This window comes from Megascapheus bottae, chromosome 8 (assembly GCF_031878675.1).
Source record: "Megascapheus bottae isolate mThoBot1 chromosome 8, mThoBot2.hap1, whole genome shotgun sequence".
Classification (NCBI taxonomy): Eukaryota; Metazoa; Chordata; class Mammalia; order Rodentia; family Geomyidae; genus Megascapheus; species Megascapheus bottae.
In genome coordinates, this window is record NC_143516.1 from 54,438,458 (window position 1) to 54,726,815 (window position 288,358).

A 288,358-nucleotide genomic window follows, 5' to 3' on the forward strand; every position below is an offset into this window, starting at 1 on the left:
TCAAGGTTCAAAACCAGCCTGGGTACAAAAGAACCTGAGACTCATCTCCAATTAATCTCTAGAAAAGTGTGGTTTGGCTCAAGAGTAGGGTGGTAGTCTTGAGCTGAAGAGCTCAGTAATAGTGCCCAGGCTAAGTTCAAGCCCCATGACCCACAAAACAAACAAACAAACAAACAAAGATCATAAGACACTGGTGTTTTGATTTGACACCATCAAAATTTCAAACCAGTCAGTCACTGGTGCTTATGCGTAGTAATCGAAACTACTTAGAAGGCTGAGATCTGAGAAATACGGTGAAAGGTGTAGAGCCTCTCCAGTGAAATGAACTCATTGAACTTTTGAGGTTTCTGGCTCTTTATCCACATAGCTTCTCAAATCTATGGCTACAGGTTAAGAATCTCTGCTATAGGGAACAGCAAGTCATTGAAGGGATCTAACAAACCAGAGTAACTGTAGGAGGTGGATGGATTTGGGAGGAGATGGAGGCAAAAGGCAGGAAAATCCCCTCTGAAGCCACAGAAAAAGTCTACAGGCTAAACTGATAAAAGCTGAACTGAAGCAATGTCGTTTAAGGTGGAAAAAAAGGAGAGGAAGCGGGGCCCAAGGGCTCACATCTGTAATTCTAGCTACTCTGGAGCCTGAGTTAGTTTCAAGGCCAGCCTCAGGAGGAAAGTCCAAGATACTCTTATTTCCAATTAATCACAAAAAACCTGGAAGTGGTGCTGTGACTCAAATTGTAGAGGTCTAGCCTTGAGCAATAAGCTAAGGACAACACTCAGGTCCTGAATTCAAGTCCACGTACTGGCACAGAAAAGGAAGGAAGGAGGAAAGGAGGGAGGGAAGGAAGGAAGGAACAAAGGAAGGAGGGAGGGAGAGAGGGAGGGAAGAGAGGAAGAATGAATGAGAGAGTGGGAGAAGAGAACAGAAAAAGGAAGGGAGAGCAGGGGAGGGGAGAGGAAGGTTTGACAGCTATAGGAGAGGAAGATGTGGTGTGTGGCTCAAGTGGTAGAGTACTTGCTTGGAGGAAAAGAAGCTCAGGGACAGTGCCCAATCCCTGAGTTAAAAAAAAAATCCCAGACTCTAATAGAAATGAAAGCACAACCTATTAGAATTATTGAGATATAGGAATGGCAATGCTAGGTGGAAAGTTTATAGCTAAGTGTGCTTACATTAAAAAAATAGCATTAGATGCCAGCTGTAAGACATCGGATCTTAGAGATCTAGAATATTGAGCTTTAAGCATCATATTTTTTATATGTATTTTTATTAAAGAATTTATTAACATTGATTTTTACATCATATTTCAAATGATGGGTTTAATAAACAAGCATCATAATTTTTTAAATGGAGACTAAAAAATCTATACAAAAAATCAGTGGAACAAAATCTGATTCTCTGAAAAATAACATTGACAAACCCCTACACAATCTGCCAAGAGGAGAGGAAGCACACCGATTTATAAGATCAAAGGTAAAAAGGGATATCACAACATAATATCCTGAGAGTCATGAAGGATTAAAAAAACTTGTGAATAAATAAATGAACAGAAAATTTAGGGCTAGGAGTTTGGCCTAGTGGTAGAGTGCTTTCCTAGCATGCATGAAGACCCGGGTTCAATTCCTCAGTACCACATACATGGAAAAAAGCTGGAAGTGGTGCCGTGGCTCAAGTGGTAGAGCTCTAGCCTTGACAAAGCCCCAAGGACAGTGCTCAGGCCCTGAGCTCAAGCCCAGGACTGGCAAAAAAGGAAAGAAAATTTAGAAAAAAAGGATACATTTCTAGAAGCATTTGATCTACCCAAACTGAACCCATTTAAACAATGAGGCTGTTGCAGTCAGAAATGGAGTCTCCCAGTGAAGGGAGCCCAGAACTTGATGGATTCACAGCCAACTTGTCCCAGATATTTAAAGAACATCCATACTTTTCAGATGTTTTCATGAGATAGAAAGGGAAGGAATGATATCAAATGCATCCTATGGTATCAGCATTGTACTCTTCTAATGGACAAAGAAGAGTGTCTATCCGTGGAAAGCATGATTCTGTTTCAAGATTGCTGTTTTTGTACAACATGCTTTGAATGTTCAAAGGAAGAAAAAATAAACAAAGGAGGATAATTTTGAATTTTGCCTTCCTTGCATCCTTTGATTATAGAACCTATGTCACTGGATGCAAGCCATTGGGTTTTGGGACCAGGTAGTTCTTGGTTTAATCAGAAGAAGATTTGTAGGGCATGCATGGAGGGGAGAGTTAAGTAGGAGGAGGTCTGTTAATGTGAAACAAAGCAAAAGAAAAGCAAAAGTGCACCCTTTAGATGGACAGGTAGGCAGGACAGGCAGCCACCCCCTTCTGCCCCAATGCCTCTGCCCTTCCACCTCGTGTGTCAACAAGAGTGCAAATGTGAGTGTATCAACTGGAACTATCTCTGTGGCTTTTGCCAACATCATCTCCTGCCTGGTACCCTCAAATACCTTTATTGATCTCAAGAGAAAGTGCTCTGCAGATCCCAGGAACTCAAGCTCTCACTGGAGTCTGTGGACCCAGGAGGGGTCAGTCTGAAATAGTGGATTAATGTGTCATTAGCTTCCACAGACCATTCATCAAATGCTCACCCAGGGAAGGAATGAAGTTCATGGCCTCGAATGATCAGACCAAGGTTGCCATTTTCTATTGTGGGAGACTATAAGGTCCTGCTATATGTCACTAACCATTCTATTAACATTAGCAGTCCAGTATGTGATTTCTTCTTATCATCCAAGCCATTATCCTCAGCCATTTAAGTGTCTTAACTCCCTGTCTAATTCCTATATCAAGATGTAACTCCAGTTTCTCCTGTACTTCCAAACTTGGCCCAATTGGAGGGTCTCAGAACTATTCTCATCTTCTGAAGCTGGAGCAGTCCAGGCAGGAGGTACAGGAGGTAGCTTACCAGTGTGGAAAGAGAATAGATGATACCAGCAAAAGTCCCTGAGGATTCAATGATAAAGCTAATGTGCCTCTGTGACACTTGTGAAGTGCAGGAGAGTGAGCTCCACAGCAAGCTTTAGGATAGCACTGCTGAGTTTGAGAGGCACATTCCTGCAAAAGCTTTTAATAGCTCAATGAGGTGCAAATATCCACTGGGGGAAAAATTGAGAATAAGATGTGTCAACCTGGAAAAATTTTCTCCAGGAAGATAAAAAGGGAAGCAAAGAGTTTTTTTTTTTTAACTCAGCCTGGGTGCTGTCCCTGAGTTCTTTAGCTCAAGGGAAACACCCTACCCTTGAGCCAAACCCCACTTCTCCGTTTTCTAGAGGTTAATTGGAGATATGAGTCTCAGGTCCTTTAGTTCCCTGGGCTGGCTTTGAACCTTGATCCTCAGATTTCAGTGTCCTGAGTAGCTAGGATTACAGGAGTGAGCCACTGTGCCCAGATTTTTTAAAATTTTTTTATTTAAAGAATTTATTAACATATTTCCCATCCCTGTTCCTTTTTCTTCTATTTCATTTTAACCTGAGGGATTCCTTCTGAAATTTTCTAAGAGCTAAGTCCACATTTGAAGAGCTTTCTTTTCTTAGATTCCTTTTTTAATTAAAGAATTTATTAACATTGATTTTTACATCCTATTTCAAATGACGTGTTTAATAAACAAGTATTCAAGAAGGGAATCTCTATATACAATCACTGGCACTTAGATTTTAGAACATAATTGAAATTAGCTGAAGGTTTGTATGCCATAGATACATATTAATCTGTGTCATAAAACATTATGTCTATAGAGTCATAAATTTTTATGTCTATGTAGTTGTGTTTATATTTCCAATACCGTGTCCATAGCATTGGGTATGCAAATATTGAGTCACTGCTCTTGTACTGTTTGGATCTAATAGCTACATATTGAGGATACCATGTGCCTTTTATTCCTTTGGTCTTGACTTATCTCACTCTACATGATTCTCTCCAGATTCATCCAAAAATGGCGAATGCCATTATTTTATTTGTTAGTTGTGGGGCTTGAATTCAGGGCCTAGGCACTGTCCCTGAGCGCTTTTGCTCAAGGAGAGTGCTCTAACTTTCAGCCACAATTCTATTTTTGATTTTTCAGTGGTTAATTGGAGATAAGAGTTTCACCAGGACTTTTCTGCCCAGGTTGGCTTCAAACAGCAATCCTCAGATCTCAGCCTCCTGAGTAGCTAGGATTACAGGTGTGAGCTGCAGCACCACTTCTTGCTTTTTCTGTTTATGTAGTACTGAGGATGGAACCCAGGGCTTCATGCATGCTAGGCAAGGACTCTACCATTGAGTCAGTTCACCAGCTCTGTTTGTTTTAATTATTATAAAGGTGATGTACAGAGGGGTTACAGTTACTGAAGTCAGGTAAAGAGCACATTTCTTTTTGGAAACAAGGTTTCTTTTTATGTTTTTTGTTTTTCTTTTGCCAGCTCTGGTGCTTCAATGCAGGGTCTGGGCACTATTCCTGTGCTTCTTTTGCTCAAGTTGTTAATTGGAGATAAGAGTTTCATAGGGACTTTTCTGCCCTGGCTGGCTTCAAACTTCGATCCTCAGATCTCAGCCTCCTGAGTAGCTAGGATTGTAGGTTTGAGTTACTGGTGCCTGGCAGGAAGTTTTTTTCTTTGTTGCTGGTGTGTTACAGCTCGATTCTTGAATAAACATTAAGTCAGCTTATGATGTGCCTCACAAGTAATCTGCCAATGAGAATTACAGAAATTGCAAAATCTTACTCCTCTTTAGCCAAGCACGTATGATCCATTGTGTATGTGTTCTCAAGATAAAACTTGCTACCTTGGCAGTAGGTTAACATTGTTCAACTTGATTAACATTCTTTCAGAGTTTGTAGGGTCTTGGCAATTGGAGTAGCCACTTGTTTTACTTAATTGCCATTATCTGAAGGAAAACAAGCTTGAAAATAAACTTTTCCTATCTTAAAACCAGAAGTTACAGTCTGAAGCAAAGCCTCTGTGGGTTTGCTCAAGGACAACTAGGTGACAAGAGTTGGGGGCACTATCTTCTTTGATTACATTTCAGAAGATGGTTTTGTAGACTAGTAAGAGGCTCACTTGGCTCTGTGTGTGTGTGTGTGTGTGTGTGTGTGTGTGTGTGTGTGTACATGCACACTGCTACTGGGGCTTGAACTCAGGGTCATGTGCTGACCCTTAGCTTTTTTATGCAGGCTGGTGCTATGCACATATCTACTCTGGCTTAGGGGGATTTAATTGGAGATAATAATCTCTTAGACTTTCCCACCTAAACTGACTTTGAACTGTGATATTCAGATCTCAGCCTCCTGATTGGCTAACATTACAGGTGTAAGCTACCAACACTGTCTCACTTGGCTTTTAAAAGATTTATATGATCGTCAAAGTTAGGAGAAAGGATTTATTTGTTTTCTCAAGTAAAATGCTTTAAGGAAAGGAAGGTGGTAAGGAACTCTCCTTTTTGTCAGCGGTCATGTTTAGTCTTTCTGCCATCCATTTCTCTTGTTAAGATAGATGTTAGATGGAAGAATTTACAAAGGAAGAGAAGAAACAGTCAATAAAGGAGATGGTATCATATTAGAGAGAGTAAGTTGGAGGTTTCAGGAAGCCAGAGTGGAGGGAGCTATATTGGTAGCTATTTAACATTTTTTTCTTTAAACCAGACAGCAAAAACCTAGAATCAGGAGCCATGTAGGCAGAAATACTTACTAGGCAAGGGATTCCTGGAAGGGAGAGAAGCTTCCCACTCACTTACATGGCATTATCCTATTTTATCTTCTGCTGTGGGAAAATGTGTGCCATGTGTCCTTTCTGTGTATAGCTCTCAGGATGGATAAGATGCAACCTGGTAGTGGAATAAAATAACACACACACACACACACACACACACACACACACACACACACGACCTTAGAGTCAACAGCAACTGCTTACTAGTGGCATGAAGCTCTCCTTGTGCTAGGGCTAAGATTCTTGGGTTGTACCTTTTTTTTTTTTTTTGTAGGTCATGAGTCTTGAACTCTGGGCCTGGGCGTTGTCCCTGAGCTCTTCAGTTCAAGGCTATTGTCCTACCCCTAGAGCCACAGCTCCACTTTCCCTTTTTTTCAGTGATTAAGTGGAGATCAGAGTCTCAGGTTCTTTAGTGCCCAGGCTGACTTTGAACTGAGATCCTCAGATCTCAGCCTCCTGAGTAGCTAGGGTTAGAGGCATGAGCCACCACTCCTGGCTGGGTTGTATCAATTTTTACAGGATAGTTTCCAAGGGTTTTCTTATAAGAGGAGGGTGAGTTATCCTTCCACTATACAAGGCTCATCTTTTCCATCCTTGGATGAAGAACGAAGGTGAAACATTTGACCACTTTGGACATGGCACACACTCCACCCTGCCAGAGGGAAGGGAGCTAGTTGGGTATCATTTGGGTAGATTGCTAGTCTCTAAGGAGACTGGGGTCTTGTGCTGTAGGGAAGAATGACAATTCCACTAAAAGATGTGAATAGTTGTAATTGTGGCTTAGGTTGCCTCAAAGAAATAGCCAATGAGCTTTCTTTGTTTTATTTATTTTGATTAAAAAATTGTTTTAGCCAGTCCTGGGGTTTGAACTCAGGGCCTAGGCACTGTTCCTGAGCTCCTTTTGCTCAAGGCTAGCACTCTACCACTTAAGCCATAGTGCTTCTGGCTTTTTCTGTGGAATCAAAACCAGGGCTTCATACATGTTAGGCAAACACTCTACCACAAAGCTACAGTCCCAGACTATCTTATTTATTTATTTAAAATTTTTGTCGTACTGATGTTTGAACTCGGATAAACTGGTGCTCTTTTGCTACGGTTATCTTTCTTATAGTCTTATGATTTTATATAGGGCTGGCTTCAGTCAGTGGCCCTTCTGTTGTTATTACTATAGGTATGAACCATTGTGCCAGCTTGTTCTGAGATAGTCTCAACACAATTAAAAAATTACTTTATCCGAGGGGCTTGGTGGCTCACACCTGTAATCCTATCTACTCAGGAGGCTGAGATCTGAGGATCAAGGTTCAAAGCCAGCTGGAGCACAAAAGGACCTGAGACTCTTATCTCCAACTAACTTCTAGAAAATCGGAAATGAGGCTTGGCTCAAGGGTAGGATGGTAACATTGAGCTGAAGAGCTCTGGGACAACACCCAGGCCCAGGGGTAGGGTGGTAACCGTAAGCTGAAGAGCTCAGAGACGGTGCCCAGGCCTAGTTCAAGCCTCAGGACCCACACAAAAAAATTACTTTATTGTTAATATAGATGTGATATACAAAGGGGTTGTGTTTACATGAGTCAGATAATAAGTATATTTCTTTTTTCTTTTTTGTCGGTCATGGGGCTTGAACTCTGGGCCTGGGCACTGTCCCTGAGCTCTTCAGCTCTAGGCTAGGCCTCTGTCACTTGAGCCACAGCTCCACTTCTAGTTTCCTAGTGTTAATTGGAGATGAGAGTCTCATATACTTTCCTGCCTCTGCTGGCTTTGGACTGTGATCCTCAGATCTCAGCCCTCTGAGTAGCTAGGATTAATAGGAGTGAGCCACCGGCCCACGCAAGTATATTTCTTTTCATACAGTGTCATCTATTCCACATTTTCTCCTGTTCTATCGCTCCCATCTCCACCCTTGAGCTGAATAGTTCACTTTCATCAATGTCTAGTGTGTTCCACTGCTGCACTTCGTAATCCTTTCTCCTCCAGTTCTGTGCGTCTCCCTACCCTCTTGCAGATACATAGTTGTCAACTCACTATTGGGATTAAAAAAAACGTTCCCTGTATCCTTATATTCTTGCAGTTTATGTAGCATTGGTGCTTAAAGTCAAACTGTTACAGTATAATTACCACCATCTAGTTTTATATCTAATAATTTAATGATTTAGGCTGATAACTAGCCTTGTTATGGCGTTTATAAAATGCTTCCAAACACCTCTGCTTTGCTTGGAGGGCAAATAAAAAGGGCTATTTATTTGGTAGGCTGAGAACACCGCCAGAAATTTCCCACTGGACAAATCCCGCTCTGTAATTTGCACATATAGATATCATTATGACACAGGCCTTTCAAGACTTCAAAATATGCTTTGAGGGTCGGGAGTTTGGCCTAGTGGTAGAGTGCTTGCCTAGCGTACATGAAGACCCGGGGTTAAGTCCTCGGTACCACATACATAGAAAAAAATGCCAGAAGTGGTGCTGTGGCGCCAGCCTTGAGAAAACCCAAGGATAAAGCTCTGGCCCCAAGCCCCATCCCAGGATTGGAAAAAAAAATGCTTTGGAACTTTGCTCCATAAATGGCAGACAAAACTCCAGCACTATTTGAAATCATTTCCCATGCTACACCGATCCTCTCCAATGTTTTTTTATCAACAGCCTTTCATCGTTAGGACCTCTCTGATCCACCTTAGGGAGAATTTCCTCAAATACTAATAGAAGCCGGATAAGGCCAGGATAGCAGATTTGAGCTACGATTAACTATGGTTTTCATCCGTCACCTATGCCTTTATGAAAGCGGCAGGGTAGTACGCGGTAGAAAATTCCCGGGTTCCTCTATATTTTGGTGTTTCTCTCCCTGGTGTACTTGGAAGACATAAAGATCTAGTCTCCCGCCTGAGCCATCGCGCACGCGCAAAGGCAGACTAGGCGCGCTCTAGTCTTTTGTGCCCGTCCGGGCTGGGCGGGGCGGGGAGGGACGAGGCGTGACGGGGCGTGGTTTGGAAAGACCTGCTCCGCCCACTTGAGGTTCCTATTCTTCCCCTCTGACCTCGGAAATAAGGGGGCGGACCTTCAGGGGCGGAAGTCGCGGTGCATTGTGGGCTCGCCTCGAGCTTTAGAGTTGAGCCTGAATGAAAGTGGCGCGGCGTCTCTGACGTTAGTCCAGATAGGAGCCGGAGGCGTCTGGGTCTCGGCTAGGGTTCGCGGACTTCGATCTTCGGTGGTCGGCGGGCCGAGGCCTCGAGTTGGGGGCAGCCTACGAAGGAGGGCGGCTCTGGGCGGTCCGGAGCCATGGCTCACAACAAGATCCCGCCGCGGTGGCTGAACTGTCCGCGGCGCGGGCAGCCGGTGGCAGGTAACCGGGAAGGGACCGCCTGCGCCCGGCCGGCCGGCTCACTTCCCGGGGCGGCTGCCGGGGCCGCGCTGGGCTCGGCGGAGGGCGTCGGGGGTCGGGGCTGGAGCCGCGGCTGGGGGCGGGTCAGCCGCCTGGCGTCCCCGCCCGGGGAAGGCTGAGGGTGCGAAGGTAAACGAGGGGCGTGGGACCGGAGCCGAGCCCCCGGGAGCTCCGCGGCGAGCACCGGGAAGCCTGTCAGGGTTCCCCCGGCCCCTCCGAAGGAGGGGAGCTGGGAGGAGAGGGGCTGTTCCCGGGCAGCCGAGTGTGTTGACGTTGAGCCGGGGAATAGGGAGGATTTTTGTTTCTGCTTTTAAAATGACTTTTGCGGATTCGACACGTTTTTCTTTTTAAACACACGGTCAACTTTTACTGAAGTTGGGGAACATTCCTGAAACCATCCTACTTGTTAAGCCAAAACTCTCCAGGATTATCTGAAATAAAGTTTTTTACTTATTTGTTTGTTTGTTTATTTAAAAGACAGGATCCCACAGTATAACCCTGGTTGTCATCAAACTGTGTAGCTTAGGCTGGCCTGTAATTCAGATGCTCCTATCCCAGCCTCCGCAGTTTGGGCTGGACTTAGGAACTCAAAGCATTTTTTTTTGCCAGTCCTTGGGCTTGAGCACTGTCCTTCTTGGGCTTTCTCAAGGCTAGAGATGTACCACTAGAGTCACATCACCACTTCTAGATTTTTCTATATATGTGATACCGAGAAATTGAACCCAGGTCTTTGAGCATGCTAGGGAAGCAAACTCCGGGCCCGCATTGTTTTTTAATAATAAAATTTGCAGAGGAATACATGAGTTTATTTTGGCCATAGGCAAGCAGTGTTGATTAATACAAATTTTAAGTTGGGAGGATAGTATATAAGAAAAGTATTGGTTGCTTCTGGATTGATTGAAGTTGATCTGGAAAGTTATTTTATAAACCAACAATTTAGGATGGAGGAAGCTTTCGACATACATTTGGAAACTTGGCATATTTATTTTTTGTTCCAATTACTACATTGTTTAACTTACTTCCCCTAACTCTTTCTACATATTGCCCTAGGACAGTATGTAGGACATCTCAGAATTTTTCTCTTTACCATCCCTTCCAAGTTTTCTGTGTCTTTTGGTAATTGTTTTCTAAGGTAATTATTTTCTGTTATTTCAGTCACTATTACATTGCATTTTCTAGAATTTTTCTAATAAATGGAAACATTATACACTCGTTTTGGTTTGGCTTTGCTCTGCATTATTTTTGAGACTCAGACTTTTGAATGTATTAGAAGGTCATTGCTTTTTATTCACTGTTTTGAACACACCATATTCTGTTTATTCAATTATTCAATTACTGGGCTGTTGCCATTTTTTTTTTTTTGGTGCCTGTCCTGGGGCTTGAACTCAGGGCATGGGCACTATCCTTGGCCTTTGTCAAAGCTAGTGCTCTACCACTTGAGCCACAGCACTTCTGGCCTTTTCTGTGTATGTGGTACTGCGGAATCAAACCGGGGTCTTGGTGCATGCTAGGCAAGCACTCTACCAGTAGGCCACACTCCTGGTCCTAACTTTTGGCTTTTTAAGTAATTTATTGGAGATAAGAATCTCAGATTTATTTTCCTGCCCAGGCCGGCTTTGAACTGTGATCCTTAGATCTCAGCCTCCTGAGAGGCTGGGATTACAGGCATGAGCCACTGTTGCTTGAATTGATTTTTTTTTTAATTAGTTTTGGGATATTTGAGACCACAGAAACTAGCTTCTAAATTATTGTGATTAAGTCACTGAATTTTTTTTTTTTTGTAATGCTACTGAGGCTTGAGTTCTTCCTGGAACTGCTAGTCAGAGCTGCTTGACATTCTACTGTTTGAGGCATGAGCTATGCCTCCAGCCTATCACTAAACTTATGGGTGTGATTAGTTATAGAACCTCAAGCTTCCTGACAACCAACTGGATCTCTGCTAGTATTCAATACTGCTTTTTATTTGTGATGCTTATTGGAGGTGAAGTTAAATGTAATTGAATTCTTTTTTTTTTTTTTTGTCAGTCCTGGAGCTTGAGCTCAGGGCTTGAGCACTGTCCTTGGGCTTTCCTCAAGAAAGAGCTCTACTACTTAAGCCACAGCACCACTTCTGGCTTTTTTCTGTGTATGTGGTACCTAGGAATCAAACCCAGGTCTTTGCACATGATAGGCAAGCACTCTACCACTAGGCCAAAGTCCGGATTTTGTTTGTTTGTTTTTTTTAAAGGTATAGGATGGTATGGGATTTGAGAATTTTTTGCTTGGTCTGTCCTCCAACCATGATCCTCTTGATCTCTATTTCTCAAATAATTAGGATTATAGGTGGGAGCCACCATACCTGCTCCACCTGGCCTTTTTTTTTTTTTTTTGCCAATTCTGGGACACTGGTCCTGGGGCTTGAACTCAGGGCCTGGAGCTAGCTTTGAACCACGATCCTCAGATCTCAGCCTCCTGAGTAGCTAGGATTACAGACGAGTAGCTAGGATTACAGGCCACCACACCAGGCTTTCTTTCCTCCTTTTAAGCTAATTATAACAGAAATGCAAAACTAACACATTATTTAAACTAAATGACATTTCAAACACAGTAAAACTAATGGAATGCTACCTAAAAGAATATCTAAGATTGAGCCGGCATGTAATCCTAGCTGAGTAGGAGGCTGAAATCTGAGGATCACAGTACAGTTCAAAGCGAGCCCCAACACTAAAAAATGTGCGGCTCTCATCTCCAATTAATCACCAGAAAAGGGGAAGTGGGGCTGTGGCTCAAGGGTAGGGCGGTAGCCTTGAGCTGAAGAGCTCAGGGACAATGCTTAGGCCCAGAGTTCAGGCCCCACAACTGACAAAATTTTTAAAAAAGGAAAGAGTTTTTTTCCTATGGTCTACTGTGTTTGACCCCATTGCTTTGGGCCTATGATGTGTCAGAACAGGGATCACATGATGCAGCAAAGCTGATGCTTTCATAGTGGCCAGGAACAAGAGAGACAGAAAAAGGGGTTAGGGACAAAGGGTACATACATTGTGACCTACTTCTCCAACAAGGCTTATAGAATTTCTCTTACCTCGCAATAGCCCATTAAGTTGTGAATCCATAAGTGTATTAATCCATGAGAGCCCTCATGATCCACACACCTTCTAAAGGACCCTGTTTGCATCAATGCTACATCTGCAGTAAGCCTTCAACACAGTACCCTAGTGGGGGGGAGGGGCTTATCAAATAGATATCTAGACAAATTGACTACATGGTGATATCCTTTATCCTTGTTCTGTGATTCAGAAAAAAGGTAAAAAAAAAAATCAATCTTTCTTACAGAAATAATCACTGGGATTATATTCTGATAGTTTTTCAGAGAGTGCCTTTAGTTTTCATCCTATCAATATTGTTGAATATCCTAGCATGCCTTAATCCTGAGATGTAGTTAGGTCCATTAGATGGAGAAATTTCCAGCTTCGTTTAACGAAGAAAAAAGAAAAAAGTCCTGTAATTAGAAATTTTAAATAACTAGCTGGGCCGGGTAGTGTGTTCTTGTAACCACAGCACGTGGCAGTCAGTCTAGAGGACCTGAGGTCCAAGACAGCCTTGGCTACATTTCAGGACCCTGTTTATTCCTTTTTCTTTTTAGTTTCACCTTATTCATTTTGGGTCATGGGGCTTGAACTTGGCTTGGGTGCTGTCCCTGAGCTCTTCAGTTCAAGGCTACCGCCCTACCTTTGAGCCAAGTCCCCCTTCCTGTTTTCTAGAGGTTAATTGGAGATAAGAGTTTCAGGTCCTGGGCTGGCTTTAAACCATGATCCTCAGGTCTCAGCCTCCTGAGACCATATTAAACATAACTGTCTGGGACAAGGACTCTGAAATCCCTTTGCTTTATATTACTTTTTCATTTATGTATTCGTTCATTTCCTCAGGGCTTTTTTTATTTTTTTATTCTAGGCTTGAATTCAGGGCCTGAGCACTGTCCTTGTTTTTTTTTTTCCTCAAGGCTAGAACCCTACCACTTGAGCTACAGCACTACTTTAGGCTTTTTCTATGCATGTGGTGTAAACTTGCAGTGTAATCTGAGCTGACCTCAAACTCCTGATCTTCCCCTTTCAGCCTTCTGAGTATAGGGAATACAGAAATTAATTTCATTGACTTCAACAGTTTTTCTTTTTTGATAATACTGGGATTTGAATTCAGGATTGTTCACTTGTTTACTCTGTTGCTTGAGACATGATTCTAGCCGATATTTGCTCTCTTAATGCTAGAGAAAGCCCATGTGGGCTTGTCTGCCTGTTGTAGCTGGGAGCTGGGATGATGGTATGTGCCCCTATACCCAGATTTTTCTGTTGAGATGAAGTCTTCATGAACTTTTTGCTGAGGCTGACCTGGAACATGTGCCTTCCAATCAGCCTCCCATGTAGCTGAGATAACAGCCATGTGCTACTGTACCCAACTATTGGTTGAAGGGGAGTGTCCCCTCTTAAACATTTTGCCCATGCTGGCCTCAAACTTCAGTCTTCCAGGTCTGTTTCCCAAGAAGCAAGGATTATAGGTATGAGCCACTAGCAATTACCAAGCCAGTATCCTTCTTTTTTTTTTTTTTTTGGCCAGTCCTAGGCTTAAGCTCAGGGCCTGAGCACTGTCCTTGGACTTTCTCAAGGCTAGCACTCTACCACTTGAGCCTCAGCACCATTTTTGGCTGTTTTCTATGTATGTGGTACCGAGGAATTGAACTCAGGTCTTCGTGCATGCTAGGCAAGCACTCTACCACTAGGCCAAACTCCGGGCCCTGCCAGTATCCTTTTAATGCAGGGTTCCATTCAGTCGTAGTTTTCTGCTATATTGTCAGTTTCTACAATTTACTTTGTTCCTAAACATTTCAAGGCAGTATATTTTAAATAATTGTTTAGATGGAGAGTACTTTATGAACAGTTGCTCTTATAGAATATTTTCACCTTTAAGATGTTTTCAGAAGGTGGTTCTGACATAGTTATAGGATTTTAACCTGAAACCATTTCTTTATATAGTGAAAATTGTTACTCATCTCAATTTTGTTTAGGAAGATTCTTGCCTCTGAAGACAATGCTGGGACCAAGATATGATAGTCAGGTTGCTGAGGAGAATCGCTTCCATCCCAGTATGCTCTCAAACTATCTGAAGAGTCTAAAGGTAAGAAGTACTGATTGCTACTGATTTGTGCTCTACTGCTGGATATGACTCCGCACTCCCTAGACAGGGCTGTGGTTTGAACCCAGGATTTTATATATGCTAAGTGTTCTACCACTGAGCTAAAACCTTAGTCCTTGCCAGTCCTTGGGCCAGTTGTGAGGCTTTATTTAGGGTCTGGGATCTGTTACGGAGCATTTTGACCCACAACTTCACTTCTGGTTTTCTGGTGGTTAAGTGGAGATAAAAATCTTTTATGGGGCAGGGAGTTTAACCTAGTGGTAGAGTACAAGGACCTGGGTTCGATTCCTCAGTACCACATACATAGAAAAGTTGGAAATAGTGTTGTGGCTCAAATGGTAGAGCTCTAGCCTTGAGGAAAGCCCAAGGACAGTGCTCAGGCCCTGAGCTCAAGCCCAGGACTGGCCAAAAAAAAAACAAAACAAAAAAACTTTTATGGATTTTCTTGTGTGGACTGGCTTTGAAGTGTAATACTTAGATCTCAGCCTCTTGAGTAGCTAGGATTATAGGCATGAACCACTGGTGCCCAGCTCTAGTTCTGTTCTGTTCTTTTCTGCCAGTCCTAGGGCTTGAACTTAGGGCCTGGGCACTGTGTAGACAACCTTTTTGCTTAAGGCTAGCACTTTGCCACTTGAGCCACAGTGCCACTTCTGGCCTTTTCTGTGTATGTGGTACTGAGGAATCAAACCCAGGGTTTTGGGCATGCTAGGTAAGCATTGTACCACTAGGCCACACTCCTGGCCCTAGTCCTTGCTTTTTTGAGGTGTGTTTTGCTATGTAGCCCAAATTAGCCTTGAAGTCATGATCTTTTCTGTCTCTTTTCTTATGAATACTATGACTAAGAGGCATGTACCTTACCTGACTTAGTTAAAGGTTTTTATGTGAGCATAGTGTTTCTTCTTTTGGGATAAATGGTCACAGGCATGATTGCTAGGTCATACAGAAAAGAAAGGTGTAGGTTTATACAACTACTAAACTGGGCTGGCTCAGTGATATTGTGCTTGCCTAGCATGCATGAAGCCCTGGGTTTGATTCCTCAGGACCCTATACACAGAAAAAGCTGGAAGTAGCTTTGTTGCTCAAGTGATAGAGTGCTAACCTTGAGCAAAAGAAGCTCAGGGACAGTGTCCAGACCCCGAGTTCAAGACTCATGAAGCAGAAATAAAGAAGCAGAAACCTCTACCACACTGTTCTTCAGAGTTGCTGTACCATTTTGCATGTCTATTAGGTAGTTTGTGTGTTGGCCTCCCAACTTCCTTGCCATAGCTTTTGAGTACTGAGATTATAGTTATATGTCACCACTCCTGGCCATTGGGTAGCTTTGTAAGAGTCAATGAACCTTTGTATATTTTTACATTATTCTGTCAGAAATGTCATTTTTATTACAGCCTATGGCTACTTTGACAAATTATACACACTAAATGTCTTGAAGCAGTAGATGTGTGCTTCTCACAATTCTTAAATTGAAAATCAAAATTTTCTTTCTTCTGGAGGCTTGGAGGACGAAGTTTTCAAGGCCCTCTCCTAGCTTATAATAGTTACCTGTAGTCTTTGATGATCCTTAGATCACAGTGCCATTATTCAAGTCAAGTATTCTCTTACTGAGCTATATCTCTAGGCCTTAAAGCTCCATCATTCTAGGCATTGCCTCCATAGTCATAAGATATTTTTCCTGCATGTTTCTGTGTTAAAATTTCTGTGTGTGCCTGGGCGTGTGCACAGGCCCATGAATTACTTATTTTTGGACATTTTGGGGATTTTTGAGACCTCAGTTCCTTGAGTTTGTCAGGCAGGCATTCTTCTACTTGAGCCATATCCTTATCCTTTCAGTTTCCTTCTTATAAAGATACTGTAAAGATACTAGCCTCATTTGGCGGGTGCGGTGGCTCATGCCTATAATCCTACCTTCTCAGGAGGCTTAGATCTGAGGATCAGGGTTCAAAGCCAGCCCAGCACAAAAGGACTTTTGAAAATAGGGAAGTGGGGCTTGGCTCAAGGATAGGGCGGTCATTTGATTAGAATCCATCCTAACCTAGCATACCTCATCTAAACTTGCTCATATCTATAAAGAGCCTTTATTCTATTTCCAAATAAGTTCACAGTTATAGGTACTTGGAGTTAGGACTTGAATATGTTTTGTTTTGAGACAGCATTTGCTGTGTAACCCAGGTTCCATTGGAACTCCTGATCTTCTTGCCTTAGTCTCCCAGGTACTGGAATTACAGGGGTATGCCATCATGCCAACCAGACACATCTTTTAATTGTTGGTTGTTGGGCTTGACCTCAGGGACTGGGTCCTGTCCCTGAGCTTTTGTGCTCAAGGCTAGGGTTCACCACTTTGAGCCACAGCTCCACTTCTCATTTTCTGGTAATTGATTGGAGATAAGAATCTTACAGACTTTTCTGCCCAGGTTGGCTTTGAACCATGATCCACAGATCTAAGCTTCCTGAATAGCTAGGATTATAGGCATGAATCACCAGTGCCCAGCCAAGCACATCTTTTTACAGTAAGGACACAGTTAACGCATAACACCAATCTTTATGGCGTTTTATTTTATGCAGTTGGTAGCCTTACAGTTGTATATTATATTAACACAATAAATGATTTTTTTTTTTTTTTTTTTTTTACCAGTCCTGGGGCCTGAGGACTATTCTTGGGCTATTCTCAAGGCTAGGGCTCTGCTACTTGAGCCACAGCAGCACTTTGGGCTTTTTCTGTGTATGTGATACTGAGGAATTGAACTGGGTCCTCATGCGGGCTAGGCCACATTCATGCATGCTAGGCTCTACCACTAGGCCACACTCCTGGCCACATTCTGTGAATCTTATAGCTTACTATGTGCGTCATTCCTATGGGTAAATAAAGAGTCACTTAGATTTTTTAAAAAAACACTTACTTTCATTGAGGGAGCTTTGCTATATTTATATTTTTTATTTGTAGCTAATTTATGAAGTTATCTATAATTACATTGAAAAATCACAACTAACATCTGTAGAGTGATATTTCCTAGGAAATGTGTAGAAGTTTGGACTTAGAAGATAGGTATTTGGTTTGCAGGATTAATGCTACATGTAAAGTATATAGAACAGTTACTGTCGCAGAGTAAGGGCTTTAATAAATGGTAGTTTTTACTATGTGCAGAAGATAGTTATTTTCCTTATGCATGAGTTGGGATTATCTTATGAAAAATACTTTCATGTAACATGTGGATGCATATGTGTGTACAGATTCACATTCACATAAATATATTATCTATACAAATTTACCACATGCACATTTATACATGCAACTATATGGGGCATGTGGAAGCTAAGTTACAGTAGTTTTTTTTTTTTTTTTTTGTGGGTTATGGGGCTTGAAGTGGGCCTGGGTGCTGTCTCTGAGCTCTTCAGCTCAAGGCTATCGCCTCACCCTGGAGCCCAGCCCCACTTTCGTTTTCTAGAGGTTAATTGGAGATAAGAGTCTCAGGTCCTTTTGTGCCTGGGCTGGCTTTGAACCTGTCCTCAGATCTCATCCTCCTCAGATCTCATCCTCTGGAGTAGCTAGGATTATAGGGTGAGCCACATCCCCGGATCTCATGATGTTTTTTCTTCCTGAGCTGGCCTTGATCTATGCATAATCCTTCTGTTCTTAGCCTCAGCTGTGAGCCAATTGCTTGGCTGGATTTTTGTTGCATGTGAAATTTAAATGTTTTTGCCATTTCCTCCTTGTAACAATGGAGTTTATTCATTGTGTAGTTTAGTCTTCTTTAGACAAGTCCATGGTAAGTATTCTATCCAAAGCAACAACAAAAACTAATGATTTGATTTAAGCACTATAGGTTAATCCTTTTGTCTTCTTTCCAGACAGTATGTGTCTGAGAATGTGGTGGGAAGTATGTGAATTATCTGTTTATTATTTGGACTTAGTTCAACTGTTCTTTTTTTTTTTTTTTTTTTTTTTTTGGCCAGTTCTGGTCTTGAGCTTGGGGACTGAGCACTGTCCTTGGACTTTCTTAAGGCTAGAGCTCTACCACTTGAGTCTCAGTACCACTTCCAGCTTTTTTCTATGTATGTGGTACTGAGGACTTGAACCCCGGTCTTCGTGCATGCTACGCAAGCACTCTACTACTAGGCCACATTCCCGGACCAGGATGAATTCTTAAAAAATTTATTTTTCTTTTCCATGTGTTTTCTCTCACTTCTTTTTGGCAGAATTTAGACTTTTAAAATGATTGGATATTCTCTATGCTTCCTATTTTCACTAAAAATGAAGTATTACATTTTTTTTTCAGGGCTAGGAACATGGCCTAGTAGTAGAGTGCTTGTATTGCATGCATGAAGCCCTGGGTTTAATTCCTTAGTACCACATACACAGAAAAAGCCAGAAGTGGCACCATGTCTCAAGTAGTAGAGTGCTAGCCTTGAGCAAAAAGAATCTCAGAAACAGTGCCCAGACCTTGAGGTCCCAGGACTGTCCAAAAAAAATTAAAAAAAAAATTTTTTTTCAAACCATTACTTTGTTTTATATATCCAGGAAGAAAAGAGAAAAATTACCTTAGGAATCATTTTTAACCTTGCTTCAGTGTACTTTTAGAAAATAGGAAGGTTATGAATCAGACAGAGAAAGGATTACACACATATGTTTGTGGCCTAAATGGCTTATGTTGTCTTCTAAGGGTGTGCTACAGTGTTAGTAAACATGAGCAACTAATGCAGGTGGTGGTGTGCAATGCTGAGGAGATGTGTGGCCAAAGATAGAGCTGTGGTCTGTTTCACATGGATGCCACCCTTGCTCCAGGCTCCTGTCTTATACAGCATGGCTGTAGAGACAGATGTGCACCAAAGTATGCCAGTGTTGTTTTCTTTTTTTGAGTTGACTTTTGTGCTGTTGAGAGTGAAGTCTCTTTTGCTTACCTTTCTGTTTCTTCATTATCATATATGTTGTTTTTATTGAGTGTCTTAAGTAAAAATTGGGTGAGTAGAGGTTCACTGAAGTTGGTTGGTGGCAGGGTACACATAAACTCTCTCTTAGTGTAGATGGGTGATTATGGTATTGCCATTTTTAGTCAGCTTGATTTGGAACAAATTCAGTTACTAGTAAATCTGCCCTTTTTTTTAAGGTTAAAATGAGCTTGTTGGTGGATCTGACAAATACTTCAAGGTTCTATGACAGAAATGACATAGAAAAAGAAGGTATCAAATATATCAAACTTCAGTGTAAAGGGTAAGTTATGAATTAAGAATTCTTAAATGAAAACCTTTCACTGAAATTTATATTCTCTTCTTTAAAATTTTCTTTTCCATGTTGTTAGACATGGGGAATGTCCTACAACTGAGAATACCGACACATTCATTCGTCTTTGTGAACGGTTTAATGACAGAAACCCACCTGAACTTATTGGTATGTTTGACTTTACTATTGTTAACAATTTTGTTTCACATTTGGGCTTCTGGTCTCCTTTTGCTAGTGAGCTTATAGGGAAATTATATTTTTATTTTTGTCTCAATCCGTTGCCCATGCTGTCCTACTGTCTCATCTTCTAAGTACTGGGATTCTAGACATGTATCATTGTGCTTGGTATTTATTAAAGGAAGAGACTTTTGTGTGTAGCTTGTTAAGTCCTCTTATTACTTCTCTCTACGTATGCTATCTAGCAAAACTCTTAAACACTACATTTTTTTATTAAAGAATTTCTTAACTGATTTTTACATCATATTTCAAATGACATGTTTAACGAGCAAGTATTCAAGAAGGGAATCCATATACAATCACTGGCACTTAGTTTTTTTTTTGTTAAAGAATTTATTAACATTGATTTTTACATCATATTTCAAATGACATGTTTATGGCACTTAGTTTTTAGAACATAATCAAAATTAGGCTAAGGGTTTGTATCATAGATACATATTAATCTTTGTAATAAAACATTATGTCTGTGGAGTCATAATTAAACACTACATTTTAAAGTAATTTTGCGTGTTTTTCTTGGTGTAATTGTTTTCTTTGGAGAGCCAAGAGAGAAAAACTGATTGTTTTATATGTTATTAAGTTATAGAACCCATTATATAGTAGATCGAAGTAGAAACATTTGCTTTGACTTGTTAAGTTTTGGACCACAGATGTTGGCAGTTGTTTATTGTAACTAATAATCTGAAGCTGCTAACAGAAATTGGCTTTAGAACCTATTGATAAAATATTCTTATTTTAAATTTATTATTTTGTTTATTTATTGGCAGTTCTGGGGCTTGAACTCAGTGTCTGGTCACTGTCACTGAGCTTTTTCACTCAAGGCTAGTCCTCTACCACTTTGAGCCACAGCACCACTTCTGTTTTTTTGGTAGTTAATTGGAGATAAGTCTCTCACGGACTTTCATACCAGGGCTGGCTTTGAACCTTGATCCTCATATCTCACCTTCCTAAGTAGCTAGGATTACAAGCATGAACCATTGATGCCTTTTAAGCAAAAGGCACTGGTGAATCATGTTTAAGAACTTTAAGGTCTTATAAATATTGGTCAGCTTTTGTATTTTATATTTTTAATTTCAGAAAAGAGTTTTCATCAGCTTTGCATACTTTCTTGTAGAAGCAAACTTGTTGACCAGCAATAGATATTTCTGATTTATTTTAAAAAATGTCTTGGGTTTATAAAAATAATTAAGAAAGGGGCTGGGAGTTGGGCCTAGTAGTAGAGTGCTTGCCTAGCATGCACAAAGACTGGGGTTCGATTCCCCGGTACCACATACGTAGAAAAAAACCAGAAGTGGTGCTGTGGCTCAAGTGGTAGAGCTCTAGTCTTGAGAAAACCCAAGGACAGTGCTTAGGCCCTGAGCTCAAGCCCAGGACTGGCCCCCCCCAAAAAAAAAAAATTAAGAAATAGGGGCCAGGAGCATGTGCTTGCCTAGCATGAAGAGAGCCCTGGGTTCGATTCCTGGGTATCGCATACACAAAAGAAAGCTGGAAGTGGTGCTGTGTCTCAAATGGAAGAGCGATAGCATTGAGAAAGCCCAAGGACAGTGACCAGGCCCTGAGTTCAAGTTCCAGGACTGGCAAAAAAATTCCTGATCTAATTGCTAATTCATAAATGCCTGTTGACTGTTCAATTATCAGTTGATAATTGATGGTTGGTATGAGTGTGGGCAAATTCTGTAGGCTTAATGGAAATTTAAAGTTCTTGAAACATAGATACTTAAAACTTTCTCTAAGGAAGTAAGCACTTTAAATTCACATTCTCTTTACTTAATTCTTGGTGTCAGATGTTTGTTATTACCATATATTAGCTGCCCTAGGGAAGTACCCCTTAATTTTTTTTAAGTTATGGAGATACACAAAACATATCAATTGCGGGCTGGGAGTTTGGCCTAGTGGTAGAGTGCTTGCCTAGCATGCATGAAGACCCGGGTTCAATTCCTTGGTACCACATATGTAGAAAAAAGCCGGAAGTGGTGTTGAGGCTCAAGTGGTAGAGCTCTAGCCTTGAGAAAGTCCAAGGACAGGGCTCATGCCCTGAGCTCAAGCCCAGGACTGCCCCCCCCCCAAAAAAAAAACCCCAAAACAACATATCAGTTAACTGAGAAAAGTAAAATGAAATCCTACATACTTATTATTCAGATTTAGTAATAAATGTTTTGCTTCTTTTCATCTTCTCATAACTTTCTGAGTACTATTATTTTTGTGTGTGTGTGTGTGTGTGTGTGTGTGTGTGTGTGTGTGTGTGTGTGTGTGCGCGCGCGCGCGCGCGCGCGCTGCTCTTAGGACCTTGGTGCTGTCCTTGAGCTTTTTGCTCAAGGCTAGCACACACTATCACTCCAGCCACAGCTGCCCTTCTGGCTTTTTGGTGATTAATTGGAGGATAAGAGTCACAGACATTTCTGCTCAGTCCAGATTTGAACAGTGATTCTCCTCAGATCTCAGCCGCCTGAATAGTTAGGATTACAGGTATCAGCTACCAATGCCCAGCTGGTTTTGAGTATTTTAAAGGAAACTATATAAGCTATATAAATGCCTCTGTAACCCTTCTATATGTTACCCTGACAGTAAAATACAATTTTAAAAAATAAATGCCTCTGTATTCATTGTTAATTGATAAGGACTTTTAGTTTTTATAATCAGTATGTTGCTTGATTTTAAATCAAACAGAATAGTTTATGAACTTTTTACTATCCTTAAATCTAGTTTGTTTTTAGATTTTTCTCAGTTATCTAGGCTTTGGCACTGACCTTGAATTACTTTTTTTTTTAAACGCAACATCCAAACTTTATTTAACAAAAATAACATGTAAAGACAAACAGGCACTTATATTAAGAGAGAAATTTTAAGCACCTTACAATAACCTACGTGCAGTTGGATTTAACTGAGCTCTGTTGCCATGAAGAATATAGTTCATGCATAGGTATTGATGAACTGTGCATTCTTTTTTCAAGTATTCACTGAAAACTACTACCCTTATGCACACATATCCATTTGAACATATATCCATTTGAACAAGACTTTGTTTTTGTTGCTCTTTTGGATGAGGTTGTCTAAAGAGAAGAATATGGGGTTCTGGTTCATGAAGCATGTAATAAACCCAGCCAAGACTCTGTTGGCCACCAAGTCTCCTCCAGTCCTTTTGAGACATCAGATGAGTTTTGGGAACTTGATTAGAAAGTTCTCTGGGTAAACATAGTGCTTGGCAAAGTACTTATGAGTAGTAGATGTGCTTGTGGGCCATCTTTCTGGCATGCAAAGGTGGAAAACGAAGTTTGCCCGGGGAAAAATGGGCATTGCACGGACACATGTGCGCTGTCTGCTGGGGAAAAGACTCAACTCACTGAACACTTTTTTCATTTCAAATGTCATGTTTAACAAACAAGTGTTCAAGAAGGGAATCTCAATATACAATCACTAGCACATAAATTTTAGAACATAATTCAAATTAAGCTGAGGGTTTATATGTAATAGATATGTACTAATCTATATAAAAAACATGTCTATAGAGTATATGTCCCATCATAGATTTTTATGTCTATGTATTTATGTTTGTATCTCTAAGGCCATGTCCATAACCTTGGGTACCCAAATATTGAGTCATTGCTCTTGTACTGTTTGGATTTAATATCCACATATTAAGGATACCATGTACCTTTTGTTCCTTTGATCTTGACTTACCTCACTCTACATGATTCACTCTAGTTTCATCCACTTCCCAGAGAATGCCATTATTTTTTATTTTCTTTTTCCATATATTTTTTATTATAATTAATAGAAGGGTTACATTATATTCACCATATAGAAGGTGCATTACTTCTCAAACATTGATACCCTTTCTCATGTCATGGTCCCCATGTCCCTCCCCCCGCCCCACTCATCTTGATTTCCACCCTTCCTTATCCAATTTCAAATAACCAATTAAGCATATAGAAAATATATCAGATAACGAGGTGAAATATTGTAACAATATGAGATAACCAAGGGAAGGTAAAAGAGATGAGAGATAACATAGTACTTTAAGGACAACAATCACTCCTTATATGGCTTTTGTTTCTATATCCTGGAGGTCCTTACATTTAGCGTCATACTATTTGGCCTTATGTATCTAGATTAAGGTTTCTACTGATTATGACAAATGAGGGAAACCACTGAGCCTATGTTCCTTTGAGTCTGGCTTACTTCACTTTATATGATTTTTTTTCCTTTATTAATGTTGATTTTTACATCATATTTTAAATGACAGGTTTAACAAACGAGTGTTCAAGAAGGGAATCTCTATTTACAATCACTGGGACTTAGTATTCAGAACTTAATCAAAATTAGGCTAAGGGTTTATATGTCATAGAAACATTAATTTTAGAAAATAAAGCATTATGTCTATAGAGTCATAGGTTTTTATATCTATATAGTTATGTTTATATTTCCATTACCATGTCCACAGCATTGGGTATGCAGATATTGAGTCTTCGCTCTTCTACTCTTTGGATTTAATAGCCACATATTAAGGATACCATGCGCCTTTTGTTCCTTAGGTCTTGACTTGTCTCACTTAACATGATTCACTCTAGATTCATCCACTTCCCTGTGAATGCCATTATTTTATCTTGTCTGTTGGCTATGTAGAATTCCATTGTGTATATATACCACATTTTCTGTATCCATTCATCTGCAGTAGGGCATCTGGATTGTTTCCATCGCCTGGCTATTATGAATAGCAGAGAGATGAACATAGCTGAGCAGGTGTCCTTATCATATCTTGGGTTAGGATGTTCAGGGTAGATGCCCAGAAAAGGTATGGCGGGATCGTAGGGAAGGTCTATTTTCAGTTCTTCTTTTTGACCAGTACTGGGCTTGGGCTCAGTGCTTGAGCACTGTCCCTGGGTTTTTTCTCAAGGCTAGAGCTCTACCACTTGAGCCACAGCACCACTTCTGGCTTTTTGCTACATATGTGGTACCAAGGAATTGAACCTGGGTCTTCGTGCATGCTAGGCAAGCACTCTACTACTAGGCCAAACTCCCGGCCCTATTTTCAGTTCTTTAAGAAACCTCCACAACTGCTTTCCAGAGTGGCTGAACTAGTTTACATTCCCACCAACAGTGTAGTAGGGTTCCTTTTTCTCTACAACCCCGCCAGCAACTAACTGTCATTGTCTGAGTTCAAAATCTTGGCCATTCTTGTTGGGGTAAGGTGGTATCTTAGGGTTGTTTTTATTTGCATTTCCTTTATGACCATAGATGATGAACATTTTCTCATATGCTTTTCTGCCGTTTTAATCTCTTCTTCTGATAAGTTTCTCTTTAGTTCCCTTGCCCATTTAGTGAATGGTTTATTGGGTTTGGGGGGGATTAATTTCTTGAGTTCCCTGTAGATACTGGATATTAAGCATTTGTCAGATGTATTATTGATGAATATCTTTTTCCAGTTGGTTGGCTGTCTCTCTACTTTTGCGACTATGTTTTTATCTGTGCAGAAACTTTTTATTTTTAGGTAGTCCCATTTATTGAGTCTCTCTCCTATCTGTTGTGACCCTGCGATTCTGTCAGGAATCATTTGCCTGTGCCTATGAGTTCCATTGTCTCTACTACTTTATCATGTAGCAGTTTCACGGTTTCCGGTCTGACGCTGAGGTCTTTGATCCACTTTGAGTTAATGCTTGTGCATGGCGAAAGGCTAGGGTCAATTTTTAGTTTTCTGCCTGTGGCTGCCCAGTTTTGCCAGCACCAATAATTGAATAGATTGTGTTTGTTCCACTGTATATCTTTGGCTCCTTGTCAAATACAAGTTGCCTATAGGTATGTGGTTCTATTTCTGGGTCTTCTATTCTGTTCCACTGATCTTCTGGTCTGTTTTTGTGCCAATACCAAGCAGTTTTTATTATTATGGCTCTATAGTAGAGTTTGAGGTCTGATATTGTAATACCTCCAGCATTGCTCTTTTTGCCTAGAATTGTTTTGGCTATTCTAGGTCTTTTCTTGTTCCATATGAATCTTTGAATTATATCTTCTATTTCAGTAAAGAATGTCTTTGGGATTTTGATGGGGATTGCATTGAATTTGTAGATCAATTTTGTAGTATAGCCATTTTCACTATGTTGGTTCTCCCTAGCCATAAGCATGGGATGTCTTTCCATTTCCTAGTGTCCTCTTTAATTTCTTTCGTTAAGCTTTTGTAGTTTTCATTGAAAAATTCCTTTACATCTTTGGTTAAGTATATTCCTAAGTATTTTATTCTTTTGGGGGCTATTGCAAATAGGATCATTTTCTTGATTTGGCCTTCTGTTTGTGTATTGTTGGTGTACAAGAAGGCTGCTGACTTCTGAAGGTTAATTTTGTATCCTGCCACTTTGCTAAAGTAGTTTATTACCATAGAAGTTTGGGAGTGGAGTTTGTTGGGTCACTCAAGTAGAGGATCATGTCATCTGCGAATAGGGGTAGTTTAATTTCTTCTTTCCCTATGTGGATCCCTTTGATGTCCTTTTTTTGCCTTATTGCTCTGGCTAAGGGTTCCAGCACTATATTGAAGAGAAGTGGAGAGAGTGGGCATCCCTGTCTAGTTCCTGATTTTAAGGTGAATGGTTCCAGTCTTTCACCATTTAGTATAATACTGGCTGTAGGTTTTTCATATATGGCTTTCACTATTTTGAGGAATGTACCTCTTATTCCTATTTTTTCTAGTGCTTTCAACATGAATGGATGTTGTATTTTGTCAAATGCCTTCTCCGCATCCAGAGAAATTATCATATGATTCTTATCCTTAGCTCTATTGATGTGATGCTTTACACGGATTGATTTGCGAATGTTAAATCAGCCTTGCATCTGTGGGATGAAGCCTACTTGATCATAGTGTGTGATTTTTAAAATTTGTTTCTGGATTCTGTTGGCTAATATTTTATTGAGGAGTTTTGCGTCTGTGTTCATTAGAGAAATAGGTCTGTAGTTTTCTTTTTTTGTTGGGTCTTTCCCTGGTTTGGGGATGAGAGTAATATTAGCTTCATAAAATGAGTTTGGTATTACTCCTTCTGTTTCTATTTCTTGGAAGAGTTTCAAGAGTATAGGTGTTATTTCATCTTTAAACGTCTTGTAGAATTCCGCAGTGAAACCATCTGGACCTGGGCTCTTTTTGGTTGGCATTTCCCTGATTGCTTCCGCAATTTCATTGTAAGAGATTGGTTCGTTCAATTTGTTTACCTCATCATTGTTCAGTATGGGTAGCCTGTATTTATTTAAGAAATCTACTAGATTTTCTTATTTCTTTGAATATAGGCCCTGGTAGTACTTATTCATTATGGACTGAATTTCTTGGAAATCAGTTGTGATTGTTCCTGTGGGGTCTCTAATCTTGTTTATTTGAGTCTCCCCTTTCCTTTTTTTGATTAATCTTGCCAGGGGTCTGTTTATTTTGTTGACTCTCTCAAAGAACCAACTTTTTGATTTATCTATTTTGTGTATAGTAGATCTTATTTCAATCTCTACTTCTGATTTTATTTTTGTTATTTCTGTCCTTCTAGTTGTTTTCGAATTAACTTTTTCTTCTCTAGGTGTTTCAGTTTTTTTTTTAAGGTTGTTTACATGCTCTTCTTCTGTCTTTTTAATATGCGCTGGTAGTGTGATAAATTTGCCTCTGAGAACTGCCTTTGCTGTGTCCCATAAGTTCCTTTGTGATGTTTCTTGATTGTCATTACATTCAAGGAAGTTTTTAATTTCATTTCTGATCTGATCTGTTACCCAGGAGTTATTCAGAAGTGTGTTGTTCAGTTTCCAAGTGATTGAATGTTTTTTGACTTTGACTGCATTGTTCAGAATTAGTCTGACTCCACTGTGGTCCGATAGAATGCATGGGATTATATCAGTCCTCTTGTATCTGCTTCGGTTTTCTGTATGAACTATTATGTGATCAATTTTGGAGTGTGTTCCATGTGCTCCTGGGAAAAATGTAAAAAATTTCGCCATTGGGTGGAAGATTCTGTGTATATCTGTTAAGCCCAGCTGGGCTGTGGTGTCGTTTAAGTCGATGGTGTCTTTGCTTAACTTTTGTTGAGTTGACCTGTCGTTTGTTGAGAGTGGTGTATTGAGGTCTCCCACTATGATTGTGTTTGAGTCTATCTTGTTCTGTAATTCTAAGAGAGTTTGTCTGACGGATTTGGGTGCTCCTGTGTTGGGGGAGTAAATGTTTATAACTGTAATAGTATGGGTATGGATTGTTCCCTTTATTAATATGTAATGGCTGTCTCTATCTTTATGTACTGATTTTACTGAGAAGTTAATTTTGTCAGAGATTAAGATTGCTACTCCTGCTTTTTTGCATGGTGTATTGGAGTGGAAAATTCATTTCCATCCTTTCACTTGGAATTTGTTTCTGTCTTTGGTGGTTGAGGTGAGTCTCTTGGAGACAACATATGGATGGGTGGTGTTTCTTAATCTAGTCTGCTGATCTGTGTCTTTTGAATGGATTGTTCAGCCCGTTCACATTTAGGGAAATTATGGAGAAGTGGTCAGTGTCCATTGTCATTATTTATTTTTACTTCTAAGTTTCTTTCTTTTTTTCCCCCTTTTGTGGTTAGTGAATTATAGATATTTGCTTCTTTATGGGGGTTCTTAATGTTCTACAATTTGTTCTCGATTAATTAATATTTTTTGTAATGCTGATTTAGTGTGCACGTATTCATAAAGCTTCTCTTTGGAGTGAAATATTCTTGTTTCTCCCTCAAATGTGAATGCTAGTTTTGCTGGCTATGTCATTCTGGGTTGGCAGTTATTGGTGTTCAGGACATCAATGATATTTTTCCAAGATTTTCTTGCATTTAGGGTTTACATGGAGAGATCTGCTGTAATTCGATTTTTTTTTCCCATTGTAGTATAGCTCTTTCTTTGTTTTTGCAGCATTTAAGATCAGTTCTTTGGTATTCAGGTCTAGTGTCTTTACTATGATATGTCTAGATGAGTTCCTTCTAGGATCTTGCCTGTTTGGAGTCCTGAAACCTTCAACAATGTATTTTCCCTTTTGAGGTTGAGGAAGTTCTCTGCTATGATTTTGGTGAATAAGGGTTGCATTCCTTTGTCTTGAAATTTGGCCCCTCATCAATCCCTATTATACGAAGGTTAGACTTCTTTGCTGCATCTGCCAGGTCTTGGATTTCTCTCTGGTGGATTCTGACTAATCTTTCCAAGGTGGTGATTCTCTGTTCCAGCTCTTGTGTTTTATCTTCTGTTCCTGATGTTCTATTCTCCATCTCCGTCAATCTGCTGCTTAATGCCTCCATTTTTGCTTGAAGTGTGGACACTGAGCTGATCAAGTCTGCTGATAGGGTATTGAACGTTTCTTCCACTTCTCTTTTGAATTCGAAGAGTTCCTTGGAAATTTCTTGCTTTTGTTTTTGGAATTCAGCCTTCATTTCCAAAATTATCTCCCTGATTTGAGTCATATTTCATGTCTCTTCAGGTGTCCTTTCTTGGGATGGTGACATCTCTCTGGTCCTTTCGCTCTTGTTTCCTTTTGGGCTTTGTGTGGGACTTTATTTATGTATGTCGTAATTTGTCTGCGCTCTCCTAGGTATGGAGAACTGTTTTTGTAATTCGCTCTGTGGTCAGTAGGTGGCAGTCTTTACTTGGATTGGGACCGGTGGTTCTGGGAATCTGTGAATACCTGTGGTTCTCAGCCAAATTGATTCCTCTGCTGACTAGGTCAGAGTTTGCAGTTTTTGCAGGTGTTCGGCCTGTTCCCAGAGGCTGTGTGCTGCTGCACAACTAGCTCTCAGCCCAGCCAGTGGCCTCACAGTGGGCTGTGGGATGGGTCTGCGCGCTTCAGTCTCAGCCTGCTGGGCAGATGGTTGGTTTTCCTGCGCTGTTTCCAGGGGCGGGCTCCTGGCCAAGGGTCTGGAGTTTGGGGGTTTCCAGGCGCTCTCAGCTGGATTAGCTGGTTTCTGCTCTGTTCCCAGGGGCGGGGCCCAGCCGAGGACGTGGGCTCCAAGGGCGGAGCCGCGCCTTTCTGATTCTCAGAAGGTGAGCTTGGGTACTGGTCTGCCCTTCAGTTCCCTGCTGTGTTTCCTCTGCTTTGGCCAGAGTCTGTGACTGTGGGGGGCCGCTTGGTGCTGTCTTGCTGGGGATTCCCAGCTGGAGGGTGTCCAGCTCAAGATTTGAGGGGGACAGATGGTGGCTCCTAGACTCCCGCACACCCCACCCGCTTTTGGAAGGCAGGGTCTCAGCGCCCCCCACTGTCCAGATCCAGTGGCCTGGGACAGGAACCTATTGGGTGGGTGGTAGCCGGGACACCTCCACCCCTTTTGGTGGGGTGCTGGGTCTTAGCGCCCGTCCGCCTGTCAGTCTCCAGGCCTGCCTGTCAGTCTCCAGTCTGAGGCCTGGGGGAGGAGGCTGTTGGGAGAGTGGGGGCTGGGATAGCTCCGCTTCCCTTGGTGGGGTGCTGGGTCTTAGCTCCCGCCCGCCTGTCAGTCTCCAGTCAATGGCCTGGGGGAGGGGCCTGTTGAGGGAAGGGACAGGATTCTAAATTCCTTGCTCCCCTGCACTTGCCAGTCTTTCTCGGGCGGGGTAGAGGGGTCTGAGTTAAGTTCTATAGCTCGCCACCAGCTCTGCTTTCCCGATGGATTTGGAGACCCGCTGGGCTACTCACTTCTCTGCCTTTGGCTGTGGACTGCTCCACGGTGTTGGAGAATCGGTCACTCCCCTCGGATCTCCACTGCTGTGGTCCGCGTCTGGGTTCCACTGCTTGCTGTTCTGGTCTGCACTGGTTCCTGTGTCTGGCTTCTGCCGCTTGCTGGCCTGGTCCTGTGTTTGTTTCTGCAGTGGTCAGGGCTGCCCGGCCCAGTGCCCTCCGCTGCGGCTTTTCTCGGCTTGGAGCCCTCGGTGAAGGGTGGGGGAGGGGTCCTCGCATTTGGAATTCTTTGAGAAAGTTGGATGTAAGCTTTATCTGGATTTATTTTCTGGTTTGAATCCTTCTCTGTTGCTTCTTGAGTTTGTTGTTGTGGATTTCTTAAGGTAGTTGGCTTGTGGGATTCCCTGGTTCTCTCTTTTTGTGGGAGAGAGCTAGGCAGCGTCCCTGTTGTCTCGGTGCCATCTTCCTCTTGTTCTGAATGCCATTATTTTATCTTGTCTGTTGGCTATGTATAATTCCTTTGTGTGTATATACATACATACATACCTACCTACATACATACATCACATCTTTCAATAAAAATGTTAGAGAATTGAAAATGAATCATTTAACCAGACAGAAATTTTGTCATGTTAGTAATATTCACAAAATTATTAATTTTATTTTCAAAGTACTTAAAATAATTCTGAATAGGTCCTGGAAGAGAATTTAGGAAAAGTAAAATTTCTATTCTGAACAAATTTCTTTAGGAAAGTTTATTTTGAGAGGTTTTTAGCTAATACAAAGGTGATTCCTAGAGACTTGACAACAAATTAGTATTTCTGTGCTATATAATATTGCCTCTAGTCAGTTGTTTGCTAATTACCTTCAACTAACATTCAATACCTAGATGAATTTGCATCGCCATTAGTTGATTAAGTTTTGCTCTAGTTTTCAGTTTTTTTTCACTATCTTTTAAATGTATATATACCATTGATCTCGCTCTTTTTTTCTTTTTTTGTTGATCGTGGGGCTTGACCTCTGGGTCTGGGCACTCTTCCTGAGCTCTTTAGCTCAAGGCTACCACCCTACCCCTTGGCCTGGGCATTGTCCCTGAGCTCTTCAGCTCAAGGCTACTGCTCTACCCCTGGAGCCACAGCCCCACATCTGGTTTTCTGGTGATTAATTGCAGATAAAAGTTTCAGACTTTTTAGTGCCCAGGCTGGCTTTGAACCATGATCCTCAGATCTCAGCCTCCTGAGTAACTATGAATACAGGCATGAGCCACCTGGCCTGATTGCCATTGATCTTTTATCCAGTATGACATTGAATAAATTGGAAACTTCAGTTTGTAGATTAAAGATAATATGTGCTTGTGTCATTTGCAGTGTTTGATGAAAGTGCCTCCTTATTTAAATTTTTTGGAGGTCTTTAATGAAGAATCTTTTTTCTAATGCTCTATAACACATTCTATGTAACTTAAATAGACCAATTATTAACTTACAAGCTTTTTAGTTATGCAAACATAGAATATAATTAAAAACTGAATCATTTTAATGACAGGTTGGAACTGCAAGAGAAAAATTGTCCTGTGCGGTAACATACTACATTTAATCAAATGCTTTATTTTTTAGGTGTTCATTGTACCCATGGTTTTAATCGCACTGGTTTTCTCATATGTGCCTTTTTGGTGGAGAAAATGGATTGGAGGTATTTATATCTTATGTTGGAAGAAAATGTAATAATTTATAAAATATTGTATTGATGTTTTAGTTGTAGCACTTTATATTGTCACGTGTTTTCAATTCATGATTAGGATAATGTAAAATGAATTCCATTTTTGATATATTAATCTTTTAGAATTTTGTTCATTGTTTTGTGCTGAACAGCACTGTAATTGAGGGCTTGTAAATGTTTTTAAAATTTTATTACTATTTTATTTTTTTGTGGGTTATGGGACTTGAACTCTCTGTCTGGACATTGTCCCTGAGCTCTTCAGCTCAAGACTACTGCCCTATCTCTGGAACCACTGCCCCGCTTCCTGTTTTCTAGTGATTAATTGGAGATAAGAGTCTCACTTTCTTTAATGCCTGGGCTGGCTTTGAACGGTGATCCTTAGATCTCAGCCTCCTGAGCAGTTAGGAGTACAGACATGTGCCTGAATATTTTTTAAAATATAATTTTATTGTTATACTGTGTGTACAGAGGGGTTACTATTTCTTCTTCTTTTTTTTGGGTGGGGGGGCCTGTCCTGGGACTTGAACTCAGGGTCTGAGTGCTGTCCTTGGGCTTTCTCAAGGCTAGAAGTCTACCACTTGAGCCACAGCACTACTTCCAGCATTTTTCTATGTATGTGATACTAAGGAATGGAACCCAGGGCTTCAGGCATGCTAGGCAAACACTCTACCACTAGGGCAAACTCCCTGGCTTGGAGTTACTATTTCAAAAGTGAGGTAATGAAGCCATTTTTTTTTTGTTGTTGTTGTTGTTGTTGCTCTTTGGGCTTGAACTCTGGTCCTGGGTGCTATCTCTTAGCATAAAGAGGCTCTCTGCTCAGAGAGCCTAGGTTTAGCATAAAATCTAGTGCTCCACCAGTTGAGACACAGCTCCATTTCTGGTTTTTGAATGGTAATTAGAGCTAAGAATCTCATGGGGATTTTTCTACCCTGGCTGGGTTCAAACCCTGATCTCAGATCTCAGCTTCCTGAGTTGCTAGAATTTCAGATGTAAGCCACGGGCACCTGGCATAAGCTCATTTCTTTTTGGACAATGGTACCATTTCCTTTACTTTCCCTTAGTTTTCCATTCCTGTCCCTGAACTATTTATGAATTTTTCCCTATACTTTTTTCTCATTTCGTAGAATGATGAGAGGCAGATTCTTTTGACATTCTGTTTGTATTCTGTTCTTTTTCCTTTAGATAGTGTCTTCCATACCCGTTAAGTGTTAGGAAAAGCCCAGAATGTTATGTTATGGAAATATGTTGGCCATACCTGTTAAGTAATAGGAAAAGCTTACAATGTTCTGTGACAGAAATATGTTGGGACAGGGTATAGGTTAAGCTAATCAACATATCTTTATGGACATAATGTTATTTGTGAAACATATTTTTAGATTTCGAGAGATTAGAATCTTCATGAAATTCCTAAGAGAATGGGATATTACTAATAGAATTTTTTCATTGACTGATCACAGGTCATTATTTATGCTTATGAAGCTTCTTACACCATCCATGCTTTTCTGAATATAAGCTGTCAGAAGTACATATCAGACTGTACATTTTCCTTTTACCCATTCCCAGTAGTTCTCTGCTACATGGACTTCCCAGCTCTGGCCATTCAGATGCTGTACAGAGTAACCCTTGATTCCTGTGTTGCACTCCGCAATGCTTACTTCTTTCTCTTATAACTTGTACTCTTAGGGCCTGGATCTTTTGGAAGTTTCTGAAAAAATTTATTTTTGTTTATATTTAGTACTCACACTATTCGCTGCTGTTTTAAAGACTCAGGCTTTAACCTTATATGCTTTACTTAAATTCTTCTTCAGCAGTCCTACCCGCAAGTCTATGACAAACTTGTAAAAATGTAGTTTTAGGGGTTGGGAGTGTGGCCTAGCAGTAGAGTGCTTGCCTAGCATGCACGAAGCCCTGGGTTTGATTCCTCACATACACAGAAAAAATGGAATTGGTGCTATGCCTCAAAGGGTAGAGTATTGGCCTCGAGAAAGCTTAAGGACAGTGCTCAGGCCTTGAGTTCAAGGGCCTAGGACTGGCAAAAAAAAAAAAAAAGTTTTAGAGGAATTTTCAGTATCGCTCATATCGAAACCATCTCCAACTCAATTTGTCTCTTATTTGCATGCCTTGAAATTGAAAACTGGTTTTTCCATTTTATATACCTGTTTTATTTTATATAGTATCCTGAATATTAATGTTTGATAGGTTTGCATAAATGGAGAAAATGAGAATTTGCATGGTGTTTATTTCTTATAGTATTGAAGCAGCAGTTGCTACTTTTGCCCAAGCCAGACCACCAGGAATCTATAAGGGTGATTATTTAAAGGAACTTTTTCGCCGCTATGGTGATATAGAGGAAGCACCACCACCACCTCTATTGCCAGATTGGTGTTTTGAAGATGATGATGAAGAAGATGAGGATGAAGATGGAAAAAAAGAATCAGAACCTGGGTCAAGTGCTTCCTTTGGCAAAAGGAGAAAAGAAAGGTTAAAACTGGTAATGTTAAAAAATAATACAGTACTCGTTACCTTCTTAATCTTTGTAAACTTATTGGGGTTTGGGAGAGTGGGATGGGATGTTGGCTATGTTCTTTTACCTAGGTTTGTAAAGCTGTTTCATTTTAGCTATTTCTTTTCCTCTCCCTTCTTAATCACCTAGACAAGTTTTATTTTATTTTATTTTTCTGGCAAATATTTCTGTTTTATTTATTTATTTAGCCAGTCCTGGGGCCTAAACACTGTCCTTGGGCCTTTTCCTCAAGGCTAGCACTCTGCTACTTGAGCCACAGCGTCATTTCTGGCTTTTTATATGTATGTGGTACCAAGGAATCGAACCTATTTGAGCCACAGCATCATTTCTGGCTTTTTCTATGTATGTGGTACCGAGGAATCGAACCCAGGTCTTCATGCATGCTAAGGCAAGCACTCTACCACTAGGCCAAACTCCTGGCCCCTCTGTTTTATTTTTTAGACAAGTTTTATTTATTTATTTATTTTTAATTGAGCTCAGGCTGATCTAGAACTTGAACTTCTTCTGCCTCAGCCTCTTAAGTGCTGATATTACGGGTATTTGCCATCTACCTGCTCATTGTGGCTATTTTTAAAAGTCTTCTATAAGACCCTCCCCATCACCCCATAAGGTCTGTATGTTTGTTGACCTAGAATGCTTCAATCTTATGAGTGCTGAGAATAAACTACCATGTCTAGCTATTTCTCTTTTTCCTTCCTTCCTTCCTTCCTTCCTTCCTTCCTTCCTTCCTTCCTTCCTTCCTTCCTTCCTTCCTCACTCACTTCCTTCCTCCCTCCCTTCCTCCCTCCCTCCCTCCCTTCTTCTCTCTCTTCCCTCCCTCCTTCCCCCTCCCTCCCTCCCTCCCTCCCTCTTTCCCTCCTTCTCTCTCCCTTTCCCTCCCTTTCCCTCCCTCCCCCACCCCTCCTTCCCTGTCTTTCTGTCTCTGTCTCTTTCTCTCCTCCTCTCTCCCCCTCTGTGTGTGTGTGTGTGTGTCTGTCTGTCTGTCTTGTCTGTCTTCAGTCCTGGTTGGAGCACTGTCTTTTGCTCAAGGCTATCCAACTTTGAGCCACATCTCTGCTTCTGGGTTTCTGGTGGTTCATTGGAGATAAGAGTATTGTGGACTGGGGCTGGGGCTGGGGCCAGGGCCGGGAGTTTGACTTAGTGGTAGAGTGCTTGCCTAGTATGCATGAAGACCTGGGTTCAATTCCTAGGTACCACATACATAGAAAAAGCCAGAAATGGTGCTGTGGCTCAAGTAACAGAGTGCTAGCCTTGAGGAAAGCCCAAGCACAGTGCTTAGTCCCTGAGTTCAAGCCCCAGGACTGGGGGAGGGGGTGGGGGAAGAGTCTCATGGACTTTCCTGCCTGGGCTGACTTCAAACCACAGTCCTCAGATCTCAGCGTCGAGAGTAGTCAGGATTATAGGCATGAGTCACCATTGCCTTGCAGAAAATATCTTATTGAAAGAAAGAAGAATTAACCCAACGGATATTGGAGAGTGGAATAGGGAAAGTAAAAAATAAAACCAAAAAAACCTTTTGCAGATAGTTTTGGTAAAAGTATTATGGCAAAGGGACAGAGCAGAGAGAAAATGAGTTGCAGCATTGGATAAAATGCTGAGCAACTGGTTATTTGTATAAACTTATTAAATCTTTTTGTGGTAATGTTGAGAAAGCATTTGGTTTAGTGTCGATAATATTGTCTACACATGATACCTGTCTACAAGTGTAGGTAACATGTTAATGTTTTTAAGACTTGATACTTTTGCCTTTGCTTTTTGTTTTGCTGATTTCAGAAATCAACACTTCTTAAATTTTCTTAGAAAATATTTTTTTTAAATGAAACTGGCTGTCTTCATGTAAAATTAAAAAGAAAGCTGCTTTTTCAGAATAAATGCTGAATATTGAACTTGATGAATGTTCTCTGTAATTAGAATCTGTATGCTAATTTATGAGGATATTGATGCCATCTAAGTTTTATTTATTTATTTTTTTCTTTTTGCCAGTCCTGGGGCTTAAACTCAGAACTCAGGGCCTGGGCACTGTCCCTAAACTTCTTTTGCCCAAGACTAGCATTCTGCCACTTGGGCCACAGTACCACATGTAACTTTTTCTGTGTGGTGTTGAGGAATTGAACCCAAAGCTTCATGCGTGTCAAGCAAGCACTCTACCACGAGGTCACATTCCTGGCCCCTGAGTATTCTGCAAGCACTCTATCACTAGGCCAAACTCCCATCCTGAGTATTCTTAATAACTAAATATGTTACGAATTTTATTTCCCCAGTTGAGGTTTATATTTTTAAAACTCTTTTTCTTTCATTTACTATAGTTAATGGTAGAAATGGATTTAAGGTTTTTTTTTTTCTATGCACTCAGATTGGTATAAAACTGTGTAAATCAGGCTGTCCTTGAATTTGTACTTGGTACCCAGAATGCTAGGATTACAAGTCTTTGCCATCATTCCTGGCATTAGAAATTTCATTGACTGGTCAATAGAGGTGATGCTCTAATAAGAAAGGTACTGTACTACTGATTCTTTGGCTCATAAAACATCATCATCATGGTTATTTAAGGCATGTAGCACAGAATAGAGATTCTATAACTATATGAATTGAGTTAGAGGCAGAAGCTAAAGCTGCAGTTTACAGGAAAGAATTAGGACTCTTCTTACTTGTTGGAGAGGATACATGTATACTGAATATTAAATGCTTTTTCCCATCTAATTGTTGTGAGTGGCTTCAGTTGCAAAGTCTTAGCCTGAAGGTTGATTTTTTAATTTATAAACCTTATCTTTTATTCCATAATTATATTAACAGAATTGTTTTGTATTGATATTAGCTTTTTTTTTTTTTTTTGTCTTTTGTGGTACTTGAACTCTGGGCCTGGGTGCTGTCCCTGAGCTCTTCAGCTCAAGGCTAGCACTCTCTTACTTGAGCCACAGTGCCACTTCCGGTTTTCTGGTAGTTAATTAGAGATAAGAGTCTCATGAACTTTCGTGCGTGAACTGTGATCCTCAGATGTCAGCCTCCTGAGTAGGTAGGATTACAGATGTGAGCCACCAGTTCCTGGCTGATGTCAGCATTCTCATGGGCTGGAAAGTAATTTTGCATATATCTAGATTAGATTTTTTTATTCTTTAAAATGTTCAGTAGTGTTTTTATTACTATTTAAGTAGTTGTACCAAGAGGTTTCAAATACACAAGGTAGACTATGAGTATAATATCTTGGGTAGTGTTACTTTTTCATCATTTCCCTATCTCATTGTAATCTCAAGTAGTTCAGGTTTTGTACATTGTACATTGAGTATAATGACTGTATCTGCTTACCCTTCCTGCATTCATGTACCTCCTTTTGTCTTATTTCCTTGCCCTTGCCCCCAATCAAACCTGTTTTAGTTTGATGGTTTTTGTTTTATTAAACAGTTCATTAGTTTTTCAGAGGAGCTGCACTATTGGATTCCTCCTTAAGTATATCATCCTTTAGTCAATGTGTTCGTGTGTGTGTGTGTGTGTGTGTGTGTGTGTGTGTGTATATGTGTATGTGTATGCATATGCATATACATGTAAGCCTGTATATGCTTCCATGTATGTTTGTATTTAAATATAACTTTTATGTATGAGAGAAGACATGTGCCATTTGTCTGACACTGACTTATTTCACTTAATATAATTGTTTCTGTGTCTATCCATTTCCCTGCAAGTGACGTATTGTCTATGGTGCAGCAATGAACATACCATCTATAGTATAGTAGTGATCATGATTCTGTAAGTGTCTTTACCATGTCCTGACTTACCATGTTCTTAGTAAATGAGTAGATGCTCAAAAATGGTATCCATGGATGATAGGGTAGTTCTGTGTTCTGTATTTTGAGGAATTTCCAAACTACTTTCCAAAGTAGTTACATTAGCTTACATTCCCACCAGCATTAGTTATTGTTTATATCCTTGATGAAGGCCAATCTTTTTTTTTTTTTTTTGGGCGGGTCGGTCATGAGGCTTGAACTCAGGGCCCAGGTGCTGTCCCTGAACTCTTTTTGCCAAGGCTAACATTGTACTTCTTTTAGCCACAGCTCTACTTCTCATTTTTGAGTGGCTAATTGGAGATTAGAGTCTTATGGGGACTTTTCTGCCTGGGCTGTCTTTGAACTGCAATCTTTAGATCTCAGCCTTCTAGGATTATAGATATAAGCCATCAGTGCCTGACTAGAGGCCAATCTTACTGTAGTGAGATGGAATCTCTGTGTTGTCTTGATTTGTATTTCCTTTATAACAAGAGATGCAGAGAATTTCTTCATGTGTTTATTGGTCATTTTTGCTGCTGCTTCTAAGAAGTCTGTATTTAGCTCCTTTGCCCATTTATTAATTGGGTTATTGATTTTTGGGGGGATCAGTTTCTTGAGTTCTTTATGATTTCTGGGTATTAACTCTTGTTGGATGTACAGCTGGTAAAGATCTCCTATTCTGAGGCTGTCCTTTGCTGTGATGAAGTATTTTAGCTTGATGTAATCCAATAGGATTCTATTCTTTGTGCCCCTCCCTCTCTTCTTCCCTCCCTCCTCCCTCCACCCCCCTTCTCTCTCTCTGCCAGTCCTGGGCCTTGAACTTGGGGCCTGAGCACTGTCCTTGGGTTTTCTGAAGGCTAGAGCTCTACTATTTGAGCCATAGCACCACTTCTGGCTTTTTCTATGTATATGAGGTACCGAGGAATTGAACCAGGGTCTTTGTGCATGCTAGGCAAGCACTCTACCACTAGGTCAAACTCCTGTCCCCAGGATTCTATTCTCTAATTTGCTGAGCCCCTGGAACTCAGAAATGTCCTGCCTATGTCAGCATTCTTTGTTTAATACATAAATATTAGTTATACTTCATTCCTGTAAATATTTCAAAAATAGCATTGCTATGAAATAAGATGCCTCATAATTCTGAATAAAAATGTTTAGATTAAAAAGTTATTGGAGCCGGGGCTGTGGCTCACCCCTGTAATCCTAGCTACTCAGGAGGCTGAAATCTGAGGAATGCGGTTCAAAGCAAGCCCAGGCAATAAAGAAAATGAGACTCTTATCTCCAATTAATCACTAGAAAACAGCAAGTGGGGCTGAGGCTCCAGGGTAGGGCAGTAGCCTTGAGCTGAAGAGCTCAGGGACAGTGCCCAGGCCCAGAGTTCAAGTCCCATGACTGACAAAAGAAAAAGTTACTGGAAGTAATAATTTCATGTTGATATATCCACTGATATGTCTTATCCACTTTTTTCTGTTGTTATTCTAGTTTCAAAAGGTACAGATTTTGGGTATTTATCCTCTTGAAATCCATACCTCACTAAAGACACTCCCATTCTCCAACTATTGAGGCCTGGATTTAAATTTTGTCCTTTATCACTTGAGTAAATAAATATTTATGTCTTATTTATCTATGAAGTAAATATAACACAATATATTTTACATTGTTGTAAGGGTTAGAGAAAATATAAAATGCCAGATTCTGTGGTAGTCTTAGTGACAGTATGACAGTAGTAGGTAAGTTACTGTTACTGTTATGGTTAGTGAGAATTGTCTGGGGAGTGCTTTGACAACATTATGGAAACACCAAGATATTTATGCACACTGAAAAGTCATATTCTGATTATGGAAAACTAGTGTACAAGCCCAGAAGAGTTTGTTTCTGTTTTTTTTTTTTTTTTTGGTCAGTCCCAGAGCTTGAACTCAGGGCCTGAGCACTGTTCTTGGGCTTTCCTCAAGGCTAGTGCTCTACCATTGAGCCACAGCACCATTTCTGGCACTGAGGATTCTAACCCATTCTACCACTAGGCCATGTTGTCAACATGGAGTATCTCCACCCTCACCTTTTGTCTGTCTCCTCCACTTCTGTCTTGCTGTTTCTCTTACCTCTTCTCTCTCCCTCCCCTCCCCCTTTGCTTTTCCATTACCCCCCTTTACTCCCTCTCTTCTCTCTTTCCTTTTCTACCCTCTTCCCCCCTTAAGTAGCCAGGAAGGCCTTGCATTTTCCATCCTTTTAAGTTCTGGGTATACAGCTGTGTGCCACCATGTTTATGGAGGAAACCATTTTCGTTGTTCTGACTTAATCAGATTTGTGAAAATAACTGATTTTTTTTGTAAATGAATTGGCCTTTATTAAAACCTTTTTTCTTTCTTTTTAAAGGGTGCTATTTTCCTAGAAGGTATAACTGTTAAAGGTGTAACTCAAGTAACAACTCAACCTAAGTTAGGAGAGGTACAGCAGAAATGTCATCAGTTCTGCAGCTGGGAAGGGTAAGAAATACATGTTTTAGGATTTAAATAAAAGCCTGCTACAATTAAATTAATATTGACAATGGCATACCTTCTTTGTATTTAAAGTTGCTATGTTTACCTACAGTGCTTAAAAAATGTATTCTTTTTAAAGATAATCAGTAATAACCAGATTATTTATATATCTTCCTAAAGCCGTAATAGAAAACTGCTTTTGTAGCCATGTAATGTTTGTTTAAATCTTTGAGTATATTGCTGCTAATTAGTGTTTCAGTTGATCTAATCAGTTTATTTAAGGAGAAGAAATACAACTTGAATATGCCTCATGTGTCTATAATCAGATGTGTGGGAAACACAACTTTGAGTATGTTCTGCTCCCTAGCATGCTTTGGAAAAAGGAGAGAGTCATTGCTTTTATCAGTTACTTTTTATTCTTGGGCTATAGAAGAAAATTGTAATGTAGCTTGAATGTGAGAAACAAGGTTATTATTTGTTAAAATTTTAATGCGAATTCCCAACAAAAACTTTTATTATTGGTGCATATCTGATAAATGAGCTAGAAAAAATTTAAAAGATGAAAATAACAAAAATAACATAAAATAAGAAAAGCCAATAAAATAATACTGGTCTTGATGTTGTGTGAAACCTTTGCCAGTATACCTTATTATCACCCTATATTTTTCTTATTTTATATTTCTAGGTATTTTTTGGAGCAGAATTTTATCAACTCTTGCTGCAGAGTTATGTTGCATGTTATGATGGAAAAATAATGAGTTCAAGATTGTATCATGTTTTTTTTTTTAATTTTTAAATAAAAAAATTTTTTTTCCCCAGTTATGGGGCTTGAACTCAGGGCCTGCACACTATCCTTGGGCTTTCTCAAGGCTAGTACGTTACCACTTGAGCCACAACACCATTTCTGGCTTTTTATGTGATATGGAGGAATTGAACCCAAGGCTTTGTGTATGCTAGGCAAGCACTCTACTACTAGGCCATGTTCCTGGCCCATGCCTCATGTATTTAAGCTAAAATTTAAACTTTTTCCTATGGTAAATGACTTGTATATGTTCTTGCCACATACTATTTAGATCATACATACTAATATTTTAGAATTTGTTTAGTAATTTAATATTGCAGTGGTAATTTCTAACTATGTAAAATTGGATTATAAAATGTTCAGACAATGATAATCTTTCATTAGCATTTTTTTTTTTTTTGTGAAAGGTAATAGTACTCCAGTTGCAATAAATCTCACGATGGGCAGAATATGTGATAAATGTGAGCCTCATTTTAGATTGGTTTACAGCATGTATTGCTTTGTATGGATTCTAGCCATAATGGTAACATTATGTTTTAAGGTCTGGATTCCCTGGAGCACAGCCTGTTTCCATGGACAAGCAAAATATTAAACTTTTAGAGCAGAAGCCCTATAAAGTGAGCTGGAAAGCAGATGGTACTCGGTAAGTTAAATTTATAAAATAATTATACAGATACTCCTAATGCTTAAAGAACATTGCTTTGTTGTTAGTGCAAGTTTATTCTTGGGAGTGTGAATTTCTGACATGAACAGTAAAATAAATGTGTTTAAAAATGTTGCATAGCTTTTACGAGGCTGGGACAAGAGAGCAGATTAGAACTATATGCCATTTTCACTCTGTGGATGGAAAGAATCCAGTGACACAAAGACCAGGTTCAACGAAGAGAAAGAGTGGTAAAAAGAAAATAGAAAGTACAAAGGAGATGACAGGGAGATAGAAAATTATAGAAAAGCAACTGTAAGAGACTAAAAGTGGCAAGGAGTTTGGAGCTAGTTCCTGGCACTCCCTTCTGTGAGTGTGATAGATAGCTCTGTATCCATCTTGAGAAATTTCTCTGTGAATCTAGGGACAAGAAGCAGTAATAACTGATTAATAAGCACAGATTCTCAGTGAAATCTTTGCAAACCGAATTCGGCAGCTCATCAAAAACAACATTCATCATGATCGAGTTGTTTTAATCCCAGACATGCAACATACATCTATCAATGAATATAGTGCATCACATAAATAGCGCCAAGAGCAAAAAAATCACATAACTATCACTATTAAAGCAGAAATGGCAACCCTTTATGATAAAAGTTCTAAAGAAGCTAGGAATAGAAGGAACATTCATAAACTTATAAGCTTTATATAACAAACCTATAGCCAGTATCATGTTAAACAGGACAAAACTGAAATCATTTTCCCAAAGTCTGGAACAAGGCGTGAATGTCTATTCTCCCTGCTTTTATGTAGTATACTACAGTTCATAGCCAGAGAGTTAAGACAGGAGAAGAAAATAAAAGGAATTCAAATAGGGAAGAAAGAAGTAAAAATTATCCTTATTGTAGATGATAAGCTCCTATTCTTAACAGAACCTGCAGACTCTACAACAAGTTCATAGCAGAATAAAAAATCTTGCTCAGTACTCTTTCTGTATACCAATAGTGAATAGGCTGAGAAAGAAATCAGGAAGATAATTCCATTCGTAATAGCCTCCCCAAACAGTAAAGTACCTTAATATTAATCTAAAAGTAAATGACTTCTCCAGTGAAAACTGTAAGATCTTAAAGAAACTAACACATCAAAAGATGGAAAGACCTTTCATGCTGATGTACTGGCAGAATTAATACCGTAAAAATGATGATTCTTCATAAGGAAACTACAGAGGGGAGGGATGACATTGTCTCAAAAGAAATATATTTATTATGTGACTTATGTAACTGTAACCCCTCTGAATAATACATTTATAATAATAAAAAAGGAAAATACAGATTCAATGTAGTACCCATTAATATCACATCATTCCTCAGAGAATTAGAAATACTAGTTCAAAAATTTATATGGAGGCACAAAAGACTTTAAAGTAGCAAAATCAATTTTAAATAAAAAGAAATACATACTGCTAGAGGAGCACAATACCAAACATTAAATTATGCTATACTATAGAGACAAAAATGGCTTGGTGCTTGCACAAAATATACCTGAAGACCAATGAAACAGTATAGAATGCTGAGGAATAAATTACCCAACTACAGAAACTTACTATTTGATAAAAACCAAAAATACACGGTACAGAAAAAGCCTATTTAACAAGTGGCAATGGGAGAATGGGGTATCCACTTGAAGGAAACTGAAACACGAATGTTAGTTTTATATATATATATATATATATATCAACTCCAAATGGATCAAAGAGCTCAAATTAACACTTAGACCTTTAAATCTATTACAGGGAAATGTTTTCTGAATAGGACTGCAGATGCCTAGAGGATGGGAAAAAGAATTGACAAATGGGATGACATTATATCAAAGAGCCAAGAGACAAATTTTTAACAGATTAAGAATTAGTATAGAGGGTTGGGAGTGTGATCTAGTGGGAGAATGCTTGCCCAGCAGGAAGCCCTGGGTTCAATTCCTTGGTACCGCATACACAGAAAAAGACAGAAATGGTGCTGTGGCTCAAGTGGTAGAGCATTAGTCTTGAGCAAGAGACTCTCAGGGACAGTGTCCAGACCCTGAGTTCAAGCCCAGGACTTCTTTCTTGAAAATAATTTTATAGTTTTATTTGACACTGGCTGATTAGTTCTCATCCATATTGACTATCAATTTTTGAATGTGGTAACAGGGACATAGGTTACCAGAGTGTAAAGCTTGTTTGGTGAATCTTTATCTTCGTTGTGCTTTCTGGGTAACAGCATGCGGATCGGATAGGGACATTCCTTATTCCTTTGGCCCAGACAGCTTTGTTGAGCCTGATGTGGATGTGCACATTGAGAGTCTCCGTCACTGTCATGGTAAACTTCCGAATTTCTTTGAGCTCATGTGGGGCACGCTTCTTAAAGCCCACTCCATGAATGAGCTTGTGAATGTAGATGGTGTATTCTCTGCTATCTTGTATGGCAAAATGGCCCTTCTTCTTCTCATCACCCTCCTTTGCAGGAGCCATGAAAAACTAAAAAAATTAAACACCATGAGAACACATACTTCAGTTAACAAATGTGCAAGCAAGCAAAATAGACAGTCCTCAAAATAAGAAATACAAATGGCCAGTAGATAGAATGAAGAAATGTTTGCCCTTCAAGGAATTGCAAGTCAAAACTATATTAAACCTATAATCCTGGTACTCAGGAGACTGAGATCTAAGGATCAAGGTTCAAAGCACCTGACACTTATCTACAATTAACCTCTAGAAAATGGGAAGTGGGGCCTGGCTTTAGGGTAGGACAATAGCTTTGAGCTGAAGAGCTCAGGGACAGCAGCCCAGGCCCAGGGGTAGGGTGGTAGCCTTGAGCTGAAGAGCTCAGAGACAGTGCTGAGGCAGAGTGACTAAACAGTTCATGTGTAACTAGAGTATATGTGGAAGTTACTGGTGCTTGAATTCAGCAAACTATTGTGATGGGTCTGATGGTATATATTTTAGGCTTTGTAGGTCACATGGTAATTTTTCATAAGTACTCAAAAACTCATAATAAGCACAAAGTAGCTATATCCTACTACATTTACACAAACAAATGTGTTCCAGCAAAACTTTATTTTACAAAGCAAAAGCCTGTATTGGCCTTTAGGCCATGGTTTGCTAATCCATAATTGAATATATTCTTTTTGAAAGATAATCTTCAGGTCTCAAATGTTCTTTATAAGATAGTGTAAGAAATGAGCTTAAAAAAAGAATATAAATTTGATATATCCTTTTTTGAGAAAATGCCTCAGTACATTTTAAGTGTTGAAATAAGTTTTTCTTCCTATTGTGTTTCATCTCCAAGTCTATTTCCTTTTGGGTGCCAAGTTGATGAGCTACCATGTGAAGCCATGCCTTCCAGATCCAACTTTTTGCTAGTTATCTGGAGTAAGTCTCATTGATTTGTCTGATAGTTCTGGCTTTAAGCAGAGATCCTCAGATGTCAGCCTCTTGAGTAGCTAGAATTATAGGTATGAGCAATTGGTGCCTAGTTTGACAAGATTCTTTAAAAAATTTATATTATTTTTTATTAAAGAATTTATTAATGACAAGATTTTTAATGTAACTGATTTATTAATTGTATGCATTTGAGAAGCATAATATATATATTTTTTTCTCATAATATATATATTTTGCCAGTCCTGGGGCTTGACAGTGGTCAGCACTTTCCTTGGGCTTTCTCAAGGCTGGAACTCTACCACTTGAGCCATAGCACTAATTCTGGCTTTTTCTGTGTATGTGGTGATGAGGAATCAAATCCAGAGCTTTGTCCACGTTAGGTGCACACTCTATCCCTAGGCCAAACTCCCGGTCCCATAAGAATAATTTTTTGATGCATTAGTTTTAACACTGTACTTAATTTATGATTCCTTCTATATGTGCTGACATAAGTACTTAGTAGCCTGTGAGTAGCATGCTGTAGAAATAGCTGTTAATTGAGTAGAATAATTATAACATCTTCAGGAAGTTTCTGTTTTTGCTTTTGTAATAGTTTTTACAGAATAGTGTAATTATCTCAGTTACTTAATAGCTTGCTTGGATCCTTTGATATGTTTGTAGCTTATGTTAGTTTTAGTAACTACAGTTAATGTTCAGATAGGAGTAGAGTAGATAAGGTAATAAATGCTAGACTAGCAAGATTAGTAAAGAGTCTGAGTTGATTTTCAGTGAACTACAAAATAATGATATTTGGGAACAAAATGAGTATATTAAATTAGGAGCAAGTAGATGTTATATATAGTACTTCTTTTTGTAGGGGTGGGGGTGGGTCTGTCATGGGGCTTGGACTAGGCTACTGCCCTAACCACAGCATCACTTCCTGTTTTCTGGTGGTTAATTGGAGATAAGAATCTCACAGACTTTAGTGCCCAGGCTGGCTTTGACCCATGATCCTTAAATCTCTGCTTCTTGAGTATCTAAGAATACAGGCATGAGCCACTGAGCCGGGCTTGTATATAGTACTTCTATTTAGGTTTGCTCACTTAACTTTTACATTTCACTTTCATCAAACAAAATATAGATTTTTGCTCAGTTTCCTTTTGGCAGTAAAAGCAAATAATTCCTTATCATATATAAAAACTCTTAATAAATCATTTTTTTCTTCTTTTTTTTTGTTGTTCCTGGGACATGAACTCTGGGAGTAGGTGCTGTCCCTGAACTTTTCAGCCCAAAGCTACCGCCCTACCCCTTGAGCCACAGTGCCAGTTTTGGTTTTCTGGTAGTTAAATAGGGGTAAGAGTCTCACCGACTTTAATACCTGGCCTGGCTTTGAGCCAGGGTCCTGAGATCTCAGCCTCCAGAGTAGCTAAGCTTACAGGTGTGAGCCACTTTCCTGGCTAATCTTGATTTTAAATAAGAACTTACCTACTCTTATTTACTAACAAATATTTTATAGCTATAACATAGTATGTAAAAAATGTTTTTTGTAGTTTTTATTTGTACTTAGGATCTCATGCATGCTAGGCAAGCACTCTAACCCACAAAGTTGTATCACTAGCCTTTGGAAGGACTTATGAGCTAGTAATGGGGGGCTTAAATTCAGGGTCAGGGAGCTCTTCCCTTTTTTTTTTTTTTTTTTTGTTGGTAGTGGTCCTGAAATTTGAATTCAGGGCATAGTTGCTATCTCTGAGCTTTTTTGCTCAAGGCTTGCTCTACCACTTTGAGCCATAGTTCTACTTCTGGCTTTTTGATAGCTAATGGGTAATAAGAGTCTTACAGACTTTGAAGCCAGAGCTGGTTTCAAACCACCATCCTCAGATCTGAGCTTCTACAGTATCCAGGATTACAGGTTAAGAGCCACCAGCATCCCCACCACCTCCCCCTTTTTTTTAACCAGTCCTGGGCCTTGAAACAACTCAGGGCCTGGGCACTATCCTTGGGTTTTCTCAGGCCTAGAGCTCTACCACTTGAGTCACAAGACCATTTCTGGCTTTTTTTCTATGTATGTGGTACTGAGGAAACAATCCAAGCTACGCAAGCACTCTACCCCTGGGCTAAACTCCTGACCCATCTTCCTTTTAAAAAAAAATGTTAATTATTTATTTATTTTTGTCAGTCCTGGGGTTTGAACTCAAGGCCTGAGCACTATCCTTGAACTTTCTCAAGGCTAGAGCTGTACCACTTGAGCCACAGTACCACTTCCGCCCTTTTCTATATATGTGGTAATGAGGAATGGAACCTGGGTCTTTGTGCATGCTAGGCAAGCACTCTACCACTAGGCCAACCTTCCAGCACCTATTTTTAAAAATTATTTATTTATTGTATGTATTGTATGTATTGTATGTATGTATGTATGTATGTATGTATGTATTTATTTATTTATTTATCTTTTGCCAGTCCTGTGCTTGAGCTCAGGGCCTGAGCACTGTTCTTGGGATTTCTCAAGGCTAGAGCTCTACCACTTGAATCTCAGCACCACTTCTGGCCTTTTTCTGTGTATATGGTTGAACCCGGTCCTTTGTGCATGCTAGGCAAGCACTCTACCCCTAGGCCAAACTCCTGGCCCCTAATTTTTTAATTTTTATGATATGTTTCATAAGAATTACTCTTAGGGGCCAGGAGTTTGGCCTAGGGGTAGAGTGCTTGCCTAGCATGCACGAAGACCCGGGTTCGATTCCTCGGTACCCCACATACATAGCAAAAAGCCGGAAGTGGTGCTGAGGCTCAAGTGGTAGACTGCTAGCCTTGAGAAAGTCCAAGGATAGTGCTCAAGCCCTGAGCTCAAGCCCAGGACTGGCCAATAAATAAATAAATAAAAGAATTACTCTTAGGTATTCAGGCTAGTTTTCTTACAACTGGGAAGGACATGATAAAGCTATGGCCTCTCTCCCTCCTTCCCTCCTTCCCTTTCTCTTCCTCCCCTTCCCCCCCCCCCTCCGTCTCCACCATTATGGGAAGAGACTAATTCAGAGATTTAAATTTACTAGGCATAGTTGGCTCTGAAAATACAGGTTATTTCAATTTTCAGCCACATTTGGAGGCTGTTCACTTTAATGCTCTGTATAATTATATAATTTAAAACAGTAATCCAGTGTGACATTTAGCCATTAAGGATATACCTGACGATTTATCCACTAAACAGCGAAAACAGGTCCACATAAAATGCTGGTGCTTAATATTGCTTATTGTTATAGCAGACAATGCCTTTGAAAAGCTTTAGTACGTGGTAAACTGTGTTCATTTTCCTCAGAGTCCATTTTGAATGTAGCTGTTGTTTTAGTTATTTTATAAGGTAAAATAGGCAAAAGCAAAAAATCCAGTATTTTATTTTTTGTTTATTTTTTATCACTGATCTTAATTTCTTTATTAATATACATATAATTGTGACATTACTCTGCATGTATATAATGTATTCATCAGTCCCTTCCCACAATCCTAAGACAATTTTAACAGGTTTCATTGTTCTACTTTCATAGATAACAGTATTCTTTCAGTTATATATACCCTATTTCATCCTCATTACTTATACTCCCCTTCCAGAAATTGCTTCTCCCTTATCCTCAATTGTGCCAGGGATGGAACTCAAGGCCTTGAGTTCTCCCCTGGATTTTTCATCATACCTGTCACTCACCTACTTAAAACCACCCACTTACATTCAATATTTTGCCAGTAAATTGGAGAGGGTCTTAGATTTTTTTTTTTTTTCTAGGCAGGCTTCAAACTGAGAGTGCAGATCCCAGCATTTTTTTCCTGTCACTTTTAGTTTGGTTTTCATCTTTTGTTCTTCACTAGATGGCAGCAGAGGACCGGCTTTAATTTGTGCTTCAAATTCTAATGCTATCCATTGCATTGTATATCTAACGTTACCTCAAAATACTAGTTTGGGATTATTAACAATTTAGTAAGGATTAGTGGAATCATGTGTAAAAAATTACTGGAAGCATATCCCATTTGACAATGTTGACATGTTCTTTTGTGCACTGTATTTGAATTATGTTTGTAGATGATTATGCAAAGTCATTTTGGAATTATTCTTGTAAAGTAATAATTTAGTTATATTTAAGTCCTTGAAGTGTTTTTCCAGTTTCAAGAAACTGAGATGTTCTCATGTGGAAATCTCAGAGGGAAAATAATAATATAAAAATTCTTTGTTTGTTGCATGTTCTTTCCTTCCTCTTAATTGTGTTGGAAGTATGAAGGAGTTTAATAGAAAACCTTGATATTGGAATGTAATAGCATTTTTAGATGCTGATATTTATGTTCATAAGATGGAAGAGTTATTTTACCTGCAGATGGATGTGCAGAACAGTGATTGTGATTATGAGAATGTACTATAAATGTATATTTTGAGAAAGTTCAGTATCTGTATTTCTAATACATAGTATATTTTTTCAAGTAACTAAATAGATCTATCTATATATGTATGTATGTATGTATGTATGTATGTATGTATGTATGTATGTATCTATCTATCTATCTATCTATCTATCTATCGTGTGTGTGTGTGTGTGTGTGTGTGTGTGTGTGTGTGTGTGTTTGTGTTGCCAGTCCTGGGGCTTATACTCAGGCCTGGGTACTGTCCCTGAGCTTTTTTTTGTTCATAGTGTTCTACTACTTGAGCTACAAGTCCACTTAGGGCCTTTTGGTGCTTAATTGGAGTTAAGAATCTCATGGCTGGTGCCCTGGTGGCTCACGCCTTAATCCTAACTACTCAGAAGGTTGAGATCTGAGGATTGTGAGTCAAAGCCAGCCAGGGCAGAAAAGTTTATGAGATTCTTATCTACAATCAACTATTCTGAAAAAGTTGCAAGTTGTGCTGTGACTCAAGTAGTAGAGTATTAGCCTCAAAGAGGCTAAGGGGCAGAGCCCAGGACCAGCAGAAAAAAAATAAAAAAAAGATCTCATGAACTTTTTGTGCTAGCTTTGAATTGTGAATCTCAGATATCAGCTTTCTGAATATCTAGGATTATAGGCATGAACCAGTGGAGCCTAGCAATTTTTGCAGTTTTTTTGATGATAATTAGTTTCTCAAAAGTATGAACAAGGTGAAGATTAGAAGATAAGTAATTTAACTCTGATAGGTTTGTTTGTTTATTTATTTATTTTTGGTTGTGGGGCTGGCTTGAACGCTGGGCCTTGGTGCTGTCCAGCTCAAGGCTAGTGCTCTACCACTTGAGCCACAGCACCAGTTTTGGTTTTCTGGTGGTTAATTGGAGAGATGAGTCTAATGGATTTTTGTGCCTGGGCTGGCTTTGAACTGTGATCCTCAGATCTTAGTCTCCTGAGTAGCTACGTTTACAGGTGTGAGCCACTGGTACCGCTTGATAGGTCTCTATAAAATGGTGAAAGCTGACCTGAAGATTTTATAAGCAGCTCATCTTAGTACAGGATGTCCCTGCCTCTCTGTCCAACTTTGGTATTACTGTTGCTGATACTTTTGCTGTTGGGTAAATTTTCTTGGACTATTTCATTTCAGTAATGTTTTGCAATTTGGGGTGCTAATTTTCAAAATTCTTTCATGTGGACAGACACTATAATTTTGTCTGTTCATGAGTTATTTAGGAATACTGTTTAACCCTAGTTAATGTCATTTTGATGTTTTCAACAAGGTTGTATCTACAATCTTTTATTGCCTCTTTTAGACAGAAAACAAGCTTTTAGTTTTTGTCAGCTGTGAAATCAGTGAGCTTAAATAGTTATACTAGCCTTGAAAAATAATGTTTATGTCTAACAGCCTGCCTTAAGAAGATGTCAGAGTACTGACTCTTTCACCCTTTATATAATTCTATAACTGTTGTAAAGCAAATTTTTCAGTTTTTTGAGATAAAGTTTCAGAATAGTTCAGGCTGGCTTTGAATTCTCCCGTTTTAGCCTTATTTTGTGCTAGGATCATAAGTATGTGCAGTTACAGCTAGGTCATTCATTCATTCATTCATTCATTCTTTCATTCATTTATTGTCAGGATCTAGCAGTGTAACCCAGTCTGTCTTTGAACTGATGTTCTTCCTGTGTCCTATCATCCTGAGTGCTGCCATTATGAATGTGTAACACCATGCTCAGGCATGCAAACTTCCCTTTGGTGTGAACTGCTCTAAATCTTCACATGTAATTTTTATATTACAATAAACTTAAATTTCTCCTTGATAGGATTTTGTTTTTGGTACTAGTAAATGGAAGATGAACTTATTTAAAACATATTGAGGAAGGTAGATGTAATTTTATTTATTTAACATTTCCCCATGTGCCTGAAATAAAACCAGTCATCATTTGTACATTTTCACATGTATTTTTTGTTCCTCTTAGAAATACCCTTAAAAATACTGACTTCTGGGGCTGGGAGTTTGGCCTAGTGGTAGAGTGCTTGCCTAGCATACACGAAGACCCGGGTTCGATTCCTCGGTAACACATACATAGAAAAGCTGAAAGTGGTGCTGAGGCTCAAGTGGTAGAGCCCTAGCATTGAGAAAGTCCAAGGACAGTGCTCAGGCCCTGAGCTCCAGTCCAGGACTGGCAAAAAAAAAAAAAAAAATTACTGACTTCTGTAATCCTATATACTCAGGAGGTTGAGACATAGAGGGTTGTTTGAAACCCGTTGGGACAGAAAAGTCTGTGAGACTCCATGTCCAGTTAGTCTGGAAAAAGCCAGCAGAGCTTAAAGTCATGTTCAACTGTTAGAGTGTTGGCCGTGGACAAGCATGCAGAATGAGCTAGAGGCTTCCAACTACCATGGCTTCATAGTACTAAAGACAAAAACATCTTAGTTGTGCTGTTAGTTCATTTCTAAATTTAAAACAAATAATGCAAGATCTTTTGGTGCAAAGTTTATGGTAAAGCATGCCTGTGTTAAAAATATTGTGTCTAGTGTCTGTTAGATTGCATCTTTTTTCTTTCAGTAAAATAATTTTTTGAAAAAAGTCATTGTGTGAGTGGAAATTATATAAGAATACAAAAGCATGTTACTTGTTTTTAAGAAATTTCTGATTGCTGATAAATTTTACATGGCTACTGGTTTACTTCCTACTTAGAGCCACTGGATAAAATATTTTGATGTATGCAGTTATTTTGGTTTGCGGAAATAAAAATTAGGGAGGAAAATGAGTTTGGGCATAGTTAAGAAAATGAAAAATGAAAATGTCCTTAAATGGGTCAAGGTAGGCTACCGCCCTACGCTTGAGCCAAGCCCCACTACCTATTTTCTATTACTTAATTGGAGATAAGAATCTCAGGTCCTTTTGTGCCCTGGCTTGGCTTTTAACCTTGATCCTTAGATCTCAGCCTCCTGAGTAGCTAGGATTACAGGTGTGAATCACCATACTTGGCTGTCCTTGGACTTTCTTAAGGCTAGCACTCTACCACTTGAGCCACCACACCACTTCTGGCTTTTTCTATGTATGTAGTAGGGAGGAATCAAATCCATGTCTTTGTGCATGCTAAGAAGCACTCTGTCAGTATGCCCAACTCCCAGCCCGGGAATCTTATGAGTTCTGGTCTTTGGACCTTTGGATGCTTAGGCTAATAGAAGAAAATAGTTATAGTAGTAGCTTCTTAAACTCTTCATTAATATTTAAACCTGTTAGTATTAGCAGTTGCTGAGGCATGAATCTTAGTTAAGTTTTGATTGCCATATCAATTCCCATTTCTTAAGTTGTTTTCAGAATATTGTGAGGGGTCTTTTTTTTTTAACAGATAAATTTGTTTTTAATAAAGGAGTTAATTTTCTTTCAATCCTATATAAAACAATAGCAATTAAAAACTTCATTTTTGAAAGTAAAATATTTACATATGAACAAGTAACTGTGCAAAATGTACATGAAAAAATGGAAAGACAGGGATTTTCCTAAAAGATAAAATAAAAGTGTAACAGTTCTCAGGTATGGATAAAAAATACTGATCAGCGTTCAGTTCACACGCAAGAATTCATGTTTAACGCGAGAATTCACACAGAGAAAGCCAAAATATTTACAATCATAAAAGTACTATCAATAGACAATTTAATACAATAACCTCTGAAACTATAAAGAACCAATTAGTATATTTGTAATAAAAAAATAGGTACAAAGAAGGGACTTTGCTCTGGACGTCTGTAAAGTCTGCCCACAGCTTGCATACAGTCTCTTAGCAAAATAATTATAGTTTACATAGCCATTTTATGTTATGTGCCAAAAATTATGCACAATTACTGACAAAATACACCAACCATTTTTCAACACTTGATTCACACTGAGAAACAGTCTTTTGATGATTCTTCTCAACTCTGATTTTATTTAATCTAAGTTTTTACTTTTAGCTAAAAAACACAGTGCAAGTAAAATATATTTATGCTGAAAAAGTTTTCATTTCCTTTAACTTTACAGCTTCACAAACTGCAGCAAATAAACTTCATTTGTACAGATGCTCAACACATTCAGGGAGGGGCCCGTGCTGATCCTAAGCAGAAGTGAGGGGTCTTTTATCTTCCTAGCTTGGACCACCTTATTTGCTGTCAATTGGCTAGACCTGGGATGTTTGCCATCTTAGAAATGTTGTGGGAACAGTATAGAGAATGGTAACAGCTTTTTTTTTTTTTTTTTTTTGGTTGGTCATGGGGGTTGAACTCGGCCTGGGCACTGTCCTTGAGCTCCTCAGCTCAAGGCTACCACCCTACCCTTGAGCCAAGCCCCACTTCCCGTTTTCTAGAGGTTAATTGTACATAAAAGTCTCAGGTGATTTTGTGCCGAGGCTAGCTTTGTACCTTGATCCTCAGATTTCAGCCTCCTGAGTAGCTAGGATTACAGGTGTGAGCCACCTCACCTGGCTGATAACATTTTCTGTAGAGATACATGTACATTGAGGCTTTGTCATTGTGGCAGTAGAAAGGAGAGTGCTTTACCTATTTCTCGATTAAGGAAAGAAAAAAAATGGTGATTCCAGAAAATTAAGCCATCTTAGGAGACTCAACTAGCTGGAGGCACAAAGGAAGTCTCCCATTATACTTGCAACACTTCATTTCCCATTTTCAAGGAGTATTAGGTAAACTTTCATTGGAACATAGTGAGAGCTTTGACTGAAAGTAGATTCATTAGCAGATATTCAATTAGTCTACTCAATTGTGAATTTCAAAAATTGTATAAGATATGAAAATTAGATTGATTGAAATTAATTTAAAAATTTAATTTAATTAATTTTTTAAACTTTTTATTTTATTTTATTTATTTATTTATTTATTTTTATTTTTTTGCCAGTCCTGGGCTTGGGCTCAGGGCCTGAGCACTGTCCTTGGACTTTCTCAAGGCTAGTACTCTTCGTGGATGCTAGGCAAACACTTTAACCACTAGGTCAAACTCCCGGCCTAATTTTTTAAACTTATCTGTACTTTTTATCTTGATTTGGGATCAAAACAAAATTTTTGGGCCGAGAGTTTGGCCTCGTGATAGAGTGCATGCATGAAGCCTTAGGTTCAATTCCTTGGTACTACATACATAGAAAAAGCCCGAAGTGGTGTGATGGCTCAAGTGGTAGAGTGCTAGCCTAGAGAAAGCGCAAGGACAGTGCTCAGGCCCTGAGCAAGCCCCAGAACTGGCCAAAAAAAAGAAAAAGAAAAATTCTGTAGTTAAGAGAGGAAAAATCTGTTATGTATAAACTTGGACAGATATTTGGGTGAAAGCATTTTCTTTTTTCATGTTTTAATTTCTTTTGTTTATTTTTACATCTGTTATCTGTCTTTTCTGTTTTTCTTTGCAATGTGAATGTTGAGGGTGGCTAGAGGTTGTCTAATCTAACTGGGTTTCTTGTTAAAATGCAACTTCTCATTCAGTAATCTGGGCTGCAGCCCAGGAGTCTGTATTTTTTTAAAATTTTTTTTAGGTACGTTCCCGGGTGATGCCAAATATTGCTGATCCTGGGGCCCAAGAAGCTCCTTAACTTTTCTCAAGTTATAAAATGATGATAACAAAGCTGAGGAGAGCCAGTGGTTTGTTGAGATCTTCTACCTAATCAGTAATAGCAGACCTTTAATTCTTAATTTGACAAAAGTCATTTCCCAGGATTAGAAATAAAACGGAAAAAAATCATCTTCTGATTAAATGCTAGTCCAACTTTATTAAGATTGAAGCATTAAGATGTGTCTTTAAGAGATAAGAATGTGGCTTAGTGGTAGAGCTTGAAGCCCTGGGTTCAGTTCCGCAGTACCACATAAACAGAAAAGGCTGTAAGTGGCTCTGGCTCAAGTGGTAGAGCACTAGCCTTGAGCAAAAGTTCAGGGATAGTGCCCAGGCCCCAGGACTGGCAATAAATAAATAAATTGTGTCCTTTAAATTTTTTCTTTTCTGTTATTGCTTTGAGGAATTAAAAACAAACAAACAAATAGATATATTCCCGTACATGCAGTGGTTTTAGGTGACTACATTTATTTAGTAAACTCAGTAGATGGAATTTAGTGCTTTCTTTCTCTCTGAGACAGAGTTTCACTCTGTAGCCCAGGCTGGCCTTAAACTGCAGGTCATACTGCTTCAGCCTTTCAAGTGTTAGAATGTAGATAGATGTGTGCTACCACACTGGCTTAAAAATCTAGTTCCTTTTCCTCTTTCTCCTCCCTAGTTGAAGGTGGGACAAGGAGGCTGAAGGTGGGAATTTTCTCTGAAAGCGGAAAGTACTGTGTGGCTGGTCAAACCTGGGCAGACAGCATTTTGCTGTCTAGCTGGAAGCTAGAAATATGTGTAGTTTGGGGGACTGGGGTGGGGACTAACAATTGTGGCTAGGCTTGGACATCTGATTTCAGGGAAAGGCAGGGGACCTAAGATAGAGGCACCTAGCTGAGAGAGGACCCTTAACATTGAGATTATTGATTGGACTACCATGTGTACTTTTCTCTGTGCGTAGAAATTTTTACACACTAGACAAGGTAATAGAACTAGAGAGTTATTGTATTTTTGATAGTGTCTGTGTGAATACCTTTGCTCTTACTTGCTTTTAATCTGCCATTTGCATGCATGTACCTTTGTGTTTGGGGGGGCATACTTTTAGTGCTGTCATTGTTGCAAGGTTAGAGATGCCGCACGCATGTACATGCGTGCGTGTGTGTGTGTGTGTGTGTGTGTGTGTGCATTCTACTTGGGTGAAGTGGGATTGACTGCATGTGAACCCTTCTAGCCTGTGAAGGTTGCATAATTCTCTAATTCTTTGTAGATTGGTGGAAAGGAGGAGGGAGCATAGCTGTAGCCCACAGAAGTGGCAGTTAGCAAGATGCATGTTGCTGGTAGCAAATAGATTCAGTCCTGATATTCCAGTTTTTTTCAATAACTAAAGGTATGCTTTGAAATTGTACTTTTACTTCTCCAGATTCTATGGTTTACTTTATGAACTTAAAGATAGGAGGGAGTTCTTCCTTTATGGTAATTATGTATTTGGGAGGCTGATAAAGGAAATATGAACGCATGCAGAATTATACCATTGCTATTTTTATTTTAATGAGAGGTGTGGTGCAAGAACATGGTATTTTCCATTGTGTATAATAGCTTTTGGTTTTACTGTGTGTATATACCATTATTCTTGTTTGCCAGTACTGGGGCTTGAACTCAGGGCCTGGGCACTGTCATTGGGCTTTCTCAAGGCTAGCACTCTACTACTTGAGCCACAGTACCACTTCCAGCGCCACTCCCCATGTGTGTGTGTGTGTGTGTATGTGTGTGTATGTGTGTGTGTGTGTGTGTGTGTGTGTGTGTGTGTGTGTGTTACTGAGGAATGGAACCCTACCCACTCTACCACTAGGCTACACTCCTGGCCCCCATAATTCTTTTTTTTGTTTTGTTTTGTTTTTAATTTGATTTTTTATTTTTTTGTCAGTCCTGGGCTTGAGCTCAGGGCCTGAGCGCTGTCCTTGAACTTTCTCAAGGCTAGAGCTCTACCACTTGAGCCTCAGCACCACTTCCGGCATTTTTGTATGTATGTGGTACCAAGGAATCGAACCCTGGTCTTCGTGCATGCTAGGCAAGCACTTTAACCACTAGGCCCTGGCCCCCATAATTCTTACTAAATGTTAAACTATTGTAGGTTCTGGGTGTTTTTATTTTGTTATTTGTTTGTTTTAAAAAAAATCATTCCACTGTTTACAAAACAGGTTCTTAGATCCAGCGATCCACTTGATTAAAGTTTTGATTGAGTTTTTTGTTTTGAACTGTAGTGGTGCATTAATGCAGTTCCTGATTTTATGTAATTTATTTTGGTTATTCTTACACAGAAAAGTAGGCACTGATGGCTTGTAAGTAATCCTAGCTATTCAGGAGGCTGTGATCTGAGCATGAGGATCATGGTTTGAAGCTAGCCTGAGCCCACGAGACTTTTATCTCCAGTTAACTACCATAAAGCCAGAAGGTACAGTTAGCCATGAGCAAGGAAGTTCAGGGAGAGCACTCAGGCCCTGAGTTCAAGCTTAGTGACATACAAAAACTAACTAAATAAAACAACAAAGAAAACAATTAAAAAGTGAGTTAAGCAAATACACTGTACTGTAGTTGCGGTCTGTCTTTGACTATATATTTATGTTTGGGTTTGTGGCTTTGGGACTTAAGATTTTTTTTCCTCTACATTTTATAATTCCTGTGTTAATTCATGTTCCTCTGATTCTTTTTAGAACGCATTTCCTCTGTAAAATAAATCCTTTCTATTTTAGCTGAGTTTTAGTTCATCAATAACTAAAAAATTCTTTGAGTTGGGGAATGTAAAATTAGTACTAATAGCAATGATATTTTTCCTTTTTTCATCTCCATTGACCTACTACAATAAAATGCCTGAGAGCGGAAAGAGGCTTTTTATTTAGCTTACAGTTTTGGATATCCAGCGTCCAAGGTAGTAGGTTCATTGCTTTGGCCTGATGAGGGTGATGCCAAAGCAAGTGGTATCATGAGCTAGGAATCAGAGAAAGTTACCTAGAGATTAGAGCCCAGTTTCTTTTGGGGACATAACCCCCCCAGTAAACTAACGGTTTCCTACTCCTACACTGGGAGTCGGCTTTTTTTTTTTAATCTTTGGGAGACACTAATCCAATCTATACCTAGGTGGCAGCTTGTGTGTGTGTGTGTGTTTGTTTGTTTGTGTGTTTGTACTAGTGTTGGGACCCGAACTCAGGGCCTGGATGTTGTCCCTGACCTTTTTTGCTGACGGCTAGCATTCTACCATTTGATCCACAGTTCTACTTCTGGCATTTTTTTGGGTGATTAATTGGAGTCTCACGGACTTTTCTGCCTGGGCTGGCTTTGAATTTTGATCCTCAATGATCAGCTTCCTGAGTATTTAGAATTTCCTAGTTTTTAGTATGCAACCTCTGGTGCCTGGTTTGTAGATTTTATGTATTAACTTATTCAAGTCTTTTTTTTAACTGTTAAAATTATGACAAAATAAATAAACATAATGTATAATTTATAATTTTAGCACTTTTGTTCCTTGTTTTTGTTTTTTTTTTTTCAAAGACAGGGGTATAGCCCAGCTTAATCTGGAACTATGTAGCGCAGACTCCACTTTCACTTGCTGAGATTCCCCTATACCATTACACTTAGCTTATTTAACCCTATTTATTATTATTTTTTTTTGCTACTCCTGGTGCTTGAACTCAGCCTGCTTGCTGTCCCTGAACTTTAAGTTAAGGCTAGTAGCATTATCACTTGAGCCATAGCTTTACTTCTGTTTTTTGCCGATTAGAGATATAAGTCTCAGGGACTTAACCTGCATGATCTGGGTTTGAACTGTGATCCTCAGATCTCAGCCTCCTAAGCATCTAGGATTACAGGTATGTGTCACTAGTGCCTGATATAGTCAGCCATTTTTGGAATGTGTTATTAAATCTATTCATATGGTTGTACATACAGCATGTCATCATCCATCTTCAAAGCTCTTACATGTAACAACACTGAAACTATCCATTAAACAGTACTTGCCACTCCTTTCTTTAACATTTTTTTGACAGTCCTGGGACCTGGGCACTGACCTTGGGCTTTCTCAAGGGTAATGCTCTACCACTTGAGCCATAGCAACACTTCTGGCTTTTTCTGTGTATGTGGTACCAAGGAATTGAACCTAAGGCTTCATGCTTGCTAGGCAGGCACTCTACCACTAGGCCACAGTCCCAGCCCTCATTCAAGTACCTTTAACACTAATGCTGGTGAATAAACATATAAAACATTACTAGTGCGCATTGCATTTCTGCTAAAACTTGGTTTAATTGCCAAGTAAAGATGAAATTCTGTAAACTAGATTTTAAGGTTCTTACTTGATCTTTCTATATGCTTTTTCACCACGAAGTGATTCTTTGTCATACGTAATGTGTTATTTGAGAAAACTTAAACAATGATGGAGCAATTTGAAAAGGACCTGTTCTGTGGATGTCATGAAGACGAGTTATTTGTTTTTATCATCTTTAAGTAGTTGTGCATAGTGGTTGCCATTTAACAAAACAGATTATGAATATAGTTCATCTTGATCAGTGTCACTCCTTCCTATCAACCTATTCCTTCCCTGAAAGTGAGTTTTAAGTAGAAATTTGAAGGTTTGTATTTGAGGTTTAGGAGCAGGCATATATAATTTTTGAACAAGGGGCAGTAGAATAAAATGTTGCAATTTTAAAATTAAAAGATAAAGTTATGAGTCTGACACCAATAAGCATGTCATTAGATTTGAGGAGGGTTTGTATTTTTTTGTTTTATTCCAATTGGTTTTCCTGTTTTTTTTTGGGGGGGGAGAGGGTTCTATATAGCAAATATTATTAAGTCTGGAATTACAGGTTCTGAAACTGGGAATTTTTCCCCTAAATGCTTGTAACTACTACCCTTTTATTATTGGTAGTTAATGTAAATTAATAACTAAATTAAATAATGACTTTACTTTTTGCCTTACTATACACTTGATTATTTGAATTGCATGTTATTAATTTTGTGGAATAGGATAAGTCCAGAAACATAGTAGGACCATTGCTGAATCTGCACAAGGCTCAGTTTTATTGGCTGAATCTGTAAATTTGAAAATGATTACAAATAAATACATATGGCAGTTTGACAAGGCTAGAGATACTTGTAGGTTTTCAAGGTATATCTGTAGATCAGTAAAAATTGAACTAGAAGTTACGTTTTGTATGATGCCTTTTCTATGGACAGAATTTATGAAATACTGTTTATTAAGTTTTGATGAACAGAGCACAGTAGAAAGTTTGTAGTACAAACAATATACAAAATAAAGATAGCACATGTATGCAATCCTAGTTCTTTGAGCTTAAAACAAGGGAATAATGAATTCAAGGCAAGTCTGGTTCTATATCAAAAACCAAAAATATTCAAAATCAGCCAAATGAAAGATGACTGTGCTTACCAAGAAGATATTTAAATTAGTTAAATTTGTAAATCTTCATTGATTTGCCACCTGGCCTGCTATTAAATGTACAGTTTTCTTTTTAAGACAAAAGATTGGTTAGGCAGATTTGACAAATTGTTAGGGAAGTGAATGAGCTTTGCAGTTTAACATTAAATAATATGTAGTTTGTGTAATTACTGTGCGAATTTAAGTGATTAAATAACAGAATGGAGTTATTGCTTGAAATGAATTTAAGACCATAAAGCCTTAAAGTAAATTTAAGACTATAAAGCCTTATCACATCTGTTTTATGACTTTAAATTGATGTGATATGAAGATGACAGGAGAGTTGATCTTTTTGAAGAGCTGGCTGTGCTTATCCAATCTATAATCAAAATTAAAATGCTGGTAGGATTGAGATCTTACAATACCAAGTAATATTTTGATTTTTTTGAGAAATAGAATATGTTGGAAATATGTCTTCATCACATACATGTCAGTTCCTTATGATTTGTTAATGTGGAAATAAAGACCTTAATATTGATTTTGTTTTGGAATTTTTAAAAGTTTAAAATAAAGCTGTACTCCAAATATTTATTTCTTTTGAGGAATTGAAGTGTTATGTGTTGGATGAACAGATAATAGCCATTAGTTTGAAGTTAAGGTTCACATATAGGATTATATTGTTTTATGATCAGTTCTTTTTCCTTTTTAAAGAAATGTCGCAAATGATGTTTTAATTTATCAGATGTCCATGGAATTTCTTTAAACTATATCTTATAGAATTGCAGTATAAAAGGTATTTTTACATTGTATATAAATCTTATGTTAATTCCTAGCATAATTACTGTGTATATGTTTAGCAAAATGTACTATTGTAAAAAGCTTATACAAATGATACAATAGTGATGTAAGCAATTAATGAGAACTAATTTGAATACTTGGTATATTTGACAAGAATGTTTTTTTTGCCATTTCTGTGGCTTGAACTCAGGGCACTGTTGTTGGACACTTTTTTTTGCTTAAGACTAGCGCTCTGCCACTTGAGCCACTGCACCACTTGTGGCCTTTTCTGTGTATATGGTACTGAGTTGAACCCAGGACTTCATGCATGCTAGGCAAGCACTCTGCCACTAGGCCATGTTCCCAGCCCCAACCAAGAATTGATTTTTTTTTTTTTGTGGGTCATGGGACTTGAACTCAGCCTGGGCGGGCGCAGTCCCTGAGCTCTTCAGCTGAAGGCTACCGCCCTACCCCTGGGCCTGTGCATTGTCCCTGAGTTCTTCAGGCTACCACCCTACCCTTGAGCCACACAGCCCCACTTCCTGTTTTCTAGAGGTTAATTGGCGATAAGAGTCTCAGGTCCTTTTGTGCCCAGGCTGGCTTTGAACTTTGATCTTCAGATCTCAGCCTTCTGTGTAGCTAGGATTACAGGCGTGAGCCGCTGTGGCCAGCAAGAATTGATTTTTTTAAAAATTGTTTTTTGTAAAGGAGACTTCTTGGAGAGATTGTGAAGGGGATTATTATTTCTATTTTTCTGTCTACAGAAATTAAACATTACTTGTAATGTTTGAGATGTGTTGTTAGCTTTGAGGCTTGTGGGTGGGACTAAGAGCTGAGTGATGGTACCTTCCACCTTTAATCCTAGCTACTTAGGAGGTCTGTGGATTTTGATTCAAAACCAGCTCTGGTAGAAAAGTCCTTGATACTTATCTCCAAGTAAACATCAAAAAGCAGAAAGTGGAGCCTGGCTTAAGTGGTGGAGCACTAACTTTAAAAGCTCAAGGGTAGTGCAAGGCCCTGAATTGAAGCTTCAGGATTGGCACCAAATAAATAAATAAATAAATAACATAATAAGATATACTTAAAATTTCGTTTAAGAGTTGAAAATGTCAGGAAGAAAATGGGTTAAAGTGGACATTTGTATACATTGCAAAAATAGAATTTACTGAGCATTGAGCTAGTGAGAGAGATGGATGGGCCAGGTGTGCAGAAGTTCCATGGGGAGGTATAAGAAAGCTAGAGTTTGGCAAGTCAGCTTTTATTTTTTTTATTTTTTCTTTTTTTTTTTGGTGGCTCATGGAGCTTGCACTCTAGGTGTTGTTCCTGAGCTCTTCAGTTCAAGGCTGTGGCCTCTTATCCCTACCTCTTGAGCAATAGCCCACTTCCTGTTTTCTAGTGATTAATTAGAGATTAGAATCTCATGTTCTTTAGTCTCAGGCTGGCTTTGAACCGTGATCCTCAGATCTCAGCCTCCTGAGTAGTTAGAATTACAGGCGTGAGCCACTGTGCCAGCAAGTCAGTTCTTCAACGGGGGTTGTTGAGTAGGTAGCAGGATCTAACCATCTGTTCTTAGGACAGGCAGCTTTAAAACTTAAGTTTTGGAAATTGACTTTGAACTGAATTTTCGGTATGAGAAATTCTATTATACCTAAGTTGAGTTCTATGTTCCTCTGCAAACTTGAGATTAGATTTTATGAACTGTGTGCCAGGTTTTTTTTTTTTTTCTTTTTCTTTTTTTATTGGTCCTGGGGCTTGAACTTAGGCTCTGTCCCCAAGCCTCTCTGTGCTCAAGGCTTGTACTCAACCAATTGAGCAGCACCACTTCTGGCCTTTTCTGTTTATGTGGTACTGAGGAATTGAACCCAGAGCTCCATGCATGTTAGGCAAGCACTTTTACACCAAGCCAAATTCCTAGCCCTGTGTGTCAGTTTTAATTGGGAGCAGAAATGAGAAAAAATGTAGCAGAGGTTTGGTAGTTGATTCCTGTGAAAAAGATGTGCAGAACAAAAATTAACTTTGGCTTTCGAATTGTACATTTGTCTCCTCTGAAGAATGAAAATAGATGTCATTCTTTTTTGGGGGGGGGCAGTCATGGGGCTTGAACTCAGGGCCTGAGCACTGTCCTTGGACTTTTCTCAAGGCTAGAGCTCTACCACTTGAGCTTCCAGCTTTTTTCTATGTATATGGCACCAAGGAAATCTTTGTGCATGCTAGGCAAGCACTTTACCACTAGGCCGAACTCCTGGCTCCTAGATGTCATTCTTTTGGCATGAAGTTATTGTATAAATAACTAGTATTGTGTAACCTTTGATATTGATAATAGTGAGATCATATCATAGGTACATTTACCTTACTTGCACTTAGCTGTGTAGAGTGGGTCAAGTGGGAAAAGTGGGAGTGGCGGAATGTAAGCGTAATTGTGAGCAGTAAAAATCAACTTTGGCTAATTGATGTTAAAGAATGTCTTGGGGGGCCAGGAGTTTGGCCTAGTGGTAGAGTGCTTGCCTAGCATGCAAGAAGACCCTGGTTTGATTCCTCAGTACCACATGCATAGAAAAAAGCTGGAAGTGGTACTGAGGCTGAAGTGGTATAGCTCTAGCTTTAAGAAAGTCCAAGGACAGTGCTCAGGCCCTGGGCTCAAGTCCAGGCTTGCCCCCCCCCCCCCAAAAAAAATAAGAATGTCTTGGAAAAGTCTCTAGAGGCATGCTTAGGAATCAAGGGTAACGAGCATCAAGGACCAGAGCCAAAGTGAAGGTATAGGAACACTTGAGTGGGAAGCCATCACTGGTACTTGTTCACCATGTCTCCGTTGTTACCATGAATAATTTTTCAACCATTCTTGTTCCTGTCACTCAAGTTAAAAGGCTTAGTAAAAAGAGCCTGTTTTCAACCTGTTAGGGGACCAGGAGTAGAGAAAATCTGGTATTTGGTTTCTATTGTGAAAACAAAATTATCCATATCCAAATGAACTCAGTCGGTGTCTGATTTCTCCTATGGAAAACAGAACACTTCTTCCTTACTGCTTCACAACTCAGTAAGTAAATGTCACAAGTTTAAAATCATCCTTAAAATTTCCTCTTTTCTTAGCTCCACTTCTAGCAAATAGTATATGGTCCTATCAGTCTATTCCTTAAATTTATCCAACTAAGTTATCATTATCATTTTAATCTCAGTCCTCTGATTTTTTTCATTCCATTTATTACAGAGATTCTTGTTCACATAGGTTTAAACTTTAACAAAAACAAATTAGGGGCTGGGAGTATAGCCTAGTGGTAGAGTGCTTGCCTAGCATGCATGAAGTCCTGGGTTTGGTTCTTTGGTACCACTTACACAGGTGGAAGTGGTGCTGTGTCCCAAGTGCTAGCCTTGAGAAAGTTCAAGGACTGTGTACAGGCCCTGAGTTCAAGCCCCCAGGACTGGCAGAAGAAAGAAAGAAAGAAAAAGAAACAAATTAGCTTAAGTCAGTTTGTTTAAAACCACCCGGTGAGTTGCAGTTACTTTCCTACTGCTTTTTAGTTCTAGTCCGCTCTTTTTCTGCTGGGTTTCCTAAAGCCACATTTTCCTGCTCGATTGCCATTCCTCTTCTAGTGGGATTTATCATTTTGGAGCACTGGCAGACATTTACAAGTGGAGAGTGGCAACTTCTCACTTTTCAGTTTGTAAGGAAACCCCAAACAGCACAGGACAGTTATTATTCTGTTTTCAATTTTTAGCAACCTCAGCAACAGCTTGACTCTCACTCTTGGAGGTATGGAGGTACGGTGTCTGGGTGGAATCCTAGGTAGATGGAGTGTCATTGTATCATGTCCCCCACTCACCACTTGGTCTGAGTTTCTCTCGTGGTTTGAGCATTCTCCACTTAGTGCCTGTTTCGCAGAGACTCAGAGTTGAGCCATAGGTTCCTCTCTGTACCAGCCATATGGTGCCTCTGCCTTAGAGATTTGCATATCTAACAGCGATGGACTGCCCCTTTCTTGGCATACTTTTTCAGTGCCCTTTCAGGTAAGTTCCTAGCTCTGGTCCTCCTGCATATTGGTCCTTTTACTGTGTAGTAGGTACTTACTTTCTGTACTGCTTAGTTTGTAGTTCACTTCAGCCTTCTGATTTTACCTTTTCAGCGTCTGTGTTACCCATCTCCTGTATTAAACCACCAATTTCAGTTACCATTATGGCCTCTCTTTGCCGCATTTTTTATTTTCTAGGATAAAGGAAAAAGAAAATCCTTAATGATTGTGTCTTCACTTCTCTGGTCTCAAATCATGGCATTTTCCTGTTCTCTCTATGCTTCAGTATTCTGAACCATTTACATTGCCCCCACTAGTGTTATACAGTGGCCTCTTCCGTGATGCAGGTCAGAAATAGTATACCATAGAAGTTGTAGAGAAACTGTTACCTAGGGTTTGATATCAGTTTTGTGATTTCCCTGGCTTTATACCTTATTTAATTTAACCTCGATTTCCTCATCTGGAAATAGGGATAGTAGTTGTACCTCTCTGGTAGGATTATTGTAAGGATTAGAGCCAGGCGTGGTAGTGTGGTACTTGTAATTCCAGCACTTTGGAGGCTGATGTAAGGGGGACCAAAAATACACACACAAAGATTGTTCTAAGAATTAAATGAATGATAAAATGTGAAGTGCTTTGAACACTGCTTAGCACACAGTGATTCTTCCATAGATTTTATTCCTCTGATGCCTTCCCTGAACTCCTCAGTCTGACATAGCATGCTTTGTGTATACCTCTTATTCTTCACCTTTTCTTCCTATTCTTGAGATTATTTTTTACTTAATGGTATAATTTATATGAAGTTGCAAAAAGAGTCTGGCTCCTGGTTAGTCCTTACCTACTGGGGCTTGAGTTCATGTCCTGGGCACTGTCCTTGGACTTTCTCAAGACTAGTACTCTACCACTTGAGCCACAGTACCACTTCTGGCTTTTTCTGTGTATGTGGTACTGAGGAATTGAACCTAGGGCTTTGTGCATGCTAGGCAAGTACTTTACCACTAGGCCACGCTCTCTTACTATCTTACAAGGAAAACTCTAATGTGTTTGATAGGGGCTGGCAAAAGGTATAGAGATGGTACTGAAATTAATTAGTTTTGTGATCTACCAAGGTGCTTTTTTATGTGGGGCTCTCTGACAGGAGTGGTGGTAAACTTGCTGTAGTATGAAGAATATGTATCTTATTATTTTTTATCTTTCTCAGTCACTGAGATCACAGATATAAAATCAAACCTCTAGTATATTTGTGTGTGTGTGTATATATATATATATATATATATATATATATATATATATACACATACAACTTTGGAAATACATTAAAGAGAAAGAAAATTGATAGGCAGTATTAGTTCAACTGCTAATTTACATGCCTTCAAATAATCTAAAAGAAAAGTGTCTTATTATTTTCTTTTCCAAAGGGAAACCATTTCTCAGGGTCTAATTTGATTGTATGTTTGTTGTTGTTGCTGTTAGTTAGCTTTGATCTCTTCCTCTCCCCTCATTATATAAATACTTCTTTCTTTTTAAATTTGAATTTGCATTTTATTGTAAAGGTGATATAAAAGTAGAAATAACTGATGATGCACAGAAATGATAACATTTTCAGATAGGCATTCTTCTATATCTGCTGTGTATGTACAGTTTTATTGTCCACGCAAATTTGGATTAAATGAATTTTTTTAGTGGGTGAGGGAAAGGGGTATTGATGTTCAAGAAGTAGGGCTGGGAGTTTAGCCTAGTGGTAGAGTGCTTGCACGATTCTTCAGTACCACATATATAGGAAAAAAGCCGGAAGTGGTGCCTGAGGCTCAAGTGGTAGAGCCATAGCTTTGAGAAAGTCCAAGGACAGTGCTTAGGCCCTGAGCTCAAGCCCAGGACTGGCAAAAAAAGAAGTAATGTACCCACTATCTGATGAATGTCTATATATCACCCTGACAATAAAATACAATTAATTTTTTTTTTTGGCCAACCCTACAGCTTGAACTCAGGGCCTGGGCTCTGTTCTTGGGCTAGTGCTCTACCACTTGAACCACACCGTCACTTCCAGCCTTTTCTGTGTATGTGGTACCAAGGAATTGAACCTAGGGCTTTGTATATGCTAGTTAAGCACTCTACCACTAGGCCACACTCCCAGCCTTGCCATTGTTTTAGAAATGTTTGAATGGTATACTATCATGTTGCCATGCACATGAATATGCAGCATTTTTTTTAGTCTATCTGCCCAATAATTGGAGTTGTTTTCACTTTTTTCATTGTTATACAATAATGTGAACCTCCATATACATAAAGCTTAGTTGAACAAGTATTTGTTGGGTGCCTTTGTGTGTTTAAATAACTATAAAACTCACTTGATTTGTGGGAAAGAACAAAATAGTTATGATGTCTGCATTTGGAGTATGAGATAAAAGCTTTGTATAATTGGTGCTTAGAGTTGAGTAAGCATTGATAATTTAAGTTGTAAGGTGTTCGGAAATACTTTTTTATTTGAAGGCATGTGAATTAGCAGTTGAACTAATACTGCCTATTAGTTTTCCTTCTCTTTAATGTATTTCCTAAGTTGTATGTATGTATGTATGTACTATGGGTTTGATTTTATATCTGTGCTCTCAGTGACTGAGAATGATCGAAAGAGCCTACTTTACTTGGAAAAGTAGTTTATAAATTTTGTTTTTCTTTAGTTAGTCAGTATAGATTTGGCCATGTACACTTTTTTTTTTTGGTTGGTTGGGCTTGAATTTGGGGTCTGGGCACTGTCCCTAAGCTCTTTTTAGGATAGTGCTCTACCATTTTGAGCTACAGTTCCACTTCTGGTTTTCTTATAGTTAATTGGAGATAACAGTTTCACTGACTTTCCTGCCTAGGCTCTCTTTGAACCATGATACTCAGATCTCAGCTTCCTTGGTGTAAGGTCTGCCCAAAGGAAACTCCCCGCAGTTCAGGAGAAGAGGATTTATTGCATGAGGAAAGAGCAGACTCCTGCTATCCAAGATGAGCTGGGTGAACAAGAGAGCTTATGGTGGGAAGTGAGAGATTATATAGGGGGAGGGATATAGACACAGCGGATCTCAGAGGATAGGGAAATACCTCAGTGGAGACCTCCCACTGCCCCCAGGCATGCCAGTTGCCAGGGTTATAGGTGCTGGGCTGGGATTTCCAGGGTGCAGGGAGAGAGAGCAAAGGGAAGAAGTCATTTCTTCCAGTCAGACCTAACACTTGGTAGCTAGGATTACAAATATGAGCCTCCAGCACCCTCTGGGTGCACACACTTTATTTTATTTTATTTTATTTTATTTTATTTTATTTTTTTTGGCCCCCTTCTCTTTCTGGCCCCCCACGCTCCGGCCCTGCTCGCTCTGGCCCCGCTTGCTCCGGCCACCACTCGGTTGGGCTCCGCTTGCTTGCTTTCGCTCTCTGTCTCTTGTTGCAGTCTCGTCTCTGCCACTTCCGGCTTGGTTGTGTATGTGGGATACCGAGGAATCGAACCCGGGTCTTTGTGCATGCTAGGCAAGCACTTTAACCGCTAGGCCAAACTCCCGGGCCCAAGTGCACACACTTTAATATAAAATTATTCAAAGCCGAAGTGGCTGCAACTCTTGAGTCACACCTCCAGCCCAGTTGGTTGTTTTAGAGGCAGAGTCTTGCAGACTTTGCTGTCTAGGCTGGCTCTTCTGAATCTCAGCCTCCTGAATAGGTTGGATTACAGGCATGAGACACCTTCCTTACAGTGTTTTCTAATTTCTGAGCCTAGATTAACTTCTACATTAATTAAATTCTGTCTTTGGTTAAGAATGGATATAATATAAACACCTGTAGATAATTATGGATATTAAATTTGCAATTGAGATAATTTCCTAATTAATAAGAAATTATATTACAATAGTGAATCATATTCACTTGAAAGTGGAACCATAATCATATATGTCAGTACTTGGCAGTATGCAAGATTGTTGCGCTTCTCTTTCTCTCTCTTGATAGAAAATAAAATTTCTGGTCAGGCACTGTAATATCTGTAATCTTAGCTACTCAGATGGCTGAAATCTGAGGATAATCCATGAGACTCCAACTAATCTCCAATTAAATCTCTAATTGACAAATAAAAGCCAGAAGTAGAAGTGTGGCTCAGGTGGTAGAGTGCCATCTTTGTTAGTTTTTTTCAAAGTGAAAAGAATAACATATCTAGGTTTTTAATGTAAACTGCAACCCTCTCTATGACTATATGTTTGTTCATTATGAAAAACTTCGATGTAAAATCTTAGAAAATTAGAAAAATATTCCTATGTGCTGTAAGTTTGCTTCTGGCCATCACCTTGTCTCCAATTAAAAAAAACAAACAAACTTAAATTTCTTAGATTTCCTTACATTTTGGCAATGAAAAATATCCAAACTTCATTTATGGTGTTTTAATTTGCATGATGTAGTGCCTAGTGAATATTACTCTACAAAGATGTTGTAAATCTAGGAAAACCTTTTTTTTATGACCCTGTTCTTGATATGCTGTTAATATTACCCTTTTAATTCCATTTACAGTTACATGATGTTGATTGATGGCACAAATGAAGTTTTTATGATTGATAGAGACAATTCAGTGTTTCATGTTTCAAATTTGGAATTCCCATTTCGTAAAGATCTCCGAATGCATTTATCAAATACTCTTTTGGATGGGGTAAGTAATTTATTTTGTATGTATGCATTTACAAGTCAAACACTGCCATTTTTTTAAGTGTGTGAAGAAATTAGAATTGAGTTTTTATCGACTTGTTAAAGTTCATATGCATTTTCATTTTACAAGATCAATTTTTTTTCTTTCTTTTTGGGTTGGTCATGGGACCTGAACTTAGGGCCTGAGTACTGTTCCTGAATCTGTGTGTGTGTGTGTGTGTGTGTGTGTGTGTGTGTGTGTGTGTGTGTGTGAGTGTGTGTGTGTTTATTCATATATTTTATTCTGCCTTTCCATATGTATTTGTTAATACCTTCAATGTACATATAGTAAGCTAGTTTATAGGTTCCTCAAAGAGAACCAGATATTTCCTGATGTTTGTAACTCTACTTCTGGCAAAGTGCCTGGCAAATCATAAGAATGCCATAAATACCTTTTACACAGACAAGTCACTTTTCTCAACTTCTTAAAAAAAATTTTTTTTTTATTGCAATGTATAGAGGGATTATAGTTACATTTGCCAGATAGTAGGTGCATTACTTCTCATTCATTGATACCCCTTCTCAGGCCTTTTCCCCATTTTCCTTCCTCAACTCCCTCCCAATCATCTTGTTTTCCCCCTTCCCTTTCCTATTTCAAATAATCAAATGTATATGTCCCGGAATCTTTTTGCTCAAGGTAAAAAGATTTTGAGCCACAACTCACTTCCAGTTTTGGGGTGGTTAATTGGAGATAAAAATCTCATGAGCTGATTTTTTTCTGCCTGGGCTGATTTCCAATGTCTATCCTCAAAATTTAATGGCTCCTGAATAGCTAGTCTTACAGATGTGAGCTACCAGCACCTGGCCAGATCCTTGTTTTTTTGTTTGTTGTTGTTTTTGTTTTTTAATTGCTATTATAAAGGTGATGTAAAGAATTAGATCCTTTTAATAAAGGATCTCTAAGCTTGATATTTGAGACTAAATGGGATTTTTGAGACGTAGTCTTTACTGGAGAAAATAGTTAAGGAAAATGAGTTTAATTCTATCTTGGTAATTTTCAGTCTTTATTAGAGTAAGGGAAATTAAATCATAGCTTTTTGTTATGGAAAACACTTTTCTTGAAAAAGACAATTTTTATTGTATTATTGTCAATTGAATTTTAGTTATGTAATATTCCCTAATCACACATTCCCAGAGCCCTTTAGTTTTAAGGACTGCAAAGCTTATGGAGATTCCTTATCTAAATTCCTTGTGTGGTTGTTAGGGTTGTATTGGAAAGATTATAAGTGGTGATAATATTGTCTGGCACATAGCAGAGTAAATATTTTTCTCATATACATTTACATACATGAATTGTTAATAAGACTTAGCTTTTTTTATTTTGCCAGTCCTGGGATTGGGCTCAGGGCCTGAGCACTGTCCTTTGGCTTTCTCAAGGCTAGCCCTCTACCACTTGAGCACAGCATCACTTCTGGCCTTTTTCTATGTATGTGGGAGCACTCTACTACTAGGCCAAACTGCCAGCCCTTCCCCTCCCCGCCTTTTTTTTTTTTTTTTTTTTTTTTAATGATTGTTCGTGGGGCTTAAACTCTGGGCCCCGTGCTGTCCCTGAGCTTTTCAGCGCAAGGCTACCACATTACCTCTTGAACCATAGTGCCACTTCCGGTTTTCTAGTGGTTAATTGAGGTAAGAGTCTCAAGGACTTTCCTGCCTGGGCTGTCTTTGAACTGGGACCCTCAGATTTTAGCTTCCTGACTAGACAGGATTATAGGTGTGAACCACTGGCACCGGCCTATCTTTTCCTTCCCCCTTTCCTCCCTCCTTCCCTCCCTCCCTCCCTCCCTCCCACCCTCCCACCTTCCTACCTTCCTTCTTTCCTTCCTTCCTTCCTTCTTCCTTCCTTCCTTCCTTCCTTCCTTCCTTCCTTCCTTCCTTCCTTCCTTCCTTCCTTCCTTCCTTCCTTCTTGCTTTCCTCCTCCTCCTCTCCCCCTCCCCCTCCTCCCCTCTTCTCCCTCCCTCTCTCTCTCCCTCTTTCTCTCCCTTTCTCTCTCTCTTTCTTTTTGCCATTCCTGGGGCTTTTATCAGGGCCTGAGCACTGTCTTTGGTCTTTTCCCTCAAGGGTAGCACTCTTCCACTTGAGCCACAGCACCACTTTGGACTTTTTTATGTATGTGGTACTGAGGAATCAAACCCGGGTCTTCATGCATGCTTGGCAAACACGCTAGCACTGGGCCGAACTCCTGGCCTTACTGTATTTTATTTGTGAGTTCCCTTTTCAGATCCTTCCCAATTTTCTGTTGGGTGTTTATCTTTTTCTTTTTTCCTCCCCCCCCCCCCCAGTCCTGGGATTTGAACTCAGGGCCTGAGCATTTGGACTTTCTCAAGGCTAGAGCTCTACCACTTGAGCCACAGGGCCACTTGCAGTTTTTTCTGTTTATGTGATGCTAAGGAAAAGAACCTGGGGTCTTTGTGCATGCTAGGCAAGCACTCTACCACTAGGCCAAACTCTAGGCCTGTATTTTCAATTTTTATGAGATTTTTTTTTGTCTCATTGGGGTACTGTCACACATTTACTTTTTTAGCATTTTTTTCTGGTACACAGATATTCAAATACATTTTAGTTTTCAGTACCCTCATTTTATTGTATTTATTATAGTTGTTGGTTTTTTTTTTGTTTTTTTGTTTTTTTGGTCAGGGCCTGGGTGCTGTCCAGCTCTTTTCTTTTCTTTTCTTTTCTTTTTTTTTGCCAGTCCTGGGCTTGAGCTCAGGGCCTGAGCACTGTCCTTGGACTTTCTCAAGGCTAGAGCTCTACCACTTGAGCCACAACACTATTTCCAGCTTTTCTATGTATGTGGTACCGAGGAATCGAACCCGGGTCTTTGTGCATGCTAGGCAAGCACTCAACCACTAGGCCAAACTCCCGGCCCTTGTCCAGCTCTTTTTGCTCAGGCCTAATGCTTTACCATTTAAGCCACAGTGCCACTTCTGGTTTTCTGGTGGTTAATTGGAGATGAGTCTCACAGTTTTTCCTGCCAGGTCTGGCTTTGAACCACAGTTCTTAGATCTGAGCCTCCTGATTAGCTTGGATTGCAGGTATGAACCCTTAATGACTGGCTCATTATGGGTTTTTTTTTTTTTTTGGCAATATAAATAATAAAATAAGGGAGAAAAGGCTCTGAATAGCATTTTCAGATGTTTACTGTAGTTTATGACTGAACTAATGTTTGTTAAGCGCTTGTCAGCTTCTAGGTGATATGTGCAGAGTGTCAGCATTGCTTAGATTATGGAGAAAATCTGATCTCCTATACTGGTGGGGATTTATTGGAAAATGTAAGAGACCTTTAAGTAAAAACAACTCTAAAAGGGAGACATTTAAGTAAGACAAGTCCTATGGCTCTAAAAGAGAAGTAAGTTACTGCTAATTAAACAAGTGGGCGAGATTTTTTTTTTTGTTTGTTTTGCTAGTCCTAGGGCCTGAACTCAGGGCTTGGGCCATGTCCTTGAATTTTTTTCTCTCAAGGCCAACATCTACCACTTGAGCCATAGCACCACTTCTGCCTTTTTCTGTGTATGTGGTACTGGGGAATTGAACACAGGGCTTTGTGCATGCTAGGTGAGCACTCTACCCCAAGGCCACACTGCTAGCCTCAAGAGATGTTTTGTATAGGAGCTTGCATTAGAAATGGTTTGTTGTAGAAAAAGATTTTTAATGGACATGATCTTTAGGGCATTACAGGCAGGAAATATTGATAAAAAATTAGATAAGTAACTGCGTATAGATTTAGCTTGGTAACCCTATTTTCAACCCAGATTTGGATGGCTGAGCGCATCATAATACTTGTGAGGTTTTAAAATAGCAATATGATTCATGATGTCAATTTACTTTGGGCCAGAATTATAGTTACCATATCTGTTTTTCCAGTTAGTTAATTAAAATAGTCCTCTGGCTCGAGTTTCCTATTTTGTTTTTTTTACCCTACATTTTCATTTGCAAATTGTTTTTGTAAAATTCCAAATCTAAGAATAACTCAAATCACTTAATTGTCTGCCTGTTGGATATGAGCACTGAAGTTTTATTTGCTAAATTATGTTCCTTGACCCACAAAATGTAGAAAATAGGAATGTAGTAAGATGGCAATAATTCACCTGAAACAAATAAAATTTAATCAATTTAATATTGAGACTGAGGGGAAGATATAGTAATTAATCATTAAAAGTACTAGCAAGACTTATAGAACTGTATGCCTATTAACTATTAATTTTTTTTTTTTTTGTTGGGGCATGGATCTTGAAGTCCGCCTGGGCATTTGTCTCTGAGCTCTTCAGCTCAAGACTACCACTTTACCCCTGGGCCTGGGTATTGTCTCTGAGCTCTTCAGCTCCAGGCTACCGCCCTACCCTTGAGCCAAGCCCCACTTCCATTTTCTGGAGGCTAATTGGAGATAAGAGTCTCACGTGCTTTTGTGTCTGGGTTGTCTTTGAACCTTGATCCTCAGATATCAGCCTCCTGAGTAGCTAGGATTATAGGCGTGAGCCACCACACCAACTTTTTTATTTTGAAAACTTTTCAGGCCTTTTTTATTTTACAAGTAGGCCCTCTAGGGGAATAGGGGTTTTATAGCTAAACTCATACCTCTTTTAGCTTTTCCAGAATTTTGGTGTTTTCTTGGTTATCTTATAAATTAAAAAAATATTTTATTGCAAATAATCTATTTGGACCTATGGTTTATTCTTAGTATTGTTATTGTTATTATTTGGTTAGCTGTGGGGCTTGAACCTAGGCCTGGGCACTGTCTCTAAGCTTTTTTGCTCAAGGCTGTCTTATCAGTTTAAGCAACAGTACCATTTCTGATTTATTTTCTAGTGGTTAATTCTAGGTAAGACTCTTATGGATTTTGTTTTTGCCTGGCTTGGCTTTAAACTGCAATCCTCAAATTTCAGGATTATAGGCATGAGCCACTGGCACCATGGTTTGGTTATTTGTTTTTAAAGCTTACTTGATTAGTTATTCTTTTTTGCACTTGTTTTGTTACCTGATAATGTATTTCGTTTTGGCATTTAAAAACAATTTGTAGGGCCGGAGTTGGCCTAATGATAGATTGCTTGCCTAGCATGCATGAAGAAGCAGGTTCTATTCCTTGGTACTACATACATAGAAAAATCTACAAGTGGTGCAGTGGCTCAAGTGGTAGAATGCTAGCTTGAGAAAGCCCAAGGACAATGCTTAAGCCCTGAGTTCAAGGCCCAGGACTGGCCCCCCTCACAAAAAAAGACTAATTTTTAAAGGAAAACATTGTTGCTCATTTATCAGGTAATTTAGGAAATTCTGTAATGTTTGCCATTTAAAACTTAAAAGTTCACTTAACTGAAGAGAACAATTGGAATCTATTATTGCTAAAATTTTTATTTAGTGTGTGTGTGTGTGTGTGTGTGTGTGTGTGTGTGTGTGTGTTTAATTGGAGATAAGATTCTCACAAATTTTCCTGAGGATCTATGACCCTCAGATCTCAGCCTCCTGAGCAGCTAGGATTCCAGGTGTTTGCACCATTGGCATCTGCCTTCATTTTTTAAATTTTGTACTTACCTGTTGGCATTTCTGGATTATTCTCCAGTATGCAGCTCTGATATCTATGACAATATATGATATATAAAAAGGAATCCCAGGGAACTTAGCACTATATCATTTTGATGTATCCCTGAGTCTCTTTCTAGTCTGCCAGCCACCTGTTTTGCTAGCACTTTCTTATTACACAAAATGCTTAGACAAAAATATTTAAGTGAAAGTATTTCTGCAAAAAGTTGTTGGCAAATGTGACTTAATTTATATCAAGTGTTTGGCTTAAGTAAAATGTTTATAGCTTGACATTCAGGAAAAGAACTGCTAATGACTTCTTAAAATAACAAAAATATTTTTTTCAATTATTGTGTAATAAAAATTAATTTTAGATGACTCTATAGATTTTCTGTCCTGCAGTTACAGGGGGAAACCTGCATACTTTCTTAGGAAGAATATAAGGAAAAACAATTTCAATCCAAAAACATACTAAGAGTTAAAAATTTTACAAAGTCCTGCATTTTATACCTTTAATATTTTAGGCTCCTGTTTCTAACAGCGAAGAATTTCTTTAGACTTTTTTAAACCAGTGTTGGAGTTTGAACTCAGGAACTAGGCATTGGCCTTGGACTTTCTCAGGGCTAGCACAAGCACTCTACCACTTGAGCTACAGAACCACTTTGGTCTTTTCTGTGTATGTAGTACCAAGGAATGGAATCTGGGGCTTTGTGCATTCTAGGCAAATACTCTACCACTAGGCCATGTTCCCAGGCCCTCTTTGGAATTTTTAATGACTTTGGTGATCTTATGGAGTGACTATATAGGAACTAAAATTAAAATAAGATTGTCATTTGTAGTTACATGATTAAGGTAGTGGGCCTAGCACAACAATTAAAAGTAATAGAGAGGGCCGGGAGTTTGGCCTAGTGGTTAAAGTGCTTGCCTAGCATGCACGAAGACCCGGATTCGATTCCTTGGTACCACATACATAGAAAAAAGCTGGAAGTGGTGCTGAGGCTCAGGTGGTAGAGCTCTAGCCTTGAGAAAGTCCAAGGACAGTGCTCCAGTGCTCAGGCCCTGAGCTCAAGCCCAGGACTGGCAAAAAAAAAAAAAAGTAATAGAGAAGCCTGGCCTACTGGCTCACACCTATAATCCTAGCTATTCAGGAGGCTGAGATCTGAGGATCAAGGCACCAAAGGACCTGAGACTCTTATCTCTAGTTAACCTCTAGAAAAGGGGAAGTGGGGCTTGGTCCAGGGGTAGGGTGGTAGCCTGGAGCTGAAGAGCTCAGGGACAGTGCCCAGGCTCAGGGCTAGGGTGGTAGCCTTGAGCTGAAGAGCTCAGGGACAGCACCCTGGCTGAGTTCAAGCCCCATGACCCACCCAAAAAACAAAACAAAACAAAACGATAGTGACTAAACAAGCCCCTGTTTTGTTTAATGATCTTCAATTACAGAATTTAAAAATTTGTTTTCTTTAGCCTTAAATAATGTCTTAAATGTCAAACATAAAATACAATTTAGTTAATTCAAATAAAAAACAATGAGAATACCCTATCTTAAATTTTATGTTAATATACTAAATATATATAATGAATTCTTAAAGTGTTGATGAGTGCCTTGATGTTGGCGTCCTTCTAGGATGTCCACCTGGTGGGTAAGATGGCGACAGAGCCCAGAGTAATACAGACCCCAGAGATCAGACTCTCAGTGCAAATCTAAATTTATTCCACGTGCTCACTAAATACAAATCGAGCGGTCGCAGCCATGTCATCAATTAGGGATGATCTTCAGCCAGTGGTGTCCTGAGACACACCCCACTTGTTCCAGGTGGGTGGGGCCAGGCGCCCTCTGGCTCCTGACTGCTTGCTTCACTCAGTGTGTAGTGATTAAGGGCATATAGCAAGCAGCAGGGTTCCCCCACAACTTGATATGGATATAAGTATTTTTTGAAAAATTATCAAGCTGTATACTTGTGATTGATGGCTTTCTATATGTATGTTATGCTGTAAACAAATGGAAAACATTGCTATTAATGTTCAAATTTTTTTTTCCTGCTTTAGGAAATGATAATTGACAGAGTAAATGGACAGACTGTTCCTAGATATTTGATATATGACATAATTAAATTCAATGTAAGTACCTTTTGTAATTTATAAAGTGTATATTTTGTAAAAGTTGTCATTGAAACAATAGTTCACATGGTATGGCTAGTAGCTACACTGGAAAATAATCAGGTGTTTTCTTTTTTTTCTTTCTTTTTCTTTTTCTTTTTTTTTTTTTGTGTGTACTGGTACTGGGACCACAAGGTCACTTGGCTTTTTCATTTGTGACTGATACTCTACCACTTAAACCATTCCTCTAGTTCTGGCTTTTTGCCTATTATTTGGAGAGAAGAGTCTCAGATCTCAATCTCAGATCTCAAGGATTACAGATGTGAGGCACTGATGCCTGGCCATATCAGACATTTAAAAAGTGGTTTTTTTTTTTTTTACTTTTGAGTAGTTATATAAAGGAGTTGCCATTCAACAAAGCAGTTTATGAATATAGTATGTCACCCCTTCTAACATTTTCATCTGAAGCTCTCAACCCATTCCTTCCCTCGTTTTCCTTAAATTTTAGGCTTGGAAAACATTATGTTAAGTGAAGTAAGCCAGACCCAGAGAAATACAGGTTATTGGTTTCCCTCATTTGTGGTAGCTGGAATGTGCCTATGAATTTATAAGTAAACACACTGGATAGTATGCAAGTGGTTACAAATGAATTAACTGAAGGATAATAGACTCTTAAGAGAGCTCAAATAGTATAATTCTTTAGAAAGACTGAGTCAAAGCCCAACAAAATAAGTACTGGAAATGAGTACTTGCAAGGAAGTGGAATTGGGGCCAAGGGGAGAAAGGTAGACCAGTGAAGGGGGAAAATAGTCAAGAATTCATTATATGTAACACAAAATTGAGAAAAATGAGGGTAGGGGAGGAGAGTAGAATGAGTGTGAAAAGGTGACAGATCAAGATGTATCGTACAAATATCAGACATTGTTAGGAAATAAGTATTAGGAGACTGAGTGTAAACTGATTGTAGGGTTTTGTTTTGTTTGTTTGGTGGTACTAGAATTTGAACTCTAGTGCCTTGTACTTTTGCTAGGCAGGCTTTCTACTACCTGAGCCCTACCATAGCCTGATAATGATATATTGAATGTTCAACATGGAAACACCTTCATGTCACATAAATGCAAACAGAAAACTTCAGTAAAATAAAATACCTGAAAATAAAATGTAACCTTGATATAGAAAATTGAAATTTTGTTTTCTACCTATTACCCACAGTTCTAGACTAGCTAAAAATCTGTTTCCTTGTTCACCTTCAGTTACAATGTGAATCTCTAAATTATGTAATTCCTGTAAATGTAAGAAACTCAGTAGTGCAGTAGTGTACATTTGTGAAAAGATGTAATCATTCTTCTAGATGTATAGTATTCAAATTATATAAGCATTAAACTAGACTGGAAATGTTGAGAGATTTTAGAATTAAATGTTATTTTAAGCTTGATAAGAATATTTTTTTCTTTTCTGTTTCCCTCCCTTCCTCCTTCCCTCTCGCCCTTTCGCCCTCTCTTTCCTTTTTTTTTTTTTTTTTTTTAAACCAGTCCTGGGCCTTGAACTCAGGGCCCGGGCACTGTCCTTGGGCTTTCTCAAGGCTAGGGCTCTACCACTTGAGCCACAGCACCATTTCTGGCTTTTTCCTTTGTCTGTGGTACGGAGGAATTGAGCTTGGGTCTTCATGCATGCTAGGCAAGCACTCTACCATTAGGCCAAACTCCTGGCCCTTCCTTTCTTCCTTTTTAAAGAATATATATGAAGGCCTCATAAGCTAGAACTTGGATCTTTTTGTCGAGGCTGAGTTCAAGCCCATAACCCACAAAAAAAGAAAAATAAAGATTAGACTATTCTGAAAAGGATTAATTTTGAAAATATAGTAAAACTAGAAGATAATGAAGTTTCTTAACTTGTACCTTCTTAAAGTTGAATTGTCCTTGAAATACAGAAGTTCAACACCCCCAAAATGAAGATAGGTACATTGAAAATTAAAAAGAAAAAGATGCTTTTAGTTGAAGACATGGCTCAACAGGAAGAGCACCTGCTAGCAAGCAGAAGTTCTAAAAGAATGCCGTTATGTAACTGAGATAAATGTAATCCTGAGTTTCACAGTTTTAACATATATATATATATGTATATATATATGTATAATATTAGCATGGAACTAGCTAGTCTTTTACTGGTATCCTTTCTTGGCTTATTAACTTGCCAGCCTTTTCCTTGTTACCATGTACTTAGGTTTTCATTCTTGGTGATGATGATGTAGCTTTTATAGAGTAGTTCACACATGGACTGTGTGTGTGTGTGTGTGCATTCCCTAGCATTTTCTCAATAAATAGACAACTATATACCTTTCACTAAAGAGAGAATGTTGAACATCTCTTAAATAATTTCTCTAGAATTTGGTCGAATAATTATTCCTTTGAATTAATCTAAATTGGCAAGTGGAAAAATAAAGAAGTGATGAGAGAATTATATAGAGAAGTCATTTTCTTCTTAGGCCGGGAGTTTGGTCTAGTGGCAGAGTGCTTGCCTACCATGCACAAAGACCTGGATTTGATTACTTGGTACTGCATACATAGTAAAAAGTCGGAAGTGGTGCTGAGGCTTGAGTGGTAGAGCTCTAGCCTTGAGAAAGTCCAAGGACAGTGCTCAGGCCCTAAGCTCAAATCCAGGACCGGCAGGAAGGAAAAAAAAAGTCATTTTCTTGATTTTTTTTGGCCAGTTCTAGGGCTTGAACTCAGGGCCCCCGGACACTTTTTTTTTTTTTTTTTTTTTTGTCAGTCCTGGGCTTAAGCTCAGGGCCAGAGAACTGTCCTTGGATTTTTCTCAAGGCTAGAACTCTATCACTTGAGCCTCAGCACCACTTCTGGCTTTTTCTAAGAATGTGGTACCAAGGAATCGAACCTGGGTCTTTGTGCATGCTAGGCAAGCACTCTACCACTAGGCCAAACTCCAGGCCCCTTGGACACTTTTTACTTTAGGCTAGTGCTCTACCATTTGAGCCACAGCGCCACTTTAGGCTTTTTCTGTGTATGTGGTGCTGAGGAATTAAACCCTGGGCTTTGTACATGGTAGGCAAGCACTTCTTCCGCTAGGCCATACTCCTAACCCCAAAAAGTAATTGTCAAGTAAAGTTTACATATTACTCGAGTGATACTTTCTAGATTAATGTAGTATGCTTTATAGCTATGGCGATCATATGTGATATGTATCTATATGTATATATGTGTGGGTTCGATTCCTCAGTACCACATACATAGGAAAAAGCTGGAAGTGGTGCTGAGGCTCAAGTGGTAGAGCTCTAGGCTTGAGAAAGTCCAAGGACAGTGTTCAGCCCCTGAGTTCAAGTGCAGGACTGGCAGAAAAAAAAAAAAAGCACTCTATCATTGTTATTAAGGGTTGCACAGGGATTATGGACTACTATATTTAGTATGACAGTCTTTATATTTGTGCTGATAAAATAGTAGTTAGTATTGAAATCTTAAAAGTTGTCTCTTTAATTCAGGCCCAGCCAGTTGGAGATTGTGATTTTAATGTTCGCCTACAGTGTATAGAACGAGAAATTATAAATCCTCGACATGAAAAAATGAAGACTGGGCTCATTGATAAAACACAGGAACCATTTAGTGTGAGAAATAAGCCATTTTTTGACATCTGTACTTCAAGAAAGGTAACATTTATTTTTTGTTTTCTACTTCATGTATTATAATTCAGTTTGTTAGAAGAATATAAATGGCATTTGGCTCCTCACTTATCTTGACCTTTCCAGAAATGACTGGAATTGGATGTATCACTATTTTTACCAAACAGGTATGACTCCTAGTCTTGTCCTATTTAGTAGTGTTTTTAGTGTGGATACATAAACTAGGTTGCTTCTTTTTTTGATTCATAGTCATTGGTTTTTATTCTGTTTTTAAGAAGACTATATACCCTATAAATACATTCACAATGAAATAGTTTTTTTAGACCTGGTTGGTCCTGCTTTTTCCTGAAAGCAAACAGTACTTGTTTTATATTCTTATATTTCTGTGATACATTGGTATATACACACAGTAAAGGTTTTCTTTCTTTTTGGCTGATCCTAGAGCTTGAACTTTGGGCCTGGGTGCTGTTCCTCAGTTTCTTTTGTTCAAAGCGAGTGCTCTATCACTTTGAGCCACAGCACTACTTCTAGCTTTTTCTGAGTGGTTAATTGGAGATAAGTTTCTCATGGACTTTCCTCTCTGGGGCTGGCTTTGCACAGCGATTCTCAGATTCTAGCCACCAGCACCCAGAAAGGTTTTTTTTTTTTATTAACAATTTATTAACATTGATTTTTATATCATATTTTAAATGATGTATTTAACAAACAAGTATTCAAGAAGGGAATCTCTATATATAATCATTGGCACTTAGATTTAGAACATAATTAAAAATAGGCTGAGGGTTTGTAAGTCATATATACATATTAATCTGTATAATAAAATATTATGTCTATAGAGCTATAAATTTTTATGTCTATATTAGTGTTTCTATTTCCAGTACCATGTCCATAGCATTGGGTACACAAATATTGAGTCCTTGCTCTTGTACTGTTTAGATCTAATAGCCACATATTAAGGATACCATGCACCTTTTATTCCTTTGTTCTTGACTTGTCTCACTCAACATGATTCGCTCTAGGTTCATCCACTTCCCTGCAAATGCCATTACTTTATCTTGTCTGTTGGCTATGTAGAATTCCATTGTATATACCACGTTTTCTGTATCCATTCATCTGCAGTAGGGCATCTGGATTGTTTCCATCACCTGGCTATTGTGAATAGTGCAGAGATGAACATAGCTGAGCAGGTGTCCTTAACATATCTTGGGTTATGATGTTCAGGATAGATGCCCAGGAGTGGTATGGCAGGATTGTAGGGAAGGTCAATTTTCAGTTCTTTAAGAAACCTCCACACTGCTTTCCAGAGTGGCTGAACTAGATTACATCCCACCAGCGGTGCAGTAGGGTTCCTTTTTCTCCACAACTCTGCCAGCATCTGTCATTGTCTGAGTTCAAAATCTTGGCCATTCTTGTTGGGGTAAGGTGGTATCTTAGGGTTGTTTTTATTTGCATTTCCTTTATGACCATGGATGATGAGCATTTTCTCATATGCTTTTCTGCCATTTTAACCTGTCCTTTTGATAAGTCTCTCTTTAGTTCCCTTGCCCATTTAATGAATGGTTTGTTGGATTTGGTGGGGGGATTAGTTTCTTGAGTTCCCTGTAGATACTGGATATTAAGCATTTTTCAGATGTATTATTGGTAAATATCTTTTCCCAGTTGGTTGGCTGATGCTCTACTTTTGTGGCTATGCTTTTATCTGTGCAGAAACTTTTTATTTTTAGGTAGTCCCATTTATCGAGTCTCTCTCCAATCTGTTGTGACCCTGGGATTCTGTTCAGGAAGTTTTTGCCTGTGCCTATGAGTTCCAGTGTCTCTCCTACTCTATCATGTAGCAGTTTCAAGGTTTCTGGTCTGACATTGAGGTCTTTGATCCATTTTGAGGTAATGCTTGTGCATGGCAAAAGGCTAGAGTCAATTTTTAGTTTTCTGCATGTGGCTGCCCAGTTTTGCCAACACCAATAATTGAATAGGCTGTGTTTATTCCACTGTATATCTTTGGCTCCTTTGTCAAATACAAGTTGACTATACTTATGTGGTTTTATTTCTGGATCTTCTATTCTGTTCCATTGATCTTCTGGTCTATTTATGTGGCCAAAAGGTTTTCTTATTTTTGTTGCTTTACCACTTTTAAATGAATCATACCAAGTATTCTAGGATTGATTTTTTTTTACATGAAAATAAAACTTGGATATATTTCTGTGTGCACATAGAGATTTGCCACCTTTATTATTATTATTATTATTATTATTATTATTATTATTATTATATATATTTTGGTGGGTAATGTGGTTTGAACTTGGGGCCTGGGTACTGTCCCTGAGCTCCTCAGCTCAAGGCTACCTCACTACCCCGAGCCAAGCCCCACTTCCTGTTTTCTAGAGGTTAATTGGAGATAAGAGTCTCAGGTCCCTTTGTGCCCTGATTCTCTTTGAATCTTGATTCTCAGATCTCAGCTTTCCGAGTAGCTAGGGTTATGAACACGAGCCACTGTGCCCGGCTGCCACATTATTTTTTAATTGTTCAATGATGTTGACAGTAAAGATGTGCCATATGTTATCACTTCTGAGATTTTAGGTTGCTTCTAGTATTAATTATTACTGATGCTTTTCCAGGGAGCATCTTTGCTTATATGGTGGGTATTTCTTCATGGTAAGTTAGAACTTTTGGTGTAAGGACTTTTGAATAGTTCTAGTAACAACTACGAAGTCACCTTCTACATTAAGCCCTTCTATCTCCAGTGGACAAGAGAGTTTCGTTCCTCAGACCATTCTCTGCTTTCTTTTCCTTCCTGGTCTCTGCAGACAACGTAGGGTACCCTACTGTGGACATGAGCAAGCTCCTAAAACAGTGACTATGTTATCCCTCCCCCCTCCCCCCCCCCCCCGTGTCCCCTCCCTTCTTCTCCTTCCCTGCCTTGCTTCTTAACTGGCTTTGAGATCTTTTTAAGGCACTTGAAACTTTTTCTGACAAAGTTTATTCATGTATAGTGTGGAGTTATAAATCTAGGCTTGCTCTGTGAACTTACTGTAATATTGCATCAAATCAAGCGGCTGAGCTCTTGAGGATAGTGGTTTGAAGAAAGCCTAGGCTTTCTCCGACTTCACTTAACTCTCCGAAAAGGCAGACTGGAAGTAAGTGTGATTTTAGTGGTAGAGTACTAGCTGAGCAAACTAGCCAAGCAAGCTTGAAGCCCTGCTTCAAATTCCAGTACCACCTATGTAAAAATAAAAGTATCTAGACATACCTAAATAAACAAAAATCAAACAACAAGAAAACAAGACCAGAATAACATTACATATTAGGAAATGCTACAAAATATTGGAAATAAAGGGCTTTTTAAGCAAGACAGAAAACTCAGAAAATAGGAAAAGTATATTTCTAAATTTGACTTCATAAAAATTGAACTTTTTATTGTGGAAAATACTACTTAAAATAATTGTACAGCAATAGATACAAACTTATAAAGTAGCAATAATTACTAGAGGCAGGCCAACATAATTACTTTTTATCAGTTGTTATATTCTGAACATTTTCTAGAAGTGACTGCCTTTTGTTCATGAAACTAGCCTTGTGCTTTCAATTTCAAGCTATAACATGCTGTCCATGTAATGGCATGTATCAATACTTCCTTATGGCTGAATAATGCTTCATTATGTAGTTCTACAACATTTTGTTTTTCCATTTGCTTGATGGAAATTTGAGTTATCTCCATTTGCCAGCGATTATGGATAATGCTTTTATAAACATTTGTGTGCAAATTACTGTGTGAACATCTGTGCAACTTTTCTTTTTTGAAATGATGATTTAATTATGTTTATATTCATAAAATGGATATGTTGACAGTCATTGCTGTCATTATCTTATGGTTTCTGGTAAAAGTGTGTTGGTGCATGTGTTTGTAGTGTTTTTTTCAAAAGTATTTGTAATCACTTACATGTTTGTTCTTGTGGCTCATTTTCTACCTATATCTTTATATATCATTAGATTTGTAATGTTACCTAATGATTTTTCTCAAGAATACTTCCTGATAGCAGTAGTTTCTAATGTCTTGTGTATTTGAAAATGTTTGCCTTTTTTTTTCCATATAAAAAGGTGAATTTATTGGGGAAGTAGATGGTGAACTGACTGGCCAGGGGAAATTGATGGTGAACTGACTGGCCAGGGACACAGTGCAGACTCGGGAGCTGACGCTGTGACCCCGAGCAGCGCTCACGCTGGGTTTTTAAGGCAAAACCCATGCGGTCGAACCTGGCCACACAGGTGGCCAGTGGGATAGTTACATACACAGAGGGACCATTGCCAGCTCCAGCCACACGCAGGTAGCCAATAGGGTTAGAGCCCAGTGTTTGAATTTACCTGTCACCTTAGTTGGAGTTGGCGGGCTAAGGTGAAGCAGGCCCACCCCCACCCAAGCGGATATCCCTCCTCATGGGGGGTGGGGAGAAGGTCAAGATTGCCCCTCCCTCGAAGGGCAAAGGTGACTGGGCTGTACCAGATATCCATCTTCATGGGGGGTGTGGGGAGGTCAAGGTGGCTGGACTGGACCATTGTCGACCTTCCACAATGGGGCGGGGGAACTCTTAGGCATTCTGGAAGGCGCCAGTCCCTGCTCCCCTTAACACTCCCCGCTTTTCTTTTAGCCTAGTCAAATCCTTGACTAGTTTACCTTAGTACAAACGGGGTTATACCGGGTGTGAAGGATCATCAGTTTTATAACTCTGATCCTTTTTTTACTGAAGACATCATTTCAATAATTACACATGGGCCAATCAACAGGAACATTCTCCTCCCAGGGCGACACTCAAACCTCTAGGAACAATATGTCTAGTCCTCTTCTGTTCTGGAGGACAACTTCAGTTAGGGACCTCAGTGAGTTCTCTGGGAGTCTGAAAGTCCAGGATCCTCACATGCTGTCTTCACCTAGGAGTGATGAACCCAGTAGCTCGTTCCTGCTACTTTCACAGTGGTTGGAGTGCTGGGAATCACAGCATAGGTTCACTTGAGTGCCAGGGTACTGGAAATCAGACAGTGAACATGTCCTCAAATCAACTTGTAAGGCCTGTAAGGAGTGGATTGAATCATGGTTAACAATGCCAGCTGAGATAACACATGACGTGGAGGGCCAACAATTGTTATCAGACTCAGGCAGACAGCATTCTTTGGTTTGGAGGGGCATATAGCGTGCCCTCCCATTTCTGCACCCAAGAAAAAGCTCTCACAACTAGGAAGCATGCTTAACAATCCCTCAGGTGGGCACAAAGAATAGTTCCACATTAGTGTACCAATCCTGACCCAGCTTACATCATGGCTAACTCAATTATATACCTACCAATTCTACTTGTAATCTCCATTCTTAAGATAATGCTCATACCATCTACTACATACAGGAACTCTCCAGGATTTGTCTTTTTCCCTTATCCATAAACTATTCTTTTGTTTACTCAATTCCTTTCCAAAGGTTTTCTTTACTAAACTTTTTCTCTCTTGTTTACCTGACTATAGCCCTCATTCACATTTAGCACCTCTCACGTCTAGGCTGTTCAGCACTGGATGGAAAATTCCCTTCACCCATCCAGAGTCACCATAATGGCTGCAAAAATCTAGGGGACTTTAAACTTAGCACAGATAGAATATCCCATGACCAAGGGGTTCCAGTCCTCTAAGGATGCAGCTGCGGGGTGGTGGTGGAATCAGGCAGGACAGCAGCTCCAATGGAATGTCACACCTCCTGCTGGGTCACCTGCAAATTCAACCTAAGGCGATTTTTCCCAATGCTTTCCTGGTTGCTTTACCTGAGCACACTCAGGTTTTTTTCAGGTTTTTTCCAAAGGAATACCAGGGTGACAACTTTTAGTAACTAGATTTCCTTTAAATGAGGCTAGGATTTTCTAGGCAGGCATAGAAGACTTGAACCTGTAGCCATTCCCCACAAGTTCAGTCTCCACTCTTGCACATCTGTCACTACTCTTTCCCATGTCTTTAATTTTATCCTGTCTCACTTTCCAAAAATGACTCTGGTTCCTTCATCTAAAGGGGACTGATGGGCGGAGATTCAGCTTCTGTAACTTCTTCAAGCTGACTCAGGGGCCAAACTGGAGAACATATAAAACATTTAACAACTGCACAAACCTTCTTTAGCTACAATAGTGTAGCTTACTTAGCACCCATTTGCAAAGGCATTTTCTTGATTGTCTGGGGAAGTTAATCCCTGCGACCCCAACAATGCCTCAGTTACCTATGTAGGCCTATATACAGATCAATGGGGACACAAGCCTCAGATCCACAAACTTTCCTGATTTTGTGGTTGGTGTCAAATCAAACTTTGCTCAGTTAGGACTTTAAAATACCCACTATTACAGATGATTAACAAGTTCCTGCCCAGTTACGAAAGGCACGAGCATGAGTAAGGCATGCTTATAAACTACTCTGACCTCCCAGCTCTGATTAATTTTAAATGGCCAAGCACAAGTGACTCTAGGATCTGACACCATCTCTGCCAACCAAGCAGTGGCTTACTGCATCTGGATGCTTCATTGTTTTCATCCCAGTAGTGTCTCTCCATACAGGGATAAACATCCCATTGGCATTTCACTTTGTTGGTTGCTGGACTTGAACTCAGGGTCTGGGCGCTGTCTCTCAGCTCTCCAGCTCAAGGCTAGCACTCTGCCACTTCAAGCTCTAAAGCATCTCTGCCCCAGCATTCTGCTGGCAGATTAGACACCACAGTCGCACAGGGACTTTGCTTTGCCCGGGCTGGCTCAAAACCGCGGCTTTCAGATCAATGAGTCCTCTGGAGGCCTTTATTTTTCACCAGGGCGATTTCCCCCAGAAAGATGGTTAAGAATTCCTGGAGGATAATTGGAGACTCTCTTGGGTCTGACGCCATCGATGGGATTCCACATCCACCAGTGAGACTCGAACCCACACGTCACCCTGTGGTTAAGGACTCTTCCCGGCCCATGCACCAAAAATGTAATGGGGTCAAGAGGAGGGGATCCCACATCCCTCCAGGTGGGGATTCCACGTCCCACCAGAGTCCACCACACAGAGACAGTCTCATATAAAAAAGTGAATTTATTAGGGAAGTAGATGGTGAACTGACTGGCCAGGAACACGATGCAGACTTGGGAGCTGACACTGGGATGTGTATTTACTTACTTACTTACTTGTGGGTCATGGGTCTTGAACTCTGGGCCTGCATGCTGTCCCTGAGCTCTTCAGCTCAAGGGTACCCTCACAGTCACACTTCCTGTTTTTTAATGATCAATTGGAAATAAGAGTCTCACACTGTTCAGTGCCCGGGCTGGCTTTGAACTATGATCCTCAGTTCTCATCCTCCTGAGTAGCTAGGATTATAGACTTGAGCCACACAGTGCCAGGCAGTTAGCTTTATTTTATTTTATTTTGTTTTTGTTGCCAGTTCTAGGGCTTGAACTCGGGGCCTGAGCACTGTCCTTGGGCTTTTTCCTCAAAGCTAGCACTCTGTCACTTGAGCCACAACACCACTTCTGGCTTTTTCTATGAATGTGGTACCAAGGAATCGAACCTGGGTCTTTGTGCATGCTAGCCAAGCACTCTACCATTAGGCCAAACTCCCAGCTGGTTAGTTTTATTTTTGAAAGGTCATTTGGATGGTTTTTAAATTATTGCTTCACACTTAACCTTTAAGTATTAGTAAATTTTTAGTGTTTATGCTGCTCTGAAACAATAAAATTCCATCTAACCTTGTTTTTCCTTCCATTTTAGATAGAAGCCTTCCTTTTGCCTCTTTGCTCCGAAGTTTTTTATTTCTTCATCTTTGAGTTCAGCAAAGTATTACTGTCTTGGGATTGACTGTCTCAGATCAGCGGGGGGGTGTGTGTGTGTGTGTGTGTGTGTGTGTGTGTGTGTGTGTGTGTGTGTGTGATGGGACTTGAACTCTGGGCCTGGGCGTTGTCTCTGAGCTCTTCAGCTCAAGGCTACCGCCCTACCCTTGAGCCCCAGCCCTTGAGCCCCAGCCCCACTTGCTATTTCTATTTCTAGTGATTAATTGGAGATCTGAGTCTCATGTTCTCTGGAGCCTGAGCTGGCTTTAAACCAGTGATCCTCAGATCTCACCTTCCTGAGTAGCTAGGATTACAGGTGTGAGCCACCGTCCTTGGCTTCAGATCAGTTTTTTCTACACTTTCATTTCTTATTTTCTTCTTTTGTCAGTACTGAGATTTGAACTCAGAAAGTTTGCCAGTAAGGCCATCTATTACTTGAGTAACGTGGTCAGCCTTAGAGTTTTCATTTAAATAACAGTGATGTTCTATTTTATCCTCTTTACACATTTTCACTATTTCTGACTTCAGTAAGTTTTGGTGGATTGGGTACTAGTGTATGGACCCTATTTTATGAAGCAGTGCTCTAAATTTAATATTGGTTTTTCTCATACTACAAAACTGTTTCATAGTTACATTTCATTTTGTGAGTTGTTTTTTTTTGTCGGTTATGGGGCTTGAACTCTGGAACTAGACACTGTTCCTGAACTCTTCGGCTCAAGGCTTCTGCTCTAACCCTTGAGCCACAGCCCCACTTCTTGTTTTCTGGTTAATTGGAGATAAGAGTCTCCTGGACTGGAAAAAAAAAATATCCTTTTTATGATGTAATGTATGCCGCATTCTTGATAGGAATCTTAGGTCTTGTTTTTATATGGCTTTGAGCTATTTCTGTCCTAGCTTACAGTTGATACAAAGCATAAAATAAGGAAATGTTACTTGCATTTCATATTTTGGGAAGTGAAGTTTATTTCTTAAAGCCTCACTTTTATTTTCCTTGTACTTTATTAGATTACAGAACATGTTTAGAGTTAAATGCCATTTGGTTATCCCTGTGTGGGTTGTCCTCATCAGGAGATACTCAGTATCTGTTAAAACTAAGATAAAGGTCTCAACTGTGGTGGCTAAGTACGCCACTTTATGCATTAACTGAGAGGGTAGCTGTGACATCATTCTGCAGTTTGCTACTTTTATTTTTTCTCTGAAAGTCCCAGGGCTTGAACTCAGGGCTTGAGCACTGTCCTTGGGCTTTCTCAAGGCTAGAGCTCTACCATTTGAGCCACAGCACCACTTCCAGGTTTTTCTATGTATATGGTACTGAGGAACTGAACCCAGGTCTTCGTGAATGCTAGGCAAGCTCTCTATAGGCCAAACTCCCAGCCCTCTCATAAGCCTTTCTACTGATGGGAAGACAACCTACATTTTATTAGGAAATTTTGGGCTAAATGTCTTTATGTCAGACAGCTCCTTCAAGTTTGGGGATATACAGGGCCACCTTAGCCTTGCTGGCTATATATTATAGATCTCTTATTGACTGTTCCCTGGTTCAGGATTTCATTTGAATAATTCTCAGAACTTGAGAAGCACCACACTTGGGATTGTAATTCATTGAATAAGAATGGAAATTAAACCCGTCAAGTGATATATGGCATAAAATTTGTGAGAGTTCTAGTACAAAGCTTCTTGCTATCTTTTCGCTGTGGGTCATCAACAGTGCTACCTGTTCCAGGCTATGGTAAATATCAGTATTCAAGTGTGATAATAGTTAAAGAGGACTGTCAGTCACAGAAATTAGTAGAGCTTCTGTGTTCAGAGTTTGTGTGGGTGTTTCATCATACTGCTGGTGTGTTTCAGTTTCAGGTTTAGAACATTAGGCTAATGCATTTTTAGTGTCAACTTCCCTGTCAGTCTGACCTGTAATGGCCTGTTCTAATTGTGCTGTTCAACTTCCTAGACTCACCAGGCAAACAGAGATACTCCTTTCAAGTAGGGCCATCTTCTAATAATTGAGGGCAAAAGCCAGACCATACACATCTGTTTAAACATAGGATGGATGTGTTTTAATTATCTGTTTAATTTATTTCTGTAGATAAATTCTGGCTATATATCCTAAATTGGCCTGAAACTCTCAATCTTCCTGTTTCAGACTCCTCAATTTGAGATTATGGGTGCCTGCTATGTGTTTGGATGGAATTTTAAGTAGTTTCTTCAGACTTTTTTTTTCCCCGTGGTGACCTTCAGACTACTTAGTTATGTAGTTTAGTTTGGTTTTTACTGCCTTACATGTATATAGGTAAATATCCAGTGTATTTTCTGTTTATTTCAAAAGAGCTTAATATTCTTCTTAACCAGTAGGCAATACTTTTATTCTCAAAACAAATATTTTCTCACGTTTCTTACCAGCTGCAATCTGGATACATATTGTAGATGAAAAAGGCTTACTAGTATTAAAGTATGTGAGTTGCTTTGGAAAGGGAAGTGTGTTTTTTTTTTTTTTTTTTTTTTTGCCAATCTGTACTTGAGCTCAGGGCCTGAGCACTGTCCTTGGATTTTCTTAAGGCTAGAGCTCTACTACTTGAACCTCAGCACCACTTCTGGCTTTTTTTCTATGTATGTGGTACCGAGGAATCTAATCTGGGTCTTCGTGCATGCGAGGCAAGCACTCTATCACTAGGCCAAACTCCCAGTCCCAAGGGAAGTGTTTTATTGTGTTTAGATTAGAAATGCATTTAGGAGAGGTTCTTTAGAAGAAGGAAAAAAGAACTCTCAGAACTATGTAAAAGTAACATTCAGAAAGTTTTAGAAATAACCAACTGTTCTAGGAATTCTTTCTAGAACCAGAGAGGAAGGGTTTGTAGAAAATAGAGTAATTTAAATTTGCTGTTGCCCCAGTGGAGATGAGTCAGTAAGATAATGAAAGTAAGTAATAAGAGCTGGCTTGTGAGAAAAAGTTGCTAACTAGAGGGAAGGTATTACCGTTTTTCAAAATCTCAGCCTCTCAAGTCTGTACTAAGTGCATGAAATCAGCACTTCTTAAATGTCTTTCATATTTTTTTATATTTTCATTCTATACAAGTTAAATGCCTTTTTATGTTTTAATTTCTATTGGTATAAAACGTTATAAATATAGGTCATACAGGTCAATTCTATAACTAGAAGTCTTTAAATATCTATTCGAATTACTTTTAAATGACTATATGTATTGAGGTCCTCATTAATTTGGAGTACCAAAAGTTTTCAGTTCATGCTTAAAAAATGCTGAATTTGACTGCTTAAGAGGAAGTCCTCTCCCGCCCCCCCCCAGCCCCCCCCCCACACTTTTCTTTTGGTCTGTCATGGGGCTTGAACCCTGGGCCTGGGCTCTGTCCCTGGGCTCTTCAGCTGAAGGCCACTACCCTTTGAGCCATAGCGGTTTTCTAGTGGTTAATTAGAGGTAAGAGTCTCACGTGTTGGCCAGGGGCAATGGCTCAAGCTTGTAATCCTAAAGACTCAGGAGGCTGAGATCTGAGGATCAAGGTTCAAAGCCAGCCTGGCACAAAAGGATCTGAGACTCTTATCTCCAATTAACCTCTAGAAAATTGGGTCTTGGCTCAAAGGTAGGGCGGTAGCTTTGAGCTGAAGAGCTCAGGGACAGCACCCAGGCCCAAGGTAGGGTGGTAGACTTGAGCCAAAGAGCGAGCTCAGGGGCAGCTTTCAGGCCGAGAAAACACACACACACACACACACACACCAGACACACACACACACACACACACACACACACACACCAGACATACACACACACACATCATACACCACACACCACACACCACACCCAGGCCCAGGGTAGGGTGGTAGACTTGAGCCAAAGAGCGAGCTCAGGGACAGCTTTCAGGCCGAGAAAACACACACACACACACACACACACACACACACACACACACACACACACACACACACACACACACACACACACCAGACATACACACACACACATCATACACCACACGAGAAAACACACACACACACACCAGACATACACACATCACACACCACACACCACACACCAAACCAGACCTCAAAGTAGCTAGGGTTACAGATGTGAGACATGGCGCCTGGCGAGGATGTCCTTTTTAGTTGATAATAGGTTTCACTAGTTCCTGTAATTTAGTCTAGGTAATGTTTGTAGACTGACACCAGTTGGCATCTGGCATTTGAGTTTCATGCAAAGACCTACCATTAATTCCTCCAAGGTAGAGGCTGGCTAATCTCTTTTTAGTTTCAATTAGTAGAATTGTTGGTACTAGTTGATACCAAATAAATGTTCATTAAATGAGTAAATGATATCTAGATTTTGAAATTCAAAAGAAAAATTGGAAAATTGGATAAAGAGAACTTGTTTCATTAGAGTGAAATTATGAGGGAATTTAATGACAGTTGTTTATATATCTTTGATAAGTAGTAGTAATCAAATCTATTAAAAATAGCAGATAGAGGAACTGATTGATCTTGAGTTGCTTAGATTTTGGGAAGGAAAAACATAAGATTAAGTACTTAGGTGAACTCAAGTTTTCAGTTTTTGGGGGTGGCTTAAACAAAAATTTGGATTTTAGAGAAGTAGTGAGAGCATAAAAGAAGTCAACAGGTGTAATTACTATGTTGACTTTTCTTAGGCAATCACTAGATGTTATAAACTACTTGCTCAGAATGTAAGAAATGCAAACTCAGACTTGAAAGGTGGAAACAATTTATTTGTTCCTTGTTTAAATATTTTTTTGATATATTTTTGTGAATTTTAATAAATTGATATGTATTTTAAATACCATCAAAGCGTTTCTCATTCAGTATTGTCTTAAGGTATCATTCTTTCTTTCTCTCTCTCTCTCTCTCTCTCTTTTTTTTTTTTTTTGGTTGATCATGGAGCTTGAACTCTGGGCCTGAGTACTGTCCTGAACTCAAGGCTACTGCCCTACCACTTGAGCCACAGCTGCCACTTCCACTTTCCTGGTGGTTATTTGGAGATAAGAGTCTCATGGACTTTAGTGCCTAGGAGCTGGCTTTGAACCTAGATCCTCAAATCTCAGCCTTTTGAGTAGTTAGGATTACAGGCGTGAGCCACCAGCATTTAGTGATAAGCTATCATTCTTAAAAATAAATAAATAAGAAATAAAATTCCAAGAGACCATGTTTTTTAACCTCACTCTCTATTTTGTTTCTCATGTTTTGAATTAAGCCCTTCTGCATTATGTTTTTTGTGCCTTTACATTTATAATGATTTGGTTTCCAGTTCATGATTTAGAGACATATAAAGTATCAGTTCAGATTTAGTCATCTGGTATAACCTTGATTAGTTTTCTCTATCTTTGGTCTATGGAAAGTTGCTCATGTCTATATGATGTTTCATATGGTATACACATGTTATGGTTGTGTTTGTAACTAAGCAAATTTAAATTCTGTAGCAGCTTAGGAAACATTACTATGCTTTATTAAAAACCATTTGTGTCTAGTCTTTTGCCCTTCATCGAAATATCTTCTAATTTTATTTATAGGGAAAGTAATCATAGATTATAATTATGAAGGGAAATATGCCCCAGTTTAGGATAGCTCACTGTCTTAAGTCTTCTCTAGGGTTTTGCAATTAAATATTTCAAATTAAGATTCTTTTGTTAGAAGTGTTCTGAAAACATTTTGGGCAATTTAAGTAGAACTATGCTTTGGAGAGAGATTGATGGGGTAAATGACTAATTAAATGATTGTTTAAATATTTATATTGTGAAATTTAAATTAAGATTGTATTGAGGCATATTGGTCTAGGCTTATATTATCATAGAGTCCCCAGTATCTTTTACGTGGTTCTAATACTGCCAAGTAATCAGGAAACACCTATAAAAGTACTGCATGGAATCTTGCCATTTATTGAGTTTATTGATCATCCAGTTAATTCTCCAAGAAATGCTTAGTTTAATGCTTATGACATTATGTTAAAGTATAACTAAAAAATAAGTTTTACTTCAAATACAGAAAAGGAGAAAACGATTAGGTGAAACATACAAGACATTTTATTTTAGAATATATTATTAGAGACAGTACTAAAGTAAGTTTTAAATTATGCCTGACATTTAAATTAGCAGGTGAAACTGACCTTTTAAGCCATACTAGTTTTAAGGGCATTAAAGGTTTCTGGCCTTACCTCTTTTATGAGGGCTGCATGATTTGAACTCTTCTTTCAGAGACTGCCCAACATCCTTGTTGAATACACCTCTCTCATATTTTGTTTGACCTATTTCTCCATTTCTTTGGAATTTTCATCTTGTGACCTTTTGCTTTAATCAGAGGTCACTTTCTTTCTGGACTCTTTATTCCCACCTTGGAGTTTAAAATCACACATACTGCTTTATGAGTACAACTTCCATTTTGAAAATTGGTGGGACTTGTCATCGAGTAATTTCATCATTTCACCCCTCAATGGGAACTGGGTCAGTCTCAGAGAGAACGTTCATCTTTGGTAAATAAATAGCCCATCCCAATGACTATTATGCTATAGAGTTCTGGCACCTGTGGGTATATGGTTCCAAGGAGACTGACATTGAGGGAAAAGAGAATGCTTTTGATGCATAGAGCTAAATGCCATACTGCTGTAGCTTGACTAATTGTTTTCCATGCCACCAAGTTTCTGCTAAAAATACTGCCTTTCAACAAATTTAAAAATTTCATTTTATCATATCATAAATTAACTTTATGATGTGATCACTGTATCCTGTTAATTTTTACCTTGCTTTTTAGGTAGCAAGACATTTACATAAAATTAAGAACAGGAAAACACTGAGTAGATCACATACTTTAAATACAACTGATGATAATACAGACCTGGCTGAGAGTTTCTCAGTGTTAATCTGAGCTCTCCTCCCCCCACCCCCCCAGTCCTGGGCCTTGAACTCAGGCTTGGATACTGTCTTTGAGCTCTTGGGCTTTGTCAAGGCTAGAGCTCTACCACTTGAGCCACAGCACCATTTCTGGCTTTTTTCTGTGTACGTGGTATGGAGCAATCCAACCCACTTCTTTGTCCATGCTAGGCAAAGCACTCAACCACTAGGCTAAACTCCCAGTCCCTAATCTGAGCTTTATAATTACACTAATCAATTTGTTTGCTTATTTATTTTACTCATTCAAAACTGCCTATAATAAATCCAGGCATAACAAACCTGTGAATAAAGTGGGTTTGACTAAATCTACAATATAAAAATTCATTGAGTTCTTTCTTCTTCTTTTCTTCTTTCTTCTTCGTACTGGAATTTGAACTTAGGTCCTCAGGCATGCCAGTCAAGTCTTCTGCTAGTTGAGCCACCTCACCTTTAGGATTAGAGATTAATTTAGCAAGGTTTTTTTTTTTTTTGTGTGTGTGTGTGTGTGCCGTTCCTGGCTTAAACTCTGGGCCTGAGCAAGGCTAGAGCTCTACCATTTGAGCCACAGCACTACTCCTGGCCTTTTTTCTATGTGTGTTGTACTGAGGAATTGAACTTAGATGCATACTAGCCCAAATTCCCAGCCTTCAAGTTGTTTTTAAAACATAATGTGGTGCAGTAAGTATCAAGGTTGCATATTTTAATTTTAGTCTTGATTGAATCTTTATCATTACTTTTTAAATTATTATTATTATTATTAGCCAGTCCAAGGCGTGAACTCAGGGCCTTGACACTTTCTCTGAGTTTATTTTGCTCAAGGCCAGTACTCTTACCTCTTGAACCATAGCAACACTTCTGACTTTTTCTCTTTATGCGATACTGAGAAATCGAATGCGAAGCTAAGCATGCTAAGTGAGCACTCTACCACTAAGGCACATTCCCAGCCCCTGTCATTGCTTTTTGATAGGTGAAAAAGCCCAAGCCAGTCTTTTACCTCATCTCATCTATTTTTCTTTAACTTCCAATATGAGTTCAGAATTTTTCTGTAGCATAAGTATACATCACATAAATGCATTAATATTTTAGTTTAACATTGTTTTTCACATTTTTAGAAAGAATGAGTAATTTTATGACACTACAATGCTCAAAGTTTATTTAGTTTGTGCTTATAAGGAATCAGTGCTTTTAATCTATATTGATGTTTACTCTCAAGTACCTAGGTTATTTAAATCTGTAAGTGAACTGAAGACAAAGTATGAGTTTTTGAAGTGTTTTGAAATTTCTGGTTGTTTGGTTATGTCTTATATAATATGGCCCCCGAGAACCCCAAATTGCAAGCTCGCTTTTTTAACTGCAGTAATAAAAGAAAAAACGAACATCAAGAACATAACCTAGATGTACATGCATGCGTGTATATATCATGAAGTTTTGCTATTTTTATCTTTTTTCTGTTTGTGGCTTTCTTGGAGTTTGAAACTCAGGGCCTTACACTCACTTAGGCAAGCCCTCTTGCCACTTGAGTTATATTTCCGGTCCCATTTTACCTGTCTTGAAGTTTGTACCTCTGTGGCATGAAATATATTTATATTGTTATACAGTTGTCCATCCATCACCAGAAAATTTTCAACTTTTGTTACTGAAGCTTGTTAAACACTTAACTTCAAATCTCTGCTTCCCCCATTTTCTTTCAGTCATTGGTTTAAAGCCACTGCAGTTTAAAGGACATGTAGATATTCAAACTCCCCACCCCCCTTCCCCTCACTTCTCCTCTTTGAAAAAAAGTATAAAAACAAGAAAGAAAAACTTAGGAAATTACCTGAGAGTTTTATGTAAGCATAATTAATGTGTTTTGGGCTGTAATCCCCATTTTACAAAGTCTTGTCCCCAAGCAAGTTTCTTTGCTCTCTCCTTTTGTGTGGTGTATGTGCATTCTCATTTTTTATTCCAGTAATTGCTTTTTGTTTATTTTTGCTCTTCTTTCCTTGTGTTCAGGTCTAGCAATATATTTAAAAACTGCTTTCAGTACTTCTTTTTTTTGTTTTTATTTAAAAACTGTGCTTTCAGTACTTCTTTTTTTTTGTTTTTTGGATTGTCATCTAATATTGTTACATACTTATGAAACATAGTATGGCCTTTGATTCATGTGTGCATCAAACAGTGTGCAACTGAAGGTTTTAGTTGTTTACCACCTTAAACTTTTATCATTTTTTATGGTGAATGCATTAAAAATCTACTTCATATATTAACTAACTATATACTGTATTACAACTAATTATTTCTACCTTTATTGTTTTGGTTATGATGAGGGCTACTCAGAATAGTTCTTCTACCTTATAATGTCAGTATTCATGGAATATATTTTTAAATATTCCAGTATATCAATTTAGATCTCCTTGGTCCACCTCTCCCCTCTTTTTCCACACACATATATACAGATATTTACAATTTATGTATTAAAATTATTTGAAGCTTGTTAAGAAATTTTAAACAAGGTTTAAGTGATTATTATATTTCTAAAGAACACATCTATTTGTTTTGTAGCTACTGGAAGGAAGTTTTGCCAAAGAAGTCAGTCATGAAATGGATGGACTTATTTTTCAGCCTACTGGAGTAAGTTCATTTATCCTTGTGTGTGTGTGTGTGTGTATACATGTGTACATGTGTTTATGTTTGTATCTGTTTGTACTGTGTTCATATATTTAGAAAGTACCTTTTCCTCAAACTTATTTATTGCTGTGGTACTCCTTCGCCTTAAAATTGTTCAGTCTTGGACGATTTCATTTATACCTAAATATATAATACTAAACATTTGTTTTATTTTTACTTAATGAAAGAGGTAGACATTTTTTAGTATTACTTTTCAAGAGATTCTTTTTTTTTTTTTTGCCAGTCCTAGGGCTTGAATTCAGGGCCCCTGAGCATTGTCCTTAGGCTTTCCTCAAGATTAGGATTCTACCACTTGAGCCACAGCACCACTTTAGGCTTTTCTATGTATGCGGTACTGAGGAATCAAACCCAGGTCCTCATGCATGCTAGGCAAGCATTCTACCACTAGGCCAAACTCTAGGCTGAATTCAGTTGTTTAAAATGATTAATTTTGTTATAAATTCTTTCAAAGTTAGTGTCACTTTATATTTACTACAAAACTATCAGTAACATTAAATGAATTACTTCCTTTTGTTGATTGATATACTTTTAAGTATTAATGTACCTAAAACTTCATTTTGCTGTATTGTTGGTAAAATTCAAGGATTTGTCAACTGCTTGAAAGCAAAATTTTTCTACTGATTTGTCATTATTACCATTATTATAATTTATTGTTGGTACTGGGGTTTAAACCCAGGGCCTCATGTCTGCTTTACTTGCTTGTTTAGCTTGTACTCTACTGTTTGATTCACATTTCCCGCCCTGCTTTTTTGCTTATTACTTTGGAAATACAATCTAGTGGACTTTTCACTGCTTGGATTGGCTTTGTATTAAGATCCTCTAGATCTTCTGAGTACCTGGGATACAAGCATGAGCCTTGGGCATTCAGCAGAATTTAAAAACATTCTGTGTTGAATTTCTGAGATGCCCTGAAGAACTCATCAATTTATTGGTCGTCATATATTTGGGGTAAACTTTATTTTACCATATAGGCCTGAACAGTCTTTCTTCTGGGAACTGGCTTACACATGTGTTTAATAGCATCTTTGGTCTCTACTTACTAAATACCAGGAAATACCCCTCTTTGTTCCCACTTAATAAACACCAGTGCTCTGTAGGGCAGTGTTTTTCAAAGTGTAGCACATAGAGGAGAATTATTACTATCGAGGAAATTGTTAGAAATATAACTCATTCCATATGTACTGATTAGAAATTCTGGGGATAGTATCTAGCAATTTGTGCTTTAACAAGTTCTGTAAGAAATTCTGATGAATGCTGAAGATGAGATTCATGTACCCTGTAGGAAAGAGTATGTCACATGGTACTATATTTCATCATTTCTTACCTTTTCCTTTTACTTATGTCCTTAGAGATACAGTCTGAACTAGTTGAGAAGTAATATATAGAGTTACTTAAGTTTAATATACAGAAGTTGTATAGACAGCAAGTAAATGAAGGAAAGAAATCTGATATTCTGAGAGTGTTTAAACCCTGGATTTTGTCTGTTTGAATATAGGGTAAAACTTTTTTTTTTGGCCAGTTGTGGGGCTTGAACTCAAGTTCTGATCACTGTTCTTGGACTTTTCTCAAGGCTAGAGTTCTACCCTTGAGCCACAGCATTACTTTCAGTTTGTTTGTTTGTTTTTTTTCTATGTATGTGGTGCCAAGGAATCGAACCTAGGTCTTTGTGCATGCTAGGCAAGCACTCTTACCACTAGGCCAAACGCCTGGCCCATGGGGTAAAACTTTTAACACAAATTTTGACACAGTGTTATGTGATTGACTTGTTTTCTTCCCAGGCTCCATAGCAAAATAGAAAGGGGGAAGATCTTACCTTCTGTGCTTCATATAGCAGGTGGAAGAGACCTAGAAGCTGAGGGACAGAAGTAAATTTGATAGAAAATCCCATTTTAGGAAGGTGGAAAATGGATTTTGATGTTCCCATATTTTCTAGGCTCACTCTTCCTAGAATTACAGAAGTAAAATCTAAATATAATAGAAACAACAGAACATGTATGAAACTTATAGTTTGGACATGTATCTATATAAGATTTGTTCTGTGTAAGAGAAATGCCCTGACAAATAAAGGAGTTTCTGTCAGAAATGCTGCATAATATCAGTTGATTGATTAATCTGTATTCTAGCATTCATTTTATTTATTTATTTACTTCTTTATTTATGTATTTATTGCTTACTTGTTTGCCTTGCCAGTCTTAAGGCTTGAAATCAGGGACTGGGCACTGTCCTTAAGCTTTCTGAAAGCTAGCACTCTACCACTTGAGACACAGCACCGATTCTGGCTTTTTCTATGTATGGGGTGCTTAGGAATCGAACTCAGGGCTTCATGCCTTCTAGGCAAGCACTTTACTGCTAGGCCACACTCCTGGCCCCTCATACTTTTTATTACAGTGATTTCGTAACTGACATCTGATAAGGCTGTAAACAAGGTAGTTTCTTGCCTTTTTTTTTTTTTTTTTTTTTTGCCAGTCTTGAGCTTAAGCTCAGGGCCTGAGCACTGTCCTTGGATTTTTCTCAAGGCTAGAACTCTACCACTTGAGCCTCAGCACCACTTCTGGCTTTTTCTAAGTATGTGGTACCAAAGAATCGAACCCGGGTCTTCGTGCATGCTAGGCAAGTACTCTACCACTAGGCCAAACTCCCAGCCCATCTTGCCATTTCTTTCTTTCTTTTTTTTTAATCTTGTGTATTTATTTATTTATTTATTTATTTTTTATTGTAATTAATAAAAGGGTTACATGATATTTGCCAGATAGAAGGTGCATTAATTCACATATATTTATACCCTTTCACATGTCTTGATCCCCATTACCCTCCCCTCCACCCTCCCACCCCGTCTTGGTTCCCCCCCCTTCCCTATCCAATTTCAAATAACCAAATACAAATACATGCAATATATCAGATAACAAAGTGAGATACTGTAACAATCAGATAACCAAGGGATAGCAAAAGAGATGAGAGATAACATAGTACATTAAGGACAACAATCATTCATTATATGGCTTTTGTTTCTATATCCTGGAGTTATTTTCAGTTAGCTTCATACTATCATCCTGCCATTTCTTATAAGCAGTGTACGACTTATGGGTTCAGTAATTTTTGAAGGAATTTGCTTCCAAATTTATGCTATTCTTTTCTACATGACCTATTTTTTTTTCAGTACTAAAGAAGGATAGGATGGATCCCTTTAATTCCTTCAACACTTTTCACTCCTTTTCTCCTTTGGTGTCCACCCACTAATTGCCAGGAAATACTCTTCTTTGTCCCCAACTTGATCACCATCAGTGTTCTGTATTCAGTATTTGTTTTTATGATGATAAAAATATTGTTTCTAACCCAGTCAGTTATTCTGTTACATTTTCTTTCCTAAAGAACCTTTTCACCCATAGTCTAACATTGGTTTCTTTTTATGTTATGATAATATTTTTTATTCAGACTTTTCAGAAGAACTGTTAATTTTTTTTTCAAAATAGTTAATCTCCTTTCCCATACCTGTTCCTTTTTCTTTTATTTCATTTTAACCTGAGGGATTCCTTCTGAAATTTTCTAAGAGCTAAGTCCACATTTGGAGAGCTTTCTTTTCTTAGATTCCTTTTTTTTATTAAAGAATTTATTAACATTGATTTTTACATCATATTTCAAATAACAAGGTTAACAAAGTTCAAGAAGGGAATCTCTATATACAATCACTGGCACTTAGTTTTAGAACTTAATCAAAATTTGGCTAAGGGTTTGTATGTCATAGATACATATTAATTTATGAAATAAAACATTATGTCTATAGAGTCATAGGTTTTTATGTCTATATAGTTATGTTTATATTTCCATTACCATGTCCATAGCATTGGGTATGCAAATATTGAGTCCTTGCTCTTGTACTCTTTGGGTTTCTTAGATTCCTTTTTATTGTCTCATCCTAGAAATCTCATACCCTTGTTTGCTGCTTTCCTGATTTAAGTGATTTTGAAAACCTGATTCTCATGTATGACTTCTGTTTTAGCTGTAAATTGAGATTGAGTGCTGTTCTCACCAGTCTTAGACCTGTTCACTATGTTCTATAACTATGATTCTGACCCTTTGTATATGTCTTGAAACATTAACAGAAAGTCATAGTAAACATTATAGCTCATGAATCATGGTCTAATTGTCAGAAGTTTATAGCAGTCTTAGATTTACATGTTTAACATTTTTGTTTTTCTTCAAAGATACTGCTATCTACTTTTCCTTTTCTTTAGAGATCCACTTATTTTTATTGCTGTACCTATATAGATTCCCAAATGAAGCTTTTATTCCAAGTTCCTTCACTATCATTTGCACTAGAGATGTCAGGTGTGTGTGTGTGTGTGTGTGTGTGTGTGTGTGTGTGTGTGTGTGTACACGCACCGGGGACTGACTCAAGGCTAGCACTATATCATGTGAGCCACATTGGGCTTTTTGTTGGATTATTAGATAAGAGTCCCATGGATTTTCTGCCCAGATCTGGCTTCAAACCAATATCCTGAGATCTCAACCTTCAGAATAGTTAAGATTACAGGCATGAGCTTCCTATGCCTGGCAAGAGAAATCATGTTTTTAAATGGTCACTAAATTCTTTTAGGTAGCTGTGTACTTTTTTATTTATTATTTTTTATTATTGAGATAATGTATAGAGGGGTTACAGTTACATTTGCCAGATAGTGAGTACATTACTTTTCACACATTGATGCCCCTTCTTATGTTTTTGTCCTCATTTCCCTCCCCCGACCCCCTCCTAATCATCTTGTTTCCCCCTCTTCCCTTTCCTATTTCAAATAAACAAATAAATGTATATACAATATAGCAGGTAACAACATCAGATACAGTAACAATATGAAATTAACCAAGGGGCGACAAAGGAGAAGAGAAATAACATAGTACATTAAGAACAACAATCGCTCAAGATAAACTTCTTGTTTCCATGTCCTAGTGACCCTTTCATTTAGTCTCATCCTATATGACCTTAGGTATCTAGGTTTTGTGCTATTGTAATGTTGTGCCCAACATTCACAGTCCTCCTAAAAGACCTCCAGAGACCACGACCAGTGCAAGCAACAAAGAGCCATTTATGCGCAAACTTGAGCCTGGTCCTCCGCGCCTTAGAAACCAGTGACGCTTGGAGGCCCTGAGTACAGAATTAGCACAGCTTTTATGGTACAGAATAATCAAGTTTTAGTTTTCATTCTCACAGCCTCATGTTGTAGTTAACTTTTACATAGAGACATTCCTCAGTTTCTTATCAGTTCTGATGTTATGGTTTCCCACAGAAATTTTAGTTTTAGGTGTCCTTGCTAGCTGTGGAACACAGCTGCTGTCCTAGAGATGACCTTTGAATGTCCTTGCGAGCTCTCTGAGTAAACATCTGATGGAGCATCTTGCAGATCTCCTGAGAAGAGGCAGTTAGGGGATTTCTCAGAACTTAACTCTTACAGAATGGAGGCTGCTTTAACAAGATGGATTCAGTCTAGCTATATTCAGTTTAGCTACCACCCTTCAGTAATCCTCGGCTAGGGGTGTCCTACATGTGTACTAATTATGCCAAATGAGGGAAACCATTGAGCCTACGTTCCTTTGGGTCTGGCTTACTTCACTTAATATGATTTTTTCCAAATCTTTCCATTTCCTTACAAATAGGGCGATATTATTCTTTCTGATGGCAGCATAGAATTCCATTGTATATAAGTTCAACATTTTCTTGATCCAGTCATCTACTGAGGGGCATCTGGGTTGGTTCCATATCTTTGCTATGGTGAATAGTGCTGCAATGAACATCATTGTGCTAGTGGATTTAGTATGTCCTTGTTTCTGGATGATTGGGTAAATGTCAAGGAGTGGAATTGCTGGGTCATAGGGGAGCTCTATGTAGTCTATTGCTTTCCATAGTGGTTGAGCTAGTTTAAACTTCCACCAGCAGTGTTGTAGCAATCCCTCCTGGCCAGCTGTGTACTTTTTGTTTTATGTTCCTCTTCCCCCCTCCCTCCCCTCCCTATTCCCCCTTCTCCCACTTCCCCCTTCCCTTCCCCTCTTCCTTCTCCTCTCTCCCTTCTGCCTTACAGGTGTGAATCACCATGCCCAGCTTGTTTTTCATTTTTTAATTGTTATTATAAAGCTAATATATAGGGGGTTACAGTTAGGTAATTCAGGAAACAAGCACATTTCTTTGTGGACAATGTCACCTCTTCTCCCATTTTTTCCCTTCCATTTCCCACCCACTAGTTGTATAGTTCATTTCCAACATGCAGTGTCTAATGAGTAACCTTGCTGCACTTGTTTACCCTTTGTCCGCTTCTGTGCCTCCCCGTACACCCCAAAGACGCACAAATGAACAAACAGAACAACAACAAAAGAAAAATAGCAAAAAAGAAAAACATGTTTGGTTTTTATTTTCAGGTGTTCTATTTGGTGAATGATTTTGATCAGATGCACATAGGCATCATGCCTTTCTGTTCCTCTTCTAAGAATATTCTCCTTTGGAAGATATGATGTGTGGATGCCTAGAGATCTGTGTAATTTATTATATTTTACAACTACCTTTCATCTGCATATGAAAAACACACCATTTGTCATTCCAAGCTTGGATCACCTTACTTGATGTGATTTATTCTAGGTCCATCAATTTCCCTGAAAATAAATAATACTATTCTTTCTAATGACTGTGTAAATTTCATTGTGTAGAGGTATCTCAGTTTTTTGGATTCACTCTATTGTAGAATAAGTGGGCTGTTTCTACAGCTTGGCTATTGTGAATAATGAAGCCATGAACATAGGTGTGCAAATGTCTTTATGGTTATCCTTGTTCGTGATTTTTCTGGGTGGATGTCTAGGAGTGGTATGCCTTGTGTTCGAATATCTATTTTTGGTTTTCTGAGTATACAACCAGAGTGATCATACTAGTTTACTACATTTCTACCAGCAGCGCAGTGGGTTTTTTTTTCCTCCATATCCCACCAGCATTTGTTATTGTTTGAATTCACAATGTTGGCTATTCTAAGTGGGGTGAGAGAGAATCTCAGAGTTGTTTTGATAAGCATTTTGTTTATAGCCAAGGATGTTGAACATTTCCTCATGTTTTACTTTGCCATTTTTTTTTTTTAATGGTCATGGGGCTTGAACTCTGGGCCTGAGCACTGTCCTTAAGTTCTTCAGCTCAAGGCTACCACCCTACCCCTTGAGCCATTGTGCCAGTTCTGTTTTCTTGTGGTTAATCAGAGATAAGAGTCTAATGGTCTTTAGTGCCCAGGCTGGCTTTGAACTGAGATCTGAGGATCTCAGCCTCCTGAGTAGCTAGGATTACAGGCATGAGTCCACACCCGGCCCCTCTTTTCTTGTCAAAGTCATAATATATAGCCACAAACTTAACTGTGTAACCTGAACTGACCTTAGGACTCATGACTGCTTTGTAGCTAGGATTACAAGTGTGAGCCACCTTGCCCTCCCTGTACTTTTCTATTCTTATCTGTTCTTCTGAGAAGTCTTTCCTTAACTCTCTTGCTTATTTAGTGATTGGTTTATTAGCTTTAGAAAGGGTTCATGTTTCATGAGCTCCTTGTATATTTTGGATATCAGGCGTTAATCTGATGTATTGCTGGTAAAGATCTTTTTTCAGTCTGTTGTCTACCTTTCTACTTTAGTAACTTTGTCCTTTGTTGTGTAGAAACTTTTTAGTTTGATGTAATTTGCCAAGTATTGCACCTATTTGCTGTGTCCCTGTTCAAAAACTTTCTTCCTGTGCCTGTGAGTTTCAGTGTTTCTCCTACTCCCTCTTGTAATTTCAGAATTTCAGATTTGATGTTGAAGTCTTTGGTCCACTTTAAATTTGTATTTGTACATAGTGACAAATACATGCTTTCTGCTTATGGATGTCCCGTTTTCCCAACACCGGTTATTGAAAAAGGCCCCTCTTCTCCCTAGTGTATATCTTTGACTTCCATATCAAATATCTGATGACTGTAAGCATATGATTTTATTTCTGGGTCTTCTTTTAATTTGGGGGTCTGTTTTTATTCCAATACCAAGTTGTTTTTGTTATTATAGCTTTGTAGTAGAGCTTGAGGTCTAGGATTGTTACCACCAGCATTACTTTTTTGCCCAGAATTGCTTTGGCTGTTCTAGGTCTGTTTTGGATTTCTTTCTCTACTTGGTAAAGAATTTCATTGGGATTTTCATGTGGATTGCGTTAACTAAATTTGTATATTGTTTTTGGCAGCATAGACATTTTTTTTTTCTTTGCCAGTTGTGGGGCTTGAATTCAGGGCCTGAGCACTGGCGTTGGGCTTTTCTCAAAGCTAGAGCTCTATCATTTAAGCTACAGCACCACTTTCAGCTTTTTCTGTGTATTTGGAACCAAGGAATCAAGCCTGGGCCTTCATGCATGCTAGGCAAGCACTCTACCATTAGGCCAAACTCCTAGCCCATCATAGGCATTTTTACAAAATTCATTCTGTCTATCCATGAACATGAACAATCTTTCCATTTCCTTATGTCATCTTTGATTTCTTTCTTCAAAGTTTTATAGTTTTTTGCTATAAAAAGGTCTTTTACTTATTTAATTAGTTATATATATATGTATTTGTATCTATTAGCCATTTGTATTTCTTGTGAGAACTGTGTGTTCATTTCTATTTCCTATTTGTTGATAAGGATTACTTGTTCTTTTGTTCATTTTTTTTTTGAGTTGTCTGTGTATCACTCCTTTATCTGTTGAATAGAGCTGAAATTTTTTCCCATTCTGTGGAGTTTCCCTTGATTTTGGTGGTTGTACTCTTTAATTTGATATAGTCTCATTTGTCAATTTTTATCCCATCTTCTGGGCATTTGGAATCCTACTTTAGGAAAACTTTGCTTATCCCTACATTTTTCATAGGAGAGTAGAGCTCACTATTATTTTTACTACTTAAAATTACTTTTATAGTAATCTTGCTTATGAAATTATATGATTTTCTGCTAAAGAGAGGAGAGTTTAAGACACTTTGTTAATAAATCTGGGATGTCATGATTTTTCTTTTTTTCTTTTTTAAACTTTTTATTGTCAGGGTAATGTATAGAAGGGGTAAAGTTACATTCGTCAGGTAGTAGGGGTATTACTTCTCACAGCTTGATACCCCTTCTCATGTTTTTGTCTCTAAGATTTTTCTTTATAGCTTTAAAAGAGAGAATAAAGGTGTTCTTATCAATTCTCTGAGATTGAGATCATTGTATTTACACATTGTCATCAAATTCCTTTTCTTTACCCAATGAACTGGTCTCTTTTTGATGTTGCATGTTCAAAAGAAAAAAAAGCAAAATTTTCAAAAGATTTTTCAGCTGTTCTAAGTCTTCAGTATAAGTAGGCAAGAAAAGAGTTGATTACACACAGGTGTAGCTTCCAGTGTGGCGAGAGTAGATGTGATTTCTAGATGGTCTAGGGATAAGGAATTAAATAAATTGTCTCCTGTTGGTGAGCAACCTAGTCTTATTGTAGTTTTCATTAACTCTTTTACAACTGAAACTATATTGAAGTCTTACTAATCTTTCTCTTTATAGCCAATGAATGTGGGCCTATTTTAAGATTTCAAAATAGGGGCATATTTACTATAATTAGTATCATGAATTAATTTCTGTGATACCTCATTTTAGGACTACTTTTTTGGGTAATAATTTTGTTTATGGTATAAGTGCCATGTGCCATTTAGTTTAAATTTTCCATGTAATTTTTTTGGTAAATTTAGAATGAATCAATGTCAGTAATAATATTGGTGGCATATGAAATGGCAAAAATCCTCCTCCTCCTCTTCCATCTTTTCCTTCTCTTCCTCCTCTCCCCCCTCCTCCTCCTCTTTTTTGCCATTCCTGGCTTGAACTCAGGGCCTGAGCACTGTCCTTGGGCTTTCTCAAGGCTAGAGCTTTACCACCTGAGCCACAGCACCATTTCCAGCTTTTTTCTATATATGTGGTACCGAGGAATTGAACCTGGGTCTTTGTGCATGCTAGGCAAGCACTCTTACCACTAGGCCAAAGTCCTGGCCCTTCTTTTTTTTCTTTTCTTTTTCCTTTTTCTTTTTTCATACCAAGATTGGACATGTTTATCAGGAAATGTTATGTAAGGAACTCAGTCTAGAGCCAGTCCAGACAGACAAATTCAAAAGAATCTTATCTTTATCCAGCAAAAATCCGGAACTGGAGGTATGGTTCGAATGGTAGAGTACCTGCCATGAGTGAAAAAATGAAGTGGAAGCAGGAGGACCTGATTTCAAGCCACAGTACTTGAAAAATATTTTTAAAATGGAAGAATTGCATGCACATGTCTAGAAAAAAGAAGCACCAAGACCCTCCAGGAACCTTGGTATTAGGACTATTTACCACCTCAAGGTGCATTTTCTCTGGATACCTTGCATGTGTACTGGCTGGGCTCTGATCGCTTTTCCTGCCCACATCTGCTGTCCCAGGAGGCAGAGGACAAGAGGCTGGGAGCCACTGCTCAGTCACTCATGTCTGATCAAATTCTGGATACAACTCTTTGGTGGTGACATCTGGGATCATGGCCAGCATGCCCAGTAGCATCTGCCCTACATCCTTGTTGTCATTATATTCATGGAGCAGGGAGATGTGGTCATCCAGTTCATTCACACTGTAGCCTTCAGATATTAGTTGATAGATCTCCTTGTCCAGCATGTCCTTCTTATCCTTCACTTTGTGAAGATCAATGTTCAGAAATTCCTCTCTGGTCCCATCGGCCTGGCCAGATTTGGGAGACTGCTGCCAGGAGCGGAAGGGCCCTCAGGAACTTTGGTTCAGCTTTGGAGTCCTGGGGTCAGGGGAGTCTGCAGCCAGGGGCATCCAGGGCAGCAGCACAAGTGTGGCTTCTCTGGTTTGCCAGGTCTCCTCTGACTGGCCTCAAACAAGATTCTCCAGAACTCAGCCTCCTGAATAGTTAGAGTTACAGGTGTGATCTGGTTGTACCTGGCAGGATATCTCTTTTCTTGCAACTCCTTTGGGACTGTATTGCTGATCAGCTAACATTAAAGAGTATGTCTGTATAAAGTGGAGAGATTGTAGCCAGTGTCAGGCAGAGTTTGATTTTAACCTGTAACCCATCTGTTGATGCTGCAAAGAATATTTCTCCAAAGGAGAAGTGGAGAAAAAATGAAGAGGTCTCATGGTGCATCTACTTGTAAAGAAGCTTCTTGGTCAGAATGTTTTCAGTAATCCCTATACTTCATAAGAAAATGATTCTGCTCTTTTACGTTAATAACTATCAGTCATGTAAAAGATAGAAAGATATTAGTATTGCTAAAAAGAAGAAAATGTTTTCATTATTGAAGATGTTGATAAAGATGATACATTAAAGGGATAATTCTCTTCAGGTCAAATCCCTGCCCATCCCCCCACAAATAAACTTAGAAGTACCGTTTTACTTTTGGTTAAATATTCTATTTCAAGAAACATAACCATGTACCAGAATGGCACATACTTACTTTAAGAAAAAAAAGGAAAAAAATTAATCGTTTTTTCATCTTTTTTGCTCTTTATTATTAATAATTTTTTTTGAATTTAGTTTTATTGTCTGGGTGATGTACAGAGGAGTTATAGTTACATATGTAAGGTGGTGAGTACATTTCTTTTCAAACATTGTTACTTCCTCCTACGTTTTTCCCTCCCCTCAATCTCCACTCCCCCAAGTTCATTTCCAACATATTGTCAATTCATTTTTCTTTAAAATTAAAAAAAATTATTGTAAAGGTGATGCATAGAGGAGTTACATAAGTCAGATCATGAGTACTTTTCCTTTTGAACTCACCCTCTCCCTCATTCTCTCCCCATTTTTCCCCTCCTGGCTTTCTTCTCCCCCAAGTTTTATAGTTTATTTCTAGCACGGTGTCTAGTGACTGTCACTGCTGAATTGCTTCACCATTTGTCCCACCATTTCTGTGCTTCCCCTCCCGCTTTCCAAAACAATACAAAGGGTACAGAAATCAGAAACAGCCACAAAAGGGAAGACACCAAAGGAAAAAAAAAGACCACACACAATTCAATTAAAAATAAAACAAAAAAAACCCCTCATGTTTCCATTTCTTGGCTTTCATTTTGATAAGCATCATTTTATTTTTAATCAATGATTGAAGCAAGAAAATAAAGCATACTGTATTAGTAACTAATCGGACTAAAAGATGAAAACCCTAGTTCAATCAAAGTAGATTTTACTTTTATTTACAGAAGTTATATGGAAAATCAGAGCTGATTCCAGTAAGCTAAGCTTATTCTAGCATTGATTTCATGAGGTTTTGACTGAACATAGTCAAACCGAGTCTTCAGGAAAATTAAAAAAATTAGAAATCATACATGCATTATTACATAACAGTTGATTCAGCTAATCTCCATTTCTACTGGTTTGTTTACTGTGTGATTTGCTTGCTGTCTGTTTATTTGTCCTTAACTTTGTAAAACTATGCAAAGTAAATGATGCCTAAAAATTTATGGCAAACCTCCAAGACTGAAAAGGGCCATAATGTATTTAAGTAGTGAAGTAAAAATTTTAGATTGTTGAATGGTGACATTCTTATGGTAAAAATAAATCAAGCATCAACAATATTTGAGATAAAGAACATAAAATAAGTTTTGGTGGATAGTATTATGTGTAGAACAGTAACTTTGTGACAGTAAAACGATTTTAAGTTACAGGTGCTCAGATCTACTATAGATAGCTGTGAGTAAAATAGCATATATATCTCAGGTGTATAAGAGGTCAATGCTTTGATGGTAGTAGACCCATGGTTTTTTTTTTTTTTTTTTTTTTTTGGCCAGTTCCAGGCTTGAACTCAGTGCCTGAGCACTGACCTAGGGATTTCTCAAGGCTAGAGCTCTACCACTTGAATCACAGCACCACTTCTGGCTTTTTTCTACATATGTGGTACTGAGGAATCAAACCTGGGTCTTTGTGCATGCTAGGCAAGCACTCTACCACTAGGCCAGACTCACAGCTGACCCCTGTCTTTTTTAAGCCTTAATATCTTAATAAGGGCTCTACCCTTATTAATTATCTGAGGCCCCATCTTTTAATACCATCATTTTGAGGTTAACATTTTACTATATGAATTTCAGAGGGGCATAGACATTTAATATACAGCATGGTGTTTTACATAATTTGAAATGTTAGCTTTAATTGAAGAAATATTTATACTTATTTTGAGATTTTTTCTTTGTATTTAATATCTTCTTTGTATTTAATATCTTCTTTGTATTTAATTTCTTTCTAAGGCTTAAGATTCAAGCCTTTACCCAAAAAATTATTTTCAAATTAAATTTTTTTTTTTTAAAGCCAGTCCTGGGTCTTGACCTCAAGGTCAGGGCACTGTTCCTGAGCTTTTTTTTTTTTTTTTTTTCCGTCAGTCCTAGGCTTGGGCTCAGGGCCTGAGCACTCTCCCTGGATTTTCTCAAGGCTAGAGCTCTACCCCTTGAGCCACAGCACCACTTCTAGCTTTTTGCTACGTATGTGGTACCGAGGAATTGAACCTGGGTCTTCGTGCATGCTAGGGAAGCACTCTACCACTAGGCCAAACTCCCGGCCCCCTGAGCTTTTTTTTGCTCAAGGCTAGCACTCTACCTCTTGAGCCACAGTGCTACTTCTGGCCTTTTCTGTTTAATGTGGTACTGAGAATCAAACTCAGGGCTTTATGCATTCTAGGCAAGCACTCTACCACTCAGCCACATTCCCAGCCCCAAATTAAATTTTTTATTTCATTAACCATTTATATTAAAACCAAGTAGGTTTTATTAGATTCTCCTTTTCAGTTCTATGATTTTACTATTTTGATATTTTGATATACCATAGGTATTAGATCTTTCATTCATATCTATTAGATTGTTAAAGTTAATTTACAGTTGATAATAACATTAATAAGGGGATTTAATTAGACTTGTGAAAATTGAACTTGTTAATTTTAACCTTTTAAAAGTCCTCTTTGGTTTTGTTTTTTCATCTGGAGGCTCTCATGTTTCTAGAGAAGATTTTTTTATACCATTAATAATCATTACAAAATAGTAATATTTGTATATACTAAGTTATACAATTAGTTAACGTTACAGATCTTACAAGTATAGAACAATGAGTGTTTTGTCTACCATGTCTGTTGTGACTAATAAAATATTAGTTGTTTCTAGAGTATGACCTCTCAGGCAAAAGTGATAAAATTGATTTTTTTAAAAAAATGTTTTTAATATTGGCTTGATTTTCTTTAAGGTAGGATAGCTTGACTGTTTTTGTCTTTGGCCTAAATTGCATATAAATTTATAGTCAGTTTTAGGTTCAATAATATGTTCTTGTAAAATATTAATGTTCTATGAAATCATTAGTACTGCCAGGTATAATGACTGATATGGATAGATTATAAATGAAAATTGGAATTAGTCTAATGTCCTTTCTTGAAGTACACATGAATTAGAGTGGTTTTTCTCTGTAGCAGAAGTGGTGTTACCATGGTGAGAGCTTCTGTTTCCATGACATTTGCTTGCATATTTTGAGAGGTCTTCAATTGAAGGAAGGCTTCTTTTCCTGCCAGACTGGAGAAAGTGTCATTCTACCTTTTCCATTTTTTTAAATTAAAAAAAATACAGTAAATTCCACGGAATTATTACTAATGAAGTGCCAAGAAAGAAAATGAACCTTGTATATTTAATTTTTTCTTGTTCTACTTTTAAAGCATAGCAAAATATTATTAGACTGCATTGTTTAAGGAACAATAAAGGAAGAACATCATCTAAATTTCTATTTTTAAATTTTTGTTTATTATCTTTAAGTAGTTTATTATGTCAGCTTATTATGAGTACAGTGCAATTTGATCCATGTCACCCTTTTATCATTCTCCCTCAATTCCCAAATACATGATTTCCTCTTGAATTCTTTTGGCAAAACAGTTATAGATCATGTTGTAATCAACCATAGCTGGCAATAGATATATAATATGACTTCTCAAGTAAAAACAATTGTTAATGGTGACAAATGGTAGAAATAGGGGAAATAAATATTAACAAAGATTTCATGACAATGAATGGAACCAATTAACTCCTGAGGGTAAAAAATACAGAGTATACAATTTTCAACACAGATGATGAATAGTGATAGTTCTTTTTATAGGTATTATATAGTTCTTTTTATAGGTATTATATATATATCAGGGTCTGGGTCCTGTCTCTGAGTTTTTTTGCTCAGGGCTGATACTTAATCACTTGAGCCAAGGTCTACGTCTGGCTTTTTGGTGGTTAATTGAAGTCTCACAGACTTTTCTTCCAGAGTTGGGTTTGAACTCAGCCTCCTACCTGAGTAGGTAGGATTTTAGGCCTGAGCCATTAGACATAGCTTACATTTAATGTTGGAACAATAATGGTAGGTTTTTTGTTTTTTTTTTTTTTTTTTTTGCCAGTCCTGGGGCCTGAACTCAGGGCCTGAGCACTGTCCTTCGGCTTTCTGAAGGCTAGCGCTCTACCACTTGAGCCACATTTTTACTTCCGGCTTTTTCTGTTTACGTGGTACTGAGAAATCAAATCGGGGTTTCTACAACTAGGTCATGCTTCCAGGTACAATATACCAGATACCAAAGTCAGATACAGCAGCAACAGAAGATAAATCATAAGGGGGGAAAAAAGAAAAGGAAAGAAAGAAAAAATTCATATAGTACATTAAAAACAATAACCACAAGGATAAATCTTTTTTCCCTGTCCTGGAGTTCATTTATAATAATTAGTGTGCATATAAGATTTTCCTAGCAGAGGGGTGCAATAGCTCAAAAACGTTGTATATAGGACGTGAAGGGAGAAGCTAAGTGAAATAATGGTAGGTTTTTTGGGGGTTTTGGTTTTTTTTATTTTGATCCGTTGTAGGACTTGAACTCTGGGCCTGGGCCTTCTCCCTGAGCTGTTCAGCTCAAGGCTACCACCCTGCTCCTTGACCCATAGTGCCACTTCTGGTGTTCTGGTGGTTAATTGGAGATAAGAGTCTCAGGGACTTTTGTGATGGGCTGGCTTTGAACTGCGATCCTCAGATCTCAGATCCTGAGTGGCTAGGATACAGGCATGAGCCACTGGCATCTGGCTAATAATGGTAGATTTTTAAAAATTGTGTTGTTTAATGGTAAATTTTTAATTTTATCTTTCCAGTAGAAAGTACATTCACATGGTTTAAAAGCTTCAACATGTATCAAGAATATGTAGCTATCTCTGTTAATTTATTTCCTTCCCTGTTAATTTTTTAATGTAACTAAACATTTTTGAAATACAATTTTATTTTTTATTATTAAGGTGTTATATAAGGTGTGTCAATTATGTAAGTCAGGTAAATGAGTACATTTCTTTTTTGTTGGACAGTTACCCCTTCCTTCACTATCCTTCACTTCCTTGTTTTCAGTTGCTTTATGTGGATTCTAAGATGTGTGTGTGTGTGTGTGAGAGAGAGAGAGAGAGAGAGAGAGAGAGAGAGAGAGAGAGAGTTTTATCCAGATATATGTGTGAGAAAGAGAGTGTGTGTGTGTGAGGTGTGAGTGAATGTGTATAGGTTTGAACTCAGGATCTTGTATTCAATAAGTAGGTTCTTTTATCATTTGCGCCACATGCCCCAGCTCTTTAAAGTATACTTCTTAATGTTTATTTTGTTAAGACTCTGGTTTTAGCATTTTGGGGGACCTACTAGAATCTTGGCAAAAAGATAGAGCTTTTTATTGATACTTTCTGTCCCTTGTGCTTATAATTATAAATTTTAGAAGGCTATTTAAAATAACATTTAATTATTTTAAAATAAAAATTTAAACTTTCATTAAAAATTTAATAATGGTTAAAAAGCGATGACTTCTCAAAAATTTTATCTTTAAGTCGTTGTATAAAGGAGCATATACCAAAGCAGTTTATGAATACAATCCCTCCCTCCCTCCCTCCCTCCCTCCCTCCCTCCCTCCCTCCCTCCCTCCCTCCCTCCCTCCCTCCCTTCCTTCCTTCCTTCCTTCCTTCCTTCCTTCCTTCCTTCCTTCCTTTTTCTTTTTCTGCCTCCCTCCTCCCTTTCTCCTCCCCCCTTTTTCTGGTCAATTGTGGAGCTCTTCAGCTCAAGGCTACCATCTGTGATGTATACATTATTACAGAAGTTTCTCCTTCTGCCTTGAACAGTTTTCATCATTACTCTCAATCTTCCAATGCCACAGGAGTGTGTGTGTGCGTGTGTATGTGTGTGTGAAGTCTAATCTGATAGGCCAGTGTGACTCCTGTGCTCTTACCCCACAGTATTTACAAGTATATTGATTTTTAGTTGTATTAAAATTTCTATTTCCCTTGTTAGACAGTAAGTATCACAAAGGCACATACTGTGTCTGTCTCATTTAGTGTTCATAAAAGTAGATTCTCAGTCTGGGGGCATGTGACTCAACTAGTAAAGCACTTTTCTGACATATGTACCATCTTGGGTTTCATCCCCAGTATTGCCAATAAGAAAAGGTTTGGGGGTGAATGTTCAATACTACATGTCACCTCTGTGCATTCTGAATGTCTTCCTTCCATGTATCTGCTTACTTTTATGTCTTTTTATGTGTGTATCTTTTTTTTTTCCCAATTTGGGTTTGAGCTCAGGGCCTGAGCACTGTCCTTGGACTAGAACTCTACCACTTGAGCCTCAGCACCACTACCAGCTTTTTTCTATGTATGTGGTACCGAGGAACCGAACCTGGGTCTTCGTGCATGCTAGGCAAGCACTCTACCACTAGGCCAAACTCCCGGTCTTGTAGGTAATTCTTGCTTAAATCTTACCTCTTTTAGGAACTTTTTGTTGATCTCTATGATCACATTATATTCATATGCTGGTATAATACTCTGAAATTTCTATGTCATTAAATTCTTCACCATTTGTTAAAACTGCTTATGTGTCTAAAATCTATCTAGCACCCCCTCTTTTTTTTGCCAGTCCTGGGGCTTGAACTCAGAACCTGGGCACATTTTCCCTGAGCTTCTTTTACTCAAGGCTAGCACTCTATCTCTTGAGCCACAGTGCCACTTCTGGCCTTTTCTGTTTATGTGATAGTGAGGAATTGAACCCAAAGTTTCATGCACAGTAGGCCAGCACTCTTATCACTAAGCCACATTCTCAGACCCTATATTTTCTTATAGTTTTATAGTTTGAAGTTTTGTTTTAATCTATACTTAATGGAGTTTTTTTGTGTGGTGTGTGCTCTTTTTCCTATTGGCCCAGGTTAATGTGCTAGTTAGTATGTATTTTAAAATTGGGAGTAAAATATTTGGGTTTTGAGTATTCATTTTATCTGTTCATATTACTCCACTTCCTATGCCTCATCTTAGGAGCTATGAAAAAGGGAAATTGTATTAAATTGATTTATTTTGAGCTGGAATGGTGGTTCATGCCTATAATCCTAGCTACTCAGGAGGCTGATATCTGAGGATCTGTTCAAAGCCAGCCCCAGCACAAAATCAGTGAGACTCTTATCTTCAATTAACTCAAGGGTGGGGCTGAAATGCCCAGGCCCAGAGTTCAAATTCCACAACTGACCAAAAACAGAAAACAAATTGATTTACTTTGTGGAATATTCCACAAATGACTTAGAAGTATTCAGTAGCTCTAGAGTCTGGGTGAAAATAGTCAGTAGATTTTAACATTCAAAATTATTATTTTTATTATTCTGTATCAAAAACCGTATTGGGAGATAAAGCTGGGGGGGACAAATAAGATCATACATTATGGGGAGGTGTTTGGTGGTTAAGTTGAGAAGCTTGTATTCTGTTTAATAAACCATTTAACAAGCATAATCAAATTAATTATATTTAATAGGGCTCGTTGGTAATATCTGTAGCAATAGGTTATCATAGTGGCTTGGGTAAAGAGTAATAGAAATAATAGAGGTGAGAGATAATGTACTAGCATGAATCAGAAGTTTTGAATCTGCCCAGTTAGGAGATCCATGTTAATCAGAAAATGGAAATCAAAAAGAAGAAGAATGCATTTTCTGTTGTTCAAGAAGTAAATGATTCAGTTTTAGATTTGAAACTTTTGGTCCACTACTAGGACATTAATAAGGGAGATGTGTGCTTTATATACTTTATATTTGAAGATGAAGATTTAGATCTCCTTGTGAGAAAAATTAGAAGTAGAAATGAAGAGTTAAGAATTATTTTCATTGTAGGTATATTTAGAGTCTTTTAGACTAGAGTTTATACAGTGAGAACCAATCATAGATGTGTGAAGAACATGTCTTATTAAAAAATGGACTGGACTGGTCATTGGTGGCTCACACTTGTAGTCTTAGCTCACTGGGAGACCCAGAGTGTTAGGGTCCAGGTTTGAGGCCAGCTTGGGCAGTAGAAAGTTCTTGAGTCTGTTCCTCAACAAAAAGTTGGACATGGCAACATGTACTTGTTATTCTAGCTACTAAGGATCCTAATGTAAGTGGAAACGAGACCCTGTCTAAAACATAATCAGCAAAAAAAAAAAAAATCAGGGCTGGAGGGTGTGACTCAGTAGTGAGAGTGCCTAGTTAGCAAGGTGAAGGCCTTGAGTTAAAACTCCAGAACTGCCAAGGAAAAAGCCAAGGATGGTGAGTAATGCCTGTAATTTCAGCCTTTTGGGAGCTGGAGACAGAAAGACTGCACTTTCAGGCCAGCATTGATAACAAAATTAGCAAGTTCCTTTCTCAAAGAAAAAGCTGGGACATGGTGGGAGATGTAGGTAGGAGAATTGGGGTCTGACACAGTCCTAGTCAAAAAGTGTAAGTCCTTATCTGAAAAAAAAAAAATGGGTAGGAGTGTGGTTTCAGTGATAAGAGTATTTGCCCAGCAAAGGTCCTAAGTTCAAACCAAAAAAAAAAAAAAAAAAAGGAAGGAAAAAAGAAAAGATTCCATTATTTTACTTCTGTCAGTAGAATTACTATCTAGGATTTTGTTGGTTTCTTGGAAACGAAATACTAGAACAATAGAGTTAAAAAATTGTATTAAAATGAGGATACGGATCTTAGTATGAACATATGAAAATGTACTGTCAGCTTCTAGTGTAGACCTTGGAATATATGTTCCAAGAGTATAACTGCTCATTTAACATTTCACCATGTGAAAATAATATTGTATAACTATAAGACATTTTGAATACCTCTGGCCTAGAGATCCCGTTTGACACATAAAAGATGCTATTTACTGTAGTTTTACAATTGATGACCCCACTTTGAACTTGTTTGACATTAAATTGATAGAGGAAAAGTTCTAAAAATATCTCACCTTTGCTGTACCTACCCCGAGCTTCATTTATGTCAAGATTTCTCAGCCCTTGCACAATTGATATCCCTCCCATTCCCCATCCTCCCTATTACTCCCTCCTCTCCTCCTCTCCTCCTGCATCCCCCCATCTCACCCTCTGGGTCTCACTACGTAGACCAGAAGCTAAATTGGAACTTATTATATAGCCCAGGCTGACCTTGAACTCAGGATCTTGCTGCCTCCATCCCAGAAATGCTTAAGTACAAGGATTACAAACATGTGTTACTACCACGGTGTCTGGCTAACAGTTGACATTTTGAACTTTTTTTTTTTTTTAAGTTGTCACCTGTCCAGTTATTGAATTCTTGCCATCTATCCACTAGGTGGCAGTAGCACGCCCCTTCCTTTCTCAGTGACCTACCAAAGCATCTCCAGCTATTGCCAAATATCTTCATGGGGCAAAAAATCACTGCCAGTTGAGAACCACTGCTTTACTCAAGAATATATCACACCTTAAGTTAGTTTTCTGCCTACTTTAGTTTTAGAGACTTCCCTTTGCCATATGGCTGACCATTCTCTAGAAGCCAGGTCCTGTAATTTCGTAAACACTTTGCTAACATAATACTTTGCTGCCTGATATATATCTATATCTATATCTATATCTATATCTATATCTATATCTATATCTATATCTATATCTTTCACTGTTTCTTTGTTATCTCGTTTATAGTTTGACAAGATGATTTCAAATCATTAAACTTTCTTTTTTTTTTCTTTTTTTGCCAGTCCTGGGCTTGAGCTCAGGGCCTGAGCACTGTCGTTGCACTTTCTCAAGGACAGAGTTCTACCACTTGAGCCACAGCATCACTTCCAGCTTTTTTCTATGTATGTGGTACTGAGGAATTGAACCCCAGTCTTCGTGCATGCTAGGCAAGCACTCTACCACTAGGCCAAACTTATGGCCAAATTTTATTTTTCTTTTTCTGGTTCTGCATCTTGAGCTCTGGGCCTGGGCATTGTCCCTGAGCTCTTCTGCTCAAGGCTACCACCCTACCCTTGAGCCATAATGCCACTTCTGGCTTTTTCTAAATATGTGGTATGGAAGAATCGAACCCAGGGCTTTATGCATATTAGGCAGGCACTCTACCACTAGGCCCCACTCCTGGCCCCTTCCTTTATTCTTTTTGATTCTTCAGTACCACAGTGAGCCTCCTTGCTAATAGGATATTCCTATTTTTAATAGGATATTCCTATTAAATATGCTTTGTTAATTTTTTTCATATATTTTTTTATTGTAATTAGTAGAAGGGTTACATGATATTTGCCAGATAGAAGGTGCATGAATTCACATACATTGATACCCTTTCACATGTCTTGGTTCCCATTTCCCTCCCCCCCACCCCCATCCCTCATCTTGTTTTCCCCCCTTCCCTATCCAATTTCAAATATGCTTTGTTAAATTTTATCCAATTCTTTTCATTAATGGATTGCCAACTGAAATATTTTGCAGTTTCAGTTTTATAAATAAGTCTATGTCTTTGATAGAGAAAGGAGTGTCACTTATTGGGAGATAAGAAAATTATTTTTGGAATGGAGTAAATTTTACTTATATGAGTAATATATTTAGTAACTTAGTCTTAAATCTTGAGATTATTTCTAATTTTTATCTTTCAACTCACTTTAGAAATATAAACCCGGTCGATGTGATGACATTTTGAAATGGAAGCCCCCCAGTCTCAATTCTGTGGATTTTCGCCTAAAGATAACAAGAATGGGAGGAGAAGGGTAAGTGTTCATTTCCCCAGCACAAATGTGTTTTTGTTGCTATTGTGAATGGTTCGGGGAGAGTGTGTGAAAGATCTTACTTGTAACCTAGTCTGGACTCTTACTCCTGATCCTCCTGCTTCAACCCAGCAATTATTATTACAGTTATGTGTACAACACATACTCAATCCAACGATTTTATATGAAGGAAGATTCTGTATAAAGCCCTCATTAATTGTGATTATTTTACATAGATTTTATAATACTTAAAAGAGAGAAAGTAAAATACAGTTTATATACACATTTCACAGTATATTCATTCCTTTGATCTAGAATATCTAATAGAACATCTAGTCAGGTTTAGTCCTCAAGATATTTTTAATTTTGAATAGTTCTTACTAATTAAAAAATGAACATTTTGAATTGTGAAAGTAGATATTACCAAAATATTTATAAATGTAAGGTGATTGTTGGTATCTTAATTAAATTATTTAATTTTAATATTAATTCTTATCTTTCGCTGGTCCTGGGCTTGAGCTCAGGGCCTGGGCACTGTCTTTGAACACTTTTGCTCAAGGGTAGTGCTGTGCCACTTGAGCCACAACACCAATATATAATTTAGTGCTGTTATTAGTAGTACATTTTAAAATGTATTTTCCTTTAAATGTCTTAACATATTTTCTATTATAAATTTTGGAACACAGGAAGTTTAAGATGATTTCTAGATAGCTATATGTAATTTATATCAGTATAAGTACATGTTTATTTAACCTGGGTGTCAGTATTCAAGAATGTAATATGAGGTGATATATGGTAACATATTAAGACATTATTCCATTAGTTGCTATAATGTTTATTCATATAAAGAGCTTTCAATTAAGAAAGTAGATAGCAAACTTCATAGTAAGTCAGTATATTAGAAGATTGTTGTTACAAATATGTCTGTTAATAGTTTGGAAAAAGAGTAGCTATGAATCATAACAAGTACAGCATGAATAAGCCTGATGATACTGCAGTAATCTCAGCACTCAGGAAGCAGAGGCAGGAGAATCATGACTTGTCTAAGCCTGTTACCTGACTGTTTCAAAAAAGAAAAACAAATGCTATATGTATTAGTATAGTGGTACTAAGTCACTAAAATTAGTAGAAAAGCTAATTTTTTTTGTAGTTGTTCTTCCAAATATTTTTATGAAGGTTAAAATGTAGTGGTGGTTGTTGTTTTTTTTTTTTTTAGTAAAGCTTCATTTTCTGAGGAAGGCTTTGAATTTCAGCAGTTATAATAATTTAGTAGTTACTGGCACCTTGAAAGTTTAGTATGAATAGAAAAGTCTATGTTGAATGTCCTCTTGATGGCAATTTAAATCTCAGACTCTCCGTTTTCACTCCTCTTGCCCCTTACTGCACTGGGTGGCCTTGCTCTTGCTATGCTGGTGGTCTGTCACCTGAGTGAGATGTGCCTCCAGCCCTCTTACTCTTCATTAGCTTTTCAGAAAACGTAAGATATAGTAACATTAGTTTATCATGGTCTAAACTAGTATACTTTTGTAATATATAGTGTTAAATTTTATTAGATATGCAATTATGGATTTTCATCTGGTTTAAGCAATATTATGGTTTTACATTAAGTAATCTACAACCAGTTATCCAAAGGTAGTTTATACTCTGGAATTGTAAATTCTTGTGATTCACAGTGAGTGGTACAAACTTATGCACAGTAGGTAAAAGAACAGATCCTTGAGCTAGTTTTCTTGAGGTGAAATCTGCTCACTGACTGTGACCTTGAGCACATTAATTTTTATCTCTGCCTTAGGTTCTTCATCAATAAAATAAATTGGCCTCATAAGACTTTTATGAGGATAAAATGTATAAAATATTTAGAACGGAACTTAGCACCATAGTAAGCATTTAGAGGCTTACTTTTATTTTTTGTTTTTTTAATTGGATTTAAAAGTTCATATTCCTCTGTAATACATGTCTTTGACTTGTTTGTATAATCTGTCACAAATTGTTTAAAGAGACTGGTTTCTGAAGTAAAGATTTAAAAGACAGTAATAAATGGTAATGGGAGAATGTGAACTGGACACTCTCAAATATCAATGTTGATATTGTACATTGGTGCACACTTTGCCAGGCAGATAGTGATAGTTCCTTAAAAGGTTCTATTTTACCAAATCACTAACCAAGAGAAATGAAAACCTGTGTCCACATACAATTTGTATGTGAATTTTTTTAGCAAAATTATTCATTAGAGTTGAGATAAATAAACAACCCCGATACCTGCCACTGACAAATGAATGTACATGCAAACAAACAAAACAGTTCTGCTACTCCACATACTAGTATGGTAGATCGAATCCTCTTAAGCACAGGGGCTCTGTAATGTCCTGCCTGGACTTCAGTTTCAACTTATACCACTCTTAGCCTCTTTTTGTGTTTCTATAACTGTAATATGGATGATGACCTGTCACTTTTGGAAAAGTTAATAAAATTACACACAACATTTGTCTGCTGCATGTCACAGTAAAATACTAAGCATGTGTAATATATATGTAATGTAATATGATATGATATATTCTGATCCTATATATAACGTATGTTCTAAATATTTAAAAGATCACTGGATGAAATGAGGGTAGAGAGCAAGAAAGCCATATTATGGTCATAGAATATATTGTTGATCATGCCAGGGGAACTGTCTTCTGATAGTTCTTCAAATTAGTGTAGATACAAAAGTGTTTGCCAACTTGTATTTTATATAAGATTTCAGAAGCTGTGTTGCTTTGCTTCATTAAAGACAGCAAGCACATCTGGAATAGCAGCTGCAATTGGTATAACAACCTGATTAAATTTATGATAATTTATAATCATTCTAAAGTCTTTGATGGTGGTACTAATCTCTCCACTTCCCTTGGGGATATGTTATTGCTGTTGGTTTGTTCTCCTGGCAGGAGGACAAGTTGTGGGGGCTTTCATTTGGTCTTCCTTAGAATAATGACTCTTACTCTGTGCTTTAGAGAGCCATTGTGGAAATTCTTTCAATTGTCAAGTATTTCTTTCCAATTTTATGTCCATTAGCCAGAAAATAACCATAGGGTATATTTGTACATGTGTTAGCTCACTTAGACTTGTTTATATTTTTACCAATTTGATTTTCAACAAATAGAAGAAAAAATACAAATTCTACACATTGGTGGAGTATAACTTGAGATCTTTTAATACATCTACACATTGTGTGATTTTTAAATTAGAGCAAACATGTATCTCCTTAGACATCATTTTTTGTTAATCTAGTGCGCAGTTAACTTAGAAGATGTTGCCAGTCTTATAGAAAGCAGTTAGAAGATGTCTAGCAAGATCAGAACATGTTTTTTTCCCCTGTAAAAGACCAGAAAGTAAATAATTAGGGATTGTGTCTGTGTCTTTGTCTCAACTGTTTTGCCATTGTAGCACAAAACGAGCATTGATAATAAGTATATATACATAGCCCTCTTACAATGACATTTATTGAAAAACAAACTTGAGGCCATTTAGTCTTTTTGAACTGTATTTTGCCGACTGTAGTTTACAGTTTACACTCGTGACAGTGTCAGGATTCTTTTCTTCATGTGGTATCTGGACTCACACTTGGTGCTTTCACAGTTGAACAATATCTCTAGTCTGGCTTTTGCTAGTTAATTGAAGATGGGGTCTCTTGGAGTTTTGTGCTGGAGCAGGCTTTGAATCTTCTAGGTTTCCGCTTCCCAAGTGACTGGGATTACAGGTATGAACCCCCAGGGCCAACTCTACAATCTTGATTATACTTTGTTTCTAGTATTGCCTAGGAGAAGACAGGAGGAGCTCTAGTTGACCTCTTTTCAGTTCCTCTGCTTTTTTCTTTTTGTTAGGTTTTAGTTACACCTATTAAAGTTTCACCCCCCTGTTTCCTATGGAAAAATGTTTTCCATATCTGTCATATCACCAAGTCATAATCAAGTTGCCACCATCACAGTAAATACTGGCTTAGGCAAGACTAGTTAATAGCCAGTAGGGTTTTTTTTTGTTTTTTGTTTTTTTTTTTTTGTTGTTGTTGTTGTCTTGTTTTGTTTTGTGTGTGTGTGTGCACGTGCCAGCCAGTTCTGGGCTTGAGCTCAGGGGCTGAGCACTGTCCTTGGACTTTCCTAAGGCTAGAGCTCTACCACTTGAGCTTCAGCACCACTTCAGGCTTTTTTCTATGTATGTGGTACTGAGGAATTGAACCTGGGTCTTTGTGCATGCTAGGCAAGCACTCTACCACTAATCCAAACTCCTGGCCCCAATAGCTAGTAGTTTTCAGAGAAAACAAATTACAAGAACATAGTATATATTTTTTATATCCTGCAGTGCTGGTCATGAAACATAGAGCAAATGGCTGGACAAGTACACTTTACTACTGAGCTATGGTCCCCAGCTCACCTTGGGTTTAAAATGTCTTTCTAGGGACTTATTATTTACCAGGGGTATAGTATTGACTATATAATTGAGAACTGAACCAATTCCATTATAGGTATTAGCAGAGAACAAAAGGGACATCATTGTTTTAGTTATCTAGTATTCTGACTGTGGACATGAAGTATGACGCTTAACAATGTGAAAACATCTCATAAGTGGAAATTTGTGATTTTTAGAAAATAGATTATTCCAATATGTTGTCCTAAAAACAAAATCCAAAAAGTATTTACATAACATGTTGCATAAAACTTTATTAAGTCAAATATAAATTTCAACAAGAGTATATTGTCTCTATTAAGTATAGTTATCTCAGAGAGTCTTGCCTCCTGTGTTTCTTTGTGATCCCCGTCATTATTGAGGACTTCTTTGTTCCCTATTTCTTCCTATTCACCAGGCACTGAGCTATATTTGCTAAAAATTTTCTAATGTGCGGGGTTTTTTTTTTTTTTTTTGAGGGGTGTGGGGGAGAGTAAGGGGCAGTAATAAGGTTTGATCTCAGGGCCTTATTCTTGCTGGGCAAGCATTCTACTGCTGAGTCATTCCCCTAGACTTCTTTTAAATAGTGGCTGTGTTTGTGTGCATGCGCACGTGTGTGCGTGTGTGTGTGTGCGCGTGTGTGCAGTTTTGGTGCTGATTTTGGGATTTGAACTCAGGGCCTCAATGCTTTCACTCAGTTTTTTCAGTTATGACTGTTGCTCTACTATTTCAGCCTCACCTCCTCCTCTGGCTTTTTGCTGGTTAATTAGAAGAATTTCAGGGATTTGTCTGCTCAGGTTGGCTTTCAACCACTGTCTTTATCTCAGCCTCCTGAGTAGCTAAGTATAGCCATGAGCCATGAGTGCCCAGCTTTGACAGTTTACTTTTTTTAAATCTTTTAAATATTTATTATTGATTTTTAAAATAAACAAATTACAATAATAAAATTAAAATTTTCAAGAAGCTATAAAATGTTAAGTATTACTTCAGTTATACCAGAAATTTTAAAATTTAAGAGGATATTTAACTGCTGTTATGGTCCAGTTTTTTTTTTTTAAATTGTCAAGGTGATGAATAGAGAAGTTACAATTACATATGTATGGTACTGAGTATACTTCTTCTTGAACATTGTTGCCCTTTCCCATGTTTTTCTCCCACTTTCCTTAAGATAAACCTCTTGTTTTCATATCCTGAAGTTCATTTTGCTTAGCATCATCCTATATGCTCATAGGCACATAGCTATTGAGTTATTGTCACAGCTTACTTTTAAGATAGGGTCTTGCTTTCTTCCCAGGAACATACCTGGACTGTGAGCTTCCTATATTTCTGTTTATCACTGGGGTAAATAGTCATAGGCCACAGTGTCCAATCCTTCCATGAAATAGAATCTAGTGGATGTTTCTTAATAGGTTGGATTGAGCCATAGTTCTTGGGATGTCAGCTTCCCAAATTGCTAGGATTATAGGAGTGAGCCATCAGCAACCATCTTTTTTTTTTTTTTTGCCAGTCCTGGGGCTTGAACTCATGGCCTGAGCACTGTGTTTGGGCTTCTTCAAGGCTAGTACTCTTAACACTTGAACCACAGCACCACTTCTGGCTTTTTCTGTGTATATGGTACTGGGGAATTGAACCTAGGGTTTCATGCATGCTAGGCAAGCACTCTACCACTAGGCCATGCTCCCTGCCCCAGCATCCATCTTTAATTGAATTTCTTATTCACATATTACCATAGTACTGTTGTTGTAAAATTGATTTCAGTTATTTCTTATCCAACAGGCTTTAGTTTTTTTTTAACCTTACAAGAATTTTTTTTAATATATTTTTTATTGTAATTAATAGAAGGGTTACATGATATTTGCCAGATAAATGGTACATTAATTCCCATATATTGATACCCTTTCACATGTCTTGGTCCTCATTTCCCTTCCAATTTTAATGAAGTAGTTCGCAAAAACTTTCTCCAGACATTAATCACTCAAAGTCTTTTTGTTTTTCTCTCCAGTATGAGTAAGGAACATCTTGACTCTGTAAAGTGATACAGAGAAAAAGTATCAAGTGAGTAAGAATAATTTGAGATAACTAAATATGAACTATGGGAGAAAAAATAATTGAAATCCTTTTTTATAAATAGTTTTGAAATCTTTAAAATTATTAAATCATGTTTCCTGTGTATGGTGTTCTGGAACCTAAAAAAGAGTAAATATTTGTATGATAGATGGAAATAACTTACAACTCTTAGTTAAACAAACATGTAAACATAGGAGTAAAAGTTGCTTTTTGGACCATAAAAATTCTAAAAGGAGTTTAGGATGAACTTATAAAAAGTGTAGCTTAATGATTGGCTTACATTTTAAATATTGTTCAAATGCTGTAGCATAATCTGGAGCTATGTACTTTTCATGTTTTCAAGTAGATACATTGTATTACCTTAAATGATTCATTCTTTTACTGACTTTTAATTAAAAACATAAAATTTCTTATGAAAAATTAGTTAATTCTGTGTTTTAAATTATGTGTTAACTTTTCTAAGATGTACTTTGTACATATCAATAACAATGAAATATTTTTACTAAGCATTTTTCACATGCAATATTTGCTCTGTATTTATTAAATTTGTTATTTTTTCAGTGTATTACTTTATTCTCTGTCCTAGTTTCACTACTATGTAGGAAACTTTTGTTGTTGTTGAGAATGAGTCTGGATATGTAGCTTAGGTTGATCTTAAACTCATAACCATTCTGCTTTAGCCTCCTAGGTGCTAATATTATGGATTTGTACCACCACACTCAGCTATAGGAGATTTTTGAAGCCTTACATTATTTGTAAGGAATGTTTAATTTACATCAAAGTACAATCATTTTATTATGTTAAGGGGTAATTAAAGATTATATTACAACATTGTTCACTAATTTGTGCTTTTGTCAGTTTGAAATGTTAATTCTATTCTGTCTTTTTTTTTTATAAGAAACTTATTCTTCAAACATTACATCAAAGTCCCCCCATTTTTTTGGTTTTAGAATCTTCATACTTTTAGGATTGTCAGAAATCTTTAGATTGTCTTGAAAAGTGAAAGATTGTAAAAAATATATTGCTCTCCCTAATTTTATATTATATACATTTCAAAAGGGAGTTTTCTATTGTATGGTATGTATGGTATTAGTTTACTACAGAAATAGTAATTTATATAGTTTTAAAAATATCTTTAAGTAGTTCAATTCAACCAGTCAATTTATAAATACAACAGTTTTAAAAAATTTTATTGTGGGGTAATGTATAGAGGGGTTGCAGTTACGTTCGTCAGGTAGTGGGTACATTACTTCTTGAACATTAATATACCTTCTCACGTTTTTGTCTCCCTTTCCCTCTTCCCATCCCCTCCCAATCATCTTGTTTCTTTTCCCTTCCCTTCTCTATTCAAATAAATAAATGAATGTATATACAATATACCGGGTAACAAATTCAGATACAGTAACCATATGAGATTAACCATAAGGGGCAAAAAAAGAAAAGGAATAACATAGTACATTAAGAACAACAAAGATAAACCTCTTGTTTCCATATCCTAGAGTTCATTTTGTTTAGTCTCATCTTTATGACAAATATGTACACAGCTTCTGAGCTATTGAGTGAGTACATCACTTTGATCAGTATTACCCCTCCCTTCATTTTCTCCTACCTCTTCTCGATCTTAGCCCTCTTAAGTGACCTGGTTCTGCTTTCATGTGTCCACATTGAGTATTATTACTGTCTTTCCCCACTATTCTTGTCTCCATTCATTTGTCTTCTAACCTCATCTCCCTCTAACAAAACATATTTCAGCTTCCTCATATTTATTTTGTTAAAGTTATTCAGAGACCATTAGAATCCTCCCTTCTCTATACCATAACTTCAGTCACTTTGTATATATTTGTGTGTGACCCTTGTTTTTATTTTCTTAGGTTATAATGCTTTCTCTTACATGTGCGTTAGATGTAAATTACAAACGTAGAAATAATTATAAAATTTTTACTAAACTTAGTAAAATGAAAGCAACTGTGCTGTAGGCCAGTGTCTTAATTTTTAGAATGAGTAATTTTTAATAGTTTTATATTAGATTTATCCTAAGGTATTTATGAAGTTACTATATCCATTGTTGAACACTCCAAGTTCAAATTCTTGTTATATTTTAATGATTGTAGGAGGAAAGATTAGGGTTTTTTAGTTACTGTGAATTCTCAACTAAAGTCGGTTATGAATAAATAGCTCTATTATTAAAATAATTAGTAATAGAATTATATTCCTTAAATTTCCAGTCTGTTTTGAACCAAGTCATTTAATTTAGTTAAAAGAATCAATTATGATGAGAGAAGGTTTAATGTCTTCTAGCATATGACAGTCTCAAAATATAAATATGGTAATTTATTATAGCTTAGCTTTCTTCTTTTTACATCATTGTTAATGCAAGCCTTTTATCTCTAGGAAATGGAACTCATATTAAGTATTGACTCTCAGGGGAGAATAGATGGGGGAGGGTATAAGAGAAACTACCTTAGCAAACTAGTCTCCTGGCCCTGAAGAAAAGGCTAAAAAGAGCAGCTATAATGCATGGTCTCAGAAAACCTACCTATAGTAGTTGAGCTAAGAGCATTTAGTAATATAATTTGGTTATGTTGGCACAAGTATTTATGACCTTTGTTTTAAAAAGTACATAATCATGAGTAATGCATTTCATTCTATAATAGCAATTTGGGTTTTGGTTTTTAAATTCCTATTTACTATATGAGTCTTACCTAATATAAACACTACAGATTTTATAAATACTACAGTTGTATTACTATTACATCATGGCCTTGTATTCTCTTAATTAGAAATCTCTGTCAACTGGAGGATTTCTATTTATAGCAAAATGATACTTTATGAATCATATTGAAAAACAGAAGCCACTACAGGTTTCAGAAACGTATTTTCAACCACCAAAGGACATTTATACTAGGCAGCTTTTAAAAAGTACATTTTATTTTCCTTTAATTTTTTGAAAATTGACAATCTAATTATATGCAAGTTCATTCTTAGGATAAGGAATATTTCTGCTGACAATTATGCATTTACATGTGTTCCTCAGATACCACCAAGTTTATCTTTTTCCTAGTGTCTTCGTTTTTATATGTTGAGCTGGAATATATATTATTTAGATTTAAAAACTGCATGGGCATTTCAGATTGGCTTCATTGGAGTATAGGGTCTCAAGAGAGTTTAGAATAAATTAACTGTAAATTGCATGAATTTATTACTGAAGAACAAAGACCTTTCATCTTTTTCAGAATCTTAATTTATGAATAAGAACAAATTCACTAGCCCTGCCTTTCATTTACTTTCAGACTTTCAGTGTAAATAACAGTGCTAGTTATAACTGATTTATAACTATTTAGCAAGCATTTATTAAAAATCATTTATGTGCAAACGTGTTAGGTATTAGGAATAGAAAGATGGATAAGCCTCATACTAAAGGCTAGACAGAGACAATAGATTCAAATAAGTATCGGGGTGAAAAATGCTGTATTGCTACTGTGGATAAAAGTACTTGCAGGGGCCCAGACAATTTTCTATCTTATGAAGTATGAAAATAAAACGAGAGAGTTCTACTGAAGATGATTCAGTTGCGCTCAACTGAAGCCTAAAAAGTAATAGGAATGATTCAAAAACAGGAAACATAGTGTGAAAGAAGACTTGAAACTAGTCAATGAGTAACTAGAGTTTATAAAAGTTGAGACCTGAATTAGACAATGACAAGTTGGGAAAGTCAGAGTGAAGATTTAAAATTTGCTTTGGGGAGAGTAAGAGGCTGTTTCACATTTTAAAATGAGGAGGATGAACTGAAACACTGTTCATTGATTCAGTAGAATAGGGACAGAAGTGAAGGAGATGAGAAAGTTAGCTACTCAGATATGTGGGGAAGAGCACAGCAGATAGAAGAAAGACAGCAACGGATTCTTTAATCAGCATGGGAGCAAGTGTGGCAAGAGATTGACAAAGTGAAGGTGGGAGAAAAAACTAGAAGAGACTAAACACTACATTATTTACATTATCATTATTCTAAGGACTTCATTTATTCTGAGGTAAGTAGGAGGCTTTACAGAGTTTGAGGATTAGAACTGGTATGATTTAACTTGTTTTATGATAATCTCCTCTGATTGCTGTGATGAGAATGGGCAGGTAAAAGGTCAGGGAAATCAAAGAGTTTATTGCAGGAAGCCAAACAAGAGCTCTTACGACTATGTTGGTAGCATTAATGATGGTTAGAAAGGTTAGATTCTGGATATATTTTGAAGAAATTGGTGATTTTATTTACTGTGTCAGTTTAGTTAAAATTGAGTTGTATTGAGAAATGTATACTTTAAAAATCGATAGGGCTAGTGGATTTAGTATGCCCTAGTTTCTGGGTGGTTGGGTAAATGCCAGTGTCTATAGGCCATTTTTGTTTCTTCTTCAGAGAAGACTCTCTTTAAGTCTTTGGCCCATTTTTTAATGGGATGGTTGTTACTTTGGAGATTAGTTTTGGAGTGATTTAATTTTTTTAGCTGTTGATATATTTTAGATATGAGGCCTTTGTCCGTTGTATGGTTGGTGAAGATCTTTAGCACATCAATGTTCATTGCAGCATTATTCACCATAGCAAAGATATGGAACCAACCTAGATGTCCTTCAGTTGATGAATGGATCCACAAGATGTGGTATTTGTAGACAATGGAATTCTATGCTGCTGTCAGAAAAAACGACATCGCCTCATTTGTTAGGAAATGGAAAGACTTAGAAAAAACATATTAAGCGAAGTAAGCCAAACTCAAAGGAACTTACGTTCAATGGTTTCCCTCATTCATCATAACCAGTAGAAACCTTGGGCTCTAATAGCAAAGATTTGCAATTGAGCAAAAACTTGATACATAAGGCCGTATAGTATGAAGCTAATTAATTGAATGGACCTCTAGGATATTGAAACAAAAGCCATATAATGAATGGTTGTTGTCCTTAATGTACTATGTTATCTCTCATCTCTTTTGCTGCCCCTTGGTTATCTCATATTGTTACAGTATCTCATTTTGTTATCTGATATATTGGATATATTTGTATTTGGTTATTTGAAATTGGATAGGGAAGGGGGGAAAACCAAAATGGGGGGTGAGGGGGAGGGTAATGGGGACCAGGACATGTGAAAGGGTATCAGTGTATGTGAATTAATGCACCTTCTATCTGGCAAATATCATGTAACCCTTTTATTAATTACAATAAAAATATTACCCCCCCCAAAAAAATCGATAGGGCTGGGAGTATGGCTGAGTGGTAGAGTGTTTACCCACCATACATGAAGCAATTGGTTCATTTTCTTGATTGGTACCACACAGAAAAACCAGAAGCTGTGCTGTGACTCAAGTGGTAGAGCAATGGCTTTGAGAAAGCTCGAGGACAGTGGCGAGGCCCTGAGTTCAAGTTCCAGTACTAACAACAAACAAACATAAACCTCTGTTATTGGCAGATTAGTAGGTACTAATACCTTTCTTATTAGTACATCATAACATTTTACTACATTATACTAATGGGCTAAATACTTATTTAAGTGAATTATACTCACCTGTCACTTCATATTTCAATCAGACTCTTATCAATATGCATTTTCTTTGATATGTGGCCATTGACTGTTTCTGCTGTCGTTTATATGTTGATTATGCACATGGATTACCATTTTTTTGTTTGTTTGTTTATTTGGTCATGGGGTTTGAACTGTTGGCCTGGACACTGTCCCTGAACTCTTACTGCTTTTGATTCATTTGATGATTGCTTAGATGTCAAGTTAGTAATGTAATGTTTTGAACCTGGCAATAGAAATTATACTTGCTGCTGGGTGCTGTGGCTCATGCCTGTAATCTTAGCTACTCAGCGCTGAATTCTGAGAACTGAGATTCAAAGCCAGCCTGGGCCCTAATATCTGTGAGACTCGTTTCCAATTACCACCGGAAAACCGGAAGTGGCACTGTTGCTCAAGGGGTAGGGCGGTAGCCTTGAGCTGGACACCACCCAGACATAGAAGTTCAAGCCCCACAACTGACAAAAAAGAAAGGAAGGAAGGAAGGAAAAGAAAAATAAATTATACTTGTTTATTGAATTTCTCATCCCCATCTTTACCCTAACAAGATTAAATCCAAAATATTAGGGGGACCACTTCTTTTTATTGAGCTACTGACTGAAGAGTTATGGAGTGCTTTTTCTCAGGGTCTACTTTCCACTTGTAACCATGCAACTCTCTACTCTTTTTTCCTGACATTTTTCTTTCCCTGTGCCTTTCCACCTCCGAAATATGTAAGTTGCCAGAAAAATTCAGACTTTTAAAATCTGATACTGGCTTGATGCAAGTTACTGGCAGTTTATGTGTTTCCAAATGTATTTATGAGACTGTCACAGAATAGACATTCTCATTCCTAAATGCAGAAATCAGAAGGAAGAAAAGAGTAATGAATCCCAAGTCTAATACCTAGCAGAACAATCTCCATTAGACCAGAACTTTTGAGAATAATGTTGAATCTCTGCTCTGCCTTCTTCTAGATGAGTTGACTCTGCCTCCTAGGGTGGGGCCAGTGTGTCCACAGAAAGTTCCCTGGTGAATCTTTTTGGTGTCACTCTTAGTGCAAAATTATGACCCTATTTATTAGACTCCAGAAAGTCCAACAGTTTTACCTGAGCTCAGACTAGCAGTTTATCTGCTCAATGTAATTCTATATCCTCTTCATCTTTTTGTGCCCAGTTTATTTCAGTTAGCATAATGATCCCCCAGGTTCCCTCAGTATTGTTGCAAATGACAGGATTTTACCCTTTTTAATGGCTAGTTGGTAGTTCATATATATATATTTCTTCACACTTAGACTGTTTTTATTTCTTATTTCTATTATCACTGGTGTTGCAATGAATATAGAGTGCAGATTACTATTCAACATATGATTTTACTTCCTTTTAAAATATATACTCTGTAGTAGGATTACAAGGTGCAGAGTAGTGGTAGTTTTAAGTCTTCGAGACATCTTGGTACTGTTTTCCATAATGATTATAGTGATTTATGCAAGAGTTCCCTTTTCACTACATCCCAAAATAGTGTTCTCTTTATTCTCAGATGACATAATCATGTATAGAAAAATTTTATTACTGTATATGAAGAGAATAAATTTAAAAAGTATTAAAAAAGATATTTAGTGAATAGCTGTAAAGAAAATTTGGAGAAAGACCAGTCTCCTTTCTCCAAGAGGCTGGGATCTCCAGTAATAGAAGAATGGGTTTAACAGAGTGAGAGGTAATGAATTTGTTTCTAGGTAAGGTTGTTATAGATCATTCAAGTTGTCCACCAAGTGTGGAATTTAGAAAGAAGTTTGCATCAGAGACAGAGATTTAGAAGTGATCTGTTTATATGCGGTAAAAACTACCCTTGAATTAAATTAACCTGGGATAAATGTATAAAGGTTTGTACATTTGTAGATAAAACTCTGGAAAACTTGTATTAAAGAGAAATCAGGAGAAGATAGCTGATACTCCTCACTTAGGTTCACTTTGTTTGTTTGTTTGTTTGTTTGTTTGTAGTATTGGAGGTCAAACCCAGGGCAAGCACCCTACCACTGAGCTGCATCCAGCCTTTTAATTTAAAAAGTAAGAACAATTCATATGGTTGTTAATCACTAGGTACTTGTTGAATTGAGTAAAAAGTGGTGCATATTTCTTCAGGAAAGCTGTTTTTATCCAAGAGCTTTGTTAACAAAGAGGAAAAAATAAGTAAAAAACTGACACACCTGCAGCATTTCCATTTCCAACAAATTACTTTCAAATATATCCATGACTATACTTTTTTTTTTGTTTTTTGGCCTATCTTGGGGCTCGAACTCAGGGCTAAGGTGCTGCCTCTGTGCCACGTTGTGTTCGAAGCTAGCATTCTACCACTTGACCCACAGTGTTACTTCTGGGTTTGTTGTTGATGTTGTTTTGTTTTTAAATAGTTCAGTGGAGATAAGAGTCTCATGGGGACTTTTCTGCCCAGTCTGGCTTTGAACCATGATCCTCAGATCTTAGCCTCCTGAGGGTTACTGGCATGAGCCACCGGCACCTGGCTACCCATGTCTATAATTGTAGTAAATATAATTCATAATTTAAGAGAAATGTAAAAATGTTGTTGAATACTCCTTTTAGTATTATTTTGTTGTGAATGAGAAGCTTACATGAAATTCACTTCATATATAATTTATCTTTTAATTGTTTTCTTTGTATCTTAGATTAAATGAGCCTCATCGTTTATTGCAAAAACAGATGATTGTGAAGCTAATGAACCAATCCTGTAATTCCATTCTAGGCTGTAGTATATAAGAGTTGTGCTGAAATGGATTGTGTCTGAGAGATAGTCAAATTGAGTCAGGCCATCTTTCAGTGTCGGCTATTGCAATATTTAATTTAGATTTCAAATATACCTTAAAATTTAATTTGAATACAGAGGTTCATTTATATTATAATTTATTTTCACCATCTATTTAATAGAATTTACCCAGTTGTTAATTAATCAAATTATATACTCAGAAGGTAGGATAGTTATTTCCATTTTATAGATGAGGAAATTGAGAAAAGCCATTTAGTTTATGACAAGCTCAGAATTATTTAGTGAGTTGAGATTAGAACTGGAACAAGAGAACAAGATTTTTTTTTAAAACCATGATCCTGTAGTTCAACAGACCATGACAGTAACTAAATTAGTGTGTCTTTCTTAATGAGAGCAAGGCGGAAAAAGATTATCCATTTAGAACCAAGTTTTAGACATGGTTTGTGAATATCTAATTTTTCACTTTGATGTGCATCAAAAATGTTTTCTTATTATGTATCTCTACTTTCATAGCAGCATCATAATAAAAGGCCTATAAAATAATATAATTTAAAGTTACTTGTATTTAATAAGAAATATATTTACTTCAAAATAAACTACATATTATTACAGTTTAATGAGAATTGGTAAAACAAACATATACTGCATATGCTTGTCATAAAATATTACATATTTGAATTTTTATATTTTATACATGGGCTTAATGAAATTTTCATAGACTCACATACTATCAATGTAAATGAATGCTGCTCTGTAAATTCAACTGGCTTTTGAAGTTAGATTATTAAAATTTATCTCCTGTCTTTTCAGGTTAAACATTCATCTAAATGTATTATCAGTTCAGTCATTTGTAATAAAAATGCTAGACTGGATGACTTAACAATGGAAACAGGGCTAAGACTTTGGCCTAGTAGTAGAGCGCTTGCCTAGCATGCAAGAGGACCTGAGTTTGATTCTTCAGTACCACAAAGAGGAAAAAAACAGAAATAGTGCTGTGGCTTAAGCAGTAGCACTTCAGCCTTGAGAAAGCCCAAGGACAGCGTTTAGGCCATGGGTTCAAGCCCCAGTTCAAAACAAAACCAGTGGAAACATATTTCTTTTGAGAAGTCCAAAATTTGAGTGACAACATTGTTCATTTCTGTTCAGGCCCTCATCCTGATTTGCAGATGGCTGCTCTCATTGCCTTCTCTCATGGAAAAGGGAAAAGCAGGCAATATCTCCGTTTCATCTCTAATGGCACTAACTAGTAACACCCATAACTTAAAGATGCATTTTTTTTTTAGAGAAGTTCTTTGTAATATAGTGGGATTACCCTCCCTTCCCTCTTCTCTTTCCCCCTCATGCTGGAAAAATTTTTATCACTGGAAATTAAGGGCCAGAATTCTAGATTTAACTTTTATTTTGCAAAATGTATTGATCATGGAACATGTTTGCAATATATACTGGAGAATCAGAAACCCAGTGTAGTAGTTCTAACTTTGTGGAGATTTCGTCCCTTCCTCTTTCCTTTTCTTTTTCTTAGAGGTCTTGCTATGTTGCTAGAACTCCTGGGCTCAAATGGGATTTATATTTCAGCCTTCTGAGTAGCTAGGACTATACATGTTTCCTTTTTGTCATTTCCTTTTTGTCTGTTGCTCAAGTTTTTTTTTTTAATTGTTAAAATTGTACTTGATGTCAGGTAAATGAATGATAACGTACTACTTTCTCATTTAGTGCTTTCCTTCTTACATTATTTTATTTAAAACGATCCAGTTTGAGGTGGTAGTAAACGAATTTAAATTAAACCTCATGCCCTACTTGAGTAAGGTTAAGAAGCCTATAATGAAAGTAAATTATTATAAATGTTAGCCTCTGATTTCTAAGTTATTTCCTAACACCTGTGAAGCCTGATAGTTTTTTTGGTTAATTAGCATTCTTTGTGATTTTGCCTTCAGTTATACCTGTTGACTTGAGCTCTCAGCTTGCCTACTGTCAAGTGCTTGTTTTGAGATAAATTCAGTTCCAGAACAAAAGATTAACATATGGTTACTTTCTGATATTTTGTTACTTAGTAGGAATATGTTGAGTTTGTATCTGTAATAAATTTCCTGTCATTAGGCTCTTAAATTACATTTTTTTTTTTTATTTGCCGGTCCAGGGCTTGGGCTCAGGGCCTGAGCACTGTCCTTGGGTTTTCTCAAAACTAGAATTCTACCACTTGAGCCACAACACAACTTGTGTCTTTATTCTATGTATGTGGCACTGAGGAATCAAACCTGGGTCTTCATGCATGCTAGGCAAGCACTCTACCACAAGGCCAAACTCCTGGTCCTACATACTCACTTTTAATTTTATTATCTGTTCATACTACACCAGGTTGTTTAATACTTAAATATATGATATATGTAATGGTATATATATATATATACACTAAAAGAATGTAATTGTAACAATTACCTATTGAAATATATATATAAATTTATGTGTATGTGTGAGACACTGTATTGAAGATTGAACTCAAGATCTTTTGCTTGCTAAGGAAGTGCTCTACCATTTGAGGCATACTTTCATTCCTTAGATTACTGAGACTTTTGTTTCTTAGGAATCTAAATTTTTTTTATGGTGAGAGTAGATTACCACTTATTTGTAAGTACAAGTTCCAGTCTAATAATTACCAGATATCTAGCCTAACCATAATTTTTACCATGTAATAGGTTTTCAAAATGGATATAGATAAGTGAATGAATTAATGATGCTTGCCACCCATTTAGTTATTTGTGGATGTGGTTTTTGTTGTTGTTGTGGTTTTGTGTGTGGGTTTTTTTTTTTTTCTGCTAGTCCTGGGGCTTGAACTCAGGGTCTGGGCACTGTCTTGAACTTTTTTTGCTCAAGGCTAGTACTCTACCACTTGAGCCGCCGCACCACATCTGGCCTTTTCTGTTTATGTGGTACTGAGGAATCAAACCCAATGCTTCACGAATGCTAAGTAAGCATTCTACCACTAAGCCACATCCCTAACCCATGGATGGGGTTGTTATGTTTAAATATTTGTAATTGTTAAAAATTCTTAATTTGGGGCTTAGAATGTGTCCTAGTGGTAGAGTGCTTGCCTCGCATGCACAGAGCCCTGGGTTTAATTCCTTGGTATACATACACAGAAAAAGCCAGAAGTTGTGCTCCAGCTCAAGTGGTAGAGTACTAGTCTCAAGAAAGTTCAAGGACAATACCCAGGCCCTGAGTTCAAGCCACAAGACTGAACAACAACAAAAAAAGTCTTAATTTAACCTGAGCTCTTTAATAGTAAAGAACAATTCTATAAATTGATATGAACATACTACCTGAAAACTGTTCAGTTAATTAACACATACTAGCTTAATAGTTACCCAAAGTAAGCTGATTGGTTAGGGACCATTAAGCAGAATTGCTTAGAAATTTTATAGAGATACAGTGTACATAAAGTCAGTCTATATCTTAAATTGCTATACAAAGATTTGTCCCTTCCTTCATTAAGCAAACTTTTATTAATGTGAAGGCAATATATAATATATCATACAATAATACTGGACTGTGACTACTTTTCTGAAAACATGAAGTCTGTGTTTGAATGTGTAGACTTGATTGTATCAATCATCAAGATTGCAGCCAATCTCTTTAAGTCTATTCAATTCTTAATTAAGGTGTATTTATTCCTAAGTAAATAACAAAAATTATAAATAAGTAAATATAAATAATGTATTTTTCCTCCAGTGTGAAGGATTGAACCCAGTGCTTTGGGCAAACATTCTGAGTTACACTCTCAGCCACTAAGTGTATGCTTTTGGTAGATGATGATTAGAAGCAAATTCTAAATGTCAGTGCTATAATTAAAAAGTGAACTTCAGGAGGAAATGTTAGTAGCTGGAATTTATTTGTAAAACATAGTAAAAGTCTGGACATTGAATGATTAAATCTGACCTACCAATTATTCAAGTACAGGACTAGATTTGTGTTTACATAATCTTAAAATGATTAAGAAAAGTGAGATGATTTGTTTATAGTTGAAAATGTTGGAAATATTGGAAAGGAGTTCTTGCTATATCCAAGAAAACCTTTACATACATTAGTAATAGCTACCCTTTTTATTTTTTCCTAAGCTTAATGTTTAAATTGCATTTTTATTATCTTTCAAAAGTAGTACAGAGAGTTACCCTTTTAATTTTAAACTGATAACTATTTACTAAGAATAATATAACCTTAAGGGGGTAGGGAGAGGGACATAGGGAAAAAAAAAAAACATGAGAAGGGGTATCAGTGTGTGAGAAGTAATGCACCTATTATCTGGCGAATGTAACTGTAACTTCTATATATTACAATAAAAATAACTATTTTTTTAAAAGAATAATATCACTTTGTGAGCCAAGCCTAATTGCTCACACTTGTAGTCCTGGCTCTTGGGAGGCTTGAGGTAGAAGGAGCTCAGTGAAGTTCAAGACTGTCCTGGGCTATGTAGTGGATTAGAGGCCAGCTTACGTGGTGTGTGTGTGTGTGTGTGTGTGTGTGTGTGTGTGTGTGTGTGTGTGTGTGTGTGTGTGTGTGTGTGTGTGTGTGTGTGTGTGTGTAGAGGCCAGCTTACATTGTGTGTGTGTGTGTGTGTGTGTGTGTGTGTGGTGGGAGACAGTATGGTTCCAGTACAGTGGCTCTCACTTGTCTTGCTTGTTCACAGCGCTACACATCCAGCCTAGCATTTTGCTTGCTCTTTTGAGATCAGAGTCTTATGGACTTCTTGGCGAGGCTGAATTTGAATTTGCTTTCAAATTATGATTCTCTGATTTCAGCCTCTGAGTGGCTAAGATTATAGATGTAAGCTATCAGCTCATGGATGTTTTGGAAGTTAAAATACTGTATAGATAGATCGAGAGACAAATAGGAACTTTTAAAGAATTACTAAGGGATTTTAATTTCATTTGTTTATAAAGAACATGCTATTTTCAGTGATTTGTGTAAAACATATACAATTTTAAAATTAAGGATATGCAATGGCATGATTTGCCTGTACTATTTAAATCAAAGAGAGATGAGAGTAGAATACAGTCTTCTACAAAAGATTTATATTTCTAGGTGCAAGATGGTTACCTGGGGCCTGTCATGTGTGTCTTCTAACTTTGCTCTGTCTACGCATAGGCTTTGTGTGCAATTCCCATGCTAGTTTGTTAGTCAGTTTTTCTTTGGGACAGGAAATGAATCAACAGTTTACTTCTGTTCCTGGCGATAACCTTATAACATATTCCATCTTGAGACACAATAGAATTTCTTCTGTCTTAGGGTTCTTTTGAGAACTTTTGTTTAGTTCATATCCCTAAATGAAGAAATAAGTTTCTTACTATATAATTGTATTATATATGTGTGTGGTAGACTTCAGTATGGTACCCACCTACCATGTGGCTAATGAAGGTTTTGAAGATTTGATTTAAAAAAAATGGGGGGGATGGGAGTTTGGCCTACTGGTAGAGCGCTTGCCTAGATCTGGGTTCAATTCCTTGGTATCACATACATAGGAAAAAAGCTGGAATTGGTGCTGAGATTCAAGTGGTAGAGCTCTAGACTTGAGAAAGTCCAGGGACAGTGCTCAGGCCCTGAGCTCAAGCTTAGGACTGGCAAAAAAAAAAAAAAAAAAAAAAAAGAACCAAAAACTATGATGATATCTTTGATATTTTTTGTCTTGCTGTAATGGTACTTTGGAATATTCAGCTAAATAAATTATTGAAGTTAAATTCATAGTTTTTAATATGCTACTAAGACATTTTAAATTATATATATATGTGGCTTACATCTATGAAACAGCACTATTAGCACTGATCTACATAGTATGTAAATTATAATATATGCAAAGTAAATAACCATAGCTTAACTTACAGTCTAGGAATAGTTCAGGTGTTGTCCCTGTTTTGACCTTATTTGACCTTTTAATTCCCATTAAGTGTTAATATACTTTGAAAGATAGTTCACTGTGTCTAGACAGAGGACATTATTTACTTCTTGCTTAATTCTCATAATACTTTATGAACACCATTTTTAAATTAATTTTTATTGTAATTAATTGAAGGGTTACGTTATATTCTCCAGGTAGAAGGTACATTCCTTAATCATCATTACCCATTCTCATGTTTTTGTCCCCATTTCCCTCCCCTATCCCCCTCCTCTCATCTTGTTTTCCCTCTTCCCTATCCTATTTCAAATAAACATATATATAGTATATCACATAACAAGGTAAGATACTGTAACAATATAAGATAACCAAGGGACAGCAAAAGAGATGAGAAATAACACAGTACATTAAGAACAACAATCACACATTATATGGCTCTTGTTTCTATATCTTGGAGGTCCTTTCATTTACCCTTATCCTATATGGCCTGGGTTTTGCCCTATTGTATACCTCTGCTAGGAGAGTCCAAGGTTTATACTGATTATGACAAATGAGAGAAGCATTGAGCCTATATTCCTTTGAGTCTGGCTTACTTCACTTAATAAGATTTTTTTCTAAGCCTTTCCATTTCCTTACAAATGGGGCAATGTTGTTCTTTCTGACAGCAGCATAGAATTCCATTGTGTATAAACACCACACCTTGTTGATCCACTCATCAACTGAAGGGCATCTGGGTTGGTTCCATATCTTTGCTATGGTAAATAGTGCTGCAGTGAACATTGTTTGCTAATGGATTTAGTATGTCCTTGTTTCTGGACCATTGGGTAAATGCCAAGTAGTGGAATTGCTGGGTCATAGGGGAGCTCTATGTTTAGTCTTTTGAGGAACCTCCATGCTGCTTCCCATAGTGGTTGAATGAGTTTACACTCTCCCAGGTCTTTTAATTTTAAAGCAGATTTTCTCAGCCTTGATTCTATTGCTATTTAGGGTCATAAGATTCTTTGTGGTAGGACTGTATTGGGCACTGTAATATAATGGGAAACATACTTGAACTCTGCATATAAAAAGTTAGCACATGTGTGAGAAGCAGTGCACCTCCATCTGGCAAATGTAACTGCAACCCCTCTGTACATTACAATATATATTTTTTTAAAGTTAGCACATCTTCCCTGAGTCATAAGAAACAACTGCGAAGTAAATGTTGCCAAATGTATTGTGGGATAAGGATGACCTGAAGCTGAGAATGACTGTTCTCAAGGCAACAGTGCAACAGAGAAACAATGGGATGGTTTGGACTGTTCATGTGTAAGAGGTTTGAACCATGGCCTAATAAGTAAAAAGTACAGTGAAAAAGCTGAGCAGTTTAGCTACTTAGCAGACTGAAAGCTGAGGGTCAGGGTTTGAAAGACAGCCCAAGAAAAAAAGTCTTAGAGACTCATCTCTGACCAGCATAAAGCTGTAATTAGAAGTGTGGCTCAAGTGGCATAGTACTAGACTAGTCTTGAGAAAAAAGCCAAGCTCTAGTATATGCAGATGCACACAAAAAAGATGAGTTACATTTTTGGCATTGTGCTGCAGTAATTTTGTAATGAGCTAGTAATGTATTGATGCATTGATTCGCATTTTGGAGTTTGTAGTTTAGAAAGCTGTCTGTAAAACTGAATTAATCTCTGATGATAATTAATGTTGTATGACCAACATTTATAAATTACAGTTTTTCTAGAGGTTATACACATTGACAAGTCATTCATTAAATGAACATGGATAATTTAATTCTGTGTTTTGAAGAAATGATATCTCTAGTGGAACCACCTTTCCTCAGAAGACTTAGTGCTTACTTGTTATGTATATAGCAACAGGGAAAAGAAAACCAGTTTCTTAAGTTCCATTTTAGAAACAGAAAATTCTTCAGATGTGTGTTAACCACAGGTGACTGAAGCCCTGCCTCATAGCACTGAGTATCAGGGAGAAGGAGAAGGAGAAGAGGCCAAAGTGATGTCAGATTTAAGAAAATACTGACACTAAGTCACCATCCCTAAAGTCCAGAAGCTGAAGTTGTAGCCACCATAGTTAAAGCTGAAATCTGACAGTAGGCAATAGTTTTCAGGCAGGGGAAGAGGTGAGATGAAAGATTCAGAAAAATAACTAGCGAGAAAAAGATCTAAGTATATAAGTAAAAATATATTTTTTGAAGCTTGGGATAATGGTAAATGAGGTGACTAAGCAACTCAGGGGAGCTAAGCTGGCTGCTGTAGAAGCCATCCTGTTGTCTCCCTTCCCCATCCCCCCATAACATACACACACACACACACACACACACACACACACACACACACACACACACACATACACACAATATGCATTTGCAAGAGATAGTTTACTAATGTGGGATGGGAGAGCCCTTGGATTACAGTCTGGGAGAACACACTTGTTTCTCCTTCTCTAGACTCTTTCTCCCTGGCATCTCCAACTTGGTTCAGGAAAACCTAATCTGTTTAAACTATGAGTTCTATCCAGAGTGTGTTTACATGGTATCAACTTAAGAAAGAGAAACTATATTATATTTAAAGATGGAACACGTTGTACCGCTTATATGGTGTTAGCTCAAATATATGATTAAAACAAAAAGACAAAATTCTGCGTTTGATTTCCAGCACCACAAAACAACAGCAACGTGAGAACAGCAAACAGTGGTGTGGCCTTTTCTCCTTTGTATATTAGTCCTCCTTTGTGCTTATTACATTGAATTATGAATCTCAACTTTTTGATGTCCTTTACTGAAACAGAATATTCTGAGTCTGTTGTGCTAGTGGGGAAAACAGTGGCACTTGTATTCTGGAAGGCTCTTTTGTGCTTTGGAGATGGCGTGAATGCTTTAGTTAATAGCATTTAACCTGACCGGAAAATGATTAGCATCTAAGTCTCTCTCAGGACAAAAAGTGATATGTGGTAGAAATTTATCTAATTTTTAACACCATGTTTTTCAGAGAACTCTAAATATTTTCTGAGAGTCAGTTTTTATCCATTTCTTTGCCTGAGATTAAAAAAAATAAGACTTTTACTGTGTCTTTGAGTCTAAGAAAAACATTATGATTATTTTAATCCTTTGATGTAATCCCTCTGATTTATAGATTATCTCTGTTTAAACAAAATGATCATTGTTCCCTTATAAATCATACTGTTCATATGATTTATTTCTTGGTAGTATAGACAACTAGTGTCCTAATGAGCACAGATAGATAAAAGATGCATCTGTTATATGCTATATGGCCCATCTATGCCTGATAAAATTATTTTTGTGATTAACTTTTTTGACAGTGGATTTTGCTTATATCATTTTATAGATTGACTAAAATGTAGAGTTTAAATTTGAAATAGAATCTAGAATTAATATAGACACTAGGTTCTCCTTTTCTTACATGGAACTTTACCCAGCAAATTTTATGACGGAGGAAGAATAGCAGAGATAATAACTTTTTTTTTGCCAGTCTGGGTTTTGAACTTGAGGCCTGGGCACTGTCCTTGGACACTTCTTCTTGCTCAAGGCTAGTGTTCTGCCACCTGAGCCACAGTGCCACTTTCAGCTTTTTCTGCTTAAGTGGAACTGAGGAATCAAACCCAGGCCTTTGTTCATGATAGGCGAGCACTTTACCACTAGGCCACACTCCCAGCCACAATAACTATTTTTGGTTTTTATTTTTGCCACAATGGGGCTTGAACTCAGGGGCCTGAGCCCTATCCTTGGGCATTCTCAGGGCTAGTGCTCTACCATTTGAGCCACAGCATCACTTCCAGCCTTTTCTGAGTATGTGGTACCAATGCTAGACAAGCCCTCTACCACTAGGCCAAACTCCTAGCCCCTTGGACAGATACTTTTAAAAATTGGCCATTGAAAGCCAGGTGCAGTGGCTCACGCCTGTAATCTTAGCTACTCAGGAAGCTGAGATCTGAGGATTGAAGTTCAAAGCTGGCCTGGGCACAAAAGATCTTGAGACTCTTATCTCCAATTAACCACTGGAAAACTGGAAGTGGCGCTGTGCCTCAAGGGGTAGGGCAGTAGCCTTGAGCTGATGAGCTCAGGGACAGTGCCCAAGCCCAGAGTTTAAGCCCCATCAAGGGGAAAAAAAAAGTTGGCCATTGAAGCCACTGGTGGTACTGTCCTTGAGCTCTTTTGCTCAAGGTTAGTGCTCTAACACTTTGAGCTACGGCTCCACTTCTGGTTTTTGAGTGGTTAATTGGACATAGGAGACTCTCGGGGACCTTTTTTCCTGGGCTGGCTTCAAACTGTGATCCTCAGATCTCAGCCCCCAAAGCAGCTAGGATTACAGGTGTGAGCCACCGATGTCTGGCCAGTAGTCCTATATTTCAAATAAGTTGTAACTGAAAAAAATAAAGAATTGAGTGGTAATTTTGGAGGGCCAGAGGTTTGTCTCTTGGGGTCTATAGTTTGCTGCTGAATAGCAAACTTTCATGAGAAAAAGTTTTCTTCAATTCCATGAAATTCCAGGAAATCAGCTCTTTCTCAGTTCTCTATTACCTTCACTGTTCTTAAAACAGCCATGTGAAATGGCTGATGGGAAGAGAAGCTGGGTTTGTTCAGGAGTAATAATTTATTTTTCCAATAGGGTTTGCCATGTAGCCCATACTGGCATCGAATTATATCTCCTACCTTATGCTAATGCTGCAAGTGACTTCCCAGCTTCAGAGCTCCTTCAGTAGCATTTCTATGCTTATTATTTCTGAATTAGAGATACTTACTGTGATCACTATCTGTAATTATTTTCTGGATAATGTATCCTTTGATATAGGAAATGTTTCATTATAGCCAATACAAGATTAGCGTACATATAATTTTAGAGGGTTCAGAGACAAAGAAGTTTGTAATCCTGTTAATTCATAAATATAAAATCTCTTAAACATGGCTTTTATATTATATAATTATATATTGTACATTTATTATACATATAGTTTGTATTTATTAGAAGTGATACTATACTGTAGGATATTAAGGGTACCTGTGAGAGGAAACCACTCCCAGTATATACCAAAAACATCAGATAGCATTTCTTATTTTTTTATCCTTTACATATACATTTATGGTAAAGGTAAATTAGAAATCAAGTACAGTAACATTAACAATAGTAGCCAATACTTCTATCATCCTAGGTTGAGATGTGAAGATTGTGGTATAGAGCCAGTACAAGCAGGAATGTGTAAGACTTTTAATCCAGTTATCTGCCAGCAAACCTGATGCAGTTCTTTGGCCCAAAGTGGTAGGGTGCTAGCCTTAATATAGTCTCCTTCAAAGCTGTCTTATTCATCATTCTTTTGATGCTGTAAGATGATACATGATGAGATGATATGAAGAGAAAGATGTAGAATTGTGATTTACTATTAGGTTAACATACAGGTGATATAGAAGTTACTTGTACACCCCCTCCCATCAGTACTAATTACTGTAACTGAAGTGATTGCACCAAGGGATAGTTCATATTAGGCAGGACTGATGGCTTGTTGCAGAATGTCATCACTCTGTTCTGAACAGCCTGCAAATTGTTTATTTCTGGACCTTTTTATTAAATATTTTTTATTCTACAAGTAACTGTAGGTAACTGAAATTGCAGAAAGTTTAAACTGTGGATATGGATACCTGATTAGTATGCATTTATTTATACTATTAGGGAATCATGCATCATCTTCTCCAAGAAACTAAGTTATCAGACTTGATCTTTTGCATCTTCCCAATTGAATAAGGGGCTAATTCTCCTCTCATCTTCCCTCTCCCCTCTCTTATCCTCCCTCTCCTCTTGTCTCCCCTTTCCTCTCTCCTTTCTCTTCTCTGGTTCTAGAAATTAAAGCCAGGGTCTTGTGCATGCTAAGTGCATGCTCTGCCACTGTGAATTTAGCAGGGGAGCAGAGAGAAATGGTTAGTATTTTAAAATAATCTAACATCATATCCTTTTGTATTAATGACTAATGGATCCATATGTAAAAGAGGTAGTGAAGCCAAAAAAGATTTTAAAGTTGCTGTTTGGTTTGTTTGTTTGCTTGCTTGCTTATCTGTAGTTCTTTCAAAAGTAATGAGAACTTTTGTGTTTTTGGAGTCAGGGAATTTGCAGATTACATCTCTGCTTAGCTTGTTAAATGAAGTCTTGTAATTATCCTACTAATTTTTCTATTCTTGTCCTTATTCCATACTAGTCCCATCCCAGTAACTACCATCTGATTGCTAAAACAGTTACTAGTCAGTAATTTTGATTGTTTAAACTGCTTGAATGAGAAAGGAGGCTCTGAGCTTATGAGGTTCTATAATGGCGAATACAGCAGTATTACTCAGTGTACATATGTGATAAGGAATATAGGGAATGTAAAATGAGTGCCAGGAGGGAACAGACAGGATGATGGAGAGTGATAGAAGGTGTGACTGATGAAGAAGCACTGGACATTCAGATGCACCCATTAAATTGTAACCCCCTTGTGCAACCTTTTGAAGTTCAATGAAAAGAACTAATAGAAAACAACATGTACCTTTTGATAGAAAAATCAAGCCATGATCCAAAATTATTCTAAAATATTTTTGAAGACAGAGGCATAGTTTCTTACACACTTGAGAAATATAATGCCTTTCATTTTTAAAAATGAATGAATATGAAGTGTATATATATATGTAGATTATTTTGACGTAAAATATTCTGGGACACAAAACTCAAGTTGGAAGCTACAATTCTGGTGTGATCTAAACAGGTTAAGAACATTAAATATTCTTGTATTTGTGCCCTGTTCCTTTTTTTTTTTCCTTTTTGGCCTGGGCGCTGTCCCGGAACTCTTCAGCTCAAGGCTAGTACCCTACCCCTGGGCCTAGGTGGTGTCCCTGAGCTATTCAGCTCTAGGCTGCCACCCTACCCTTGGGCCCAGCTCTACTTCCGTTTTCTAGAGCTTAATTGGAGATAAGAGTCTCAGGCCCTTTTTGTGCCTGGGCTGGCTTTGAACCTTGATCCTCAGATCTCAGCCTCCTGAGTAGCTAGGATTACAGTCCTGTTCCATTTTTTATTTTCAGCTTCCTGTTATTGTTTAAAAGGTATCCATGGAATTTCATTCATACACACACACACACACACACACACACACACACACACACACCCCATACATGCTGTTTTTCATTTGTCCCTTTGGTTCTCCTTAGATTACTTAGCAAGCAATCATTGATCATCTGCCATGTGTTAAACACTTTTCCTAGAAATACGAAATTATAAAGTATTTTGGTAATTGACAGCATATGATAAGAGATTCCTAAAATATGAAAACTTTTATCAGTGGTTCCATTATTGAGTCATAGCGCCTCTGAAGGAATGCATGTAATCCTTTAATAATTAGAATTCTTTAGTTGCTAGAAGACTAGTACACCATGTGATTTGTGTGAGTCTGAAATTGAATTTGCCAGTTCGTCTGAATTTTTTAGATTAACTCCTTCAGACTTGCTTCCTCCTTAGGAGCAGACGTGCTCAATATGAATAGGATCATCTTTATTTCTCTGCTACCTGATCAAAGGTGAAATACACTTACAAGTAAGTTGTATTTATTAATAGATTTTACTTAATTGATTAACAGATGATTAAATTTCCTGGAGAAAATTTCCAAAGAGAGAAGATAGACAAGATAAATAGAAGACTAGCCTAATTTTTCTTTATTGACTTTCTCCATTTTTGCTTATTTTCCTTTAAGAAACAGAGTTTGTCCAGAGACCCTCTCAAGACAATGCATAGAGCTTTGCAAGAACCAAAGTAATTTTCACCCAGTTGTTCATGTTCTGGGGGATTAATTATATTTAACTGAACTTTTTAATTATTAAAACAGTATCTGTACAGCATAGAAGTTAAGAACAAAGAACCAGAGGAAGAGAAGTTTGATTTTCAGTTGTGCTTCTTATGGGCTGTGTGCCCTAAAGCAAACTGGTCATTTTATTAGCTTCCATATCAATTAAATGAGGATAATCATGGTACCTAACTTATGGGGTCCCTTGACAAGATAAATTTCACATTAAAGGAGGATTCAAATTAATAGCAAAAAGAAGACCATTATAATATAAAATGAAGTCTAACAGAGGACCTGAACAGTAAAATTCTTAATAAATAGCTATAATTTTTTGACTATTGTTGCTTTTGTGATTGTTAGTACTAATTTATAGCAACATATACCTTTGCTAATATGATATATATGTGTATGCAAAGTGCATATTTAGGTGAATATTCACATATAGTAGATATCTAGGCCTCCTGTTTACAGTGTCCATTTCTTACCTAACTGCTCAAGAAACATAATTATTCACCAGAAGGTTTCTTTGTGATTTAAAAAAAGAAAGATGATCCCAAAGAATATTTATGCAGGCTGTAGTGGAGCTTGGAAAATTAGCTTTCTACATTAATATATACTTACCTAGCCTTCAGATTACTCATCATTGCTAATTACAGCAGCAAATTTCTGTTTTCCCCTCTGACCATCTGCCTCTCTTCTCTCTCTTTCATACACACACACACACACACACACACACACACACACACACACACACACACACACACATTTCTACCATATGAACTTGGACAGATTATAATTTTAAACTCTCATTAGAATTTCTTACAAAGAATTAATTTTTTTTTAGATTCTATGATTTAAAAAACATACCTGGATCTTTTAATGTAAAATTTAAGCATCAACTAAATATATGTTATTTCATTTTATTTTCAAAACATCTTAGAAAGTCACATCAGTTTGTCCCATAAAATACTTAGACATCAAGGAATTCAAAGAGTTTTCTGAAGTACAGTATAGAGTCAGCTATTCTTATGCAAAGCATCTCCACAGCCTGAACACATAGGGCCTAGTAAACCTCCATTTGTGAGTCATCTCTCCTTAGAACAGATTTCTTTCATTCATACTATATGTTTTGAAGTGAAATATAGTTGACTGAACACTAGAATAACCTGTCTTCACCTTTTAAACCTCCTTATTAACTAAGATAATAGAAGAAAATAAGAAATTAATAGTCATCATTACCCCAAAGACATTTTTGAAGCTGAGAAGGTATCCAGTAATTGGAAGACAGCTTCAGCAAGGAAAGAAAACTAAGAGTGTATGTCTACAAATAACAAATTCCAACTGACAGTTTGATAGGCATGTTGGTCTAGGCTAGATCTTCTCTAAAGGGAAATGAAAGTGTTGGAGGTAGTTTATGTGTGAGAGGAGAAAGGTGGACCCACTGAAGGATATTTGGAAAAAGAAGGTCTGAAATAAGTCTCCATATGTCTGAAATAAGTCTCTATACATGCTCATTCAGGAAGAGAAAAGTACACATTATTGGTAGTCTGGTGATTTACAAATTGTGTGTGTGTGTGTGTGTGTGTGTGTGTGTGTGTGTGTGTGTGTGTGTTGGTACTAAAATGCAAATACCATGAAATTTGCCATTTGAAACATTTTTAAGTATACCGCACCATTAAATACCATCACACAACTATCTCCATAATAATTCCCAGAGTCCTCTCTCCCTTCCTGTCCCTTTCTCTTTCCCTCACTCCCCACCTCAGTCCTGGGGCTTGAACTTAGTGAACATGGGGCTTGGGCTCTGTCCTTGGAGTGGTGGGGGGGAGAGCATGGGACTTGAATTCTGGGCCTGGGCATTGTCCCTGAGCTCTTTAGCTTTAGTCTGTAGCCCCACTTCCTGTTTTCTAATTATTAATTGGAAATAAGAGTCTCATAGCTTTGTAGTGCCCAGGCTGGCTTTGGACAGAAATTTTGTGCTCATTAAACAGTGAATCCCCATTTCCTTCTCATCTTTGCTCCTGACAATTACTGTTCTGCATTGTTTTTATATTCTATATATCTCACAGGATATTCAGACTTTGTGTCTGACTTACTTCACTTAGCATGTTTTAACAGCTCCACACTGAAAGCCTAGTTAATTTACCTTAGGAAAAGGTAACATCTTCATAGATTTGCTGAGCACATTCTAAAGTTGTGTTGATGACAATGACTTTCCAAATTCACCTCCAAATTCACCTCCACGTAACGGGGTGGGGGGGGAGAATTCATGTCATATTAGTCACTTAAAAGAATGGGAAAATACTGTGATTGTTAGATAACTTGCATCTTAGTGTTTTTTAATAACCAAATTAGTTTTGTAATGAGGATGAGGAGATAGAAGTCATTTATAAAATATGTTCCTAGTCAGCTGGATAACATTTATAATTGTAAGACATTTAAAAATTATAAACACTGTATAGCTTTGCCAGCACTGTCCAATCGGTGAGTTTTTGTTTTTGTTTTTAAGTGATGCTTTATGGTTCCCTCTTACTGGTCCAGAGATGCATTTTTGGAACTTTGCTTTGATGCTTGAAGTAGAGGTATATGTAACTTGAATGCTAAAGTTCAACAGCCTAAAATCTTACACTTCTTTAGTATACTTTCTGATGGACTCTTCTTATGTTTTCAACATGAATAACAAATGCATTATTTTACTTTGTTCTGGAAAAAAATAAAAAATGAATAAATGTGGTCGCAGTGTTGCTGTGACTTAAATGCCTCATGCTTTGTTAACCTTTTTTAATCGATCAAGGAATATATCAAGGATACAGTAATTTTAACCAAAATACTTAAACATAGCAATTCTACTTAAAAAATCTTTTAAGGGGCAGGGAGTTTGGCCTAGTGGTAGAGTGCTTGCTTACCATGCACAATGACCCGGGTTCAATCCCTTGGTACCACATACAAAGAATAAAGCTGGAAGCGGTGCTGTGGCTCAAGTGGTAGAGCTCTAGCCTTGAGAAAAGTCCAAGGACAGTGCTCAGGCCCTGAGTTCAAGCCCCACGACTGGCAAAAAAAAATCTTTTAAAAAAGCAGTGGAAGGGAAGTGGCACTGTGGCTCAAGGGGTAGGGCTGTAGCCTTGAGCTGAGGAGCTCTGAGACAGCATGACTGGCCAAAGTCCCACAACTGACCCCCCAAAAATGCAGTGGAAAATGATTCTGTTATAATAACATTATTAGTTGTAAAAGAAGAAATGAATTATTAGCTGAAATTCTTTTATATGAGCTTATTCAGCTAAGTTAGAAGTTCCTTCAAGGTCTACATAAATGTCAGCATTTTATTTAAACCGAAGAATATATAGGTTTAGTTAGATGGGAGCTTAGTCAAAATGAACCCATTCATATTTATAGTGTCATAACAATGATCACGAATTAATTAATGTTTGAAATGATGGATGCCTTTCAGTGAAAAAAAAAGTGGCTAATTTTTACAAAAGGAGTATTTAAGTGAGTTAGCACCAAAAGAATATATCCTGTTGATGAGACAGGCAGATCTCTGCATTGGGTTTTAGCTGATGTAGGAGTTAGCATTTTGGCGAGACAGACTTAGGTAAAGTTGGATTTTTTTCTCAAAATTCCAAATTACAGTAATTCTTTTTAAGTATGGAATGGAATGTACTCAATCATTCTGGACATTTAAAATTTTCTCTTTGATCATAGCTATTATCAAAACAACTGGCAATGTGAACTAGTACTATAGTTTTAGACTAAAAAATTGTAAATTACATCTGCTCAGCTTAAATTTCTCTGTTTTAGCCTTTAGAGCATCATTTTATTTTTTTCCTTTTGCAGAGACAGCTTCTTAACATAATGTTCTTACACATTCCCCAGGGAAAATAAGGACTCCACAGTCAAATATCTTATTTACAAAAATAGAAGAAAGGAAAAATACAAAAAATACCAAAAAAAAAAAGCAAAGTTGTCTTTTCCACTTAGCCTTTATGTTTTAGCCATTGTGTGCAACAGAGAGAGAGAGAGAGAAAGAAGGAGAGGGAGAGGGAGAGGGAGAGGGAGAGGGAGAGGGAGGGAGGGAGAGAGAGGTGGGGGAGAGAGGGAACTTGTACACATATGTGTCATAAAGTCAGTGTTGAGTTGAAAATTTATAAATATGATGGCAAATGAGATTTCAAATTTGAGACTACTCCCCACATAAATCATGTTTTCTTCTCTGAAGAAAATGTATGACAGAAAATTCCTAGGATTAGATAATATTAGGCAGGAAACTATGTGTTCAATGATTTTCTTAGTAAATTAACTTTTCCAAAAAATGCATATTTGAGCCGGGAGTTTGGCCTAGTGGTAACAGTGCTTGTCTAGCATGCACCAGGACTCAGGTTTGATTTCTTGGTACCACATACATAGAAAAACCAGAAGTGGTGCTGTGGCTCAAGTGGCAGAGCACTAGGCCTTGAGAAACCCCAAGAACAGTGCTCAGGCCCTGAGTTCAAGCCCTGGGACTGGCCAAAAATAAAAACAACAAAAAACTTCATATTTACTCAGACAGTGCTTGAAATAATTATTCATTTAAAATGTTCAGAAAATATTAACTTAAAGTTTTAAATTTTATTACAAATGAACAAAGTGTAATTGGATATATTTGTGAGATAGAATAATATGACCTAAGTATATAATGGAATTATTAAATCAAGAAAATAATATATATCACCTTATAATATATATTATATATAATATTATCATATTTTTCTGTGAGAACATTTGAAATTTATTTTCGCAGCAATGTTAAAAAGTATAGTGCATTATTAACCATGTTGTGTATGTCTCACAAAACTTACTCTTCTAGAAAACTAAAACCTTGTATCCTTTGAACAGCAGCATCTTATTCCTTCTACCTCCCAATATCTGTTCTTCAGTGTTCCTCCCTCCCTTCTTCCCCCTTCCTTCTTCCCTCTATCCCTCCCTTCCCCCTTCCTTCTTCCCACCATCCCTCCCTTCTTTTTCATCCTGTACCGAGATTTGAATTCAGGGTATCCTGCTTGCCAGAATACTGCCTGCCACACTTTCAGCACTGTTTTTCCCCCTGGTTACTTTTGAAATAATGTCTCACTTCCTGCTAGGCATGTGCTTGCACCTAAATCTACCTATCTTAGGCTTCTCATCACTGCTTGGATGGTCAGTGTCTACCACCATGTCCAAGTCCCTCTATTAAGATGATTTCCTGCATTTTTTTCTACTTGGGCAGCCTGGATCTGTGATCCTGACACTTACAACTTAGGATGACAGGCATATGCCTAACTATCGGTTGGAAGAGTGGTCTCATGAACTATTCTTCATGGGCTGGCCTTGAACTATGAGCAAAAGTTGCCTTTTCAGTTTGAGAGGTTGGGAAACCCATGACTGAAGATTTAGCATTTTGTGAAGTTCTTCTTCCAATCCTGACTTGGTGGAAAAACAGTGAGAGACAAAAGAGAACTGAACTTTCACTTTCGTAAGAAACACACTCTTTCTAATAACAGCACTAAACCACTCAAGAAGGCAATGATTGTGCCCCTTCAACTTTTCTGAATTCACCTGCTTTAGTCTCTTGAGTGTTGGAATTATAGGCATACACTGAACATGTTTAATGTTTGGTTCCCTCACCCTACTTCATTGCTCAAATCAAGCCCAGGCCAAGCTTTGTATATGCTTGGCAAGTGCTCTGCCACTAAGTTGTATCCTAAGTCACCTGGCACCCATTCTTGAAGAGAATGACTTTTACCCATTGTGTGTTCTTGACATAAATGTTGAAAATCAGTTGGCCATAAATGCATGGTTTATTTTCTGAGCTCTCTATTCTCTTCCGCTGGTTAGTTTGTCTTAACTTTTATGCCAATTCTGTGGTGTCTTCATTACCTTTGTTTCATAATATAGTTTGAAATTAGTTGTCAGATGTCTACAACAGTATTATTTGCTCAGTATTGCCTTGAGTGTTGTGTGGGGTTTCTTGTGGCTTTTTACTAATTTTAGGGATTTTTTAATTTCTATGTTAAATATCATTGAAATTTTTGATATTGAATTGAGTCTGTAGATCACTTTGAGTAGTGTGAGCATTTAAACAATATTAAGTATCTTTCTAGAGTAAGGGAAATACTATAATTTACTGACATAGGCAAGAACTTCCTGAGTGAAATTCTAGGGGCTCAACTGATAGGAAAGAGAATTGATAAATGGGATTGCATAGGCTAAAACGCTTCTGAATGGTGAAGGACAGTGGACTAAACTATAAAGTCAGACTATAGAATGGGAGATCTTTCTGAGCTTTATGTCTGACAAGGGCCAACTACATAGAATATAAAAGACCTGAAAAAACCAAATATCCAAAGATTCAATAACAATAAATGAGCAAAGTAGCTACATACACACTTTTTAGAAGAAGTGAAAATAACCAACAAATACTTGAGGAAATATTCAACATCCCTGGTCATAAAGGAAATTCAGATCAAAACAACATTGAGATTCTATCTCACTCCAGTTCCATCATCAAGAATACAAATAACAAGTGATGCAGGGAAACAGGGAAATCTAGAACATGAGTGGTGGGACTTAAATTAGTGCAACCACTATGGAAGGCAGCCAAAATTCAACACCTATGTTCATTGTTTACTATATACTATAGTCAGAATGTGGAAACAGTCCATATGCCCTACAGTTGATGAATGGGTCAGGAAAACGTGTGTGTGTGTGTGTGTGTGTGTGTGTGTGTGTGTGTGTTTGTGTCTGTGTGTGTACATACATACATAATGGAATTTTATTCACTCATCCTGGTGAATAATATTATGCCAATTACTGGGAAAATTGATGGATCTGGAAGAATTATGTGCGTGAAAAAAGTCAGGCTCAGGGAGACAAAGGATGTGTATTTTGTTTCCTCATATGTAGAAGCTAGATATGATTTTTTAAAAAAATGCATGAAACAGAGCCATATAAATATACACATAATCAAACTGACTAGTACATTGTATACTCAGGTGTGGAGTTTTATACTGTAACCCTTTTGGAGAACTAGCAGAGTTTTAACCAAAAAAATACCTGGAAGCTGAAACACATCTAATGGAAGGGTAGGGAGGTAGATGAATGGAAAGAGGAATGATGGGTGAATAGTCAAAGTAATGAACTTGTGGGAATATGATACTACAAAAACTCAAGGATTGATGGGGATGGGATAATTATTTGACTTTAAGTTTCTTTCATCATTGTATTACAACTTTTTAACTCCTTGTCTAAATTTATTAGTGTTTGCTTTTTAGCTGTTTTAAAAAATCGGATTGCTTTCTTGATATTTCTTTTGGGATGTTGTTGTTAGTCGACTGTCAAAAATGCAACTGATTTTTGTTAGTTTTGTAGCCTATAACTTTACTATGTTCATTTGGTCTAAGTTTATTGATGGAGTCTTTATAGTCTTCTGTATATAAGATCAACAAACATTGATGACACTATTATTTCCTTTAATATTTAGAGTCAGGGTTTTTTTCTCCCCTTGTCTGATTGCTCTGGCATAAAGCTTCAGAGCTGTGTTAAATAGAAATGGTGATAGTTAAGCATACTTGCCTTGCTCTTTCTCTTAAAAAAAAAAATCCTCCAACTTTTTACTGTTTAGTTAGCTATGTGCTTATTGTACATGTCTTTTATTACAGTGAAGCACATTCCTTCTGTGCTTTGTTGAAAGTTTTTATTGCAAAGGAAGTTGATTTTTTTCTGAATTCTTTTTCTGAATCATGAGATGACCATCTGTTTTGGAGAAGGTTAAAGTCTATTTTACTTTTGAATTAACATGCATTAATAATGCAAGGATGTTTTATTATGATAATTCTGTCCCTCCAAACAGTGTATTTGAACAAGTACATCCACTCCGTTATATTCTTATTTCTCTATCCCTTCTCCCCTACTTTTTCAAACAGTATTTAATGGGTTCTATTATGTGATCTCTGCCCCCCCCTTTAAAACTGTAGTTTATCAATATTCATAGCTTTCCATATGTTGAACCTTTCTTGAATTTGTAGTCTAATTTTTTCTTTTAATGTGCTGTTAAATTGAGTAGAATAGTATTTTTGCTGTGGCTTCTAACTTTTTTTTAAAAAATTAGGAACCTTGGTTTTCTCTACTTTTAATATTGTTTTTTGCTGGTATTAAAGTAATATTGGCCTCTACAGCTTGGAAGTATTCTTTCCTCTTCTGTTTCTTGGGAAGAAATTGAGAAAAATTGATACCACTTCTTTAAATATTTATCAGAATTTATGAGTTAGCTCTCTTTATCTTTTGGGAAAATTTTTATTATTAATTTAATCTCGTTTTTTGTTTGTTAGGGGTTTCTTTTCCTGATAGGTGATATATCAAGAATTTATCCATTTCTCCTAGGTTACTCCATTTACTGGCATGTTCATAGTAGTCTATTATCCTTTACATTTTTTTTGCTATCAGTTGTAATGTCTCTTCTTTGATTCCTAATTTTGAATCTTCATCTTTTTATTTGTATTTAATCATTTCAAGAAATCAGCTCTGGGTGGGATGTAATTAGTGGCAGAGGGTGCTTGCCTAGCATATACAAGGCCCTGGATTTAGTTCCTTACATCACAAGAGAACAAAACAAATGAAAAACAATGAGTTGTTGATTTTTCCCTCCATTTTTCTTCAGTCTTTATTTCATTTATTTCTGCTTTGTTATTTATCTCCTTTCCTCTACCAGATTTGGATTTCTTTTTCTAGTACCTAGAGATGTAGTATTAGATTATTTGAGATCTTCTTTTTTGATGTAGGCATTTATTGTTAAAAATTCTAACCTTTCGTTGCATTCATTTTAAGGGGTTTTATTCATGATTTAGAATTATTTGTATACCTCTATAATTCTCAGTATATGTACATACATTTAAGAGTAAGAATATCTTATCTTGTATTTTATAACTTTTAAGTAGTGTATATATTTAATAACCTGTGTATGTTTAAAGTGTATAATTTGAATGGTGTTTGCATTTGAAATCTTCATTCCTAGAATGAGATGTTGAACATCTCTTACTCCAAAGTAATCCCTTTCTTCCTTTTTCCAGCTTTCTTTCCTTATTCCTACTTCCTTCTTTGGCAACCATCTGCTGTTTAGCATTCATTTTCTATAAGTTTATATAAATGAAAGCACACCATATGTGCATTTTTTGAGGGGATAGTAACCAGCTTCTTTTAGCATTAGATTCATCCATATTGCATCCATCAGTCTCTTTTTTCAATTGTTAGGTGGTGATTTATTATACTGCTATGGTATCATTTATTTCTCTGTTTCTCTGTTGATAGATATTTGGAGACTTTCTAATTTTTACTATTATGAATTTAGTTAATTTGAAATGAGTATAGAACTATATTTTAGAGATAAACCTTCATTTCTTTAGAGCAAGACTTGATTGGTTTTTTCAGTAAAGGATCAGATAACAAATATGTTAAATTTTTTAGGCTTATATGTTTCCTCTTTGTACTGTACTGAACGCCAAATAATAACTGGGGCAATCCCAGAAGGAAATAAATACATTTCTCTCCCCTCTCTAACATACCACTGTTCTTGCGACTATCAATTAAAAAAAAAAAGAATCATTGTCTTTTACTGTTTAGTTATAGTGAGTGCTAGTTTGGTCTTGGTTGTTCTGTCTTGGTTGTGAATAGAAAGTTTGCCTATTTATTTTAATTCACTTTTGTTCTTTTCTTATTTTTAATATCACCAAATGTAAAACCATGATGCTCAAATACAGTACTTCTATATTTTATATTTTATTTATACTATAAAATATGTAACTTCATTGCTAGGAAGAAGGTTAATGGGTTTTGGATTCCCTAGAAGCTTTATCCTAAAGTACCTAACTATGCAAGAATATTAGAATATGATAGATAACATTTGTCCCAAAAGAAATGTATTTATTGCCTGCTTTATGTACTGTAACCCTCCTGTATGTCACCTTTATAATAACAATTCTTAAAGTAAAATACTACAATGTTAGTTTATTAATATTATACCCCGTGTTTATTTTATTTATTTATTTATTCATTTGTTTGTTTATTTATTTATTTATGCCAGTCCTGGACTTGAGCTCAGGGCCTGAGTATTGTCCTTGGACTTTGTCAAGGCTAGAGCTCTACCACTTGAGCCTCAGCACCACTTCCGGCTTTTTTCTATGTATGTGGTACCGAGTAATCGAACCCGGGTCTTCATGTGTATAACTACTTGTTGCTTCTGTTGTTTTTGTTTCTTTTGCGTTATTTTAAAAGATACTTTACATTAAGAAATACAAATAAACATATAACAAATGAAATCTAATATAGCCAGCAACCACTCACCTCTTATTCAGGACAAGAAAGAGAAAATTGCTATCATCCTAGAGATTTTTTTCATAATCAGGTTTTCTTCTCTGAAGAAAGATAGTCACTCTCCTAAGCTGTTTTACTTCCTTGCTTTCTTTTATACTTCTTCTACTTAGAACAGCTTCAACTCAGTGTTGTTACAGTATCTTACCTTGTTATCTGATATATTGTATATGTTTATTTGAAATAAGATAAGGAAAGGGGAAAACAAGATGAGGGAAGTAGGTGGGAGGAGGGAAATGGGGACAAAAACATGAGAAGGGGTGTCAGTGTGTGTGAAGTAATGCACCTTCTATCTGGTGAATATAATGTAACCCCTCTATTAATTATAATAAAAATATTTTTTCTTCATTTTTTAAGCATTGGGGAGTACATTTTCAAGACAGATTGTTAGAAAGATTAGTGAGTCAAATGCTAAGTGTATATGTCGGTTTTGGATCTTGCCAAGTTTCTCTTCAGAAGGTTGCCTCTTTGCATTTCCAGTAACCATATTTTTCTCTGTCCTTGCCAGCAGAATATGGTGCTCGGACATTTTTAACTATTGCCAATTTGGTAGATAAGAAATGTTACCTCAGGTTTGTACTAATTTGCATTTTTTCTAGTTGCAGGTTTCAATATTTTATATTTTCATATTTGTGAATTATTTTTGTTTTAAAAGGATTAATTTTAATGTTAGATTTGTTAGTGTTTCTAATTCATGTGGATAATCAGTTTTCCTTGCAATATTTGTTAGAAGGAATGAGAGCAGTGGGTTTTCTGCACTGTTGTGCACTATGACTTTTGCTGTAAATTGAGTCTGTAGATTCTAAATTCTGTACTAGACTCACTGACCTACCTGGCTCTTCTTATGCCAACACTACATTATCTTCCTTGCTGAAGTGTGATTCAAATTTATTGATATCTAGGAAAGCAGGTCTTATTATTTAGGAGAATCTTATATATTTTTGCTCACTTCCTTTCTCTTATACATTAAAAAAAGTAAAAAAAAAAAAGCTTTTGCAGACATATTCTAACAGGAGTTTTGAGGTTGCCTCGAACATATTTTTCAAGTGCTTTTACTGCCATTTTAATATTACGATATTTGCCCCTTCTGTTCATAGGTAAAATACTTAATTTCAAAGTAAAACTCAATTTTATGGTGATACGTTATAGATAGTCTTAAGAAAAAAATTGTTGTAGCTGGTGGCTAATGCTTGAAACTTTAGCTCCTTAGCAGGTTGAGATCTGAAGATTTCAGTTTTAAGCCAGCCCATACAGGTAATTCTGTATGACCCAAAAAAAAAAAGGTGCAAGTGGGGCTAGGGCTCAAATTGTGTAGTGTCAGCCTTGAGCTTAAAAAAAAAAAAGCCAACAGTTTGTAGGGTTGTGTTAATCTTTTTTTTGAATGTTCTATTAATATTTTCAACTATAGCTTTTATTACTATTGCCTGAATTTATTTTAAAAAGCACAAGGGCTGGGCGCCATGGCTCATGCCTCTAATTCTAGCTACTTAGGAGTCTGAGATCTGAGGATCAGAGTTCAAAGCCAGCCTGGGCACTAAAGTCCATGAGACTCTTATCTCCAGTTAACCACCAGAAAACCCAAAGTGGTGCTATGATTCAGGGCCAACACCCAAGTCAAGTTCAAGTCCCACGTTTGCCAAAAGAAAAAAGAAAAAAAAAAGCACAAGAAAAGTTTTTTTTTTTAATTTTTATTGCAATTAATAGAGGGGTTACAGTTATATTCGCCAGGTAGTAGGTGTATTACTTCACATACAGTGATACCCCTTCTCATGTTTTTGTCCCAATTTCCCTCCCCCAACCCCTCCCCTCATCTTGTTTCCCCCCTTCCCTTTCCTATTTCAAATAAACAAATAAACATATATACAATATACCAGGTAACAAGGTCAGATACTATAACAATATGAGAATAACTAAGGGACAACAAAAGAGATGAGAAATAACATAGTCCATTAAGAACAGTCACACATTATAACGCTCTTATTTTTAACTTTTGTTTCCAAATAGACACAGGTAAAAATCACAAAGATAATTTTAAAAAAATTCCCATTTCCCTGTGCTGGTTAGCTAGTATTATCTATGATTAATACCTTAAATAAGTATGGTATATATCCTATACCATACTGAACTGCTACTTGTGGAAGATATATATTTTTAATTGTATTTTATTGTCAATGAAAATCTTAATATGATAGGCAGATTGGCCCTCTAGCATCAGCCTTCAGAGTTCTGGGATTGCAAACATGAGCTAGTATGCTCACCTTGAAACTGGAAGTAATTCTAAAATATAATCAAAAATTGTCATGCTGCTTTTGATAGGTAAAAGCTAGTTTCCCTTATTTGGAATATGTGCTCACTTGTAGTGACATTCCTTTCTAATTTCTTTACACACACACACACACACACACACACACATTTGAAACAAGGTCTCACTTTTGTAGTCCAGGATAGTCTCAAACTCTCAATCCTCCTATCAGCTCTCTGAGTGCTGGCATTAGAAGTATACACCACAAACACCTGGCTACTGAATTTCATTGGATTTTAGGATTATTATTCCTTTTTCACTTGTTTTCTCATCATTTGGCCTATATATTTTCTTCCTTAAATTCTCAAGTTAAAATTTTAATGACTATTATTTAAAATTTCTTTTGTAGTTTTACAGGAAGGAGTATTTTCTTCTTTAGCTTATGGTTTCTCTAATACATTGCCTTAGTACACTTGTTACTATTTGTTTGTTGAAGCAATATTGAAGTCTGGGTTCCTTTGAAGTTCTTTGTGTTGCTATATATTGGACAAGTAATGTCTAAATTATATCCATTATTATAGTGTAGTACAGAATATATTTTAGTACGTGCATGCTAGTTCTGGGACTTGAACTCAAGGCCTACGTGCTATTTTGTTCAGGCTAGTAGTCTACTGCTTAAGCTATCTCTCTCCTTCAGGATTTTGAGTGGTTAGATGGAGATAGGAGTCTCACAGACTTTCCTGCCTGAACCATGATCCTCTATAATCTTAGATTTCTGAATAGCTAGGATTCAGGAATGAAACCACTGACTGGTACAGAATAGTTTTGTTTTTTTTTTCCTTAAAAATTTCTTGTTCTCCCCATGTTTATCTCTTTTTCTCTCCTTCTCAATTCCTGGGTATAACAGATCTTTAATATGAACACCAATTGCCTTTTCCAGAATGTTACATAGAGCTAGAAACATATAGTGGACCGCCTTTTTCCAATGGCTTCTTTCATTTAGTATTATCATTTAAATTTCCTCTGTCTCTTTTTGTGGCTTGGTAGTGTATTTCTTTCTTTTAAAAAATAAGACTATATATTTTACAGTGGGCTTGGGTTTGTAGCAAAAACTGAATGAAAGACAGAATGCCCATATACTACCTGTGCCCCTGGCCGCCTCCGCTGTCAGAATACTGATGTTGCATTACCCATGGCATCTGGTGATGTACATTCATTGAGTTTTGACAAATATATAAATGACATATAGCTACATAATATAGTAACTCAGAATAATTTCACCGTCCTGAAAATTTATGCTCTGAAAGTTCATTCCTTCCTCCCACCCTCTTGGCAGTCACTGATCATTTTAGTGTTTCCTTATTCCTGCCTTTTCCATAATGTCATATAATTGGCATTAGACAGTGTTTATAACCTTTCACATTGAGCTTCTTTGAAGACTCTTTTCTCCATGTCTGATTTGATAAACTCATTTCTTTTTAGTGTTGAATAATCTTCGATCAAATGTATGAGTTTATCTATTTACCTGCTGAAGACTATCTTGTTGTTCTCAAGTTTTAGCAATTACAAACAAAGCTATTGTTTAAATGAACAACAACAACTCTGTCCAGGCCAGGCAGAGTGGCACACACTCAGGAGAGGAGACTGAGTTATGATTATGAGCTCCAGAGTAATCTGGGCAACAAAGCAAGTTCCAGAATAGGGAGGCTATAGGGAGACCCTTTCTCTAAACAAAACCAAAATAAGTAACAGCAACAAAAAAAAAACTGTATACAGATTTTTGTAGGAGATCATTACCTCTAGGTAATAGCAAGGAATGGGACTGCTAGAATGTTTCTGTATGATACCACCAATCTTTCAAACTGACTACTGTTGTACATTCCCACCAGTGATTATAGAGTTGTTTTGTTTCTCATCCCCACCAACATTTGGTATTGCCATTTTTCTAGACTGACTATTCTATTTTTTAATTAAAAAAAATTTTTTTTTGGCCAGTTCTGAGCTTGGGCTCATGGCCTGAGCACTGTCCTTAGGTGTTTTTGCAAGGCTAGAGCTCTACTACTTGGACCATAACATCACTTCTGGCTTTTTTCTATGTGTGGTGTACGAAGGAATTGAACCCCAACCCAGGTCTTTGTGCATGCTAGGCAAGCACTCTATCACTAGGCCAAACTTCTGGCCCCTAGACTGACTATTCTTGTGGAAGTGTATATTGTTTCATTGTGTGTTCCTCAATGACATATGATGCAGTATTTTTTTCATATGCTCTTTTGCTATCTGTATATTCTCTTTTTAAAGTGTCTATTTAAGACTTTCCTGCTTGTTAATTATGCTGTTTTATGTTTATTTGGTTTGATTTTTGTTTTGAGACAAAATCTCACTACATAGCTCAAGGTAGCCTGTAACTCAGGTTCGATTCCTCAGTACTGCGTATGTAGAAAAGCTGGAGGTGGTGCTGCAGCTCAAGTGGCAGAGCACTAGCCTTGAGAAAGTCCAAGGAGAGGACTGGCCCCACCCCCCCAAAAAAAGTTGTGTTGGGTTATCAAAAGAAATTAAAATATATTTCTTCCTTTGTGTATGCTTAGAATTTTCCTTGTTTGTAGAATTTTCTGGTGAATGGGGTAAGTAGCCTTGAGCTGAAAAGCTCAGGGATAGCACCCAGGCTGAGTTAAAGCCCCAAGACCCACCCCTCCCCCCCAAAAAAGGAGTTTCAGTTTCTTTTGTGCCCAGGCTAGCTTTGAACCTTGATCCTCAGATCTCAGTCTTCTAAGTAGCTAGGATTACAGGCGTGAGCCACCGTACCTGGCAACCTTTTCCTATTTTCTTTAGGTTTAATTGACTTGTTATTTTTCTTTTCTCTCTCTCTCTCTCTCTCTCTCTCTCTCTCTCTCTCTCTCTCTCTCTCTCTCTCTCTCTCTCTCTTTCTCTTTCTCTCTTTCTTTCTCAGTACTGAGAAGTTAGAGCCTAGGCATCATCCTTGGGCTTTCTCAAGGCTAATGCACTACCACTTGAGCTACAGCACCATTTCTGGCCCTTTCTGTGTATGTGGTAGCAAGGAATTAAACCCAGGGATTTGGCTTGGTAGGCAAGGCACTTTACCACTGGGCTATGCTCCTAGCCCTCCTTTCACTTTTTGAGAGAAAATCTTGCTATGTAGCTTGGGGGTGATCTGGAACTTTCTGTATTATAGCTCATGTTGGCTTTGAACTTAAAATCATTTTGCCTCTTCCTTTAATTTTTCTAATTTCTTGAAATGGATAGGAAATTCATCAGTGTATATGATGGGTGTTGCGTGAAGATTTCTCTCTAAATTGGATTTAGCTGTATCCACCAGTTTTTCTAAATTGTTACTTTGTTATCCAGTTTAAGAAATTTATAATTTTCATTTGAGGTATTCCTTTTGACCTGAGTTATGTACAGAAATCTCTGTCTTTTCAGATATGGAGGTTTTTCAATAACAAGTACTAGCTTAAGCTGAAAATCGTACTATTCAACAAATATCAAGTACACTTGCTTTCTGTTGAGTTGTAGTTTTATTTTGTGATAGATAAATTGGATGTAATCTATATCTGGTCTGTAGATAACATATTGTGTGGCTGAGAAGTGGATTTTTTTTTTTTCCTGAGCCATGATCCTGAGATACAGTATGTTGTCTCAAAATGTTTTATTACAATTTAAATATATAGGCCAGGTGCCAGTGACTCAGGAGGCTGGTCAGGATTGCAGCTTGAAGCCAATTAGAATTAGTGCAGGAAAGTCTGTGAGACTCTTCTTTCCTATTAACTAACAAAAAGCTGAAGGTGGAACTGTGGTTCAAATGGTAGAGCACTAGCATTGAACTTAAAAGCCAGGCATCTTTAATTCTAGCTACTCAAGGCTGACATCTGAGAATCCTGGTTCAAAGCCAGGCCAGACAGGAAACCTGTGAAACTCTTACCTTAATTAACTACTAAAAAAAGTGAGAAGTGGAGCTGTGGCTCAAAGACAGGCCCTGAATTCAAGTCCCAGGATTGGCAACACCAGTGTGGTGGGGGGCGCACGTGTGTGGTTGTCTCTCTCTGTGTGCGTGTGCGTGTGCGTGTGCGTGTGTGTGTCTGATAGTACTGCAGTTAAGGCTATAGAGATACAACAGTTAATTTGAGCTATTTTAGAATGTGGCTTAAGTGGTGGAACATTTATTTAGAAAGCCTAAGGTCCTGAGTTAAAATCCCATTATCACCAAAACAATGCTAATCATAATGATGATGTATGGTATAAATCAAATTTCCTCTTGAAGCAATTTTTGTGCCTACTGTGATACCAGTATATGGTGAGTGAAATTCACTTAAATACTATTTATCTTATTACTTGATAGATACTACTTTTCTTTCTTTTCTTTTTGGTCAGTTGTGGGGCTTGAACTCTGGGCCTGGGCATTGTCCCTGAGCTCTTCAGATCACTGTTAGTGCCCTACCACTTTGAGCCACAGCACCACTTCCAGTTTTTTGGTGGTTAATTGGAAATAAGAGTCTTACAGACTTCTGTGCCTCAGCTGGCCTTAACTCTGATCCTCAGATCCCAGCCTCCTGGCTAGATACTACTTTTCTTTTTTGGTAGTGTTTTCTAAAACAACAGTAAATTATCATTTGGGAAATCATAGTTTTCTTGCCTTTTCTCTTTCAAAAGCTATAGTGGATTTTCTTCTAATAGTACCCCTCCCTCCCTTCCTTCCTCCCTCCCTCCCTTCCTTTTCCTTCCTTTCTTCCTTTTTTTTTTTTTTTTTTGTTGTTGTTGTTGTTGTTGATCGTGGGGCTTGAACTCTGGGCCTGGGCGTTGCCCCTGAGCTCTTCAGCTCAAAGCTATGGCTCTACCACTTTGAGCCACAGTGCCATTTCTGGTTTTCTGGTAGTTAATTGGAGATAAAAATCTCATGGACTTTTCATTCCTGGGCTGGCTTTGAACCTCAGTCCTCAGATCTCAGCTTCCTGAGTAGCTAGTATTACAGGCGTGAACCACCAGGGTGTGGCTGGCTACCTTTTCTTTTTATCACTTCTTCCTCGTAATAGTTTTTTTTTAGTAGCCATTTTAATAGAAGTTTCGTTGTAAGCAAAAACTTCAGAGGTTGTTAACCATTTTTGTGAATGCATCAGAAAATGCTCAACTACTTTAAAAGCCAAATAGTTACTTTGCTAAATGAATCAGAGTTTCTATCTTAAAATATGTGTAAATATGTCTATCAGTGCTGAATTAATGGTGTACCCTGGGATTTAAAATGTGTGATTGCTATATTGTATACAGGCACCTTGTCTTGGTAAAATGCTGCCTGCTACTTGGAAATAATTATGTATACAATTTGGTAAAATAATTTTTGAAATGTAAAGACATTAAAAAACATTCTTTTAAAATGGTAATTTGTGTTCTCAAAGTATTAATTATCTTATATTTCACAGGCCTTTAAATTACGATACATATTTAAACCTACTCAAATGAAGGTAGTAATATAACATGTGGTAAGAAATAATAGGTGAATGAATAAGAAAGAACAGTATTTTTAAAGGAAAAAAATACATGTTATTTAACAGGGACCTTTAAGAAATTTGCTTAGGAAATGTGGTTATTAGACAGGCAGGTTAGAGGAAGAGGGCACACTAAATTGTATATTGGCAGGCTTCCTGAAATGCATATGCATAGTAGTTAGAGGCATACTGAGTTTTAAATGTCAGCCAACTTTTATTCTCTTCCTTTTCTAGTTTCTATTTGTATGAGCAATGACTATTCTTAAGGAGTTAGTTTATCAAGCTTTCTGTGAACATTTGTTATAGAGGAAATAAATTACCATTGATATACATGTATCATATATATGCACATCTATATGCACATTTATATGTATATATATGAATACATATTTATGTACACACATATATATGTAAATTTTTGATACCAGCAGTGGCTTGAAGTTTTGTTAGAATAACTTATTTGTCAAATACTAAGAAATCCTTCGTTTTATTGTTGAATTTTGGGGTCATTTCCTACTCTTTCTACTTGAAGCCAGGAAACAAACATGTTTCTTTGCATGCTGTATTTTAAATGTTTTACTATAAATCATCACATACATTCCAAATGTAAAAAGGGGTTTGCTAAGTGAGTTTAATTCAGTAATGTTCATATGCTATTACCATTCTATTAGTGGCCTTTAAGGTGAGTTTTAAAGGTACTTACCGAGTAGCCAGACCAGAGTATGTTTGCATAAGATCTACCTTATTTCATAGACTCCAAGTTACTTTGAGAGAGTGCTTTCTTGGTTCTACTCATCTAAATCTACGGAGGATTGTCACATTAATATCTCCCAGCTAATAATTAGTGATAAAGTTAATATAAAAATATATGTATATCCTAGAATTATTCAAGTAGGAGTTTGAAGTTACTGATTTTTTTTGCTAGTCCTTGGGCTTTACCTCAGGGCCTGGGCACTGTCCTTGAACACTTTTTGCTCAAGGCTTACTTACACTCTGCCCCTTGAGCCACAGTGCCACTTTCAGCTTTTCCTGTGTATGTGGTTCTGGAAAATAGAACCCAGGGCTTTGTGTATGCTAGGAGAGCACGCTACCACTAGGCCACTCTCCTGGCCCAATTGAATTTTTGCAAGATATTTATGATAATCTTGAGTGTTCTCATATTTTTTGTGTGTTCTCGTATTTTTGTGATTAGGTTAATATGATACACTTGAGAGTTTCCATTTGACTGTGTTGGGTTCACAATTGTTTAGATTTAGTGACAATGGATTCTCAGATTATGCAACTGGATTTATAATCTGTTACAGAGAGTTTTAGAGTTTGTTACCTGCCATAAAAGGCCTTTACCTTTATCTAGACTCTGAGAACCATCTCAACTAGAACTTCCAAAAAGGGAATATGTGCATTTTATCCTTTTTACTTTTTGTTAATGCTGAAATCATGTCCAGTTATTTACATTGTTCATTAGGAAAAGATTTATGATACAAGAATAGATACATATATAGATAAATGCAGATTTAGCCGTAGTATACAGGCATATAATGTAGCTATGTCTTCACATAGTCTGCACCACAGCCACTTTCTGCCTACATATTCTGCAGATAATTCTAAAGGTGACATTTCTTTGTCCACTCAATGCAGGCAAAAATAACATACCTTTAGAGGGACAGGCCTGTCATCCCAGTATTTGAAAGACTGAGAGACAGGAAGATCATGAATTCAAAACCAGCATGAGTTATGTAGTAAGATTTTTGTCTTTAAAAAAAAAAAAAAAGAACCCCCGCAGAATTTCTAGAATTAAAAATAGGAAGGAAGGAAGGATTTATTTATTTATTTATTTATTTATTTATTTATTTATTTATTTATTTTGCCAGTCCTGGACTCGGGCTCAGGGCCTGATCATTGTCCTTGGGCTTTCTCTAGCACTTTACCCACTTGAGCCACAGCACCACTTCTGGCTTTCTCCCCCTCCCCCCCACCCTTCACTGTCTCTCTCTTTTGGTCATTCCTAGACTTGAGCTCAGGGCCTGAGCACTGTCCTTGGACTTTCTCAAGGGCTAGAGCTCTACTACTTGAACCTCAGCATCACTTCCAACTTTTTTCTGTACATGTGGTACCAAGGAATTGAACCCTGGTCTTCGTGCATGCTAGGCAAGCACTCTACCACTAGGCCAAACTCCTGGCCCCCAAAAGATTATCTTTTAAAAAAAATTATGTTAGTTGACTGTCAATGTCTCATGAATGTAATCCTAGCTACTTAGTATTGTGAGAGTCTTAGCTCCAATTAACTAACCTCCACCAAAAAAAAGAGTCAGGAGTGGAACTGAGGCTCAAGTGATAGGATGCTAGCTTTGAGTAAAATAAAAATCAAACAATAGCAACAGAGAAACCACAGGGACAGCATCTGAGTCCAACCTAGAACCAGCACCAAGAATAAATAATTTTAATTCTCTGTATTTCATGTGCATCTGTTGTAGGTTTTTATTTATTTATTTATTTATTTTGAGAGGGTTCAGTTGTAGGGCTTGAACTTAAGGGCCTGGGAGCTATCCTGAGCTCTTTTGCTCAAGGCTAGTACTCTGCCACTTTGAGCCACAACGCGACTTCTGGTTTTCTGGTGATTAATTGGAAATAAGAATCTCATGGACTTTCCTGTCCAGGCTGGCTTTTAACCACAATTCTGAGATCTCAGCCTCCTGAGTAGCTAGGATTACAAGCATGAGCCATCAGCGCCTGGCTCATTTATTGTTTTATAAGAAGTATATCCTTTAAAAGTGTGACTCTAAATTGTTTACAAAATAAAATATACAGTATGACATTTGAAATTCTTCATGAGCCATATGAAATTGGATCTCATCTTCAACTTAATTATTTCTTACTTCAGACATTTTTGTCTCAAAGTCTTTTTGTCCTCAGGACTTTGTTGAAATTTAGCCTTGTTTTACCTACTGTTTCCAACTAAGTCCAAGTCCCCATCTGTTCAAACTCTTAACAGATCCTTGCATAGTAATTACTTCTTATTTAACTACCTAGTGGCAAATAGGTTCCATTATATACTTCCTAGAAACTACTTTTCTTAGAGGATTTTGGGGGGGTGGTTTGGGGCTTGAACTCCTCCCTGGCATTGTCCCTGAGCTCTTCAGCCCAAGGCTATCACTCTGCCCTTGAGCCAAGTCCCTATTCCCATTTTCTAGAGGTTAATTGGAGATAAAAGTTTCCTGTCATTCTGTGCCTGAGCTGGCTTTGAACCTTGATCCTCAGATCTCAGCCTCCTGAGAAGCTAGGATTACAGGCATGAGCCACTGCTGGGCTGTTGAGTTATGTGTCAGGTTTTTCTGTTAGATTTTAGGTCTGAATAATTTAGGCTCCTATTACTTCCTACACTACATAGTATAGCTACGGAGTATTTTATTAATTAATTTTTGATATATACAGTGCTTCTTTCCATCGATATTATATAGTTAATTTTGTTCAGATTCCTAGTATGGTAGACTATAGAAGTGTCTTAAGTTTTCCTTCTTAAGAATTTACCGCGCCAATTAATTACTAGGTGGCTTATGTCTGTGATCCTAGCTACTCAGGAGGCTGAGATCTGAGGATCATGGTTCAGAGCCAGCCTGGGCACAAAAGACTGTGAGACTCTTATCTCCAATAAATCACCACAAAACAAAACAAAAAACTGGAAGTGGCCTGTGGCTCAAGGGGTAGGCCTTATGTGAAGAGCTCAGGGACAGCATCCAGGCCCAGAGTTCAAGTCCCATGACCAACCCTCCAAAAAAAGAAAAAAAAGAGAGAGAATTTACTCAAGCTGGGTGCTGGTGGCTCATACCTGTAATCCTAACTACTCAGGAGGCTGAGATCTGAGGATCACAGTTCAAAGCCAACTCGGACATGAAAGTCAGTGAGACTCAGAAAATTGGAAGTGGCTCAAGTGGTAGAGTACCACCCTTGAGCTGAAGAGCTTAGGGACTGTGCCCAGGCATAGAGTTCAAGCCCCATGACAGACCAAAAAACAGAGAGAGAGAGAGAGAGAGAGAGAGAGAGAGAGAGAGAGAGAGGAGGGAGGGAGGGAGGGAGGGAGGGAGGGAGAGAGAGAGAGAGAGAGAGAGAGAGAGAGAGAGAGAGAGAGAGAGAGAGAGAGAGAGAGAGAGAGAGAATGAGAATTTACTCAGCACTTTTTGAAGTAAAAGAGTTACTCCCTTTCTGGTATTATACCATAATGTAAAAGACAGTAATAATTATATAGAGCCAAGTGAGGTGGTGCATGATTGTAATCCCATGTACGTAAGAGGTTGAGACAGGAGAAGTTTTGAAGACAGCCTTGGCGCAATAGTAAATCTTTCTCTCAAAATGAAAAATTTAAAAAGGGAATGGAGACAAAACTCAGCTCAGGAGTACTTGCATAGCATGTGTAAGGTCAGGATTGCATCCTCAATACTGGGAATAGGGAGAGAAAAATAATTACAAAGGTGTTCACATTTTTACAGCATCTATTATAAAATTTTTTATTATATAGCTTTACAGTAAAAGTAATTTATAAAAATGTCTTTTTTTCTCCCCTGTAGGTTACTCCCTCAGAATGTTGGCCTTCTCTATGTTGGAGGTTATGAAAGACCCTTTGCACAAATCAAGGTATGATTGTTCAATTTAATGTATTTATATTAAGCATTCATTGGTTTAGAATCTGCCAGATGCTTGCTAAATACTATCAGCATATCAAAAATATAGTGGCGATGAAGTAATTTTATTGACTTTTTCATATTTCTGTTGAAGTCGTTCAAGTTTTCAGCTTAAAGAAAGGCAACTATTTTAATATTCTTGCCTATACAAAGTTCACACTAACCAAAACAAAAATATGATTTTTTTGAGTCCATTTAGAATTATGTAGATTTATCTTTCAGGTCATCTTTTTTGCCATTAAAACATTGATCAGTTTATTGGGGGTATAACTTACATATAGGAAACTTTTGGTTAATCTAGCTTTCCTTTATTTTCATATGAATATTTAAAATCATCCTGCCAATTTTTGTACAAAAGCCTTTTTGAATTTTGAAACTACATTGAATCCATTTCTTCAATTCCATTTGAGGAAAATTGAAATCCATGAATACTGTATCTCTCTCATTTAACATCTAAGCAATACTTGTTTTCAACATGTTGACCTTGCATATTTAAAAGATCTATGTATCCATTTCATTTTTTAGTGACACTCTATAATATACCTTTTATTTCAGTTTCTTGTTCATATAAAAAAGGTTTTTTAATTGTGAGACTGAAGCATGCCTGAGGCCAGCTTGTGCTATATAGTAAGCAAACTGAACAGCTGGATCTTGTATCAGCTCATTTTTAGGATAGACAGTTTGGTCAGAAGTATAACTGCATAGTGAATGAGATTATAAGAGTTATAGACTTAGATTTGCTCTGAGCTGGGTACCTGTGGTTCACAACCAATCCTAGTTTGAAATCTGAGTTTTCAATTGGAGGGGGACACAAAAATGATTTTTTTACATTGGCTTTAAATTCTGAAACATTATTCAATTATTGGTTGTAGTTTATTGAATTTTCTATGTAATTATGGTTTGCTAAAAAAAAAAAACAGTTGTTTCTTTTAAAAAATTATCTTTACGGGACCGGGAATTTGGCCTAGTGGTAGAGTGCTTGCCTAGCATGCATGAAGACCTGGGTTTGATTCCTCGGTACCACATACATAGAAAAAAGCCGGAAATGATGTTGAGGCTCAAGTAGTAGAGCTCTAGCCTTGAGAAAGTCCAAGGATAGTGCTCAGGCCCTGAGCTCAAGCCCAGGACTGGCCCCCCCCAAAAAAAATTAACTAGTTTTACAAAGAAAGTTGTCTTTTAACAATGCAGTTTATAACGTTATGAATAATTTATGAATGCAGTATTTCTTGATCACCCCCTTCAACCTTCTCACCCAAACATCCCCTATCCTGGTTCTTCTTAATTTTGTAGGATACATGTTGTATTCTTGTCTCCTCCTTTTCATTTGTACACCTCTTTCCCTTTGACCTATCCCAACCCATTTGAATACTTGCTTCCTGCGATTTTATTTTGCTGACCTTTGATTTGGGCTTTCTAAGGAATTACACTATATGAGATATCCCTTGAATCTACCATATTTCAGTTAATACATTTATTTATATTTACAGGCTGCATGCCATTGCTTTTCTTTATTGCACTTGCTAATATATACAGTATAGAGTTGCAAGGAAATGGTGAGAACAGATGCCCTTGACTTGTTCCTCATCTCTGAAGGGATACTGAGTTTTTTCTCAAAGTTGTTTTTACAGTAATACTAGTTATGAATTTATGAGGTAATTTTAACTAGACTTTATTATAAGAAATGAAAAAATACTAACATTTAAGGCAGCAAACAAAAAAAGATGTAAGTATTCTTTTTTTTAAGTAACCCTTTTTTAATATATTGCAAGAGGCTTGTAGTTTCTTGCGGGGTTTATGGTGGTTGTTGCTTCAGATTTGTTTCTTAGTTACATGAGTTATACATTTAAACTCCTGCATATAGGATATACATTTTGAAAAATGAGAACTTCTGGGGTAGACCTAACCAAAACAGTACATTTGATACATTTAATACTATGATACAATATCAACATAATAATGTTGAGAAATTTTATATTAGTTGTAGCATCAGCACCTCTTTAAATACTTCAGTAATTTAACAGGTGAACACTCACAAAAAAAATTCTATAATTAGCTAGGTACCAGTGGCTCATATCCAAGCTAGTCAGGAGTTTGAGCTCTAAGGTTTCCATTTCCAGCTTGGGTAGGAAAGTATATAAGACTCTTGTCTTCAATCAACTACCAAAAAAGCTAGAAGTGGAGCTCAAATGATAAGAGAGCTTTAGCAAAAGAAGTGCCAGGACAGTGCCCAGGCCCTGAGTTCAAACCCCATGATGGATGGATGGATGTGCCATACACACGCACACACATACACACTGTAATTAATTTCTTAAATTATGGACCCTCTGGTTCCTCAAGTCATGACAAGCTTTCAGGTACAATTTTTCCTTAATCTTTAATGTCTCTAGTATACAGATACTGCTGGCAGGAGTCTCTTCATAAACTTCGTTTACTATCCCATTCGCTGGGTTCAGCAGTGTATTCAGAAATCCTCAGAGGTCCCAGGCAGGAATATTTCTGAAAACCCAATTTATTTTTAGTCCAATCATTTGGAAATTTCTGTTTTTCCTTATTAGAGCTAAAATAACTAAAAGTAACTGGTATATTTAGGGAAAGATAGAATTTTCTATGTATGGTTATAAGTAACATGTTACTCAAAAGCATAATCTGTGTGTGTGAGTCTGTGTGTGTGTGTGTGTGTGTGTGTGTGTGTGTGTGAGAGAGAGAGAGAGAGAGAGAGAGAGAGAGAGAGAGAGATGATAATTCTCTCGTTCATCTGATTTGTTAAGATTTTTGAGTCATTTCTAATGACTCAATATCATATCAATATTTCTTTTCTCTTGATTAATCAGCTTTATTGAAAAGAGAACTCTTATGACTTAGGTTGCCTTTTTCCTTTTATTATTACTTAGGAATGGTTTCTCTTACTCACTCTGCAAGATTCCTTACCTTTGTTAATTGTTGAAGATCATACTTAAGAGTCCATTGGAAAACCACTTTTAAAAATTATAGTTTAGGGGCCAGGAGTTTGGCCTAGTGGTAAGAGTGCTTGCCTAGCATGCACGAAGACCCAGGTTCAATTCCTTGGTGCCACATACATACAAAAGGCTGGAAGTGGTGCTGTGGCTCAAGTGGCAGAGTGCTAGCCTTGAGAATAGCCCAAGGACAGTACTTAGGCCCTGAGTTCAAGCCCCACAACTAGAAAAAAAATAATAGTTTAGGGCCGGGAATTTGTTCTAGTGGTAGAGTGCTTTTTAGCATGCACAAAGACCCAGTTCAATTCCTCAGTACCACATATATAGGGGAAAAAAAGCCAGAAGTAATGCTGAGGCTTAAGTGATAGAGTTCTAGCCTTGAGAAAGTCCAAGGACAGTGCTCAGGCCCTGAGCTCAAGCCAAGGACTGGCAAAAGCAAACAAATAAACAAAACACACACACACACACACACACACACACACACACACACACACACACACACACACACACACACACACACACACACACACACACAGTTTAGGTTGGGAGTATGGCCTAGTGGTAGAGTGCTTGTCTAGTATGCATGAAGCCCTGGGTTCAGAAAAAGCTGTAAGTGGCACTGTGGCTCAAATGGTAGAGTGCTCACCTTGAGAAAGCTCAAGAACAGTGCCCAGGCCCTGAGTTCAAGCCCCGAAACTGGCAAGATAATAATAATAATAATAGTAATAAAATGATTATTATTAATAGTTTAAGTCTGGGCCTTGGTGGCTCATGCCTATAGTCCTAGCTACTCAAGAGGCTGAGATCTGAGGATTACAGTTTCAATTCAGCCTGAGCAGGAATATTTGTAAGATGCTTATCTCCAATAAGCTACTCAGAAAAGGCCTGAAGTGGCACTGCTCAAGCGGTAGAACAGGCCCTAGTTCAACTTAAAACTGGCAAAAAGAATCCCTGAAAACTGAAAATAAAAGTTATAGTTTTAGTGCTTATGATTAGCTTGGAAATTTAAGGTTCATTTCTTACCTTATATTATGCCTGACTTCTGGCAAGCATGGAATACCAGTATTGGTTATATTAATTTTTCTCCCATTGAACTAAATGTAATCATAATGTGCTGCATTTCATAGTTATGAGATATAACCTTTAAAATAGAGGGTTTTTTTTCTTTGCTTAAGAGCATACTGGTTGTTAATTAAAAACAATCCATATATGTAATTGCTTACTGGAATTTTCAGGAAAATATTTATTACTATCTCAGGACTTAGTAAGTTCCTATGTGTGGATGGATTGGTGTTATAGCCTGGATTTGCTAAAGAAATATTTTACAATTGTTTTTCTTTTTTCATATATTTTTTATTGTAATTAACAGAAGGGTTACATTATATTCACCAGACAGAAGGTGTTTTACTTCACATACATTGATACCCTTTCTCATGTTTTGGTCCCCATTTCCTGTCTCCCACCCCCACCCTAAAATTGTTTTTCTTAAAAGAAGTTCCATTATATAAAGTCCAGAATGAGAAAAAGGAAAATAAGAGAGTAGTGGATATTTGAACAAATCTTAAATAAGTTCAGAAATTTCCTTATAGTATTCCAGCAAATATCTATACTATTAGCATACAACATGGGACAATACTACCTCTTTCCAACTTAATCACATACACATACTTCTTTATTTATATTCATATGTTAGTTTTCTAACCAAGCCCTAAATGAAGACAAGTATATAAACATGGGAGTTATATTGGTGCATCTTCATGCTAAATGCAAATTTATTCTTAGGGAAGTTATTCCAATTTGTTTTTAAACACATTCCATATATCAGGAAAGTTCTATGTATATAACTATCATCCAGGACTGTGACCCTCTTCTGAGATTATTGACTGCTTTTAGAATGTGTGAAAACTAGGAGTTCTCTTACTAGAAAATTTTCCTCTCTTTTTCTCTTTCTCCCCTCCTCCTCCTTCAAACACACATACACAATTTGTGCTTCTAATTTAAGTTCATTTAAAGATCCAGAATTTAGAATGCTGAATAGTAAATATATTTCTGCAAGTTTTCTGTTAATCAAAAAGAGAATGAATATATAAACATTAAAGTCTTCATGAGAATTTTTTTATCTGAAGGCTTTGACTTTAAACATGAACAATTGTTTCTTTTACCTTAAAATATAATAAGCTAAATAAAATATTAATCACTTTATGAGTTTCAATATATCCTAAGAAAAGAGTTGTCTCATATCCTTTCATCTATTGCTTTGTGCTATAAATAAAGCAGGTTTCATCCTCATCCAAGACTTACTTTGTTTTGGCTGTATTAGGGTTAAGTTTCTAGATAAACAGCTATATACAATTTAGAGTGTGTATGTTGTATATCAGGGTGAATTATATGTTTATAGATAATCTTTGAAATAAAAAGGGAAGTTTTTTAAAATAATTTTTATTGTGATTAATAGAAGGGTTACATTATATTCACCAGATAGAAGGTGCATTACTTCACAAACATTGATACTCTTTCTCATGACATGGTCCCCATTTACCTCCCCCCCACCCTCACGTATCTTGATTTCCCCCCTTCCCTATCCAATTTCAAATAACCAATTAAGCACATATAAAATATATCAGATAACAAGGTGAAATATTGTAACAATATGAGATAACCAAGGGATGGCAAGAGATGAGAGATAACATAGTACATTAAGAACAACATTCATTATATGGCTTTTGTTTCCTTCTCCTGGAGGTCCTTACATTTAGTGTCATACTATTTGGCCTAATGTCTCTAGATTTTGTTCTATTGTAAATCTCTGGTAGGAGAGCCCAAGGTTTCTACTGATAATGACAAATGAGGGAGACTATTGGGCCTATATGTTCCTTTGAGTCTGGCTTACTTCACTTAATATGATTTTTTCTAAGTCTTTCCATTTCCTTACAAATGGGGCGATGTCGTTCAAAAAGGGAAGTTTTGATTAACATGATATTTTGATTTCTTCCAATTTGTAAACTTTAAAGCTGTCAGAAATCCATTCTATAGGGGGATTAGGACTGGGCATTTTTTGCATATCTTTGCATAGTACCTTTGTCTTCGTTTATTATTTATACTTTATTTTTTAGAGAACATGCAAACTTCAGTATCTCTAGATCATCTCAAAGACTTAATAAAAATCTTAATGTTTGGGGAGTTAGTCCTAGTGGTAGAGTATCTAGCATGCACAAAGACCCGAGTTCGAGTCCTCAATACCACATATCTAAAAAGCCAGAAGTGGTGCTGTGGCTCAAGTGGTAGAGCTCTAGCCTTGAGAAAGCCCAAGGACAGTCCTCAAGTCCTGAGTTCAAGACCCAGGACTGGCAAAAATAAAAAGACTACAACATTAAGCCGGGCGTGGTGGCTCATGCCTTTAATTCTAGCCACTCAGGAGGCTGAGATCTAAGGATCGATGTTCAAAGCCAACCCTGGCACAAAAGGACCTGAGACTCTTATCTCCAATTAACCTCTAGAAAATGGAAGTGGGGCTTGGCTCAAGGCTAGGATGTTAGCCTTGAGCTGAAATGCTCTGGGACAACACCTAGGCCCATGGGCAGGGTGGTAGCCTTGAGCTGAAGAGCTCAGGGACAGTGCCCAGGCCCAGTTCAAGCCCCATGACCAACCAAAACAAAAAAACAAAAAAAAACCCCAAAACACTTAATGTTTAATCACAGATTTCTAATCCTGTAAGCTCCACTTAGTAGCCAGAATTCATAAAATCAGAAAGAATGGAGACCAGGGACGGAAGTTTGGCCTAGTGGTTAAAGTGCTTGCCTAGCATGCACGAAGACCCAGGTTTGATTCCTCAGTACCACATACATAGAAAAAAGCTGGAAGTGGTGCTGAAGCTCAAGTGATAGAGCTCTAGCCTTGAGAAAGTCCAAGGACAGTGCTCAGGTCCTGAGCTCAAGCCCAGGACTGGCAAAAAGAAAGAAAGAATGGAAACCTTTCAGAGTCACTTTTGATCAACTGAAGGGTTGTTGTAGAAAGACTCAGTGCCAATGGGCTATCCCTTCCTTCAGGGCTTTATACCAGTTGCCTCTTTCAGTTCCAACAGAGCAAGTAGTTTGAAAGGCTGTGAGAGTGAGACCCAATTTTCTACTTTAACACTACAGAACAGTTTTTTTTATTTGGTGTTGTTGTTAAACAAGAAGTTTGACTTGAAAACTATCTAGGGCTCTTTTTTTTTTTTTTCTTTTCAAGAGTAATTTACACCTACTTAAAGACAGCTTGCCCTACATGTAACAGCTACGTACAAAAAAGTTATAAAATTGTCCTTGGTTTTACAATGATAAATTTGAAAACATTAAAATTATACAGTCAAACAAGTTATGCAAGGATTTTGGTTGTTCTTTTTTGGGGGGGGGGTTAAAACAGTGAGAGCAAAATAACTTACTGAAATATAAAGATAAAAGTTGAATTAGCATGCCACTAATGGAGAATGGGGATATTTCACAGAACCAGTATTTGTCCCCATCCCATTCGGTGTCAATCAAAGTATACCATTTGGCCTTTAGTTTAAGAAAACAATGAGAAAAGAAAAGCAATATGCTTATACACATACACCAGTTTCTTTATGTACAAAAAAGGATTGGGGAAGGGGAAAATGAAAAAATAGAGAGTAGTAGTAGTCAGGATGTGGTGGAACCAAATTACGGTTTTCTAATTAAGAATGTACTCTTGGTCTATAAGAACAAAGTTCTGGAGCAAAGTAGCCTATTCCCTTTTTTAGTAGATACCTCCTGTCTGCTGCTGGAACACATCAATCATATCTTCATCCTCCATTTCCAACGGTGCAGTTGTGTCTGTTTCATTGATTGGCTGCCCATCAAATTGGAATCTGATCTGCATCATTGACAAACCCTGTCGTTCACAGTAGGCTCTCATTAGTTTACTAGGTGGTATATGCCTCTTATTCTTAAATTGCACCACAGAACCATCCTGTCCTGCCACCTTCAAATTAATAAGATCATTGTTCTCAATCTTGACTCCTTCCTTGGGCTTTTCGTTGGCCATCAAGAGCACAGATGTCTCTCCACAAAAGAGGTCCTGGTCTGCACCGAAAGAGCAAACAGGAGGCAACCCAGAAAGGCTTTTTTAAAAAGTCTTCTGCATTTTAAATAAGAAACCCATGCAGCAAACCATACACAAGAAGTAAGGACTGTGACTAGTATGCATGTTTATTTTTTCTGAGGCAGTTATTTTGCAGTCTGGGACGGGAGGTTCTTCCAAGGTAGAGCTGTGTCTTGTTCATGCCAAGTAACTAGGTGCCATTAGTCCAGGCTTTCTGAGCTTGAATTTTGAAAAATCTCTTTATGGACAAGGAAATAAGATGGATAATTCCTGTGCATTTATAATAGCTGCAAGCAAATATTCTTCTTCATATTTGAAGGCCTCGAAAACCCACAAACCATTCAATCATGTTTTTTTTTCTTTTTCAAGGAGGATGTTCATGCATGCTAGGCAAGCACTCTTATCACTGGGCCAAACTCTTGGCCCTCACCCTTTTTTTTTTTTTTTTTGATTCATCAAAAAACAGGCCCAGTTCCTCAGTACCACACACATAGAAAAAGCTGGAAATAGGGTTGTGACTCAAGTGGTAGAGTTCTAGCCTTGAGAAAGCCCAAGGACAGCATTCAAGCCCTGAGTTCACGCCCTAGGACTGGCCAAAAAAAGGCAGAAGTGCATCTTAATCTTGAATGAAAAAGCTCAAGGACATTGCCCATACCTTGAGTTCAAGCCATAGGATCAAAGGGGAAAAAGAAATCAAGATGGTTAACCACTCAGTTATAGTTTTTAGGGTAAATTAAATTTAAAATATTTATTTTGGATCTTTTTATTATAAAGTCTGAATTAGGAAGACAGATAAACATGATTTAAAGAAACTAGCATCTATATTTGAAGTCTTTCAAAATGTCTGGAGAAATACTTTCAGTAAAGATTTACTCCCTACAACTGAATGTTGAAGTCTAGTGGCTTCTCCAGACTTTTGGGTCTGCCCATGGAAATATAGAAAATTATTTCAGGATCTAGTACACATGTATAACTTACTTTATACACATACAACATAATTTCTTTCTCTCTCTCTTTCTTTCTTTCTTTCTTTCTTTCTTTCTTTCTTTCTTTCTTTCTTTCTTTCTTTCTTTTTCTTTCTTTCTTTTTTCTAGTCCTGGGCTTGAGCTCAGGGCCTGCGCACTGTCCTTGGGCTTTCTCAAGGCTAGAGCTCTACCACTTGAGCCTCAGCACCACTTCCAGCCTTTTTTTATGTATATGGTACCAAGGAATTGAACCTGGGTCTTTGTGCATGCTAAGCAAGCACTCTACCACAAGGCCAAATTCCTGGTCCCCAGCTTTTTTCTATATATGTGGTACCGAGGAATCGAACCCTAGTCTTCATGCATACTAGGCAAGTACTCTACCACTAGGCCAAACTCCTGGCCTGATTTTTTTTTTTTCTTTTGAGATAGTCTCACTAACTTTTTTTCCAGGCCAGCTTGAAGTGAGGTCCTCCTGTTTTTTACACAAGCACATATGACCATGCCTGGCCTCTCCCCTACCCCCCAAACCATAAGCAATTCATTCCTTATAGACTTAATTACTTAAATTCAAATGAGAAGTTTTTAGTTCAGGAAATTTAGAGTCTGAATATAGAGAATTATAAATTCACCCTTAACATTGGAAACACTTTAGCATTAAGATAATAGATATGCCATCTATTATCTATCTGTGTAGATATCTATGTGTATATATATTTATATCTATAATGACATTTTTAGATCAGTTAGCGATTCAGAATTTCTTTTCAGTGTGGCTGGAGGATGTGTTTTAAGTGACAGAATGCTGCCTAGAAACACAAAGCCCAGAGTTCAAAGAAAAATTTCTTCTCAGTAGATTGTAGTAGTTTAGATTTTCCAAATTTTATTAGCTAATAAAAACAATTGTCCAGTAGAAAATTTGTTTTAAATAAATTTTATAAGGTGGGGAATGGAAGCTCAGATAAGAAACATACTACCCAGATGTTTCTCAGCTTACAGTGCAGTAAGATCTTGATAAACCTACCAAAAATGGTAAATATTGTGTCAAAATACATTTAATACATCTAACTTAACGAACATAATTCTTTTTTTTTTTTTTTTTTTGCCACTGCTGGGCTTGGGCTCAGGGCCTAAGCACTGTCCCTGGATTTTCTCAATGCTAGGGCTCTACCACTTGAGCCACAGCACCATTTCTGGCTTTTTGCTACATATATGGTACTGAGGAATCGAACCCGGGTCTTTGTGCATTGCTGGGCAAGCACTCTACCACTAGGCCAAACTCCTGGCCCCTTAACGAATATAATTGTACCAAAGTTTATTTCATAATAAACTGTTGGATATCTTATATACACATACATGGACATTTTATAGACATGAGATGCACAAAAACACAGCGTCCAAAAAAATGCTCGCAACACAGGACATGATAGTATCTCTGCCCACATCACAAGTGTACAATCATATAGTAGATCATTCCAGGGAAATGATTAAAATTTGTAACAAGATTGCTTTTGAAAGCTGGATGTGGTGGCTCATGCCAGTAATCCTAGCTACCCAGGAGACTGAGATCTGAGGATCACAGTTGAAAGCCAGCCCGGGCACTAAAGTCCGTGAGACTCTTATTTCCACTTAACCACCAGCAAACTGGAAATAACGCTGTGGCTCCAGAGATAGGGGGTAGTCTTGAGCTGTAGAGCTCAGGGATAACACCCAGGCCCAGATTTAAGTCCCGCAGCCAACAACAACACAAAGAACATATTGCTTTTGAAACAACATTGCTTTTGCACTGTATAAAAACATTTTGTTTAAAACATGTTAAGTCAAGGATTGTCTGTAAAAGAACTTTTAAACGTAATGTGTCTATAACATATAACTTGTTTTAATTTTATTATGAAATAATGCAACCAGATTGGTAATTTTTTGTGGTTTTCTTTTGTTGTTTTGTTTTGTTTTTTGTTTGCTTGCCAGTCCTGGCACTTAAGCTCAGGTCCTGAGAACTATCCTTGGGCTATCTCAAGGCTAGAGCTCTGTCATTTGAGTCATGGCACCACTTCTGGCTTTTTCTATGTATGTAGTACCAAGGAATTGAACCCTCGTATTTGTGAATGCTAGGCAAGTACTCCCTCACTAGGCCAGACTCCCAGCCTAGTAATCTTTTTTTTTAAATCTTTTCCTTTGTCAGCTTTTGGTTACTTTCTAACCTGAAAAAGGAAAAGGATGATTCAGAGAAACAGGGCTAAGGATGTAGCTCAGTGGTGTAATGCTTTCCTAGTGTACATGAGACCCTAGGTTCAATTTCCACAGTGATAAAATAACCCTGGAAGTGAATAATTGCATTTTTAACTTTTAGAGTTCGTATGTTATCAAACAGAAAAAATAAAGCCTGGGTCAGGAGCGTAGCCTTGTGGTAGAGTACTTGCCTAGCGTGCATGAAGCCCTGGGTTTGATTCCTCGGTACCACATACACAGAAAAAAGCCAGAAGTGGGATTGTGGCTCAAGTGGCAGAGCACTAGCCTTGAGCAGAGGTGTCCGAGAACAGTACCCAGGGTCCTGAGTTCAAGCCCCAGAACAGGCAAAAAAAATAAAAAATAAAAAAACAAAAAACAAACATTATAATCTACACAGTTGGGCATTGTGTTCCAGGTACTGTTCTTCTCAATCTATAAGCTATATGTACTTCTAACACTCCAGTTTTATAGATCAGGAAGGAAGCTAGCAAAAGCTGAGTAATAGGACCCAGGTTACACGACTTAATGCATAGGACAGTTATATGATTTCAGTATACACTATTTTGAATTACTAAGTAGTTACTATTTCTGTTGAATTATTATCAAATATTGTCACATATACAATATTGTTATAGTCCTTGGAGCCTTCTGAATTGGTTCACATAGAAGATCAGAATTTATCCCTGTAATTTCCATAGTAAGACATTGACTAAAGTTTGTGGCTTGACCAAAGGATTGTACTTTTACTTCAGAAATTAAAATAGAGAATCATGAGTTTTGTTTACACAAAAAGAAGTGGCAGTATAAAGAGAGATCAGAACTGAAAATCAAATCTCAGCTACTTACTTAGTAGTCATTGCTGAGTATTTACATTCATTATTTGTTAATAGGAAGACCTGAAGAGTTCTTACATTGGAAATACTTGTAAGTCTTAGAGACCTAATTATACTGTTTTCACATATAATTTGAACATATTTTCCATTCTCTACCACAAACTTCCCATTTTTAAATTTGATACACATTTCTCCTAGCCAGAGGGTTTTTTTGGTGGGGCGGGGGGAGGGGACAGGGTCAGGGACTTGAACTTGGTCTGGACGCTGTCCCTGAGTTCTTCAGCTCAAGGCTACCACTCTACCACAGAGCCAAGCCTCACTTCCCATTTTCTAGAGGTTAATTGGAGATGAGAGTCTCAGGTCCTTTTGTGCCGGGCTGGCTTTGAATCTTGATCCTCAGATCTCAGCCTCTTGAGTAGCTAGGATTACAGACATGAGCCACTAGCCAGAGTTTTTAAAGACCTACTCTATTCATTTTCCTTCTGGGTTAAATGTTTTTATCTTGACTTCTTAATATCTGAAAGACTTGAGTTAAAAGTATGATATGGTTATATTCTATGGTTATTATTTTTGAACAGTCTCTAGAAGTCTGTTTTCTTTGAGAACCAACTGGTAGGAAATGAAGTATATAAAACATCTCCTGTGCATTTGAGTGCAGACTAATTCAGAAAGGACATCTCATTTGCAAGGTTTTTTTTCCAAACAGATATACAGTTACTGCTAGGTGAATTGAAAACAGCTTCTGTATGTCTCTTTCCCCCCACCCAACCAGCTCTTAATTGAGTATGCTTATGGGCATAGCTGAAATGAAAACATTTAATGTATTTTCATGTCAGTGTGTCTTGGAGGCAGTTTGATGACTCAGGACAGATTTTAACTACAAAAAAGAATTAGAGAAGAATCGTAGGGAGACAGACAGATGTTTTTTAAGTTTCAGGATGAGTAGGTAGATTGCATAGGGATGATGTAAAAGGCTGGGAGTCTGAGAATAATCATGGATGTTCAGAGTAGTTACCGTTTAGCAAAAGGATGAATGAAGGAAAGTAGCATGCCCATGGTGTTAGTTATTAGAGATCACTAGGTGTAGAAGTCCAGAGTGGAGTGGACATGAGAAGGTGGAAATTGTATTGGTGAGAGGAAGTGATGTTAATAATGTTAATAATCAACTATTTCATGTTATTGTAGACACTTTCCTGGTCCTTTGAGAAGTCATTCTTATCTACGATAAGTAAAATCTTGGATGATGATGGATTTCAAATGCCTTTGTTGGCTTGAATAATTTACACACTAAAAGCATGAAAATGTAAACTTTGTGAAGATGCATAAAAGCCTAGATTTACACCATTCTGAGGAGAGATCTTTCCTTAAAGTTAACTCTCCCAACCAGGGCGGTTAATATACATCCTGAGTTGGTGCCCTGCAGTGTAGGATGTTATAGGCATTTGTCTCTCTCACATTTGCTCTTCTGTTTATGTCTTTCTGAGTATTTCATACATTTCTTCTATTAAATTGCTTTTAAATGAAAAGCAACAGTGGCTTCCTGTTGCTCACTGTAGGTAATGTAAAGTCATGTCAGACCTCCTTCCCCATGGTTAAAATTCCTGCCAACTTGGACTTCTCTCTAATGACTTGCCTTTACAGTTCTCTATTAGTGTGAATATGTGCCATTCTCTTGATTATCATGTCACAAAATTTACCTAATTGCCAAAAACAAGCTTTAAATGGAATATTTGCTTTTTTAAAATCATAAAATGATTGTGTGTCCTTATCCAGTTTGGGTACTAAGGTAATACTAGCTTTATAGAATGATTTTGGAAACATTTCTTCCTACTCTAGTTTATGGAATAGTATGAAGAGCACAGATGGTATCTCTAAAGGTCTGGTAGAATTAAACAGTGAACCCATCTTCTCTGGGTTTTCTTTGTTTCCAGATTCTTTATTACCACTTCAGCCTTTTGCTTGTTATTTTTACCTCCCTCTGGCCCCCCATAACTTCAGACTTTTATTGGAATCTATAAAGATGGGGGAGAGTATCCTGAAAAATACTGATTTTCAGCACCTGATTTGTGTACCAGCTTCTGTCTTTGGGGAATGGGGGGATTGTCCTAGGAGAATCAGACTGGAGCTGTTATTTGGGGGAGGGTGCAAGTGAGCAGGACTCTACTGTATATCATAAACTATTCCATTAGCAACAACATCAGCAGTCCAGGCTCTTATTTATATTCTTTTAGTTCAATTTTAGTAGGTCATATGCATCCAGACATTAACCCAGTTCTTTCAGATTTCTAGCTTACTAGAATATGTTTTCAGTCTCTAATCGTTTAATTATCCCCAATAATTCTCTGGGCTTATTATAGCATCCCACTTTTCATCTCTTGTTTTACTCATTTAGGTCTTCTCTCTCTTCCGTTTTAGTTAGTTCCGGTTAGAGTTTATCAACAGTATCTTTTCAACAGCCAGTCCTTTGTTTCATTGATCCTTTGTGTTCTTTTTTCTTCCTTTCATTAATGTCTGCCCTAGGGCTTATTTTTCCTTCCCACTATAAGATTGGGTCATGACTTGCTCTTGCTTTTTTCAGACATAATAATAATCATTAGATTATTTATTTGAGATCTCTCTGTTATGTCCCAAATACAACTTGACTTTTATTTTCATTTGATTCTAGAGAATTTTTTTCATTTCTGTTTTCTTGTAATGACCACTGGCCACTCAGAAGTATATCGTTCAATGCCCATGTGTTTCTTAGTTTCTGTAGTTTTGTTATTGCATTCTGATTTTATTCCATCAATAACCAGATATAGGAAATTAAACTTTTTTTCTATTAATAAAACTTGTTTTATGGCCGGCAGTATAATCTGTTATGGAGCAAGTTTCATGGGCGTTTAAGCAAATGTATATCTCATAGCTGTTAGAGGGAAATACTGTTAAATTCATTTGATTTATAGTGCTGTTCAGTGATGAAGTTCACAGAATGGTTTTGTCTCTGAATGATCATTAGTGAGAGTAGGATATTGAATTCATCATCTTTTATTGTATCTGAACTGATTTGCTCCTTTATGTCCCCTAGTGTTCATTTTGTAGAATTAAATGTACCCGTGTTCAATGAATATATATTTTACATATCATATCTTTGTTAATATTTAGTGACCTTTTTTCTCTTATTTTGTTGTTTTGAAGGTCTTACTGTAGAGCCTAGGTTGTCGTTAAACTTTTTATGTAACCCAAGATGGTCTTAAGTTCTTAATCTTCTTACCTCTGCCTGCTGAGGTCTGGGATTATAAGTAGATGTTCATCACTGTCCCTTGCTGCAGTGCGCGTCTCCCTTTCCTTTTCTTTCTTCCTTTTTCTTTTTCCTACCCCCCCCCTCTTGAAATTTTCTCTTCCGGCAAATTCTAGCTTGAATATTCTTTTGCCAGATATGAATATAACTACTTACTTTCAACGTCTACTTGCTTGGTACATTTCTTTGATAAGGAGTTGTGTTTCTTGCAGATAGTAAGTAGTTGGAATCTTTTTTTTTTGGGGGGGGGGTGTCAGTCATGGGGCTTGAACTCTAGGCCAGGGTGCTGTCTTTCACAGCCACTGCCCTGCCCCTTGAGCACCACTTCCTATTTTCTAATGCTTAAGTGGAAATAAGAGTCGCATGGACTTTTGTGCCAGGGATTGTCTTTGAACCAAGATCCTTAGATCTCAGCCTCCTGAGTAACTAGGATTGCAGGTGTGAGTCACCAGCACCTGGCTTTTTTTTTTTAATCCATTCAACAAATCTGTAGCTTTTAAATGGAGAATTAAGAATACGTAAAAATCTCAGTTGATGAGAGGTGACAGTTCCATGAATGTAACTTCTCCAGACATTTCAAGAAAAAAAGATGTCGAGTAAAAGAGAGAGAATTAACATTCCCTAGTGCCCCCTAATGCATGTGCCTGTGTCTGAGACTTTAGTAGAAAAACAAGTATAAAAAGGTATGGTGGCTATTAGATCCAAACAGTCCAAGAGCAAGGACTCAATATATGCATACTCAACGCTTCAGAAATGGTATTGGAAATATAAACAGAACTGCCTCGACTTAAAAATTTATGATTCTAAATCAATAATGTTTTATTACATAGATTAATAGGTATCTATTACAAACAAAACCTCTGTCTTATTCTAATTATGTTCTAAAATTGAAGTTCCTGTGATTGTATATAGAGATTCCCTTCTTGAATACTTGTTTGTTAAATACGTCACTTGAAATATGATGTAAAAATAAATGTTAATAAATTCTTTAATAAAAAGAGGTATGAGGATAGAAAAAAAGAATACGTAAATATGTACAATTATATACTTACCTTCCCTTATTTATTCTGGAGGCTATCTGGATTACTAGAAGTAATATTTTATTCTTTGCTAATTCTTGTTTGTTCCTTCAAAGAGATTTATTCTTTCCCAAACTTACACAATTATGTATATTTCCATTCAGTTTTTTCTGTATAGGTACTTTTACTACGTCTCTTCTGCATTGTTGGCTTAGTGGTTAATGAGTTGTATTATGTATTGCTTTTGATGATCCGTTTTCTCCTTTGATTTTAAAAGATAGTGTGTCACACATAATAATCTGGATTAGCAATGGTTTTCTTTCAAGTGAAAGGAAATCTGAAAATGTTATTCCATGCTTCTGTAGCTTTTGGGGGGTTTTATTGAGAAGTTTGCTGTTATTTTGATGGGTTTGCCTTTGTTAATAACCTGACACTTCTCAATACTCATATTTTTAATATATTTTTGTATTCTTGACATTCATAATCATATTTCTGAAATTGTGAGCTGTCATTATTTTTATTAATATTTGAATGTAGTGAGTCATCAATCTTATCTTCAAGTCTAAATATTCTATTTTCTGCCCAATCTAGTCTGTAGATTATATAATATTTGCACTGAGTCATTTATTTTGTTTATTGAGCTTTTCATTTTTAAGATCTTCTTTTCTTTCCCAGAATCTTGGTCTTCACTGTTTATTTGTATACTCTTTGACACTGCTGTGATTGGTTTTGCAATTAACCTTCTGATTTTTTTTTCTTTTTTTGCTAGTACCGAGGCTTGAACTCAGAGCCTGGGTACTGTCCTTGGGCTTTCTCAAAGCTAGCATCCTACCACTTGAGCCACAGCACCACTTCCAGGTTTTTTTCTGTATATGTGGTACTGAGGAATTGAACCCAGGGCTTAGTACATGCTAGGCGAGAATTGTACCACTAGGCCATGCTTCTGGCTCTGGCCTTTTGAATTCTTTGCCCAATATTTCATGCAGTAATGAAAAGGGATAAAATAGTAGAAAAAGAAAGAAGGTAATGGGAATATAAAAATAACAAGTTAAATATAATTAAAATGAAGCAAGTATTAAATATAATTAGATAAAAATGAGGAATGATAAATAAAATGATTAAAACAGCTAAAATAACAATAAAAATAGGGTAAAGAAGAGAAAGATTGGAGAATTTTATTTGCAGATCCTATAATGTCAGAATTCAGTCCTGTCTGCACTCTAGGCTTACTTTGAAGTTGAAGTTTTCATCCCATCTAGGATTAGAGTTGCGGACTATTTTCTATTTTTTTTTTTTAATTTCTCCATGCTTTTTAGCTATCCTATCACTTCTTTCTTCATTCCTAGCACTCTTTCTTTTCTCCTCAGAGGGTATCTCATGTAGTGTCAGGAATGAAACTGTGAGTTCTCTGTCTTCCCTCCCCTCCCCTCCCTTCCCCTCTCCTCCCCTTCCTTCCTTCCTCCCTCCCTTCTTCCCTCCTTTCCCTCCCCCCTCCCCCTACCCTTCCTCCCTCCCTTCTCCCCCTCCCTCCTTCTCCCCCTCCCTCTCCCCCTCCTTCTTTCTTGCCAGTTCTGGGCTTGAACTCAGGGCCTGAGCACTGTCGTTAGGTTGTTTCAAGCCTAGAGTCCTAACACTTGAGCCACAGCAACACTTCTGGGTTTTGTTTTGTTTTTTTTTTCTATGTATGTGGTACCAAGGAATTGAGCCCCAGTCTTTGTGCACGCTAGGCAAGCACTCTACCATTAGGCCAAACTCCCGGCCCCTCTCGGTCTTCATTTTATGTCACTGTTAGGCAGCACAAGTTTATTCATATTCATATCACCACAAATATGTGAATTACTGTTTTCTCTTTTAATGTTTGGGATATCTGTGATGTCATTGAGTAAAGGAAATATTTTTTATTTCCATTTTCATGTAACAAGTGATGAATGTGAAGTCCACCCTTATGGAAAAGTTGTCATATATTATGTGACTACACTAGTATAAGGACTCTACAGCACACTTAACAGTATCCAAATTGAGGTTGGAGATGTGGTTTAACAGTAGAATACCTGCCTAGCAAGCAAGAGTCCATGAGTTCAAATACTGCTTAAAAAAAATGATAGAAGGTTGGAGGAAAGAAATTTGTAGTGTAGAATGAGTAGAAAAAAAAATCTTTACTACTCATTTAAAGAAGTCACAATGTTTTACAAAATAAAAACAGTTAAAACATTTTATTACTTCACATCCAAGAAACAAAAGAGTTTTCTACTTCTTAAAATAGGAAAGATTGGCCGAGAGATTGGCCTAGAGTGTTTGTCTAGCATTTGATGCCTCAGTACCATATACTAGAAAAAGCCAGAAGTGGTGTTGTGGCTCAAGTGGTAGAGCTTTATTCTTGAGAAAGTGAAAGGACAGTGCTCAGGCCCTGACTTCAAGCCCAGGACTGAACCAAAAAAAAAAAGGATTGTCTTCAGGTCCCCAGTAGTTTGTCATTGCACTTAATGAGCCAACAAAAGATAAGCTCTAAACTATAGTGTCTTTAAGATCTAAAATAATGGGTGAAGTTCTTTTAAAATTTCATCAAGAAAAATAATACAAAAAACTGTCTGTCTGTCTGTCTATCTGTCTATCGTATTGGGGTTTGAACTTAGAGCTTCATACTAGTTAGATATGTGCTTTATCTATCTTAGAGTAGGTATTTTTACAAAAATATTGCAGAAAACAAAACAACACTGTGAAGAAGATATGCAAAAAAATGAAGTTGCTATAAATATTACATTGAAAATGGAAACAATCATAGTTGAAAATAGAAACAGTCATAGAGTGCTGCAACAAAACAAAATAACATGTTAACAGGAGATGTAAAATGAGACATGATACTATTATGTTTATGTTACTCCTAATAGTTGACACTTTTAATTTGAAAAAAAGGTCTTTCTAAGTTAGTTGATTAGGTCTTGAATATTTGAGCTCAAGACAATTCTTGGTGTTCTGAGTAGCTGGGACTGAAGGTATATGCCACCATGCCTTCCAAATAGTTCCTTAACCAAGACTTGTGTTACTGGACCAAGACATGTAATTTTGAAAGAAACACTTTTGTTTGAGACAGGGTATCCCTAAATAGCTCAGGCTAGCATGCTTCTGCTCCAGGCTCCGTGGTACTGGGACCATAGGTGTCTATGTATATTTAAGTCTTGCAGGAGGAAAGACTCTTGAAGAGAGGGAGAAAAATAGAGTAACAGCTGGAAGAAGTGTAAATTTCAGTAGTAGTATCTTAAACTCACATAGAAAACTGTGAAATGCCTAGTATAATGGAAGAAAACCAAAAGGGATCATTCTTATGCATTGTTTTCTGTGTTTGGGCTTTGTGTCTATGTTCATGCAGATGAGTGTGTGCATATGTATGTATATACTATACACTTACAAGTTTTGTATATGATGCATCGATATACAAAGATTTTATTCATATTTTACCCCAAACAGAGTTTTTAGAAAGCACACAGTTGACAAGTATATACAAATATCTAAAATGTAGAAAAGAAGAATAAAATCTTTCACTTGAAGACAGGATAGTGCTAGAAGGATGAACAGATCGAAGTTCTTCATTATACAGATAGGAGGAGTTAACAGAATCAAGCCAATCATGAACCTAGTCCATAACCTAAAACCCCAGGTATTACAGCTGTGAAAACAGGGTGCAAGAAAGAGAATAAGGTGGGGGGATGATAGATTCAGTAAAGAATCCTAGGGTTCTTGATAGCATCAGTCCTGTATTTTTTTCTTTTATGTCACAGTCTCCAACACATACTTTAATGTCCTTGTTTGATGTGTATAATTATTTTATTTCAGAATCTGTAGATTTGACTTGTGGTATCTAGTATTTACTCTGGTATCTAAGAATCTTTTGCAGATTCAACTTCTATTGTTTGGTACAGAACTAGGGCACATCTTTTTGTAAGACATATTTATGTAACACGTTTCTCTGGCCCCTAGTATTATGGTTAATCCAAAGAGCTTCTGCCACCACTTGGGGTAAAGTAATGTGGGAGTGTGCTTGTGTCATTATTTCTATGGTCCAAGGATTTCTGTAGCAACCTGTCCTGTTGAATGAAGATAAAGGCCTAGACATCATTTGAACATTCAACCTGATATTGCCAGACACCTTGAAACTAATGCAGTTATTTCTGGAAAGGTAGTTTGGCTGCAGGTTGTCTACAGTACAGGAAAGGCTGTTTTGGTTTAATTCTAACTTCTTGTTGCTATTTAATCCATTACTTTTTGAAAAAATAGATCAAATCTATAAAAGGAGCAGATATGTATTATCAATGGTCATACTTCCTTTTTTTTCTTATAAAGCATGCAGTTTAAGAAAAACTATCGATAGAATATTCTTCATCTTGTAATATTATTGACATAATTTAAAAAAGCTTATTGAGACACTTTGGGAACAATAACTTTAGAGTAAGTAAAATTGGATTAAAACCAGAATCAGGCACTTTTTTTTTTTTTTTTTTTTTTGCCAGTCCCGGGCTTGGGCTCAGGGCCTGAGCACAGTCCCTGGATTTTCTCAAGGCTAGGGCTCTACCACTTGAGCCACAGCACCACTTCTGGCTTTTTGATACATATGTGGTACTGAGTAATCGAACCCGGGTCTTCCTGCATGCTAGGCAAGCATTCTACCACTAGGCCAAACTCCCGGCCCCGAATCCGGCACTTTTGATGAATATACATCATGCTTTGTACTTCTGAAAGCTATATTATCCAAATTTCAGGATCTGTAACCTGGAGCATAGGACTTAGACCTTCCAGATGATTGTGTTGGGGCTTTTGGAACTGAAGGTGTTAATCTATGTTAGCTATTCGGAACCTGGGGGAGTTAACTCTGTTAATTTACTTACCTATTATTTCTTAGAATTACTCTGTACTCAATGTATATAGGAAAGTGTAATAATATATACATAGATAGCCAGAACTTTCTTCCATTCCATCTTTGATTTCCATTTTAAATAACAAGAAAACAATAAGCAGAAATCCTGCGTGGTTAACTGATACTTATTGACTATATATGCTTAATAAAAACTAATAATGATAGCAAATGAAAGAAATAATGAATAACTTGATTTATTTTCATTCTATCAGTCAGAATTGAAAATTTCTGACTATTCTTACATGATTATTAAGTAAAACACAGTTCTGGTCTTGACACAATGCTGAGAGTTCAAAATGTAAGTTGGAACTGCTTGCTGCAGACATTAACTCCTTTACACATGCCCCATTGGCCTTACTGTTTCTGGACAGATATGCCAAGTTCCCAGGAACCAGAGTGTTCCTAAACACATATTCAAAAAGTATACAGTTTGAGGTTTTAGCTATTTACTGCTCAGTTTCTCAAATCCCAATTTGATGCAAAAGAAAAAATAAAAATAAAGTATATCTGAAGATCTAATGTTGTATCTCAAGGGATTAGCCTGAGTCTTATGATAATAAGGTATACACTTGCCTTTGGAGATAGGAAAGGAAACAGGATTTTATGAACCTACTACTGTGCTAGGTGCTTCATATCATTCATACATGTTACAGTTCCCATTTTATAGGCAAAAACATACGGCACATTCACTAAATTGAAAGAAGACCATAACACATTCATCCCTCCTCGCCCAGAAGTCTGTCCTGAGATTTAGGGATTAGTTTGCTTTTCAAAGGGACATTACATTTGTGTATTTGAATTGCTTTGTGAAAAAATTTACAATTGGGAAAGTTAATCTTACATTCCAAAAACGGTACACTCATGTCTCATACTAGCCTGCCTCGCAAAACAGCTCAAGAGCCAAAAACAACCTTAAAAACTAAAGCATTCTATTCCTTTGTATATGATATACTTTTTCCTCTAACTTGCCAATTTCTTTACCAGTTACATAGTATGAGCTATTTTCTCCCAGGAAATCTCTTGTATGTATAACAAGTTAATTGCTTTCCGGAAGTGACTGTATATGTATATGGACAGTTTTAGGATTCAACTTTGTTAAAAGCTGGAAAATTAATTCATGCTTCATCCTATGCAAGTCTCATGTTTTAACAGATGAAAGCCATTGCAAAGAAAGACCTATTGTCATGGAATATTTAAAGTCTACTTTTAGCTAAGAAATCCATTAATCTGCCTTTTTTTTGAGTATTTAATATCCAAGATAGAGGATATTCTTGTAGCAATAAGTTCCATGTTCTACTGATTGTGAAGGAAATATTTAAATAGAAAATAGCTCAGGAAGTGTGGACTAGTGGTAGAGTGCTTGCCCAGCATGCATGAAGCCCTGGGTTCCATTCCTCAGTACCACATACACAGAAAAAGCCGGAAGTGGTGCTGTGGCTCAATTGGCAGAGCTCTACCCTTGAGGAAAGTCCAAGCCCCAGGACTGGCAAAAAGAAAAAGGAATGAAAATTGTAGGTTTTAAAGCTTAGGTCAAAAACAGATTCACATCTGAATAATGAATGTACTGTACAAAAACCCAAAAGATTCAAGCAAATGAAACATTTGTTAATTTTCTATTCATGAATCAGAGCTATGATATTCTTGGCCACAAAATTATATTATCACCAGTTTAACACTGGGTCTCTTACCAGTTAACCAAAGATACTTTACCATCTTTACAGATGGTTGTTGGTGTTGTTTTTGTGTGTGTGTATGCTAGTCCTGAGCCTTGAACTCAGGGCCTGAGCACTGTCCTTGGGCTTTCTCAAGACTAGTGCTCTACCACTGGAGCCACAGCACCATTTCCAGCCCTTTTTTATATATGTAGTACTGAGGAATCGAACCCGGATCTTTGTCCATGCTAGGCAAAGCACTCTTACCACTAAGCCAAACTCCAGGCCCTACAGATGTTTTTAACACACATTTTCTTTGAGTTACACAATTATTTTTTCTCCAAAGGAAAATGTAAGCAATATTTTGAAAATCTCAAGTTGTTGAAACATGTTCCCATCTGTGAGCCTCTTAGGTTAGGTCACAAAAAGTAAATTGTACTACTTTTGATACCATCAGAAGACTTCGTGAACCACTGCTAATTTTCATTTTTTCTCTCATTTTTCAGTTGAATATGACTAGTATGTTTCAAAAATGATGTCAAAGGTGCCTTTTTACTACAGGAAAACACTAGTGAAATCAATAGATTTCAATTTTTAAAAGTTTTCATTTCAGAGGAAGCAACATCTACTTTACTTTAGAGTCCCTCTAAGGTTTCATGCTGTTGTGCGCCTTTTAACTAAGTAACCCTAAAAGGTTTAATAGGATTTCAAGACTACTAAATCAACATTTAGAGTACTTACCGTTCATATTTCAATTGCTAGATAATATATTTTCACTTTCAACATGGAAATTTAATAGTAAGTAAAGATATACTAGTTAAAATCTTAAAATACAAAATATATGAGATTTTCCAGGCAGTGTAGAAATACATGTAGAAACTGGATCATGCTTCCTTTCGGTTCTTGCTGCATTATTCATTGCTTTTTAGCTATTTGAATGCATACCTTAAGTTCCTTGGGTGAATAATACAATTTTTCATCTTTGAATTCTAACACAATACTGGAAAATACTTAGCATTTAGCAAGTGTTCAGTAAAAATTTGTATGGACACTGAAATTCAAATGAATTTGAGCGTTATAGCTCAGTGGCCATGTACTGTGGACCTAACACATAATCATTTGGTACTGGTAAAGATTAGGAAGACAGTAGCCATATTCCATGCCAGGTACTGTTTTAAGTCCTTCACACATAATAGCTAATTTACTATCACTGTCACCTTGTAGCTCTGAGTAAGGAAATGAAGGCATCAAAAGAACAGATGTCTTGTCTCTACTGTCCTGCTTCTCCATACCCTTCATTGTGGTCTTAAAGATACTTTATCAGGGGCCAGGAGTTTGGCCTAGTAGTAGATTGCTTCCCTGGCATGCATGCAGACCCAGTTTGATTCCTTGGTACACATACATAGAAAAAGCCAGAAGTGATGCTGTAGACTGAGTGGTTGCTTAAGTGGTAGAGCTCCTTCCTTGAGAAAGCCCAAGGACAGTGTTCAAGCCCTGAGTTCAAGCTCCAAGACTGTCAAAAAGAGAAAGAAAGAAAAAAAAAAAAAACTTTATCGGGTAGGTCTTCTATGACCACTAGGCAAGGCAAACTGCCCTTGCCATCTATATTTTTATACTCATCATTCATGGCATGCTTTCTCAATTAGCTACCCTGCACATGAGAGTCCACTTCAGAAAGGCAAAACTATGCTAGTTTTATTCACCATCTGAACATTAATACTTGTAAAAGTACTTGGCACCCAATGGCTACTTGACAAACATTAGTTTAATCATTAAAATATTTTCAGCTTATAGCAAACGTTCTCTCTATGGTCACTTAAGGAACAAGACGTATGGCTCTGAACAAAGTGATCAAAAATGACAAAAATGAATGGCTCTGATATAATGTTGAAATAGTCACTAAACAATAGACTACTGAAGATTCAGAAGTGAGTTTGAAGAGAAGAGTGAAGATTAGAGATGTACGATTGGGAGCCACTTGTAGATTATTGTTCCATACTTAAAATTTACCAAGACAATTGGCTTACTTGTGGTATACATACTACTTATGTTCAGAAAAATTGGTATTATATATGTAAGTTGTAAGCTGCCCAAGAAAAAATTGGGAAGGGACCTTTCATGAACTTTCTTGGACTGGCTTCAGACTGCTTTTCCCAGATCTCAGCCTTTTGAGTGCTGTCTGAAATTGTTAGAAGCTATATGTTATTAGCATGTTATGGCCAAGGGATTATGTAGAGATGAAAGAGAAAGTTTGCTCAGCTGGTTCAGCCTCTTCACAGTTCATTCACTATGGGAAAAAAAGAAGAAAGGAAGGAAAAGAGGTAGGGTCTAATTTGACATCCTGAGCAGAAAGAAACCTGCTCGGTTGGACAGCTGTCCTGATGATTGCCTCCTACCATTGTTAATGTAACTCAAGGATCCAGAAGGTAGATTGCTGCTACTTCCTTGCTAGTTGCTTGAGATTGATTACTCTTTTACTCTCTTCATATACTGTGTGGTGGGTTTTGGTTTTAGTTTTAGTTTTGTTTTGTGTGTGGACGGGTACTGGACTTGAACCCAGCCACGCGTTTGCCAGGCTGGCAGTCTGCTACTTGAATCTTGCCTTCAGCTTCCTGGTTTTGTTTGCTGTAGTTATTTTTCACAGAGGGTCTCAAACTTTGCCCAGGACTGACCTTCGATCTTAATAGTCTACCTATGCCTCGTGGACAAGCGTGTATTGGCACAATCTGCTAATTTGTTGAGATAGGGTCTTGCCTTTTTGTCTGGGTTAGGTCTCCAACCTCTAGCCTCCTGAGCTCTACCTCCTGAGTAACAAGGATTATAGGCATGTACTACAGTCCCCAGCTAGATGTGCTTTCATGCTCTGTCCCTTCATGATTCTGGATTCCATGGTTCTGGATACGCCTTCAGAAGCAGTTGGATATAAAAAAAAAAAATGATTGTTAAAGTTGATTGAACAATTGCACTGAACTCTGTTAGGAATTCAAAGAAGTGGTCTTAAAGGTTGTTATTTTTTTTAAGCCAAAAGCAAGAATTCTACACATATACAACTACATACACACACAAACATGTGCGTGTGCACAGGCATGCCACATATACACACATACACACCCACAGAGTTTACTGCCACATGATTCTGATGATTGATAATTCATCTAACCCAGCCTCAATGCGCATGGTTCACTGCATGCAAACCGATCCTGAGAGTGAAACAGTGAGCCTGAAAACTGCATGCTACTGACAATAAGGCCTTCTTGAATGAGGAATTGTTGCATACATCTGCATGTAGTGAATGGGCTCCCTTTCTCTTTTGTGAGATGGCAGGGTGGCAGAGGTGACTTCCAGGTTATTTTTACCAATCCTTGGTGGCAATCAAGTGTAGAGGAATTCTGCCATCTTTAGCTTCTGGCTAAAAAGAAAAGTGTATAAGTAAGAAGCTTTTATTCACTTCTTTATGCATGAGTATTCAGAGTCCATTTTCCTTTAAGAGATCACCTGTATTCTGAAATAGCAATAGGCTGAGCAAAATTAATATTATTATAAACTAAGTTAAAATTCTCCAAGAGCTTTGTGCTCACAGCCCCACTTCCATAGAACAATGTGGCTAACAGAAAGTACTCCCGGCCCCATTTGGTGCATTGTGAGGCAATTCTGTTGACACATGAATACATTTCATATGATTATCATAAAATTGAGCGGCCATAGTGCTGCATTTTTAGACTTCACATTTATAATAAGCCATAATAACTTAAACATTTTAAATGAATATAAGAATAGGCATTACTTGAAATAAAAAAATGTATGTTCAATTGGAGTGTTTTGCAGCTCAATTTAACAAAGCAAACAAATTTCCTGGCATTATTAACATAATCGTTCTTCTGTTGCATTTTGATTTCTAAAAAATTATTTAAGCAACAAACAAATCACTAAGAAACAAAACCAGCAAAAAGGAAATATAATAATGAGTTACTTTTCTGTGTGTGTGTGTGTGTAGTATAAGCTTAGTTAAAATAGACTTTGCTTTCTTCTTTTTCTTTCATAGCAGTGTGATTAGTGTACTTCATGGGCAAAGATGTTGAGAGTAACATAATTCCACAGCAGAATTATTTAGATTTTATGTGAAAAAAATATATTCTCACTATACTGCAAATAAAGCACTGTTATTAATAGCTAATTATGTTAGATCTTTTTTGGCATTTTCAAATTAATATTTTTATTTTAAAAAAGAAAACGGGTGTAAGGGTGATGTATAGAGGGGTTACATAAGTAAAGTAATGAGTACACTTCTTTTCTTAAATGTTGTTACCCCCTCCCTTGTTTTCTCCCACTTCCTATCCTCCCCCGATTTCCCTCCCCCTCAAGTTGTATAGTTCTTTTACAATGTAGTGTCTTGTGAGTATCGCTGTTGCATTGGTTCACCCTTTGTCCTTTGTCTCACCATTTTGTTACTCCCCTTCCCTTCCCCCCAAATAGATAAACCTATATAGAAGACACAGGGTACCAAAATCTAAAACAGTGACAACAGGTGATAAACCAAAGAGAGAAAAAATAAAAAGGAAAAAAGAAATAACTTCATACAGTACATATCTTGGAGTTCATTTCAGTTAGCATCATTTTATATAGTCATGTGTGCATAGCTCTTGAGCTATTGTGATCCTCTGCTAGGATTATCCTAGACATATGCTAATTATTACAAATAAGGGAAACCATGGAACCTATGTTTCCATGGCTTATTTCACTTCATATGATTTTTTTCCAAGTCTTTCTAGTTCCTTACAGATGAGGCGATGTCATTCTTTCTGATGGAAGCATAGAATTCATCATATACATACATATATATATATATATATATATATATATATAAAATTTTCTTGATCCATTCCTCCACCAAGGGGCATCTGAATTGATTCTGTATCTTAGCTATGGTACTTAATGCTGCAATGAACATAGTTGTGCTGTAGCTTTAGTGTGTCTTTCTTTGTAATAATTTGGGTAAATGCACAGAGTGGGATTGCTGGATCATAGGGGAGCTCTGTGTTTAGTCTTTTTTTTTTTTTTTTGCCAGTCCTGGGCCTTGAACTCGGGGCCTAGGCACTATATTTACCACTTGAGGCACAGCACCACTTCCAGCTTTTTTCTGTGTATGTAGTACCAAAGAATCGAACCTAGGTCTCTGTTCATGCTACTCTACCACTAGGCCAAACTCCCAGCCCCTATGCTTAGCCTTTTGAGGAACTTCCAAACTGTTTTCCAGAGTGATTGAACAAGTTCACATTTCCACCAATAGTGTTGTACCATACCCCTTTGGCCACATCCTCACAGTAAGTGAAGTGTATCATAAAAATTTTAGGATATATAAAAAAGCTTTAATCACTTGATTTGTATCTTTTAAAATTTAGGGAAAAAAAGTATATACCTGAAATTAAGAGTTTGGAAGGCTGAGGCAGAAGAATCTAGACTTGTATAGTAAAACCTCATCTCAAAAAACTTGATATGAAAAGAAAAAAAGTTGAATAGAAACATGCTTACTATAAATGTAAGTTGTTGCAAATAAGAGATAAAGATGGGGGCCGGGAGTTTGGCCTAGTGGTAGAGTGCTTGCCTAGCATGCATGAAGACCCCAGTTCGATTCCTCGGTCCCACATACATAGAAAAAAAGCTGGAACTGGTGCTGAGATTCAAGTGGTAGAGCTCTAGCCTTGAGAAAGTCCAAGGACAGTGCTCAGGCCCTGAGCTCAAGCCCAGGACTAGAGAGAGGAGGGGGGGAGGGAAGAGAGAGGGAGAACAGATTAATATAAATGTGAAAAATAATTCCTTTACAGGATTTTAAAGTATTCTTATTACTAGCATGTTTACAAAAGAAAGTTAAATTAGCTTAAAAATATCCTAACTGGCTGGCACCAGTGGCTCACCCCTGTTATCCTAGCTATTCAGGAAGCTGAGATCTGAGGACTGCAGTTCAAAGCCAGCCTAGACAGGAAAGTCTGTGAGACTCTTTCCTCCAGTCAACCATAACAAAACCAGAAATGGAGCCTAGAGGTCAGGTGGTAGGGCACTAGCTTTTAGCACAAAACTTCAGGAAAAATACCCAGGAGGGCTCAGGGAAAGTGTGTGCACACACACACCATTGCAATATTGGAAAAAATATATATAGGGAGCCTTGGAACGTATATAAACTTTCTTTCCTCCCTCCCCGTCCCACTTTCTCTAAGGACAGCAAAGAACTAGAATATCCATCTTACTCCAGAGTAAAAGAAACATAACTATATGCAGATTTAATACCAAGCTGATGATAGGACTTGAAGTGCTGTTATCCATGGAATATTCCAAAAGGAAGAAAAAAGATAGTGGTAACATCTCATGTGAGGTATCAAGACAATTAAAGAAGTGAGAATTCGGAGGCTCTGAGTAGGTACAGAAAGGAAATCAAGGAAGATTCCCAGTGCCTCCTTAGTGCCTCCTGTGGCAGCTGCCCGTGAAGCAGATGATGTATTCTAGGGTGATATGGTATTCTCTGATTTTTAATACTTCTCCCCAAAGATCTTTCCTGTAGTCTCTGGACTATTGCAGACCCACCCCTTGCAAGTTCAAAACTGGCACATCAGTACCAAGTCATAGGAGTTCAGAGTTGCAAATGCACTTGCCTATAGCAACAGAGTGCCTTTTGATAGTCCTGGAGTTAAGCTATCTGAGTGAAAATTAGAGAGAGGCACACTGATGTGAGACTATTTTGTAAAATAGGAAACTGCAAAGCATTCTTGCCAAGCATATTACTTGGATATTATTTTTAATAAGCACCAGGATTGTGCTAGACAATGTGTTCCAATATTTGGAGCTGGTATCTTGAATGTCTTTCAAGGAGTACGTTGGTGACAGAGTGGCACCTGCCATTCTGATTATTGTCATTCTGTCTGTATTTGTTCAATGTCTTTAGTTACTTCAGATTTTATTTTCTTGGTGGTAAGGGAGGTACTAGGGGTTGAACTCAGGGCATTTTACTTGTTAGGCAGGCACTTGACATTTTAGCCATATTTCTAGTCCTTTTTGCTTTAGTTATTTTGGGAATTGAACGTCACTCTTTCCTTGGCCAGCTTAGCTTAAACCATGATGCTCCCTCTTTGTAGCTGAAGTGACAGGTATATCCCACCACAGCCAGCTGTTCATTGAGATGGAGGCTCAGCATTTGCCCAGGTGAATCTCAGATCTCAATCCTCTCAGTCGTTGACTCCTAAATAGGATTTGGAGGCATAAACCAATGGCATCTGACTCACAATTTTCTCTCTCAAAGAAGACATAAGATTTATAATGACAAAGGGTCAAACAATGGCTCTGAATGGCTGATTAGAAATTCCAAAAGCAGACTTCTGGGGTCTCAGTGCACTGATTTTATATAGGCTTAGGAGAAAGAAATCCTGACATCTTTGTTTATGATTCCATCAGAAGAAAGTTTTCATTAAAACAGATAACTTCTGTTATCTAATGATTGAAAAGTTGTATGGGTCTGTGGGCTTTGGTGATCATTAATGCTGCTAAGGCAAACTGAGTCATTTTTAAGGAGAAAGAGTTACTCTAGAAGATCAGGGAAAAGAAGCTCAGTGTTATTGTCAATGTTCTAAGTACTAGACCAAAAGGCAAGCAAATCATTTGTCATTGAAAATTTTGGTGTACTACTTTATGCTGACAGACATGTACCTAGAAGACAGTTCTCTTGAAATCTATATTCCATAGGAAGAAGATGGTTGAGTAGTTGAATTAATACTGAGTCAGAACAAGATGTGGTAATGCAGTCTCCTGTAATTCCAGCACTGGAGTGGCTGAGGTTTCAAGGCCATCCTGGACTATGTACAATACTGTCTAAATTTTTTCAATTAATTTGTTTATTTAAATAAATTTTAAAATTAACATTGTTGAATTGTTAGAAGTTCTTGAAAGTAAATGAAATATTCTTTTGAACTATGTTGACATATAAATGAACTGCTTAGCTCATGCTCCTTTATTTTGAACTGTGTTAAACAAGGATATTTAACCATTATTAAAATGCTTTCAAGTCAGGCATGATGGTCCTTGCCTATAATCTTTTCTCTTAGGAATCAGAGGCAGGAGGAACCATATGTTCAAAGTCAGTCTGGACTACATAGTGAATTGCAGGCTAACCTAGGGATATACAGGGAGACCAGACCCCTGTCTCAAAAAGCAAAGAAAGAAAAGTCCAGTGATAAAAAAGTATTTGTCACTGTCAGAAGTAGATAGACTGTTTATCACTATAGTAAAGGCTTTTGTAAATTACACTGGTTTTACAAAAAAATGAACAATAGTAACTGAGGTTTGTTGTTGTTGTTGGTGCTGGTGGTGGTGGTGGTGGTGGTTTTTGCCAGTCCTGGGGCTTGAACTCAGGGTCTGAGCACTGTCCGTGGCATTCCTTCACTGTCCTTGGGCTCTATCACTTGAGCCATAGCACCTTTTCTGACGTTTCTATGTATGTGGTATCGAGGAATCAAACTCAGGTCTTCATGTATGTTAGGCAAGCACTCTACCACTAGGCCAAACTCCCAGCCCCAGCAACTGAGTTTTATAACTATTTATAAAGGAAAACTAATATTAGGCTTATGTGTTGCATTTTAGTCCCCTTCTCATAGTAATGGTAGACTGTAAGCTTCCTTTGGTGGTACATGTGATGAATGCATGCTTGGTTTATAATTCTCAGCATGAATGGTACTAAACAAAGTAAGCACCTATATGTGTTTATATGCCTATGCATATATATACATATTTTTATATATACCTATATATATGTATATATGTGTATATACACCTATATAGGTACACACACACACACACACACACACACACACACACACACATCCACACACTGCACTGTACCTGGCAGAGGCAGCATTTTTCTTTTTAAAACCCTTTCCTTTTGTGAATGCCCATGGAAAGGTCATGCAGTCCAGTAATGGATTCTTCTTTGGTGTAGAAATCAGACAAAAGCTTTGCAGCTGTGAAATGCAACCCATTTTAAAATTAACCTATTGTAAATCCTTAATGATTGAGAAATTCTGCAATTGGCTATGATTTGTGGTCTGTGCTGCATCTAGAATAACAAACAGTAGAGATGATACCAGCTAGAATCATGTACATTTGGAAAATAATAAAAATAAATAACTGAGCTCAGTTTAAGATATCCCTTGTGCTCTTCATCAATCAAATATTACATTGTCTTTTAACTTACTATATTCCAAGTGGAACTCAGTGCTTGAAGATAATTACTCACCACAGTTGAATACGCAAAAACTAAAATAGGCCAGAAGTTTTTATGCAGTTGTCTCCTGTAATGTTTCCATTCCTAGAACCTATATTCATAGCAAAAAAGGGGGGGGGAGCATAGATTTTTTTTCTTTTACAAAGACTAAGAATTTAGATTTGTTTGCAGTGTTAGGAACCAAGCCCAGTGCCTCTGATCATACCCATACCCAATAACTTCAATTTCAATAATAAAACAAATTAGCTGTGCTGTATGCAAATTCTTAAACTCACTTCCCATGTGTAGAAATCTCCTTGGATCAGTTCATGTGTGTCTGTGTCTGTGTCCGTCCATGTGTGTCCATATATGTTCACTTATCCTAGGGATTGAACTCAGGGCCTACGTACTTTCTCTGAGCTTCTTGAGCCACACCTCTGCTTCTGGCTTTTGGAGGGGGATTTATTAGAGATAGAAGCCTCATAGAATTTCCTGCCCCTGCTGGCTTCAAACCACAATCCTAAGATCTTAGCCTCTTTTTTTTTTTTTTTTGCCAGTCCTGGGCTTGAGCTCAGGGCCTGAGCACTGTCCTTAGACTTTCTCAAGGTTAGAGCTCTACCACTTGAGCCTCAGCACCACTTCCGGCTTTTTTCTATGTATGTGGTACCGAGGAATCGAACCCGGGTCTTCATGCATGCTAGGCAAGCACTTTAACCACTAGGCCAAACTCTGGGTCCCAGATCTTAGCCTCTTGAGTAGCTAAAATTACTAGGTGAGAGCAACCAGTGCCCAGCTCATTTGAGTTTTATACACGTTAAACGAGATATTATCTTAGAGATCCTAGTAGGGATGCAAAGTATTTATCCACCACTTACTATTAAACTTTGATTAAATTACTTAACTCCTGTGCCTGTTTTTTTTTTGTATGTAATATGGGGATACTAATAATACCTATACTATAGATTGGTTGTGACAATTGTATAAATTAGTGTAAAACATTTAGAACACTAATTCCCACTAAGTAGATGTTCAGTAATTACTACACAGGCTGATCGAAAGTTATTAAATTGAAATATAATAATAGATACTATAAAAGAAAGATAGTAATATAATGTAAAGAAAATTGTAGAGAAGATAGTAAATAAGGGGCCGTGTTATGAATTAGTACATTTTATAATGGGAAACTATAGACAGGGTATGACTGGATTTGCTCGTTTATTTATTTTTTTTGCCAGTCCTGGGTTTGAACTCAGGGACTGACCACTGTCCTTGGGATTCCTCAAGGCTAGAGCTCTACCACTTCTGGCTTTTCTTTCATATAATTTTTTTGTGATTCTTTTTTTCATATATTTTTATTGTAATTAATAGAAGGGTTACATTATATTCACCAGATAGAAGGTGCATTACTTCACAAACATTTATACCCTTTCTCATGTCTTGGTCCCCATTTCCCTCCCCCCACCCCAGCCCCTCATCTTGTTTTTCCCCCTTCCCTATCCTATTTCAAATAAACAAATGAACATATATATAATATATCAGATAACAGGGTAAAATACTGTAACCATATGAGATAACCAAGGGACAGCAAAAGAGATGAGAGATAACATAGTACATTAAGGACAACAATCACTGGAGGTCCTTTCATTTAGCCTCATCCTATATAGCCTTATGTATCTAGGTTTTGCTCTATTGTTAATCTCTGCTAGGAGAGCCCAAGGTTTGTATTAATTATGACAAATGAGGGAAATCATTGAGCCTATGTTCCTTTGGGTCTGGCTTACTTCACTTAATAGGATTTTTTCCAAGCCTTTCCATTTCCTTACAAATGACATGATGTCATTCTTTCTGGCAGCAGCATAGAATTCCATTGTGTATAAATACCACATCTTGTTGATCCAGTCATCAACTGAGGGGCATCTGAGTTGGTTCCATATCTTTGCTATGGTAAATAGTGCTGCAGTGAGCATTGTCATGCTAGTGGCTTTAGTATGTCCTTGTTTCTGGACCATTGGGTAAAAGCCAAGTAGTGGAATTGCTGGGTCATAGGGGGGCTCTATGTTTAGTCTTTTGAAGAACCTCCACACTGCTCTCCATATTGGTTGAACAAGTTTGCACTCCCACCAACAGTGTAGTAGTGATCCCTCCTGGCCACATCCCCACCAGCATCTGTTGTTATCAGATTTCTTGATCATGGCCATTCTAACTGGAGTGAGGTAGAATCTTAGATTTGTTTTGATTTGCATTTCTTTTATGGCTAGAGATGTGGAGCATTTCTTCATAGGCCATTCTTATTTCTTCTTCAGGAAGTCTCTCGTTAAGTCTTTGGTCCATCTTTTAATGGGATGGTTGTTTCTTTGGATATTAGTTTTGGAGTGATTCAAATTTTTTAGTTGTAGATGTATTTTAGATATGAGGCCTTTGTCTGTTGTATGGTTAGTGAAGATTTTAGGCTTTCTAATTAATTTGTTAGCTATGTCTCTTGCCATACAGAAGCTCTGCAGTTTGATGTGGTCCCACTTATCCAGACTTTCTTTGATTTGTTGTGTTTCTGGGTCCTTATTAAGAAAGTTTCAGATGCCAGGAGTATGGCCTAGTGGTAGAGTGCCTGCCTAGCATGCTCGAAGACCCTGGTTTGATTCTCGGTACCACATACATAGAAAAAGCCAGAACTGGTGCAGTGGCTCAGGGTAGAACACTAACCTTGAGGAAAGCCCAATGACAGTGCTCAGGCCCTGAGCTCAAGCCCAGGACTAGCAAAAATAAGTAAGTAAATAAATAAGTAAATAAAAAAGAAAGTTTCGACCTGTGCCAAGGAGACCTAGTGTAGGTCCTATTTCTTCTTGTAAAGTTTTCAGTATATCTGCTTTTACCTTCCAGTCTTTGATCCATTTGGAATTCATACTGGTGCAGGGTGGCAAAGAAGGATCCAATGTTAGTTTTCTGCAGGTGCTTAACCAGTTCTGCCAGCACCACTTGTTGAATAGGCTGTCTTTCTTCCATTCTATTTTTTGGCTCCCTTATCAAAGATTAGGTGGCCATAGGTCTGTGGGTTAATAACTGTTTTGGTTACGCTAGCTCTATAATAGAGTCTAAAGTTTGGTATTGAAGTTCCTCCTATGCTGTTCTTTCTGCTGGGGATTGTTTTTGCTATACGGGATCTTTTATTATTCCATATGAAATTTGGGGTTGCCTCTTCTATTTCTTTAAACAGTGACATTGGGATATTGATGGGTATTGCTTTGAATTTGTAGATAGCCCTTGGCAAGATTGCCATTTTCACGATGTTAATTCTTCCAATCCAGGTGCATGGGAGGAAAACCATTTCATAAATTCCGCCTTAATTTCCTTTTTCAGGGTTTTAAAGTTTTCATCAAAAAGGTCCTTTACATTCTTAGTTAATTCCTAGGAACTTTCTTTTCTTTGAGGCTATTGCAAAAGGAGTTGCCTTCCTGATTGTTGCCTTGTTCTTCTCATTGTTGGCATATAGGAAGGCAGTTGATTTTTGAGGGTTAATTTTATAACCTGCTCTCTTGTCAAAGTTTCGAATCAGCTGAAGCAGCTTGGGAGTGTTGTCTAAAGGGTTCTTTAAATACAGAATCATGTCATCTGCAAAGAGTGAAAGTTTCACTTCCTCTTTCCCTCTTTGGATCCCATTTATGCTTGCTTCTCACCTTATTGCTCTGGCTAGGAATTCTAGTACTATATAAAAGAGGTGTGAAGAGAGTGGGCATCCTTGTCTCATTCCTGATTTTAGAGGAAATGTCTTTAGCTTTTTGCCATTAAGTATAATGCTAGCTGTGGGTTTGTCATACATAGCCATTATTCTGAGGAATGTTCTATTGAATCCTAGTTTCTCCAGAGCTTTTAGCGTAAAGGGGTGTTGGATCTTGTCAAATGCCTTTTCTGCATCTACTCAGACAATCATGTGATTTTTTTGTCGTTGCTCCTGTTGATGTGTTGAATTATATTAATTGATTTGCGTATATTGAACCAGCTTTGCATCCCTGTGATGAATCCTGTTTGACCACAGTGTATAATTTTTTGATGAGTTGCTGATGATGGTTAGCCAGTGTTTTGTTGAGAAGTTTCACATCAATATTCATTAAAGAAATGAGTCTATAGTTCTCTTTCTTTGATGAGGGTCTGGTTTTGGGATGAAGGTTATGGTGGCTTCATAGAATGGCAAAGAGCCTTTGTTTTCAATTTTATTGAAGAATTTGAGGAGTATTGGTGTGAGCTCTGCTTTGAAGATCTTATAGAATTCAGCTGTGAATCCATCCAGCCCTTGGCTTTTCTTGGATGGGGGGTCTCTTATTGCCATTTCTATTTCAGTGCTTGAAATAGGTCTGTTAGGTTGGATTAGGTCTTTGTTCAGTGTGGTTATGTTAATATTGGCTAGCAATTCATCCATTTCTTCTAGATTCTCAAATTTATTGGCCTAGGATTGGAAGGTATTCCCTTATGATGCTCTGGATCTTGGTAATTTCTGTCGTGATATTACTATTCCCATCTGTGATTTTATTTATTTGGATGTGTTCCCTTCTTTTTTTGGTAAGATTTTCTAAGGGTCTGTCAATTTTGTTAATTTTTTCAAAGAACCTACTCCTTGTTTTGTTGATTCTTTCTATAGTTTTTGTGGACTCCAATTCATTTAATTCTGCTTTTATTTTAATAATTTGCTTCCTTCTACTGGGATAAGGGTTGGTTTGTTGCTCTTTTTCCAGGAGCTTAAGGTATGATATTCACTTCCAGCTTTTTTCTATGCATATGGTACCAAGGAATCGAACCCTGGTCTTCATGCATGCTAGGCAAGAACTCTACCACTAGGCCAAACCTCCAGCCCATGTTGTGTCACTGCCCGCGGCAATGACACGTCACTTCGGAGGCATACTGGGAATGATCACAGACTCAAATAGCTGCAAGCAGAGGTCGTTTATTTCTCTCTTCTTTCTTCTCTGCCTCTCTCCTGTCTCCTCTCCCTTCTCCGTCTTTTCTCCCTCTCCCTTCTTTCCTGCAAACCCCACACTATTTATATCCTTAAGCAGCCAATCACAGTAAAGGTCATCTGCAAAGCAGCAAACAAACCTGGAAGAAATCTAGCGATCCACTCTATTCACAAGCACGGAAGAAACAAATCAACAAATGCAAAGAAACTTCCTGGTCAGCAAGTACTGACTCATTAGCGAGCTGCCAGGTGCCATCTTATAATCTTACTTCCTCAGGAGGCTGAAAGCAGTGGTCTCCAACATCTCCCCCTTTTTTATTTTAGAAAAGAAAAGAAAAGAAAGGGAAAAAAAGGAGAAGACCTAGGATATGTGGGGCTACCATCATATCAGATCGACTGTGCCTATCTTAGGTGTCTCCAAGCTCGTTAGTCTTCTTACCCATCATGGGATCACCAAGTACTCTTTACTTGGCTCCTGTCTTAGGTTGATAGGCTAACAACTGGGATTTACCCGTCTCTGACTATCAGCTGTCCTTTTAAGCAAGCCAGACCTGCGGGAAGGCACCTGTTTCCATGGCAGCAAACACCTGTTGTAATCAGAATTTGCTGTCTACGTTGACTTTGCATTATTTTACACAAGCAATATAGACATATTACAATTATAACACATAAAAACAAACCCAAGCCAATCAATCCTGCCCACCTTTGACCAAATCCCAAAACAGTCTCAAATAAACATGACCAATCACCCAAGGTTGGAATGTCAATATGAGTCCAATTATTTGTGTACGTAGAGAGGCGGTCAAGTTATCAACTTGAGCATTCTATGTTATGTCCAAGTTCCGGAACAGGCAGCTACACAAGAGGTGCTCATCACCTGCTCCAGAATATTCAATTGTTCTTGGGATGAATCAACTCGTTGATTAAGCATAACAATTCCAGTCCTCAGTTGGATTTTGATAAAAGATGACTGAGCCACAAAATTAGCTCTTGAGGATCCTTGACATCCAGTTCAGGAGGGTGGCCAAGGTTGTTCAGGTTCCCAGCAGCTTGGTATTCATTCCAGGAACTGTACTCGTGCTAAGTAGAAGAGCCTTCATCTTGACCGACATGCTTCTGAGGAGCCTCCACCGTCTGACGTGTCAGTCTCTCTCGCACCCAAATGGGACTGTCAGCATCCTGTGGAAAAACAGAAACACTTCCTTGCCCCCCCCATGAGAACAGGGTCTGGTCCTTTCCAATTTCCTGAAAAACTGTCTTTCCACAATACTAAAGGTTTATGACTTCTAGAAGGATTAAAATGTCTATCTCCTGCAGAACGTCCTTCAGCATCAAGAGTTAAAAAATTTAAAAAGAGCTATAGCAAGTCTATCCTTGGGAGTCTTCCAATCCCCCCCTTTTTGTTTTAAAAGCAATAGTTTTAATGTCTGATGTGCACGCTCTACTATCCCCTGTCCTTGAGGATTATAAGGAATACCTGTTTTATGAACAATATTTAAAGTTGCACAAAACTGAATAAAGGAAGCAGATGTATATGCCAGACCATTGTCTGTTTTTATACTTTTAGGCATCCCCATAGCTGCACATGCATGCAGCACATGAGATATGACATCCTTAACCTTTTCTCCAGCATGCGAGGAAGCAAATATGAATCCGGAAAAAGTATCAATAGATACATGCACATCCTGCAGAGTACCAAAGCTAAGCACATGAGAAACATCCAGTTGCCAAATATGATGAGTTGTAAACCTCTTGGATTTATACCCAGATGAACTACTGGAAGGGAGGGAGCGCACTTTTGACATTGTCTAACAATCATTCGGGCTTGCTCTTTTGTAATATTAAAGCACTGTTTAAGGGTCATACTATTAACATGGAATTGAGAATGAAAGCGAGTAGCCTGTTCCATTACTGAAAAAATGAAGATGGTTTTTGTAGCCAAGTCAGCTAATTGATTTCCTTTACTTAATGGGCCTGGCAATCCCATGTGAGCTCGTATATGCCCAATAAAAACAGGATCTCTGCGTTTCCACAAAATTTTTTGAATCTGGAAAAACAGAAAAGGCGGGAGTTTGTGGTGAAATAGGTCCAGCAGTTTCCAGAGAAGGAAAAAGCTGAACAATATACAAGCTATCAGAAAAAATATTTAAAGGAACATAAGGATAGCATTGTAAGGCTACAATGATAGCCTCCAATTCTGTTAGTTGAGCGGACTTATGAGGGGTAACGTGTAAGTACAGTATTTTTAGTAACCACAGCAGCAGTGCCAAGAGAAGATCCATCTGTAACTACTGTCAAAGCCTTTGGGATGGGATTCTTTTTAACTATAGTGGGAAATATAACAGGATGTTCTAAACAGAATGATAATAAACTAGATTTGGGAGGATGATTATCAAAGTAGGCTTGAGTAGAGCATCGTAAAATGACCCATTCATTGGTATTTCCGATTAAATATCCCAGTTGTTGAAATGTATAAGGGGTAATAATTTTACAAGGATGAACTCCAAAAACCTTAAGGGAGGTAGTAAGGGCTTGCATAATTAATTCAGTTATCATAGATGGATAAGGCATAATAACTTTCTTTGGGGAGGTTGAAAAACGGACCCACAAAAGAGGACCCTCTTGCTAGAAAACTCCGGTAGGTGTATAAGCAGAAGAAATTACAATAAACATGAGTTCTTTAGAAAAATCAATACGATCACAATGAGCTCTTTCTATAGCTTTTCTACAAGAAGCAAGGCTTCTCTTTCTTCTGGAGTAAGCTCCCTAGGAGACGAGGGATCAGGATCCCCTTGTAATATCTCAAATAAGGGTTTAAGTTGTCCTGTAGACAGCCCCAAGGAGGGATGTAGCCAATTAATATCCCCTAAGAGATGTTGAAAATCATTTAAAGTAATCAATTTATCTTTAGCAATTTGAATTTTTTGTGGCTTAATACATGTACCCATAATTTGATATCCCAAATAAAGAATAGAAGAACCTGATTGTACCTTTTCCTCAGCTATATGAAGTCCTTGACTCTTTAACATATCCGACATCAGGCCAAAAAGTTGTAAAAGTAAATTTAAATTGGGGTGTGCTAATAAAACATCATCCATATAATGTATTACCATACGTCAGGATAGCTTTCTCTAAGGGGCTTAATGGCTACATCAACATATCACTTCTCCAACTTAGTTTTCTTGAAAAGTTGTTTGATTGTTCTAGTTCTTTTGAGACTTCATATAAGATCCTGTGACTTTCAGAATCAGATTGTCAGTATTACGTTTTCTAGCCAGGCACATGCCTGCTATTCCAGCCCTCAGGAAGCTGAGAAAGGAAGATTGCAAGTTTGAGTCCAACCTAGGTAACATAGGTTGCCTCAGAAAGAAAATCTGTTGAAATTCTACTTGTTTCTTTGTTGAATCTGTTGATCACTTTTGAGAAGAATTTATATCTTAGCATTAAATCTCCCAGTTCAAGAGTGTAGTATATCTCTCCATTTATGTAAGTCCCCTAAATTTTTGCTGTACTTGCTAGCATATTGCACAGATGCTACAACTCTTTTTAGATTTTTTAGATTATTCTATGTTTTTAGTACCTATTTATTATTGGCATATAGGAATGCCTTTGGGCAAAGTGTGGTGACACATGCCTATAATCCCAGCATTCAAGAAGACAAGACAAGATTGCTGAAGGCCAGTCTGAGCTTTCTCAAAAAGAAAGGGGGGAAGGAAGAAGATGTTTGGTTTAAATGTCAATATATTCTGTATCTACTTACATTCTGTTTTCCTACATACATTCTATTTTTGTATATATTTTGCACATTTTTCTACATATTAATAATATATGAACACTTAAACTAAATATATTCCTCTCACTATTCCTTCCTTCTCTCTTCCCTCCTCCTTCCCTCCCCCCTCTTTTTCTCTTCCTCCTCCTCCCCTCCCTTCCTCCTTGTCCTCCTCTCTTTTCCTTTTTTCAGTCTCACTACTTATCCCAGACTGGCCTTAAATTTGTTGTCATCTTGCTTCACAAGTGCCAGAATTTCAGACTTGTAACACCATATCCAGCTAAATATGTATTTAATACCCTTGTATCCTCTAGCCTTGTTAGTCTTGGTTGTCAGAGCCTCCTTATAGATTCTTTCTATATAGATAATGTAATCTCTCAAGAAACAACTTATTTTCCTTTTTCTAACTTTTCTATCTTTTATTTGTTTTTCTTTTAGGTGCAGGAATGTCTTGATTGGATTTATATTTTTCAAAAGTAAATCTGGCACAGCATAAAAATTGTACAAAAATGATACTGTAAGGAAATGTAAAGTGAGAGCAATTTGGAAACTCCTGCAGGAATCTGAGATACACTGATAGCTTAAACTATAATTTAAAAAAAAAAGGTTGGGGGAAACAAATAGACATATTGTAGATATACTTGGAAGTAGAATTACTAGGCCTTAGCAATGGGTTAAATTTGAAAAAATAAGAGAAAGGGATTTGGGTCACCTAGAGTTTTGTCATCAAGAACTGGATGATGAGCCAGGGGTCGGTGGCTCATGCCTGTACTCAGGAGGCTGAGATTAGGGGATTGTGGTTTAAAGCCAGCCTGGGCACAAAGAGTCTGAGAGACTCCTATCTCCAATTAACCACAAGAAAACAGAAAGTGGCACTGTGACTCAAAGGAACTTAAGCTCAATGGTTTCCCTCATTCGTCATAATCAGTAGAAACCTTGGGCTCTACTAGCAGAGATCTGCAATAGAGCAAAATCTTGATACATAAGGCCATATAGTATGAAGCTAATTGAAAGGACCTCCAGGATATTGAAACAAAAGCCATATAACGAATGATTGTTGTCCTTTAATGTACTACGTTGTCTCTCATCTCCTTTGCTGTCCCTTGGTTATCTCATATTGTTATAGTATCTCACTTTGTTATCTGATATATTGAATTTATTTGTATTTGGTTATTTGAAATTTGATAGGGAAGGGGGGAAAACCAAGACGGGTGGGGGGTGTGGGGGGGAGGGTAATGGGTACCAAGACATGTGAAAGGGTATCGTTGTATGTGAATTAATGCACCTTCTATCTGGCAAATATCATGTAACCCTTTTACTAATTACAATAAAAAAAAAAGAAAAAAAAAGAAAGTGGCACTGTGGCTCAAGTGGTAGAGTGATAGCCTTGAGCTGAAGAGCTTAGGGACAATGCCCAGACCCAGGGTTCAAGTCCCACAAGCCTTCCCCATTACCCCCTTCCCCCTCAAAAAGAAAGAAAAATCAGCTAAAATACATATAATAGACATGTATTTAGAAGAGTATATAGGGTATAAGGAATTTGGGGAATGAGTAAGATCTATGTGGGATGTTCTTCAAAAGCCTATAGAGATATCTGTGGAAGGACTACTTTTGTGCCTCAACATACCAAGATCATGATACATGTAAATGAAATGCCTTTGGATACATTTTAATCACTGTCTAAAGTATGTGTCCTTCTTCATTCCTGCCTACCCATCCATGTTCTCTCTTCCTTTCTTCGGACCCCTCTCCAAACTGGCTTTTCGTCATCCTGTAAATCTTAAATATCATCTTCTTAGACTATCCCACCTAAAATTTTGTTTCAGTGACATATGGTTTCCTTCATAGATCTTGTTTCAACAATTACTTTGTTTACTCTCTGCTGCTCCTCTAGACTTCTTTACAAAGTGCAAATATTTACCTACACTGCCACCCTGTTAGCTCACCACTTCCCAATCTGTGTCTGGCAGGTAGCTTCTCATTATTTGCTGGCTACTGAGAGAGAAAATATGAGTTTAGGGCTCGGAAAACTTGACAAGGGTTAAACTTTTGGAGTTAGCCATATTGCAGGTATTATTTAAAGCTACAGAAAGGATTGGCTGAGCATTTAGCCTAGTGGTAGAATGCTTGCCTAGCATGCAGGAAGACCAGGATTCGATTCCTCAGTACCACGTACATAGAAAAAAGCCAGAAGTGGTGCTGAGGCTCAAGTGGTAGAGCTCTAGCCTTGAGAAAGCCCCAGGACAGTGCTCAGGTCCTGAGCTCAAGCACAGGACTGGCAAAAAAAAAAGCTACAGAAAGGTAGATGAGATTGCTGGAAAAATAACCCCAAACAGTGCAAACTATAAGGACTTGAGAAGTTGGTAAAGAAGTATAAGAAGCAGTAGCAAAGATAAAGCAGGAGCCACAGGATGCCCCAGAAGCCAAGAAAAGAGAAAGGATTTCAGGAGGCTGCTAACTGTGCAAGTCAGCACTGAGGGTCAAACAAGTGCATTGGATTTAGCAGCATAGGGATAGATAATTGGTGAACTCAGCAAAAGTTTTGTTGAAGTAGAAAATGTGGAAAGCATGTTGCAATAAAGGAGGATGTTGAGTCTTAGTAAATGTGAAGTAGAGGAATACCAGGTCTGTAAAATGTTACTGACCTGCACAGCAGTCTTTAGGTTAATTCTGTATGTCAGCTAATACTCACTTTCACTCACGTAGGTGTTTAGTAACTCAGTGTATTTTATAACTTAGTGTTGAACTAAAACATTTACTTCAGTTCTGGAGTAGGATGTTTGAAACTTAAATTCAGAATGGATGAGAAAAGCTCTTTTTAAAAATTATTTTAGGATTGTATACTTTGGAACATTGTTTTTGTTTTTTCCACCCTTTTCAGAGCCTTATGATGTCAGCTTAGGAATAGAAGCCTCAACACACTGCCTGCTGCAGTGGCACTGCCATGATAAAAAGAGAGTGTCTTTGTGATTCTTGTACCTAGCCTTTTGCATTTGTGGGGCCAAGACATCTGTACCATATTTCAGTCAAATCTTTACAGGAAAATGACTTCATTATTTATATTCCATAATACCAGGTCTATAATAACTCAGGGAATAGAATAAGGCATGGTAGTCTTAAGGAAGGCTTGTCCTCGAAACTTGCCTATTAAACTTCCTAGACCTGTGATTGAGGATGAGACTATTTTAACATCTCTTAGCCGTGGTCTTCATACTTGTAAGAGGGTACCACTATAATTCTGACCCCCTTTAGACTGTAGTTCAAATTCAGTAAGAGTATGAATGAATGATTGAATGAGTATATCATGAATGCACTATATATACTCAGGGCTAAGTGGATTTGTTCTTGATATTTATTTACATAAAATTAATACTACATTTTCAGAAATGGCTGGTGCTGCTGCTTGCTCAGTAAAAAACAACGTGTAGAGGCATGGATATGAAAAAATCTTGGTCTTTTCCTTTCCTTTCTTTCTTTGTTGTCATGAGGGGGAAATGATGCCTTTACCATCATGAGAGCAACAATGTGCAATGCTTCACTGCACCGTCAGCAGCCAGCACGAGAGGATGTGACTGCATTATGTTCATTCGCGCAGTGAATGGAGCACGTTTAGGCCTTAAAATCATGGTTTTTGTTTTGGAGAGGGAGAAATGTTGATGGAGGCAGAAGAAGGCTTAGAGATAGCTGTGACTGGCTGGTTGTGTTGTGGGCCACACTGAGGGTATCCTGGGAACTGACAGGAGCTCCACTCTTTAGCTCCATCCTTAGCCTTGCTAACTTAACCAGCCTTCAGCAGTACTGCTTCATTGAAAAGCTGAGGCTAAGGATTCCCTGGGATTTAATAAACCCCTAAATGTCTGCGGTAGTAGATCTATGAAATGGATGTAGAGGCCAAAGGGGTAACTGAATGAGTTTACCATGATGAGAGAGTAGAAGCAAAGATTTATCAGAACACTTCCAAGTGAAGCTCTGGAGAGTGGAGCATTCATTGAATGTCACTGCTGCTGCTGCACCCATTTGGAGTTAGGGACAGACTTTCTCCTTTTCTTCTTTCATTCTCCTTTTCTGCTTCTCTTTCTCCCTTCCAGTAGCATTTTTAAAAAGTAATTTATTTTCTGTTGATATGAAGGACATCATAAAATAACAAGCAAAACTATTTTTAATAGAGCCCCACCAAAATATTTTTGTTCTTATGAGAACCATTGATGCTAAGCCTTGACAATCTTCTACTGCCTTCAAGAGTGCTAAATCTATAACTTAACCTTAGAAATGACCCTTCTAAAACTTAATCTAGCTTCCTAATAGTAAATTTCTTTATTTTTTTTTCCTGTCACAGATGTGAGACTCTTGGGAGGAGTCTCTGAGCTTGAACTCAGGGCCTAGCCACTGTCCTTGAGCTTCATTTGCTCAGAGCTATGTTCTACCTCTTGAGCTACAGCTTCACTTTCAGCGCTTTATTATTTTTTATTTCTTTTGTTTTTGCCAGTCCTGGGCTTGAACTCAGAACCTGGGTACTGTCCTTGGACACTGTTTTCTGCTCAAGGCTAACACTCTGCCACTTGAGCCACAGTACCACTTCTGGCTTTTTCTGTGTATGAGGTGCCAAGGAATCGAACCCAGGGCTTCGTGCATGCTAGGCAAGCACACTACCACTAGGCTATACTCCCGGTCCCAACTTCCAGCATTTTTGTTGTGTAAAGATAAGTGTCTTTCCAGGTGTGGTAGCTCACATCAGTAATTATAGCTACTCAGGAGGCTAAGAGCTGAGGATCGCAGTTCAAAGCCAGCCCGGGCACTAAAGTCTGTGAGACTTCTATCTCCAGTTAACCACTAGAAAACTGGAAGTGGTGCTGTGGCTCAAGGGGTATGGTGGTAGCCTTGAACAGAAGAGCTCAGGGACAAGTCTTGAAGCTGGGCACCAATGGCTTATACCTGTAATCCTAGCTTCTCAGGATGCTCAATCTGAGGATTTATTAGAATTGGTAAATATAAGGAGTAAGTTATTACCATTAGAAGAAAGTGGCTAGAGGAAATATGGAAGCTCTACCACATGACTTTTCTGTTAATCTAAAACACTTAAAATTAAAAGTTAATCTCAGCACTTAAAAGATGGAGACAAGCGGATCTTGAGTTTGAGGACTGCCTAGGCTAGATGAGAGAGACTCTGTCTCAGAAAATTAATCAACTCACACATACATGCATACATATTTACATACACATATGCGTGCGTGGATGTATACATATATACACATAACACACACACACACATATATATATGCAAAAATAATGAAAGTTAAACAGGAAAAGAAAACATCCCCGAGAGAGAGAGAGAGAGAGAGAGAGAGAGAGAGAGAGGGAGAGGGAGAGGGAGAGGGAGAGGGAGAGGGAGAGGGAGAGGGAGAGAGAGGGAGAAATCCTCATGGAGGCATCCACACTGAACTACTGACCTATACAAAGGGACTCAAATAGTGATGTGTTTCTGTCTCCATAGGTGGAAATTGATAGAAGTGTTCCTGTCTGCATGGTGCTGCAGGTGCTAGGTCCAGTTCCACTAGCCAATCTCCTCACCCACATTATTGGCCTACTTAAACAATATTACATTGATACTGAGTGTGGGCTTTTTCAATGTAAAATACAGTGCTCTTCACCTATTCCAAAAACCACAAGACTTAATTAAATGTAATTATGGGTACAGATGTGAAATACTGATTTGTAAATACCATATTCTTTTTACTCTGAAGCTTTCATTAACTCAAATATGATAACGGTTGCCTATAGAAGGCCAGATAGTTTTCTATTTTACTAAATTACAATATGTAATGGACTGGGGATGATTCTTGTCATAGTAACAAATCAGAATATGGATACTGAAATTAAATTTCTCCACTATCTGCCAAATATTCTTTCAGTCTGTCCATTAGTAAAAACTGATTTTAGTTTATGCACATATAGGACATATATTCTCTTTTTATGAGGTAAATATATTTTACCACCTAACCAAATTAATACCTTGAAGAATGAAAAATGTCTGTCTTTGGAATATAGCTGGTGCAATAAGTTAAAAAAATGTTCAGAACAGTTTCTCAGTGTTATTGCTTGTCTAAAACCACTACAACAGACCGTTAATAATACTACTTAATTGCTGTACTCAGATGGAACAACGTGTCATGTATAACAATTCTAAAACGAAAAGCACAAGAATGATGAGCTATGTGATAAAGACTTATCATAATTGCTATCCCGTGGAAGTACAGACTAGCAAGCACATTCTTATGGTGTAATTTTCTTGACAGCTGTTCTCAAAGTATACCTTTTCATGTCAATATGATTCCTTTGGTGAAACTTTAAAACATCTAATCAAGTTGCTTTCAAAAGATGTCAAACACGCAAACAGACAAGACATTTGGTGTAATTATTGATAAGATTTAATATGATTAAAAATATTCATGCTACCTGCATTACCTAAAGCAGTCTACAGATCCAGTGCAATGTCTCAAACTCCCAATGTTATTTTTTTTTCAGAAATAGAAAAACAATTCTAGAATATATATGGAATCTCAAAGGACCCCAAATAGTTAAGGATAAACAAGGTTGAAAGTTTCCTGATTTGAAAACATACTAAAAAGGAGCAGTAACTTAAATAACATAATTACTGGTATATAGAAACTGACAAAACATCTGAAAACAAAAACCAGATAGCTGGGAGTGATGGTGTATGCCTGTCATGCCAATACTTGGGAGACTGAGGCAGGAGTGTGGTGAATTTGAGATCATCCAGAGCTACAAAAAAAGAGCTTGTCTCAAGGCAACTTAGAAAGGACAGAACAGACCGATGAAAGAGAACAGAGTCCAGGAAGAAGACTTTATATATATTGCCAAGTGATTCTTTTCACAGATATCATAATTACACAATTGGGAAGGGATAATTTCTTCAATAAATGATTCTTAGAAACCTGGATATCGCATGCTGAAAAAAAAGTTTGGACCTTAACCTTATAGCATGTAATAAACAGACTCAAAATTACTTTAAAAATGGAAACATAACAGTATTGAACTGTACGCAATAACCTAATACCATGAACTTTTTTTTCTTTTTTTTTTTTTTTTGCCAGTCCTGGGCTTCAGCTCAGGGCATGAGCACTGTCCTTGGGCTTTCTCAAAGTCAGAGCTCTACCACTTGAGCCTCAGCTCCACTTCCGGCTTTTTTCTATGTATATGGGACTGAGGAATCGAACCTGGGTCTTCGTGCATGCTAGGCAAGCACTCTACCACTAGGCCAAACTCCCGGTCCCAATACCATGAACTTTTGAAGTACTGAGAAGAAAAAATAAACATAGGGAGAAACTAAAGGACATAAGATTTGCCAACGATTTTTTGGATATGACACCAAAATCATAGGCAAGATTATAAATAAATGAAAGGTATTATATTAGACATTAAAACTTCTCTTAAAACTTTTAAAATCAACAAAATTATAAAAAAGCAACCTGCAAAGTGGTAAAAATGTTAAACACACACACAACACACACATACATACACACACACGCGCGCGCGCAGCCAGAAGTGATAAAGTGCTAGACTTGAGCAAAAAAAGCTCAGGAACAGTGTTTAGACCCTGAGTTCAAGTCCCAGGACTAGCACCAATCAAAAATAAATAAGTAAATGAATGAACTCCTACCCCATGAATGAACCTCAAGAATATTGTATTAACTGAAACAAACCAGTCACAAAAGGATAGCTCCTATATGGTTCTTCTCATTTGAAGTACTAGTCAAAAATCATAAAAAGAAAATAGAAAGGTGGGTTACCAAGGACAAGGTCAACTTGGCAACTGGTGTTTAGTTGTTATAGAGTTGTCACTGTATTACAAGATGAAAAAGTTATAGAGCTCTGTTGCACAACAATGCAAGTATGCCTAACAGAGCTGAACTGTATACCTAAAAATGGTTAAGATAAAAGTTTTTGCTGCAGCTTTAGAAATGTTTCATTGCTCAATTTTATATTAACATCAATTTTACTGATTATTTTGAGCCAGAAACTTCCATTTATTACCCATGTAATGACCCAGCAAATTAAGACATCCATTGTCTATTTGAGAAATTACGAAATGGAGGCTTTGAAAGGTTTGCAAATTTATTTCTGTTATGCATAACCCAGATGTAGTTACCTTATTGAAGAAGTTGCCCACTGTTTTGGATATAAACAAGGACTTGGAAGAGATAGAAAGTGAGTTCCATTGGTATAAGTAGGGTAGGATGGTTGAGACTTCAGTGGCGATTCTTTGCTCAGGGGAGTCTGTTCCAGGGCCGCTAGAGTTATTAGAACTGTCGAGATTAAAAAATGCAAATTGTCCGTGTGAATATCTTACTCATTAAGGAAAAAGGAATACAGTTTGAAAATTTTTATGAACTGCCCGATCTGTGAATTGAAAGCATCTTGTAAAAATGCACATCCCTTCATATTCCTAGGTGGTAGTGAATATGTGGATAGGAAAATGAGAATGCTTCAAATAATGCTAATGAAGTTAAATGATTGCAATCTACCATATATTGTGAGGCAAAGTTGTTAGCTGTGAAAGATGAGGACAAAATTAAAATATTACCATGACTGGCATTTGATTTGAAAACTGCAAAGATAAACTTGGGTTCCTTTTTATGAAAACCATCCTCACAGCCCAATAGCATATCTTTTAAAAGGTTCTGTGGTTTCCATGGATACCTGGTAGCTTTGATAAAGTTGTAATCCATATTCAATCATCCAAGGCAAAGAAACTTACCAACTAAAGTCAAAAGTTGCTTCATCTCTAAATTCATAGTTTGGAAGGTGGAAGGGTAACTAAGTAGTTCCTAGATAATTATATTGATTGAAAAGCAAAATTTTGGGGAGACATGTTGCCTGGATTTGATCCTCATGTTTACTCTTTATGTGTTCTTTATGTTCTCTTGTTTGCCTAAATGTAAGAAAGAGGGCTGCGCCTATCAGGAAGCTGAGATCTTAGGATCAAGGTTCAAGGCCAGACCAGGCACAAAAGGACCTGAGACTCTTTATCTCCAGCTAACATCTAGAACACAGGAAGTGGGGGTTGGCTCAAGGGTAAGATGGTAGCCTTGAGCTGAAGAGCTCAGGGACAGTGCCCAGGCTGAGTTCAAGCCCCTTGACCCACCAAAAACAAAACAAAACAAAAAAAATGAAAAGAAAAGAAAAAAAAAAGAAAGAAAGAAGATTGCCTAGGTTTTGACTAGGAGTTTAGGATAGTGAGACATTTCTGAAAGTTGGTGAAACCCAGGCAGTATTCTCAGTTTCTGAAAGCCAGAGCGATTGAGGTACTGTTGGAGACATTAGTCTCCATGGTAACATATTTGCATTTGGCCCACGAGTGGCTGGCTGCTTTCTGCTTAGCTTCTTTTAATTGCTATATATTGACAGCCATTTTCACGACTACATATAAATGTCAGGTTAAAAAAAAAAAGGCACGTATGTTTCCGGGCGCTGGTGGCTCATGTGTGTAATCCTAACTGCTCAGAAGGCTAAGTCAAAGCCAGTGCAGGCATGAAAGTCTGTTAGACTCTTATCTTCAATTAACCACCGGACAACTGGAAGTGGCACTGTGGCTCAAAGAAGTAGAGCACCCATGCTCTGAGTTTAAGTCCTACAACTGACCAAAAAACAAACAAAAACCACGTGCAAGGGAATGTACAACAGTATCTATAGGTAGGCTTGATCCCATGTTACAGATGTCACACAGCTCTGAAGGAAGAGTTGCCAGGTAGCTTTGGTCTTTGCTAATGTGTCTGTCACATAGTAGAAGGAAAAAATCCTTTCAGATGATTTAAATATGTTCTTCAATTCTCTTTTAAAACAGGTGACAAAAGAACTCAAACAGTATGACAACAAAATTATAGAATGCAAATTTGAGAACAACAGCTGGGTCTTCATGAGACAGAGAACAGACAAAAGTTTTCCTAATGCCTACAACACAGCCATGGGTGAGTAGGAGAACACATTCGTGACTGTGGCATTGAACACCAGACGTTATAGTGCTGGACCCCAAAGCCTGGTGGACCAGAGTGATGTGGGCTCCACCCTTGTTGATAGACATGGTGTCTTGTTCTGATTCCTGTTGGGCTCCAGCCAGTTTGAATCCTCTCAGTAAAGTAGTGGGCCAGTGCCAGGCACCTAAAAGAGAAGTGTTAAAGAGCAGGACTCCGGGCTGTGTACAAGTTGCATTTATTGAACAACAAAACAGAAGCCAGGATCATTTCAGATCTATTCAAAACCATAAAAACCATTCTTTGCCAGATGGTTAAAAAAAAAAAGTTAGTGGGGGAAATGTAATTTCCAGCTTCTAAAATAGCTTACAAACAATGGAGAACAAAGTAACTGGAAACCATTTTAAAAACACAAAAATTGTTTATTCTATCCTTCAGAGTAATCTTTGGGTACAAGCTGAATTCTTTGAGAATACAGAGCAGTTAAATTTTTGCATGAGGAACAATGCAAATTGACTGAAGTTTTAAGCTATACTACTGGTAATAGTAATGGATTTTTTTTGTGGACCTGAAAACAAGTACTAGACAAGATGAAGATTAAGAGAGAAAGTGAAGTAGAGGTATATCTGAAGTGGAAGAGCATCAGCCTCAAGCAGTAGAGCTAAGCAGGAGTGCAAGACTTTGAGTTCGACCCCAGTAGTACCCCCCCCAACACAATAGAATTAGAGTACTCAGTGATGATGAGGATGAGGATGATGATGAGGATGATGATGATGACGATGACGACGACGCTACTGCAAGCTTATGAGAAAACAGAAAAGACCAATTCAGGGTTTTTAGTGTAAAAGTTTACCGTTGTGCCAGGCACTGATGGCTCTTGCCTGTAATCCTAGCTACTCAGAAGGCTAAGATCTGAGAATCATGGTTCAAAGCTAGCCCAGGCACATAAGTCCATGAGACTCTTATCTCCAGTTAACCACCAGAAAACCAGAAGTAGCACTATGGCTCAAATGGTAGAATGCTAACCTTGAGCCGAAGAGCTCAGGGTCAAGGCCCAGGCCCATAGTTTAAGCCCCACTACTGATCCCTTCACTCTCCCCCCAAAAAAGTTGTGCACTTAGTGGTTCTTATTGAGAGTAGCATCCATTCTCAGACAAAATGAATTTATTTCAAGAGTGGGAATGATATAGCCAAAGTGTGTTTTTCCCCAAAATCAAATAGACAAAATAAGGATGTGTGTGTGTGTGTGTGTGTGTGTGTGTGTGTGTGTGTGTGTGTGTGTGTGTGTGGCCAAGACAGGGACTTGAACTCACTGCCTGACACTTTTGCTCACTGGCAGGCACTCAACTTGAGCCATGTTTCTAACCTCCTAAATTTTGATTGCTGGGCAAAAGATGTTGTCTTTGTTATTAGGTAATTTATTGTGTGTGTTGCCTCGGGTAAGTCATGGAAGTGAGTGCACACTCTGCCTGTTGTGGAAGCAGGCGGCTGCTGGCAGCACCTCCGCTCAGGTCCTAGCAGTGTGCTCTGCTAGAGTCCGTTAATAGTTGTGGAGAAGAAAACTGTAGTGGAAACACATTATTACACATCTCTAAAGGTTTGGTAAAACTAAGTCCAGAGTAGCCACTAGAAAAGCACTTGCTTTGGAGCAGGGCGGAAATGAGTTTGACAAGAAGCCTGCCGTGGTGTGGTGTGGCATGGTGTGGTGCACAGGTAGCGAACCAGTACCAGTACAGGACCCAGGACCCCTCCCCTAGCTGGTGCTGAGTCCTGTCCTCATTATCTCATGTGAGACACTCGCTTTGTCCACAGCTGTGTGCAACAGCATCTCAAACCCCGTCACCAAGGAGATGCTGTTTGAGTTTATTGACAGATGTGCCGCTGCTTCCCAAGGACAGAAGCGAAAGCATCACCTGGACCCCGACACGGAGCTCATGCCACCACCACCCCCCAAAAGGCCGTGCCCTTCAACCTAAGCCCTGCCTCTCACACCAGCCTCATGAGGAACGATGAATGAGGAAAAATGCTGTCACCCCCGTTTTACAGCCAAGGAAATTGAAAGACAAGTGTGACCCGATACTGATACACATTTGAATTTTGTTTTAAAGGAAGGCACTGCAGCCAGCCTGCAAGCACTTGACGCGTTTGTGCCCTCGGTGCTGTAGGACACCACGGACTTACACGCTTAGTTACAGCTGACCCACTCTCCCTTGCTGTGTGGGATCTGAAGCTTGAAATATCCAGAATTTTAAATGCGATTGAGATCAGTGAAAGAGAGGGAGGCCTTGTTTACAGATGGATAGCCTTTACCTTTAATTTATAAAGTTAAAAATCTGGAACTGTGAGCACATAAGCATTGTACTTTCAGAAGTTGGATTTCAACTTTGGCAGATTGTCCTTTTAGAAATGTAGGCAATGGTATTAGAAATTCTTGCTATCAGTTATCATGAATTTTCCTACACTTCTGAAATTCCTGTATCCAAAACCAATAACAAGGTTGTAAAGTATTGTGTGATGTTAAAACACAGTGCTTGGTCTGGTTTTTATCATTTTAAGAATTTTTGTTTTGAAATATAAAAAGTAAAAAGCAAGTAAAGCTTCATTTGTTGTGAATTTCATTGTTTCTTTTTAAAAAATGCATTATGTTCGGAGTGTCTGGCTGGTAGCACTGTCCAGTTCATCTGCTGTGGTGGAGGCTTGTGTTACTTCCTGGAATTTCAGTCTACATCACCGTGCTGCATGTGCTGTTCTGCTGGAGACTTGCCTTCCAAGTTCAAGGGTTATCTCTGTTACACTCAGTAGTGTCAGCACATGGTAATCGGATTAAAATGAACAACTCACTGTGATGTGTGAGAACAATATCAGATATAATGTCACATTAGTGTCCTTGGACCAAAGGAAATGCTCGGGAATCCTTTGATTCATAGGTAATATCAGAGGACTAGAATGTAGTCACTAGAACATGCTCTTACACTGCTGGATAAACACAGAGACAAAGCAGAGACATTTGTAGGAGCAAAATATCTAGGAAATCAAGACATTTACTTTCAAGGCCAGAAAATTCTGTCTGTATACTATTTTAGGAATGTTATTTCAGTAATACATGTTTACTGATGGACAATGGGTACGAAGGCAGCTTATTGGCTGTCTGCCATTGTTAAGAAACTATGCCCTCATTGGTTTGTGAAGGAACATACTTAGCTAACTAAAGGGTAATGTATTTATTTTTAGAGGTACAAGTTTTAAGTATATGTATTTAAAACAAATTTTCGGACCTGAATTTTATATGTGTATGTGCATATATATCTGTAAGTATATGCAACAGTGTATATTCTTCTAATGCTTCAGTCAGACATGAAAACCCACATGAGTTACCTAAAAGACTGAAAATCTGACAGGATTTCTATAAGACATAGCACAGATTAACCAAAAACATATTTATATGCACCTGAGTTTTAATGTTTTTAAACAAAGTTTTCTCCTGCAGTACTTTTCTATAAGAAATACCAGAATTATGCTTGGTTTTGTTTGTTTGTTCCCAAGTTATGTAATATGTAATGAATTTATCCAAAATGCCATTTTAATGTTTTGTTCTTTTTTTCCCTAGAATGCTTTTGTACATTTAGGAATTTAAAGTTTAGACACCTGACTGTGGAAAGGGGAAATTCCCAAGGTTCCATTTGTCTTTTACAGAGTGAATCTACAAAAAAGGAAAATGCCTATGCAACTCCAAATGGTTTCCCCAGGCTCAGCTCCTCCTCTCTTGGTTTATTCTCGTTTCCAAGCCTGTGCAGAGGCAGGGCTGTTTTGCAGATACACAAGGGAGCTCTGCCAGTGATCTCTAATAGAGTTAGAATGTTTATGGTAATCGTAACCTTTGAAATGAGTTATGTGGAAAGAGCATCTCAGTTTCAATACACCCAGGTATTGTCTCCTGTCCTCTCTCATTTTAGCAGGACTTAATGTTCTCAAGCTATCCTTTCCTCTCTGTTCCAATGAAATATAATCAGTGGTGTTAAGATGTAGATCTCCCTTAGCTCCCAGCACACTGCCATCTGCAGTATCCTAGCCAGACATGTGGACAGGGGAGATGGGGGCAGGGGCAGAGGAGACGGGAGGCGAGACTTGGGCATCTCAAAGGAAACCCTTTCCTCCACTTGCTGCAGCATGGCTCTTTCTGAGACTAAAGCGTTTTTTTGGTTTTTGTTTTTTTGAAGATGAGAATAAGAAAAATTTGCTCTCCTGAGTTACCATATGTAAACAGCTTTTGCTTTTTGTTTGGAAAGAGTGTGGATGACTCTTGCCTGGATGGTTAGTTACATTTGCTTTCTGTGAAATGCGCAGAAATGTCAGAACATTCCTTCTAATTGTGTGTCTGTGTGCATTGTAATAAAACTCCTGGTTTAAAGTAAGTGTTGTCTGCTTTGTTGTACTTGTAGGGTTTTTATGTTCTTCTGTTGTGTCCCTTCTGATCCTGCTATTGTCAGCCTCACCCAGTGTAACCATATGATTTTGCTGAGAGAGAGAGAGAATGGGGGGGGAGTAAACTCACAACAGCAACTTGGAAAACTTATTTTCCAGAGAACCTGAGAAATTTGATTGACACGGGAAGGGATTATTTACTTGAGGTCTAGGAAGAAGGCCCAACTTCATGATTTGCATAATTTTGTTCATGTATGTTAATAGTCTACTATACGAGTATTCTGTTATAAATTAGTTTAATGCACTTAATTATTTTAACTTCTCAATAGCAAATATCCTGAAATGATGAAGTCATGAACTACCAATTTTCTGTCAGCTGCGCACATTTTTACATGGAATTTGCCATCTTAGAACAAGGTATATAGCATTTCCTGGCCAAAGTCAACAGCCAACTACTCTCAAGTGGAAAATCTGATGTTCCAGAGAATTCCCTGGCCTACATAGTCCCAGAAATAAATGTAGACTCTGATTCTGTGTTCTCATTAGAGCCCTTTGTCCTGTTTTTTTCTGTCGATAGAATGGTAACACTGATGAAAAACAGGTAATCAGCATTCCTAGATTTTGCCATGACTCTGGTACAAACCGATACTTTGTAAATCATTGCCATAATAGCAATATTCCCATGATTGAATATTTGCTGAGAACCAATACTCTCCCAAATACAGGTGTTTGGTGCAGGTAAGTGCCATTACAAAATATTCTTTAGACACTTAAGTTTTGAGCTGAACCGCATGGTGGTTTCCTAAACGCTTTCTTGGGAGAATGCTGCTTCTCCAGGCCATTTAATTGATTTCTGGGGGCTGGCAGTGAAAGGTTTCACCTACCTCCCTTTACTTGAAGAAGAAGAAGCTAAGAGTAGGGAAATGTGGACATTTTTAGCGCTTTATTTGACAGTTGAACTAAATGTGAATGATTACGCCACCATGAAAGGAAGTTTTTCTCATTAAGATGTGAAATTCCAGCACTAATTAGGAAGCAAGAGGTGGTTAAATCACATAGTGGACCAGCATTTTCTTGATAGCCGTCAAGTCTGATACTGGCAGGTCATCTATAGCCGTGGCTACCCTGGATATGTCGTTCTCCCCATCAACTGATATCTGGGTGACTACTGTTCTTGGCAACACAGGATTCCAAACAAGGACCACATGGATGGGGTCTTTTCTTGGAAAGTGTGTGTGTGTGTGTACATGTGCACAGATACTAGGGGCCTGGGTTCTATCCCTGAGCCTTTTTGCTCTACTGTGTGAACCCCTCTCCACTTCCTATTTTTCTAGAGATAAAAGTCTCAGGGACTTTCTTGTGTGGGTTGGCTTTGAACCTATATCCTCTGTTCTCAGATTCATGAGTCACTAGGATTACAAGCTAAGCTACCAGCATCTGGCAGAAAGGCATTGTAAAAATAATTATGTTGCCATCACTTAATACAGTCAAGAGACTTAGCATTCAAAAAAGAAATGGGACCTATTTTATAAGTACAAGCATTTACATGAAGCACATTTTATGTTATCTCCTTGTCTTAGGCTTCAACATTTCACCCCAGACTTGTGAAACCTTTATGTTGAGATCACACCTTAGGAGTGTGTTTCTGCCCTGGTGCAGTTCTGGCCAGGGGTATGTGAAACCTTGAAAGGAACTGCCTGTCTTAGTTTTATAACTCAAGGTCATGTTCAAAACCAGAGTTGACCAGGGTAAATTTCCTCACAGTGGTTGATAATAGGTTTGATTCTATTGTGCCCTTGTGATAAAAGGTATATAAAGTGAAAAATGGAATTGTCTCAATGTTGGAAAATGCTGTGTAGAAGGAAACTGTTAGCTATATGAGGAGCAGAAAATTAAACCTGGTCAGACATAACCTAGAAAACCAGAAACTAGATTTGATTACAAAACAGACCCACAGAAAGTCACACACTTTCTAGACCTTGAACTTGGTACATATAGTCTTGTTTTTCTTTTCCATCACAACTGCCAGTGATCTCTCGAAACTCACCTGCTCCTGTTACTCCCTCCTTGAAGAGCTGCCACATGATAGAAGAATCGTGGGTAAGGTGGTGCTCTCTTATTGCTCTATTTGGGGCGTGGCTGACCCCTGATGTGTGACTCCTAGTGGTTCCCACAGATCCATGCTTCACTGCCTCATGGGGTTGGTTGGCATGGGTCTCCGTGGAGCTGCAACTGCTAGCTGCTGCCCTTCATCTTGCCTCAGGGCACATCTGTGATGTTCTTTCTTGGTATTCCCTTCAGGTTGTGGGGTTGGGTCATCTCTAGCTCATAGCATGTGGCTTGTGGTAAATATAGGCACATAGTAGCAGTTGCAGCCAGAGATTCGAATAACCCTTTGTGTCCTTGTTCCTTAACTGCTTAGCCATATATGAGCTTAATCTTTTGTGTGTGTCACTTTAGCCTTCTCACCAAGATAGAAGTATAGAGATCACCTCTTTTTAAAGAATCTTTGTGGCTCTCTCTGATGCATCTTGTATATAATCCTGATCAAAAGTGCCTTGCCTGTTCTTTGCTTTTACAGTGCACACTTGTGCTTCTGAGGGAAACTTCCCAGCAGGGAGGATCTTAAGAAAGTGCCCTGAGCCTGCTGTGATGTGCTCAGGATGAGGTGTAAGGGAAGTTGCGTTTTTTAACCATGTCTTAGATTGCAGTGTGGGCTCATTGAACTGGCTGTGTCTTAAACTAGAAGGCTCAGCCTTACCCATTCCCGCCTGTTTTCTGATGTTTTCAAAGAAAAATCCTTTAGTAAACTGCTGAGGCTTTTCGGCAAGTTTTTAAAATAAATTCCAACTCCTGGTGCCTTCCTGTGAATCAGTGCTTTCATGTGGGAAAGGCAAGTGAAAGATAGTGTTCTGTTTTCCACAGTTGAATGCTCGCGTCCAGGATCTAAAGGAATAAGAAACTTCACAGTTTTTGTAGAAGTTCTGCTCTCCTCTGAAAGCTGTCAGGGGAACATTGTGTGATTTTGATCTCCAGTGTAAACACACAGAGTACTCTGATAACATGTGAAGATGAGGGCTTCGGAGATTCCCATTGAATGGCACAACCAAAGCTCTCCTGAAAAAATTTGCTCTTGAACATTTTTGCATGTCAGAGAAACTGCACACCTGGAAACATCTGACACAATAGGACTGAGACTAGCTCAGAGATAGGATACCGTAGTCCCTTAGCTTTTTCACTCAAGACTAATGCTCCACCACTTGAACAATACCTCCTTTTCTGGCTTTTTGGTAGTTAATTGGAAATGGGAATCCCATCTGTCTGTCAAGGCCAGTTTCAAACCATGGCCTTCAGATCTCAGCCTCCTGTGTAGCTAGGATTGTGAAGTGAGCTACTGTGTCCCCTTTCTTCAAAATAAAATCCTTTTACTTTTTTTTGGTGCCAGTCCTGGGGCCTGGATGCAGTCCTTGAGCTATTTTTGCTCAAGGCTAGTGCTCACTGACTTCACAGCTCCACTTCTGGCTTTTTTGGTGCTTAGTTAGAGATAAGAGTCTCAAACTCGTCTGGCTTCAAGCTGAGACAAAGTAGTGAGGATTACAGGCATGAGCGAAAGGCACTCAGCTACTTAACTCTTTTTAATGGGAAATTTTGAACATATATAAAATTAAGCAGTAAAAGGAAACTTTGCCAGGCCAGTTGTGAATACATACACATAGTTGTTTTAAAATCTGTTATCCCATTTTAAGTTATACAGGACTCTAGACATTTGCACAGTGAGACCAAAGGAAGATATTATCAGGTGCCATAGTTATGTACATATGATCATATAAAATGATCTCGAACTGAATTCCAAGAAATGGAAATGAGAATTTTTGTTATTGTTATTTGTTTTCTCCTTTGTTTCTGTTTTGTTTTCTGTACCTGTTGTATGTAAGTTTATTTGTTTTGGAAATGGTAAGGGAAGGCACAGAAATGGAGGGATGAAAGGTGAACAAATACAGCAGTGGTACTTTCTAGATAGGTTGAAAATGAACTGTACAATGGGGTGAGTGGGAGTGAGGGGAGGGATGACACTTCAAAAAGAAATATACTCCTCACTTGACGTACACAACTATCATCTCTCCCTGTATCACCTTTACAAAAACAAACAGCAAGAAGCAAAACCAAAAAACCCACCCAAAGGGGGCTGTCATCTATCCCACCTCTTGTCTGCCCATGGCTTCCAGGCTCTGCTCTGCTTTCTGGTCTCCTTTGCTTCTACCTTTGGGTAAAAGGGCTCCCTTACTGAGTTTCTCCATCTTCCCATCTTCTAATTGACTCAGGATCAGTACACCAGCCTCTACCAGCAGTACCTGGAAGAGGTACTGGCCTCTGAGCCCAATCACCAGCCATGCACCAAGTTCCCAAGCTGCTTTCTAGCCTGGATGACTCTTGATGGCTAACCTGCGCCCAGCTGACAACTCAACATCTGCACTGCTCAGAATGGCTGGACCCGGCCTCCTGGCACTGTGCTCCCGCTCCTGTGAGCTTCCTCCTCTTCCCACCCTCTTCTTCCAGAGCTCAAGTTAATAGCAGTTGTGTGTTTTTCAGTTGCTTCTGACTCATCCTTGACTTGACTTTCTCACGTGTCACATTCAATCCATCCACAGATGTTGCCAGCACTGCTTTCAAAATATAACTGGCATCTGACAGCTCAGGCTCCTCTTCTCTCGCCCAGACTATGGCAATAACCTCCTTACGCTCCCAGCTTCCTCCCGTCTCCCCTCTGTTCTCCTCACTGCTGTCACTATAATTTCCTAGAACCTGTCACACCACTACTCCACAGCTCCTTATGCCTTCTACTTTATGAAGTCCTAACAAAAGGCACCCCTGAATTCCCAGGGTCCTACCTAATCAGGCCCCAGACACCTTGCAACGCCTCTCCCAAACCTTTCATCAGTCTCTTCCACACCAGCTCCTTTGTCATGAAAGCTCCTTCCACCTAAGCAAGGTGCACACCCCAGCTAGTCAGGAAGCTCCTCTCATCACTGGTCTCCAATGGGGCATTCCTTCATCATTGGGTCTTCCTGCCTATCCTATGTCACATGCCACTTCCTAGGCTCTTGAGTGCCTAGGAAATTTGGTTCAGGAGCTAATGAGAGCTTTTAAGCAAAGCTTTTCTTTTAATAAAATTTTTTGTAATTAATAAAAGGGTTACATTATATTCACCAATTAGAGGATGCATTACTTACGAAGATTGCTACCCCTTCTCATGTTTTTGTCCCCATTTCCCTCCTCACATCCCCTCCCCTCATCTTGTTTTTCCCCTTCCCTATCCTATTTCAAATAAACATATATACAATATATCAGATAACAAGGTAAGATACTGTAACTATGAGATAACCAAGGGACAACAAAAGAGATGAAAAGTAACAGTACATTAAGAACAACAATCACACATTATTATATGGCCTTGTTTCCATATCCTGGAGGTCCTTTCATTTAGCCTCATCCTATGTGGCCTTACGTATGTAGGTTTTGTCCGATTGTAAACCTCTGCTAGGAGAGTCCAAGATTTATACTAATTATGACAAATGAGGGAAACCATTGAGCCTGTGTTCCTTAGGTCTGGCTTACTTCACTTAACATTTTTTCTAAGTCTTTTCATTTCCTTACAAATGGAGCGATGTTGTTCTTTCTGATGGCAGGATATAATGCCATTGTGTATATATACCATATCTTCTTGATCCAGTCATCTAGTGAGGGGCATCTGGGTTGGTTCCATATCTTCGCTGTGGTAAATAGTGCTGCAAAGAATGTTGTTGTGCTAGTGGTTCTTTGTGAGTAAAAATGTGTCCAAGTAGAAGGAAGAAAGCCACAGTGACAGGCCAGCAGGGAGGCTATTGGAATAAACCAGATGAGAGCAAAGGCTAAAATAGGGTCATGTGTTCAGAAGAAGGCGTGGATGTGACCAGCAATCACGAGGGAAAAATCATGAGATCCAGCAGTCAGTTGATTACCCTGGAGGTTCTGAGCCTGGCTAGAGCAATGGTGGCAGCCTCAACAGAAGTAAGAATGAGGGGAAGAACTATTTCGGGGCGGGCTGAAAGGGGTTGCTGAGCATGGCCTGTGGAGTTGGTGCTCCAGGAGTCAAGTGGGTAGAACACAGGAGAAACAGAAATACAGATGTGGGGCTTGGGCATTCCCACTGTTGGCAAGAGGGTGAGGTGGGAGGAGTGCACCAGTACTGGGACTTGAACTCAGGACCTCACACTCCTGCTTAGCTGTTTTTACTCAAGGCTGGTGCTCTACCACCTAAGCCCCTCCTCCACTTGCAGTTTTCTGAAGATAAAAGTCTCTCAAATTTGTCTGGGCTGGCTTCAAACTCTGACTTTCATGTCTCAACCTCCTGAGTAGTTAGTATTAAAGGTGTGAGCTACCAGCACCTGGCTTTGATAACAAGTTTTTAATTGAGGATTGATGCTCAGTCAGTGAGCATGAGGTAAAAAAGAGGATTGAGGATAGAAAAGAAAAATAAGCTGGGCATTAGCAGCTAATGCCTATAATCCTAACTACTCAGGACGCTGAGATCTGTGGTTTAAAGCCAGCTCAGGCAGGAAAGTCAGTAAGACTCATCTCCAGTTAACTACCAGAAAACAGTATGAATGAATTCTCCCAGCACATTGGTTGAGACCATCTGAGCTGTTCAGAGCACCCCAACCCCAGCTGGAGGACACCCGGTCACCTTGGGGCTGGCATGGACTGGACTCCCAACCCTGGGATGCCTCTGAATCCTAGTAGGAATGACCTGGGTTTTCTGCAGAGGCAGTCCAATGACCTTTACCAAGTGTAGCTGTGCCTGGCACCCATGACTCACATCTGTAATCCAAGATAATCCAGAGGTGGAGACCTGAGGAACATAGTTGGAAGTCAACCTGGGCAGACAAATCAGAGTTTCTTATCTCCAATTAATCTGCAAAGCATAGCAGAATTGGAGGTGTGATCCAAGTAGTGGATGTAGTTCTCAAGTGTCAGCCTTAAGGGGGAAAAAGCACACACACACACACACACACACACACACACACACACACACACACACACACACACACACACACACACACACACAGAGAGAGAGAGAGAGAGAGAGAGGCTGGGCAAGTCCAGTTGCAAAGCCTGCCCAAACAAGAGACCTTTGGATAGATGGCCTGGGGTGCAGCCAATCAAAACCGAGTGGGGAGTGGGGGAGGTGCCAACATGTGGCATTAAGCCTCTGTCCTCACATGTGATGTTTTCTTCTGGAGGTCTCCATTTCAGCTACCCAGGACTGCTTTACTAAAGTATGTGTGTTCAGCACCACAGGGCCTCATCATTATTTTTAAAGAACTGATGTAAAAAATAATCCCACTGAAACGGAAGTGTCTGTCTGCATTATCCCAAGAAATGTCAAAGAGAAATCACAAATCTGTAGACATGAGATAAAGTTGATTTTTGAAATATAATTGTAACCGTTAACATTTTTGAAAGGCTGCGAAAATGGTCTTGATTTCTTTTTATTCCAGTATGTACTAAGTTTCTCATTCATGGTAACTACTAAAAATTTAAGACAAGAATAGTAGCTGTATTTTCAGCCACTCAGAAGTTGGAAACAGGACAACCATGAATTCAAGGCCAGTCCAGGCAGAATTTGGGATATCTTGTCTCAAAAAATAAAAGACAGGTTGAGATCCAGAGGATTGTTATTCAAAGCCAGCCCAAGAAGGAAAATCAATAAGACTCCATCTCCAAAGCAGCCATTATAAAGCTGAGCTGGAGGCATGGCTCAAGTGGCAGATTACTATCTAAGAAAGCAAGCCAAGAGAGTATGGAGTCTTGAGTTTATACCTCGGCGTAGAAAAAAAGGCAGGGCGGGGGTGATGGTGGGAGAACTAGAGGCTTGATTCAAAAAGCAACATGCATTCCTAGCATGTCTGAGAACCTGGGTTCAAGCCCCATTTGGGGAAAGGGGTTAGTCCAAGAGAATTGTTAAAAGGTTTTGATTCAAAAGCAGCCACTTGAAGCATTAAAGCTGGTCAAAGCTGATACATTCAAGTTTCTTAACATTATGGGAAAATCTTTTGGTTGTTTTAGTGGGGTGTTTTGTACTGTGGTTGGTTGGGGTTCTGTTTTAGTGTTTGAACTCAGAGCTTGGCACTTACTGTCTTGCTTTTTTTGTGTGTGTGTGGGGGTCATGGGGCTTGATCTTGGCCTGTGCACTGTTTCTAAGCTCTTCAGCTCAAGGCTACCACCCTACCCTAGAGCCAAGCCCCACTTCTCATTTTCTAGAGGTTAATCTAGATAAGAGATAAGAGTTTCAGATTCTTTTGTGCCAGGGCTGCTTTCAACCTTGATCTTAGATCTCAGCCTCCTGAGTAGCTAGGATTACAGGCATGAGACACTGCATCTGGCTTGCCTTGCTTTCTTTGCAGACTTTCTACCATGTATGCCCTGCCTCCAGCCCAACATTTTGGAAAGATTTTATTTCAAACTTTATAGAAAGATTTATCTTCTCCAGGACTTTAAAGTTTAGTTTTTCTTATTACAATTATATACATATACACACATTTACAAATATGCATAAGATGTACATGTATATATTATATATTATATAGCTATTCCATATAAATATATATTATATACATTATATATTACATATATTACATACTATGTTACATATAACAGTAATATATTGCATGTCTTAAATTATATTTGATGCAATAATATATATTATATTTATATTACATAGGATATATAATAATATATATAATATAGCATATATTAGTATCTTATACATATACTATATAATATATTTATACATATATATGTATAATGTATTTATACGCAATATATATGTAATAAACTCCCTCCACTCCCACTAAGACCTATACTTTAATTCTTTAGTTTGCCCGTGGTGCCATTTGTATGTTCTTTTAGGCTGGATTTGTAGTGCATGCCTGTAAACTCTAGCCCCAGTAGGAAGAGGAGAACTGCAGATCTGCCTAGGCTATGGCGTCTCTGAGCACTAACTAATCATTTAGACTTAAAGCTTCCAAGTTTATTTCTGGCTGGGGTCTTTTTTTTTTTAAAAAAACCTGTTCTGGGATTGAACTCAGGCCCTCAAAGTGGCCTGCTAGTCAAGCACTCTACCAGTTGAGCCATGTTCTAGACCTTTCGTTTTTAGTTTGCTTTTCACAGGGTTGGGCAGAGGAGGTCTCACGATTTTCCCAGTCAGCTGCAGACAATTGTCCTCCTTTAGTCTCTGGAGTAGTTGGGTTTCCAGGTATGCTCTACTACACTCGACCCTCAGGACATCTCTTGTTACCTCAGACAGCCAACTGACAAGTTGGCATCTCTGGTGCCTCAGTCACCTGAGACCTGCATGCCAGCACTGCACTTTTCACCTTCTTTTCCCATCTTCTAAAGCATGCATGGCACCTGCATGTCCCTCCTCTTCTCCCAGAAAGCAATGGGCCAGACTTGCCCACACGCTGGTGCTCACTCAGCCTCCAAGGGCCCAGGCTATCGGGGTAAAGCTGACACTGCAGCAGTGCCCCTGAGCACAAGTCTGCTTAGAGAAGTTGGATTTTTGACTGCCAAAGAAGGCAAACATCTTAAAGTGAAAGAGAGCTATCTTTGGGTAGGCTGCAAAACCGCCCATGAGCATATCACATCAGAAACGAGGTGTGATTTCTTCCAGTCCCTCAACTCAAAAAAAGGATGAACAGATTTAACTGATGTATTGTAAAAATAAATAAATAATTAAACTCTGTTTTAAGCTGGGAACCAAGTACAGAAGTTTCGGAGTGAGGTGGTGTTTACAGGAAGGAATAATGAACTGAAGGGTGGTGAATTGGGGAGGGAGAGGGGTTGCAGAAACAAAGTTAGGACAGTACCCTTTCAGCTGTGAGCCTCTTCTACTGGAAAACCAGGTGCCAAGAGGTCACAACAATGAGGTTGACTTGGAGAAAGAAAATTATGAATGGTGGTTATAAATGGAAATTATCACTCCATAGTCTGAGGCAATTCCTTCTCAGAGCTGAAGGTGAGCATGGAAGCCTCAGGTCTCCTCCTCAGCACACCTGTTTAAAATGGGTTATTTCAAGGGACTAAGATTATGGCTCTTGCCTCTCATGCCCATGGCCACAGACTTGATCCCCAGCTCTGGCAGGAAACAGAAATAATAACAATGTTTAATTCTTTTATTGTTGTCGTTGGCGGTGGTGGTCCTGGAGCTTGAATTCTGGACCTGGGCACTGTCCCTGAGCTCTTCAGCTCATGGCTAGTACTCTACCATTTTGAGCCACAATGTCACTTCCAGTTCTCTGGTGGTTAATTGGTGTTAAGAATCTCACGGATTTTCCTGCCCAGGCTGACTTTGAACTCTGATCCTCAGATCTTAGCTTCCTGAGTAGTTAGAATTTAAGGGTACGAGCCACTGGTACCCCACTTCTAATCTATAATTCTAAGGACAGAAAAAAAAGGTCAAACCCTGGGATGACTCAACCAACAGGACAGATTTGGAGCCCCTAGGTGTCCAGGTGCAGACCTGGTTGTCCGGGCCCTGCTCCATCTTCTCTCTGGCCAGGCTCTGGACTATGAAGGCCTCCTATGGAGGCCCTTGTCCCTGTCCCACAGGCAGCCACTTGTCCCTGTCCCACAGGCAGCCACTCTGGTATCTAGAGACATCTCCTCTTTGGGACCCAACTGAGCTTTTACTTATTACATAACAAGATTTTTCTGGATAAAAGCAAAAAAAAAATGTTCTTAGGTCATTCAATATAAAAACAAGCAATTTATTAAATTAATTTTGTGGTGTCAGTACCCCTCTATGCTGGCTCTTTAGAAAGCGAAAGTGTACTCTTTTAGTTCTTTTTGTCTTCTTCAGAAAAGAGATTTAATGTGTTACTGCGGCACAGAAAATCAATGCTTTGAAATCAATGGTAATTTCTCAGGCTGTTTAAAATTATTCACATGGCTGTAGAGCTGGGGCTGGTCATAAAACCGGGTGCAGTGGCAAGGGAGCATCCAGTTTAAAATGTCTGCAAGGGCCTGGCACCAGTGCCTCACGCCTGTAATCCTAGCTACTCAGGAGGCTGACCTGTGAGGATTGTGGTTCAAAGCCAGCTCGGACACAAAAGTCCGTGTGACTCTTATCTCAAATTAATCTTCAGAAAATGGGAAGTGATGCAGTGGCTCTAAGTGGTAGAGCACTAGCCTTGAGCTGAGGAGCTCAGGAACAATGCCCAGGCCCAGAGTTCAAGCCCTACAACCAACAAAAAACAAAATGTCTGGGCGGGTGTTCTGTGCTGCCTGGTTTCTAGAACTTGTGTTGACCTACATGGTGGTAGCTGAACCCACACAGTGCTAGCTCTGAACACTTAACATCTAAATGGCGTTAGAGTCTCTGGTGTGTGTGTGTGTGTGTGTGTGTGTGTGTAGCCAAAATTATTGTCACCTTGTACCTCAGAGGTTTACAAACCAGCCCCGCTGAGGGAGAGCAGGCTTCAGAGATCTGCCCCTGGTCACCAGGCCAGGAAAAGGAGGGGCTCCCACCCTTGTTTGCTTCCTCCAGGATGCCTTGTGGGGATGTGAGGGTGGGGAGCACTCAGGAGACAGCATTTCAGAGGGAGCAGAAACATGGAGCCTCTGGCATCCAGACAGGGATGAGAGTCCAGCTGATCTCATAAACAACATACTTGACCTTCTAGAATCCAGCCTGGGCTTGGGAAGAGGAGGTGCTGGCGTGGGAACCCGGGAGACACACTTCCTAACACATCCAAGGTCTTCTGATGTTCCATATGCCAGAACCACACAGGCGCACTGCCAGTACTGCTTCTTATCAGACCTCTTCCACCCCTGCCAGTGCCAGCTTCATGCCCATGCTCTCAGTAGGAGTGGCTCCATGGCCTGGCTAACCTTACCTCCAATGCTTCTCTAAAATATTAAATTTAAGCCAGCTACCAGGTGGCTCATGCCTATAGACCTAGCTACACAGGAGGCTGAGATCTGAGGACCTCAATCTGAAGCCGGCCTAGACAGGAAAGTCTGTGAGATGCATTGCCAGTTAGCTACCAAAAAGCTGCAAGTGGCACTGTGCTTTAAAATGCTACACAACAGCTCAGGGACAGCAGCCAGGGCCTGAGTAGTATTGGCATAAAGGGTAAATTTGTTTGATTTTGTTTTAACTTACAAAAACCCGCAAACTATTTTCTTGAAGTTCTGAAGGCTGGGAAGTGTGTGCTGAAGGATTCCCGTGAGAAGGGTGTGTCTTCCATGTGGGTGAAGACCGCTGAGAGAATGCAGGGCCGACTCTTTAGAGTGCTGGGTATGAAAGGCCACTCGGGGTGTGTTTGTGTGTGTGTGTGTGTGTGTGTGTGTGTGTTTTAAGGCATCAATTAATTTACAAAGTGGTTTCATGAGGCCATGTCTACACATGTCTATAAGGTGCATCTAACAAATTCACCCTGGAAGGGTGTCTTTCTTATTCCTCTTTCCCTTTTACAAGTTGAATGAGTTCCATTATTCTATTCTCCAACATGGTGATAAAGTTCTTCCATCACCCTCTCCCTCTGCCTCCCCGCTCCCAAGGACCACTCCCATTTATATTCCCTCCTTTTACATTTATGTTAGAGTCTTCAGGTCTAACCTGGGAATTTAGACAGTCCATTCTCCATTTCCGTCATATTATTTTGGTCTAGATTTTGTACATGAGAGAACACACATGCAGTTTGTTTCTCCGAGCTTGGCTCATTTTGATGAACACAGTGATCTTCAGTTCTCTCCATTTTCTTCCAAATGATACCCTTCATTCTTCTTCATGGCTAAATAATGCTCACTCCATCAGATGGGAACACTCTCGGGTCCCTTCCGGTGCTTGGAGGAGTTAGACAGAACTTCACTGAGGATACCTGAGCGTGGCCTGCTCTTGAGCCCCTCAGTGGCACCAGTGCACCCCGGTTGTCCTGTGACACTGCTGTTCCAATGAAGCCTAGGTGGGTGGGTCCCCAAGGGGGACCCTTGGAGACCCCCTGAAGTATGGCCGAGTGCACGGGCGCCTTCTGCCTCCAGGACAGCCTGGGTCCCCTCACAGAGGCTGGCACGATGGACGCCTTGTGGAGAAGTGACATGATCACTGGTAAAAGGAATCGGTGCTAGTGTGCACGAGAAACGAAATATGACACGTCCCAGTACAGAAAGTGCTCCGGAGCCGGGGACTTTGTCTTAGCAACTCCTGAACCAAGAGCTTACCTAGAGACATCAAATGAGCCCCAAAGGTCTCTGTTTTAGGGGAGATCGTAGGGAGATGTTTTCCTCAGTAAGGATCCAGAGCTTCTGTCCAGTTAATATCCCAAAGTTTTTATAATCCAGAAATGTTCAGAATTTGGCAGTGATCTTCTAGACAAGTCTGGAGTTGGGGTGTCGTATGTGGGCCACTACTGTGGAAAATGGTTTGGTCAGGAGAGTCACTTCTTTTTTTTTCTTTTTTTTTTTTTTTGCCAGTCCTAGGGCTTGCACTCAGGGACTGAGCACTGTTTTGGGGCTTTTTCAAGGCTTTATAGAGCTCTACCACTTGAGCCATAGCACCACTTCCAGCTTTTTTCTGTGTATGTAGTACTGAGGAATCGAACCCAGGGCTTTGTGCGTGCTAGGCAAGCACTCTACCACTAGGATACATTCCCAGCCCTCTCTTCTTTTTTTAAGAATTTATTTCCAGTTAGTACTATGATGATGAATAGGAAAACACTAGGACATAATAATGTCATTGTGTGTGTGTGTGTGTGTGTGTTTTACTGGGAATTGATCTGAGGTTCCAACTTGCTAGGCAGATGTTGCCACTTCAGCCATGCTCCAGATTTAGAAATAGGCTTTTAAAGTTCAGAAATAATTTCCCCATGGAAACCTCCTCCTTGTCCTTGTCTTCCTCTTCCTTGTCGTCCTCCTTCATCTCTTCCTCATCTCTGTCCCCCTTCCCCTTTTTATTTCTGTCAATCATGGGTTTGAACTTGGCCAGGGCACTTTCCAGAGCTCTTTGGATTAAGGGTAGTATTCTGTACTTTGAGCCAAGATGCCACTTCCACTTTTCTAGTGGTTAATTGGAGATAAGAGTCTCACAGACTTCCTGCATGGGCTAGCTTTTACCACGATCCTCAGATCTCAGTCTCCTGAGTAGCTAGGATTATAGGCATAAGCCACGAGCACCTGTCTTCTCCTTTATTCTTGACACTTAGAAAGTTACCAAACCTTTTCATGTGCATTTGTTATGACAGCAGAGAAGGAATACCAGGCCTAAAGTTCACCTCATTCTATAGGTGTGTGTATTTTAAGGTGACTTACTAGACATAAATTGTGCAGGCTAATGCTGATGTAAAATCTGAGGGTGAGGGGGTGGAAGGATTGATGATTTATTTATAGGTAGCCAAGTGACTTCTGGGAGAGTGCTGGCTTGCTAGTCCACTGGCACATAAGGGTTACCATTCCTCTTCTGCATGCTTGTTCCCAAGATTTGTCCAGCAAGCTGTTCATGAGCCAGAGGCCAGGGAGCAGCAGGAGGAGGCCATCAAGACTCCAAAACCATCTAAGCATTGTCAGGCTCCATTTCTGGCCCCCCTGAATGAAGAGGAAGTACCCCTGGATTTTCCTAGATCCTTAGAACTGAGTCACCATCAAAGGCCCTAGACCAGCTGTGAAGGTGGGTTGACTTCCCACAATGCCTTGCTCTCTTGTGTACCTCCATTGTTTTCATTTCTGTCCCTTTCTCTTTGTTACAGGAAAGGGGAGCTGCAGCCTTACCCCACTGACCACCAGGTACAGAGTGTAAAGGGATGATTCCACTTTTCTACCCAGCTTCCGTATGAACTAGACGCTTCCCAAAAAACTATAACTAATGCTTCAATTATCCAAAAACCCAGAGCCAAACAGGCTCCACTGGTGTCTTTTCAACTCAGTCCCACGACATAAAAGCATCTCCCTTGCCAACGCACATGGTACACTGTTTTAGTTTTGATGATTTCAGAGATTTAAAAAATGTCAAAGAAATTTTAGCTGTAAATGTCTCCGCAGTGATTTTGTCGTTTTGTAGAGGAAAGAAAACTAGCCTTACAGGCCTAGCCTTTCAAAATGGGCCAAGCCGTGGGCCCAGCCCCCTCTACCATCTTCCAGCCTATTCAGATTCTGATCTTCGACACACTTGAAAAGATGTTATTCCAAATGTTCCGACCAAAGAGAAAATCTTCCTCGTGCTTTCAGAGCTGTCATCAAAGGACCCAATCTGCGTGTGGGGCTGGAGGCTGCAGATGTGGGTGACTGAGTGGAGAGAAATGCACACAATGGAACGGAGCAAGCTGGAATAAGCCATGGGGGCCACAGCCCAAAGGTGGGAAGGGTCCGAGTTCCCCAACTCTCAGGGCTGACATGTAGTTCTGGGTTTCCCAGCTTTTTGTTGAGAACTATGGGTTTGCCCATAGTTCTAGCCACAACAAGCTGGGGGTGATAGGATGAGACCCTGTCTCAAACACCAAAGACTACCAAGCAAAGGAATACAAAAGTGAACGTCATCCCCCACAACAACAATGGTAACCCACTGCATGCCATGAGCACGAGTCGATTTATCAGGCAAACTAACGAATGACAAGAATTGATGGAGAACTTTTAGCTGCAGATTCACTGAGTCCTTCTTGGACAAGCATTTATGGACGGCCTGCTGGGTATTAGCTGATGAAGTTAGCAAGCCTGTATCTGTTCCTGGATTATGTTTTTGTTTTGTTTGCTTTTTGTGTTTTGGTGGTACTAGGGTTTGAATTCAGGTTTTTAAGCTTGTTTAGCTGGTGCTCCTCCATTTGAATCATGCCTCCTGCAACTTTTCTGCCTGGAATGGCCTCCAACTGAAACCCTCTAGATCTCATCCTCCCAGGTAGGATTACAGATGTGAGCCACCAGATCCCAACTCCACACATCTGTGCTTAAGGAATGAAGCAGGAAGTTCAGTTTGAGGGCTTGGGTGCTAGTGGACAGTAAGAAGGGAGTGCTGGGTGAGTAATGTGAGGGTATTTGTGGCAGAAGTAGGGATCAAAGATCCCCAACATTTTCCCAGTGGAAACTGTGGAAATGAGAAGTGATAAACTAAACTCACATTTCTTTTTCTCTCTTAATTCTGTTTTATTGTTGGGGTGATGTATAGAGGGGTTAAATTACATTCCTCAGGTAGTGGGTACATTACTTCTTGAGTATTGATAACCCTTCCACGTTTATTTTCTCCCTTCCCTCCCCTACACTCACATTTCTGAGTGGAGCAATTCCGAGGAGAGTGGGACGGTGGAATTCAGTGCCAAGGGGACCCTGCTGGAGGGTATGAGGGTGGTGAGGAGGGTCGGGAGGAGAGGGAGGAGGGCACCAAACCAGACAGATAGTGGGTGAGGGACAGATTTCCTAGGTGGAGCTTTAGTGTGTGGGAAGGAGACAGAACTTGAGTTCAGTTTTGTCTGAGTTCTAGGGGTTTCTGGGCCATAAACAGGATAAGTCTAGCAGGCAGCTGCCACCTGGAGCAGAGTGCAGCCTTGTGGTACCGTAGCTGGAGTGAGGGTTACAGGCTGGGGTGAAGTACTTTAGCTGCATCCTTTAGTAATCAAGACCTGGGTGCTAATAACAGAGAACAGCAGACCTCATTTGCATATTAACAACTAAATGCACTAATTACAAATTAAGTTTATCTATTCATTAACAAGCCCAGGAGGGCTTTTGTGGTTTTTATTTATTTATTTATTTTTAACTTGGAAAGCCTTAGGTAGCATTGCATTAAATTGCTCCACACCTGGCAGGAAGCCAGCGGGGCCCCTCCCTATGTATGAGTTAGACTGGAAGAAGAAAGGCTGGAAGAGATTTGAAACAAAGAGGGATTTCTGCACCCTCAGAAAGCCAAGGTGCTCATATAGATCAGAGTAACTACTTCCCAGTTAAATCCTAACCTTTTTTACTCCACAAAGCCTTTGCTGCCCCTCACATGGCCTGCCTGTGATGTCCTTTTTCTTCTCTGTAGTTGCCTTTCACTGACCCCTTCAATCTCTCAGGGCAGAGCTGGCCCAAATCAGGAGCACCGATATGACTTCTGGAAAAGGCCAAGGAACGAGAGAAAATCCTTCATTTCCCCTTTCTTCCTCCCTGCCTCCCAGACTCCATCCTCCAATAAGACCCTTGTACATACACGTACCTGTCTGGACCCTGCACCCCCACCCCTTCCTGCCCCTGCAAGGGAGAGAAAATTCAGGTCTGAAGGAGAGGCAGACATAGGTGAAAAGAGTGGAGGACAGACAGGAATGCCAAGCTTTTTCACATGCTTTCAGCCTGGACAAGCCCACTGGGAGGCCTGGGAGGTTTGCCCAGGTCCTCTCTGCTGTGTGATCTCTTACTGCTTGAAGCCCTCAACTTTCAGCTCAGATCTTGCTTCCCAGGGATAACGACCAGAGAGGAGCCCTGTCCTCCCCTGTCTAGCGTCAGCTGGCTGTCAGCCTATCACACTTCAGGAAAGCTTTGATCTGCCTGCTTGGCCATGAGGACCCAGCAAGAATGTGCTTTTGAGTACCAGAACACTGCAGTAGAAACATCTGACCTGGACCACAGAAGCCCAGCCAAGAGAAGAGAGGGAGAAATCTCAGCAGCAGCCAGCAGATACCCCCAGCATGAGAACTGGGGCCCTGTAGAAAAGTCAGTCCTATGGCACTGATATTGCACAACAAAAGAGAGAGGATAGAAGCAGAAAAAACACTCCCATGTGCCTACCCAGATCCTTCAGTGGGAGGGGGAAGAAGCTGCTTGTTGATTGGATGGTGGGGAGGGTGGGAGTGAGGGGTTCATCCCACAGGCATAGAGAGGCATCAGGAAGCTCTACTGTGCTGCTCTGGAGAACCTGAGTTGTGAGGTCAAAAGGTCCACAGACAAGATGACAATGGCTTTCTCTGTGCACCCTCATTCTTGAAAAGCTGATACCAAACTGTTGCGGAGGGCACTCTGGAGGCTTTCCCAAGAAAACTTTGAGGGAGCTTCTGTCCCTTGCATCCCAGGCCTTGGCCAATTTCATTAGTAAGCAAGATGACAACGAAGGAGGACATTTTTGGAACCTCAGCTCATGCCAGGCCTTAGTAAACCAATCAGCAGTCCAAGAAGGGAGTGGGGAGATGCTGTCATGGCTCTGACACTGAGCAGATGTGAACCCCAAGACTCAGAGGAGAGGGCCTTGTGTACGTAGGTGATCTGGAGATAGCTAGATGAGGAGGGATCTCACCGCAAGTCCATTGGTCTCAGAGTCTGGACTTTTAATTGGTACTGTGTGGTCATGGGTCAGATTGGCAAGGGACAGAGATTTTGAGAAAGGATATGATTGTTAGGGTCTGTGATCAAAGGAACGAGTCTGACACAAAAGCGGAAGTTGGAAGTTAAGTTAAACAGAGTTTTATTCCACGCCTAGCATCGAGAATCATACTGACGGGTCAGGGCCGTCTCTAAGATGGGAGTGAGAGAGCGACCCCCGCCTGATCTTATAGGCTACTTTTATAGGCCCCAGCCATGTGGCTGGGCTGGCCATACACAGGTGGCCAATGGAATTCAGCATGGTTGATTGATGGCTGGGGCAACCATTGACACCTTTGCTGTTTGAACGGACCTATCATCTCGGTGGGCTTCTGGTGCACTGCTCTGACGACAAAGGAAGGGGAGGGAATTCCCTGGAAGGCCAAGGGAGTTGGGGTAGGGAGGAATTCTGGTAACTCTACCTGGTTTAACTGCTCTTGTAATCTGAGCTGTTATCAGGGATTCTGCAGGCGCTCCCCCTCCCCAATTAGGTCAAGTCCTCCTTTGTCATAAAGATAGGAAATGCCTATAAGGGATGGATTTTGGGGAAATCAAGAAAGGGGTCCCTTCAATGATAACATCTTGTTTTTAAAGGTTAAAACATTTAAGTAATAATTAACTAATTAGTTTAGTACCAGTACTGGGGCTTAAACTCGGGACCTCCCACTCTAGCTTTGTTTTTGTTGTTTTTGGTTTTTGTTTTTGTTTTGTTTGTTTTTACTCCAAGCTACCACTTGAGCCACAGCACCACTTCAGCCTTTTGGGTGGTTAATTGAAGATGAGAGTCCCACAGATTTTCCTGCTTGGGCTGGTTTCAAACTGCAATCCTCAGATCTCAGCTTCCTGAATAGCTAGGATTCTAGGCATGAGTTGCCAGGGCCAGTCTAGAGACAGCATCTTAAAGGATGAGGAAAACTTAGCTCTGGAGTGGAGTCTGTTCCCTAGGCTCTCATTCCTTCTGAAGCCACAGGGAGCAGCGCAGGTACTCAAGGGGTTCCTAGGATCCTTTTCTCCTTCAGTTCCAAGGCTGAGCCAACTGTAAACAAGCAGATGTTTTAAATAATGTTCCCTGGAGTGCATCCTGAATCTGCATCTAGTCTAGACTCTCTAATGCTCCTGTAGCAGCAAGGATCTTATCAGTGTCTTCGTTTTTGACAAGCAATAAGCTCACACTTATCTAGCCTCGTGGCTCCGGTGCCTTCCACACTGAGTTAGTAGTTTCGGATATTGTGGGAAGGAGCTCTCAGTGGCAGCATTGTCACACATTCAGTTCAAAATTAAAGCTCAATTTGGTCTAATTGTCCTTGATTTATATCAATCACGTGAAATGGCTAATTCAACATGCAAAACACTCCCAAATAAATAGTTGAACAGCTTCGAAATCCCTTCTTCATGGAGAACACAGTCTCATCAGAGTTCTTTGCTGTCTCCCATGCTAATTCATCTACCAAACAGGGTGGATCTCTCTCCCTTTCTATTTTCTCTCCTTTCTCTGCACTTCCCCCAGCCCTTACCAAAAAAAGAAAAGCATAGTGTCTCTCTCTGCGTCTATCTCCTCTGTGTCTTGTATAATTTTAGAATGGAAGTTCCTTAAGAGCAAGAATAATTCCTTGGTGAGAAGATGACATCTAGAAATGTGGCAATAACTATTTAAATGGAAAATTCGAATACAGAAAAATAATCAAAGTGGCCATTTATTTCCCTTGTAACCACTTCTTTGCAAAATCCAGTAACGGATCGCATATTTCAGGTAAAAGAGGAAGAAATCTACCACGACCAACTCCAAAATTTACCCTCAAGGACATGGAAGACCCGATTTCCCACCTGCCTCTGCCTCCACTTGGCTGTGTGAGTTAGTAAGTCCCTTCAACAGTCTGGTCTGCAGGCTCCAGGTCAGGAGAGTGCAGGCCTGTGGGAGGTACACCCCAGAGGTAGCTAGAGAATTCCCAGGAAGAGGAAGGAACAACACAGAGGAGACAATGAAGTCTGACCACAGCCCCAGCAAGAGGATGGAGAGAGGGGGATGGGGGGAAGACCTGGCAGACATTGGGGAGGTGGAGTCCCCATGGTGCCCGGTGGGAGTAGAATGACAGGAGTCTGTGGACTTGTTCTCTTCTGCCTTGGGCTGACATAGATCAAGACTGCACTCAGATGAGGGACTGTTAGGAATATGCCATCGGAACTAGCTTGGAAATATGTCCCTGTGTTGTAAACATGAGGTGGCTTTAATGCAATGACAAATGAGCCAATACATGGTATGGGTGCTATGTGGACCTGGGTCCAGGCAGAAAGCATATGGCACAGGAAAAAGAGTGAAAAGGAGAATGATTCTGACAGAAAAGGACCTAGGCCTCAAGAAGCAAAAGGGAAGGGGCCATGTCACTGAGAGCCTACTAGCTGTTCTGACATGAGAGAAGAGCTAGGGGAAAATGAGTTCCCCTCACCCAGCCTCGAATCTCAACAAGACCATGGGAGGGGGATGAGAAGAAGAGGATCATAAATACCCATGCCCTTTCCCAGCCTGGGCCCGCCATCCCAGAGCAGTGTGGTGGTGGCGGTGGCAACAGCTGTTTGAAATAGTCATGCCAAACGAATAGAATGGGAAAAGGAGGATCAGGGGTGGGAAGCTTTTTTTTTTTTCATCCAAGGGCTATTTGGATATTTATAGCATCATTAAAGGCCTATACAAAAATATCAGTACAGTCAGATGGCCCTGTGCCACCAGCCAGAAGTGTATGAGAAGCATTGCGTCTGTCTTGTGATTTCATGAACCAGATGTTCCCCACCTCTAGATGTAACACTTGTGGACCAAAGACAGAGAAGGTGAGGTTGCCCAGGCAGCAAGAGAACCGGGTAGGAAGGGGCTGGATGCCATAAAGGCAGTGAAGGAAGAACGGAATTCAGAATGAAGTCGAGGGGCACAGAGAGTGGCTGGATACCTTTTGGACTCTGGAGGATCAGAGTCTGGGGTCAAGTGGGGCTGGGGTGAGTGAAGAAGGCATTGGCCATAGTAGGGAGATTGTGAATGGATTTGGAGGCCACTTGGCTGTGGCAGAGTGGACTGTGACTTGGAGATCAGAGGCCCCAGTGGAGCCCACATGTTTTTTGGCTGGAAAAGTTCTAGGAACATACATCTTCCTTTGTCTTGCTTGTAGAGGGCCAGACTTAGTCTGCTGTCCCTATGGGACAGTTTGCTGGCCTGCTTTCTCTGTGCTCCTTAAGACCTTGCAGTTGGGACATGTGGAGGTCATGTATGTTCTGCAGATGAAGTCTCTTGGCATAGAGAGTGGTGACTGTGGGGAGGACAGCTGTTTAAAAGCTCCTGTTTAGGGACTTGGGGAGTCTCTGACTCACAATGTTAAAGTCCTCTCAGAAGGAGATGAAGGGGTCAGGCACCAGTGGCTCACACCCAGTCCTAGCCACTCAGGAGGCTGAAGTCTGAGTCAATGCTAGCCTGGGCAGAAATGTCCATGGGATTCTTATCTTCAACTAACCACCAAAAAGCCAGAAGTGAAGCTGTGGCTCAAGTGGTAGAGTGCTAGCCTGTGTGGAAAAGCTAAGGAACTGCACTCAGCGCATGAACTCAGTCCCCAGTACTGGGGGTAGGAATGGGGAGAAGGAAAGAATGGTGATATTATGTGTCTAAGAGTTCAGATTAGCATAACTGGGGCCATGTCTCCAGTCTCTACATTTCAGGACTCAAATCCCAGGTACCTGGTGAGGGAACACAACTGCCTGGCTGATGGAATGTTTTTCTGCACCATTTTACTGAATACCACTAGTCATAAGCTAGGAAACAGTTGAACAGTGGCCAGTGTGCCCTAAAGGCTACCTTTGCAAGCTCTGTGCAGTTGGAGTTGCTTTGACTGGAATGTACAGAGCTGTGTGTGGCAGGCAGCCGACAAGGATTCTGCCGGGGCCCATAGAGTTTGAGCAGCCTAGAAGGAAGAGCAGATCGCTCAGCTTTGGGGATCTGGGGAGGAAGATAACTCACTACCCTTTAAAAGCAAATGCCAGGGCTATTAGGAAGCTTAGGCAGCATCTGGCCTGACTCTCACTCGACAGAGGAGGAATCTGGGTCCCAGCAGCTCTCGTGATGTGCTAGGGAGGATGGAGGGGGTGGACAGGAGGAGATTAATAGGCAAGCTTTTCCTCATCCCCCTCAAACCAGCATGCTGCATGAAAAGGTGATAAAAAGGAAGGGTTTAGGACCAGAGCATGTGGAAGAACATGAAGTTGGAGAAAGGTGGAGAAGAGAAGGAAGAGGAAACAGACTTATGCCCCCTCCCAACAAGGCCCCATCTGAACTTAGTGCTCTATACCTTTGGGGGATCAGGGCTCATTTTGCACACCAGCTCAGAGACAGCAGCATGTTCCTCCAGGATTTGACAATGGAACAAATTTGCTGCAAGTCTAGAGGAAGAACTAGTCTGGCCTAGGCAGGATTCCCTGGTGAGCCAGGAGTGGGGACCCAGAGACTTATCCAGTTACTTCTCAACCTCACTCCTTTATGTGTGTGTATGGGTAGCAAGGGGGGAGCGGGGGGCATCGTTCTTGTCGCCTCAAGTCCTAGGACTAACGATTTTAGACTCTGGACTGAAAGCCCATTCTGGATCGCAGCCTAGCTTGGCACTGTTGCCCACAGCTGGGGTGGGAGGGGCTCTTCCTGGCACACAGATTTAGTGTTCCTCTTCCTGTTTCTGCTAGCACTGATTGGGAGAGATGCTACAATGCCAAAGAATACATGCTTCCCCCCACCCTTTCCTTTTTATTCTGATGAATCACTTTGTAAACAAAGAACAGGACAGTAGTAGTTGGTTGATCTTGACCTTGACCTAAAGAGCACAATGTCTTGGTGCTTGGCCCAGGGCCTATTCCTATTACTACCTTCTTTTCCTGGGAGAGATCATGTTCTGGAATCAGCCAAGGCAGAGACACAGATGTCAGTGTGGGCGAGAGTGTACGAAGTCCTGCTTGTTGCTTCTGCATCCATCAGTCAGGGACAGAGCCAGGGAGGAAGTGAGTTCTCCTATAGGACATTGTACACAGCCAGGTTGGAAGATTCCTCTACATACAGAGACTTCAAAGGGGCATACAGCAATAAATTGTACTCATCTCCCATCCACCTACTAATTCATCTATCCACTAATCTATCATCTGACCATCCATCCTATCTAGTGCCTATGTAGTCATGCACCTATCCATCCATCCATCAATCCATCCATCCATCCGTCAGTCCGTCCATCCGTCCATCTGTTCTCCTATCCACCCACTCACACCCTATCCACTAATTCACTCATTCATTCATCATCTATTTATCTATCTGCTTACTCACCTATCTAACCATTCATCTATGCACCCATCTATCCACCTACCCACCCAATTATCTGTGCACCAACTCACCCATTCATCTATTCACCCCTTTACACATTCTCCTATCCACCCATTCACCTATCCATTCATCTGTCCATTCCCTATTGTACCCATCTATCCATATACTCACCTACTCATTCATCCATCTATCCTTTTTACTATATCTATCCACTCATTCATTCATCCCATACTTCTGCCTATATACCCACTTATTCACCCATCCATCACCCACCCATTTACCCATCCATTAACCTACTAACTCATTGGATGGTGCTCTTTAATAATCTTGTGGTGGCACATGGCTGAGAAGGGGAGAGCAACTTTCTCATCGTGATTGCACTGTGATTAGAGAAAGCCCCTCCCTGTGGAGTGACATCAAGGGGAAGGGCACTGATGGAGAGGTGTCAGGGTACAATTCAAGTTGAAGGGCTGGAGAGTTGGTATAAATTTTGTCTTGAAGTTATTTGATTTCATGAGGGAGTCTCTGGGAAAATTAACCGTTAGAGTGACAGGATACCTGCTTGATTTGTGGTCTATTCTGAGTAAGAGTCTTCTATTATACTTTACCTTTCAGGATAAGATAAATAAGCACTACATACAAACTCATTTTGTGTCTTATACACCCCAACTTCATTTCTTTCCCTGCTGTATGTGCCTGAAATTTGAAGGCAGTCCCTAATTCAACCATCTTTCACAGGAAATCATTCTGAGACCATAAAGACTGGAAATGGAAAGAGAAGCTCTGTCCTGGTTGCTCATGCCTGTATTCCTATCTACTCAGGAGACTGAGGTCTCAAGCCAGACAAGGCAGGCAGAAAAGTCCATGAAATTCTTTTTTTTTTTTTGCTAGTCCTGGGGTTTACCAGTCAGGGCCTGGTCACTGTCCTTGGGCTTTCTCAAGGCTAGCACTCTACCATTTGGGCCACTAACAGCTTTTTCTGTATGTGTGGTACCAAGGAATTGAACTCAGGGCCTCATGCATGCTAGGCAAGCACGCTACTGCTAGGCCATGCTTCCTGACCAAGTCCATGAGATTCTTACTTTCAACTTAACAAGCAAAGAGTTGGAAGTGAAAAGAGGCATCATGAGCATGCGTGGAGGCAGGAAGTGGGCTCATCCACTGCAGTGGCTAACAGAAAAAATAAAAAAATAAAAAACAGGTCCATGTTTTATTTCTTAACACTGATTTTGCATTTCATTTGGATGCAGTTCAAGAAAAAACTGTTACTTTCCTTCTAGCCTGATTGTTTTGCTATCAGAGGTCAGAGCAGAGAACCTCTTTCCAGCTTTGGGGCAGGTAGGAAGGAAAGGCCACCTGCATCATAGTCCCCCAGGATCTGGCAAATATGGAAATCTACAATGCATGAGTGAGGCAGGTGGGTGTTCCCTGCCTGTTGCTCACCCAGGAGTTTTCTCTCAGCCAAGATCTGAGGCTGGCTCTCACGTTTCTGAAAAAGTTCTTCAGTTTACTCTACTTCTGTTGCCTGAGCAGCCAAGCAATGTGTTGTCTCAAATAGCAAAAGTGTCCAAATGGCAGTTGAGTCTCATAAGAGAGACTCTCACTATGCCAATTGTGGAATAAGCATTACACACACACACACACACACACACACACACACACACACACACACACACAACTCTGAAAATGTTGGCTTTTAAGACACATAAACAGCAGAAATGCAAATTCTCTCAACACCTAGAGAGAAGAGAACGCACATTGTTGCTGGATGGCAAGCCAAGGACTCTACGTTTTTATCTTGCAGTTCTGGCAGGTTTTGCTTAGTAAAGGTGGCTGTTTTTTTCCGGAGGAGGCAGTGTCTTCCTCACTATCTTCCTGGTGCTCATAAAGGTTCAGCCTCTTTGCCAGGTTGGTCCAGGGACACACTGCTGCTGATCACATGATTTTGACCCTTCTTTACAAATCTGCAGTGATAAGGGAATTCTCTTTCATATTTCTTGCTCTTGCTTGTTTGCTTTTGTTTACTCACAGCCAGAAGCAATTGTATTCAAAATTTAAATCAAGCTAATCTTACTTAACACAAAGTTCAGAAGTGTGCCACACTGTCTCACACATCCTCTCTTTCCAGAGAATATCTAGTTGTTACACACCTGGGTGAAGACCATATCTCTTCTGTCAAAAGAAAGATGTTTAGCCCCTTGCCCCTTCCTTTTTAACTATTTTTTTAAACTCAGGTTGACCAGTTGTCTCTGCTGTACTCTCCCACATAAGTATGCATGTATTGAATATATATATTTATACACGTATGTATGTATGTATGTATGTGTGTGTGTGTGTGTGTGTGTATATATGACAAATTGCCAATAAGTTGATTCCTGTCACCTCTCTTGTGTCTGCTCCTCTGAGCATGGCAAAGACTCACTGGCTGCTTATTGCTTTGTCTAGAGAACTGTGTTGTCCCTTAAAGTTCATCAGATGCTGGGCCGACATCTATTGTTATCAGACAATGAGAATTAATTTTGTTCACATGTGACATTTTTTAGAAAAAGAGTAGAACTTAGTGATCTTCTTCAGTATTCAGTAAAAAAGAAAGAACAGTTGTAATTTTGTCACCAGAGTGTAATGCCCAGATGCTAGAGGAATGCTAAGTGACAGGGAAGCTGCCAAGCCTGAGGGGCTCAAGGCTCCTTTTGGAGAATTTCTGTTTACAAGGATAAGTTTGCTTTGATACCCGAATACAGTCCTTTCTAATAAAAACATCAAAAGTAGCACTATGATTCTAGACAAGATGGACTAAATACATTCTACCTATTCTTTTTGTTAGGCACAACTAAAGATGCTGAACAATACATCTGAAGTACTAACTCTGGAGAAAAGAAGACATATGGCTGGAGGTGTGTGTGGCATGTATGTGTGTGAGTGCATTAGTATATTTGCCTCCTATTTATCTGAATCTGGGAACTAGAAAAGCTCAAAACCTGGTAACACCAACCGACTCAGACCCAAATCCCTAAGGAAACTCTATCTTCTCAAGCTAAATGCTAAGGTGGGAAAGGGAGCTCCAGGAAGTTGGAACCCTGAAGTTCTCTTCAATATTTGGAAGGGAAAAATAACAGTCTAGTGTGATTCTTATCACACTAGACAATTCTACCTTCTTTGAAGAAGCCACCATGGAGGTAAGGTTTTAATATTCTGCTTGAAGTGGTCAAGATATAAGCATTGGTAGGCTGTAGTGAGTTATGCATATATGTGTTTTAATCACTAGAGCAAACAGATGAAAAACTATAAAAATATATACATTGAAAAACATCATGGATACTCTCATCTGGTGAGAGTATCCATATAGACAAATTCAAATAGAATATAAAAAATAGTTCCAGTAACTTGAAGAGAGGCAAGAAAGAAGAAATAGGGGCCGGGAGTTTGGCCTAGTGGTTAAAGTGCTTGCCTAGCATGCATGAAGACCCGGGTTCGAATCCTTGGTACCACATATAGAAAAAAGCCGGAAGTGGTGCTGAGACTCAAGTGGTAGAGATCTAGCCTTGAGAAAGTCTAAGGACAGTGCTCAGGCCCTGAGCTCAAGCCCAGGACTGGCCAAAAAAAAAAAAAACCAAACAAACAAACAAGTGTGTGACTATGACTTGTTTGAGGAAAAACAACTCTAGGGTCAGAGCTGCATTCTTGAACTGTTATCTCCACTGACCTTTGTACCAACATAACTGAACCTCAGAATTCTATGAATGGGACAAAAATGTGCACCAGCCACAAAGAAAGAAGAAATAAGGGGGGTGGAGGATAAGAAACAAATAGTAAACAGAAATCTTAGTCTAAAATACAATAACTATGTATTAATCATGCATATTAAATATGTCTAAACACATCCATTAAAAGAATAAATTAAAAATCATGTCTTCAGAAGTGAAGATATGGCTTAAATGTTTACCAGCCTTGAATTTAAAAGCTAAGCAAAGTGTGAGGCTCTGAGTTCAAGCCCTAGTATCAGTACAAAGCCAAACCATACCAACCAAAAAAAAATCCAAACGAGCAAAAATATGACTTTATTACCTTTAAGATACTCACTTCAAATATAGTGACATAGGTTGCTTAAATAAAAAAGATACATCATACAAAACTGACCAAGAAGAAGATGAGTTTATTTATATCAGACAGTGTAGCTTTTTTTTTTTTTTGTCAGTTGAGGGCCTTGAACTCTGAGCCTGGGTGCTGTCCCTGAGCTCTTTAGCTCAAGGCTAGGCATTCTACCACTTTGAGTCACAGCGCCACTTCCTGTTTTCTGGTGGTTACCTGGAGGTTAAGAATCTCACTGACATTCATGCCCCGGCTGGCTTTGAACCACGATTCTCAGATCTCAGCTTCCTGAGTAGCTAGGATTACAGCTGTGAACCACTGGTGCTCTGTCAGTATAGTTTCATACCTAGAAAATTGCCAGAGAGAAAGGACTTTACCAAGAAGATATAAGAATCCTAAATATGTACATATCATACCACAGAGTTTTAACTATGTGGAACATAAACTAACCCAACAGAAAGAAGGAAGTACATATATAGTTTTCAGCATTGCTCTTACAGTAAGTGAGAGAGCTATCAACAAGGATATAAAAAAATTCAACACCATCAGCCAACACATTCTAATTAATATTTATAGAACAGTCCATCAACACATCAAAATCTTTCTTTGGAAATCTCAAGAGATGTTTAAGATCTACTGAACTGAGTGAAATGAACACATCGAAATCTGTAGGGTCTGCATCCCAGCATTGCTTAGAAGCGACAATATCACTAAATGCTTATGTTGGAAGAGGAGAGGACTCAAATCAGTCATCTAAGTCTCTACATCAAGATACTTAGAAAAGGTTTTAAACGTCAATAGAAGATAAGGAATAATAAGAGCAGAAATTGATCAAGGTGAAGACAAAACAATAGAGAACATTCATAAGACTATAAGTTAGTTCACTGAAAAGATCAATAAAATTGAATGACTTCTAGCAAATCAGACAAAAAAGAGCAGTAGAAGACTCAAATTACCAATACAAAGCATGAAAAAGAGGGAATGATTCTAGACTGTGTAGGAATTTAAAGGATAATAAAGCTGCAAACAATGTTACACAAATGCAAACTGACAACTTTGATGAAAAGAATCAATTTCTCAGCATCCACAGCTACTAAAACTTACCCACAATAAAACAGACAATCCAAATATCCCTATAAAGCTATTAAGGGGGAAAAATCCCATCTTATTGTTTATTTCTGTCAAACACTTAAGGAAGAGACTCTACTGCTTTTACGTATTCTCTTATAGAAAAGGAAATAAAACATGTCATAATTCATTTCAGGCAAACTTGCATTTCTGGGAAACTTGCATTCTGGGCAAGCAGAGAGAGAGAGAGAGGGGCAAGAGCAGTAGAGAGAGAGGATTCATAAGCATAGTTATAAAATCTATGTGAAATACTAAAATAATGACATACCATACATAATAAAAATTTACCAGATGTAGTGGCACACATTTATAATCTCTATTACTTGAATATTGGGGATTTGAGGCCAGCATCGGCAATAAGTTAGAGAGATGAATGTAAAAAAGGGCTGGGGTCAGGGATCACATAGTAGAGTGCTGGAATAAAGTCCTGAGTTCAAACCCTAGAACTGCCAAAACAATAATAGCAATAATAGTGATGGAAATAATAAGTATTTTCCTTACTTATAGATGACATATATGTAGAAAATCCCACAATATATACAAGAGTTCCTAGAACTAAATGTGAGTTCACTGGGGTTCAGTATACAGGATCAACACAGAAAAATCAATCATACATACTTATATCAACAAACAATGAAAACCTGGAAACAAATTACAAACAAAATGCCATTTATAGTTACTGAAAGATAGAAATAGAAAGACTATTATAGACATATGAGAGAGAGAGTACGCAAGAGAGAGCGAGAGAGAGGGGTAGACAGACAGAGATAGAGACAGAGACAGAAACAGAGACAGAGAAATAGTTGGGACATGGGACCTGAATGCTGAAAAGTACAAAATGCTGGAAAAGGAATTAAATAACCTGAGTAAATATAGACAATAGAGAACACCACGCATTCTGGGGTCAGCAGATTCGACCCAATGAAGATGCCAGCTCCTTCAAGAACTGATCTATAGTTTTGATGCAATTCCTATAGGAATCTCTGCAGGACTTTTTTTGTAGCTACACATAAATTGGTCCCAAAATTTATATGTAAAGGCAACAGAACTAGAACAGATAAAAAAAATTGGAAGAAAAAAATGAAGTTGGAGGAACATTATCTGATTTTAGGATTTACTGTATGGCCTAAATAACTGCGAGGCCATCACATAGATCAGTGGAATGGAACGCTATACAGAAATAGAACCAAGAAATAAATGATAGCCAACTGATTTTTTAAAAAATAAAGGCACAAAGTGATTTAAAGACAAAGGGCAGTATCTTAATAATAAATGTTGTGCCCAGTGCAGTGGCTCACGCCTATAATCCTAGCTACTCAAGGGGCTAAGATTTGAGGATTGCGGTTCAGAGTCAGCCCAGCTACTAAAAAGTCCAAAAGATTCTTATCTCCAATTTACCAGAAAACTGGAAGTGGCACTGTGGCTCAAGGGGTAGGGTGGTAGCCTTGAGCTGGAAAGCTCAGGGATAATGCCCAGGCCCAGAGTTCAAGTCTCATGACTGACAAAAACAACAACAAAGAACCAAAACAATAACAAAAATGTTGTTGGGAAAATTTGATATCCATAGGTAAAAAACCCTCAATTTAAACCTTACAAAAATTATAATTATTTCAAAATGGATCATAGCTCTAAATGTAAGGTATAAAACTAAGATTCCAGAAGAAAATCTTTTTGACCTAGAATTACATGGTGTTTTTTGTTTGTTTGTTTATTTTGCCAGTCCTAGGGCTTGAACTCAGGATCTGGGCACTGTCCTTGAGCTTTATTTTGCTCAAGGCTGGCATTCCTACCACTTGAGCCACAGAGCCACTTCCAGCTTTTTCTATGCATGTGGTTCCAAGGAGTTGAACCCAGGGCTTATGCATGCTAGGCAAGCACTCTACCAGTAGAACATGCTCCCAGCCCAAGTGGAGGTTTTTTTTAGGTAAGAACAAAAGCCATAACCCATAAAAGAAAGTTGTTAAATTTTGCTTCATCAAAATGTAGAGTCCTTGCTAAGTGAATGACATTATCAATAAATATATAAACCAACATGCCACTGACTAGGAGAATCCAGAACGTTTTGAAACCTCAACAGCAGGAAACAATACAACCAGAAAAACAGGCAAAGAGCTCAAATGAATTTCACTGAAAAAAAAACCACATCATCTTAAACTACCAGAGAAATAACAACTAATACTATAATAAGACAGAACTATATGTACATTATAATGACTAAAATAAAAAACATGGATCTGGGTGCTGGTGGCTGACACCTGTAATCCTAACTAAGCAGGTTGAGATCTGAGGATCACAGTTCAAAACCAGATTGGGCAGAAAAGTCCTCATTAGGCTCTTATCTCCAATTAACCATTCAAGAGCTAGAAGTGGTGCTGAGGCTCAAAGTGGTAGAGCTCTAGCCTTGAACAAAAGGACAGTGCCCAGGCCTTGAGTTCAAGCCCTACAACTGACCCCCTGCCAAAAGAGAAAAGCACTGGCTAAACCAGCTGGTTGCTGGCAAGAATGTGAAGCAGCTGGAATGCAGAGAGAGCTGCTGATGAGATGCTCTGGACATTTGTTTGTTTTTGTAAACGTGCACATGTTCTTACCCTATGACCTAGCAACTGCACTCCTTGGAATTATCCTAGATAAATGAAAACCCATGCACAAGCATTGAGAGGAGCACACAAATATTTATAGTGGTCTTATTGATAAAAGACAAAAAACTTGGAAACAACCCAGATGTCTTTCAGCCTCAAAGGGTTAAATGAATGAATGAATGATGATGATGATGATGATAATGATGATGATGGGAATCTGCTTGTTCTCATAACCCCACATTGTCTCCCTGGCCCACTGACCACCCTCCTCCAGAGATCCCTCCTTATTCTCAGGAAAACTTCGTCCTTGACCTTACCAGAAAGTGCAGGACTGTCAGTGTCAGTAGGACACCATGGTTCCCAAATAAACAGGACAGTCTGCTACAACCACAGGACATTTCAAAGAGCTCTCATATTTAAACCCTAAAACCCCTGTGTTCCCTGCTTCTTGTTCATGGACACTGTTCATGTGACACGCAGTCTCTGCAGCAATGATGAAAGCCTGCTCTCTCTGCCTTCTTTCTCTCCTTCCTTCTGCTTGATCTTCCTCCCTAACGTAGGATACACCCATTCACTGAAGTACTACTCAGCAACAAAAAAGAGGGGCTCTTAAGAGCATAATGCTGAGTGAAAAAAAGAATCCAAAAGAGTTACATACTGAATAACCTATACATAACTTATTTTATATACTTAATTATATAATACAGACATTTTTACATAAGCTGTTAATGTATAATAATACTAAATCTATAATACATAAATGAAGTATAATACAATGCTTTCATAAACTAAATACACTGAAAACCAACTTTGTAGTTAATTTTAACCAGGAGACAGGCTTAATAAGGGTAGACACGGATTGTGCGGGAAGAAATACTTATTTACTGTGTTTCTATCCAACCCCCAGAGATGCCAGTGATGCCCTTGGGAAAATGCAGGATCCAAAGCCAACTCCCAAGATCAAAAACCCTTTTGGACATTCTTCATGGCCTCAGGCTTTTCCCCTTGGCCACCCATAAAAGCTGCCATACTATGGTGTATTTATTTGCTTTTATTTCTATGGGACAAAGATCTTGTCTTCTAGTTTTTAGAAACTGTTCATGAAAATCATTGATGTCATTTATAATCATGACCGGGGAATGTGGCAGTCAAGGTAGATTTCCATGCCAGCTGGCATAACCACAACCCTGGGGAGATGTTGCTTAGAGTTCCCAGACTGAATACCCCCGTCCAAAGCTCAGAGTGCCATGGAAGTACTTGTTGAATGGTGTAATGAAATGCTGTCTCCAAAATCCATTTTCCTCCTCCAACTTGGAAGAAGAATCTCCATTTATTGGAGGAAGTGGCACTGGGCACAGCCGGCAGGCCAGCTTCCTGTGGAGCTCTTCCTAGCTGAGTGAGGAAGGGTTGCAACCAAGTTACTGAATATGCTTCCTAAAGGACAAGCCACAGTTTCTTGGAGGACAGACAATCCTGAAGTGCCTTTTGTTATGGTTACTTCTCCTTCCTTTTTCTCTCTTCCCCCCCCTACTGCATAGTCTCCCCCACCCCCATCCTAGACCCTGAGAAAGCATTGTGGAATTCAGCCCAGATCTGGCTCATGCAGTAGCCATGGCCAGACTAGCAGAAAGAGTCCTGAGAGAAGGGAAGCTGGGTCCTACCCCTGAATGTCACATCTGTGGTGTCTTAGTGACTGTTGACTCCATTTCCTGTACCACCTTTGGCCAACTGTGAGCATGCAGTGAGAATGTTCCAAGCAGCAGTCAGCTCATTGCTTGATTTAAGTCCAGGGACTTGGGCTTAACAAATGGAATAAGAAGCATGGGAAGGGGCGTGGCCAAGACCATTCAAGATGAATCATTTGCATATGGAAATTCAGAGCTTTGGACAGCCCTGAGCCAGCAGAGGAGGACTGATTTTAGGCCCTTGGCTTGTGAGTGGATGGCCAAGACTGTGTCCAGCTCTTTGTGTGATGAAACGATGGAAACGTTTTCCGTGGTGTCATCATGACTCTGGCAGGTGACATTTCCGTAGATCAAGTCCCCCTTGGCCTGGGCCTCTGCAGTCCTGGGAACAGCTACCGTGGGTGCTTTTAGATCAAAGAATGTTTCAGAAGAAATGACATCTTATCTCCTTGCTTTCTCCAGCTCCTCTCAGCAGGTTGACTGGATTTTATTGTTCATGGGGGGGTAGAGTATTGCTCCCCCTAATAGGAAGGCTACAGAGGGTGGGGGTGGGGCTCCAATAGATGGGAAGCTGGTCTAGCTTATGCTGGGACGAATACAACTGGAAAGCACAATGAATCTCTTCTCTCAGCTCGAGATCGGAATTTAAATTAAACCTCATTTAGCTGGGCGCTCCCTTTTGATTTATCGGCAGATGCCTCTTGCTGCTTGAGCCTTGTTAAATTGCTAGCAAACACTTCACTGACCAGCTGTTCCTATTAAGCAGAAAGTGCTCTGCGGAGCCGGGGTCAATCCCCCTGCATTCTAGATGTCTTATATGTCATCCCTGCTGAGCGGCCACCAGGAGGTATTATCCTTGCACCCCGAGGGATGGCTGGTTAATGGGAATGGAGGTTCTTATGCCTCTGGGTGGGAATGGGGGGGCAGGCTGTCCCATTGGGCTGGGGACATTGCTGTGTTTGGCTGAAGGCAGGGTCCCTTGCCTGCCACGTTGGACTCTGGACAGCAATGAAGACCTGATGTTCAGTACCATCAGGCAGATACTCCCTCCGTCCAATGCCCTGGGAACAACCCCCTCCCCCAACTTGCCAGCCAAGAAGACGGATGTGTCTGAGTCGGAGTGGGTACCAAAGCGTCTCATGGCACGTAACTGTGGAGTTTGAGATAAAAAGGGAGAGAAGCAGTAGGTCCTACCTTAGTCATGCCAGGGATGTACTGGGGTGTGTGTGTGTGTGGGGGTCAGGCCCCTCCGCCTCGTGCATCTTTATCTGTGTGTGTGTGTGTGTGTGTGTGTGTGAGAGAGAGAGAGAGAGAGAGAGAGAGAGAGAGAGAGAGAGAGAGAGAGAGAGAGAGAGAGAGAGAGAGAGAGAGAGCGCGCTGCGGGCTGTGGGGGCCACCTGGCTGCACCTGTCACCTCGTTGGTCGCAGGGTTGGCAGCTGGCCTGGCGTGTGTCCCCTTCCTTCTGTCCCTCCTCTCAAAACTGCGTCCTGGGGAAGAGGACGACCAGCACCGACTTCCCTGACCCAACCTCTAAACAAGCCCACCATCCCTGCAGTGGACGCGGCCCCTGTGCTAGGGTCCAGGCCCAGACAGACCACCAGGTCCATGCGCCTCCGTTGCGCGTGGCTCACCTCCACTCCCGGCCTCTGGGGGCGCCCTGGAGCAGGGGCCCCGCCTTTAATGGCTATGAAGTAGGAAGGGAGAAGCAGGACTGGCTGCTTAGACTTGTCCCTCACCTTCCCCAGTGCGCTCAGGGCGCCTTCCCGCCTCCTTCCCTTCAGTTACCCCAAACTGGAGCCCTGTGGGGTCACAAGTGGCCCCGTCCTTTGGGGTGGTAATCCGGAGGCCCAGAGTAATGTCACCTACCCCTGAGCCCCGGACACGACCCATATATTAGAGCAATGGCGGGGTGGGGGGGCGGGGTGGGGAACTGGGTGCCAACACTGTGGGGCTCCGGACAAGCCCTGTTTTGAAGTGTTCAGAGTCAGGCATGGTGGAGACATGACACGCGGACCCGGTGGGGAAGGCCCCGGGAAGTCACACCTACATCCACTCTTGTACCAGCTGCCAGACACGAGCCTTTGGATTCAGAAGCTTCAACACAGTGTCTCAAAGGCAAGTTTCCTGAGACTGGAGGCCGCTCCTCCGGCCCAGGCCTGGACCCCTGCAGCTCTGCACTCACCAGAGAGCACTGTACTTGCTTTGAACAGTAGGTTTGTTTTTTTTTAATTATTATTAAATTTTCCTCGGCTATCAGGCCATATCTAGATCCAACTGTATCTTAGAAATTCCATGAAGATGCTTTTTTGTTCTTTCAAAAAGAAGGTTAAATGACTCCCCCCCTCCAAAAAAAAACCACCCAAAACAGTCCCTCCTTTGTAGAGGAGGCTCCTGGATAGAACTTGTTCAAGAAGTGAGATTTCAGACCTTCAGAGTAGATACTGGGCTGGGAAACCCCAAGTTCTTGACTTCAATTTCATTATTCAGTGTGTGCCTATGTGGCTATATTTCCTCCTGTGTCCTCACCCTTGCCACTGTCCTGGGGTGCCATGGGGAAACCCACGCAGTGGTCATGATTTTTTATTGATACAGAAGTTTTACTGGTGTAACCCACACTGGCTTGAAATTCACTTGTGATCAATCTCCTAAGTGCTGAGATTACAGGTGCGTTCCTGTCTTTTTTCATGCCTGCACAGGCAGTCCTGATATTTGCAAAGTTTTTTCTCTCCTAAGAAAAGCTTAGACTCCAGCTTCGCTAAGGGTATTTCTGCTGCTATACTTCAAGACCCCGGTCTTTGTTGACAATTGCCCGTGCCTAGGATTTTGCATTCCCTGTCCCTTTAGAGGGGTCTAGGCAGCTGCATACTTTGGTATAGGCCACTTGACCAGGACCTACATACTAGCTCTGAGCTGTCTTCCCATTAGATTCAGCTCAAGAGATCTCTAAGCGCCTCCTATGTTTATCTCCCCTCATTACAACTCATCTGCCGTTTAGCCAGTTACTTCCTGGCACATGGTCTCCCCAGCCCCTCAGCATTTCCTTCTATGCTGTGGGATCCTTTTCAGCATAGAGCTGCCTGCTAAGTTCTGCTCTGAGGGTCAGGCTTCACCTCTGTTAGGCTCAATTATCTGTGTTTTTCTTGACTCTCCATGGGCCTCTCAAAAAAAAAAATCTATTAAGCAGAAGGGAGGGAGGAGCAAGGTTCACCTCCTGCCTTCTTTTATCTACATACACCACAGCTCCAGTTTTGACTGTACTTTGAAGAGTCAGCAGGAAGGGCTTGAGTTGTGGAGTCAGACCTAGGTCCCCCTAGGTCTCAGCCCCTTCTGGTTGTGTTAACTTGGGCAACTTAACTTCTCAGCTACTAAATCAAAGTAATCATTCTTGCTTTAGAGTATCCCCTCCCTACCCTGCCCAAAGAGAGCCATTTGAAGGCTAGGAATGATGGAGTGATAATGTGCTTCTCAGGTTCCCTAGTGTTTGAGTTTGGACTACTATAACAAAAACTAAGAGTCTGGGTAGCTTATAAACAACAGAAGTTTATTTCTCACAGTCCTGGAAGTAGAGAAGCTCAAGATCAAGGTGAAAGCAGGTATAGTAACTGGCTCTTTGATGGTGGCTTTTCACCATCACTTGTCCTGGGATAGAAGTATGCATGAGCTGGGCTGGGAGTTTGGCCTAGTGGTAGAGTGCTTACCTAGCATGCACGAAGACCCTGGTTCGATTTCTCAGTTCCACATACATAGAAAAAGCCAGAAGTGGTGCTGTGGCTCAAGTGGTAGAGCTCTAGCCTTGAGGAAAAGTCCAGCGACAGTGCTCAGACCCTGAGTTCAAGCTCAGGACTGGCCAAAAAAAAAAAAAAACCCAAAAATGAAAAACAAAAAGAAGTGTGCATGAGCTTTCTTGGACCTTTGCTAATGGCACTAATCTCATGGGGACATCATAAGTGCACCTCATGATGTGCCGACTGCCCAAAAGGCCCACTTCCTAATAGTACATTGCTGGTGATTAAGTTCAGCAAATATTCAGACCACAGCACCTGCCTTTCCTCTGTTTCTTAAACTTTACAGTAACATGAAGGAAATGTCTCCAAATATACACTTAAAACCTGAGCTGATTGTATCCCTTTGTTTAAAAAAGTACTTCTTATACTAGCCAAAAGAATACTAGAATGCTACAGTACAAAGGAACAAAAAGAGTATTTTTCAACCTTAAAAAAGAACCGAAATTCTTTTTTTATTTTTGGCCAGTCCTGGGCTTGGGTTCAGGGCCTGAGCACTGTCCTTGGACTTTCTCAAGGCTAGAGCTCTACCACTTGAGCCTCAGCACCACTTCTGGCTTTTTTCTATGTATGTGGTACCAAGGAATCGAACCCAGGCCTTTGTGCATGCTAGGCAAGTACTCTACCACTAGGACAAACTTCTGGCCCCAAAGGACCGAAATTCTGACATGTGCTATATAACATGGAGGAACCTTAGCAAGAGTATGTTAAGTGAAAAAAGCTCGTCACAGAACAGAGAAATACTGTATGATTCCACGTGCCTGAAACACTTAGAATAGTTAAATCCATAAAGCATTGCTTGCCAAGGAGTGGGGAGAGGGCAGTATAAAGAAATTGTTGTTGAATGTTGAATGTAGCTTCAAATTTGCTAAATGAAAACAATTTGGAAGATAAACAGTGGTGATAGCAACACCGCAGTGTGAATGTACTTAATATCATTTTAACATTTACAAGTAGTTAAGATGGGGGCCGGACTTGGTGTTGCATTCTACTCAGGAGGAGAACGAAGGAGGATCACTTTCCAAGGCTGATCTGGGAAAAAAAAGCGAAAGAACCGAAGATGTGGCTCAAGGAATAAAGCACTTCCCAAGTACTAGACCCTGAGTTTGAGCCTCAGCACTAGCAAAAAAAAAAAGGGTAAATTTTATGTCATCTGTATTTTAGCACAATTAAAAAAGGAAAGCTGAGCTCATCGTATTATTTAGTTATGCTGCCATTCAACTGTTTGCCAGTTGAGAGGAAACATTCAATTTTACTTAGATCTCTTTTATCATAGTACAAGCACACAAAGGAAAAAGATCAAAGAGTGATGTGCAGAAAATAGCTGTGCCTTCTCCAATCTACCCCACCTGGCTGTTCCCTGGGGGCTGGGAATTTTTTCTTCGCTGGGAAATAGTTTCCTCAAAGAGCTGATGGGGGGAGAAAGAAGCTCAACACTTCCCGAAAGGTCCCAGCACCAAAGATTTGCCGATATAATTGAAAAATCTGAGGCCACACCTGAGGGGAGCTCTAGAACCAGAGGAGCTGCAGAGGAAAAAGGGACAGAGGCCCACAGGCAGGCAGACAGCTGAGAGGAGGGCCTGGCTGGGCTTGTCTGGCTTCTATCTATTCTTCCCAATTAGGTAAGCCTGGTAGAAATTCCATTTTGCCCAAACTTAAAGGAACAGTAAATGTGGAGGTCTGATAGGAAGAAGAAGGGCAGAATTAGGAAAGGGTGAGTTTGAAGGGAAAAAAGTGCGTTTGTGAAAGAATGTAGCCCATCACTTCAGCTGCACAGCTGCCTTGCTGCATACCACAAGGCCTTGTTCTGGGCACTCGACACCACCTCATTGTATTTTATTTATTTTAACCACCATTGCCATACTTAAAGATATTGGAGTTGTGGTAGAGACCTTTGCTGAACAGTCTAGGCCTCTGGACTTTGGGAAGAAGAGGAGGGAAGAGAGCTCTGCTCTTCACGTGGGAACAGAATTTGTAAAGAGGGTAAGAGGACAGGCAAATGCAGGGAATTGCAGTAAGTTCATTCTGCCTGGATAACTCGCAGTGTATGTGGTGAGCAGTGAATTGGAGAAGCTGACATGAAGGAGCTGTTTGCTCTGGGACACAGGGCCTTGAATTTTATTTAGAAAAAAGAAGGATCCAAAGAAGAGTTTAAGTAAGCAAAGAGGAATGTCCAGTGACATCTTGCATGATATGGGTTCTTCTTATTTATCTGGTTTATTGTCTCCCATATCTAGTGAGAAGCCTGGAAGCCTTTGTGGGGTTTTGTGATATACTAAGAGCATTCCTGGCACACAGGAAGGAGCGTTCAAGAATCTTTACGGGGAGAATGATGTGAACTGTGTTGAAAAGGTTCAGCTGAGAGATAGTGGGTGGACCAGAAGTAAAATTGGAAGGTATGGTTATTAGAAACCAAAGACAAGTGATGAGTTGTGAGACCACAGAACAGAAGAGTCAGCTGGAAGGCAGAGAAGCTTCTGGAAGCACAAGCTGTCTGGAGAGGCTGTCTAGTGCTCTTCTGTTCCTTGTGGCTGACTGTTCTCTCCCTCCATTCTGTCAATCTTCCTTACTGAACTGGGAATGGCCTGAGATGTTCACATGTACTCACGCATGCAGTTAGCTGATATTTATTGAGTACTTGCCATGTGCTGGGCACTTCTCTGAGTGCTAAGATGTATAGTGAACAAAACAGACCAAAATTTCTGCCCTCATGCTATGTTCTAGCCATGAACAAATGAACAAACAAATAAATAAATTGTATGGTATATATATGTATATCAGGGCGCTTCCTTCCTATTAGATATATATTTACTTGGATAGGCCCTGGAGCTGATTTCCATTTTAGGGATGCATATTTATTATCATTAATTCTTTATAAGGATTTGATTACCATTGCCATGGAGGCTGAGAAGCCTTATGAGTTCGCAGAAACAGGAGACGTAGGGAGTAGTTCTAGTCCAAGTGCAAAGACCTGAGAAGAGCCAGTGCAGAAGAAAACTGAGGCCCCACCTTGAAAACAGTCAGGTAGGTAAAGAAAATTCTTCTTTACTTTATTATTTGATTTATTTAAGCATCAGGTAGACTAGATGAACCTTGTACACACTGAGGAGAATGATGTGCTTTACTTAGTCTACTCCTGCACATGTTAATCGCGTCCAGAAATGCACAGACACAAACCGAAAAATGTTTAGCCAAATATTTGACCATTGTCCAATCTAGTTAGCATAGAATTATTGGAGAGTGGTTAGGATAGAAAAAAATTGTACAGCAAGGGAAGGGGGTCAGGAGTGTATGGACGATAGGAATACAGAGTGATCAAACTGGCCTCAGTGACACTTGGCCAAGGATGGGAAGTGGGTGGAGGAGTGAGCCAGTTGGACCTTGGAGTGAGGGAGTTTGTGGTAGAAGGAGGAGCAAGAGCAAAGGCCCCTGAAGTGCTCAGACATGTGGTGAGGGCCAGTAAGTGGAGAAGTGTAGTAGAGAAAGGTGGGGACATTGTAGCTGTGCATGCTTGGTAGTGGCTATGGACTGTTCTTTTATGGAGACTGAAATAGGCATTATCATGTCTACCATTGGGTTTTTGTTAAACCGCAATGTATGTGCTTCTAAGTGGTAGGGGTGGGTACTGAATGATCAGAGTGTCCTGGGCATAGCCACTGAGCAAACATCCAGAAGGCCAGAACTGGTCCAGCCAGATTTAGGATGGCTAGAGTAACACTTCCAGTAATGGCTAGCCCAGAGATTTGGTAAATCCTTCTGATTGTTTTTGTTTAAATATTTTCCATTGTGGGCTGTGCTGAGAGTGCCACCTCGCATCCCCACCCACTGCAGTGTCTTCTCCCTGTTTCTCCTCTTCACCACCAGAAGTTAACATGGCTATTCTGATGGTTCTGCCAGAAGAAATCTCTATAGAGAAAGAGTTTGCAGAGCAAGATGAATTATTTATTCTTGGGAGTCAGTCGATTGCAGAGCAGGCTTGGGGCTGCGAGTGGAGGAGGCAAGTCGACTTCTAATGCTGCCAGGCCTGCTCAGGTGAGGTCCAGGTGCAGTAGAGCCATGCTTGCTACAGGCCCCTAACACACACACACACACACACACACACACACACACACACACACACACACACACACACACACGTATTTCTGCTAATGCTCATGTTGCCCAGCCATCAGGGACTGTCAAAGCTCTCTAAGCAGTCCTGAGTGATGAACTGACAGTGTGGAGAGGTTCACATTTATCGAATGTTCTAACAGACAATTTTATACCAAGCGATTATCATCAACTCTGTCCCTGTGGAAGTTATCAATGCCCCACCTTCAGGGCTGACAAAGTAATATGAGATCTGTCAGCCAGATTGGCTGACAACAAGCGCACTGAAAGGAGTTTGGGAGATTAGAACCCCCAATACCATCCCACTGGGGTGAGGGATGGTGATTGGGGGCTATCACCTTGCAAAGAAAGGATAAAAGCATGATGCACTATGGCTGTAATTGACTGAGTCAGACTTATAAACACTTGTATTTTACTGAGATATTTTTCCCCCCAGACATCTGGGAAGCTGGGAGAACAAGAAAAAAAAAATCCCCAAGCATCAGGCCAAAATAAGCTTCAATTCTGATCAAAATCTGTCACCTTTCTGGAAATTCTTCCTAAAGACCCCACTATGTGGGCTTTATCTGTACCCTTTGGTGGCGCCCACAAATCAAGGTTTTGAACTTTTAACTGACATCTTAAATAGACACACTTATTATTGGAAACATTGCATAAGTTCAGCTCAGGTCTCAAATGTCGTCGGTTGACGTTTATGTTCTAATGCAATTTATAATTCTTCACAGAAAGGTTAACACTTAATTAAAGTACTGCTAGAAATTGCCTCTTCGATAAACCTGGGCTTTGTGTTTTCCTTTGCTTAAAGTGGAGAAAAAGAAAAAGAAAAAAAAAACAAGCCTCCTAGGATATGTCGGTTATTGATTAAATCATCGTGGGATCCAGAAGGGAAACAGAGTTTACTGTTCAAAGCTTGCATCTCCAGGCCCTTGGCTGGCAGCCGCACCTGTTGAAAACTCTCCTGCCAGGGGAAGTGGTGACTGGGCCATGGGCCAAATGCTGGATTCTTTTTCTTTTGTTTTTAGTTGGAAACCAGTGAAGGTGAAGCTCAAGGCAGATTGCTGGTTTCTCCTTGAATTAATTACTCTGAAGAGAAACAATATTAGTTATGAGAAGAGAACTTGGAAGGCTACAGACTGGGAAGCCAGAGAGATGTTTTACATATTGTTCACAAGCTTCTCATGTGAAGGAAAGCATTCAATAGACTAACATCTGCAATTAGTCTAACCCGCTATTAAAAAGTTTTAAAGGTACTGTTAATGCAATCCAGAATGATGTTGTTCTTTATGCGAACAGGGAAAAGAACTCTCCTGATACATACCCAGAATGCATGTGGACCTGTACCCCATGTATGCTTTCCTGAGATTCTGATGAGAAAAACAAAATCATTTGCACATTAGGTTGGGTGCCTATTTCTATTTCAGATCACCATCTATGCAAAGTTTGCTGAAGTACTGCAAGTACAGATTGAAGGTTTATCAGTATAAAGGTTTTTTTTGTTAAAGTTTCCCTTAAAAAAAACAACGATCTGACTCATGCTTAAAATCCTAGCTACTCAGTAAGACGAGATATGAGGGTCACAGTTCAAAGCCAGCCTGGGTAGGAAAGTCCTTGAGTTTCTAATCTCCAATTAATTACCAAAAACCTGGAAATGGAGCTATGGCTCAAAGTGGGAGAGTGCTTGAGTGACAAAATTCAGGGAAAGCACCCAGGCCTCAAAAGAAACAAAACCCCAACATCTCAACGCACTAGTGATCCTCAGCAAATTACTGCAAGAGCGAATGGCTTCTGGAAAACTTAAGCGTTAGTGGATAGGCTCAAGTGGCAGAGTGCTTGCCTACCATGCATGTGTGAGACCATGGGTTCAGCCCTCAGTACAAAATAATCCCCCATACTCATGCACAGATTAATGAATGAAGTAATTGTTCTATGGTATATGGAGCTGGACCAAATCAATGAAGATTTGCATGGCAACTGGGTTATCTACCACTGTCTTATTTGTTGGCATTGTTTGGTTTATGGAAGATTAGTAATAGGCATTAAGGTTGGGTGAGCATTTTGGTTATTTTTTGGTCAGTCATGGGGCTTGAACTCTGGGCCTGGGCTCTGTTCCTGAGCTTTTCAGCTCAAGGCTAGTGCTCTAGCATGTTGAGCTACACTACCACTTCCAGTTTTCTGGTGATTAATTGGAGATAAGAGTCTCACAGACTTTTGTACCTGGGCTGGCTTTGAACTGTGATCCTCAGATCTCAGCCTCCTGAGTAGCTAGGATTCTAGGTGTGAGCCACCAGTGCCCAGCTTATGACCTCGTTGGTCATAAGTCTGATGTGACTGGCTTTGGTGGAGGCCTTTATTCCTTATACTTGATCATGAAGGTGTCTAACACATATGCCATGTGTCATGTGGTTAGGGGAGATCAACTGAGTTAATCACCTAAAACACTGGAACAGTGACCAGCACCCAGCCCGATAAATACTGGTGACTCTCCCACGTAAATGGTTTGAGTGTTAGTGGAGATGGAGGTCTTTCGTTTGGCAGAGCCAGTAGGAAAGAGGTTAATTGTTGTAGCCTTTCTGAAAGAGCTCAGATGAAAAACATCAGCCTTGGCAAATGGACTGGGAACAGATAAATACACTCAATGTTGTGGGTTACATCCTCTATTATTAGTAAGAAGCACATTTCCTTTTGGGGTGAATATTAGGAACAAAAATAAGGCTCTTCCGATCACCACCCCTCTTATTAATGCCGTTCAAGCACTTGGGTTTGCATTGAGGCTGACTGGAGCATGCATCCTAACAAAAGCAAGCATACCACATTAGAATCTATTCACTTGCAGTAGGAAAAGGGGCTTTTGGTGCTGGAAATGCACCAAATTGTGTGTGTGTGTGTGTGTGTGTGTGTGTGTGTGTGCACCAATACCAGGACCTGAACTCAGGGCCCTACCCTCAGCTTTTTCACATAGGGGTAGTGCTTTACCACATGAGCCACACCTCCACTTCTGGCTTTTTGTTGGTTAATTGGAAATAAGAGCCTCACAGATTTTCCTGCTGGCTTTGAACCTCCATCCTCAGATCATAGCCCCTCATGTGGCTTCCATTAGAGTTGTGAGCCACCAGAATCTACCAATGCTATCAACAGCCTTGACAGAGGCTGTTAGCATTTTCAAATGAGGTAGAAGGTCATAGTTCTTAGGAGTTTTAAAGTGGGGCACAGATTACTGTTATCTTGAAGCTTCCAGAAAGATCTACAGGCATGTGTATGCCTACTGCTAAGTACAAGAAGATTTATCTTTTATAGTAAACAACCCCACTAGAGCTTATTTCTCAATTTCAGTAGGTACATATATCTTTCAGTTTCACTTTTTATTTGAAACAAGTAAAAAAATCAAAGAGTTGCTTAATGGCATGACTCTCTCCAAATCCTTAAAATCAATTTTGCCTTTCCTAGTATCACCAGATACTTGACTTGTGTGAGTGTGTGTGTGTGTGTGTGTGTGTGTGTGTGTGTGTGTGCACCCATTCATGTGCACTTGTACTGGAGCTTGAACTCAGGGCCTCAAGCTCTCCCTTAGCTTTTTGGCACAAATCTGGCACTTTACCACATGAGCCACAGCTCTCCTCCTCCTATATGTTTGCTGGTTAATTGGAGATAAGAGTCTTACAACCTTTCCTGGCCAGTCTGGCTTTGAACTGCAATCCTTGGAGTTCAGCCTTTTGAGTAGCTTGGATTAGAGGGGTGAGCCATTGATGCCCTAACACGTGGTGACTTTTTGTATTATGAGGGTTTGCAAGGCTAAAAAGACCCTTCTGGTGTATTATGAAGCGAAGCCTGCGGCACCACAGTGATGATAAGCTGATAGTGGAGGACGTGCAGCCAGCCTCTGCAAGCGGCTAACCAACCATGGGAGACTCTTTGGTACAAAGAGTTCTCAAGCAGCCTTGAAAGTTAGTAAGCAGCAGTCATGGGGTCTCTTCTCCCTTCTCTGACACCCAAGCATGCTCCTTTCTTGAGGTCAGGGTTTGGCGATGTGGGTGAAGGTGTGCATATTAATTTTGGTGAAATGCCTGATGAGAAGTATCAGCTGTCTCAAAAAAATTTGTATAAGCTTCACTGGGAAAAGGGAAGGAAATTAGCTTACTTCTCCAGTGACTTTGGACTACAAATCCAGGTACATTCAGTTTCCCCATGCCCAAAGGAGCTAACAACTCCCTCGCTGCACCCAGGGTGATCTGGAAAGTCCTGAGTGATTTTGGGATCATGGCCTGGCCTATGGCCACAGTGACGCTACCCAGAGATGCTGTCAGTTCCTTTCCGTGGAGCAAAGGCTTTGGGGAGGATTGAGTCCAGAGGAACGTCTGTACTAGCTTCGTTCTTTTCTGTGATTCCATAAACAGCAGCCAGAAACTTGCCTTTGTAAATACTCAAATTACTTTTCACACAGCTCAAATAACTAGAGGGCTGATTCAGTATTTAAATTGTTCTGGGGAACTTTTTCAAAACTGCTTTTGCATTTATATTTTACAGAGTGAGAAAGGACAATCATGGAAAAGCACAACCAACTGTGACCAACATGAGTGGAAAAAAACCCGAGCAAAACAATGTGAAGCCTCCGGGGCAGAGTGGAGGAAGACAATCCTCCCCCTCCTCCTCCTCCTCCTCCTCCTCCTCCTCCTCCTCCTCCTCCTCCTCCTCCTCCTCCTCCTCTCCTCTTCTTGCCTTTGCAATTATGTATGGATGAAAAATTACAGGGGCTAATAATTACAGCTGCAATTGTCCACTTGCAGAAACAATTAGCCCTTTGCTCCTCATTCTGAGAAAGTGACTAATTGTACCCCAGCAAGCCAACGATCAGCATATTTGTTTGGGAATGAAATTTCCTGCTTGTCAGGAAGTGCCACCTAAAGAGCAGAAGACTTAGGGTGCCATGTAGTTAGTGGCCAGTGACCCAGGGTTTTGAAATGTCCACTATTTTTTTTTTTAGCCCAGAACAGACCAAGATGGTTGGGGAAACACTCTTTCCAGAACTCTTGTAGACCACATCAGACAAACTATATATTAAAAAATGAGCAAAGTAAAAATAGAATTCAGGTAATGATAACAATTATACTTAATGAGTACCTTTCATCAGAGATCATAAATACCTTCTCGTTAAATCTCACAGCCACTAGTGAGATGTAAGGGAAAAATATTTGTAAGCTAAACTTTACTTTGCAAAGAATTCTGAAGCTCTTCAGGCAGCAGTGAACAGTGTTGTGCCTGAAATGGGCAGGAGATCAACCTCATGGATGTCTGACTTCTTGCTGTGGAAAATACACTCCTACTTGTTTAGCTAAGATAAATATTATTTTCAAGACAAGGTATGCAATGACATGCAAGTGAGGTATAGACATGCAAAAGGAGGTTCCACTGTCCTCTATCCCAACACATTCACAGGCACCATCATGGCGATATTAATCTTCGGACTGTTAGCCAAGAACATAGCCTCAGTGCAATGTGAGCACTCAGGGTAGAGAGTTGGCCTTCCTCTGGGCGGGCGTGGGGGGAGGCTGCTATGTCTCCCAGATTCCTACTGGACATCTCATCTGGTACCCAGATGAGAGCTCATTCTTTCACAGGTCTTGCTCAAGCAAAGATGACTTTCTAGTTAAGGGATATTTACACACAATCTTTTTGTTGTTGGTGGTGGTCTTGGGTCTTGGACTCTGGGCCTGGGAACTGTTCCTGAGCCCCTCAGCTCAAGGCTAGTGCTCTACCCCTTGAGCCACAAAGCCACTTCCTGTTTTCTGGTAGTTAATTGGAAATAAGAGTCTCATGGACTTTTCGTGCTGGGGTTGACTTTGAACTGCAATTTTCAGAGCTCAGCCTCCAGAACAGCTAGGGTCACAAGTGTGAGTTACCAGCGCCCTGCTTGCACACAATCTTAAAAACTGTTGATTTCCAGAACAGAATCAGAGCTCCAGGGGTTTCCCTGGTGTCCATAACAGGTCGCCCTCAGATTCTTTTGGGTCTGGATGCCTTAGAAGCTTGTTCTGAGGACTTGATGACAAGTCTATCTGGCTTCAGTTTACCCTGGAAGGCTAGTCATGTTTGCATTTTGTCTTTGCTGTTAGCTGACATAAGCAAACAAATAGACAGAGCCCTGTAAAAGGTGGAGTCTAAGTGGGGGCTCACCTGCAGGACTAAGAACTTTACTGTGGAAATGTGTTTTTCTCCTCCTCCTGGTCTCAATGGGCCTTCTTTTCCATGTCTCTGCTCAATTCCTTTAGTATGGATAGATCTAAGCTGGGTATGGGCTGCTTTCCTGGTTTTGCTGGCATAGGGAGGTTGAGGGGATGCTGGGTTGGTTTCTACAGAGGGAAAGTATTGGGGTTCCCACAAATTACCCCCCTCCTGCTTGTCTTACCTGGAGTGTGTGTGTGTCCCTGCCTCTTGAACTCATATTCCTAATAACGGTGCCCAGTCTCTCCGGTGTTTCTGATTACTTCTTTCTGAAATTCCGTTTTTTTTTTTTAAATTCTGTATGTAAGTGTCTTAGTCTATTTTAATCTATTATAGCACACTACCTGAGACTGAGTCACTTTTAAGGGACACATTCATTTCTTCCAGATCTGGAGGCTGAGAAGTTGAAGTTTAACCTTTGTTGGGGGTCTTCGTGCCGCATCATCACATGATGGAAGGAAGAAGAGTACGCATGCAAAAGAAAGAGATGACAAGATTTCCTCCCTCCCTCCCTCCCTCCCACCCTCCCCCCTCCCTCCTTTCCTTCCTTCCTTCCTTCCTTCCTTCCTTCCTTCCTTCCTTCTTCCTCCCTCCCTCCTTTCCTTCCTTCCTTCCTTCCTTCCTTCCTTCCTTCCTTCCTTCCTTCCTTCCTTCCTTCCTTTCTTCCTTCCTTCCTTCCTTCCTTCCCTCCTTCCTTCTTTCCCTCCTTCCTTGGAACCCACTCCCATATGAACTAACGTGCTCCCTTTGTTAGTTAATGGCATTAATCCATTCTGGAGGGCAGAGCTGTCATGACTTGATCACTTCTTAGGAGTCTTACCTCTCAATGTTGCTTCTCTAAGAAATAGGTTTCTAACCTAGTTTTTGAGTGTGGATTCATTCAGATCATAACAATGAGAAATATTTTCTAACAAAGTTCCCTCATTCCTTTGTTTGAAAATTCCACTGCCCAGTTATTGCAGTCTCTGTTCCATACTATCCATTTCCAGTCTCCTCTCACTCTGTACCACCCATCTTCCACAGCATACCCTGCTATTTTACTGAACAAAGTAGGGAAGAGCAGCTGTCTAATACTTCTCTGTAGTACAGCGATGGATTCAAAAGAAGTTGTGGCCTCAAGCCAAGATTCTAAGGTGACCCAAAAGAAAAGAAAAACACTTGTTTTGTAAGATTTCTGGCTTTGGAGATACTGGGCACTTTGCCAGCATTCCTCTTATCTCTGTTGGCTCGATTCCAGAAAGATCATTTATGTCCCAAACAAAATCAAGTCAGAAACACAGCAGTTAGAGACTTAATGCTTAGCTGAGTTGTCTTGAGACCATTTTAATTCCAGGTTCTTGGAAACTGTGAGCATCTTGAAAATGGTACCTCATCTGCTCTCTTCCTTCTCCTACACTTAGCCCAAGCTTTCTCATGCTCCACTTCAGCAGACTAGTTTGCATTGCTAGTTTCAAGGAGAAGCTCCAGAGAACAATTTTTCATCTTTTTTTTACTAACAAAATTATTATGTTCTTATTTAAGAAACATGAAACTGTAGAACACAAAATTTAACCCAGTTAATTTCCAGCCAGAACTTTCTTCTTTCCAAATTTGTATTAGGATTGCATCTATATGTCAGGGGAACTCTGACACTCTTTTAGAAACAGAATCATTCTCAGTGAACAATTTCAAATGGAAATCAGTGTTCTCATTAGACACTTAAAACAACCAGGAAGGCTGATACTTAAAAATCTTGCAGTCTACTTACTCCTCCCAAATTTGATCATCCCTCTGACAGTAGCAGTTATGTAAGCAAGTAAACACTTCTCTGTGGTACACCAGGGCCTTCTTCCTCTCCCAACTCAGCAGCTTTCCAGTTCTGCGTGGTGGGAACTCATGGGACAACTTCATGTGGTAGAGTTCTCCTGGCTCCTAATCTTCTTTCCCTTTGGGAAGTTCCAGTGGTCTGCAGTACTTTGACTAGCTCAGATAGGAGAAGCCTTAGGATTATGCCTGGGCCTGTTACCTTGAGAACAAAGAATTAGTCAATAAATTCTAGTGACATGTATTTCCCTCTAATCATCTTCACTCAACAATATCATTGTCTGATATTAAGGACTGTATCCATGGTGTGTGTATGTGTGTGTGTGTTGCATGTGTCAGCCCTGGATCTTGAGTTCAGAGCCTGGATGCTGTCCCTTAGCTTGTTTTGGGGATCATTTATTGGAGATAAGTGTGTTCTTTCCTGCCCAACCTGGCTTTGAACCATGAGCCTCAGATCTCAGCTTCCTCAGTAGCTAGGATTACGGACCTAAGCCACGAGTGCACAGCTATAACCATGTATTTTAAAGCTCTTATTTAACCCCTGGTACCCTTTATGCATTTGGTTATATTAGGTATTGCAAGCAATATAGAAATGATTTTAAGAAGACTTGAACATCTTTGGGTTTTTGTACCCTAGATCTTGGAAACATAAATATTGAGAGATGAATATTGCTCTTTGTCTGCACATAGGAACCTTGCTTATTTCCCTCTATACTTTGGGATCATACTATTTTGCTCAGACAGAAATAGTTCCAGCCTTTCTATCAATAATGCTGTACCAGGTGTTTCTCCAGCAACCATTTCTGCTTCTTCTGTAGGTACTCTGAGTGAGACTTACTTTACTAATAAAAGTTGCATCATAGAACCTGGGCCTAAAAATGGCACCTTCAATGCCAGAGACTTTTTTTTTTTGCATATTCTGGGGTAGGGATTTTTGTCCCCTCAACCAAAATTGACAGGAAATAGGTTTAGTATTATTGGCCACCACCTTGAAATTGTGAGATGCAAGCTAACCCTGAGGAAGATGAGAGGCTAAGAAAGGAGATAAAGAGAGGTAAGACAGAGACAGGTAGAGACAAAGGGGAAGAGGTCTTAATATTGAACCTTGTACCATCCCCGGACTTGGTAACCTTTTTGCTTAGGTTAATTTGGTTTGTTATCAGCTCGCACTCCCCCAGGATACTTTATGACTCAATCAATGTAATCCATTATTATAGTGGTGACAGAAGATATGAAATAAATATAGCACTGAAACCCTTGATGTGATAGCTTCATGCTTTGAATTGTGTGAAATACAAGTACTGTGCAGTATTGAATGATAGAAAAGTTGAGGAACGATGGGAAAGTATAACAAGGTCTGCAGTTGATGTTGGCCTTCCCTTTGCTATTTTCTGGAGGATCAGTAAGCTGTGCCTCATGTGTAAAGATTATTTTTGCATGCTTAAGAAAGTCTCTTCATCATCTCTGATTTCCCAGGGCACTTCATCACACTCTCTTAGTAAGCTAGGAAGGTATTCAAAGAAGCTTTTCTCTTTTGAATTTTGATTACAGAGCCTCAGATGCAGGATGGCACATAGCTCAACCTTACAACTACATGCTTTATCTGACACAGTCTATTGGATACTAATCTGAGTTTTCTCACATGTCTCCAATCTCTTAGGATCATAGAAAAGGGCATTTCCCCCAGGTGAACAGCTCTGAGTCTCGTACATGTTCCCCAAATGGGAACTTAATGTGCTCATTATTTTAGATGCATCTAGTTCATTGGCTTTAGAAATGTTTTTTGTTGTCTAAATGGGGGAATTTTTATTGTTAATATTTTTCTTGCCATCAGAGTTCAAATCTTGGCTTAGACTGTCTATACTCCCACAGCAGTGATATTTATAAAGTGGAGAAAGTTATATTTTCTGCCAGATGTTAGAACATTGTTTTGTACTCTGATATTAATGTGAGATGTTCCAAAGTAAGCAGTCATAACCATCCTTACTCACCTTTAGCTGAAGGGGGCTTAAGAATGCTGATTCGAATTTTCTTTCGGTCTGATTATTACAGGGTATGTGATTCTCTTCCAAAGAAAGGTTAACATCTGCTTTGATTTGTCTCAATCTTTTTCATCCAGATGCCTTACATCTAGAACACAGTTCATCACAATTATCACAGAACTTTTTATTACATGCTGGTATTTTCTATGGTAGGATATAAGACAAAGCATTCCCTGGTGCATACCTTATAAGAGAGACAACGTTGATGAATAAGTATGAGAAATATACCGGTTCATCTGAGTGTTTAGCAAGGCTTTTTAGAAGCCTTCCCAGAGGACACTGGTTATAAATGAAATGAAACCATCATTCTTTATTCTGCATCTTGTGGGAATGATTTTGCCATAGGACAAACAAACTAGATATTAATGATTCTTTAGAGAAACTGCACTACAAAATAGTATTGGTTTCTATAATTGATGCTCTCCTTTAATATTTAAAATCTGAAACTTAGAGTGAAATTTTTCCTTTTCCTTTCAAGCATGAACACTTTAAGATGGTGACAGGGAAGAGCAAAGAGTTCAATGATGTTGAATAAATCAAAATGAACTCCCGGGAGAAAAACAAGAATGATTAATAGGGTAAAGGATTTGATATGTGAGATAAACTCTCAACAGAAATCGAACAATCTTAAATAATAGTGCCAAACCGAAACCTCTCAGAAGTTGAAGTGAAAGGAAGGATTTTAGGTTTTAAGCCATGACATCATTTACATAATATTGAAAGTATACAAACATAAATTAGCATTCTAGTTTGTGAATACCTGCATGCAAGATGAAAGTTTAAAAAAATGAGGATGGGCAATGGTGTGACTCCTAAGAAAAGTTAACTTTCAGCTTTGCCAAATGAATTCCAGGAAGAGGGAAACAGGTGTTGTATGTGGTGAGGGGAGTTCTGGGCCGGGGGTGAATGAGAGAATGGAGAATGAGATGAATGGAGAAAGGAACAATGGGTGACCACTTGAGCCACAGCACCATTTCCGGCTTTTTTCTGTGTATGTGGTACCAAGGAATCAAACTCCGGTCTTCGTACATGCTAGGCAAGCACTCTACCGCTAGGCCAAACTCCTGGCCCTTGAAATTCTTATTTCTAATAAACTCCTAAGAAATGTGCTGTTGTGGCTCAAGTGATAGGGCACTAGTCTCAATGACAAAGAGGCTCAGAGACAGTGCCCAGGCCCAGGATTGGCTAAATAAATAAAATCAGGGATGGAAATAAAAACCACATAAGTCTCAGGATACTGTTAATCTCTGGAGAGATGCATGGAAAGGATGAGAGAAAACTTCAAATGGGGCTTTAAATATGTTTCTTTATTTAAATAAAAAAGCTAATATTTCATGGCAATATGGTAGAAGTTTAAGATGTATTAAGTATTGGTGGATAGAAAATTGTTGTTAGAGTGTTTGTTGTATTTATCTGTATGTTCAAATGCTTTATATCAATTATATACTTATACATAATAAACTTGAAATGACATATTTATATATAAATATAATATATACACATGATTTAATAAAATCAATAAGAAATAAAATACAATAAAATACAATAAGAAAAAGAAAAAAACATTCTTAACTGAGTAGGGGAATAAAATAATGGAGTTTAGGACCTGAAAGAGAATAGTGCAATTCTAGTGTGGGGCCCAAATTTTATGAATGAGGACACAAAAACCTGGAGTAAAGAGGTAAAGTGATTTTTTTTTAAGGCCCCAGGCTGATGCCATGAGAATATAATTCAGGTCCACACGAGAGCTCATGGCCAACAGCTGAGCCTAACCTATATCATAGCATGTTCTGAGACTGAAACCTTCCTAATGATGACATATTCCCCGCTCTCACTCCAGGATAAGTAGCAGAAGATTCTTCATGGGAGACGATGAAAATACATTGGAACATTTTTTAACAAGGACACTTTGGTCTTGAAATGAATTCAAGTCAATAAGTGTATTGAGTACCCAGTAATTGCAAGGCTTTGTGTCTTCCCCAGACAAAACTCTCATAGATCTCTTCCATCTGTAGCTAACTTTGTGATGGCTTTCCTCTTAATTGGCTTAATTAAAGCACAGAGATATAATAATGAACCCAAATGTCTTTGACAAAGCAGAGGAGAGGTGGAGGCCCAAAACCAAGTAAAAGTCCTTTATCCCCCAGAACCCTCTTGATGTGAAATCAATATTCAAAAACAAATGGTAAAGGTATAAAATGGTGAAGGAAATTGAGATTGTATTTAGGTTTTCTCCTTCTAAAACCATAATCATGTCATTAAACAGTCAAGTTTCCAGGGTCTAGAAATAACAGGCAGGAAATCTATCTTTCCTTGATCATCTCTCAGATAGCCTGTGCAACGAAGAATGATCGAAAATGGAAGGGAATGATGAAAGGGTTGACAAGGATGAAGATTCATGGTTCTCACAAACTGTCATGTTGGACTGAAACTATTTAAGAATTTTTTTTAAGGATGGCAAAACCATGGGGAAAATTGTATGATTAAAAATTTAGAAGAGAGAGCAGGGCAGGGATTTCTGTAATGGAGGGTGCTCCACGTTGGCAGACATGGGGAAAGAAGCCCTTCATGTCAGCACATATGAAACATAAGGACTTTCTGACTGATTGGATTGACTCACACAAATCAAGGTTTTTTTTGACATAGGTTTTAATAGTTCCATTTCTAGACAAACTTAATAGTGAAATTTATTCATTTGTAACCATAACAACTTCCTTGGTTGTTTCAGGGTCAATGGCTAGGATTCTTTAAAATCTATGTTCTGAAACTCATTTCTGTACTAAGGCTAAATATTGCCCAACTAGAGGAGCTCCAGAATGCTCGCTTGCCTAATGCAGGTCTGCGTGCTTCTAGGCCCTGCAGCACAGATAGGTTGAGGGAGCTGTTGGGGACTGGGGAGTGTCATACAGCCAGACAGCCATTGCTGATTAAGGAGTAGAGTGAGGATGGAACACATATTCCCAGTCCATCATGGGCCCATATACATTCCTGCTGAGGCTGCAGCCTGGCAATATGGAAGTCACAGAGTGACAATGCAGATGCTATGGAGGTGACAGTCACCGACTTCCGGTTGGAACCCGTAGGCCTGGAACCCTACCCAAGAGCAAAAGTACCCACACTGTCATGGGGCATGAAGAGCAGGGATGAGGAGGAGTGAGATGAGAGTCTGAGGGAAGGGTAAAGAAGCTGGCAAGGAATCAATACAAGCATGGCTCACCTTTCCCGATTTATTTAGGAAGGTCCTGCAATTATTTTTCCTAAAAATTAGTAGAAGTATTGTCCCTTTGAATACTTCACCAAAATGAACCCCAGGGAGCAGAAACGTGTTTCATCAGGGAAGAAAAATGGAGAGAAAAAGAGTGGGCAAATAGAGTCATTCTATTCAGTGTACATATGTGAAAATGAGACCCTGGAGGAGGAGATAGGGAAAGATGGGAGAATGATGGGAGGGGTGGTATCGATCAAAATGCAGCACTTTCATCATCTGTCTTGTTGAAATGAAGCCCCTTTGTACAATTACTAAAAAAAAAATATGGCCCTTTCACTCTCAGAAATGCATCCATTTTGGATGAACAGTTAAATGGTCACTGAGGAGGGGTCCTGGGGGCCCAGGACAAGCAGACATACTGCCTGATGAGAACATGAATGACATCCTCTGAAAATTCTGGCACTTTGGTAGTCTGTGTTCTGACTCACAGCTGAGTAAAGGGGCAAATGTCAGCATCACCATAATTCTTTACATCCAACTGTTGTGGAGGCTGTGAATTTAAATGGTTCCTGTCTTTGAAGCTGCAAATGAGCCCTGTCAACTCTGCAGGGTTTGTCAGAGTCCTTGCTGAGAGGTGAGCCCAACAAGGGGAGGCAGACTCAACCACAGAAATGACTTAGCTCTCTAAACAAGGGTTCAAATACCTTCTGCAAACACTTTTTTTTTAATGAAAACAACTTTTTCATTCAAATCTGAAAACCTGAGCCACCTATTAGGCATGCTGTTTGAGAATATATTCCTTGGAAAACATTTAACTGATTCTCATTACCATCATCCGATCCGCTGTTGACGATCAAGCTTGCACAGATGAAAGAATGAATGATTAAATGTGAAAAGAAAAGTGGGCATTTTAAACAAATTGGATTCTTCTTGCCCTCATAATCATCTTATTCACATATTTCCCCTCCTCTGGTAGCATTTTGGTATACAGCCCATGTTCAAGATCATTCACAGCAGCAGCAACAGAATTGAGACCAGATGAACTTCAACAATGGAAGTTTTAGTTATTCTGGGCAGTTCTCCCTGCAGGCCAGGGAGTGCCTAATAATGAAATGAAGGTCTCGAGGCGCACCAGCAAACCACAAAGCAGCTAATTCTGTATTTCTTATGGGAAAAGAACTGGAAGCTGCACAGGGTTTGTTTAGGAAAGAACTTGGCCAAGTTAGTTGATTAGGGTGTTTCAGGAAGGACAGATTATACTCTAGTCACCAGAAGAATACAAAATAGAGATGTGAAGTGAATTCTATCTAGGAAAGTCCCTTTCCAGGACTCACACAATGGGGCTAATGGAAGTGTTCCATATAAAAGAAAATCTTACCTTCCCTTTCTTAAAATCTCAGGGGAAAATAATCTATAGAACTACTGATTAGGACCCCTATAAGACCCACCCCCAGGCAAAAGAATAACAGTGTTAGTGTTGTGAGGTCTTGCATAGTGTTATGCAGTTAACAAAAAAGCCCCCTGGGAAGAATGAAACAGATAAAAAAATGTAAGGTTAATACCAGACTTGCAAAGGTGTGGTTCCTGCCACCTGGCAGGAGAAAGTTCATAGGGAAAAGGGAGTTTCCTAACTCTTCCTGTCATTTGATGACCAAGGAGGCTGGAAAGGAGAGTAGAGTTATTTGTCGGGGTAGGGCTGGAGAAAAGAGGAGGAGAAAGGGGAGCAGGCAAAGGAGAGGGGGGAGGAGGTGGAGGAAGGGGACCGATAAGGAAAAAGAGGGGAAGAAGAGTAGAGGAAGGAAGAGGAGAAGGAATAAGAGAAGAAGGGATTAGTGAAAGGAGATAGAGGAGGAAGAGAAGGAGGAAGAAGAGGTGGAAGAGAAGAAAAAGGAAGAGGAAGAGGAGGAGGAGAAGGAGAAGAGGGAGGAGAAGGGACTTTTTGAGTTTCTGCTCCGTTTGGGTATTGAGAGATTGGAGGCAGTAATGTAAGTTTTTAACCCCTCCCCCCATTATGTTTACAGGACAGTGGATTTGGGCTGTGACTACTGGGAATGTGGCTCAAAGACACACAAATAATAATCCCCTTATCAAGGAGCCACAGGGCAGGCCTGGGGCTGGCCAGGTCCAATCAGACCCCTTCAGGGCAGCTTCAGGCCCCGGAGGAACTGCATCTCTGCCTCAGTGTACAGTGAGGTAAGCAAAGTTGGGGATTCCTGGAACAGAGTGACCCCAGCTCTGCAGTGGGGACTTGTGGTAGATATGGACTTTATTTCTGCAGTGGGTTGAACTATGATGCCCACGTCTTATTCCTCTGGGTACTGGTAAATGTGATCTTAGTGGGAAATAGTCTTTGCAGATGTAATTAAGATCTGAAGATGAGGTCATCATGGATTTAGATTGGATCTGAAATCTAGTGAGTGATATCCTTTTAAGAGAAAGAAGAGGGTGGTTTCACACACAAGTGAAGGAAGCCATGCAGAGGCAGAGATTGGCATGATGCAATCACAGCTTGGGAATGCCAGGAGCCCCTACAAGCTAGAAGACAGATGAGGGGTCCTCTGTCCAGATATAGGAAGGAAGATGCCAACTCCTCCATCATTGAGTCCTGGACCCCCAAACTGGGAGGGATAATATTTCATTGTATTGTTTAAGCTACATGTTGGTAATAACTTGTGTGTCAGCTATAGGAAACTAGTATAAGTCTGCACTTTGCTGTGTGTTCCCTGTAGAAAACTCCAACATGTATGCATTCCACTTGACTGGACTCTGACTGGATTCCATCCTTTCCTGTGTCTCTCTCATCGACTTCCTTCCCTCTACCTTTCCTCCAGGCTCTGTTCTTTTCTTATTGATTACTGTTAGGGAATAATGCCAAACATGTGGAAACATAGAGTGTGCCCCTTAGTTTAGTGAGATGAAAAATGTAGACTTAAGTGGGTCACTTTGGGATAGGAGCAGCCTGCCTTGAAGAGGAGTATAGGAAAATTGCAACAAGAGCCATTTGCTCACTGGGTGTAGAGGAACATTGTTCCAGAGGTGGGAGCATTTAAGGAACATCACTTGAGGATGGGTGAGGTGAAAGTGGGAGAAAAGTAGGACAGGCACTCTGAGCAGAGGGAAATGTCACTTGAGGTAGATTTTTGGATGGATGATTCATCAGTCACGTATCCTTTACTTGTGCTGGTTTTGGCTCCTGTAACAATGAATGCATGGGATATTCCATTCCCTGCATGGGAATTGGTGATAGCCCAGTGCTGTCCTGGAGGGTCTGGAGGCACCATCTTGAATCTAATCTTCCCCTGAGCATCTGACTTGCTGTACAGATGAAGAACAGCTAGCTGCAGAGCTAAACTCTGGAATAGTGAGGGTAGACCAGGGTTCTCAAAGCAGTAATGACATGTACAGAGAGGCCTTGTGAGATCTTACTCCTGAGAAGCCATATTGGTCCACTGAGGACTCTATAAAAGTTTCTCTATACCAAGGGTAATGGAAAACTAGTAAGACTACCTAATATATTTACTTATGAATTTTAGTTTTGTATTGGCAAAGACCAAACCCGGAACCTTGCATAAGCTGGACAAGTTCTCATGTGTTCTACCACATTCACACACACACACACGCACGCACACACACACACACACACACACACACACACACACACACCCATCCCCAGTGTCTGCCTCATTTAAAAATTAAACAGTATTAAACAGTATTTTGAGAACATAGACCTTAGCAATAACCAAATTTGATGTTTTCTTTTTTTTTTTTCCAGTCCTGGCCTTAGGCTCAGGGTTTGAGCACTGTCCCTGGGTTTTCTCAAGGCTAGGGCTCCACCACTTGAGCCACAGCACCACTTCTGGCTTTTTGCTACGTATGTGGTACCAAGGAATCGAACCCGGGTCTTCGTGCATGCTAGGCAAGCACTCTACCACTAGGCCAAACTCCCGGCCCCAATAACCAAATTTGAAAGTATGTGTTTGACTTTTAAATCAGATTTGGGATCTAGGTATTTTACATTTTAGCCAGCCAGAGGTGGTCTTGAAACATTAGACTTCGGATAGTTTCAAATGTGCTCTCTTGAGTCAAGGGAGGCTAAACAGAAGGGATCCAGTTTAGGAGAAGGTTACTCACCTAAGGTGAGCCATCATTTGAGTGTGTTTTTTAGTGTTCCCGTGTTAGAGATGTAATCCCCAGTGCTTCGCCACTGGGAGCTGACCCCTAGTGAAAGGTAATGGTCCATCTTCATAAACAGATGGCTACCATAAATGTGGGAGTAAGTTATGGAGAGACTGGGTTTGTTTCAAAAAAGAGGCATGGAAATGGCATTGTGGCTCAAGTGGTACAGCACTAGCCTTGAGTTGAAGAGCTTGGGGACAATGCTCAGACTCAGAGTTCAAATCCTAGGGCCAAAAAAAGAAAAGAAAAGGAGACTAGCCCCTTCTTGATTCTTGATCTTTGCTCTCTTGTTGTCTGCTATGCTCTGCTGCTGCCGGAGCCTTCACCAGATGCCAGCACTGTGTGCTCAGACTCCCCTTCCTCCAGAACTGTGAGTCAAGCAACTTTCTACTGTTTATGAATCACCCAGATGGTGATAATGTGTGGTTGCACAGAACATGGGCTAAGACGGGGGTAAAAGATGAGTGAGGCATGATGCTAAGTTCTGATGGAGGTATCAGCTTGTGTATGGAATAAAATACTTGATTGTATAGGCATAGGTCCTGATTTTCTCTTGTGTGTTAGAGCAAATCACTCAAAACATTTGTGCCTCGTTTTCTCACCTGAAAAACGGACATGATGGCAGTATGATTTTGTGACAGTAAAGTGAGTTACAATTTGTCAAGGCTTGAGTACTTCCTGGCTGAATGAAACCATCATTAAGGGTTACTAAGATTAGAACCATGATTACTTACTGCAGAGTATTAAACTGAGATGATGACAGACATTAACCCAGTGTAGTTAATACTGGTGGATGTCCATTCAGCATTCATGATGCTTTTTCTTAGACCACCCCCAGCAGACTGGAACTTTCAGTTGAGCACTCAAGTCAGATGGTATCTATCTGCTTGTAGCATGGGGCACAGGTCCTAGAGTCTTCGTGTCCTCAGCTTGGGGCTCCCTGGGACCCTTCCCCACCACACAGAAGGGGATGGCTATTGCAGCACCCCATGTGATAGGCTGGGAGAGGGTAGGAACCATCAGCAGCCATGTTTTGCTCCAGGCATAGCAGTGGACAGAGTCTTGTCTGAAGGCAAACCTCTTTCCTTAGGGTGATTTCCTGAAGTGCCACTCGGATCTGCTCAGAAGCAGGGGCATGGCTCCTTCAAGTGTTCACTAGTGTGTGAGTGACACGTGGGATGTGATGGTAGTCGATGTGAGCTCATGGTCAAGACTATGGACAAAAAAGGACAATACTGAATATTGGCTTAGTGATCACACACATCTCACTGGATTCTCCAGAATAACCATGAACAATTGCTATCAACATTCCTGATTTTTTTTTTTTTGCCAGTCCTGGGCTTGGGCTCAGGGCTTGAGCACTGTCCTTGGACTTTCTCAAGGCCAGCACTCTACCACTTGAGCCTCAGCACCACTTCCAGCTTTTTGCTATGTATGTGAGGTACCGAGGAATTGAACCCAGGTCTTCATGCATGCTAGGCAAACACTCTACCACTAGGCCAAACTCCCAGCCCCCAACATTCCTGATTTTTAAAAGGAAAAAAAAAAAGCCTACTGATGGTTCGTAAACAGCAAAAGCAGAAGCTAAGAATTAAACGAAGCTTAACTCAAAGCTCTGCTTTTTTCTCTTCATAGAGTGACATCACCTTAATGATACACACACACACTTCTGTTGTTACATAAGATATTTTTCATGTAGATTTTATTTTAAAGAAAAAAGGCAGTATTATTTTTGGTCAGTTAAATTTAAAAAAATTGGTAGTGTTGCCCAGAGGAATAAATAGGAAACTTAAGATAATAAGCAGAATGGACATACAAACATTTTGTTTTTGCCAGGACTAGAACTTGAATTCAGAACTTCACATTTTTGCTTCAGTTCTTTTGCTCAAGGCTGAAGCATGACCACTTGAGCCACACCTCTATTTCTGGATTTTGGCTGCTTAGCTGGAGATAGGGGGGCTTATCCTGCTTGAGTTGGCTTTGAATCTTGACCCTCAGATTTCAGTCTTCTTAGTAGCTAGAATAAAGGCATGAGCCACTGGAGCCCAACATCATGAAAATGTTTTTCTTGTAAAGAATTTACTGGACTAGGAGTGTGACCTAGTGGTAGAGTGCTTGCCTAGCATGCACAAAGCCCAGGGTTTGATTCCTGGTATCACATATACACAACAAATGCCAAAAGTGGTATTGTGGCTTAAGTGGT

The 288,358-nt window shown here is 39.0% G+C and overlaps 2 protein-coding genes and 1 pseudogene across 3 annotated transcripts; 1 reads left to right on the forward strand and 2 right to left on the reverse strand.

The window, feature by feature from the left end:
• The first annotated feature begins 8,792 nt into the window (after positions 1 to 8,792).
• On the forward strand, positions 8,793 to 242,631 carry Rngtt (RNA guanylyltransferase and 5'-phosphatase). 2 transcript variants are annotated; one of them, XM_090338447.1, is made up of 16 exons: positions 8,793 to 9,036; positions 14,114 to 14,223; positions 19,344 to 19,447; positions 19,536 to 19,624; positions 31,913 to 31,988; positions 34,266 to 34,506; positions 40,672 to 40,781; positions 42,119 to 42,220; positions 70,304 to 70,439; positions 78,030 to 78,101; positions 81,571 to 81,735; positions 98,933 to 99,001; positions 120,960 to 121,060; positions 172,233 to 172,299; positions 223,102 to 223,225; positions 242,434 to 242,631. In XM_090338447.1, the coding sequence occupies exons 1-16, from the start codon at positions 8,973 to 8,975 to the stop codon at positions 242,481 to 242,483; spliced, it is 1,680 nt and encodes a 559-aa protein (XP_090194573.1). In that variant the 5' UTR covers positions 8,793 to 8,972; the 3' UTR covers positions 242,484 to 242,631. The 2 variants fall into 2 exon arrangements, with proteins under 2 accessions (XP_090194573.1, XP_090194572.1); XM_090338446.1 differs by lacking the exon at positions 242,434 to 242,631 and adding an exon at positions 225,041 to 227,624.
• On the reverse strand, positions 44,360 to 44,726 carry LOC150059949 (large ribosomal subunit protein eL31 pseudogene; annotated as a pseudogene).
• LOC150059950 (small ubiquitin-related modifier 2-like) lies at positions 180,022 to 180,340 on the reverse strand. The gene is made up of 2 exons (XM_090337710.1): positions 180,187 to 180,340; positions 180,022 to 180,129 (listed from the first exon to the last, which is right to left on the reverse strand). Exons 1-2 carry the CDS (start codon positions 180,338 to 180,340, stop codon positions 180,053 to 180,055), a joined length of 231 nt encoding a protein of 76 aa, XP_090193836.1. The 3' UTR covers positions 180,022 to 180,052.
• Positions 242,632 to 288,358: the final 45,727 nt, after the last annotated feature.

Excerpts from the sequence above, each read along its gene's own strand:
- LOC150059950 (XM_090337710.1), bottom strand. The coding sequence starts at position 180,340 with ATGGCCAACGAAAAGCCCAAGGAAGGAGTCAAGATTGAGAACAATGAT. Across the intron at positions 180,130-180,186 it reads AGCCTACTGTGAACGACAGG|ACACAACTGCACCGTTGGAA; the intron begins GTTTGTCAATGA and ends TCAATGAAACAG.
- Rngtt (XM_090338446.1), top strand. The coding sequence starts at position 8,973 with ATGGCTCACAACAAGATCCCGCCGCGGTGGCTGAACTGTCCGCGGCGC. Across the intron at positions 78,102-81,570 it reads ATGACATAATTAAATTCAAT|GCCCAGCCAGTTGGAGATTG; the intron begins GTAAGTACCTTT and ends TCTTTAATTCAG. Across the intron at positions 99,002-120,959 it reads TTATTTTTCAGCCTACTGGA|AAATATAAACCCGGTCGATG; the intron begins GTAAGTTCATTT and ends AACTCACTTTAG.